Source organism: Centropristis striata, chromosome 18 (genome assembly GCF_030273125.1).
Source record: "Centropristis striata isolate RG_2023a ecotype Rhode Island chromosome 18, C.striata_1.0, whole genome shotgun sequence".
Lineage (NCBI taxonomy): Eukaryota > Metazoa > Chordata > Actinopteri > Perciformes > Serranidae > Centropristis > Centropristis striata.
Genome location: NC_081534.1, coordinates 22,419,811 through 22,690,526, shown reverse-complemented (window position 1 = coordinate 22,690,526; position 270,716 = coordinate 22,419,811). Strand labels below are relative to the sequence as shown.

Sequence of the window (270,716 nt, the reverse complement as noted above, 5' to 3'; positions counted from 1 at the left end):
GAGCAATGACATACAACACATAGATTCGGCCATGTTGTTTCCACATTGCGACTTAAAGCTCATGAATACAAAGTCCAAAGAAGACCTCAGGGAGAATGAGCCCATCCAAGGAGCATGTGAATGCACAATTGGTCTGCGCTCTCCAAGTGACAGTCTAGTTTTATGGATGAACAAAAAAAGGTCACACCTGAACTAAAACTAACATAATTGTTGAACGTGTGAACCAAAAAGCAAACTAATGAGAGACCAAGTCTAACTTAATCTTCTTGTGTGAAGAATTACTCACTGTAATTAGCCAACACCACTGTTGCAGCTGGTTTAGATAGTCTGACTAAACTCATTCACAACTTGTCGTGTTTCTTTCCCCACTTCCCATCTCAGCAATTAATTTAGTGAGTAGATGATGATGGCCATTTAGAAAAATCTTTGGACTCGTATGGTGTTTGTTAAACTGTGAAGACTGTGAGAATTCTCATGAACACCCCCTCAAGTCTGAAGAAAAACTTGTAAAAAAAAAAAAAAATCTGGGTAGACATCTTGTCGAGTTGACATATTACACTGAATCATGGTGAATGAAAGTAAATGGGTTGATGGTGAGAAACATTTCATTAATATACATATTGCATATCAATTATTTGCACACATGTAATTTGTAGATTGTAACAGTTGGTTGCTGCCGACGTCTATTAGAAAGGTTATTTATTGCCATTTAACCTGATAACAAGTTAGGTAAAACAATATTTTTGCAATTAACATGTTTAATAGCATCTTTTTTTGCAGCATACACTTGTTCCCACATTATGACTAAAAGCTCATAAACACAGAAGTGAGAAGAACCAATTTCCACCATCAGAGGATAATGTGAATGCACTATAAGACCCAAGCTGTAAGAACCCAGAAAATTCCTTTACAGTGCAGCCTTTGAAGCTATATTCCTCCTGGATAGTGATGTCACACCGTACAGTAACCTAATGGGCTTTGTGTCGATGGGACGTCGCCTCCACTGTACAGTACAAAGACTAATGTTGCTGCTGAAACATCCACTATCCCTCTGTGTGTCCGTGTGAAGCCTGCTGCAGCAGCTGTGGAGAGGGGAGTCCACAGCTCCAGCCCCCGCCCCGCCTCCCCCTGCTGCTGCCTGCGGGGTTCAGCCCGCTGTGATGACCATTAGCGTCTGGCTGAGGCTGCAGGAGATAACAGGTGATTTAAGGCCCTGTACCCCAACACAGCCAGAGAGAAATGGCCGGCTGCTGCTTATCTCCCCCTCCGCCATACTCCACACACTTTTACATTAGGCTCCCCTATTCAAAGCCATCTGTCTTCCCAGTCAGGGTTTGATAAAACCGCCTGCGTACTTCACGGAGGGGGAGGAGCGGGAGACTGAGGAGACACACACCGACACTCCGCCTGCATACTTATACACACAGCAATAGGGTGGAAGTCGACAACATCACACTTGCTGAATACTTTATCCACGCTGACTTAGAGCCCGGGGCGACACAGTGGGACTCGACAACAATAGCTGAGCGCAGCACACAAAAGATACTGTACCTGGTTGTAAAAAGAGAGACCTGAGTATGTAACATCACCCCTGGACTAATTGCAAATCAATGCTCTTGGTGAGATGAATGTGGTGGGGATAATAATCGCCCAGGGCTGCAGTACATCAACCATTCATGCACAGTGCCAAACACTAATCACAGTGGGTGCACCAATAAAAGCTCGGGAGATGTTATCATTCCTCAACAGAGAAAAGCATTATATGTCGTTGAGGGCTTTCTACCTCTGAGCAGGGCAACGACAATGACAGAAATATCATTCCTACTGATTGCGTAGAGGTATTTGGCATGTCTATAGACTGGTGATTAAATCTTAATGCTATAACATATTTTGGCAGCCTCCAGCAGGAAAAGGGATTACTTCATCTTTCTTGGGTGTGCATATGTGGCGGAATAGCCGTTATCTTCAGGGCAAGAGGGAGAAAAAATGCCTGTTATCTTAAAGAAAACACTGAAGATCCACAGGAGATTGGATGTAAAGACAGAGACTGTTGGATTCAGACGTGGAGCAGGAGTTGTATAATTGCGCCTGCTTGCTGATTTTCCCACTGTGGAGGCTAAGTGGGCAGTGGCTGTCTTCCTTTGGTCCCTGCTCTGTAATTATGGTGTCATTGTGTGACAGCAGAATAGCAGCTAAAGGACAAAAAGTTCTCTTGTGTCTGGACATACGCTGAGAGAAGAGTGTGCTCTCGTTATTTCTGTCCACCTGGCTTTCTTCTCTTCATCCATAACTTTCCTGTCTTCCACCTCTCAGTCTTCCACCTCCGGCTCACTCCCTTTACCCTTTGTCCCCATCAAAACCTGATGACCAAGCACGAGTTAAAAGCCCCTATGCAATTAACTGTATTGCACAGGTTAAAATGTTCCTACTGATGGCAGATTATGGCCTAAGTCTTGAGTGCATGTTGTCATTGGCAGAGCCAGGCTGAGGAATATGCCTTCATCTCTGTGAGGAGTAAATCAGAAGAGCTGAGAGTCTGTTTGACCCCTGCAGTCAGATGATCAGGCTGGATCTGTACCAGTGTGGCTTAGTAGTTAAAACACACATCGAGTAACAGTAAGACCAAGAGTGTACAATAATGCCAGCAGCTCTGTGAGACTGTATTTATGCAGATATGTCCAGGATGCTATCATTGATAATGCTAACATGCTGATATTAGCAGGTTCAATCATTTACATGTTTATCATCTTAGTTTAATATGTTAGCATGTTTTTTTCGTTGCTAGAATTGACCATAATTGTCTGACAGGGTGGAGTTTGGCGGGAGGATGCTAAGTTATGAGCTAGCGTTGCCACTAGCTAGCTAGCTTGGTTAGCAGGTTGCATCCATAATTCAAAATGAACAGCTGACTCCTTAGAGTGTCTATTAGTACAGCTGAATGCTAAACAAGACATTTTTAGGTGACCAAAATGTTATGATTAACTGTGTTCAACTTTGAATTTAAAAAACCAAAATGTGTCGTGTGCCATGCTAGCAAGCTGTCAATCACAACAAAGCCACAACCGAAAGCATGCTTATATCATCTATTTTAATCTGAATGGAACTCTAATTAACTATTAACATCATGCTGTATTGAAGAAGGCTTTAAACTTGAGATTGAGACTAAAAACTCAGTAGCAAAAGTGTTTTACTGGGGTAATAAATCAAGTGAAAAATATGGTCGTTTTCTCGTAGACTTATATACAATTAAACTACTTTTTGCAACCAGTGGAGTTGCACACTGCTGTGTTGCACACTGCAACATGTTAGCAATAATGCTAACATGTTGATGTTTAGCAGGTACGACGTTTAACATATTTACATCTTAGTTTATGACAATTGCTGAATACAACGTAGCATTGAACAAAGGACAGCTAAGGCCAGTGGTTTTGCAGGGATTTGGTCATACAAGTATTTGAATGTTGACCTTGTGATTCAGCTTGATGAAAAGTTAAGAAATTACTAAAGTTATCAGTACACCAATGTCTGTACCAAATACAGGACAATCCATTCAATATTTTAAGACTTTAATGCTACAAATAAAAGGCTTCATCTTAGAACCATTTTAGATGCACTTTTAAATGGGAAAACTATGATCTGCTGGAGTCGCTAGAAAAGTAAGAAGGTCACCAGAGTAACTAGGAATCATCCTTTGGGGACAGTGTATATGTGCTACAAATTTCATGGCAATCCATCCATTTGTTGTCAAGATATTAAGCTAAAAAAAAAAAGAATGTAAACCTCATGGAGGCCCAAGAGGGAGATTCAGGGGATCACCAAAGTCAGTGTCATCCTCTGAATTACACTGCAGTCTTTCCAATACTTGTTGTAATATTTGAGTCTGGCCTAAAGTGTTGGGCTCTTCTACCAACAGACTGACATTGCCATTTCTAAAGCCAGGCCACGGGCACGGTTAAAGAGATCACAGCTCCAGTCCCTGCAGCAGCCAGGCTAGCTTGTCCAACACTGCCTGTGCTTATTTTGCCTCCTCTCTTCACATCCACTGTACATTTGTCTCTGTCTCAAACGAATAATGCAGAAAAGGAAAATTTTAAGTGCACAGCATGGAGTATGATAATTGAAGTGCTCTGAAAAAAACAAAAAATAAAACGCCTTCCATTAACACGGGGGAAATGATGGACTGTGCTTGTGGCATTTCAATGGAAAAGTAGCCACTTTTGCCAGTTGGCACCCAACCAGCCGAAGACTTATTCATAAATTTCTCCCGCTATGACAAATTCACTGCCAGGCTTTTTTTAATAGACCCCACACAAAAAAATCTTAACTGGCCTAAAAAAAAAGGTTTCAATGTCAGTTTGATTATGCGTAGTTTAAACATATGTTAATTCAGGCACATGTATCTGACATCACCCCACAATTATCCAGTTAATATTAGAGGAAGCAGGTGTTTAAAGGAGCCTTGGATGAAAGGTATTACCTATAAGCCTTATTATGAATAAGCCCTAATGTTCCCATCCATGTTAGTCATCAGAGTAATTCTACAGAGGATATTTTCTCCATCATTTGGTTTTGTTTCTCTTTTCTGGGGGATTAAAGGAGAGTGCTTTTAGCTATTTACAGGGTGTAACTCTTTGATTTTGGCAGATAGCTAAAAACCTGATATCTGAGGATGTTTTGTTGTCTTTTTTGTCTCTAGCCTCTCCATCGCTCTAAAGTCGGTCTGTGAGGAATGTTCACCTCTAAGACACGAGCATGTAGTTCTGGCTTTTGAAGCTTGGCTCGGTGAAGGTTTTATAATTCCAAGTAGAGTTTTTTTTTTTCTCTCCTCCACCCCATGCAGATGAGTGAAGTCATGGAGTCTGAAGCTTCGATTAGACACGCTGTTAGATTACTGCCTCGAGCTCCAGTCTACCTGTGATGATGGCCTCGCCCTTGACCCGACACTTACCTGCTTCTCTGTGATCCCAGCCACTGTCATCTCATGTACCATGGGCGGACTCAGGCTGTCTGAGGGGCAAAATACATAAAAAGTACAGTTGGGCCGCAGGGCACACACAGTTTTTTGAGCATGTAGGGCAGCCTATAATGTTATCCTGTTTTCTCAATTTTAAGGCCACCCAGGGGGTATGTCATCATGTTTTCTTCACTAGAAAGGCAGTGCATTACATTTTTTCCAGTTAAGGGGACCCATTAGTGCACTGCATTTCATTTTCTTCATTGGAAGGGCACCCTCAAGGAGACTTTATTACATTTTCCTAACTGAAAGGACACCATAGAGGGGGCACTGCATTTTGTTTTCTACACCAAGAGGGCAGTGCATCTAGTTTATTCCATTACAAGGGCACTGCATTTTGTTTTCTTCTCCAAGAAGTGTTGCCAGCTGAGCGACTTTGTCGCTATATTTAGCAACTTTTCAGAACCCCTAGAGACTAGTTTACAAAAAAGTGACTAGCGACAAATCTAGCAACTTTTTATGGTGTTATTGGAGACTTTTGGAGACTCGCTCTTATTCTTCTGAACAAGCCGCGGGGGCTGCCGGCAGCCCCTTCCTCGCCCCAAAGCATTCACAAGCGGCCCAGTCCTCCCGCATCAGTCTCTCCAAGCTGCAGTCAAAGAGCAGGAGTTGTAAACCTCTTAGTGTCCAGTCTGCAAATCGCACATGCATAAAGTCGCCGCTGGCTGGTTTACAGCGTCTGGTTTTCAGTGTCTCTTTTGGGTCACTTTAGACGGTCCCGAGGCCGGACAAAGGAGGAGGGTTGGAATTGTGACAGAAGACAGTGCACTTGCAGTTCTAAACATATTTAGGGTGTTATTTGACTCACTTTTTGTCTTCTCCACAACATTATTCCTCTCTCCTCTCTCCGTCCATTACATGTACATGCACATGGTGAATTATGCAAATTGGGTGATGACGTCATTTAGCGACCTCTAGCGACTTTTAGGACAGCCAATAGCTACTTTCCTTACTGAGGAGTTGGCAACACTGCACGAGGGCATTGCATCTTGTTTTCTACACCACGAGGGCACTGCATCTCATTTTCACCATCATAGCAATATCCACCGTTGCAGTGTCTGGTACAATGAAAGCTGATTGCTGCAGACTGTGAAAGTGTTTCTGTACACGTGTGTAAGAATGTACACGTCTGCTGGGCAGAATGTGTCTGCACATCAAACAATTCTCTGTGTGTTTTCCTTTTCGATGACATGTAAAAATGTCATATTATCGCTGACTTTCATCCCACCTCATCTATTGTTAGACCTACAGATACAGATACAGTAAATCGGCTCGTATTTCATTGTGGCCTTGGTGACAGCATTTACAGGATCGATGGGCACTTTTGCTCCCTTTGTGCAAGCTGTTGAAAGGACATACAGCATATAACTTTTCTATTTTATTCTCACTGTGGTGTAATTTCACTCTTGACACACATTACAGGTGAGGTCGAATACCATTTTTCACCTTTCAGCGTTTATAAAAGTACAACAATTAAACATTGAGCAATATTACTTTATTAATTGCAGTTTCAGTTTGCATTTTGAATTAAGAGCATAGACAGTAAATTAACTCAGCACTCGAACACTTTCACGGTGTTTTTATTCTCATGCCCCCAGTCAAAGCAGTGAGACCTCGCCAGCCGCCCCTGTCGCCCTCTCTCAGCATGAGAGCGAGTCGAAATTATGAGCAAGCATTTATTAGGATGCCTGAGCACGCTGTTCATCAGCCGCACAGTGGGGGTTATTTCATTTCCCAAGTTTAGTGGAAAATTCAGGTTATTCATATCATCCCAGATGTTTGCCAATTTACTTAACATCCATAACATATGCAATACCCCAAAGCAAACAAGCTCCCTGGCTAATCACAGGTTACTCACTGAGAGTCTAACGCTGTCACTCTCCATGCAATATGACATAATTCTAATGTCACCCAGCCAAAGAGGCTCGCAGCGGAGGTTCGGTAATGGCTTTGAGCGAAACAAACTACATTCTGCAAACACTTTTGCTCTTCAAAGGGTTGGTTCAAGCAAATTATTTTTTTAAAAAGGCATATTTTCACACTCACATCCAGTGGTATTTAGCCACATGGATAGTTTTGGTTTTATTTCACCTGGTTTCACTGTAATGTCTGCAGCCACCCGATATAATGGGGTGAGTGCAATCCAATGCCAACTTGTCTTTCAGAAATAATGGGCCTCATGCAATAACCAAAGTCATGTGAACATTTCTGTTCCTAAAGGGTTTGAGCCAAAATAAAAAATGCAGATTTTTCCTCTTACCTGTAGTGCTATTTATCAAACTAGAATTGTTTTAGTGTGAGTAAATGAGTAGATTTCAGATGTAGAAATTTCTGTCTTCTCTTGAATGTAACATCAATAGATAACACTCAGCTCGTGGTGCTCAAACCACCAAAAAATAAAATAATTCTAGAAAACCCAGTTACTCAAATAATCCACAGAACTTGTTATGGGCAGATTTATGTTGGAACTGTTGTCTTTCTAGTGTAATTCCTGCATAAAACTGCTCACAACAACGTCTGTGGATTAGTTTGTGAAACCAAGTAGTGTTTTTTATAAAGTGACATTAGTCTCGTTTCCATCAATTAATTTCTATGCACATTTTGAAGATTTGCATTGAAAAAAGCTTGGTGTAAAAACATAAATCCAATAAAACTTTCGAAAATGCGCATAAGCGTTTTTATGTTAGCTTAAGGTGTTTTTGTTTTTTCTCTTTTGAAAAATAGTGAAAACAATTTTCCCAAACGTAGCAAACATTTAACTCACATGACTTATCAGCTGACATGAAAGAACAATTAAAAGTTGCCCAAATTCTCTGATTCGCAACCTCTTCTTTGTTGTTGTTTCTCTTGTGCGCTTTCTCTACTTCTTCTACTGTTTACTGATGGATTAGTCTACAGCAACATATTACACTGCCGTCTTCTGGCCAAAGTGTGTTATTGCAGCTTTGTTTATTCGCTCTAAACAAGTTGATGGAATCGTCTGTAATTCATATTTTATTTAGTGTGACATTTAGAAATTTTGCTTCAAATTTCACTTGGACTTTAATGGAAACAGGGCTAATGGTGCAGAGTTAAAATATATATGAATAACACTACAAGTAGGAGGAATTTTAGGTTTGAGGGTGAACTGTTCCTTTAAGTTGATGTACAAATGATGTAAAAAAAAATAAAAAAAATCTGGAGCATTCTCTAATTCTCTTGTATCAGGAATTTTGAATGAATAAATGTTATGTTAACATTCTTCTGAGTGTGAAGTGCATTCTAACAGCGGAGTTTATGCTTTTAGTTTGAAAAGGCGTGAGTATTTTTATGACAGCTGCAACAATTCTATTGTAGCTTTAAAAAAAAGATCTCACACTCCCATGACTGCCTCAGGGTCTTCAAACAAGTGGCTGTCATTTCCCCTTGACCACCTCCCATCTAAGTTATGGGCCACTTTGCTTTGGCAAGACATTGTTGGCATTTGACTTCATGTCATATTCCTTGTGTGTTTCTGTCAACATACAGCTCTGTAGTCGCAGGCTGTTGACAGCTTTGGCAGTATTTTCTTCACTTTTAGTCCCCAAACATCACCACTGACAGGGCTAATTTTGTTAAATTTTAGCCCTGTATTGCTCAGCTCCCCAAGCTGCTGAAGTTCTTCTTTTCACTCTAAGGAGACTTTTTTGTGAATGAGACTTGCCCACAAATGGAGCAGCACAGGTAGCCTTATATAGCAATTTGGGGGTGTCGATTATGCTAATGACCAGATCTCACAAATGGGCACCTTCTCAAGAACAGGTGGCATTCATCAAGTTGAAACGGGCAATTTTACAAGGTGGTGCTCTGAAGAGGGTTTTGTGAATTCAATTTGAAACACTCTCACAGGCAGGCCTCACAGAAAATGGTAAGAGCAGGGAAAAAAATACTAAAATGATCTTGCATGCGGCCCAATATCCCTGTTACTCTGGATAATCCATACATGCCTTATGAAGGCTTCTACTAAAGATACAGTCTCTCAGGAAACAGTTGGCAGTGAGCTCCATGGCTGGTTGGATAACACAAGTAAGAGAGGCAATGTTTTATTGCTACTGAAACAAGGTGACGTATAGGAAAACCATGTTATTCCACACAATATCATAAAGAATGTGTATCGACTTGTTCCAGCTCTTCATCTGAACTCCTGTATGAGATTTCTGTTTACTGACTGAAATATTTAAACCCAAGACTCAAATATTGGAGATGTTTTCTGCATAATTTATAGACATTTCTCCAAAATTCAACCAAAATAGGTTGAAAATTCAACCAAAGTAGGTCGAATTTTGAAGAACCCTGGTTCTCAGGGTGGCCAGAGCCCCTGTAATATTAAGCCTGGACGACCCTCTGGCTCCTCTAACTAGATCAAAGCCAACATGACTGTCTATAATGGGCTGCAGCAGGCTGTGTTTTAAAGCTAGAGGGAAGATAGCGGTATCACATGAAATCAGATGACCTCAGGGTCGTGCATGCTTGTTGGGAAGCAGGATAAATAATGCTCCAAAGTTCTGCAAAATTTAAGCGAGGGAAAAACTAGCATGGGATTTCCAGCTGGGTCCCTTGACCTCTGACCTCAAGATATCTGAATGAAAATGGGTTCTATGGGTACCAATGTTGGCCCTGTACATATTTATGCTAATCCTATACAGTTTGACTGAAAAACATGCAATTTTTCTAATGCAACACATGTTTTCCCTGCTGATTGTATTTGACTATTTCTGCATACTGCGGTCCAAACAGTGTTAAAATTGCATAAATTGGGTATGTCTGGAAAGCTGAGTCTTATGTGGATTCAATGAGGTCAGTTTTATCCATGTCTGATTAGACTTGGGTCTAAAAAAAGATGAAAAAATCAGTCTATGGCAGGTTTTCATCTCTGCATGCTAACGAAAGCTGTTTTGCTTGTGTTCATATGATCATGGCATGTAACAGATTTTACTATAAAAATTTGTGGATAATGGGTGTATTTGTTACCCCTTAAATTGCATGGTGCACCAGCCTCATGTCCCCATTTAAAATGTTCTCCTCTATTTCTGTTGGTTTCATAAATGTTTTGCTGCACAGCATGAGTTTTTCAGCCTGACACACCTGCAGGTGAGGATTAAGGGGTTAAAAATACCATGAGTGTGCACAATTTTTCTGCTTCTGACATGCTTTTTTTTTTAAAAAAAACAGGACAGTATATGCAGGCTTCACTTTGGCTATTGCAGATCAACATAAATATAGTGTAACCCGGCTGCAGATTGTGACAGGCTCTGTCTGTAAGAGTTCAGCTAATGAGATGCAAAGCAGTAATGTGCAGAATTGTGTCTTCAGATTGTCACAGGATGAACTTAGTTGAGCCTTTATATATCCAGGGAATGTTTTTTGCTGAACAGGCATGTTCTTTTGCATACTTGTTCTTTTTTAGCTCTGCTCTACTTCACAGTCCGACTCCTATATACGGTAAATTCCCACCTGGGAGCTGCCCAGTGCAACCACAGTGCTCCACTGTCGAATGTTAAGCAGCTTCACTTGGGCAATTCGGTGTCAAAATTGTTGCTCAAAAGCACCTCAGCAGCAGTTAGTGCAGCCAGAGTCTTATTCTGTGTCTGACAGGTTTTTCCCAGCTGGTCTGAAGGAGCCAAAAATGGTTTGTATAGCCTGTGGGGTAGGACAAGACAGAAAGTAAGCCTCAGCCTCCTTCTAGATTAATAATGCAGTGACACTATTCAGAGTCTCCACGACTAATCCAAGCCCCTGAGAGCCCCACACTATGTACCTCCATGTAAAGGCTTTTCATGTCTTGCCTTGTGGCCCACCATGCTCGCACCGACCTCGTAAAATGGAGCTGAAATCTCAGTCTCGCCATCCCAAAAGAGCTCCTGCCCGATCTGCTGCAGCTGCAGAGAAGGCCTGCCACACAAGGGTGTCATGATCAATATTCCTGAGAGTGCTTGCCAAGGCCCCTCTGAGATGAGGTAAAGACAGATCGTATCTATTGTGTGAGTGTGTGTGTGTGTGTGTGTGTGTTTGAAAGAATGAGCGGGGTTTGTGAGATGGAGCGAGTGAGCAAGAGAAAGACAGATGGAGTAAGAGTTAGATGGAGAGAGTTCGACACCGACTGAACAGCCAGGCTCCATCGGAGATAAATGTAGGGGGATGCACTGTGAATAATTTATACACGCCAAAAATAAAATCAAAAACCTTGTTCTCGCTCCTTACAGATAGATGAGTTCCCTGGGATCCCGGGAGACCTGCAGACAAAGTAGCGAAGGTGGGAGACAGAGCCCGGGACACGGAAGCATGCAGGTCTTGTGTTTTATCAAGGTGCCATTATGGTGCATGATTCATAACTGGTTAATTAACATTTATATTTCATCATGGGATTCATTGTGGTTCATTTGGCCTAACTGGTATGGATTTGGAATTAAATAATACAGGCGCGATCATGCAAGAGCATAATTTACAATGAGCAAAAGGTCATGCATCACCTGTATTGACAGAACGTGCAAAATGACACCAAGGTGCGTTTTTAATCCGTCAGCACAAACAGGGATATGTAAGTGACGTGTTACAAAGTAGAAACCACATTTAAATGTCAAGAGAGTACTTTGTACAAAATTTGTGTTAACTTAAGAATATCTGTGAGAACAAATGCGTATTTCTGTGTTCTTTGACAGCAGCCATTGTGTATACTTGTACATTATTTAGTGCAAATGAATGAATGCAACAAAAGCAGCGCATAGTGGCAAAGAAGCTATATTCTGTTATCAAAGTTTTATTTCGTCTTTTAAAAATGTACAAAGCACAGAAATGATATGAGAATATTTGAATGATATATTAAGCAGAAAAAGTAAAATCCAATAAAACTAAATTAAAGCTTTATGTGGTATCGGGCGGCACTAAATAACATTTTAACATGATTAAAAAGTCATGTGCATGCATACATATTTTCAAAGTACATTAATTATGTTTTTGCAGACTAGCTGGAGTTCCACAGGAAACCCATGTAATATAGATATCAAGTCCACTCAAGACACAAGCAGGGCCTTCGGCGGCTGCAGGTCACTGGCACACATCAGCAGGTGTAAATGGGATGTCTTGACCAACAACAAGCTTGATAGTCTCATGAATTTCTAACCACAGGTTCTGACCTTTCATGCCTACAAGAAATGGATCAGAGTTTTGAGTGTCCACACACATCCAGTGAGGTAAAAGTCAGACCTGAAGCCATGAAGGTGTGATATCTGTTTATCACCCTGATAATATATCTCATGCATCATCATAAGAAAGGGAATGACATTGCATTATATAGACATTTACATTAATTATTGACATCATTTTGAATTAAGTTAGCAACAAACCCCATTTCACATATTTCTTAGGCCTTTCATTTCCATTACGTTTTGCAGAAACTGTAGACTTTCATGGTCTGTATAGCCCGAAAAAGAAGCAGATATGGCCATTTTGATGTCACTCAGTAAGTTCAGTTTTATTAGTCATTTGTTAACAAAGGGACAATGGTCCAATGAAATGTGTTGGACGAGAAAAACGATCCATTTAGCAATGAGTGCTCTAGTCTTTTTTGTTTGTGCACTACTGTGTTGAAGCTTCTAGTTTGGCATTTTGGCTTGCAGCATCTTGATTTATTTGGCACCAGAAATGACCATATTTGGATGGAGCTGAGAAAGATGCTATGGTATCAACAAATGCTAGCTAGTTAGTTTGGTTAGCAAGGGGCAATCTGTAATTTTAAAATAAACGGCAGACTGATTAGGGTATCTTTTTTAATACAACTGAAAACATGTAGAAAGGATCCAACTTTGAATACGAAAACAGACTGAGATGTTAGAGATAACAATCTCAAGGTAGCTTAACATGAAAGCATACCCTGTTTTATCATCTGTATCTCGCTAAATCGGACCATAATTTACAAAATTAACATCATGCTGTACTGAAGAAGACTCAAAAACTAGCAAGTGAGACTACAAATTTATTAGGAAAATGTTTACTGAGGTAACAATCAAGTGAGAAGTAAGGTCTTTTTTTCATAGACTTTCATACAATTGGACTTCTTATTCCAACCAGTGCAGTCGCCCCCTGCTGACTATTAGACAGAATAGCAGTTTAAGGCATTTTCACATTGGCTTCACTTTTCAGACCCAGAGTTCACTGTTTCAATTTAACAATATGAAGCAAGAGCCAACAGGTGGTTAGTTTAGACATCGCAGGAGGAAACGGCTTATCCGGCTCTATCCAAAAGTCAAAATTATGACTTCCTGCACCACAAGTCACTGTAAGGAATATGCAATGCAACAAAAGAAAATGCTTTTACATTTTGTGTTAAAATTAAACATATTTTGTTATCTTTGGACAGAGCCAGGCTAGTTTGTTTCCAGAATCTATGCTAAGCTATGTTAATCACATGATGACTCTAGCTACATATTTAGCGTAGAGACATGGGAGTGGTTTCAACCACAAAACTAAACAAAGATTTCTTGTGGTGCCACTAAAGGCAGAAGGCCAAAGAACCAGAGTTTTGTCCAGCTTAGTGAGCTGACATTAAACTGAAAACCAGTGAAAAAGGCAAGAGAAAGAAAGAAGAAAACCTTGTTGCTGCTGGCTGCCAGAGTTCTTTTTCAGACACATACAAAGATCCTCAGCTGAGGAAGCACCAAATCCAGGGATTGTCCCCTGACAACACAAAAGTCCTGCCATCCAGCCTCAGGATTTCTCTTTGTGCCATTTAGTCGCTCTGTCCAAATTCTTAGGTCACAAAAGGCCCGAACAGAACAACTGCTCAGTGACACGGCCAGCGCTGCAGTCAGCTCGTTACCGATATCTCTGCTAAGGACAGCTCTCATAGCAACCCTTCCACTTACACACTGTGGAATTTTTCTGACAACCTGATGGATCGTTTTCATTGTAAGTCTTACCTGCAGAGTTGGACATCCGCTGGTGTCCATCCTCATTTCTTACACATAGGCTAATATAAAATGAACGGGTTTCCCCCTGCGTCTCTCTGACATTAGTTGGTAATAAAACCATATTTCTTCTGGAGTTTATGAGATTAAAGTTAGAAAAATGTACACACTTACATTTATTTCCTCTGTCCTCTACATTCACACATTCACATTCACAAGAAGTAAGCATACTAATCAGATATCTAACATTATGAGTCTCATTCGTTACTTAAGATGAATTATTCACCAAAACATGCTCATCATGACATTTGTTCTTCATGACATGTAATTGTCTCCATATGGCAGCATCATGTTTCCTCTTAAATGCACAGTTGGTGTCTTCAGTCACAGTAATGGTCCATGATACCGTTTTCAAAGCTTTGGATACATCAAAGTTGTTCTGTTGCTTGTAATTTCAATGTGCTTAAATATAATATGAATGTTTTAGTATGGTATAGGAATTTGTGTTTCGATTAAATTCAAGTCACATAAGAAATATGGATGAGAGTTCTGTGGTAAAGCAGCATATTTTGGGTGGAGAACCCTTTTTTAATAAATGATAAAATTTTAAACTGAAGCTATGCTTGGAAATATATCAAGTACAATATTTATGAGCAAAAGCAATAAGGGGAAAACCGAATTTGGTTACATAGTAAATATTTATGCAGTGTTGCCATAAGGCAGCTATTTAGTTCCAAATAAAGTGTCCCCTCTAATCCTCATCACCATATTTCAGTATGTTTTTTTCCCCCATGCACATGAAAATAACAGAGCATTCACATACAATGCTAATCACACAGTGTAATGTTTGAACTCTGCAGCAGCAGCGACTCTACACAACCAAATCTTGCCGGGATCCAAGTATGTCGAGAACATGTTTGTTTTGGTTTTATTTGCACATCTGAAACAGAAATACACTGGAAGTTATGCAGAAGAACTGATGAGAAAAGTTAACAAGACGTTCAAATACCAGATCTCTAATTGTGCCAAAAGTTGTCACATCAATACCTTCTCCCAGCGCTCCACTCTGCCGCATGTTCCACACACACATGCATATGCAGGTAAACAAAAGTAACCAGGCCGTAAAATGTAGCAATCAAAGCAAAAGTAGTGGCATAGAAACAACAAAACCAATAGTCTCTTGCCTTGTTAGTGATCCCACGAGGCTGCAATGCTCATTACACACCATGGAAACTAAAATGTTGGGTGGATAGAATATTGGATTTTGATCTTTCCCACTAGTGGGGCAAAAAATATTTCGTCTTGAGGGTGCCACTAGAGGAGCCAAGCTCTGTAAATTAAAGTGTTTGTCTTTCTGTACAGTGATCATCATTTTGGACATCTCACACAGCTCTACAATGTCAAGTCTGGCTCAGCTTTCATCCCTCTAAGGATGCTGTTCTCATTTACTGTTCATGTGTATACCTACGATGAGTAATGCACTATAAATCTTAGATAACCCACATGATTGTTAACCGGAAGGCATCGCTTATTATACCAAGATTTAAGATTCACAAGCTGTATCGTCTGCCACAGAGCGATAGAAAAGTGTCTTAGGTTAAGGGCTTCTAAACAATATAAAAAAACATCCATTAAATTACATTAAAACCCAAACAACAACAACAACAGTTCCATTAATGAATGAGGGAAGGTGTGAAAACATGCATTAAAAATTAGCAAAAGTCTATTTGGTCTTGTTAAATTGGATATAGTAATAAGCATAAAGAGGGGTTTTTTTGTCATTTGGATGTTTGTTGTTGACCAGTAGTGGTGGTTGTAATTATGATGGGAGTAAAGGAGGAAGGGAGGCAATGTAGTACAAAGATCGAGAAAGTCCGTTTAGGGCAAGTAGAAGGGGAGATGGATGTTTCAAACATACTCAGGAGTCTGACCTAGGAGACTGGTGCTCCTGTCCTGCGTAAGACCAAAAATTTGCATTGTTATTTTCAGGTAACTTGTACATCCATAATTGTCTTCATCACCAAAACAATTGTTCCCAGTAAGGAAGTAGTTATTTTAACCAAAACCTGATCTTTTTTCCTAACCTCAACCAAGTAGTTTTGTTGTCTAAACTTAACTAAGTAGTTCCATTCAACAATTACCATGTCTTGGTAGTTCTTGGCCTAGAGCAGGGCTTCCCAACCTGGGGTCCATAATAACCATGTAACAGCATAATCAAAAGTCTCTATAAACGTATAAAAAACATATTTTGGTCCGCATTTTAAAATGTAAGGCTATTTTTCAGTCCACACGTCTGTGACCTCTGACTCTTTGTAAGGAGGTCAGATATGTGTGTATCTGCCAGCTCTGTTAGATTACACTTATGCTGAGTTTAATGTTTACTTTTTCATAAGAGACATTTTTCAGAAATATTTATTACTGTCCTTGAATAATTTCTGTGTGTATTTTGTACACTGGTGTGGGGCACTGGCCTAGAGGTTACAGAATCAGCCTTGCAACCAGAGGGTTGTCTGTTTGAATACCAGAATTTACACATCAAGGGCTGAGGTGACCTTGAGCAAGGCACCTTCCTCCCACTACTCGTCAGGCACAGTAATATGCTGCCCACTGCTCCTAGCGTAGCGTGTGTTATCTCACTAAATGCAGAGGTTGTATTTCCCAACTGCGGGTCTAGTAAGGAAATATCTTAATCTTAATATTTAAAACAGCTATGGTCCTACAGTCAAACTTCAACCTCAAGGGCAAAAAAATGAAGCTAATACAGAAATGCCAAAAACTGCATTTCCTTAACTGGCCACTGGAGGCTGGCTCCAAAAGGGAGTCAGTCCTCATTGACTTCCATGTTAAAATTCCCAACTTCACAGCAGAAATAAACATGTTTACATCTTGGTGCAAAAAACAGTTTTAGTCTCTATAGCTAATTTCCCCTTTAATGACAACAGTGAGGAGGCTGAATTTTTATATAACTCAACTATTTAATTTAAATTTAGGCTTAAAGTTATGCATCATTAAGGGCATGGCTGCATAGAGTATCAGACAGGAGCCATCACTGGTGGCTCGCCGCTGTGATCAGCCCGCCTCCACTCACCCAGGCTCCACCGCTTTGACCCGCCCACTTTAAGCTTCATTTAGCCTCTTCAGAAACCTATGGGTGATGTCACATTTATATTTTATGCAGTCTATGTTGACAACATGAAACAGAATGCTCATATTTTGCACGATTTCATGGTATTTTATGGCATTCCGTCCAGTACAGTCGTTGTTGAGATATTTCACTCTGGATTAAGCAACTGATTTAAAATTGGTTCAACAAAATCAAAAATATATATTAAATCATATCTCAGGGCCTCCATGCTGAGCTCGACAGGGGTTGCATGTTTGAAGAAATCCAGATTGAAAACCATATCTGATAGTATATTTATGAGCAATATTATCAGGGGTAAAAAGAAGAAAGTTATTATTGAGCCATGGACAAATTGAGCTACTTGCATGTGACTCACTCGGTAAACATTTAATAAACCATTTTTATGGAACTGGGGTAATGTCCGTATCTTGGTTTTGCAGATTTATTATATTTTTTTTACTGCATGTTTCTGCTGCCTGAAGATAAGTCACAATATAGATGAGTGCCAGTCCAGACAGAATTCCAATAACTAATGAGAAGATAAAATGGTAGAATATATAAAAAGTGTAGCCCTTGTTCTTGTGATGGTAACATTTCCAAATGATTTAGCTTCAGATGAAACCTGACAGCACCTCTTAGAATATCATTACTACCACCTTGTGTTTAAACAAGATCCAGGTAACATTTGCAGGAGTCGTAGAGGCTTACACAAGCTCAAAGCCTTTTTTCTACTCTTCCTCTTCATCTCTATCTCCAACTCACATTACTCTCTGTGAGGTCATTGGCGACACTATAACACAGTGGGTCAGAGTTCAAATTGATTGAACTTTTGTCCCAGTGTTTTACCTGCTGAGTGCTGAATTGATGGGAAACTGCCTTAAGCTGCTTCTTTTAATGGCCACTATGGGCTGTCTGCAAGAGGGTCACCAGAGAGAGCGACAGGAAACGGAGCACATCGACAGGCAGCAGGAAGGTTTTATCTCAGTGACCATATTCTTTAAGAAATGTGCTAATAGTTCTGCTATAACCAGCAAAATGCATGTTTTAAATTGCTGAATAGTCGTCAATCTTCAAACACACCCTGGTATGACACATTTGATTTGCTTTAATATTTTGATCCTGCACATTCACCAGAGACGTCGCACAGCAAATTAGATGCAAGCCGTGTTTCATTACAAAAAGAAACAACGTTGCATGACTAGAGGTGCTGCAAAATGAAAATAAATTCAACAACATAAAAGCCAATAAACACCGGCAAAGTCCTTCTTTTTTGCTTCTCTAATTTTAAGGTTTGTAAATGTTCCCTGCAGGCGACCAGACAAACCTGATTAACAGACAAATCATGTAAATCTGGCTTATTAGAGATATTAGGTTACTGTGAACAATGCGAATGCTTTAATTGAGCTATTACCTTTTAGCATGGTTATGCACAGTAATCAGGTGCAGTTTTCTCATTTGTCATGTGCGTGCTTTTTCCCCTTCGCAGTATCTATATCCCATTAGATTACATTCTCCCCTTTAGCCTTAAGGGGTCACAGAGTCATTTAAATTTTCAGATTTTCAATATTGGATTTTTGTCCCTGAGGGAAAAGCAAAATAATGATTTATTGCATCGAGGGTTTTAACTGCTGCCTCTACCAGCCTCCACTGAAACTACACAAGTGTCTCAGGGAAAGTCTGACAGTCTGCAAATCCTGTGTTTCTGCACCATTTCTCTGCTGGGGAAGAGTGTTCTTTACTGTGAGTGATAGTGATAATATCTACCTCTCCTCTGCAAATCATATAATAGGTAAAGGAATTTGCCTAAATCCTCCTTCACATGGAAATCTTAATGACGCCCCCTCCATCCACTTGCCCCCCTCCCTGGTCCTCCTCTTGGATCTGCTGAGTGTGGGTACATGTGTATTCTGCTGACAAATGGGAATCCAATTATTTGATCTGATACCAAAGTGCTGACTTCACAGAGACACAGAGAGGCTAGCCGTCTGCTGGATCCCCAGGCCTGGGGACACACGGGAGTCCATCAGCTTGGGGGCATGGCCCTGAGGTGTGTGTGTGTGTGTGTGTGTGTGTGTGTGTGTGTGTGTGTGTGTGTCTGTGTGTGTGTGTGTGTGTGTGTGTGTGTGTGTGTGTGTGTGTGTAGGAGTTCAACCTGTTTCACATGCATTGTGGGGACCAGTATTTTATTCCACATTAAGGAGACCCAACTCCAAAGTGGGGACAAAACAATTTAACAGGACTTTCGCAAGCCAAATCTGTTTGGTTAGTGCAGAAATGTAAGCGGGCCGATTAAAAACATTTGCAGAGACACATGGACGAAGGCAAAGGGCTGGAAATATACTCGCAGTATTGTTTGTCATTGGTTCGAAAATGTAAACACGGAAACACACAAAGCCACATGGAGATGAATGCACCATGACATATTGCTGTTGAAGTTTTTTTTTACCTTCACTCTGCACTGATCAAGTGTACGAATCTTTTCTCCTCCAGTTGATCTTGATTTTATAAATGTCATTGTTTTTGTGGACTTTATTCATTGTCTCCTGTGTGTGTTCTTCAGTCCAGCTGTCAATCAAACATCAGACTTCAGCGGAAGTCGATGGAGTCGAACTGGCGACCCTCTTGCTGTGAGGCAAGAGTGCTAACCACTACACCACTGTGAAGCCCTGGGTCGGATTAATTGGATCAAATTCAAAGTGCAATTGAACCTCACTAGGGTTCGTTTGGAAACGGACTGAGACACTTTCTCACAAGTGGCCTTAGACCTTTTTTTTGTCTGCACCAGAATATGATTGGAGCGTTGACAAGCAACCAAACGAACCATAACAAGGATTTAACTGAAGCAGACTTTGGGTTGTGAAAGCGCCCTAATGTAATTGATGTCCTCTTTTGGATGCAAAGGTCGAAGTAGTGTGTTGTTTAATCTCCGCAAAACCTCTCACACCATGTCCTTACTTAATGCAATGCAAGAATGCATCAACAACAAAATCAATTTGATCGCATGTTGTTTTGAGCTGAACTTTCTGCAGACGCCTTGTTTCGGTTTATTCCTGTCGCTCGCTTTGAAAGAGCCGCAAAGGGTGAGGAATGGCTGACTTGTGAATTTGAAATGAAGTGTTATCTGTATGATTCATCCTCATTTCCCCACAGAATCCTAAAATAAGGTGGCAGCTGGCTGGAGGGAAATCCTCAGGGAGCTGAACATTTCTGGTAAATGACCAACAACTGACTCGCTGTACAAACCGAGGAAGGGACGTCTCCAGTCTGATCTTGAGTGCTCAGCTAATAGCTACAAGGTTTGTTTACATGACGTTACAGAAGTGAATATTTAATGGATTCAGTGTGGACAGAGAGCGTCCAATGTTATACAATTCAACCCATTAGTCTGATGCTTGTTTGATGTCAAAATTGGACAGTCAATGTTGCTTTGTTTTACCCAGAGACATGTTGTTTTGCTTACCTTTCATCTGCATTTATTGATTTATTTGATTTGGCCAATGGATGGGCAGCACACCAAATCTTACCATATAATCATCTTTTTAAATGAATATGCTGAAGATTTTAGGAAACGGTTGCTTATCATAACATCCAGCAGACATGGAGCAACAGTAGTATTACATGAAGTTGTGTTTTGTGCCACTTGAAAAATGTAATGCATCCTTTTTCTACAGTAGCTCTGTTTTGGTCTCCACCAACTGCTGAGGGAAAGTTTAGGCTCTTTAGCTAATAGATGCTCCACTATGTTCATCAGATAGTCTCTAACTTTGTCTGGGTACTGTTTGGTGCTCTGCAGCTGCCTCCTGCATCTGGAAACAAGGTAAACTTCTTCAATTCAACATTGAAGCCTAAATATCCCAGATATAGGCGTAGCCATCTTGTGATGGTGATGTCACATGAATCCAGAGTCTGTGACAAAGAGTGGAGCCTACCATACTGAGTTCCTGTCCAAAGACTTGCCCAACCAATCACAAGTCAACGCTGCCAATCATGACGTTAACGCCCCATATTTTTTAAACACAAAATAACCAGTTAACACCAACCTGTCAGAAAAAAGGAACACTTGAACAAACATCAGTTTAATTAGAGCTATCTAAAATCACAGGAATCATTTTGGAGGGAAATTGGAGAACTGTCTTGTTGTCCATGTGTATATACCATCTGTGGTTGGGAGTGAACCAAAACAGTAAAGCTACTGGCTACAAAATCAAAAATATGAGCTGAAATACGCTAAAACACTCCAAAGAGCAAATGAGAACATCTCAATCTGGTGATAAAGGTTTAACAAAAGTTGTTGATTTGACTGACAATCCTTTAAGTAGATAACTTTGGAAGGTGTCTTTTTATTGTTAAGTTTGACGACTTGCTGAATTTAAGGGTTAAGACCTGGTTTTTAGTTTGATTAGGATTGAAAATGTAATGTTTATGGTTAAGGTCAGTGGTAGAATGTAACCAAGTACATTTACTCAGGTACTGGTACAATTTTGAGGTACTTGTTCTTTACTTGAGTATTTAAATTGTATGTAACTTTATACTTCTACTTCACTAAATTTTGAGGTAAATATTGTGTATTATTTTTACTCCACGACATTTAGCTGCCAGCTTAAGTTACTTTTCAGGTAAAGATTTAACATAAAAACTTGATAAATTCAAAGTGATTAGACATTTAATTATTGTTATTTTATAATAAAAGCATGTTAAGTTGTTATAATGAGCCCGGTCTTGAGAAAATTAAAACACTGCTTACATAAATGCATCAATATTAATAATCCAATAACATATTACCATTCTGCATAATGAGTACTTTTACTTTTGATGCTTAAAGTACATTTTATGCTGATACTTTTGTACTTTTACTTAAGTAAGTTTCGAATGCAGGACTTTTACTTGTAGTGGAGGAATTCTGTTTGTGGTATTCAAACTTTTACTTCAGTGATCTGAATACTTCTCCATCACTGGTTAAGGTTATTGTAGTCCTCCAGGAATTTAATGTGATTCAATACACATTCACATGCAGAGACTGTAGGCTACATATTCTCTGTAAATATTCAAATCCTATATACTTCCTGAATGTAATGGGTGTATTCAAATAAGTCATTTAATGTGTGTGAAAGAGAGCAGAATGAGGAATTTATTCAACAAGAGGATCATTACTCACTTGTTCAAGGGGCTCAACTGGTTTAAAGTTAGAAAAGCAATAATTCTGTAAGAGTATTTCTGTGTAAAGGTCTGAATCTGTAACGGGTCACAGACGATACTCATGATGTGGGACTAGTGCATTAAATCCAACCTATAAAAGTCAATACTGAAGATGGAAAATGGATTCAAATCATACCTTTCAGAGAAATTACAGCACCCATATACGAACAGGTGTGAACACACGCTACAGTGTTGCATGAATCATAGATCATCTTGAAGGTTATTGTATAGGTTATGGTATTACCAGCTATCTATCTGTTAATAGCTTCCCACACAAGTGGGCTGTTAGGCTGAAGTAAAATGCTTGTGGTTATGAAAGATTTAATGAAAACTTATTTTCCAGAATATGTATTATCAAAAGTAATCTGCAGAGGCAGATATGAAACAAACCACCTCCTCTTCGGGCTGCTTTCATCTATCTTTCTTTTCTGTTCTTTCTCGTTTTTAACTCGACCTAAATCATCAGCGTTTCACCGCTGAAGCTCTTAAATTCTTTTTCTCTGATATCTGCCATTTTTTTTTTTTTTGCGTAGTAAAAGTATTTCACTGTGTCTGACCATATCTCATAAAAAGATAAGCCCAGCACAAGCCAGAGACCAACTTTAAATCCATAGACGGGGACTTCCTGGCAATTCTGACATCTATGAAAACTGAAGATGATTAAGTCTTTTTTTCCGTCAGGTCCCTACATTTTAAAACCAGCTAAGGAAAATAGGCTTCCACAATATCATGTCACCCTTTTACAGTGGTACACCAACACAGGTGCTTCCACTTTTTATGCCTGATTTGACCTTTTCTGATTGTGAGGTGTGTCGAGTGTGCCTGATTGGCCTTTTTTTTTTTTTACTTTCTGTTTGCTTTGTTGCACTTCTTTAAAGAAAGAAAAACTTTACTTCATGCTTTGCTTTTAATTTTAAACACCAGGAAATTGTGGATATCAACAGGTTTTTGAATATGTGCAAATATCTCAATGCTGACTTTCGCCTCACAGCACGAGGGTCGCAGCTTTGAATCCGGCTTGCTGCTCTACTATGTGAGTTTGCATTTTCTCCCCGTGTTGGCGTGGGTTCTCTCCAGGTCCTCTGGCTTCCTCCCACAGTCCAAAGACATGCAGCTTAGGTGTAATTGATGACTCTAAATTTCCCGTAGGAGTGAATGAGAGTGTGAATGGTTTTCTGTCTCTGTGTCTGCCCTGCGATAGTCTGGCAACCTGTCCAGTGTGTACTCCGCCTCTCGCCCAATGCCAGCTGGGATCGGCTCCAGCCCCCCATGACTTCAAATAAGTGGTTAAGATTCATGAATGAATGAATGAATGTCTTTTCAAGATGGATGAAGGAAGGAAACAAGCCTGCTATTGGTCGAAAAAGTATATTTCGATGCAAAGAAGCAAAGTGGCTCCAGCCATTTCACTTCAATATTTGACCTGAAAACAACCTATTATGTTGTTGTATGCACAGGTGCATGTAAATAGAAATATTCATTTTCTTCAGCAATGTAAATTGCTTTGTATTGTTTTTTTCAGAATATAAAAAAAATGTATATTCTGTACATGTCACCATCTCATATATCAATCGCTTTGTGAAGTCAGATGGATTTCATTTGCTTTTAATTTCTCTATAGAACAGGAAGACACATGGCCTTTCATTCAGGAAATATTAGCTGTTTATATTCTTGTTTTATATCTGCATGATGAAGCACTGCGAGCAGCAGAGAAGTCAGAAGTCACCAGAGAGTGCAAAAGACAGTGATGGAGGTTAATGTCAAAATAGTTGATAAAACGTTGTAATTTAGTTTTGAATGCAGTTGTTGCTGCACACTCTGAGTTGAACCCTACTCATATTATTTCCTGTCCCACTGCCAGTAAGTTACATCAGGTAAAATCCAGTCTGACTGCAGCTTTATTGATATATCTACTGTAGACTGATGACTTCACATAAGTCCCAGAGCAACAGAGCAAGAACAAGTGAAAACAGCTGTGTGTGTGTACGATGCAGACTTATTACACCAGAATATTGGATGTCACACTGCATTTGACTTTGTGTCCCACCAGCAGGACTTCAGGTGGATTGCTGTATGGCACGAAACAAGAAGACGACAACAAAGTGTGATAGTGGCAGAGATGGAGGTCAGTTAGTAATGGAAAAATCTATTTCAACACAGAAGGAAAAAAACACAATAAAAATGAGAACAGAGATGGTGTTAACACCCTTTTTGCAGCTCGGAGGGTGTTTGGGTGTGACGACACTCTGGGCTGACTCGCCTTTTCTACTTATCTTTGCGGTTTGTTGGGTTTGGTAAAGAGACATATTACAAATGGCTTCAAAAAATACATTAAAATATTTTTTGAAGTTTTCTGTCTCTTGTTCGTCATCAGTTAAATAATTGAGAATTCCCAATAAACACTTTACATACTTCTTAGATATTTTAAGTATGTCGTGTGCCTTATTGTATTGTGTTATTGGTTTGGTTGTACTTGGTTGTTTGCTGCAGAATCTTATTTTCACTATAGTTTATTTACATTATCATTAAAGCAACATTATATAAATATTTAACCTATATAACGCAGCTTCAAAATCATTTTGATGCTTCACTGATTAGCAATAAGGAGCAGGATGACTTTATCACATAGACAGAAAAAAGCAGCATCTGAATAACAATAATAACTTATCATAAAGCCTAATATAATCATAACAAATGCATGTGTACAGGTGTTAATAATAACTGTTTTTTAATTGAATTTCAATCAAACTGCTGGGATGCTAAATTGCAACAACAACAAAAAAACACTTTGTAGGCTACGTGATGTTGCTTTACAATTCTGTGACTCGTGTGGTTTCACCTTTCTGTTAAACCTAGTTGTGATCAATTGAAAAAGGTTTTTAAATTTTAAGAAACACAGGCACTGATGTGACAGGCCTCGTTTGTTTATAGTCACCGCACCAAGTGCTCAAAGCTGACAATGATAAATTAATGTGTGAAAATTTTCCATTACACCTCTTTAAATCATATTGAAAACCACACTTTGACAAATGGAATTAATTTAGTCTTTTGCCTTATTTATTTGCCTTTTTTATTACTTTAATGATTTTTTTTGCCTTATTTATCTGCCTTTTATATTGTCATTTAATCATTTGCATTATTTATTTGCCTATTTAATATTTTAATTATTTAGGTTTTTGCCTTATTTATTTACCTATTTAATATTTTAATTATTTCGTTTTTTTGCCATATTTGCCTAATTAATATTTTAATCATTTCATTTTTTGCCTTATTTATTTGCCTATTTAACATTTTAATTATTTAATTTTTTGCCTTATTTATTTGCCTTTTTTGTACTTTAATTATTTCGTTTTTTGCCTCATTTATTTGCCTTTTGATGTTGTAATTAAGTCTTTTGCCTTATTTATCTGCCTTTTTATATTGTCATTTAATCATTTGCTTTATTAATTTGCCTATTTAATATTTTAATTATTTAGGATTTTTCTCTCTTTTGCCTTATTAATCAGCCTTTTTCATACTTAAGTCATTAGACACTGATTAACACCACTAAAGGTGATAAAATAAAGATTATAGTTGTTATTATTAATGTTTTTTCTCAGATGTTTGCCTCTATTTCTCCTCACTATTGTCATTTCTCTTGTGTTAGCCTGTGGAGAGTACTTTGGGGGCATCTTTGTGCTTTTATTTGTAGTAGACAGGTGAGAGTTGACGGGAATCAAACCAATGTATTGTCTGTGTCTTAAAAAAGCCATCGGGGCGTCCCATGAGTGGTGACTACCATCTGCCTCACAGTATTTGTACAGCATGTTGTGTGTGATGGTTCATATGGATGCCTTGACAGTGTGTATGGATGCTGTGTGTGCATGCTGGCTGAACAATGGTAAACGTAAAGGTCATCAGCCAGCGTGGTACGAGCTTTTTTAGAGCCTCCGGCGTCTCCTCGGCCTCCCTGTTAATGACGGCTGAGGACAGTTGATGAGTGGGATCTGTCCGATGTGGTGGAGGAGCCTGATGAAAAGTTCACTTGTCTCAGAGCAATTAAGCTCTTGGGAAGTTGGTGTCACGCCAAAAGGTGAAGTAAGAAATGGACTGCTGGTAGGCTGTCGGAGAGTTTTTGTCACCGAGGACTGCAGAGGTGGCACTATTGTTGGAGTGTTTGAGGTAGACGGCGAGCACAGTAACCAGCGGAGAGCGGTTAGAGAGCGATCCGCAGGACACTTTGCTTTGCTTGTGGGGGTGGAGGTCCCTCGGGTTTCCTAGTGATGGTGATAAATGAAGGTCTATTGTAACAGAGCCTGAACACCAGTGGGAGGGAATAAGGCAGAGGAGATTCTTGATCATTTCACTGTGTCGGACGATTTTTATAAGAGTATCCTGAGAGAGAGGGGAGCATTCATGTGTAATGGTCAGGTGTTTTAAGTTTGTCCTGAGAGCTGACTGCAGCAGAGCATGGAGCCGACTGGTTATATTTTTCTTCTTTTTTTGTGTGTGAAATGCTGAATTAGTTATCTTAACCTGTTGCAGCCTCTACAGCATTTAAATTAAGATATCTGCATTTGGTTTGGATGTTCAAAGCAAAGTCACACACAGAACAGTATACCACCTGTCACAACTTTTGCATACTTTTCAAAGGGCCACAAGTAAAAATAAAAGAATGAATGTTGTGTGCCACTGCTCTAAAGGGTCACAAGACTAATCAGAGGGATCACAAGATGTTAAGCAAAACAGGACACAATAAAAATTTATGGAAGCCCCAAGAGGCAAAGAAATTCTGCTGATTTAAAAAAAGAAAAAGTCTGATCTAATTTGTTTTCCCTTCTGTGCGTATGACTTGAGAACAGGTGGGGGGAAATATTTTTGCCAGAATGATCTCATTCAGTTCCTTTATTTTCTTTTGTGAAAGTGAAAAAAAAACTTTGTAAGGATCATTTTTCTATTTCTATCTAAACTTCTCTAAAAGTGTTTGTTGTTCCAGGTGTCTTTGTCTCTTTATTAATGATAAATGTGTGAAAATGTTCCATTACACATCTTAAAACCATATTGAAAAGCATTTAAATTAGTGTTTTGACTTATTTATTTGCCTTTTTTTTTACTTTAATTATTTGTTTTTTTAAATTATTATTTATGATAATATTTATTTTGCTTTTTATATTGTAATTTAGTCTTTTGCCCTTTTTTGGCCTTTGTTTTATACTTTCATTAATTGGTATTTTACCATATTTATCTGCCTTTTTTTTATCCAAACCCAGAAGGAAAATTGGAAATGCAATTTTGGCAAAACATTTTTTTTACCTGATAAAACGTTCATAAAGGATTATCCTGGCAAAACATTTTTTTTTCAGGCATGCTTGATTTATAAACCCAGGAGAGAAAACTTAGATCAGACATAGAAAATTAATTGCAAAAAATTAGTTTCTCTAATTTGCCTCTCGTGACTTCCATTTTACAGACTTTTCTCTAATCTTCTATATTGTGAAATTTAAGTTGGTTTTAAATGTTCAGGCCTCTAAAACTATTAAAATAAAATATTCTGACAAGGAATCATCGCCTTCGTTCACAGTCACAAGAAATCTGAGACGAGAAAAAGGGTTGTATCACTTTAAGAGGAACCACTGGTGTAAGAAAAGCCATAAAGAAAATGTTTTGAGGCTAAAGGTTTATTTTTATAGAAGCTGAGAAATTCTCTTTAGTCTAAGGCATGGTGACAAAAGATTAAAATGTCAAGGGTCAAGTTATAGTTAACACTAAAGTCACGTTCGTGTTTATGTGCAGTCATGTGTGGAGCCTTCCATCACAGACGTTGCTTTAAAGTCACATGCTTCATGCACCTTCCAATCATATCCCACTATGACCTCACTCAAACAGCTATAGGCGATCCATATAAATAGATTTGATTCTTCTTCTTTTTTTCCTGCATATCCCACAGCTCATCCTCTTTGCTTCCACCAACTGCCTGCTTCCCGGCAGTTTAAGTCCCTCCACCACCTCCTGTATTAGGATTTAGATTTATGTGAATTCAGCATGTTTGTCTATTCAATATGAGTTTATATCCAGTTAACTGTTGTGGATCTCTGCCATGGGGGCTGTGAGCTCAGAGGAAAAGTGTGTGCAAACATGTGCTGGAGTAACAAACAAATATGTCATTGTTGCAAAAAAAAAAAAATGATGATGGCATCCTGACTAAAATGTGAAAAAGGTTTTTAATATCTCTGGTGCTTTTTCCAGCTGAGCATGATGGACATGCTGCATCAAATATGTTCTTTATGTTTGGGCCATTGGTCTACATTTCTCTCCTCCCTTCGTTGTTGATTCATTGTTCATGGGCTTTGTGGAGCCCTTATAGACTGCATCTATGATTTAAGGCTCCATAAATAAACTTAACTGACATTATCTGTGCTTGTGCTTGCAGGAAGTCAAGCACAGATGTGTAGTGGAGGAGACATGTTGTTTCTCTTGCTATGTAAATGCCATCATGACTGCATCATGTTGGCATGTGGCCAGGGCTGTACTAAACATCCCTTAGATGTTTACATCAACAGGATTTGTTCCCTCTGCAGGGAATGGCATCTGGTTTAGCACAAAGCCAGTAAAAATGAAGACCCGGAGGTATTGTTCGAATGTAAAGTTGTTTAAGTGTTGTGGAGCTTAAAGCCACACAGTTATCTGTTCTTCATTAGTGAGCATAGTTGTTAAGCTAGATTCATTTTCACCTTTGTTTACATGGCCATTGCTGTTCAATTAGATTCTAAATGTGTTTTCAGTTCATTAAAGTTTATTCGAACATTTTGATCATTTAAAAGTGTCTTGTTCAGCCTTTGTTGTACTAAAAGACACTCCAAGGAGTCTGCTGTTTTTCCCTCCCGATATTTTTCCGGTAAGTAACAAACATTTTGTTTTAGCATTAACAGTTTATTTTTAGATACCCCACTCCAAATCTGGTCCCTCTAGGTTTAAAATAATAAAGATGCCGATGGACTTAAAGCAAGACGGCTCTGTTAAGAGAGACAAAAAAAATGACATGAGTATAAATAAATAAATACGTAAAAAAAAAAGTATAAATAAATACATAAAAATAAATAATGTATAAATAAATATAAAATACATGTAAGAAATGAATGTCAATTTCATATTTTTACATGTATTTTATTTATTTTATTTCTGTATCTATTTCTACATTTTCATTTATTAAGTTATTTCCACATTTATTTTTACATTTCCACATGTACAGTATTTATTTATAAATGTATTTATTAATTTCTACATTTATTTACTTATATATTTATTCCTACATTTATTCATTTATTTCTACTTGTGTCATTAATATGTCAAATGCACCAATTGGTACATCTCAGAAATTGCAATAATATTATGTTTCCTAAATGATTTGATTACATCCTTGCTATGAAACTTACAGTTGCCTGACTGAAATATTGTTGTTGTTGATTTGCAATGAAAACCATTTATCTACTGGTGTTTTTTAGCTGTTACAACCGTAGCTCATGCTGGTACGATTGAGACTCACTGTTTAATTATAACATCAGGCGGCATCCACTTATGGTTTGATTCAGTACAACTTGTAGTAGACACATGCAGGTTTTTTGCCTGAAATTTTACATATGTAGGGGAAAAAATCTCAGAGAAAAAGTGTGAAAAGGGAAAAATATTACAATTGTGCCAACTCTTCCCAAGTGAGTATTACAGGGTTTACACTTACAAAAAACAGCTTTTACAGTATGAAAATCAAGTTTCACATCATAAAATAATTCATTAAATAAATCAGGACACCTAAATTCAGGTTGGCAGTGTTTCTGTGTCCATGCGGAGTGTGTTTATATCAGAATACACATCATCTCACGCTCCTTATACTGTCACTCACCTGAAACCCAGGAAGAGATGAAGTCTCCACCAGGAAATAATCCCTCAAAACATGTTGCCTAAAACTTGTCACATTCATATTTTTATATTTAGGGCATCTTTGTAGTGGAGACAGTTAACTCCGAGCTATGTTTGACAGCGTAAAGCCTTTATTTTGAAAAGCACAACAGATAGAAAGGCATTGAAAAATCAGTCCAGATTGATTTGCTTAGTTCATTGACATATTAACACATCCATCACCTTCTAGTGTTTGTTTTGAGCTTCTTTTCTCCAGTCAGAAATGCGAAATTCTTTTTTCTGTAAGGATCTGAAAGTTTGAGATTTGTCAAGGCTGATAAAAAAAAATAAAAGCTGGAGTCTTTCCCCAACGGATCGCTAAGAAATGTCTGTTCTGGCTCAACAAGATATCCAACCAGCTCAGACCCAAAAACCATAATCTCCACACCGATCAATGAACACTGTGCTGGACACAATGAGTACCAACCAGAACCAGATCTACCAAGAGGCCTGCAGATTATTAAGCAAAAAAAGAAATAGAGGAAGCACTAAGAGCTAATAACAAACACACCTGGTTAGATAAATCTCAGACAAATCTTTGTGGTTAAATAAAAACACAGACGACTATTGTTCAAGTGCAATCATTGTTATCTTGAGTAGTTTTTATACATTTTTACCCATTTAACCTGCCTGCTTTGCCTTGCTCCTCCTGCTTTTATGCTTCTGATGACATCATCATTGGTTAAACCAAGTGCAGGGGGTTTGGATTGAGTTCAGTGTTATGTTTATTAAAATGTGTTTATTATTACAAGGGTTTTATTTACTAAGATGGTGAGAAATGTTGAAGACTTTTGTGTGGGTAATTCTGACTAAAACAAGTAACATTTATATTTTCCTGTTGTCGTTGGAGAGAGTGACACACCCCTGAGTGAAATGTGGTTCTGACTGACTGAATGTGGGGTAGCTGGTCGGGCCTATTTAAGGTAAATGTTCCTGTGTCAGAAGAGAAAATTTGTTGATGTTTCATGTGAGTTTTTGCCAGTTAAGTCAAGTTGTTGGTTGACTTTTCTTCCACATGAAGTTTGGATGCACTGTGCAAAAGAAATAGTCTTTTTTGTTTTAGTTTTTGACAAAAAAAGTCTACCTCCTATCACCTTCCTCAAGCCTCTGGTAAGGGCTTCCTCACTAGCATAAGTCCTTGTTGTAGGCATTTTAGAAAGAGTAGTTTGACGAAACTCCACTTACTTTTTTTTTTTTTAAAGGAACACTCCACCGTTTTTTCATATTAAAACATGTTATTCGGTCAAGTAAGACGAGTTGATACAGACCTCTTGCGTCTCAATGCGTGCACTCAATCGCCCTGGCGCGCGGCGCCACTTGGCTAGCACTTAGCTTAGCCCAGTTCATTCATTAGGATCCAAACAGATGGACAGTTAGAAGCGACCAAACTCCTCCACGTTTTCCCTATTTAAATACAGCTACACGAGTAGTTAAACGACCAAGTATGGTGACACAAAATAAAACGTGGCGCTTTTCTAAGCGGATAAAAAGGATAACTATAATGTATGGCGAAATAGCACTTGGGAGCACTTCGACTCGGCGCAGTAATATCATCACTCCTGAAAAACCTTCTCCCCCTCCCTCTCCCTCTCCCTCTCACTTCCGCGCCCTCTCACTTCCGTCAACAGAACCAACGTGAGCTGCACCAGGAGTAGTAGTTCGAGCAGAGCTGACGAAGTATCAGGTTGTAGGAAGATATTTGTGAACAATCATGGTTATAATGTGCATCGTAAAGGGTTGCGATAACAAGCAGAAGTGAAGTGAGATGGAGCGGAAGTGAGAGGGAGAGGGAGAGGGAGGGGGAGAAGGTTTTTCAGGAGTGATGATATTACTGCGCCGAGTCGAAGTGCTCCCAAGTGCTATTCCGCCATACATTATAGTTATCCTTTTTATCCGCTTAGAAAAGCGCCGCGTTTTATTTTGTGTCGCCATACTTGGTCGTTTAACTACTCGTGTAGCTGTATTTAAATAGGGAAAACGTGGAGGAGTTTGGTCGCTTCTAACTGTCCATCTGTTTGGATCCTAATGAATGAATTGGGCTAAGCTAAGTGCTAGCCAAGTGGCGCTGCGCGCCAGGGCGATTGAGTGCACGCATTGAGACGCAAGAGGTCTGTATCAACTCGTCTTACTTGACCGAATAACATGTTTTAATATGAAAAAACGGTGGAGTGTTCCTTTAACAAAGCTTCATCATCAAACTCCATTTGCTCAGGAAGGACTCAGTCTCTCAGGTATTAAACAAATTGTGCAAATTTAACAATGAGGCATTAAAACATGGTGCTAAGCTTGCTAATTCCACTATGTTTTAATGCTTCACTGGCCACAAAAAACTGAGCCAAACAAAATTGTTTCCCATCTGGCAACAGCAATGTGCCTTCCTGCTGGAAGAAGCATTAAGTGAAGTTGGTCGTCACTGCAAAACCTCACTGAGTCCATGATTGCTGCAAGTCAGTTTATATGGACGACAGTCTGCAGCAACAGTACAAGCATAGAAGGTTTTTTTTTGTATTTTTGTTCAAGCTTTTATATTTGTTACATAAATTACATTAAAAGCAAAACCAATTACTCAAAGATTTAATGAGCAATAATCAAAGTTAAAGTTTGACTCATAATAGTGTGGGAGTTCTCCTTGGCAACACAACCCACAACTGTCATCAGATTCAGTGAGTGCATTTCAGTACTCAATCTACCATACTGTGATTTAGTATGTCCTGTTACATAGTATGTAAAATTCCAGAGTGTCTTGCTTTATGCTTTTTGGCTATTCTGGCCCACAGTCCTCTGCACAGCTTATATGTGCAGGAGAAGGTGCAGTGCTTTGACAAAATTGTTTGTCCCACTTGTATGCACACTACATGTAGCTGCAATATGTACTGAAAAAGTATGCAATTTGAAAAGCAGCAACCTTTTAATTCTTTAAGTGCATGGCATCTTTTTCCGACATAAACCCGCCTACTTCAAACCAGTCTAAAAAACACCCAGTCAGAAAAACATACAGGTTAATCTCAATAAATTAGAATATCAGAGAAAGTTTATTTATGTCAGTAATTCATTTCAAAGAGTAGAAATAACACATTATATAGATCCATTACAGACAGAATGAATCATTTCATGTCTTAATTTATTTAATTTCTTCTAATAATAATGATTATGACTTAGATTTAATGAAGACCTCAAATTCAGTGTGTCAAAAAATTTAATATTACAAAAGACCAAATTTAAAAAGTATGTTTAATATGGGAACGCTGGCCTCTGAAAAATGTCCATCTATATGCACTCAATACTTGGTTGGGGCTATTTGACTTGAGCTACTGGAAATGGACTTTTCCATGATATTCTAATGCAGTGGTTGTCAAAATTTTTGTGCCCAAGGCACACCAAAGAGCAAGCCAAAATCTCAAGGCACGCCTGTATTCATATTCTTTCAGTATTACTTCCAGTAGTCACGTCAACCTCGTAACTACTTCACTTCCAACATTTATTTACTGTTTAATCTGTCTTTTATAAAGCCTTACTAGGAAATGCTTTGACCTAAACCGAGATCAGTGGTTTTGTAGCCTAAATTCAATTAAACTGCATCCTTTTTTTTTTTTTTACAACTGCAAACCATATGTTTATGTATAATTACGTGTTATCTCTGTGATATAGGCCACTTGACCAAAGTCTCATATGGGTCATTATTGGTGGCTTCAGCAGGTGCAAGAGATGCGATCAGCCAAGCTACAGCACCTCCATCTAACTCTTTTTGTGCTAAAGAGAAACACCCTGCGACCTCTTTAACCACTTTAACCACACAACATTAACCACATGTTTGAAATAGCAGTTATTACAATTTAGGTCTGATGACATGATAATGTTCTGCTGCCAGTAGCAGATACTCATTTTGGAAATACTGCTATTGTTGTAGAAAATCTTTAAAGAAAAACAACTGACGACCAGGTAGATTCGAATAGCAGCCTTGTGTGGGATTTATTTGGCAAGTATCAAAAACAGATGATAGACAAATCCAAAAGTCAGAACAACACTGAGAGAGACAACACCCAGTTTCTCTCTTTTTACTTTGCAGGTTCGTGTGTCATTGTTTGTGTAACTAAGGTTCAACGTCCTGTAGTTTCCTGTTATGAAAAACACTGCTGTTCATATCTCAATCAAGCAGAAGTTTCCTGTAAAGAGACTGTGACTGTTGGTCAGATTTCTGTGTGTTTATCAAAACATGTTTGATGCATATTTAAACTGCTATATGTCAGATATTTTAATACATCTTCAAATTAATTCCACGACACTATGAGCCATTAATAGTGTATGGTAGTCACAAAAAATCCTTGGAACCACTGTTCTAATGTATTGAGATGCACCTGTAGACAAAAATACAGAAATCTTTCATGTGTAGTTCCAGTGGGACTTTAACTTTATAGCTGATAATTGTGTGTTCATGTAGAGCCCCATTGCTTATGGTATAAAGCTGATTAAGAAAATGGGTTTTCAGGGCCTTTAAGCTTACCTCCACCTGGACCAGCTGCAGAATTAAGCTGCTGTTTACACGTCGAGGCATCAATTATTTAACACCCTGACGGCAGCCATTCTTCACACTGAGTGCATGTAGCGCAATGCTTCGGTGTAAGCAATGCTTTTATTCGTAATGGGGTGTGTCGTCTTTTACTCAACTTAAGGATCTGGATGCTGCCTCGCCGTACAGGTGTGGAGGTGAATGCAGAGGGAAGAGGCTCCAGCTGCAGCAGAAAAAGCCAGGAGAGAGCTGTTAACTCCCACACTTATCAGGACCTGAAAGGACTGCAGTGTTCACTTTGCAGGTATACACACAGGTATTTCCACTCGGCTGCCTTCCATCTATTGTGTGTGACAGGTGCTCAGGCGCTGGCTTATGATGACATCGTTGTGGGGCCTGAGCAGGTGACAGAGCAGGACGCCCGACCTATCACTCATCTGTACCCCCAGCATACACACAAACGCATGCACACATGTCCTCTTCATTGTCTTCCTCACCTAATCATCTGAACTATACCATGCTCTCATTTTTATCCCCAAATGGAGCCTCCTCTTCCTCCTCCCCCTCCTCCTTATCCTGTCAGAGCCAGCCAGCCTCCCAGGTGGCTGCTGGATTAGCCTCATGATGCCGCTTTATGGCACATGAATCAGGAAGAATATTACAATAAAATGTGTGGATTTTTGTCAGTGATTTCACATCGGAGTGATTTATAACACAGTGGTGGATTAAGACGGATACCGGGAGGTTTGCAGCAGAAGGTGTCCTGGTGTGCTGTGCCTGTATAAAAACACAGAGGAAGCATTTGTCCCACAAGTAACCCTACTGTATATTAGCATTTAAAAAGGATTATTTCAGTCTTATTTAACTTATTTATGGGCCACATCTGGCCTGCCACAGGGTGCCCAAAAATGTAATTCTCAATAAAAAATAAGTACATTTAACGTTTTTCTTTATATATTGAATATAAATAAGGTGCCATACTACATTAAAACAAACATATAAACCCAAATAAATAGAGGTTGTTTATTATGAAATAAAAAGATATCCCTGATCTGAAAAATTAAGGCAATGCAAAAGTGCTAAAAATTGATGGTTCCTTAAATGTCCAGTTGGCTCTAAAGTCAGGTCCTTCCCCATAGACCCCTATGGTGAAATAAAATGTAGAGCAGAAATAAACCTGTTTACGAAAAAGAGAAAAAAAAACGCTTTATGCTTAATAGCTAATTTCCCTGTTCATGAATGGGGGTCGAATTTTTACATCCCTGACCTGTTAAAATGATATCAAGGCTTAAGGTTATGCATAATTAAAGACATGGCTGCTTTAAAAGACAGTTGGGTGCCGTCACAGATGGCGAGTTTCAACAACCAGGCGACAATCTTTGCCCAATTTATGGATTAGGAGGAGTCAGCGCTGCCAAGATGGCAACAACCGAAGCCACACCGAGCTTTACAATGGCTCGCCTGTCACCGATGGGTGATGTTACTGAGACTACGCCCATTCTTTATACAGCCCATGATTTGATACGGAAAATACTTTGGTGATCAGCAGCCTTTGCTATGACGTGAATCTGACACTTGAGCCAACTCTGAAATCTTCATTGTCCCAAGGGGAAGCAAAAACACAATCCCATAGTTTTTTAATTGATTTGAAACTGTTAAAACTGCTAAAAAAAACTATTTTGGCACATGGATATGTACAGTCATGGAAAAATTATTAGACCACCCTTGTTTTCTTCAATTTGTCGTTCATTTTAATGCCTAGTACAACGAAAGGTAATTTTTTTGTACACATACATTGATAACAACAAAAATAGCCCATAAGAGTTTAATTTAAGAGCTGATATCTAGCCATTTTCCATGGGTTTCTTGATAATGATTTTGTTTAAAAAAAAATTGTACCAGGCATTAAAATGAACAACAAATTGGTGAAAACAAGGATCTAATAATTTTTTCAATGACTGTATATTGTTAGTTTAAGGCTACTTTCATATAGAAATCCTGCCAACATTTTTAGCTGACAAAGAACTAGTAGAGAACTAGTAGTCGACATTGCGAGGAGAAATAACCTTGATGTTTTCACATCATTCAAAGAAATGTGTGGATTTACAGAAAGATTCATCCTGTTGATCTGCATCAGTTTAATCTATCACCATATTCAGATACTCTTTTTCATGGGTAGCTTGCTTCCTATGTACAACTAGAAGTGTACTCAGAGAGCAAAAACCTCCGCAAAGGCTCTGCCCAATCTCTTAAATTTAACTAAAGTGAAAAAATATTTTGTGTACGAAAATCACGGGGTGGCCATGATTCAGATCTGCTCCAAAATGTAATGGGTTCTGCCTTGGCCCATGCTACAACCCTTCCATGTTAAATGAAAATTAGGCCAGCGGTCTTTCCATAATCCTGCTGACAGACCGACAAACAAACAGAAGTGAAAACATAACCTCCTTGGCGGGGATGAAAATGGTCATCCCCATTCTGGATGCTACCTACTGATAGACTGTTTCTCCAACCAGCGTTAACGACAGTCAGTGGGCACAAGATCAGACCTATTTGAATCACTGAACAAATCATAAATGTGGGCAGCGTTTCAGAGGTCTGGAGCCAACCACCTGCCACCTAACATTATTACTCTATGCAGGAAATGAACATGACCTTTATCTTTTACCTCCCACGTTGTTACTCCTCAGTACAACACACTTTGTTTTCCTTTTTTTGTAATTCTATAAAGTAGAATCCAAAAATTTGAATGGGTTTCTGGTATTTGTGCATCCATGCAAGCCTGTTTGAGTTCTTGTCAGTCAACAAAAGCAGCTTCAGAGGAACTCCCTGTGCTGATAATCCTTCATGGCCTGAGAACAAATCCTGGCAGAATCTGGCTCTAACCCCAGCCGACATTATCCAAAGGTACTGAGAACTGTTCAGCCAGACTTTGATCCTCCCGTGCGGTGTCGATGTGTTAAACACTTTCTATCAGATTGTGAACACAAGGGGCCGGAGCTACACATCACAATTTATATTCCACACACAGGTATCCCGGGTGCCGGCGTTAAGAACATTGTTTGCTGTCAACCTTCGCTAAGTTATGGCTAAGGGTGGGAGAATAAAAAGCCCTCATAAATTCCTAAATGAAAAAGTAGGGCGCCATCAGAGATGACCGATGCTCGGGCGAGCGGAGGTTTCCTGCGCTTTGGTGCGTTTCATCCCGAGTAATGAAAATTAGGTCCCTCAACACAGAAATGACCCCAAAGATGAGACAACCCTTTATCTCCCCTTTTCATCCGACAAGGATTATTGATTCATGAATGTAAATGATCGTTCAGGGTTTGATGTGCCCTTGAAGGTAGTCTCTCTCTCTCCTTCCTTTGAATCTTTTATCAAGTCCATGTTTGCTGCAGATGGTTAAAAGTAAGCGTGACGCTGGTGGTTGGGGGTATTCTTCACATCCTGCAATATTTATACCCTACTGTATTATTTTAGCAATTTTTTTTTCTCCCCACCTCAGTGGGAATTCCACATTTGCTTTAAACGGCAGAGCGAGCCAGCGCCTCCCTTGCAGCTCTGCAATGTTGATGGACATCAATGAATCGGATTATTTTTTTTGTGCAGCCGTGGACTAATCTCCTAATAATGAGGTCCATCTGCGGCAGTGACAATAAGTACGGCACCTTCACTTTAATACTCGATCTTGGTTGACACAGACGGCATCATATTGCCAGACTAATCCACTGTGCGATGTCACGGCATCCTAAATCTAATTTACCATTCCATTTGGGACCCAGATATTGCTGTTGCCAGTACACCTGTTGATTGCTAACACTGCTCTCCTCATGCACCTGCCTGTCGGTACACAAACACACACACATACACACACACACACACACACACACACCCACCCCAGCCGCCCGCTCTCCCTAAAATGGTTTCTCCCACATAGTTTCCATAGCAACAGTCCAGTTTTAGTGTTCTGTTGTTTTTCCACAGACGGAGAGTGGCTAATTTTTCAGAATGAGGGTCTTTGATGATAAAGAAAGCTAGGTTGTGAGATTTACATAATGAATGGATGCCACGCTAGATCAGTCACCACCTAGCACTGATGATTGCTTTTTGATGAATTTCTTTCCTCCATGTCCTTAGGTAGCTCAGCTGCGGCAGCCCTTTGTGTCCTAAAAGAGCAATGCACACATCCATCTATTTGGGTCACTCTTTGTCTCTCTGTGCAGCCGTAGCCTTTAAATCGTGGTCAAATTGCACATACCCCGAGGGCAAATGTCAATGTGTCACTTGACGCCTTCCACCGGGGTCTTAACAAGAGAGAATAGCCCGTAAGTTTCTGTTTCGATGAGGAGTTGAGCTTTTTGAGGTCACGCATACAGACTCTATACCTTGGGGTAAACATAACACTTCATGCTAGCCTTTTCTCAGGCCTTGAACTCACTCTCACATTTCCTCTTTCCCATCTGCCCCCTGCCAAGTGCAAAGTGTGTGCTTGAGTGCCTTCCTGAGTGCGAATATGTATACATTCATATATGTTTGTGTGTGTGGGGTGGGTGATGTCAAGGGAATGGGAGACTTTAATCACACCCTGACAGATGTGTGCGGTATTGATTTGTGGCTGTTTTGCGAGCAGCACTCCAGGCCCTCTGGGAGGGACATAAACCCCTCTATCAAAGCGACCTCCCCTCAGGGTTTGTACCGCACTAACACACCGCATCCTATTTGTGTGTGTAAGCGCATGTGTGTTTTTTAAGGGAGTACAAAGGTGAACCCGAGGTACTCGTTAAACCACTCCAGCACTCGCAGGGGAAATGTATAGTTCGCTACAGATGGAAATGGTCGATTCCTCCCCCTGGAGAAAGCAAACCTTCTAAATAAACAAAATTGGGATTATGTTCACGTTTCAGGGCACAAAATATTACAGCGGCATTTAGGGCGCACTGAAAGAATGCCAAATGGTTCGGGAGTGGGTTTCCTCACAGGGAAGCATCCTGAGTATTCTGGCCTGGCTTTGATAAAAAGCTTTTTACTTTCCCCGAGTCAGATGACTGAAATTACATGACCTCTAATGTGAACTGGTGCTGGTGTGATCAGACCCCTCCTGTCTCTTCTGCCTTTTTCTTTTCCAGCTCGCCACCCCTTCATCCTCACCCCAAAACAAACACACACACACACACACACACACACACACACACACACACACACACACACACACACACAGGTTGTGCCTCAGCAACCAGGGGGGCTGGAAAAGAGCAAAAAGTGAGACCTGTCCTCCCTTCACCTCCTCTCTGCCAAATGGATCGGAGAAAGGGACTGTGTTTACTGCCATGGCTAATATCCTCGTTAACACTAATCTGTGGGGAGTGTGAGAGATGGAAAAAAGGAGGGAGGCTGTTCAAGAGAGGCAAGGAGAAGGGAGGTATTGCTTGAGAGTTAAATGGAGTTTGGGGAAAGAATAAAAGGAAGAACCAGACAGAGTGAATGACCAGTGGACTCGTCTGGGCACTTGATAGCTTCCCTAATGGACTGTGATTGGCTCATTAACCCCTCCTCTTCAGGCTGGCCATACTGCATGCTCCCCTGCTATATATTCAACACGCACTGCCACGCAGATTCCCACATACATGCAAACAAATACGCTCATTAGGGAACCACTGAAGTGGGCAAGCATCCACATATAATCTATTTCTTCATTAGACACACACACACAGAGCCAATGGATCATTACGCTAAGTATGTTCTCTGCCAAGCCTGAACCTTGAGCAACAGCAGTCTCTGAGTGGTGCAGTGCCATGCAAAGTTCAGATTTACACTCCAAAAAGATGGCCACCGGGTTAGGTCTGTGGTCAGAAGAGTAGGACCCGTAGTCCATAGTGCAGACAGAAGCTTTTTAACTTTTAAAAGTCTGAAACATAGTCCAATTGTTTGTGGACTTCAATTTTGAAGCTTTGTTTGGCATTTTAGCCATCTTGGTATTTCAAAACTAGCATGTGCGCAGAAAGGATTGTGAGCCTGTGTCATCAGCTAACCAGCTAGCTTGGTGGCAAGATGCATCTGTACTTTAAAACTTCTTAGAGTGTCTTTTAGTACAACTGAGCACAGAAAAAGGCTTTTTTAAGTAACCAAAATGATAAGTTAAAGTTAGCTTTCATGAATTGAAGACACATTGAAAGGGTTAAAGTTCTAAACTGTTGTGGAAATTGCTGGAAAGATGCTGGACTTTACACACAAATGACAAAAGAGACTCCAGATGCTTTAAGTTGGAATTTGCTTTTATAAAATGACTTGTGAGGAGAAGTGACATTAACAATCAGCTGCGTGTCGGGTACAGTGCAAGGTTATTATAGTTAACGAAATAACGAAAACTAGAATTGAAGAAAACATTTTCGTAAACTGAAATAAAAATAAAAACTAGAGTTTTTAAAAAAACGATAACTAACTGAAACTATATTGTGTGATAAACTAAAACTAAACTAAAATGATAGTGAAAATGTCCTTTATTTTCATCTTTGTCAACTTTTTATACATAAACCTTTTGGTTGATATGAAATCTATTTCATCTATCTGGTTTTATGACTTAATAAACTTATTGGGGCTGAGATGGAAAAGCCAAAGGAAATAAAGGCAACATTTATTGTCACTTTTTTTAATCTTGCACCCACCAAATACCCCATTACAAAAAAAATAAATCTAACACTAAAACGAATAAAAACTAAACTAAAACTAAGCATTTTCCAAAAAACAAACTCAAACTCACTCTAAAAAACAAATTAAAACTAACTGAATTTGAAAACAAAAAATCACAATGAAATTAAAACTAAAACTAAATGAAAAATCCAAAACCATTATAACCTTCGGTACAGTGTCAAAGCCAGTCCTGCCAGACCTTCCCTCAGCCGTGGTATATATGTTTTTAACATTTTGATAATGTTAGGAGTCAAGTTCGTCAAAATATTACCAAATATGACTCCTAAACCTGTGCATACTTTGGATTAATAACTGAATATGCATGAACCAAGAAGCCTTTCTGTCTGCATGGATAGAAAGAGATGAATGCAGCAGATCGATCTTAGAGGCTAGCTGTTGTTGTCTGGTAAACCCAAACAATTACTCGTAAATTGGAGGAAATGTTGTGTCTGTGTCTTATGATTTTTAATATGTAGAGGTCACTCTGAATTGAGGAGAGTGCCTGTGACAAGTTATAGAAATTTCTTTAACATAAACAAAGGAAGGAAGCACATTTTATGCCGTGCAAGCGATTTGCCAATCACAAGGTAACCCCGCCCCAAAATGTTCCCTGCTTTATGGTCTTCTTACTATAACTGGACCATAATTTACAAAGTTAAAGCAAATAATGTTTACTGAGGTAATAAATCAAGTGAGAAGTAGGAGGTTTTCCAATTGACTTTTGCACAATCAAACTTCTTTTTGCAGCCAGTGGAGTCTCCCCCTGCTGGCCATTAGAAATCATGCAGGTTTAAGGCACTTCTGCATTAGCTTCTCTTCAGACCTGGAGCTTACGGCTTGGTGTAAAGTTGCATCTGACAATTAGGATTTAAATGCTGATAGTAAAAAAGGCCTGTTAATTTGGTTGTTTTTGGAAATGGTTCATTTCTGTAAAATGTCTCTATTAATTGGATAGTTTAATTCCTGTGTTTTTATTGAATGAGTCAAACTCAAAGATGTTAAAAAAAATAAAAAAGCTTAAAAACACACACCTTTGACAGCTACAGCTGTTCATTTTGACAAATAACACATGGGCTGAAAATTACCACATTATGGTGTTTTGTAGCAACTGTGTTATTTAGTTGCTGCTCTGAATGATTTTTTACTTTATGTGATACCTAATTCCACCTCAGCTGTTCTTACGCTGCAGTAAAACAGACTCTCATGGCTCATTGCTCACTTAAAATGATAAATGGCATAAACTGAAATGCTGGATACTTAAAAACTACTCCAAACACAGATGGAAATTGTATAGGCCCTGCCTTGTAATTTCATGACACTCTGCAGTACTCAAAAACTTGTGCTAAAAGTCAAATTGTGCATCTGCACGGAGGCAAAAAGTCAGCGAGGATGAAAACACTGTCAACTTGACTGGTCCTCTATTGTCAGCCATTTCTCAAACACGGGCAAACATTTTGTTTTCGTTGTCACCCCTTCCTGATCGCATCTCTCCTGTCAAAACAGAAAGCCATTTTTCTTTCAGCTATGAATCATCCCAGCAGATCTGTGTCACAATTTCAAATAATAAATTGAAGTCCCGGACAGAAAATGTCCCCATGCAGCCGTGTACAATCCAAACGTCAACATGACTGCGCCCATCTAGTGCATTATTTACTGTAGAAATCCCCCACGCAGTTCCCACTCACTGGATACTCCACTCGCAGCTCAAACTTGAACTTTGACTTGCATGCTCAGTAAAATAACAGGGTGCAGACATTAGTCACACATCGTCGCCGTAGCCTGCTCGTTTGCTTTGTCATGTTATTGTTGTTGTTATACTGAGTGGCAGAGGTGTAATGACCAGGAGGTTGTTAACACTGAAATCTGTTTGTGCTTTATGGGCACATTGCTGTCAGATTTATATCGCCGTGCTCTTCAGGTTGCATGTGATAAATTCCAAGGACAAGGGTTGGAAATGTGATTGCTGGGTTGTAAAACCCTTAACATTGTGCTTTTGCTTGCTTGTGCTTATCAGTTTGTTGATGAAGGGTCAGGTTGAGGGCAAGGGGTGCAAGCGCAACGCATAGCTTACTAATTAGGTGTGACATTTTGGATTTTAGCCTCTTTTTCAGGGTGAAATACAAGATGTTTAACAGTTGTAAAGCATGAAACACAACTGGCCTCTGCTTGATAGCTACTGAAAACTCGGGTCATGGCCTTTATTCGGCTCAATTGCTTGTTAACAACTTTACAAAGCCTGTAAAACATCAGAAATGGCCGAGGCTTGAGAAGTCCGATTGATTGTTCACTAAACCCGTCGTCCACCCATCAACTGCAAAAACCAACTGACAAAGAATAAGAAATAAATAACTAGAATTAAGCAAATGCATGCTTGAAACAAATAAAATGATCTGCCAGTGCAGTAAGTAACATTTTCTTTGTAAGAATTCTTTAAAGTAAAGATATCTAGGTACTGGAAAAACCAATGATGTCTTGGAATAAGTCCAAAAATACTAATTTTGAGCAATTATGTTTTGACAAGCCCAACTGTAGTAACATAAAAATAAGCCAGCAATACTTGAAACTAGCACTTTTTTTTCTCATTTCAGTATCCGTGGGTAGATACTGGTGGGTAGACAATGCTTTAGAAATAGCATACAAAATAACATGCAACTAAAACTCTCAATTGGAACCAATATTTCAGGTAATAACGCATCATATTCAACAGTTGAATGGATTGAAAAGCATGAAAAAAACTAACATTGTCAATCCTATTTAAAAAAAGTCTTTAAACAAGGCTGAAGTCCCAGTGAAGAAGGGTTATTCACTCAGTTCTGTTACAAAATTATTATTTTTTTTAGGTTTTATTGACTATACAAGACAAAAAAAAGACACATGTTCTTAAAATAAGCACATAAAGGCATCGTCAGCTGGTAAATTTGACTCAAAACAAGATAATTAAAAGACAATTGCTAGATATAAGAAGAAAATACTTGGTAAGCTTAATGTTATTTGCAGTGTAGGACTTAAATGTACACAACAGGTGTTAAATATGGATGTAATTTATGTTAGGGATGGTTGGGATATGTACCTACCACTTTTTTTGATTATCAAAAAAAAATCCCCACCACTAATATGATATTAACTGCATATGCGTTTAAATCAAATCTCTACAAACTCCCTCATGTTCCCACCGGAGGACAACTAGTTTCTATTGGTGTTTGTTCCCTTTGTTCCCGCCTCCTTTACATGCACTCTCTGTTGTAGTGCATTTCAGATGAATCAGAAAGTGGGCTGATTCAAAGGACAGAGCTGGAGGCAAAAGCACACGACCATGCAGGATGTCGTGTCGCAGGTGCTTTGCCTTCTGTGATCATAAAGGTTTTTGTAGGCGGCCGGTATTAAATTAAGCAAGTTGATTGTTCACACAGCTGTCCTGGGCTGACTAACTCACTTACCAGGAATTGTAATAGCCTGTTGTATAAGAGTAAAACTTCATTTATAGTGCTGTTGCTTTTCCATCTGGTAGAGAAATGATAAAATGGTTCTGACACAAATTTTATCAAAACTAATTGATGTGCATGATAGCATCAACAGCGGTTATATTATGAATTTAACTTTTAAAAGTTAAAATGCTGTGGTTGTACTGATCATTTCTCACCTTTTTGTGTTTACGAAAGTACTATATGTTGTCAAATTGTGTAGAAAAAAATAACTGAAAAATGAACTGAAAAGTAATTGCAAAATATTCTTGACTCCTTGACACACACCCTTGTGTGTGGGGCCCTAGTAAGACCTAAACTTGGTTTTCAAAGGGTCTGAAGGGTGTTGTATTATCTTGGCCTTCCCAGGACCACAAACATTTGAAGAATTAATTAAATTGTTTATCTGCTCTAAGGTAAGATGCTAGCATTAGCATGCCTGGCTACTTGTTGCCAACTTAGTGACTTTGTAGATATATTTAGTGACTTTTTTAAAAAAGCGACTAGCGACAAATCTAGCTAATTTTTTAAAAACTTTTTTTCATTATTGGAGACTTTTGGACACTCGTTCTTACTCTTCTTAACGAGCTGCGGGTGCTGCCGGCGGCCCAATAAATCGCACATGTGCGAAGTCGCTGCTTGCTGACTTACAGTCACTGTGTCTTTTGGGTCTCTTTTGCCGGTCCCAAAGGATACATTTGTGGTTCTAAACATATTTAGGGTGTTTTTGCTGACTTTTTGCCTTTCCCACTACGTTATTCCTCTCTCCTACAGTTCCATTACAATAACATGCTCATGGTAGATTATGCAAATTTAGTGACTTCTAGCGACTTTTAGGACAGCCAATAGCTACTTTCCGATCCGGTCCTGGGGTCTCCTGTGTCTCAATGTGGCAGGGTAGGTGGCTTGTGCATGCATGCTTAATTTCATCTTGATTGAGATTTATAAAGAAAATGTGCACAGAACCAATTGTGTGCATGCCTTGATGGAGGTGTCTCTGCATGTTTGCTTTTCCACTTTTGTGAGTTTGCCATCTTTCAGTATGAAAGCTGCGCAGTCTTTGATCCATGACGCCCATAAATGTCCTCAATTAGTCCTCATCTTTGCAGCGTTTTGTCCCATAAAAGTCAAAGTAGTCATTTGAAAAGATTGAGGTTAGAATGACATAATGGTCTGATCTTCAACTAGCTGCCACAAGCTCCACCCTGCAATGCTATACTTTATTTCCTGATCATCAACACTCATCATCGACTGGTGATGATGCTGATTTTTTTCTAAGTGGGATTTGTAACCTGTAGCTTCAGCATGATATCATCAAAGCTGGCTAAGACAAAAACATGAGCAAAAGTTAACCTATGCTGCTAATGTTAGCATCCCCGGCTAACTAGTAAGTGTTACTTCCATGGTGGAGCATTTGTTTTACTAGGACATTATTCTTGGACAGATTATGTAACATTCAATGGCATTTATTTTTCATAAAGTTTAGGGGAGGAACCAGTCATTCAGCCACCATCGTCACGATAGCTTTGAGCTTCACCTGCGTAGCAATTGTAACTGAAAAAAGGTCATCGTCCTTTGTTCGTCACATCGGAGAATGGAAAGCCTTTGTCATAAGCTTACCCTTTTAAAAGATTCACCAGCAGCTAATCTTGACACGCCATTGTTTCTTTTTTCTTATCAGCACATTTACATTAGCGGGTTCGTCAATAAATCCATGTCTATGGATCCAAATGTCACCCTGCCACGGACTCCATTTACTCTTCATTTATTTTATATTCTCTTGTTATTTTTATCTCATGTTGGGGAGCATTCGATTTCATGTCTCGCACTGATTTCTATTTAATGAAAGTCATTGATTTGCCCTCATCAAATCTTCATTAATCACCATGAAACTGACTGTCTCCGCGTGTCATCATGCCTACTCCACTGGAAAGCCTGCACGCATTACGGTCGACTGAGAAAATGGATAAAGAATATTTAAATAAACCTTGTGGCATATCCTTTATTAGTCATTCATTGTATGTTTCCTTTTTTCTGGCCTCAGCATACCGCCTAAGGGTTTAACACATAAGTATGTCCAGCTGTGTGCACATGCATATATATTAGCATGCATGTATGGCAGGAAGTATGTCTTATTTTAAGGCATGTGGCTGTGTGCATACGCTGGGGCTGAAAAGCTGGCAAACCACAATTACATCCTCACTCTTAACACTGTTTCTCATGCAGCTCTTCTGGGGTGAGAGGCACTAGTAGAATGTATATTAAGCTCCATCTCTCATACTCTGCATGCTCCAGCACCTGGAGGATGGGCCGAGCATCAGCTCCAGGGCTCTGAGTCAATATTAATCTGCCAATATGAAAGACTGGATTATCACTGGGGTCGATTGCCCGGGCCTCATGTAAGAACAGCGTATAATGGGAGGGAGAGTCGGAAGGAGGGAGAACGAAATGGACAGGGCTGGAAGAAGACAGGACGGGGGGATAGAAAACTTCCAGTACTTCTGCATGGAAGACCCTGTCGTGTGTTACGCAAAATTGATTTGAATCAAGAGGAAAGAGTTGCAGCAGAGGGCAGAGTTACACCAGGGGGAGGGGGGTATGAGGAGGACGCCAAGGACACTGGAGAGGTGTCATTGCATAAGCCCATCTGCTGGGTATGTGTGTGTATACATTACGCATGTACTGTGTGTGTGTGTGTTGTGACAAAATGTGCATGGAGAAGGTTGAGAGGGACAAAACATAATGTTAGCCCCGAGGCGTGAGGGAAAACATGCAGTCATTTAGATACAATCTCCGAAGGAAAACTTGGAGGTTAAAATAAAGTTTCAGTGTGATTTTTAAAACTTTTAAAACAAAGAAGAAATAAGTCAATGTCGGGATCTTGTGGAGGGATCATTTCCACACCTCCTGTTTGTTCTTGTGTGTGAAAACTGCTCATAATAATTTCTTTGCTCTTTGTTTGGCTGAATACGTTGTAAAAATGGGGTTGAAGTGGAGTTGTACTTATCCATAGTCAGTGTATTTGCTAGAGTTAATTGCAGTCAGTTGTTCCCATTTGGGTGAAGCAGAAGCGATCTATATCAGTTTAGGTGTAGGCTATATTTGGAATAATTTTCCGATGGGAGAATAAAGCTGTTACATTAATTTGTGCTCTCTTCAAAGCCACCAGACTCCTTTTGAAAAAAGCTGTAATTTTAACTTCACAGAACGTTGGAGTTGCTGGTCTGCTGCTGCCTCAATAGGTTAGTGTGTTTGTGTTTTTGGGTGACTTGGATGATTCTGAACAAACTCTTAAAGTGCCAAAAACACAATACCACAAACAAATTAGCCAGTCGAAACAGCTGTAGACCAGCAACCAGTGTTCTGTGAAATTACGTAGATTACTGTTTTTGTCAAGGGAGTCTGGCCAGCTTCAGTTTCACATCAGAAAAGACTTTCAGAATGCAAGGTGAGGCAATGAACTTATTCTGAATATAGGATACTTAATATGATATTGGTTTTGTTTTGGCTAAAATTATTTTTTCTGCTGCCCCTCTCCACAGCAGCACATTGTTTAGCTTCTGTGTCAGTACTCCTGCCTGCTTTTTCAAACTGGGGGCATGCAGACCACCAACCACTATAGGTAATACATTGACTTTGGATAAGTACATCATAGAACTACTCTACAAAAAAACTGAACTGTTCCTTCAAAGGGGTCATAATCAGTAAGTTCATCATAAAAATCAATCACATGGTTGTTTTATTGTGAAAGGGCTCACTTATAGTGACAGAGAACTGAGAAAAACCAGTCTGGTGATTATTCTCAGTCTCAATTGTTAAGTGTTTTGTCATCTTTCAGCTCATTGTTTTGGTTCACTCTAAACATTCTATTTGTGACAATTTTCTCTCTAAAAACTGACCATACTCTACCTACACCAGCTCCAAAAAAACGACTGATGAAGTTAATAACCAGCTGTTGAAGACAGTGGAGCATATAGCAATTATTGAGCCAGATATTGTCCACAGGAGCTGGTGGAGAGCAAAGCAGAGCTTAAAGGAGAGGTGATATTGGACTTGCATTTATCAGGTGGACAGAGATAAGACTCCAAACGAATGCTAATGCCGCTCCATATCTGCTGGATGTGTAAATAGCAAACAGTTAAGCCATAACTACTTAAAAGGTGATTATGTGTTAATGGTTCCCTCTTTTCTCTAAACTCCTCTCTACAAGCTCCCTTTTTTCATTCTTCACATCAACACTTGACAATTAAATGTCCAGCTGAGTGCTGCACCATAAATGGCTTTGAGGAGATAGTGTTTAAAAGTGTGATGCGTGTTCGAGCAATTATCAAATCTCCTCTCTCTATGATTGCTAGTTTTTGACCCACCTTTTGGAACCGATATAAACATGCATGACTTTACACGTGGTCAGGCAACAATTAATATCAACTGATTTGTATCAAGTACATCCTGGCCTTTTCAGGGTTCCTAAACCTTTTCCAAAGTCAAATTTAAGCACCTTTCAAGCATTTTAATGCATTTCCAGCTCCTTTATAGCTGTGATGAATAACTAATTAATAGTTGGTTGGATGGTTAATTAATTAGTTAATATACTGTACATAAAGTATATATGGTAAACTGATTATTTCATTACTTCATCATATTAAATCTGATTTCTTATACTATAGATAGGGGTGTTATTCACAAATTTCAATCACAAGAAAGAAGACATTAAAATGAAATTCAGTCTATTTTTTTTAATAAAATGCATACATATGAATTGAGATCTCCACAATTGCACAGATGTACTTTGTATCTGTATGTAGAAAAAATAGAAAATTTATAATTTATAAAAGTTGGGTGTGTTTTTTTTTTTTTTTTTTTCTTTTTTTTGCACTTTTCTGAATAAAAAATGTATTGCAAAAAAATGATATACACATAAAGTTGGAATTTCAAAATAGAAGCATATCTTAAAGATGATATGTATCAATGTTATTTTAATCCATTCAGATCAATGTGCAATTACACCCCTTGCTATAAACGACTAAAATTATGTTTCATAGCAGCATTCTTCAGAAAGGTGACAAATCAAACGATAACACAACAAAGTTTTACATTTCAAAATGTAATCACAAGTTTGTCAGTATCCTTGGCATCCTACATAACCTACATTTTATGTAGTTTAGAGCACTTTATTAAAACGCAGAGCACAAATTTAAACACTACATTAAAATTTTCAAGGATTTCCAGCGCTCCTATAAACCCTACGGTACTTTTAGCATGTGGGGAAAACAGATGCACCGAAAAAAATCTCCATATTCAGTATGTTTAGTTAGGGATTTGATGCTTACTAACCGTGTGTGCGTGTGTGTGCACACGTGGGTCCGTTTGTGTGTCATCCCAGTGTGCAGTGATGGCTCTGAAGAGCAGGGAAACATTCGGCAACTCTGGCCAGATTGCGGCCTCCTTCCAGGCCCTTTATGCCTCCTCGTCTCCTTCCCCGCCGAGATCACTTCTGACTCTTTGTCCTCCTTGACCTGCTGTTGAACTACCCCTCCATTACCCTCGTCCGACTGAACCCTCCCCTCACGTGCACGCACTCCACCCCGCAGGCTGTTGTTCCCCTGTCCCAGCCCCGCTCCACCCCCCCCCCCCCCCCCCCCCCCCCCCCCCCCCACCTCTCCTCGCACCTCTTCTGGGCCACAGATCCAGCTCCTTCGACAGCCCCTCTCTCTGCACTGCGACACTTCGTTCCCGTCCGTTGCCTGCTGCCCGCCTGCTAATCGGGATTGGTAGGGAGGAACGGATCGCTGTGAGACATGGCCGTCCTCTGGAGCCCGCAGAACCAGGCCAAGGTCACTCACATCACTCTTGCGTTACCGCTGCCCACAGCAAACAGGGAGAAGGAGAGCGAGGGATGCAGGAGTTAAAGGAAACAGCGATAAGACTGCTGCTGAGTGTTGCTCCGCAGCTGAATGAGGTCTTGTGAATTGAAGTGAGCAGAAGTCAATAGCAAGGCCGGGGTTCATTTTATCTTCCAAATTAGCGATTAGAAGGAAAGCATTGGAATATTATCATCATATCACATGCCTATTTACCCCTTTTGATTAAATATTCAGGCATGTCACTGTGTTTGAGTGTGAGCTTATAGGTAACCTATTTTCTGCTCTCTCCTTGATCAACACTCATCAATAATTCACTCTTGGCCCATTAGTTTTGAGGGAAACGCCGGGGAGCAACTTAAACTCGTCAGGAATTCATTTCTTATTTATTGTGTGCCGAAACATATGGCACAAAGGCAGCTCTCATTGAAGACGTTTAGGGAAGCTTCGCTGGGCAGAAACAGTTACGCGGCACACTTAAGGCAAACAGCTTGCAGTTAACCTTGAGATAATATTTGCATCAATTCCAATCCAGCGCCACATCAGATTGTTGGGTGTGAGCAGCGGAGCCCCCGCCCCGCGCTTTTTACACATTTACAAGACACACTTACAAGACGTATCCCCGAAGATCTCGGTCAGGAGCTGTTATGGTGTGCTGTCATTCAGCGGCCCATTTCCCCTTAGAGCTGACGATGTGTTTTATGGAATAAGTTGAGAGATGGATACTAAAGTGAGGGCCTCTGTCACAAAAGCACACAGTGTTGTCATCAACAAGGCTGTTCTTTTTTCCAGCCCATTGCCTTTGCTGTAATTTGCACTCTCTTGCGTTCTCCCCTCCCTCTGCCACCATTATTTCAGACAATGTTTTAGAAATCACAGCCGGTTTCCCAGCTAGTGTTCACACATTTGTCATTACATGTCAGCGGGGCCTGGGGATTTTGCTGCTTCACTTGGCAAAAAGCAATTGTGTGCGTCAAGCTGCGGCTCTGTCGCGGAAGCTGACACACACCTGGAATGAAAAGGGCTTGTGGGTAAAGACGCTTCTGATGTTATTAGGCTGCGTCCTTGGCTGCAGAGTCCAGCCTGTTTTACATGTCCCACCTGCGACTGTGTCTCTTTTGCCTGGCTTTTATTCACACGCTTGTCTCTAAGCCCTCTCAAGGCTCGAGCATCCCCTCTTCCTCCTCAGCTAAAGCTCAAACCTTAACACGCTCTGGCTCTTTGCCGAGTCCTCGGCGCAGTTTCTGAAGCCCAGCTTCCAGGTCCTGTAATCTCCCTCCGGCTGTACACACTGAATTGTCCCAATGATTTCTGATTAGCTGCTTAAAATGATTGTATTTTACTGCTTGGAGAGAATAGTGTTACATAATTAAGTAGCACTGGATAGGGACCAAGGCAGCGAAATCTCATATGACAGAATTCTGAGTTTAAAAGGAAAACTTCCAGGACCCAGATCCTGTACTGAGGCAAAAGTAGCAATGCAATAATGTAAAAAAAAAAAGAAAAAAACTTTTACAAGTGAAAGAACTACATTCTGAATTCTATTTGAGTTAAATAACATTCAAGTATTGCCCGCAAAATAAGTTTCAAAAGTAAAACTGCAAGTTATGCAAAATCACATTATCAAGCCCAAAAGGTCTGAAAGACAATATAATAATTTCTCATGCACACAAAATAATGTATGTGTTGTCTCCCTTAGTGATGCTTTATTCTGCTGTTATTTTATGCAGCTTATTGCATGTTGTTACAGAGTACATTGATTTAAAAAAAAAAAAAAAAAACTTTATTATTTCTCGTTTTTTGCTTCATGGTCTGACTTTTGTCTGGTTCTCTGGGTCATTTTAGTTTAAGGCTATACTAAGGGAAGGTTGTGTCTTTGTAATTGGCAATCAGTTTTAGGGACAGACTGCAAAGCGCCTGTAAATAGAAAATGAATTTATTGTTGGTTTGGCCCTGTGGCCTTGACCATTTTAATGGACTTTATTGTGAAGCCTAAATGTGTTCTTTTATTTAATACCTCCATCACACATAATCATCAACATCATCATCGTCATCATAAAACACTCTTTCTGTCCTTCGTCCATTTACAAGTATCTGAGAAGAAGCCATCACTGTGGTTGAACTGCTCACCCCTTATTCTGTTTTCAACCTGTTACATGGTGTCCTGATTATGTATTACTTGGCTACAAAGTCAAATAAACTGAAAAGGTTGGAACTGCTTTCATTTAAAATGATTCAGACTAGAAACTTGCAAATTCACTGCAGCTACATTTAAACAGTTTCAGATTTATGTGTTCCATTAATATTTTGTGGTGTCAGGTGATGTTTTTGTTCAAAAATAGACCCATTCCTCATGGGGGGAGACTTGATAATGGGGTGCCAAAACAGCAATGTGGACCCAGAAGTCAACAACACTAAATAGTCCACTGATGTCATTTGGGAGAAGAGTGAGAGCTACACTCCCATCGCTGAGACTGGTGCAGCCGTGAAGGCGGTTAACGGTTTAAAGAGCCCCTACAGGGTGGGATTTCACAGCAGCCTCCCTTCTTGCTATTTTTCAAACAATACAGCTGTCAAATGGGCTGCATGAAGACTCTGTAGATCACACAGGGGGCAGCAATTTGTTCCACTTTGCTATTGCATGCAGGTCTAATCCATTACTGCCACTGGAAGAAATACCAGAGTAATCTGATCACAAATGGGGCTGATTATTTGTGGGATTACTCAGAACTTGTTTGGTGGAGAAAATGGCATTTTGATTGCAGGCGTTTGGCTCGAACACAATCGTACACATCTTGAAACAATTGCTGCAGATAAGACTAATGAAGTTGCAGCTTGAAAACTGAAATAAATTGCTTTTCTGCTTGTGTCTGAGGCAAAGAAACCCAAACATGAGTGAAAATAGCCACATTTTGCCAGCAAGTAATTACCATTTTTCAGCAGGTAATATTAGTCATGGTTCTTGGTAGCATCCCATGATGACACAAGCTTTCAAAGAGCATGACCATGAGGCAGATCACAGACCTGTCAGAGCCTTAGAGTTAATTAGTGGCTCAGATCTTACGTCGGTAGTGGACATCACTCCACCTACTTGTGGCTAAGGCATCACATTAATTGGGTCAGTAAAGGACTTGGTGGTGGCAGGGTGCCACAGCAAACGCTTTCATATTCATCAAAGATCAGACTCTTAAAATCAAGGCTGTTCTCACCACTGGTACCACACAATCTCCTATACAGACTGAGGCAGTTTTCTTTTGGTTGCAACCACAATCTGTATAAAAGAAGTGTACATAGCCACCGTGACAACACCTATTTGTCTGTGGAAAAATGTTTTGAGACTTCAGTTTGGCATTTTGGAGGCAGTAGTGGCCATATTTGGATGGGAGGGTGTTACCACAGAGTCATCAGCTAATGCTAGTATTAGCTAGAGAGCATGGTTAATAAGGTGCATCCATAATTATAACATTAACTGTGATATTTATTGGGATGCTAATTTTGTCTTGTGAAAAATGGGCTTAAACAAGATGAATTTACTAGAAAAAATGAAAAGCAATTTTTCAGTGTCTTTTAGTTATTTGTGGGTGATTGTTTTTTTTAAGTGACCAAAATGCTATAATTCCATTGCATGAACTGAAAAGACACGCTGAAAGTGGAGAAAACACCCCAAAACAAAGTTTTATTTTACAGAGTGTCATGGATACACGTTGCTACCCCTACATCCTGACTGATAGGCCGCAGTGCAACCTAAAGCACAGGGAATACAGATCTTCAAGGGGAATGATTTCTTTGATTAAAAGGTTAATGGTCTCCTCCAACCAGTCATCAGCACTACTGTCCAGCTCATCAGTGTCCACTCGTCCATTGAGCTCAAGACGGACGCTCTTCTGTTCCTCGTCCTCCATCATGAACCTGCGATTGGCCTGGCTCAGATGGTCCTTCTCTAAGGTATTTGAGCATTTCTTAAGATCCTTCTTAATCATCTTGATCTGGTCTGCACTGAACAAAGTAGGAGGTCTAAAGCCTTAAAGCACAAGCCAGTGACAGCCCTCAGAAACATTTTGTGCTGCCCCTCAATAATGCATGTGTTTTATTTTAATCTTCTGCTGTTCATTTTAATACATTCACTTTCAGCTGCTTACATTTAATACACCCCTCGGTTACTGCAAGTCAAGTCTGTCAAGTTAGTCTACTTACTTGTAGAAATCTACTGGTTGCATGGCAACTTTGTCATCTATCCTACTGCTGTTAGGTAAAATATCACTCTGTCATCTAAACTTTGAGCATCATTACCCTAAAGACAATAAAAACAAGAACAGCTATTTACAAAATCAACATCATGTTCTACTGAAGAAGACTTGATTATAAACTGTTTGCTGAGTAGCAATAAAAGTAGGCTCAAGTAAGGTAATTTTCTCATAGACTTCAATCCAATCTGACTTCTTGCCCCCTGCTGACCACTAGAAAGAAAGCAGGTGTGAAGGACTTCCACATTGGTTTTTACTTTTCAGACATTGAAACTAATCCACATCTTTTATACATGGTGCTTCTCAAAGTCAAGGAAGGCTCCTCAAATGGCTGAATTTGATATGGTGTTGTCAACATCCGTCAAAGGACTGTTCTGATGTCAAGGATCCTTTACGGTGGCCCTGAAGTGCAAACCACACCAGCAATTCACACAACAGACCAGCAATTCACCACAACATGTGCTGGTGTGGTTTGCACTTCAGGGCCACCGTAATCCTTACTGAAAACCCGCACTGGGAGTGATACGTGATCGGCACGTATATGGTCTCTTTCTCAGTTAAGTAAAGTGGAGCGTTTTCTGCACAGACCGTTGTTTAAATCACACAAATATTCCACTGTATGTGAGTTTTGAACTTATTTACATATGTTAATTAATCAATAAAGGCTCCCGGTCCGTTTGTGAGCTTCACTCTGCAGCTGTCTGTCTGCAGGAGCTGAGTAGACAGTGGCTAGCTGAACTGCCTTCAGCAGGCTGACTGACAGCAAAAATGTACTGGAATTACTGATTTATTCTATAGTTTTCATGTCGGCGTCATGGGAAGAAATAAATGTTGAATGATTTTATTTCTCCACCCACTGTTGCGATCAAAGGGAATCCACATGTAATGAAACAGGAACACAGGCAGAGTGGTAGCACAGATCAGTGAACGTAGATGCGGTTAATACGTTCAAAACACATATACAGCATGATATTTGTGTGATTTAAACAGCTGTATATGCAAAGAAACACTTCACTAAACATGACAAAAATAGGCTTGATGCGTATAGAAACGTGAGGGATCTCCTTGAAGTCCTTCTTCCTGAGAACTTCCAAGGATGCTTGTGCACCCATATTACTTTGTGCACAATCTTCTTTGGGTCTTTTGGCGGTTGGCAAACCAGCGTTATAGCTCCATTTCTGCCACCTACTGGACTGGAGTGTGGAGCAGTAAATTAGCCTTTGCTCACAATCCTGGGAGTTGGCGATCGACGAATCAGCCTTGGATCTGTCCAATAACGCAATGCAGACACCTGCACACTCGCAAGCCTGTCTTATTTTTGTGCTTTACCAATGATTGGAAGGAGTCTTGCCTTGCCTCAGAAGGACCTGTCCTATCAAAGAAGCATCCTTGACTTTAAAAAGCACCTACACTCTGTGGTTATAACCTTCACTTTATTAGCGGTCTCTGACATATGCTCGAAGTCCATTTAACAAACAGCAAGATAAGTAATGACTATTTCATTGAAAAGGCTTGTCTAATTTAGCGCCAGACAAGTAAATATTAAAATGGAGTGGTATTAGTCACTTCACACACACCCATACGCATATGCCCATCCTCGATACATATTAATGTGCTCCACCCTCAGCTTGATCAGCGGCCGGCGGCATTAATATTCCCTCTGATTTCCGTGCACACGGGCATTAAAATACTGCCATTAACATCATTACCGCCATGGAAATATATCAACAAGTCATGTTGAATTAGTGTTAATGTGCCCGCTGACAGGGCGTGCGCTCCCCTCCGCCCGGCTGAAATGCCAGCATGCTGTTTTCTGCTCAGCCTGGCAGGAGGCCTGCTCTGGCTGCCCACTCATGACCCTCAAACACTTGCTGTTGTCAGGGAAATGGATCAGCCTTTCTGGTGCGCTAAGTTCTTTCTTTTTTTTTTTAAATTGGATTAATTGGAGTAATAGGAGGTTGTCTTACCCTCCCTGCCATGCTTTTTATCTCTCGCTAATTGCTCTCTCCTTCCCTGCCTCCCTCTGTCTCTCTACCTCCAGACAATATTTGTGCTCGGTGTCTCTTCTCCCCTTTCTTCCGCTCTCTGTCAACCTTTTACATAAAACGATCTCCAATCTCTTTGTCTTCCCTCTATCTGTTTCTTTTTATTTTATTATTCTGTCCGGCCATTGTTTGCTCCTGAATGACTGCTCATTTTCATGGGCTTTTTCACATAACTGGGTATTCAAAAGCAATGCTTATCTTACTTCCTGTGCAGAGTGCTGCTCTCCCTCTGCTCCTCCAGCTTCATGCACAGTAGGTGTGTCAACATGGCCCACAATGACATGTGGACATGCAGAGCAAGAGGGAAAGCGCAACCTTGCATACCTGCACACACTGTTCGGCACGCACAAATAAGACGGCCTCTTGCATGAGCCAAAACAATACACTCCCATATGTTGATCCTCTGAATGTGAAGAAACTTGTTGCCATGGTGAATGCATGGAAGTGTGAATCAGTGTTTGACATTTTCTTCTTACTGGTTTACATGCACAGAGAGCCAGGTGATGGCCATAATGCAGTTATGGTGTATTCTTAATCTGTGCACACGAACATTTCATATCCAACATTGCATTTCTTTTTCTGTTTGAGATAATTAACTGTCAAAATGTAAATAAGTTTTGCTCCTAGAATGATCTGAATCAGCACGCTACTGTACATGTAAGAGACGTGTGCATGATTTTTGGTGACAATGGAAATTACCCTTTGAAGATGAAACCAAATAAAAAATTATTCAAATAATTGATTCAAATAGTTTTTTAAACACAAATGCCACTAAGTTGCTTATTTCTGCTTTGACATTTTGGGAAATGTGCCAACTGAAAGTAAGTTGGGAAGATCAGAAACGCTGTCTGTCTGTCTGTCTGTCTGTCTGTCTGCTGAATGTGAGCAGCTGGTTCGCTCAGAATGACAACAAGATCTCAAACCTAAAGGACAGAATAGGTCGACTATCAATAACACCCATAACGCCCCAAATGAGCGAATCTTAAAATAGCACACATGCCATTATACATACATGTACGGTATGTGGTTGTATAAAAAAAGGCTGGAGTTTGGTTGAATTTAGGCTACAAAACCACTGATCTAGGTTTAGGGTAAAACACTTACTGGTTAGGTGTTAAAGACAGTTTAAATGGCAAATACATTTACATAAATGCAGGAAATTAAGTAGTTGCAAGGATGACATGACTACCAGAAATGACATAGTTGCGTAAAAATGTGATGCACAGAAGTTCAGTGATGTTTAAATCACATTTTGTTTTCACATGGGCCATGAACCCCGTTCTCCTCGGTGAAAGTCTAGTATCTGTTCGACTCACTTGCCTCGAGTACAACTTTCTTCATTTGTACTTCGCATCGCCATAATACTTAGTTATTAAGGCAACTAGAGGAAGGTGGAGAACAGTCTCAAACATAAATATGGGTGGTATTTTGCTGCCTGTAGAAACAGAAGACTGGGACTCCAGAATGAAGACAAGAAATGGCTAGCTTGAATCTGTCCAATGGTGAAACGTCAACCACTCATTACCTCGTTATATCTCCTTTGTTTAATACATAGAACAGTTGCAAAGGAAAAACTTGTGGTTGGATAAGCTCAGCTATGTGCCAGCAGCCTTGAGCCTTACATTTAACATAGGAGATTGGTATCAGTCTTATCCATTCTCATCACTCTTGGTGGAACAAAACAGACCATTTGAAAATGTCACCATAGAATTGACAAAATAGTGGACAGACAAATAAATAATGAAGGCTGGAAGGGCTTTCAGAGAGTGCAAGACTCCACCGAGTTCATGCCATTTCGCTCAATGCTAAGGAAAGTGAACAATTATTTATCTTTCCATTTCAAAAGTTTAATGGTTCGCCCTTGGCCCATTCTACACCAAGTTTCATGAAAATCAAGCTAGATGTTTTTTGCCACAGCAAAAATGCCAGTAATCCCTCACATTTGACTGAGGTTAATGTTTTTGGGCTGCGACAGTCGAAAAAGGTTCAAACAGATCATACTTTCGGAGAAACGCAGCCCAATATCACGCTACAGTGGCTGGTCACATAACCAGCGAGTCGGTGAGAGTACAGTTAACAATCTTGCCTTTACTGCTGCCATGGGACGGGGGCTGAAAACAAGTTTGGGACAAGAAAGTTTCAGTTTTGTACCCTCAAAGTTCTTAGTCCTCTGACTTCAAATGCATTTGGAAATGTCAAGATCATAAATTGCTCTGATGGAATACAGTAATTGTCGAATATAAAGTCAAATTTATGCTTCATTTGGGGGTAAAAGTTTACAACACGATGTCCCACAAATGTGTCCCACTTAATGTGGGAGCACACAGCACTTTATTCCTTGTCCCACATCCCACATTTTCAGATGATGTCCCACATTTTGAAACTTAACTTTACTGTGTATAGCTGAAGGCAATTCTCAGATGTTTTGGGGGGAAATAGAGTGGCGATCTATGGATGCATTCCAATTGAAAGTCAAAGATGAGTGCAAGACAGATAACATGACAGCAATTGAAATAACTACGTGTTGAGTTCAACACTGTGCAGCACTCCTAATTTTACAGGAGAGCAGACTGTGGTAGAAAGCTTCTGGACGTACAGAAGTAGTGTCCATAGTAGAATTTATTTTCTTCTTCTTTTTTAAATTACGTATCAAGAATGTCTCACCTTGTCCCATAGAAATATACTCTTTGTCCTACTTTTTAATGGTTTGGCTGGACTGGGTGACCTTACTCCCACACTGCCACAAAACCCTGCAGCCAATCGCCACACCGCTGGATCTTCTGTGAAAACTGCCTAAAACAACAAATAATAAAAGTTTTAGGAGTAAGCCAGTAATCCTTTGAGGTTTTTCTGAAGTTCTTTTCACAAGCTGCATATTCTAACCTAGGTGTGACTTTTACGAGCATCAAGCCTTATCATTAACTAGATTACACGCCTAATCAGGTTAACAGGGAACTCCTTTGTGTGTAGCCGGTGGCAACAAAGGACAAAGTCCGCACAGGAGCGGTTAAGTGTTTGCATGTGGAGTATAATTAGATAGGGAGCATAACAGAAATCAGGTGCATGAACTTCCAGTGTCACCAGCACTCTCCTCTCGCTGCTCGGCTCACTGTGTATCCGCTCTGCTTCTCTGTGTCTGGAGGTGGGAGGGGGAGGAAGTGTTTTATGACTTTAAAGTCCAAATAGGGCCTTTTTTGTCTCCCTCACACACATACACACACTGACAGTCTCACTCACTTGCCACAGCGGGTGGGACAAATTTATGTCCTGAGTATCCGACACTTGCTGATGGTTAAAAATGAGTTACACTGAATGAGTTATAAGATGCTTGCGGGCCAGAGGGTCCATAAATCCCGGACTAGGCCGTGTCACACTGCCCAGCCGAGCCTGCTCTTGCTTATTAATAGCAATTTACCCACCTTGTGTTTGATGCAGTGCGGCTCTGGCTGGCCAGTCCACTGCAGGCCGCTCCCCTCTGTACTCCACTCAAGGTTCAATCCCCATTCCAGGCGCCTGCAGTCGGGGTTGAGGGCTACACTGACACCTGCTGGCGACTCACGGTACTCTGATTTTAAAGAGCCTCTATCCCCCATTAACCCATGCAGTGATCCTCATATTGGAGTGATGATGAAAATGTTACACAGCCAGAAGCATGCGCCCAATCAGCTGCATTCATATGGTGATTTGACCATTAGCCTATGACTTTGGACAAATGGCAGCCTATTATAAAGGTGCGATGGGGGAGGGCTAAGCCTTTAAGAGTGGCTTAAAATCTCCCCTAAGACATTAAATCACGTCCTAGTTTCTCTCATTCTTTTTTGAAAAACATTGTTGCCTTTCATGAATTACAAGACTGAGGCAGTCCTCCGAGTGGTGTCCTACTCTGGTTATAATACGACTTTCTCTCTCTCTCTCCCTCTCTTTTTTTAAATAGAGGCTGGGTAATCACTCACCATTTAAATATGGAGAATTGCATCAGGACTGAGCTGCTTTCTCATACTTTCCCTGCTGTCCCTACTCATCACCAACACCAGTAGCTATATTAAAATTGATGGTGGAGAAGCTGTGATATTAATGCATGTCTTATGTGTGTGCGTGTGTGTGTATGTGTGCATGTGATATCTGTTTGATTCTGTAACTTGTTATGTATGTAAGTACCCAGGTAGTTCAGAGCTATTTCCCCCCTGGGGCCTCTTCATCACTAAAATGTCTTTTGCACTCCCCCATCATCTCGCCGAGCTCTCATTTTCTCTCTCCCTCACACACACATAAACCCAACACACACGCTCCCTCCCACCAGGTAAATTAAAGTTATTGGCTCTCAGGCAAAATAGTAATATCAACATGTCATCACGGGTGTTTTTAATAATATCAGCAGGATTATATTGACAGAGAGGATTAAATTGTTTTACACGGAAGATTATAAATCCTCGGAGGGGATGTGGTATTGTAACTTGCTATTAACACTTAATGCAATCCCATCACCCACTTAATGCATAGCTCTGTCTCCTCAGCAGAGATTAATAAACTGTAATGGTCCAGTGGTTGGAAAAATCCACTATCACAGCTATTTCAAAGGGATGCCACTTAATAAACATGCGGTATTGATCGTTCCTTTGGGCCACAGTTAACTGCACTTGTGGTTTCGATCATATGAGTGCAGGTTCAGACCCTAATGCATGGATGCAGATTGCATGTAATGTGGTTTATTGTTTATGAATAGCATGCACTCACCTTACAGTCCTATCTGCGTCATCCTATGGATTTCTTTAGAACTGCACAATAGTCACTTTGTTCTTCTGCTTTATTGATCTGCAGAATATTAATTCCATTAAGTGATTAATGTAGTGTTGATTGACAAAACATTCAAAATCTACATCTATTCTGTTAAAGCCACTCTGCTCAAATGATCTAATTCCAGATGCAGATATAATAGATTTATCAGCAAGGTAAATGTCTTTCCAAGAAGGACATTTTGCTACTTTTTCTGCACATGCAGCATTTGTGGTTTGGGGTTTATCGAGACATAACGAGATACTGACAGACTATTCATTTCCAAGTAATTGTCACAGTAAGGAAGTTGTCTAGTCAGTTGTTCTCAGCCACCTGTATTGAGGTGGCACTGGCCTTGTGTGACCAGAATGCAAGTCAAAGCTGAGCCTGGTGCCTTTATGAAATATTAACACAAGGTGGTGCTCTTGTCCTCTGGAAGAGCCCCTCGTCAACCTGATGCTGGTGCTGTTTGCACAACTGCTGAGCTTTAACTGTCTTTCTGATGTCTGGGGACTTTCAGCAGTTGGTCAAAATATTTTACTTTGACATAATGGTATAGGGCAAGCAAAGCACGACAGGTATGTTATAAGTGTGTCATTAATGTCAAATATTCACCTAATTTTATTTCAAGATGGTCAGAAAAGTATTCATGATATAAAACAATGAAAGATTTAATGAAAATAATTTAGGTGTCCAAATGGCATTTGTTGCATATTTCTTCACATTCTGTCTGTTTCTCTGTAAGTATGGGCAAAAAGTCCAAAAAACATCTTTAAAAAAATGATAATACAAATATTATACTACAGTCCATGTGTCTGTAGTGGTGGAAATTTCACAGAATAATCAAATCAACTTCTTTGATCACATGTCAAACAATACATTCCTGCTGAAAAAGACACTATACCATTACTCAACGGTAAAATCATTATCAAATCTTTACCCTTTATTGGGCAGGAAACCATATTTGCTAACTTAATTGGGCATTCAAAATGAGGTCCCCATGCCTTTCCATGAGGTCGTAGAATCACAAGGATTTCTCCCAGCTAATCAGCGAAAATCAGGCTACTTTACAGACAGTGTCACCATGAAATCTGGCCAATCAGTATGATAAAAATATAATAATAATAACTTTCTGACCTTGACTTCAAGCGTAAAAATGAAACATTTTGGAAAAAAGGCACAAAAAGCCACACTCGGGGGTTGAAATTTAGAATTTTCAAGTATTTTAATGAGTGCCCTATAAAGGGCTACAAGGCCATAAATGTCAACAATCAAATTAAAAGTGAAGAAAGAGCAATTTTATGATATTATATATGATGGGTTGATTAACTGTGTTGGTGTAGTTTGATCACATTTGATTGACAGAAATCTCAGAACACATTATCGGCCTGATGACGATTTGGCCTCTGGGGGCAGGGGACAGTATTTTGGATATCCAGAACAGCGGAGTAGCTGAGTTGAGAGACAAAGTCTATAAACGCAAGTTTAAATAAGTTAACTTAGCTTCTCAGACGATAGATGACAAATTCTGAGAATGCATTTTGGCCAATGTGTTCTCCCTCTTCTGCTCTGCACATGGACTTTTTACCTGCAGTCAACCAAAGCCCGCTCAAATGTGATTGGTCAATACCACTCGGACTAAAAATGGAAACCCAGAACACTTCCAATACCAGAATATGTTCCTGTTGCCTCCAGATTCTGCATTCATAATCAGAATCTGCTCATTAAGATGTGATAGACAGTGGCATCTTCTTGCAAACATGAGCCAACAGCATCACAAATGTCACCAGATTCTGATTCATAATTCTGACTGGTGCTCAGTGAATAAACATCTCATGTGAAATATGTAAATGTTACAACTCATCATTCATATTAAGAAGCTGATTTATAAAAATGCTTTCCAGGCCATCAAGTAATAAATCTAGTTATTGTGTCATTATAGATGTAGTGTATAATACGGTAAGTTGTGATGAAATGGCTTTGAAGGTGCTGTGAACGACATTTAGAGCATTACTATAGCAGCAAACAACTACAACTTTGCAGTATTGTGATAAAGTCATTCCAATAAAGAAACCGACTACAAATTTAATGATCATGGCGGATAACAATATATTTTGAGAGCTCTAAGAATAAAATTATTGAATGCCGTGATAATATTAGCTACACAATACAGTGCCAATATTGCGTGCGGAGAAATAAAGTGTTTGTTTTCTCTCCCATTAGGCAGCCAGGGCTCAATATTAGGACACAGTGCGTTATCCGTCTCAGTCGGCACAGCCCTCGTTAAATTGTTTAGAAAATTACACAGGGCCGTTTTAATGTGATTAAGATACAATTTGAACACGCTACTCACCTCGTCCTCATAGCTCTTCAGCCTCTGGACGATTCAAATGTCAGGCATGTGTAGTTGGGGGACAGAGGGTGGTGGGTGGGTGGGGTGCTGTGCAGAGCTCCAATGCATCCTTGACCCAGTCAAGTGGGAGCTCAGGCTGCAGCAGAACGGCATCAAATCTGTAGAGGATAGTGGTGTTTTTGTTTAAAAGAGGCCAGGCAGCATCCCATAGCTGTGAGTGAAGCAAAGACACACCCCCGCCCCTCTCTTCTTGCCTCTCTCTTCCTTTCTGCGGCCCTCTGTGGTCTCCTGGCCGTCCCCAAGTCATTTCAATCTAAATGCAAATTTCATCAACCTCCCTCTAAAAAGACTGATATTAGTATCAAAGCCAATGTGTTACGGCTGTGTCGTGTGGACGTGTCACTCTCAATAGCATCTCCAGTGCGGAAACCTGCCAATCTCCCTCCACTACTGAGAATGGATCTCAGCTTTCTTTCTCTCTTTTTTTCTCTCTCTGTTTGTGCTCTCTTCCTCACACTCTCTCTGGCTAAAATGTTCCCTTTCTGGACCCTTTGATCCCTCTGTTTTCTCTCAACTCCACCCTCCCGCGTCCCTTCATATTTGGCCTCGTCTAACCTTTCTTCGAGAAGCCCTCCAAATAGAACCTCATTAGTCCTCCATATGTTGTGTTTCGCCTCCCCGAGCCCTCTTGCCCCTGCTCTGCACTAAGCAGCTCACTGGGACTATGCACATGCTTGCAGACCAACAGAGAAACACAGCAGAAATTCACTCCTCTCTGCAGTCACACATCTCTCTTTCCCCACTCCCTCTCTGAAAACATCCATCCTCCATTTTACTCTCCTTTCTGTCCTCTCTCAGTGTTTGCAGTCAGGTGAAGCAAGGTGGAGTTGCGGGATGGAGGGATAGGTGGAGAGGAGAGGAGAGAGGATGGGTACATGGAGAGCAGGGAGGTGGGGAGGCTGAGAGAGGAGGCAGAGCACCCCGGGGAGGCTGCGCTCCACGGGTTGTTAACATGCAGGTTGCATATTTCTGAATTGCAGAGCAGCCTTATCTCACAGTGCTGGGTCACTGAAGCACTTCCTCTCTCACTGTGTGCGTGCCTGTGTGTGTGCACTGCATTCCCGTGCAAGCGTGCTCTTGCATGCATGTGTGAATTTCCTAGTGTGTGCACGTGCCTGCATGTGGATATGTGCATTTGTGTATGCAACTGTGCTGGCAACAGCAGGAAATGTGAAGCTCTGGTGGGGAGGGATTCTCTCCCCCCTCTCTCTCTCTCTCTCTCTCTCTCTCTCTCTCTTTCTCTCTCTCTCCCTCTTTCTCGCACTGCAGCAAGAAACACTCATCAAACTGCAACACGCATCTCACAGAAGCCCTCAGATACAGCAGCAGCAGCAGCAGCAGCAGCAGTAGAGCCTGGGCCTCCTGTTAACACACAGACATGACACAGCGACAGCCAACAGCTTAACACTCTGCTCCCCAGCTGGCTCTGCTCTCAGGTGGGCCACTAAGGTCTGCCAGATAAAAGCTTGCACTGCAGGGTATTAGGCGTTCTAGCCAGGGGGGTGACTCTCTGTGTCGCCGCTGGCCCCCCTTTAATATCTGGTGTCCCTGCCTGCCTGGTGTAAGTTAAGGATTCTGTGTGTCCTTGGGAGGTCAGGCTCTGCTTTAAGGCTGCACTGCACGCCGGGCCCATACATCTCCAACATGTATCGCTCTCTAAATGAGCCTCCCCCTCCTTAACATCTTTGTCACGATCCCCTCCATTTGTCACAGCGTGGCAGCAACACTATTGTCATACACGCCGCTGTCGTCATTATCCAATAACGCAGTGTCGTGCAGAGGTCAGAGTTGAGGCTGCGAGCTGTGTGTGAAAGGAGGATCACGTAATTGTACGGTGGAGATTGTGTGACGTCTGCTGAATGCACAATTAGCTTCGTTTCTGTTTTGACCTTAGTAAAGTGTGTTTCAGTGGAACAGAGGGACACTGTTAGGTAGTGTGCAGGTAATAATGCATTATGTGTCATTCTGCTGTTGTAGATCAGAAAGAAAATATGTTGCAGGTGTATATGAGTCCTCTCAGATAGTTTCATTCCAATCATTTTACACATCCGTAGACTTAAAGTCGTCCTGAAATTCTTTCTTCCCATGGATGGATTATGAGCCAATACAAAAGGCCCCTCCCACTCTCCTTTATAGGTGAATAAAACACAGACTTTATAATTGTTGAGCATCTTTTTGTTGTTGTTTTGTGTCTCTTTGCAGTATTAATCACCTCTTTATGCTTTTGTATATTTCCGGTCTTTTTTATTACCATTTTGTGTCTTTTGTAGTCATTTTGTATCTCTTTGTGATTGCTTTGCTGCATTCTGAGTCTCTTTGTGTCCTTTTGCAGTTGTTTTGCATGTTGTTTTGTGTCTCGCTATAGTCATTTTTTTTTACATTTATAGTAAATTTGTCTCTCTTTGTAGTTCTGTTGTCTTTTTAAAGACATCTTGTGACTCTTTGAGGTAGCTTTGCCCCTTTTCGTAGTCATTTTGAGTAAGCTATTTTTTGTCTGTGGTTGATTTGCCCCTGTTTAAAGTTGCTTTGTGTCACTTTGTAGCCATTTTGAGTCTCTTTGTACTCATTTTGTATCTCTTTGTGGTTGCTTTGCTGCATTCTGTGTCTCTCGCAGTTGTTTTGCATGATTTTGTAGTTGTTTTGGGTCTCTTTGTGGTCATTTTGAGTCTTTTCCTAGTGTGAAATCAGTACACTTTGCCACTTTTAATCATATTTGACCCTTCGATATACCTCTTGACACCCTGGAGGGTCCTAACCCCCATATTGACAATCAAATCTTACAAATATTATAGAAAAACATTTTTCGGTGGTTCCAACAAACACTGAAGATCCAAAAGTGCATATTTTTATCCCACATCAATCTTTCCCATCACATCGTTTCTCTGTGTGCCCTCATGCATGTTTGTCCATCTGTGTTTGTTCGACTATTTGTGTTTTCCTGTTAATGTGTGACTGTGTGTTTGATGTATGTGCGTGAGGAGACCGGATCAGGAAGAATGCTGTGACCCGTCCCTGGGGTCTCTCTTCATGACTGAGTGGACTTGCACTTTGCAGATTCAGGTTCAAAACCACTGCTTATAATAGACACACTTTAGATCTTAGCATCCATCATTGCTCTTGCCTTCGAATGCAGCTCAAGGTTGAATGGAGCATGTACTTGTTGAAAATATAACATGTCTGTGCTAAACTACGACATGTGCATCCTGGGTCCTTGAGGAGCACTCTACCAGAGGCAAAGCTCTCTGCTTCTGCCTCAGCTGGCTCCATTGTTGATCTCTGGCCCCTGCAAACGCAAACACATTACAGCAATATATTTGCCACATCCAGGCCAGTGTATTTTCTCAGAGGAGTCCTTTTCAGCTGCTGATATGGCTTAGCTTAAATCCCCTGGCCCTGTGACGACACACCAACGCAAATGGGCCAGACGGAGAAGGGTTCAGGGTTTAGAAAGCAAGGGATGAGAGAAGCTGTTAATTATTCTTGCCTCTTCTCTTTCTTTCCACATCAAAAACAGCTGTATCTTTAAATCACAAGCTTGAAATGATCATATTTGGACTTTTAAGAAAATCCATATCCAGTATCCATGTGTTCATTCATATTCTGCGTAGCATTTATTTCCTGCATGTTGTTGTTTGTGACAGTTGACCCTTTTGGGATTAAAATGAATTTAAAAAGATGACGTTTGCCAGCTGTTACTGTATGTCAAATCTTTGATGCTCAATATCTCAGCATTTCACTCAGATTAAAACATTTTAGTATCGAAGCGCATAAGAGATCATTGATCTAAAAATATGTGTTTTTGATTTCCTAAATGTCACAGATAAGGTCTCAAACAGAGGATAAAGGCACAGTGTGGCCTGATTGCACCTCTACATTCTAAGTAGAGATTAATGCCTTTTCTGCCCAGCCAAGTATGCACTAAATATACAGTATGCCTGCCATTCCTCTGTCACATTGCCCCACATCATCTTCTACCTCTTGCTCTCTGTCTTTATCGCCTTACTTTGAATGATGTGTTTTTATTGGTTGCGTGCCTAACCCTCTCTGCATCTTATCTCTTCTGCATGGCTGGCTCATTTTTCCGACTGGCCTGGGTGTGAGTCAGGGCTCCTGCGGTGAAATGGGAGACCATGCAGGAGGGCACCAGGGGTGATGGCCGAGGGTCTGCATGCGAGCCGGACAGGAAAGAAAAGAAGCTGGGTGAAGAGCAGACCCTGAGGCCTATCAGGTGATGTAGTTAAAGGAGCCGGGGATGAAAGGTGGGAGGCCCGGGAGAGGGAGAGAAAGAGAGAGGGGGGGAGGAACTGCATGGCTGATTCAGTGAGTGACAGACTGGCTGGCTGGCTGGCTGATTGACAAGCTAACAGGCAGAACAAGGAGAGAGTGGGTTCACAGCTCCATGCTACTGCCAGCAGGCATCGATGCGGCTCTGAGGTCCACCAAAGGCCTGGATGAGTAATAAGTCATGTAGTGCTCATCCCCCCTCCACCCCTACTGCTGCACCTTCACTTGGGGGATGGAGAGAGCATGAGGAAGAGGAAGGTGACGATGGGAGGAGATGGATTAAGAGGGTACTGTAAGAAAAGGGAGGGAAGTAGGGAGCATCTAAGCAGCAGGAAGGGGCTTGTGTCTGTTTGTGCACACTTGAGTATTCACATTTGTGCACGTGTACATGTACAGGAGTGTGTGTTTATGTGTGATATGGAGGCATCATGAGAGAGCTCTCTGCAGGAAGATGTCCAATCCAGTCAGGCTATGCCACTGATCCCAGGCCGCTGACTCTGCTCCCAGGCCCTGTCAGGTCCAGCCCCCCTCCCCCCTCCTCTCTCCCTCCTCCGAGTTCCTTACCAACCCCCAACCTCTAACTCTGCCACAGAGCTGACAGCTTGGCCCCAACAGCGCGCTAACCACATTACCTGAACTCACTTCAGTCATTATCCTGCACTGGACCCACTGGAGCTTGAAAGTCATTCCAACTTCTCTGCTGGTAGAGGTTAATAGGTGTGTGGGTGTGAGATTACATCCCGAAGGCTACGTAGCATCGGGCAAATCCCTGAATTCAATTCTTTCCTGGGAGCAGCTTGGAAGGACAGGTGCCAAAGGGAGGTTTTTTTTTCCTCTCTCTCTTTTTTTTTCATTCAGTCCACGCTTCCTGACTTGCATGTCAGATCTGATGACAAGAGACAGCCACAAGTGTCTGGAACATTTCTGTGCATCTGAAGGCATAAACGCGACAGCACTGCACCTCCACTCCTGGAGGAGATGGTTCTTTATGGGCTAGACCTAAAATGACCCTAAACAGCTCTTTACCTGTATTTAAAAATGGATTATTGGTTCCATATATAGTCAGACTTTTCTAATTTCACTTTTTATAGAAGAAAATCTACACCTCTCACAGATTTTATAAGTACATTTATGCTGATTTTAATACAGTTGGTAGCTATTTATAAATTTGCCTGGCTGCTATTTTGTGCAGATCTCAATATCTTCGTACTGGAAAATTTGGTCAGAGGTTGGCGTAAGTCAAACATGCGCAAGTCTTAAATTAAGTCGAGTCGCATGAAAATCTGATGATCTACCCAAGTTTCCACATTTAAAAGGCAATGCAAGCCTCTTAAATGTACATTGGTGAATGGCGCTCTAAAAATTTAAATATAGCTTTCTAGTTCATGTTAGGGCTGCATAGCAGCCTGATTGGTTGAGGTTAGTCATTGACATCGAGTGGTTAAGGTTAGGAAAGCCCATTGGTCAAAATATAGGACCTGAAAAATCAGGTACTGGTACTTTACATGTAGACAATGAACCAACTTTTTTGGGATCAAGGTTGTAGTTTAGCAGCTCCTTCACACAGGGCACACCACCTGCTTTTTAGTGTAGCATTTATTGCAGCATCTGTATAGCTGTGTATCAGTAATGTGGAAATAAAATTACATTTCAAGGCAGTTGCTACATAGTTTTTGTTATATCTATCTTTGGCCATATATTGGCAACATCACTGGCTTGTATTCACCGTTCAATTAAAAGCAATATGTTGGTTAAAGCCTGTTAGCCAGTTGATAAATAAAGTGCAAAGGTTGGACTTGTATCATGTGTATATAAAACCAAATCATGAAATTCAGTAGAATTCTTCTATATAGTGCTAAATTCAGGTCTAATTGAATAATTGGTTGAATAAGTTCACCAAAAGACACTTATGACTTTTATTTATAACCATTTCCTTGCATGCAGTGTTCTTATAGTGGCAAAAAGAGTCTGCCGTTCCACAGCCAGTGAGGGGTTTGATTTGTGCATCAGCTGTGGTGCTGCCTTACATAGAGTTTCATTCTATATGCTGCCAATTTGCTTGAAATTGCAAGTAAGCTGTCAAGTGTGATGTGTTCGGGACGTAGCGCAGACATGATGTGCAAAGCCAGCTATGTAGCCACAGAGAGTATGGTCGCTTACACAAACATTACATCAGACGTGTCACTACGAATAGGCAGAGCGGCAGAGCTGGATGGACGTGTTGCCTTCACTCCACTACAGTGCAGCTCAGACAAAATGAAGGCCGGGCTTGTCAGAGACACTGCACAAAAATTAGACTCCATCCTCATTTAAAACCAATAAGTGGGCTCAGGTACATTTGAGGCAGACATGCATACAAGAGAGACGATCTGATGGTTTTAAAGGGGACATAGGGTGCTCATTTTTTGGTTCATATCTGTATTTTGGGTTTCTTCTAGAACATGTTTGCATTCTTTAATGTCTAAAAAACATTATTTTCTCATACTATCTGTCTTAATATACCTGTTTGCATCTGAAACATTCCGTTTTAGCCTTTTTCTCCTTAAGACCCCTTCCTGAAGTCTTCTGTGGTTATTGTATGGTCTTTCACATCTGCACTCTTGGTGTCTCTGCACCATCATTGCAGCTGGGGAATGACTGTAACGGCTCTTTAGGGGCATTTTCTCCCTTCATAAAGTATTGTTACTGTATGACATCACAACCTCACAGGAGTCCTAATGGGTTGTTTAAAGGCACATTTTCTTAATATAGGCTGGTTATTTCCCCCTGTATTTCAATTAATTCAGTATTTATATATCACCCAGACCTGCATTAAAACAAAAACACATAGAAATCTAATTTTATACAATATGGGGCATTTAAAAGGGGAAATGGATGTTTTTGCAATCCATAATTTGGTGATGGTCCTTTCCTCAACTTCCAAAAGTCCAAGCTGACTGATAATCACCGGCAGGAATCCGGGGGTGCTGAGTCCATTAACAAGAGGAGATTTTTTTGCTTTAAGGGCAGAAAATCTCTATGTTTAACTCCTCTGCATTAGGAGCCAATTACACGGCTGAAAAAAATGACCCGGGGTAGTTTGGTGTCCAAGGTTGTTTGTGCTGACATTCTGCTTTTCAAATGCCAGTCTGTTAATTATGCAAATGGCCTACAAGGCCCCCTGTATAAACGTATACGTAGGCCCCTTTATGTGTACATAGCCCCATATATCCTGCGAGTTATTAGAGACAGCAAGTCCTTGTTTCACTATAATAAAAAATAAAAAATTGAAATATGAAATGACCCCTCCGGCTGCAGCCAGCGAGCCTGCCTCTCCAGTATCCCTCTCAGACTCTCAGGCCCTCACTCTCCTCCTCCCCTGTCCTCTTTTTCCTTGTGGTGCAGCTCTTTGCGCAGCGATGCTATGCGACACTGGCCAGCTTTAGAGAAGGCGAGTCCACATTGCATTAATTCTGAGCAGAGAGAAATCCAGTATCAGATGTAATGGGTTTGATTCCAAAGCCCTGGGGCGATGTTCTGCGCTGCTGTAATGGTGGTGGGAGTCGGCAGAGATCCTGCACTCATCAGAATGCTGCCTAACACACACATACACACACAACACACACACACACACGCTCCTTTCCCTCTCATGTCTGCTCTCTCATTCTTCCCCTTCTTGTCTACTCTCCCTTCATCTCTATCCCTCCATTTTTCTCTCTCCTTGGATGACCAGAGGTGTACTCCACCCCGCCTCCGACTCTTCCCAACCTCCTCGCCATGTTGTTGCCTAATTACTGTCTCTAAACAAGGGGCTTTGTCCCCAGCAGTCCTGAATTAAGTGTCTGCTGCTCATTCGCAGATGGATAATTGTTTTTTTTTTCTTCCTCGCTGACTTCTCCTCTTCAGCTGAGGCCAGATTTAGTCAGGTATTCTGGAGAAAGCATCATTGGATAATGTCGAATAAGCCCCAGGGTAAGTTTCCCTTTCTTGTTTTTGCTTGTTTTTTTTCTCATTTTAATTAAAGAGCAGCCTGCCATCGTGTGCAGGGCGCTTCTCCAAGACAACATATGATTGGATAAAGGAGTGACAAGTCTAATTGTTTGCTCCAATCATTGCCATCATGCTGCAGATGTCAGAAACACATGCACTCCCTCATAAAAACTGATATAGTGTCGGCTAATCAAACACACATCAAGTGCAGTTTGATATCCAATGAAATATTTGACCCATATAAAATGACGAGGTACAAAGTTGGAGTCATAAAGAGATGTTTAACTTAGTGGAACTCTGTGAAACTTGCAGCTGCATGGTTTATCATGCATTTAACAACATTAGGCCGGTGTTTTCTTTTTAGGAATGTGGGCAGGCCTGGGCTCATTGGGGTGGAAGTAAAGCTTTATGGCTCTTTGGCGACCATGTCCTGCATGCTTTATGACAGTGGATGGATGTGCACCTTTTTCCAGCCTCTTCATTAGTCCAGAGACTTTAGGGGGAAGTCATGAGACAGAAGTAATAAAAAAGGCATCCAAAAATAGCTCTTGTAATCTCTGTTGAATAAGCTATTCTTCGTGTTAGGGGTGTCACGATTTTAATTCTGCATCCTGAGAAAAAAGAACAACACTTTGACATAGCATAGCTTACTGGCAGCCTGCACCTGCACTTTTCCAGACACCATAGTGACTGCCGGAGTCGGAGATGGCGGAAAAACAACAACAGCACTGGAAAATCCTCCTGCTTCATTGAAGTCAGTGGTGTGAAACATTTCGCCTTCCCCGTGGGTTGGGTAACGTTAAACAATAAGTGCATCGTTGACAGAAAAAGTGTGTAGATTTACAGACTGCAACAACCCAACTTGTCAAAGTAAGGTGCCTGGCAAGGGCAGGTTCCTCCTATTGGAAATATTTTGGGTTGTTTCAATGTGTTTACCCAAAGCATGTGGGTGCCAACAGGGACTTCTTGGTGCATTCATTTGGAACTTGTAAACTCAGAGGAACTCAAGCTGTTGCTATAAATCACCCTTCTGCCACCTAGTGGGTCTTCTCTCTTTTTTTTGTTGTTTAACAGTTTGTTGATATCACATTTAAAATAAATTCGTACAATTTGCCTATATAACCTTAGTAAGGGTCATTAAAAAAAAAAAAATGGCGGTTATATCACACCTCAAGTAGCTAGCCTATCTTTTTAAAAGAGAATTTGAAAATGTAAATGGCAGTTGTCATCTCATAAAACTAATGATCTTTATAATTCAAGGCTTGATAGTCTGGCATTGCCTTCAGTGTTAAAAGATTAAATCGAAAGCCTTAAGACAGGGCTTAAGCACCTCTAATGTTGCATAACCCAAACACCCGGAGCAAGCTGCTGTCGCCTCACTTCCCCACCTCCCTGCATCTGGAGCCTTTGGGGGAAAATGAGGGGCTTCCCTGGGCTCACCACGAAAAACGCATGGAAAGCATAAGTTTACAGCTCCCTCCGTCTGCTGGGGCTCCCCTTATTATTGTGATGGATGGTGAGGGGAAAGGGGAGAGCGATGGCCCTTGCCTCCTCATCACCTATCCATGAACAGCGAGTAGCTCGACCGACGGTGAGGTAATTACACCGTCATTATAATGTGCACTTGTGCACAAGCATACACACTCTCACACTACATAAACACAGTCCTCTACACACCAGATGGGGTCCCCGATGTCTTCAGCCTGGTTCCTCCCCTCCCTCCTCCATACATCGCTGCTCTACTATCTTCTCTCCCTCTCTGCACCAGCGAGGGAATTCCAACCTTCCAGGAAAGCTTGCCAGCTCTGGACCGTGGAGTGTGACTCTGTGTGTGTGTGTGTGTGTGTGTGTGTGTGTGTGTTAGCGTATGTTTGCACTGTGTGTGTCTGTGCATATATGCACACATGCTCACATGCATAAGGATCACCTCTGTGCATGCTAACCATTAACAAGGCCTGTTTAGCATTGGGCCCTCTCCATCACTGACAGGCTGACAGATGTGGATGCTGTTGTGATGCAGTGCCACAGGGAGCAAGATCTCCTCACGCGTTCTAAACCAGTAAATGAGTGTCTTTCCACACACATGGCAGTTTTAAGAACAGTAATTCATTGACCATACGTATTTTGTGATTTTTAAAGAGCAGCTAAACAACAGCTGATTTTTGTTGTTGTTCTGGTGACCTCCAATGGTTCTTCTGGCCTTGATGCAGTGATGTAGAAGTATACTGCAGGATATGTTCTTACACCGTTACATCACTACCGGGTGTGGTAACAGGTCCGACCACGCCAAACTACTTCCAGCGATATAGGTGCACCAGACTTGAAACTTTCAACTAAGTAAACTACTTTTCAACCTGATATTAAAGGAAAAGAGACTAACTGAATTTACCCTCGGGGATAAATGAAGTAATTTTTGATTGATTTGAAAAGTTTAGCACCACTTATTCATGTTGTTGCCAACAACTCTCATGCAGGTATGTTAAAGGAATACTATGCAGGAATTGTCACTGACAATTTGTAAACGCAACATGCAAACTTGGCCCCTCCTCCCCGGCTCAACGAAAGTGAAAGCAAATGCCAGATTCACTCTAGTTTTGGAGCTAGCTTTGTCAGCTTGGTGTTTGGTCTTGCTTTTTTGCCTTTTTTTGGCACTGTGATTACTATTTTAATAGCTTTGTGCCCAACTGTGATACCCAGGACTGTCTGTGACATAGCAAAAGAATAGAAAATAGAAAAGGGCAGGGTCTCTCCAGATACAGCCACCACCACACACTTCTCATAAGTCAAGAGTGATGATTGGGATGGATTAATGTTATGAGTCGAGACAATTTTTGGGGGGGAAATACTGCACAGTCTCCCTTTTAATGTGACACTAGAGTCAGGAGATTGTAAGGTTAGTTCCTCAAACATTGTTTCACACTTTGATTTTGTATGGATTAAACAAACAAGCTATTACATTTCACATTGAAATGTTGTAAGTAAGTTAAGTGCTGGTAGATGGGTTTTGTTTGCCCTTTTGACAGAGCCAGACTCACTGTCTTCATGCTAAGCTAAGCTAAGCTAAGCTAACTGTCACCTGACAAACCTATTCATCTTCATCAAGAAAGCAGAGAAGCAATTTTCCAAAACAAACTTTTCTTTTAATTTGCTCTTTAATTAATTTAGACAATTTCTGTAAGACCCATGGGTGTCCATGCAAGTGTTTGCTGGTGTGTATATTTGTGTTAATGCAATATGCATTAGTGCATAATAAAATAATAAAATTATGCTTAAAACAAGATACTTCTGAATGTGTGTATGTTTTTATGCAGATAAAATATTTTAGACTAATTAAACTAAGAACAATGAGCGCTACATAGCCTATAGCCCAATGATGCTCAACTTATGGCCTGCGGGCCAAATCTGTCCTGAGATATGGTTCTGTGGGCCTGCATACCAATTTCTAATTCACAATGAAAATACATCTGCAATCTTTTGTTTGTTTGTTTGTTTGTTTGTTTTTTGTTTTTTTTAATTTATTATTTATTTATTTTATTTTTCTAAGTACCAGGGGAGGACCCCTGACAGGTCTGGGCTAAGCCTTGAATGTCCTAAAATCCTACAAACACCCCTGCACACACCTGACCTGTCCAGGGCTGATATGACTGACTGCATGGGGCTGATCTGATAAATAGTATAAGTGTTTGTTTGTGAACTGGCCCCTGGCCTTCTGTCATTTTGCAAAAGTGCCCCCCAGGCACAACAAGTTCAGTATCCCTGTTATAGCTTATGAAACTAGTGTTATCTAAGCCCGGTGAAGACTCTAAAACTACAATAAGTGCTTCAATAACAAGACTTCTGCTTAGTAAAAAAATAATAATCTCAATGAAGTCATTTATAAAAAGATGAATGATTATTGTACAATTCCAGATGTTTACATGATGTGCAGTAGAACAGTAAGACAGCAGCTTGTAGTAGAGCTTATAGAGGGAAAATCCACTGAGTGAACATTCAACTTGGGTTAAGACATCAGATAAACTTTGAAGGTCTGTTTCATGTCCTTGGCCGACTCACACCTCCTGTTGCTAATTGTACCACAATGGAAGAGGGAATTGGCTACTATATAAAGTGTGGAAATTGTGTCAGTTCTTTTTGGTTAGGTCATTGGACACAGACATGGTAACGCTGTTGAAGCGAGCCAGTCATGCTGGAAGAGTTGTCCCATTTCTTGCCACGGTTACTGTGCTCATGTACGTGTGTTAATGAATTATGTATATTGATAGATTCCCAACAGAAGCTGGAGGATGGGCATTTTCTTTCCATGAGAATAAACAAGAGAAATTATACACCATGGAAGCGTGCAGCCAGTCTATAAATAGAAGCGGTGCTTTTTTTGCCCGGGGATGTAGTTGCATTTTTACAGGTCAGACTGTGATCTTCTCTTAAGCCTCTGCATTGAGATGTAGCCGACACATCTCTGGGGTGCAGTCACTGGCTCTTAGAGGGGCCCCTTTAATCTCTAAAAGCAGGGGTGCATCTCATGGGGGGGAAATTGATGTTAGGGTAGAGAGGGACTTTTATGGGAACCTAAAATGTTCCAGATTGGAGGCTGTTATGCATCACCTTAGGGGTCAAATTTTGAGCTTGGGAGTGAAATAATTCAGCTTCAGATGCACAACATGAGTAAAGTGAGTGGCGTCTGCAGACGTAGTGCTCGTCAGTCTCCCCTAAAAGCCTTCAGAGGAAATCAATAGTGGTCTCCATAAGACTTAATCTGGGATCCACACTACTACCGTGGCAGGCGGCCAGCTGAGTGATGTGTGCGGTTTAAACGGCCCCCGCATCCTGCCCGCTTATCTGTAGGTGTCCCGATGATCGCTCGGCTTTCCACTCATCTCGTCTGCCTGTTTTTTTTTTTTTTTTTTTTTTTTTGCTGTATCCCAGCCCTCCTCCATCTCTTCCTCCTCTTCCTCCTCCTCCTCCTCCTCTTCCTCCTCCTCCCCCCTCCCTCTCCCCACGAAGTTCGATGCGATCGGCTCTGGGCCCTGCCGTGAGTTCTCGGTGCGGGCGACAGCGCTGCTGAACATGGCGTCAGACGGGATGATTTTAACGAACCACGACCACCAAATCCGGGTCGGAGTCTTGACAGGTAAACGCACAAATTCCCATCGGCTCTTTTATCCACATTTCGCTCATATTTCCATGGATTAATTTCCGCCGGCGGATCTTCATACATGTCGGCTGGTTTTTGCGTGGCGGCGGCGGCTGCTGTCGGTCTCTCGCTGGCTTTTGCAGCCTCTTGAAGGCGACGCTGATTTAAAGCTGTGTTTCCCCCCTCTCTCTCTCTCTTCTACCGGTATGCATTTATATACATGCTACATTACATCCAGTGCTTATGCGGTGGAAATGTGGGGCTCTGCATTGGTTTGTGTCCGCTCATGTAGATTTCTTGTCGAGCCGTTTTTTCCCCCCTTGCTGAAGAACAAGAGCTCAGTTTAGTATTGAATAATTCATGTCCCTATCTGCTTGTCAGAGCTGAAAATTACAGCTGATCGTGTGTTGTGTCGCTGCTAAAGATGCTCGGGCTATAGATTGCATTATTGACACCCAGCTGACCACAGCGATTTTTTGAAGTGTTGCTCACGACAGTTGCAGAAGGTGGATGTGGTGATGAGCGCATCCTTGGCCTATTAAGAGCAGTGGATGGAGAGGGGAGAAAAAATGTGGGAAATGCGTGTAGATGTCGGATGTGGCTTTATTTTGTGAATGACAGAGCCGGCCGAGGATTTTTTTTACATGACACATGATGAGGGCTCGGTTTTGGTGGGGCTGAACACACACACACACACACACACACACACACACACGGGTAAATCCTCCTGACATTCCTCTGAATGCAACGCGATGACGGCGCGTCTCTCACTTACCAATATTGGACGCGTTATGCGCTTGGATGCGATGTGCGGCTATGAGGCGGCGGATGGTGTTAGATCTGGTCGCCGCCGGCCTTCATTTTTTTCTGTGTGTGTGTGTGTGTGTGTGTGTGTTGCTTTGTCATGTTTCTGATCGTCAAACATCAGGCGAGGCGAATCCAGTGGTTGTTGTCATGATCGGAAAGTAAAAAAAAAAATTTGGAGGATGTGGAGAGGAAGGGGGTGGTGGTGGTGGTGGATGCATGATAAAGGCTGTCCAGAGGAATACCCCCCCCCCCCCCCCCCCCCTTCTCTCTCCCTCTCTCTTCCTCTCTCTCTCTCTCTGTCCATCCTGTGTGAGGCTGGGTCGATCAATATTTCATGAAAGCCGTGATCTCACACATACGGTATTCCTCCGTATGGAAATCCAGCATACGGAGGAGGTTAGTAGGCGATGTGTAGCGATGGAGGAATGACTGTGTAGATAGACCCTCTCCTGAAATCTGCCAGGGAAACCCCCACCACCAACAACACCACAAACCACCCGTCGTCTCCTTCTCCATCCCTCCTCCTCCTCTTCTCTCCTCTCCTCTCCTCAGCGCTGGAGAGAGAGAAAGGCAGAGCGCTGTCCGTGGTGCTGAAATCCAGCGTCACTCACAAATCAGTGCGGTACTGACCCTACCACGGTAAATACTGCATCAGATAGATACACCCAGGGATGTAGAGGAGGAAAAAAACCCACCTTAAGTAACCTCTTTCCATCTCTATCACCACTTTTTTTGCTGAATTTTGATAGAAAATTGCACAAACTCATAAAGAATTGGTGTTTTCAGCAGAAACACACATGTTTTTATGTTGTTTTCTGTTCACGTAGATGCTTATTTGTCGTATATTAGAGGTCAGAATACTTACTACTTTTTTGATGCACACCACACATCAGAGGGTGGTAATTTTGTGTCATCAGTCACTTGAATCCCCAACTGTATCCCTAGTGTAGTGACAGATTGCCAGTTTGATCTCGCTGTGCAGTGTTGACAATTCCAGCATACATATGTCGATGTTGAGCCGCGCAGAGACACAAGCGACAGGCTTATTTGTCTTTTTGATGTATTTGTGTGTTTATATGGAGTAGGAGGGCTTGCACTGTCAGGGAAACAAAGCATCAAAGAAGTGGAAAAAGGAAATAAAAAAACAGGGAGGAAACGGTGGCATTAAGTTGCCATGTTTTACCTGACCCTTAGCCTTTTAAGAATCTAATCGTGGCAGGATTACTCATCGCTACAAAGACCGCTGTGTGATTTCTTTTTTCCCTTTTTGGTGAGATGATGCATTCTGACAGCAAAAAGTCCCCCGCTGTGCTGCCACGAGGATGCAAAGCTCCAAATATTCCGAACCTTTATCGCCACACCTCAGTCTTCATACATCCACAGTGTTCGTGCCATTAGTCTGCTGTGTTATAGGGCCCTGTGTGAGCAGAATGCTAATAAGAGTCTGGAGCAGTGCTCAATCTCCCCCTTCCTGCGAGGGTCAAAGGTCAGCCGTCCACTCCTGCATTCAGTCACCAGGGAGGAGATGAGACCTTGGCTCACCCTCCTCCATCACTTAGCCCCACATCCCTCTAGACAGGTGACAGAGCCCAGGGGACATCTCTGTTTAGACCCTGGTCACACACAGTGCAGCAGGGGAGGTGAGGTTGACGTGTCCAAGAGTGTGTGTGTGTGTGTGTGTGTGTGTGTGTGTGTGTGTGGAATAATGTGTTTATTTCGTGGAATGTTTGAGTAAGAGGTAGGGGCTTATTTGCGAGGAAAGGGAGGAAACTTGAAACAGGATAATTGGGGTGAATGTGCTGTCACTTGTCAAAGATGTCACACTGGAAATGTGACCTTTGTTAGGAGTGGATGAAAGCTTCTCATGCTGTGCTCAGCCTATTGTGATGTGTGTTTTTTCTTTTGTCCTGTCTACCTGTTTGTGTGTTTTGATGCATGCGTGCCCAGTTTCTAGCTGTGTGTGTGTGCTGTGTTCTCTATGTGTGTGTGTGTGTGTGTGTGTGTGTGTGTGTGTCTTCCTGTTGAGCACAAGTTTTAATTGTCCCGTGTCTCTCTCCCAGGGCCTGCCTCAGGGTCTGGACATAGCTACACACTTCAGCTGAATATGTGTGTCTTACTGCTTGATGCATGTGTGTTTGTTTACATGCAGACATGCAGTGAAGAGGTTATGAATGGTGGCCTCAAGATTGTGACGGGAAAAGGAGCATATTGACACTGCAAAGATAAATTGTGTTTTCAACATATGTGCCTTTTGTACTGGGGGCAGTGGAGACACTTTTTTTAATGGCTCATTTTGTCCCCATCATGTTTTAAATGTTCTAAAACTAATAGCTTTAGCCAACAAATTGCAACTAACAAATGAGAGTGCTTGAGAAAGTTTTATTTGCCCAAAAGAAAACATACAGTGTAATGTTTATACAGAAGAAATACATGTACATTGTCCAAAAAAGCCCCAAAACGTGTATGCATGTATCAGTTGCAGCTGTGAGTGTGATACAAATAGATTACTGTTACTTGTGACTTCCACATTGTTGTATGTTTTATGCTGAGTATCTTCATTTTTGTCTGTAGTAGCTTACTCCATGTCCTTCTAATGTGCCATTATGCATTTTTTTCCCTGTCTACCATATGTATCTACTCTGACTAGGCCTGTCACAATAATAACAATATGAATCAGCAAAAGTTACCAAGGTCATGTCCACATATTGCTCAATATCACAAGTTGGGTTTAATACATGTTTGTTTATTTAAAAATCAAGAACCAAGATTTTAGCCAGCATGATGCCATAAAACATCAGGGTTTTCCAGATAATTTAAAGATTAGGGGACACCTAGGCCAAGTAAACACAAAAAAAATATAAATAAATATGCTGATGTGGCATATTTATCTGCTCTCTGTGTCAGAGTGTCACCATGGGCGGGGCTCAGGCAGCTCCTCCACACGAACTGCCGCACACATTTAAACCTGCTTATTGAAAGGGTGTACTTGCATTATTATGCTTTGGCTTTTTTAGTTGGCATTAAATTATCTTAAAGTAACAATAATATAGCTGATTGCAATTATTTCTAGGACAATATATCGTCCAACAAAATCTTGATGGACCCAACTCTGACTTCTGGAGCTGCAACGGTTAGTTGACTAACTGATTAGTCGATAGAGAGGAAATATTCTCAAACTATTTTGATAGTCAATTCATAGGTATTTTTCATGCAAAACTGTAATTTCCTGCTTTCCCTCTTTGTCACATATAAAATTGAATGTCTTTGAGTTTTGGACTGACAAAACAAGACATTTAAAGGCATCGCCTCTGACCTAGAGAAGCTGGGATGGACATTATTTTCAGAAATTTTACATACTAAACCATTACCTCTAATGCCCCTATTACTTTGCCTCAAATTGTAAATGTAGAAAACTTGTTAAAAGTGTATTTTTATGTAAACCTTTCTGGTATGTCCCCACCACTTTTCAACGCAAATTGACACCCTTCGTTTTCAGACACGTTCATTTACTTTTTTGTTGTGACGCTAGTTTGCTAGTCTGACTTCATATGATACACAGTGTGAATTTACAATACAACATCTCTTTTATCTTAAAGAGATGTGTTTGTTTTTGAAGATATTTTAAGATTTTTCTAGGAAACCCTCAACCCACATGAGAGCCCTGCTGAATTACATGTTGACCACACAGCAGCTGAGCCTTTAATGCATTTGTAAGCACATATGAGTGTTTACATGCATGTGCTTTGTGTGTGCATGTGCCCTTTACATGTGCAGTTTGTGCATGTGACTCTGCTCTGCTCTTTGTCTTTCTGCACTAATACGGAGCTCTGGCTGGAAAACACAGCTTAGCAAATCCCCCTAGTCCCAAATATAGCTACTGTATGCATACCTTCCATGATCACACACTGAGAGAGAAAGGGGTGGGGGGTAGAGAGAGGCTGGCAAAAGGCATTCAGTGGCTTTTAATCTGTATAAAGCCAGTGTGCATGTGTGGGACCATACGCTATTATCATACAGCAACTCTCCATGCATGGGCCGTGGATGCTCTTGGATGTGTGGCTTGATTTACAGTCCATGTAAAGCCCCATTGATGCTGGCTGCTGAGAGTGTGTGTGGGTTAACTCCAGCCCTTCCCTCAAAGAGACATGGACACACTCTGCACCGGGCTTCCAATGAGGAGCCGGGGCAGGAAAGCTCCACTCTGCGACAGACAGCACACATTTTTCTCTCTCTTTGTGTATCAATCTCTCCCTATCCCTCTCTCATTCTCTTCTATATTTTTTTGTAGCCTCGGTTGTAACAACTGAGAATGGCTCAGGGATGTGTGGGCGGCTCTCTAAACTTACATGTCTATCAGAAAGACATGAATCGACGGCAGGCCGGCTTCCCAAAACAACCACATCTAGATCGCTCTCTTAACACTTCTGTTAAGTAGAACTAATTCTGTGGCTCCCTGCAGAATGGATGAAGGCTCTTATTTTGGCAGTCCATGTCTTAATCATATGTGGTCTGTGTTTTGTTGGTGAAGGGTTGTCCCAGGAAGTGATCAAAGACATGCTTTAAATACATCAATATGTCTGGTTTAAGACACCATAAACATTGTTAAAGAATACATGTTAAACAGTAATGCAGACCTGCACAGCCCCAAACTAAATATGAAAAGTTATTTATCCTTTAGTGTAGATCACGTGTGTGTGTGTGTGTGTGTGTATCCCCCCTTTGGCTCATCTGCTTTTGTGCACGCATGTGGGTTTTGTGAGCATGTATACTTGCCTGCTTGTGTGTGTACGTGTGTGTGTACTTGTCTGGCTGCAGATGGGATAATAACTATTTAATCTGCTTTTCCACATAATTTAATCTCTGGAGTTTGTCCCAAGCTCACCTTAACAGCTCAGGCGCCAAAGAGGCTCACTAGAGAAACAGGAGTCAAGTCAGCAAGAGGCGACCTAGCGTGCCAGAGCACCTTGACCAAAAGTACCAGACGCCGTCATCTGTCACCGAATGGCGTGGGTGGCTGCCAGGTTATGGAGCAATCTCCTCTCGCTGTCACTTCCTGAATGACTCAATCTACTGTCTACAGTGCGAGCCAAGGGTTTTACAATTAAAGGAAGGCTACAATCAGATACAATACAGTTTTCACATCATCAGACTGTGACAAGTTGTATTGCAGACGATTTCCCCCTTAACCTGCTGCTGTCTACTTTTCTTCTCAGTAAGGAAACATACTACATTTACCAGAATGCTTTCACCTCACTAGTCCCCAGGAAATGTGTCTCAGTGTGCAAATGTTTTAGCTTTTGGTTTCACATGTTGTGAGCATTTGTGGTAGAGCCATTGCATTTGACAGCATGCTATAGATGCAAAATGCAATAGGTGTTATGGCTGCTGATCATTCTTGCAAAGTACACCAAAGTAAGTTATGGTGCATAGTTTTTTATATAGTTGAAAAATGTTTAATTTCTTTGCAATGGTATATCCAGCTTGGTTGTGCATTCCATCTAACACACATTGATCATTTCCTAAACCCTTCCCTAGAACGGCCGCCGTCCAATCCTGCTTGAGCAACAATAACTAGGTGTGGGAGGCCGTTCAAACTCTCAAAAGGAGGGAAAATGCGGGAACATCTTGCATATGGAACCTGCAAGTCCGTCAGTCTAATGGCCACTGTAAAAAAAGGGGTATATGTTGTTTCCATTCACTTACGGTGTAACAACAGAGCAACACTCATTCCTTTTCTTAAACTGTAAACGAGTCTCTCTCTGTTGCTGTTGCAGCATACTGCTCGCCACAGTGTGACTGACTCACCTTAGCATATGTTCTGCGTACAGTTAAAAGTTTCCGACGCTATAGGGAGTTATAACTAAACATTCACAAAAAACATATCTTGAATCTCCCTTCTGTGCAAGAACATTGCTGTTCCTTTATGTTTATCCTCCATGTGAATTGTTAAGATGTGTAATGTCCTCTTCATTCATAATACTCCTCTGATTATATTATGATTGCAGCTCTTACATGCATTTTGTAGTTCTTAATGTCTACTTCTCTCTAATATTTCTGAACTATTTTAACAGAAATTTGCTATTATTACCTTTGACTATCTTTCATCTGATATCGCTGAAAATGCCACATAGACGTGCTGGTGGGAAGCTGTTGAGGGATCATGTTCCTGTGTTAAATTCAAACTTCCTGGCTTTACGTGAAATTGTACAGTCATGGAAAAAAATATTAGACCATTGTTTTCTTCAAATTCTTGTTCATTTTAATACCAGGTACAACTAAAGGTACATTTGTTTGGAAGCCATTTTCCATGGTTTTCTTGATAATGATTTTGGTTATTATCAAGAAAACCATGGAAAATGGCTAGAGATCAGCACTTAAATTAAACTCTTATGAGCTATTTTTGTTGTTATCATTATATTTGTCCAAACAAATTTTTTTCCATGACTGTATATGACTGTATTTTTTTTCCATGACTGTATATCTAATATCTTAATACAATGTTGTAATCTAAGGTCATAATTTAAAGCACATCGTAATTCTAAACCAATGGAATCCTTACCAAGAATGCATTCTTCTGTTTCTGCTAAGGAGACTTATCTCCCCCAAAAATTACCCCATTAGGCTGTTTATGAGCAGCCTATTATGACTGATATTTATATTTAATGTGGTGGTGACTCTAATGTCTTTAGTAATTATGATGGTTGTAAGGAAAAAAGTCAGGGGACGTGGTATAAAAAAACAACAAAGTCCGTGTAGGGATGAAATTGTGGTGGATGGATGGGTCAAACAAACAGAACTTTGACCCAGGATGCTGCTGTTTGACAGACTTTGACTTACATACTTTACGTAAGTTAACTTGTAAGTTAAGTAATGTTACATTTATCTTAGAGGATAGGAATAAATAAACTATGTGGTTGTTTAAACCTCAAGTAGCATTTTCATATGTAATTTTGCATTATTTTATTTTTTTTTACCATATTGTGATATAAAGAGAAAATATTTGTGATACTAATATGCAACTTATTCATGTTTCACCAATTGAGGTTCTCACAAAGAGCTGAAGACAATACTTTGACTTTCCAAATTGTAGGGAAAAAAATGAAAAACCTTCTGCTTTCAAGGATTCAATGAACATTATTCGTCATACCTGGCACATGTTCACACATGGGATAGAAACAAAAATACCGTACTTGAGGACCCGGGGATGGAATCATTTAAAAATATTTGAAGGACCTAAGGGCATAAAGTAATAGATAAAAAGCACTAAAAGTAGCAATGAGCATAAAAAAGAAAAATGTGCAATTAAAATGAAAAGTGCAATTCCTAGATGTGCAAAGACAAACTGTATAAATACAACAAAGTAGCAGTATGTCTTTGCCCACCTAGGATTCAAACTCAATTGCAGCATTGGTAACATCAAGTTGTCTACATTTGTAGACAACGGCCCCCCAACGCCAGTTCTCCATGGGGAATGACAAAAATACACCACCAAGCTATAAAACAGATCAAATGGATGTTTTTTTGACAGAGTTCAAGTGTTTTACTCACTTAGCAACAGAAGATGTAGAATGATAGAGAGTACATAAGAGTTTGTTTAAATGTATTCACCGTTGAAATGACCAGAGTCTAAATCATGCGCCTTATGACCACTCATCCTTTATGCATATTTGTGAAGTCACTGCTAACACACTGCCACTAGCCTGTCAGTCTCCCATTAGCATCACAACGTTATTATTCCTGCCCATTTTCCACTTTGCTGACGCTGAGACAGCCAAACGTAATATCCTGGCATAGCTGACATCATGACTGGATAACAAAAACACAAAATAGATGTTAACATTCGGTTCACTGGTGATATAAAGATACGTGGTTTGTATGGGAATCGGAGAGCCCCAGGCGTGTGTCTACCCACTAGCATGATTTTATTCCTCCTTTTTCCTGCTTTGACCCAACTCTCTGTGTCTGTCTATGGTTGAATCATCTCTAAGCTGCTACTGGGGTGTTCCCTTGCAACAATATGTGGGCATCTGTTCAACAATATGCTAGTTTGAGAGGAATACACTTGGAACAAAAGGGCTAAACGGGGGAAAAACACACTAATGCACTTGTTCCTTCTTATTTCTCCCATATTTTTAGATCATGTTGTTGCAAATGCTTTTTTTTAACAGACTCTCTTAAGTGTTGCCTTTATCAAACAGACTGTAAAATTAGAAATATTATATATATAAACGAAATGGTAGCATTGTTGGAGAATAAGCAAGCACCTGGATGATTTGTGTGCTGTTTTTTAGGACTAGAAATATATTTAAGCTCTTTGTTTTCCTGTGGTCAGACAAGGATTTATCGTTCTTTTGGGTGGGGCTCGTACTGTAGCAGTGGTTAAAACACAGGCTGACCCTTCTCTCACTTTCTCTGCATCACACACACACACACACACACACACAGCTGTGACAGTGGACAGCGGTAAGGCAGGCGGACCACATGACCAGAATAGACAACACAGGATCAGGGACACGAACACAGAATGAGAATTAAGTCTTCACTGCAAAGGAATTATTTTCAACGTCGAGTAGTGGGGGAGTGTGTGTTTCTCCTCCCCTTTTTGCACACACCCCTCTTTCTCTCCCTCTGCTTTCATTTCCCATGGAAATGAGCCTTCCTTACTGTAAATAGTCTTTATTTGTGATCCCAGTTAGAACAAGAGGCAGACGGTATTTGGCGGACGAGGAGCAGAGTCTCCTCCGCTATCTTCGGCTCTTGTCAGCTCTCCAGAGAAGAGCTCCATCGGGGCTGCCTGGAAAGCTATTCCCAGACTGGATGCGTAGGTGTAGGAGAGTTGGTCCGTTCCCACTCCCTCCTGGCCTAAAGCAGTGTTACAGTCTGTCATTCATTTGAGGTGATAATCACAGGAGGCTAACGTAGCCAAAAAAAAAAAAGAGAGATGAAGATTGAACTCGATATTTTTGGGAGTAAGCAAAAGAGCAAACTAGATGCCGGAGCTTTTCTAGTGTCAGCACTTATCTTGTTTTGACAGAGAAACTGGCATCGGACATGCAGAGCTTGAAGCTATTGTTTTCTATTTTTGTATTGGTGATAAACAGGAAATACTATTCAGAAATGAGTTGTAACACCTTCCAGCAAGTGTTTGATGAGTGGTGAGGTAGCTATGTGCAAACCCCTAGATTCATATGAGGTGCTACTTCCTGGGTCAGAACAGGTGAAATTCTCTGTACATCCCTAAAGCTTTTCATAAGTCAGATTGTGTTGCCAGTGAGGCCTGTACTACTGTATTTTTTTATTCTAATAATGCATATCTTGGAATCTTATGTGAAGCCTTTAATGCATGTTTAGTTTGGGGAAATTTAAAATTGTTTAAGAGGTTTTCTACTAGGGCTCAAATTTTCTTTGTTGGATGAATATTCAGTCTTAAAACTTTGGATATTTGAGATATTTACTCTCTTTTTTCCAATACTGTTGAAAAGAGCACTCTTGAATTAAACAAATGTCTTGAAATAAACCAAACGACACGTGCAGTGTGTCCATTTTAGTTTTACTGTGCTTTGCTGCCATTCACAGACTCTGTGTTTCACCGAGGGCTGGGCTTTGTAGACACACACATGGCACAGAGCAGAGTGAAAGGTGCAATGTCGACTCAGCAGTCAATAAAGTTGTTCCTTTTTCTACGAAAGTTAGTTGCTCTATTTCAACGCTAGATGTGTTTCCATTAAAGTCGAATCAAATCTAATCAAATGCAAACTTGAAGCAAACTTTTCAAATGTTGCATTAAAGAAAATGCGAATTAGGGACGTTTCCAAGAAACTGAAAAAAAACTGCATAAACGTACTTTCGTCAGTGGCAGTGTAATGTATTGCTGTAGGCTAATCCGTCAGTAAACAGTAGAAGAAGTAGAGAGAAAAAAACAACCACAAAAAAAGAGATGACTTTGACGAAAGAAAATGGAGAGAACTCTTCAGAAATTGGATTCAACTGGGCAACTTATAATTGTTCTTGAATGTTAGCTCGGAAACATCTGATCAGTCATGTGAGTTAAATGTTCGCTACATAGGAACTTATTCGCAAAAAGCGATTCCATCTCCAGTTTAGCGCAATAAAAATTTTTATGTGCATTATTAGGGCCTCGGGGCAATCGCACCGAGCACTGGTCCCATACAGCAATAGCTGTAGGGACCAGTTATACCACTGTTATACTGTGGATTTCTTCTTATTCCTCTTGCGGACGCAATTTTGTCCCGCTACTAGTAACAAATTATATATCAAAACGTGCGGTTTGATCGGGATCGGTGTGCTATTACTTTTCTCTACAGAATACAAATTTTTCGCGACGTAAGTCGCGAAAAACTGCTCAAAATTTTGCATTGAAATGAATGGGACGGCCGACAAAAAATGAGCGAAAAAGAACAATCATTGGAGATTTTTAAACGTCTACTTCTCCGGCATAATTTCACCTAAAGACTCCATTTAAACTTTAAACAGTAGACACAAGTCTTGTGTATCGGTGTATTAATCCACGTTTCGATAGGTCATATAGTTTTTTATCAATCCCTGTTCAATGACCATGATCATTTTTGGAGAAATTCTGAGATTATAATGGGTGTGTATTGCACGGAATGTTCGTGTCAGAGCGTAGAGGGAGAGGTAAAACTGTCAAAAAATAAATTTTAAAACTGCGCTCCAGGCCGCAAGTTCCACTCTACAGAAATAATTTATACATAGAAACGTAGGAAAATTTGTCTTCTCACTCACAATCCTCTGGTAAAGCTGTCAGAGTTATAGTTTGGGCGTAAGACGCAGAGATGATCCACCAACACCACCAACTGCCTCATTGGCTCCCATATTAAAAACGCAGGAAGATTTCGGAAAAAGGCAAAAAAACTATTTTTTTTAGATCGCTCTAACAAAGCTATTTTTAATTTTTTCTTTAAAAAAAAACATATGTAGACGTTCAGGAAAAACTCAGGACGCTCAAAGTGAAGTCGGATCAATGATAGGTATTATGGTTTTGCCAAAAATGCTTTCTGTTCGAGACCAGAAATTTCAGTCTGTCCACCTCTGCTGTCACTATGCCGGAACAGGTGTCGTTAATTCTGTTGATTGCTTTGATCTGATTGCATTTGATCTTTGATGTGATTACAGTTACAGATACACACACACACACACACATGCACGTAAGCATGCACACTCCTCACACATGCATACACATGCTTCAAACACGCACACACACACACAGTAACTTTATGTGATTTTAATTACACACACACACACACACACACACACACACACACATTTACATTTACATTTAGCAGACGCTTTTATCCAGAGCGACTTACAGGAAGAGTAAAAACAAACAAACACACACACACACACACACACACACACACACTTTGAGGTTAAAGGGCATAGTTTTAAATCTCTGAAGAATCTCATCATAGTGTACACACACCGGCAGTAGCCCCCGTGGCCCTTTCAAAATTTCCCCAGAGGAAATTTTCTAGTTCAGACTTACTCTTCAGAATTTGGGTGTTTTCATCAAGCTTTTTCTCATGTGAAACTTCAAAATGTGCAAAGAAATTAATTGATGGAAACACAGTTAATGTTAGGCTGAAAAAACATACATGCAGGTTAAATTAAATTAAATTAAAAATTCAACCTTGGTGACCTGCTGGGATTAAGCTATAACAAGAGAAAGGGTCCGTCAATTTATGCAGTTTAAAGTGGAAACACTGCAGCACTATGCATCAATCTCAGCCGAGGACAAAAACAACATCTGGATGACACTTCTTGAACCTCCCAACCCGGTCGAACCTACCTTTCTATGAATAGCATATTTATGTTGCATTGACTAGTATAGATTATACAATGTTTCCATTCCAATGTCTTTCTTAAATGCTCAATCATGAACTTCCTCCCAGAAAGTTCTGCAGACTCCCTGGCTGCAGAATGTGTGCCGCTGCCTTACAATGTCTGCACAGCCTGTGTAGGAAAAAAAGCAGCATGTTAGCTGAGCAGCAGCAGCTTTAGTCCTCTGTCAGTATCTACACATGTTGCGTTCAGGCACAGTACTGCTGTGTGTCACCTGCAGGTTGGCAGCGCTGATAAGCAATCAAAGCTCATCACACAATCACTGTATCACCACTGCTAATCACCACAATACGCCTCAGGTCACAGATTCTACCATTAGGAGAGCGCCAAGGTCAAACAAACTTTTCAATTCTCGCAAATTGTTTTAAATGTAAATGCATCTTCTCAAAATATGTTTCTTGTTGGATGACAGTAAAGAGAAACATCGAGCTTAAAGAAATGCTTATTAATCTGGTTTATTTTTATGAATGCCAGGTTTGGTTTTTCTGATCAGGCACCGTCACGTCCAGTGCGAACTTTCTCCTTTTCTAATTCTATCACAAAATGAAATTGGATGAAGCGGTATAACTTGGCCTTTATTGAGAGATGAGATTTTCTTTTCAAAATCTTTTATTTTTCTAAGTTTCTAAGTTCCAGTTTCTATTTAACATCAAAATGCTTGATTCAATAAAATTATTTCCTGTTTTTTCACATAATCGAGACACATATTGGGCTATTTAACCTGTAAATATCACACTGCAGCCGCTGTGACTGCAAAGTTTCAAATAACCTTTTGCTTTCAAGACAAAAGACACTTCCCGTTGTGTGTTTTTCAGTTTGGTTTTTTACACTACTTTAGAAATACAGCGATTGGGTCCCCCCCCCCCCTCCTTTGATTGGGTCAGTTCCTCGCGATAACCTGTGCGAGGAGAGAAGCCGCTGAGTGATGGCGATACAGATCAAGATAAAAGATACAGTGGTGCGTTTTAACTGATGAGTCACTCCTATGGTTCGTTGCTGCTGGATCCTGTGTCCTGGCTTGAGGTGTTAATTAGAGCTGGAGGGACGGAGGGGCGGGGGGCCGAAGGATGCAGGCGGGACGAGGATAAAAAGAGAGACGGAGAAAAAAAGTAATTGATTCATCAATGTTAGCCCCATGTGCTGCCATGCCGACTCGCGTCTTTATCTGTCCTCATCTAATAGGTGTCTGAAACTTATACCTCTCTCATGGTTCACTTAGGGGAGGACATCAGCTCGCCTGTGTCTCGCATCTATCACAGGGTGACGGGTTGCTGATGTCACAGGGAACTCCTCGTTGAGAGAAGAGGCTACGCAAACACAGCTAATAGTCTCTGAATTACAGTATTATACCATTTGAAAGTGAACACACATTTTAAAGACAAACTATGCAGAAATTGTCGCTTGCTGTTTGTAAACATTCCAGGAAAGTAAAAGGAAACCCCAGATTGGAACGACTTTGTCTGCTCAATATATTTGCATTTTTTTTAGCGCTATGTAGCTTCATGCTAATATGCTTTTCCTTATTTTCTGTCATATATATGATGTTAAAATGTCACATGTTCATAATAAATGTGGCTAAAGGTTCCAATAATGTGATAAACAGTCATTTGTTCCTGAAGGATAAAAAATTGGCATTTTCTGGAGCCAACTGTAGGCCCATTAGCCTATTAGCAGTAGCCTACTTGGCCCTTGAGAAGATAGTTTTCAGTCAAAATCCAAAATATTTTCTTAATAATGAACTAATTTCAAAATACCAACATGCAAAAAAAAAAACCAGGTTACCGATATTTGCAACTGCTCTGTTTCCAACTGTTTCAAACTGGCTCAAACTGACAACAGACTTCTATAAATGGTCATCTGCTCCAGGCACGTTACTGCAGTGCTTTCGGTACATTCACTGCTACATGTAGCTATATGCTAACGTCAGGGAAAACTGTAATGTTAGTTGCTGTTTGTTGTTAATTTCTCCCCAGTTTCGGATCACATTACAGTCACTGTACAGTCATATGTACATACAAGGATGAAATGGTTCCAAAAAAGTTGACTGTGTAAAACTGTGTAAATAGAAAAAGAATAGTCAAATTCAGAATATATATTTACAAGGCAAAGTTGGTCAGTTTTAACATTATATATGCTCTCTGTGTGCAGTTTTCAATTGAATATATGTCAAAAAAGAGCACATTCTGTATTATTTATATCCCATCCTTTTTTGGAATCAGGGTTGTTTGTCCTTTTGGTCCACCAGTTAATAGAAGAGGGAGAAAGCATGTGGGTTTTTTTTTTTACATGTAATTTCTTTACAAGTGGCAACTAACTTGCTTGAAAACTCTTGTAACAAATCTTGGGTTTTTTTTTCCTAAATAAGGATTTTTCACATCAACAAGTCAACAAATTGTGTTCTACAATTGTAAACATACACTGGACCTGATTATTAGATATCACAGTTAATGAAGTTTGATTTCTGCTTTAAAAATACTTCAAACATATTAATCAACTTTATCAGGTACTTAAAAAACAGATTTTGAACCCTGTGGGCCACACAGCAACAGGAAGGTGACAAGATTCAGGAGCTGAGAGGGAACTACGTCTCAGATCTTCTATGTAGCGCAGCAGCTATTAAATCTGGCTCACTGCAGGAAGAGACAGGGAACTTCATTTATGTCAACATCACTCAGGTTTTCAGTATTTCGACATTTTGTTGCTGTTTGCCAAACAGAGGAAGCAAGTTAGCTGTAGTTTGAAGAGGGTCGGGGTGGAACACAAGAGACAGAAGAAACAGAGCTAGTCAAAGTGAAGCTTTGACAAGTAAATAAATTGCACAATATGTGAAGCTTTTTTTCCCAAAAGGTGTGCATAGCTGCAAAATAAAGCCCTTTAAATGGGTCATATTGTGCTCATTTTCATTTTTCATACTCTCTACCTGAACATGTTTACATGCTTTAATATAAATACTTTAATTTATCATATTGATCATGGCTGCTGCACATCTGCCTGAGACGCTTTGTTGTAGCAACTGTCTCTTATAGTCCTGAAAAAGTCCAGTCTGCTGCTGATTGGTCAGTGTTCCCGGGTCTGTCGCATCTGTGCTCTTGCCATCTCTGTAAAGTTCTTTGTTGCAGCCTGAGAAATATTCTTTCACACTTTTTACACTTTCTTCTGTGAAAAATCACCAATAAAACTTTCTAAACCAAAAACTGCACATTCATAAACATGTTCCAGCAGGAATGTGATCCAAAATTGGGGAGAAATTAACAACATCTGCAACCAAGGTGACAGGTTTACCTCATTTTACCATGTAGCAGTTCGTATAATGGAAAGTTATGCACTAGAATTCATAGCTGTCCTACAACATTTTGTCTGCTGGTGTAGTATAAAAGCAAAAAACTGTAGTATGTCCCTATGAAGAGGCAGCAGACAGCTTGTACAACCCCTGGCCTTCAAAAAGGGGACTGGGAGACCGGTCTTCCTGTCTCACTGGAAGTAATGGACGGAAGTTGTTTTTTCCTAACCTTAAGAAAGTAGTTTTGGGGTCTAAACCTAAGGAATATATATTGGAAGGGAAAAAAGTATAGCCAGAGCCATTAGCCTAAACTATTACCAAGATGCTTCACTAAATTTGGGTGACCTGCTGCAGAGATGGGTCAGCAGCAAGTGTCACATGAACAGTGGGTATTATAGTGAGGTTTTGTTGTGGACGATGTATTTCTTCCTTTACGGGTGTAGTTGTTTCACAGTTTACGCAGATGGCAAAGTGGTCTTGAAACAGTTTAGTTGTTTAAGTAAAAAGTCAATATCGGATTGATCATGTTTAATATTACAGCCCAACAATAGTCGTGTTCCATCAACAAAATTCTCTGCACATCTGGAAGTTTTGCATCATGAAATATTGATGGAAACATCAAAATTCAATAAAACTATCAAAAATGTGCATAAACATTTTTAAGCTCATTTGAGGTGTTTTTTGTTTTTTTCGATAAAAAAGTAAATGCACTAAACAGGAGATGGAAACACTTTATGAACACGTTCTGATCAGCTGTTTCCAAAGTGACATGAAATAACAATTATAAGTTGCCCAATTTAATCCAATTCCTGAAGACTTCTTTCCATTTATCTCGCCAAAGTTGTCCAATAAACAATCTCTTTTTGTTGTTTTCTCTCTTCTTCTACTGTTTACTGACAGATTAGCCTTCAGTAATACATTACACTGCCACCTTCTGACCAAAGTAAGTTAACGCAGCTTTGTTTATTTGCTCTAAACCAGTTGATGGAAACGTCCCTAATTCTTATTTTCTTTCATGTGACATTTCACCCCAAAAGTTGCTTCGACTTTAATGGAAACATAGCTATTACAACATGATATATATGACAGAAAATAGGGAAAAGCGTTATGGATCTCCTTTAATTTTAATTCATTAAATTTAAAACATACAAATAGCACTACACACTAGAAAAGCTTGATGTTAGGAACCATCACACACCACATAACATGATCCGGCATTCATAAGAACAAAGGCGAGCGTCTGTAAGAAGGTGGAAAAGCACCGCTGGGAAGAGGTATAGCGCTGTGTGACTTCTGGCTGTCACCCTTGGCAACGGCCCTTCCGCTCCTTCTTGACGCGCTGCCAGGGTGTCCATTGGCTTGTCACTTGTTCAAACCCCCCCCTCCCTCCCTCCGTCTCTCTCTACTCCCTCCCCTCCATCCCTTCTTTCCCGAAGGGCCACAAGAGCGGCCATGTCGAGGTGCGAGGCAGTGATTGATGTGTGTGACACACGCTTCCGGGAACCTCCGTCGTCTGAATCGGGGAGAAATGTTTCTATTTCTGTCGCGACGAATGTGAAGGTGACACACTGAGGAGGGAGGATATTTTGGACTTTGTTTGACGGTTCTCAATTAGGGAGAGACACTACAGGTGAATGGGGTCATTTTTTTTAACTTATAGATATCACCATGAAACTTCCCCAGTTTGTTATTTACATTAAGACAATGTTTTTTAACATTACAAGTTTTTTAAATTTTCTGTTTAGATACGCAAATAAGGTGTTAACTCATAAATATTCTCTGATTTGCATTTATTTCCAGGACATAAATCTGAACATTGGATAAGGCAAATTTCAAAGTCATTATTTTTATTTTGTTGATATATTTGATTCAGTATTTTTTTACAAAAGGAAATTAGGATATCTCATTTTTAATATTTCCAAGAAATACTGTCAAAAGCCATAAAAATACATTTTCCTCATATTTTTAAGAACAAAATGTCCTATAAATCAGGGTATGAATGATATATAGACAAACCCCTCTGCAAAGACCTTCATAATATAGTGAGGAATAAAACTGGTCAGTTTGGTGTCTCTAAGTGCAGCTGAAGTTGAGATTTATGGCTCAGAGCTTGAGAAAAACGGGCTTTAAAGGTTTTTATTCTTAATAGACATTCTTAATGTAAATGACTATTTGAAGACAATTACTGAATCTAATTCACAGCAGCAACAACATAGACCATGTAAAATACATAATATTGTGCAGGAGAGTGGGAGCTTTCTAACGATGCCTGTGATGACGAGGTTTAGATTACGTTCACGCTGCAAGTTTTAGTGAATTTAAGAGAAATCAACAGGTGCAGATGGATCAAATATAGTAAAAAAAAAAAAACCATACACCTAAATGGTTGTTTTGGATGTTTTCTTATCATTATTCTAAAAAAAGACATGTTATGGGAGAGAAAATAGCCCAATACCTCAAAATTGGCCAGTGCATGAAAAAAAAACAATGTTTTTGCCTGTAGTGTCTCAGTTTAAAAAGGCTTTCCCCCTGCAGTGTTTACAGTTTCTATGGAGAGAGTGCTGCGAGTGCATTCATAATTGGCAGTAATTATATCACTCATTGGCTTGCTCACACATTTATATTTACATCTCTTTTACTAATCAATTCCATATCATGATAATTGAAATTGAGTTTGACGAGTGTTACAAGACTTCAGAGATAAATATAACACGTTCACCCTCTCTTTCCCACTCATATATCACATTTTATCTCAAACCATCTCCGTTTTCTCGCCCGCTATTTTTGTCCCCGTCTTCTCACCTTCTCTTTCTCGGTCCACCTTTCTCACTTTTTTTTTTTTTTTTTTACCTTTTGCTGTCTGTCTGCGCTCAACTCACTCCATCTCCCTGGCAAAAGCGAGGGAGTGAGCGGTACGAGGGGAGCATGTACATGTGAATAATGGAGGAGGCCAGCTTCTCCCTAACGAGGTGTGTTTGATGGTCGACCTCAGCCCGGTCTGTGTGTGTGTGTGTGTGTGTGTGTGTGTGTGTGTGTGTGCGTGTGCGTGTGTGTGTGTGTGGTCAAGGTGTTCTCCCATTCTCCTCCTCTATTATTCAGCGTCATGCCTTTTCCGTTTCTACCATAAAACCCTTTCAGATCATGGCACCTGGGAATCAAATGTTAATAGACACCCGCCCACACACTCACTCACTCACACACACACACACACACATGTCACAGCCTCAAATGCTCAACGCGCACACACAAAAACCAACTTGATTGACATGACGTGGCGTGGCTGAACAGCTTTGTTGCCCTTTTGCATCATTTATGGTCTTACAACAGGCATGACTGGTTGTTTTTTTCAATCCCGACACATGACTGTGTACATTTGAAAGAGTGAGTGAGTCAGGGGGGTTCTCACTCAATTTCCTCCGTTCTGCTTCATTGCCCCACCTGTTCTTTTGTATTATGTCTTCTCTTGTTTTGGCAGCAGATTTATGGAGAGAAATAAGACTCCGTGTTAAAGCGATCCACTTGGAAATTCCACATGAATGCGCTGAAAACCCAGACGTCTGAGTTTGGCATCTGCACTCAAAACGCAACATACATGAGATGAAAGTAGGACATTGGAAGAGTCTGAAAACTAGAGCTGAAATGATAGAAAACTAACCAGCAACGACTGGGATAAACAATTAACAGTTGAGTTGTTTTTCAGACAATTTAGATTTTTTTCTGTTTAAGTGTCAACTCAAATATTCACAATATCTTTCTCTTATATGTAATGCTATTTATCAATCGAGATTGTTCATACTCAAGCTGCAGAGTATTGGAGATATCAGTCATAGAGATGTCTGCATCGCTCAAATATAATCAAACTAGATGCATGGCACTCTTTTGGTGCCCAAATCGCCAAAAATTGCATTTGAAAAACTCAACGGCATTGTCTCTCTCAGAGGTTTCATGTCAGAACTATTTTCTTTCCAAATCCCTGCGCAGAAGAAAGTGTGGATCCCATGGACAGAGACTCCTGCTTGTGACAGCGTAAGATGTAAACTTACTATCATGTCATCGGCTGAGCTGAAATGTTAGCTAGCTTAGTATCTATATAAGTTAGCTTCTTTCTGCACAGTGATATGGTTGTTGAGTGTAGTTTGGTTGAAAGAAAGTAGCTCCTACATTTAACTGATCACAACAAGGATAGTGAATTATCTTGAGTTAAAGGGTCATGATTTCTGGAAAGAGACGTTGCAATTGAGTAGTTTTGGCATTGTCACAGCTGGCTCTAAGCCATGACAAAAACGAGAGACGCACCACTTCAACTGAATAAAGTTTAACATATTTATTTAGGCTAACTTAAATAACAAATTAATTGACACAACAAAATGAGGTGTGGAAGTCAGTGAGATCAGTGGTGTAGGATGTGCATGTTTGAAAAGCATGGTGTGTGTGGATGTTGTGTGGAACCTAACAGAATAACAACAAAACTCAAACTAGAGCTGCCGCACCACCCGGGAGACAGGCGTCTATCTGGAAGGAGAGAGAGAGAGAGACAGAATGAATGAGCAACAGTTTATATAGTAAACCCAGATCACCTTCACAGGTGTCCTCAACCAGCAACTTACTTCAGGCCCCACTGGCAACACCAGCAATGTCCGCCACAGCATCTAAACCTAAGGAAACACTTCCATTTTACAATTTTGGCCTGTTTGGAAACGGCAATCTTCACGTTTAAAACAGTGATGGTCATATTTTGTATGGTATTGCACAAATTCCAGTGCATAGGAAAATCATACAAACCATGAAAATACACTGAACAGCATGTGTAATGTAAACACGACTCACAATGATCACAATGATTATTAAAGTTTGGTAGAAAGAAAATGAGTTTCACATGAAACTGCTCACAACAAGGTCAGTCGATTATCTTGAGACAAAGGGTCATGATTTCTGGAAAAAGACGTTGCAGTTGAGTTTTTCAGATGTATTATTTTGTGCTTTGAGCACCACAAGTGTAGTGCCATTTAGTTTTAATACATTTTGAGAGAAGTTAGACATCCCTATGGCCATTATCTCCAACACTCAACAACTCTCACTAAAAAGATCTAGACTAATAAATAGCATTCCAGGTAACAGACAAAAAAAAAAATGTATTTTCGATTGAAATGTCCATTTAATTGAATATGTTTGAGGTTTGGACTGGTGGTTAAACCAAACTAGTAATTTGAATATGCTGCTCTGATTCTGGAAAAGTGTGATGACCATTTTGCACTATTTTCTTGACTGTTTCATCAACACTATTGTTAACTGCGTATGTGAGGAAATAATCTACAGATACATGGATAATAATGAAGATGGCCAAATCCAAATGTCACTTCATTCATATATCAAATGATTCATGCTTGCAGTATTAAGAAGCTTTAAATTAATACAAAAAAAGTAAACCCAAATTGAAATGATATACTGTATGTGGAAATACATAGCATTAATCTAAATGTGGTGGTCTTTATTTGTGAATAAAGCTGAAACAATTGGTCATTGAATTGATATGTGAATTGAGAGCAAAATAACCAACTACTACAGTCAGTTTTTATGCAAAAATGTCAAACATCCCCTGATTCTAGGTCCTCAAATGTGAGGATTTGCTCAGTTAATTGTCCAAGGTGAAAGTTTTGTACTTTAATTAAGGAAGTTAACATTTTGAAGACATCAACATGCTCTCTGGGAAATCATAATGGACATTTAAAGACATGAAACAATCGTCCCCAGCTGGACACGAACCACAGACATCGTGGTTCATATTTTGCACCAAAACCCCTACAGGCAACCAGGTCGTCCCAAAGGATTCATAATAATAACCAAGACAATAATCAGTAGATCAGACAGTAATGAAAATAATCATCAGTTGCAGACCTAGGGGAAAGAAAGATCTGTTTGTGATCACCATAAATCATTGACATATCACCACATTTGTATATCTCTGTGAGAATATTTCTGCCCGTACACATCAGCCTGATAATTTAGAGGTCACAGGTTTAAATTCCGCCACAGCCTGACGATGAAATCAATCCCTGGAAAACTCTCTGAATGCTATGACTCCTCCAGGGGCTTCCCTCTTGGTTTCCCCCACGCTGACATGTACATGTATGTGTGTCTCAGTGGGATAAGTGATGAGATGTGTGAAATATGGCAAGTGGAGCACTCTATTAGGCAGCTTCCCCCCTCTCGCCCCCAGGCTTCCTTCTGCTCCAACATACAGAGAGGCTGGGAGAGAGAGAGAGAGACGTCACAGAGGCTGTGCTGATGTGGTGGTGGGCTACAGTTGGATGCATTGAGGGGTTTGCGTTTTAGACAGCCACAGAGTGTGAGCCAAACACCCACCACAGAAGAAGAAGAGGAGCAGGAACTCCTCCCTGGATCAGCCTCAGTTAGCATTAGCCTCGAGAAGAAGGACAAGCTTCCAACTGTGTGTGTGTGTGTGTGTGTGTGTGTGTGTGTGTGTGTGTGTGTGTGTGTGTGTGTGTGTGTGTGTACACATGTGTGAGCTCTGACAGTGGGAAGCTGCAATGTAATTGCTGACACTGTCCAGAGGATTGAATGTAATGAAGGTAGCTGCTTACAGGCTGCTTCATTAGTACAGCGGGCCCGGGGCACTCCCTCTGTGTGTGTGTCTGTGTGTCTGTGTGCCTGTATGTGTGTGTGTCTGTGTGTGTCTGTGTGTGTGGGCATGTAAAACTCTGCATCCTGGGAAATAAGGAGAGTCAAATGCGCACACACACATACACGCATGTGTTACCACCCACCCACTCACACATTAACCAACACATCAACAAGCATTGGCAGCACATGGAACGTGTTGATTCTAACTTTAATCCATAGGAGTTCATTTCCTCCGTGTGTTTGTTACTTTGGGTATTTCCTTCTAAACGAAGGCTGCAATCCAGAAAATATTACTGATATATCATAGCAGTACTTTCTGCAAAAGGCCTTTTTTTCTAGTGGCAACCCCGGAACCCTACTGGATGTATTGGGGTGATTTTGATTTTGATTTAGAGCTGCAACTGACATGTCCACTACTGAAGCAACCAACTCTTTTTATGTGTTAACTCTCTGAATCCCACATTCCGCCAGTTGGTTTGATATGCATGTTTTCTTTTTTTAAATCAGCAAAATTACACCATTTGTCAAAAGAAAGACTTTGAATTAAATAATGTGTCAATGTGACCAAAACTAAGCTTTGAATAGTAATATGTAATCAAAATAACTTTATTCCACGTGTCTTGTTTAAAATTGCACCAAAAATACATTGTTTGCATTAACCTGATCTTGTAAAAAGCATAAAATTCTGCACACCTCAGTGCAGTTGGGGTGCTATGAATGACTTGACTGAGACTAATCATGACAAAAATTCAGCAAAATTTCAACTTCACTGCAGGCTTTTTACACAGAGCAGAGAGGAGAGGACAAGAGAGGTTTTAAGTAGAGGTTGTAAAAATGTGAGTGCAGTCTATTTCAGATTCCATTTAACTCAAATCTTTGGAACATAAATTGTCAAAGAAGTTCAACTTGCATTTTTTTGTATTTATGCCACTATGGTGTGCTACATTGTATTACTGCACTAAAGATGTTTTTTGAGTTGTTCCTAGTTCTAGCCATGATTTTGCTGATTCCATGAAGGTGCAGGAAAAACAAAGCCACAGTGTTAAATATATCTATTTTTGTCATGTAACTGCTTTTTCTACCTGATGGAGGTGTAATTGGTGTTGTCAGTAGCAGGAAGTTCCTTCTCCTCTAGGGAGCCGGACGCACCCTTCCCTTCACGCTGCCTGGCGAGCCGCTGAACAGTTTTGGGTGCTGCCGAGTTCCGCTTTTGCTTTGTTCCACTGATTTCACGATGATTGTCGGCACAATGTGCTAAAGCCGCAGCTGTGCTGATCGGGCTTTTGTCTTGCCTTTTAGGGAGCGTGGCTGGCATGAAATGGGATTTGTGGGCAGGGAGCTGGGGCTGGTCACGAGGAGGGCAGCCGGTGGACCAGACGATGATGAGGCTGCCATCTCTCGCCACATGGGAACCCCGTGGAGATGCAGTTTAGATTAACTTTCCACTTAGTGAACAATGTGTCACTTACAATATGGCCGTGTCTCCTGCTCCAGAAATCGGCTTGACAGCTGCACCTCTTGAGACGCGTTTGTCCCAATCAGGGTTCGGGCTGTGGATGTGCATTTGCTTCGCCCATCAAACGATTCCTCTGGTCAGCATGAGTGTGACCCTTAACTTTGATCAGAAGCCTGCCATTGATTTATGAATGGCCATCTGCCAGCCTAACCTTGACCTATAATACTGACTGCGTCGTCACACGGTAACCCTTGCCTATCCCTCCCTCTGCCTCTGTTCTTCCCTCTCTTCCTTCCTTTGAGTGAGAGATCACAGAGAAGCAGAGAGAACATTAAGCTTCCTCTATGAAGACCAATCAATAGCTGATCTGATTAGGCCTAAGCACATACGTTTCACTACAAACCCTAAAAGCCGGCAGATAAAGAGCCCCGTTGCTAATGTTAGCCAATAGCTATCCATCTCAGGGCCTGTCTGCTCTTCTTCTATCTTTAGTCAGATCGAGAAAGGTGAGTGTTTTCCATGCAGATTCAACCAGCTTGGATGCAAACTGGAATGAGCAGCTCTGAGCCGTGGTTGTACTGGTGCAGCCGTGGGTTTTCCTGCATCAGCAGCTTGGAAGGATGAAGGAGTAGGAGGAGGAGGTGGAGGAGGAGGGATGGGGAGCAGGGGGGGAGAGGAGGGAAGCTTCTAACGGGAGGTATCAGAAATGTGCAGCTATATTGATGCCAGTGTAAGCACATTTCTATTGAAATCAATAGAGCTGCTCTCGAGCTCATTTTGGCTTCTAACAAGAGAATGGTACCTGGCTCACTAATGGAGCAGCCGTAGATAACACTCACAGAAGGAGCTGAGAAAAAGGGAAAGAATATGCCAGTTAGGTGTGAATTCATTTATTTATTTATTTGTGTGTTTCTGTCATCCTGAGATGATATCACCCTTGTTGTCTTTAACATATGTTGTTTTCTGAGCCGCAGGATTCTATAAACCAGCCAAATTAAAGGGTCAGTTCACACAAATTACACACAGACATTATTTTCTCACTTACCTCTTGAGGTATCTGGCCTTGTTGACAGTTTTTGTTTTATTTTCCCAGATTTTGAGATATGTGTCTTATGTGTGATTTCTGCATCTGCACAGGGACACTTTTTCTTATTCCGGTTGACAAATGATGCAGATTCAATAAGCTCTGACATTAACAAATCACTTATTGAATTCTTCTCCTTCCTTTCTATTAGTAAAGAGCACTGTGCCAAACATTTAGGTACATTATACCAACTATAGCTAATAAAAGTTAAACCTTTGGCTGTTTTAGAGTTAATGTGCTCTCTCATAGCTGCTGTCTCTGCTCAGTCATGTTTATGAGTGTAAAGTCATGTCATTTCGTAACTTCACTCCATGACCAACAGTAGTGTGTGTGTGTGTGTGTGTGTGTGTGTGTGTGTGTGTGTGTGTGTGTGTGTGTGTGTGTGTGTGTGGTTCAACAGGACCGACTGATTGGTGATTCCTGATCCCGTCACATTAAATACAAGAGAGTCTGTCAGTTAAACTTTTATGCATATTGCATCAATATTTTAAGCTTCTGCACTTAAAGGTCCAACATTGTGAGCATCAGCTATGTTCAATCGACGTTTTATACGTTCTGCTGCTCGTCTCGTTTTCAGGTTGGAGCTCCAGTTGTGAACTTTTACAACTGTGACTAAAAACTGCAGTTTTTCTGGCTTCTCAGCCAATAAAAGGTGATTGAAAACATTTGATAAATGGACTGCACTTGAACGCTTGTCTAGTTATAGCGACCACTCAAATCAATTTAACACTGTAGGTCATTATTCCCCCATTCACCCGCTGGTGGCCGAGGCTGCCCAACGAGATGCCACCATCAGTAACTGTTATTCACACAACTGATGTTGCAGCATCGAGAGCAATTTGGGGTTCAGTGTCTTACCCAAGGATAGTTGACATGTAGGCTGCAATGGTCAGGAATTGAACCACCGACCTTCCTATAAATAACCGATTTCTCTTCCATTTAATTTTTTTTATGGCCCGATCAACAACCACAAGGGTCGGTTAAGTTAATTATTATTATATAAATATATTGATTTATTATATATAATGTTATTTTAACAAAAATGTTCATCCATAAATGACACCACTTCCACAAATATTTGCCTGGATATTTTAGGGGTTGCAAAGCTCGGCTGATCAATAAATGGAATATTTATTAAGACAACCCTGTCAACAATGTTCAACAAGCAGAGTAAATTTTGTGTTTGTCATTTAGGTATGTTAGTATGTTGAGACCGAATGCTGTGCATTTTTTATTATTTGCTCATACTCATAAGAGTCAAGAGTAAAAAAAATTGTATTTGGCAACTGATTTTTAATTATTTATACAGACTAAAAAAAATCATATTTTCTATATCTTTTTAAGTATTTCCTAATATCGTCAAGAATATCGTTATCGCAAAAATAGCCTGCAATATCGTGATATTTTTTTAGGGCCATATCGCCCACACCTAATAGATGACAGTTTGCCCTTTTGTGATACACAAGTTAATGGGTCAGAAATGTGTGGCTGGGTCATCTGAATCCTGCTGGCACCCCGACATGCAAGAAGGGGCAAGGACACATTTAATGCTGTTTGCGGCTTTAATATTTATTTGTAACTTGAGTTACCTGGAGCTACTGAAGCTAAATCTAACCTTAATGATTCATATTGGAACTAGTTCCAATTCTGGATTCAGATTGGATAAATGCCATCAAACCCCAACCTTAATTTTTCAGTGCATGATACCTTACCCAGTTACCCAGTATCAAATTATTCCTGCATTTAATCCTTTTTGTACAAATATCTACAACAGATATCAATATTTGTATGGTTTTACTATCAGCCAAGGGTTCTCTGCTGCAGCAGCATGTAGTGTATTCATATAAAAACATTTCTGGGTGTTTTTGGAATTTTACACAACTGAATGCTTCCATTAACATGATGCATATTGAATAAAGGAGAACGACAAGGTATGAAAATGTGTACTCTGTTGGTATGGGTATCACTTTAAGGGTATTGCAATGTTTTAAATGAAACCCTACTATTTTTGCTAGTAAGAAAGATTTTTTAAGTGCAAATTTTTTATACTTTAAGAGAAAAATTTAACTCATCCCAATTGTATTAGGGTCGTCGCAGAAATTGCATACACATATATTTGTAAAGCCCCTTGAGGCAAATTTGCAAACTGTGATATGTTCTGCTGTTCTAAACACTGATTTTTCTCACCATTAAACTATAACGTGTACTATTAGTCCGATACTATGTTTCTTCTCTTGCACTGACGCATACTTCAAATGGCATCTACTATGGCTTTTATAGTTAACTACATCATATGAATGGCTGCACTCATTTGCGTATACACAGCCCATACACTCATGTGCTCAGAAAACACACATTCAGTTTGTGTACATGTGTGTGTAAACAGCTGTTGGAAATGCCACGGAGAACTGGCTTGCCATGGGCCCTCTGCCATCCAAATGTCATGCTACATGGGGGAAAAAAAGCCGCGATACCTCATCCACCCACAGCCACACACCCGCCCAGTCGCCACATACTGCACACACACGCCTGCCTGGCTATATGATAATGCCACACGGAGCCACAGACACATTCATCACCCCTGTTGTCATTAGAAACAAGCCTCATTATACCGAGCCGGTGATTTATGATTAATATTCACAAGGGGTGTGGCGGATCGTCAAGCCCCTCCAATCCATTGATTTCATTGAACAAGAAAAACATAAGAAGATGGGGGCTGTTGGGGGGAAACGTGTGTGTGTGCGTGTGCGTCTGTGTGTGTGTGTGTGTGTGTGTGTTGAAGCTGCAGGGGCTCTCCAGTCATGGCGTGGGAAATGAAATGGAAGTAGAAAGCGAGGTGTAGGGTGTCATATTCAAGGTCTCCGTATACCCTGGTGCTGTAAATTGTCTCTGGAACTTTTTTTCCGTGGCTTCATTAGTAAGTGTCTTTTCAATATTTATGGCCGTGTTAATAAAACATCAATACGAGAGGCCTTTGTGGAGAGCTGCAGGCTGTTGGGTGCTGCAGTCTCGGGCTTTTCACTGATACTTGGATGATAGAGAGAGGTTCAGGTGAGTGCTGTGCAGAGTGTGAGAAGTGACTGAGAGTGGGCCGACTCGTGTCGATCACGGAAAACACACGACGGGATGGCTTTTGGACATGCGCCGCATCATGGAAGAGAAGTTTAGTTTGTGTATAGAGAAGGGGAATGTCATATTTTCTGCTTTGATTATTGGTGTGTGTGTGTGTGTGTGTGTGTGTGTGTGCATGTGCATGCGTTATTGGATGCTGAGTAACTGTGCTGGTGTTAGAGTTTGGTCTCATGTTTTATTTATTCTAGTGGAAGATGACAGTAGGAGGAGGCCCCTGGAGCCGGGGTCAACACACTTTCTCCCTATTTCTAGGACTTACGACTGATTGATAGCATCATCAATTCATCTATGAACTACTTTTTTGATTGATTAGTTTAACAACACTTAAAATGTGTGGTGACCTTGAGTGATAAGAAAGGTGCCTATAAATAAAATGTATTATTATTACTATTTTATTTTTATTATTATTATTGTTATTATTATTATAAATATCTTGTCTTGTGACACAGACAGGCCAAAACCTGAAGATATTCAATTAAAGGTAGAATATGTAACTTTTTTACACAAAATGTTGTTGTGTTTTACTGGTTTCAATGTGGCCCCACCAATTTGGGATTATGAAGGGAAAAAATTCACAGAATATCGATATTGGCTATGATGGAGCTGGCATGAAAATAAATTTTTTTCATGTGGATTTTGCACCAATATGACAAATTTAGAAGGCCGCTTTCTTACTTAAATAAATTATTTAACATTAAAAGACATCTTACATACAATTTATTATCAACTACATCACCATCTTTTGAAAAGTAGCACTATACCTTACTGCCATTTGCTGTCACTTTTCAGCTGTCTTTAGGTAACAACTGTGCTGCTGGAAAAAGTTAGTGACGATAACACCATTTCTAAATCCCAAGCATCGTTTTTTGCATTAATATTGCTGCATATATGCTGATACGTAGCTATAGCTACTGATATGTCTGTGACAGGCCAATATTGGTGGACAGATCAGTTCTTGTTCTAGTTTTAATCACCTGATATATTTGTTTTGGAGAGGATCAGACCTCTGCGGATAATCCGTCTCCTGTTGAAAACCTCCTGAACGTCTGGATCTTAAGTTATCAGAGAAACAAGCTGAGGAAATGTCAGCGGCAGCTCGGCTCGGAGCTCCTCCGGGACGTCCTTTGTACAATGAACAGCATTGGAGGAACACATTTTTTTTTACGTGAAACTGCTTCATATCAGTATTTTTGCTGGTTTTATCACCGGGTCCGTTTGTTTTGGAGAAGAAGAGAACTCTGCGGATAATTCAGCTCCGGGTAAAAACGTCATGAACGAACACTGAAGGAATCCAACAATGGTGGTGAAGACCAAAACTACAAATAGTTTCAAACCTAGTGGCAGAAAATGACATATTGTGTATGTTAAAAATAATATAAAAGAGAAAAGCACATATCTTGGTGGCCTTGCTTACGGGCACAAAACAAGATGTTGGTTGTTTAGTTGTGAATGTGTGGGTGTGAATATTGCACTATTCCTTGATTTTTTCCCCTTTCTTTCTGTAAATCGCTTTGGATAAAAGCGTCTGCTAAATGACTAAATGTAAAGGAATGTGTCCTTTAAGCATTGCCTTTAGCGCCCCATGGGCCAGAGGACGTTTGGCTTTTGTTAATTGACTTGAATGATCAGTCAGTTATTGAACATGGTTTTCAATCAATTTTCTGTCAGTTGACAAATTTATTTATTGACTAATCATTTTAGTAACATGCACACACTTCCCATATATGGATCTAAAGGCCTATAAAAGCCTATACTTGTGTGTTTGTGTGCCTTAGAGCCACTTATCTAATCAATCGCAGTGTGGGCAGAAGTAAGATAAATATATTAATGCTTTGAAGGCCTGTGATCAGATACCATTATCCTGATAACGTATCAAGATACAGATCGCATGTTAATATCGGGTGCAAATGGGGTCATAATGTTTCTGTCTTCTATATTTTACATTTATTGTCCATCTGTGACCTTTACTTTATGGATTTCCTTCCAATTTTTGACCATATCTCTGACCAGCAAAATATATATACTGCATGCCAATTAATATAGGGGTCACCAAGCACATCATTCCTTATCTCCTTCATCTTCCCTCTTATTCTTCCTCTCATTCCCTCCTCCATGTTTTTTACTCCTTCCACTGCATCTCTGTTCACGTGAGCCTCCCCCTACCAGCCATTTCCCCGTCTTCCCATTTTACTACTCGCCCTCCTATCCTGCTTCTCTTTCTCTGCCCTCCCTCTCTGCTTTCGGAGTATTCCCACCGCTGCTCCCCTCTCTCCTCTCCCCTCCTCTCATCCTCTATGAATTGCTGCCTTAATCCTGTCAGGCTCCTGCTCAACCTCCCTCAAGTCCACATGTCCATCTTACCACCTCTTCCTACCTCTCTCAGCCGGGGAAGGAGCTGCCTCTCCTCTCCTTTCCTCTCCTCTCCTTTCCTCTCCGGGGAGGGCGAGAGAGTTTGGGGAGCCGGGGCCAGGGTTGGGGCTCTGCCTCCCTGCCTTCCTGGGACACAGCTGTGGAGAACAGAGCTGTCTCTCCCTCTCTGTCTTTCTTTCTCTGCACATCTGGTGCGTGGGGGGACTGGGCCATGTTTTGCTGTGTTGTTTTGTCCTTGGCTCAGCTTGATTGCCGGATTTTGGCCTGGCTACGCTGGAGTAGGTTTGGAATTTGAGATGCGGATCGGCCCACTGCTGTACCCACACGGATGAGCCGGGCTCCTTTGGTGTAGTAAGCGACGGTTATTAAGCCGATAGAGTAATTATTAGCTGCAGTATTAGCGTGGGCCCAGTGCGCTTTTTGGGCTGCTTTCCTCCATAGTGTTCTTCAATGGCTGGCTCGGCAGTAGCAGGTGGAGTGTCGCACTCCTTGCATTATGTAACTCCACCCCAATTTAGATCTGACTTCAAATAAATGAAAATCAAGCTGCTGGTTGGCTCCTTTCCCCGCGGATATAAATAGCATTTTCAAATCTTATCTAGAAACAGTGTTGTAGAGGGGAGAGGCTTTGAAATGCAGCCCGACGATTAGGATCCCATTGTTCCGCTCCACACCCCCTCCATTCTCCCGGCTGCTTACAGTAAGCCTGAGGATCTGTGTGTATGTGCCTGAGTGTGTAGCCCTGCACATGTGTATGCATTCATCTGCATCACAGTGTGATTGAGATAGCGGCTAATGGTAAGATAGCATGTGCATGTGCGTGGTGTCGTGGGTTTGAGAGTTTGTGAGCAATTGGTGTGTGTGTGTGTGTGTGTGTGTGTTGCTGCTGGGTGTGTCTTTGATGATGGATGCTGTGCTTCTGCTGCTTACCCCACTGCTCCTCTCAGAATTAACAAGGTTGCTAAGATACAGTGGGCTTATATTAGATTAGGTTATCTGCTGTTATTGCTGTTACTATATTTTACCCAGCACCGTGAAGCCTTTATTAATTTGGAAATTTACCCTGCCATGGAATGAAGATGCTGGTATTTGTGCACCACTGCTCCTCTCCTTTCCTCTCCTCTTCTGGCTGGGAGGGGGGGCTATAGTACTGAAAGCCCCCTAGTCAGATGTCTACCCCACCCCATTACAATCTGGAGGCGGGTCCATACCTCTATTCATCATTAAGCCCATTTAATCCGAGGCCTGGGGCCCAGTGTTTCCATTTGACACAGAACAAGCCAGTAAAATAGAAGACAGGAGGCAGTGATATCACTTTGGTTGAGGCTTATTGGTGTGCAGAGGTGTTGTCCCTCCCACCAGCAGATGTCAGCCCAATCCAGTGTTTGACCTCCATAGTAGCTTCTCCAGGGCTGGAGGGCCATTGGCACTGCTGTTAGCGCATGAAGAACAGGAAACAATAGAGATGCCAAGTGGGCTGTTCAGACGAAGAAGGCGATATGCTGCTATCCCCCCGCTGGTGGACATTTTGCTGCACATGTGTACATGCATATATCAATTTTTTGACAAAATGAGCTGTATGGTCAGGATGATCGACATGTTAAATGGCAAAGCATGTGGACTTTTATTATACTGCAATATATAAGTCCTGAAGTTCTATGGAAATGGCACAATCATGGCTCAAAGTTGGAACAAATCAAAAATGTCCTTTGTGAAGAAAAACAGTTATAATGACATAAATCATAAGAAAGAGTTAAATTTCCCAGAATTTTTTTTAATTGTAGTAAAATGTAATTTCTATATACAACAGTTTTGTGTCATGAATATTGGAAAAGAAAAGATGGGTTCCCATATGTTATAGATATTGAACTATTTGCATTTTACAAACTCCTGTCCTCTCCTCTCTGCTCTGTGTAAGCAGTCTGCAGTTCTGTTCGATTTCAGTGAATATATGTCATGTGACCGTACGGCTCAGAAGAATCAATCACGGCTTCACCGTTTCACTGATGTCAGCAGAATTTAATGTTTTTAGCAGAATCTAGTTACTCCAAACGGTTTATTATTTAGTGACGTTTTAAATGAGACATGTCGAATAAAGTGATTTTGATTTGTTTTTTGTTACTCTTTCTAACGGAAACTTTCGCAACCTATGATCCATTTAGGGCTGTCAGAAAGCTCAAATTACAGTTTCTTTATACGATAAACAGTGTGTAGATATTTGATGAAAGAAAACGTTTGAAATCCACTGTCAGGATGGTTAATTAACACATAATAATGAATAGCTGACAATTGGACTCCACATCATATCCAAAACAGCCAAGACAGCCAGATTTCTGGACATTCTTTTAACAGCAGGCTGTTCTGCCATAATGATGGATAAGCACTGTCATAATTGGGCTGGAAGCAGACTTTGGCACAAGCAACTTTCTTGCACTGTGATTTGTAGTGCATGTTGTGTAAAATTGCTGATCCACGTCAAGATGTCCAAGTGTGTGTGAGTGTGTGTGTGTGTGTGTACAGGTGTGTGTACAGGTGTGTATGTAGCTGGAGAAAATGTGTGAGACTGTCTATGTTTGTTGTATGACATTTGTCTGTGTATGTGTATAAATGTGCACACACTCAATGCAGGAGAGTTGTGTAGTTGGATGTGTGTGTGTGAGGACCTGCTATAAGGGAAAACCCCATTAGTGTGGGATCCCAGGGAGATAATGAGCGCTGACTGCTTTATGTCCTGGAAATGATTGAGTGGAACATAGTAGCAGTTTATGAATCCGCTCTGCTAGCGGCTAACAGGCTGACTGCACATATAGCCTGCTAGCTAGCTAAGCTACTGTATTACATATGGCTGAAACTAGCCTGCTGGCTAATCTACAGTCAGAAAAAGACACATAGCCTGTGTGCTAACTCCACTTTGACTGTTAGCAAAACCACAGACACAGTTTTCATCCTACTAGTTAGACCAGAGGCAACCTGTGGCTCTTTAGCCCTCTCCAGTGGCTCCCTGTAGCTTTGACAAAATTTATATGGGAATAATGGGGTTTTTTTTCTTAACATTTAAATTTTTATTTAGCATTGTTTTAGATTCAGTGCAAAATATGCATTATAGCCAAAATATACATCTAGCAGTTCACCTTTTACTAGTCTTGAGTTTCCCTACCAAGGCCCTTCTTCTTTTGATTTGATAACTCTTGCTCTCTACTTCTCCTGAAAGTTGTAAATCCTGTGATGTAAAGAGGCGGACAAAGACTAGTAGATTGTAGTAGTACTCAGTATCACACCAAGGCTAGGTAGCTGCCAGCTAACCTAGCTACTTGTGTGTGTTTTAATTACTTTAATTAGGCCTACTTGAACTTTACCAAATTATATGGATAAATATCATTCTAATGACAAAGTAACTTTACAACAATGTAATTTGTGCATGTCACATATACATATGGTGTACCTGTGGTGGAAGAATCCTTCAGCACTAATACCTGTTAAAATAAATCTGTTATTCTGTATCTGTCGTCTGTCTCTGTGCTTGACGCAGGTCACTATCCAAGGTCACTATCAAATGCGTGCATAATAAGCGTAGTTCGAGGTAATGTAAGTGCTAACTGACTGGTGTGCAGAATGTTACTGTAATCATCATATGTTTGTAGCATAACTGTCCTGTGAGATCGAAAAAGTCAACTTTTTTAGAAAAACAGCCTTGATGCATTTTCCGCCGAATCCCAAAGGTTTTTTGTTGTTTGTTTAGCTCAAGAAGTAGGGGAAGTTTCTTAGTCCTTCAGGTTATTAGAATAATTCATATTCAAAATCACCAATTTTGGAGATCTATGGCTTTTACTGGGCAGTAAAGGTAAAATAATTTATATTGAAAGTAACTAAAGATTTGAGACAAATGCAGCAGAGTAGAAGTATGGTATAAAGTTTTTAAGAATGTAAATGCTCAAATTTTAGGTACTTGTACTTTACTTATAGTGCAGTATTTCAATAAATGGACTTAGTGACCTTCAACAACTGCATTTTTATTTTCTCTGATCTTATCATCTCTACGAAAAAGACCGTAAATTAGAACAAAACTTAGTTCTATTAAAAACAACACTTGGTTATTTGGTTCTATTGTGCAGACATGGCCATTGATTTTATACTGTAATACCTCCAGAGGAGGTATTACAGTATAAAATCTTTTCCAAGACTTTTCCCATTCCTCTTCTCTTCCCCTTTAAGCAATAATTCCTTCTGTGTTTTTCCTATTCATTTTCGCTGTATATTGACATTTTTTTCCTCCCTGATCACTTCTCTTTGGTCTCTTGATGTCTTCCCCTGTGTCCTGATCTCTCCTGCCCTGCTATGGCTTAGCGATTAACCCTTTAGGAGCGTGCACGAGTGTTTGTGTTTGGGTGTGCACGTCTAGATCCCATGTGTGAGTGTTGTTGCCCTGTGTAATGCTTCTGAAGCACAGGCATCCTGCTCTCCTCCCACTGCTGCAGCCTGGGGACATCCAGGCTCCTGCACTCACACACGCTCGCAGGTGGAGGCAAATATGAGATGATGGGAGTTGATAACCGGCATTGGCACCAGAAAACAGATATGAAAAATTATTATAATTACAGAGAAGCCCATATGGATAGACTGAGAGTGGTTTCGGACATCAAGATACTCCATAAAGACACAAAGACACATACAGTCAGGTTCCCATTTTTTCTTAAATTAATTATTTTTTACTTTGTCATGTTTAACATTTTTTTAATTGCAATTATTATTGTTATTATTATTATTATTTTCAATTTTATAGCAGGACACTGGAGCATTGTTTTTGAAAAGTGCAATATTATTGTAATAATGGTTCCCACAGGTTGTTGGAATCTTTTAAAGCATGTTAATTGGAGGGGAAAATAGTGTTTTAATTTATATTTATTTAAATTTGTGCAAAAAATTTTTTACTTAAAATGAGTGAATAGGATACAGTTCATTGTCTGCATGTGTGTCTCTTGCAGTTGCATCATTATTTCATATCCCACCGATCTTGAGAGCATGCAACGGTCACATGTGTGCAAAAATGCAACACACCTGTTGCACATTGACGCTTATTATTCAAAACGGTGAGCTTCTGAAACCCTGATAGTTCATTATGAAAATCGTGTTGTAGCAGTAATAAACCATTATCTTGGTCTTAAACTTTGCCATGTTGGGTCCTTGAATTTGTAGGAATTTGGGCCCGGAAAGTCCTTGAAAAGTCCTTGAGCCTCTGTATTACTCTGAGTGTGTTCATCCTTGACCTTGGAAACAGTCGTTCGACCCAATAAATACACTTGCTTACTGTTTTTTTTTCTGGATTTTTTGAAACACATTATTTATTTATTTATTTATTTACTTATTTATTTATAGTATTTCTTTGTATTTTTTAAATAAAAGCTGTTAAAAAATGCCAAAAAAATAGACAAATACAGAAATAAACTCTCAAAATAAGGCAAATTGAAGCTGAAGTGTGCAGTTTTCATCTCTGGTTGCCCTCAGTATCATGAATATCAGATATTAAAATCGAATGCACTGGCTTCAATCCAGATTTCATTGCCAAGATATGAGCTTCTTGTTGTCTTTAAATGTTTGACCTCAGAATAGCAGTATAATGCACTGGTAGTGTAGAACCACTCTCAGCTCTGATAACTGTCTGTCTGGCCTGAGCTGTCTGTCTTCCAGCAGTTGTCCAGTCATGTAGAAGCATTGACCTTTAGCTTGTTGTGTACTGTATGTACCATGGGGAATAGCGCCCTCTGGGGTGGGACGAGGTCACTGCATTGCATCTTAACTCTTGGCGTGACCTAGGAATGTAGTGGACGTCTGTTGTGATGATTAAATCCCCGGATTCTCCCACATTGCGGGTTTTCGGATGGACACCAGAGATGTTGCAGTGCACGGCGATGTTTGAGGGGGGGTGCGATGGAAGCTAAGCTGCAGGTTTACCTGGAGAAAGGTGCATGGGCGGATCTCTGGAGCCAGCGTCATGAATTCTTGCGCACCTTTTCCCCCTCCCCTCTCACTCCTCCATCCTCCGTCCTCCCTCCCTCTTCCCCCTTCTCTTCCCCTGTCTTCAGCTCTTGCACAGGATCACATTAATATTCCTTTGAAGCCTGTTTCAACTGCAGCCAGATCTCCCTCTCTTCCACTCTCACTCCTTCTCTCCCTTTTTTTGTTTCCCCCCCTTTTTTTCTCCCGGATTCTTTTCCCTGCTATTGTTTTGCAGAAGGGATCGCTTTCCACATCGTTTCTACTCACCGGTGCATCAGGGAGGGGCAGTTTTTATTACCTTCACTCAGGAGTTCCCCTTGTTGCATACATGCACACACATGTGCGCGCACACATACACACATAGAGGGGTGGTGGGTACCGATGCCTTTGACAGAGCGTGTTGATTGGTTCAGAATGGTTGCTGCCTCTTGTAGGAGAGTGGAACGGCTATTTTTAGATCAAGGGGTAGCTGGGAGAGAAAGACTGAGGAGGGCTCTGTGAGTGTGTGTGTGTGTGTGTGTGTGCGCGCGTGTGTGCGTGTGTGTAAGGAATACTGCAGTCTTGAAGGAAGTTCCCTCTTCACACACACACACGCACACATGCACTTATGCAGCAGTGCCCCTCTAAAGCCAGGGTGGTGTGTATTCCATGTGCTTGCTCCCCTTTTTCTCTCCTCCCTCAACCTTTTTTTTCTCGCTACATCTCGCCTCCTCCCCCTCCCGCCCGCAGTTTTTCTGTCTCTCTTGTTTCTCCCTCTCTTTCTCTCTTTCTGAGCTGGCTCAGTGTGCAAATGTCAGCACTCTCCCATTTATTTGCCAGAGCCCAGAGCAACGTCCTGCACCCTCTGTTTACCTCTGTCTCCACATCGCTGCCCCGTCGCCACTGCTTTCCTCCTCATCACCACAACCCTTCCATACTTTTCATCTTCTCTTCTCCACCTCAATCTCCTATCTTCCTCACCACCATCCTCCATCCTCTGGCTCTGTTGCATTCCTTTCCCTCACATCCCCCCTTTGACATCCCACTTCCATTTTTTACACCATTCTTGCTTCACCCTTCCACTCACCCCGCTCCCCCCTCCGCCCCTCCTCCTGTTCATGGATCATGGCACATCATTGGAGTAACATCATGACATTTCCAGTCTTGTCTACAACTAGCGCATCAAGTTTTTTGGATTAAATCCACTGCACCACAACCACCACCGCCGCCCCCCGCCAGCCCGCCTCCTCCGGTGCTTCGTTTTGCATCTATTTTAAGACCCGAGCGTGTCCGTTCACGTTTGGCCCCGTCACATCACAAAACACCTTGTCCCTCTCTTCATCCTCCTCATCTGTCTCTTTCTGTTTGCTCTCACTTGGTTATTTTTTTTCCCATTTTCCTCTCCCCATGCCATCGTCTTTCTTCCTGTCTCACTCAATCCGTCACTCTATCCGTCTGTGATCACCATGATGACTCATGTGGCTCGCACCTGCTCTGCAGTCGAGGGGCTGCCGTGGTTTTACAAAGGAGAGGTTGGAGATGATGAAGGTGTGGCTTCACATCGCCTCAGTGTGATCAAAAAGTGTGCCGGGTGAAGGTGATGTCAGTGTTAGCTTTATTCACACGGTGGCTGTATTTGATTTGAAGTGTACTTCTGGAGGAGAACATGATGCAGAAGACAATGTAGCAGCACCCGACATTGTTTTATATACAGTACACCTGCTGCAGGGATGACGTATTGTAGTAAGCACCGGGTTCACTCGACAAAAAGCCGCTTTGGATCATTGTTGAAATTAAGTTCTGGTGCAAAAAAAAGTTTTAATCAAGCAATATAATCTTCCTTTTCGTTAGTTTTTAAGCATAAATGCAATAGTAAGAAGTAAAAACAAACACCACCACTAAGCTTAAAATGAAGTTCAATGACCTTCAGAATTCACGTATGGGTATTTACTGAGATCATTTATGTTGTAGAGCAAAATGTGAACATTTCTTTAGGTTATTTCGGTCATCCATCCAAAAACCCATTGACTTTGAAATGAGGGATGGGTACAGTGCATAAATTCTAAGTTGTTTTGGGGTTTTAGGCTAACTGCAACCTCTGGGTCTAAAAAAAAGTGCCTTAAACCTGCATACTTTCTAATGGTCAGCAGGGGGCAACAGCATGGATGTTAAAAAGAAAGTCCATTTTATAGAGGTCGATGAGAAAATGACCCTACTTCTCACCAGATTTATGACATCTGTAAATATTTTCCTCATGAGTTTAAGTCCTTAATCGTTAGTTTCAAGTCTTCTTCAGTGCATAATGATGTTAATTTTGTGATGAGGGATGGTCCCATTTAGAGTCAAATAGATGATAAAGCAGTTTATGCTTTTAAGTTGGGGCAACGTTGTGATTGATAATTCGCTATCATGGTGTGCTGTGTGCTTCCATCTTAGAACTTTGACCCTTTTTACAGTGTGTTCAAACAAAGTTTGATTGTACAAAAAGATTTTTTTTTAAAAGGAGTTAGCTTTTTATTTTGATGTGCACCTTGCTAACCAAGTAAGGTTGCACTAGCATTAGCTGATTTCATAGTATACTTTCCGTTCATGATCCGTCCAGCGCATGCGCCAGTTCCACAAAGAAATTGATGGTCACAGGCCCAAATAAAAATATTTGCAGACAAAATGCAGAACCGTAGTCCACAAACCAATGGATGACATCACATTGTCTACTTCCACAACTCATTCCTGCAACACTTTATTACAGCTGAAACAGACCAAAAGGTCTGAAACAAATACAAGCAAACATTCCTGCATAATAGAGACACAATGGATGAGCCCTGTATGTCCTGGATAGAGTTTATTTCACAGGTGTGAAATGTGTTTCAAAATGTAAGAATGAATACAGAAACAGCACAGAACTCATTAGAGGTGTGCTCAGATCAGTAAGTCTTAGATGTTGTTCATTATTTGTTTCTTTTTCATCTAAAGATCAGTTGAGTCTTCCAACTCCAGTAATCACACGTGGCTAACCATAGAAAATCAGAAAATACAAATTCTTGGTCTTGCAAAGTGAGTAAGTGAGCTGGCATCAGAGTAAAGGATTTGTGGGGGGAAAGGGAAAACATTTGATACCTTTTCCCTGGTAATTAGCCACATTTATGAAAAAGAGCCACTTACAATGACTGTGATGTAACAATAGCAATCTGTGCTAAAGCCCTTCATGCATTTCATTTTAGGTTGCTAATCAATTTGTGTGCTAATTTAATTTTCTTCCATCTCTCTTTGTGTATGCAGTGAGTGACAGCTGTTTTCGGAACCTTGCAGAGGATCGCAGTGGCGTCAACCTCAAAGATCTCATCCATGATCCCTCCCTGTGAGTACTGGACTTTATTTAACCTACAGACGAAGGAAAACATCAGGCCAAACCTCCGTGCACACAATCGTTTATTCCGTCCTTCAACTAACCTTAAATCCACAGAACTAGAACTTCTACATAAGCTCTCAGTGTTTGTGTGTGCAAGCCGTTTTCTTTGTGTGCAACTAAGAAACTAAAAATATCTCTTCAACACAACATGTCGGGGCTCGGTGTCGCCCTATGGAGAGAAATTCCCAGCATGCATGGCAACAACAAAAGAGCTGCAGCACTCTTCTGTTTAAGGATGACTCTCAGTAGCTGGAAGAAGTCATTGTTTGCTCAAAGAAGCTAAAGGAGGTGAAATCAACACAAAAGAGCACGCAGAGCACCTAGGAAAACAATAATCTCCATCACAAATGTCCAAACAAACTAATCCTGTAAAAAAAAACATGTCATTGTGCAAAATGCATAAAAACATTTCAGAAAGTTTAAAAGGTACACTGTGTCAGGTTAGACATGGCAAAATTAATTCTCTAAAGTTCTCATAGATCTCTGTTTTGTTCTCTTTGGTGGCACTTTTGACCATAAGGGGTTTTTCTTTTTGGATCTCACTCATTGGTTTCCTCTCATTAGTTTCCAGTGTATGTGCATTTTGAAGATTTGTATGAGAAAAGCACCAAAAATTCAATAAAACTTTCAAAAATATGCATCAAGGTTTTTACGCTCACTTTTTTGTTTTTAATAGTTAATGCACTAGAGATGAAAATGCTTTTTCTGAATAAGTTCTGACCTAGCTAACATTTAACTCACATGACTGATTGGATGTTTCTGCTGTGACATTAAAGAACAATTATAAGTTGCCCAGTTGAATCCAATTCCTGAAGAAGCAGTTGGTGGAACCAGTTGATGGCTTCAAACTTAGTTTAGACAAAACACGGCTACTTTCACTTGTTTTTGGAGTCATCACTCACTTTTCTTTGTCTGTTCGGCCATAGCAACATTTACTTGTATAGCTAGCAGAGACTAGAAAAAACAGCTTCACGTACTACAAGAGTGAGTCTGTTGTGTTGGGTTCTCTCTGGCAAACCAACCACTGCTGTGTATACGCAACTTGTGATTTCATGCGGGAATGACACCACAAACACCCATAGTTGGTTCAACTTACAAACCAACTCAGAACCTGTTTGCTTTTCCACAGGCCAGAGAGCCACATCATTACGTCACTGTTTATGTATAATAACAACAATGGCAGACCACATCGCCTCTTTACAAATGTTGCTCCTGGCTTTGCGAGCCTGAATTGGCATCCAAACACGGCATGGACGGCGAGTACATTCTTCTGAACACTGAATGTAAGATGTTAATGTTGGACTTTGTTGTAAGCTAACACTAACCTGCTAACATTAGCATGCTAGCGCTAGTGGACTAGCCCATTTTGATTAACTGCAAATCAAATTGCAGTTAAACAAATCAGATGAATGAATGATATACGTTTTAGTTGGTCTTTCTCAACGGCACTGAGTTGGTCTTGTTCGTCACGATAATCCTCCCCCAGCCCCTGACGTAAGCGGTTCGTGGTTCAAGACCAGCAAAGAGTTGGTGCCGCTCTGGTACCAGTTTTCCTGGCTGAGAGCCGGTTCTTTGGCAGTCGAAAACGAAAAGAACTGGTTCATGATTGGGCACCGGCTCTGGTGGAAAAGGGGTATAAATGCAAAGGTTTTCATCATTAGGCCTTGGGTTCAATCCAACCATTCACCAATAGATAGTGACTTAAAGGAATACTTCACCCTTAAAATGACAAGTTGTATGCCAGTTACTCACCCTGTGTTACCTTGAATTCTTGAGGAAATCTTTTTTTGCATGCCTTCAAAGTAAACAAAAAACCCAAAATGGAGAAAATTCTTGATGGATTGAAGTAAATGAAAGCTGTGTTTAACAACAGCAAAACCAGTGCTTGAAGTGTGCCGGTACTCATTGGTACGTAGCACCGGCACCTCTACATTAAACTCTTTGGTGTACTTCTCACAAGCTGCTGGTACTCATTTCTACAGAATGCCCTTAATGCATTAATACCCTTAACCGTTTATTCAAACTCGGGTCACTGGGGGGGTGGAGAAGACCCAGCTGACATTGGATGAGAGGCGGGGTACCCCCTGTACAGGTCACCAGACTATCACAGGGCTGACACATATTATCCACCAATTAACCCCAAGCTGCATGTCTTTGGACTGTGGGAGGAAGCTGGAGGACCCGGAGAGAACCCACACTGCAAACTCCACACAGAAGAGACACAACCCGGATTTGAACCTGCGATCCTTTGAGGAAAGAGTGCTCATCACTATGCCACCATGTAGCCCCATCATAATTTTATTCCTTGATTTGTCATCTGGTGCCTAAATTTTACATTTTGCTGAGCAAATACATTTCCACCATAAAGAAGCTAATAGACCATATTACAGTTTACTGTTGTTAAAGTTTACTTTAATTCATCAAGAATTTTCTCTGTTTTTGTATCTTCTGTACTGTGCAGGCTTGTGAGAAAATCAACTAACACGGGGTGAGTTGTTGATACACAAATGATCATTTTAAGGGTGAAGTATTCCATTATCAGACATTTATGTAAATGAAAATCTTCGAGATTATTGCGATAACTTTAAAACAAAGCTAACAGTCCAAAATTTTATGATGAGTGTGAAAGTATGTAAAAAAAGACACTTTATTCACTAAAAACTGATTAGTTCACAGAAGCATGCATCCCTGCTATTTAATAAAGGATAATGCATGGACAAAAGTGTGTGGACATTACGCCTTTATGTGATTACTGAACATCTCGTTCCAAAATCCGGCACTGAGAGGCTGCAAACAGCTTTTACTCCTCTGGGACGGCTCTCCTCAAGATATTGGAACCTGGCTGCAGGGATTTGCTCCCATTGAGCCACAGGAGCTTTAGTGAGGTTGGGCACTGATGTTTGTAGATAAAGAACTGGCTCACAGCTCCAGTTCATCCCAAAGGTGGGATTGGATACGGTTGAGGTCAGGGCTCAGTCAGGTTCTTCCACACCAAACTAAAAACTACTTCTTTGTGGACCTTGTTTTTGTGCACAGGGGGCAATGTCAGTGGTGGAAAAGTATTCAGATACCTTACTTAACTAAAAGTGCTAATACCACGCTGCAGAATTAATTCAATTCAAGTAAAAGTCCTGCATTCCTGCATGTGAAGTAGAAGTATCAGCACCAAAATGCACCTAAAGTATCTTAGAGTTAAAGTACTCGTTATGCAGAATGGACCCACTGAGATTGTTTTATATATTCCAAATATATTAATATAGTATTGCTATTGACGCCTTTGTTTCAGCAGCGTTTTACTGTTAGGACTAAGGTAGGACTCATTTTAACAACTTATATATATATACTGTTGTAAGGTTTAATAAAAAAAACATGTCTTATCACTTTAAATGTATTATGTTTTTTTTTTTCAACCTGAAAAGTAACTAAAGCTGACAGCTGAAAGAAGTGGGGTAAAAATTACAATATTTGCCTCAAAATGTAGTGAAGTAGCAGCTTAAAGTTACAGGAAATGGAAGTTAAGTACCTTTAAAATTGTGTACAGTACCTAGTTAGATTCCACCACATGGCACTGTAATATTAAAACATAATATTTACAAACTATTGTCTGAAATATCATTAATAAGATGTTGTAGCACTATTAATTTAAGTGGAAACCCTTAATGAAACAGCTCAAGATACAAAAGAACACCTGTGTCCACATACTTTTGGCCACATCCTGAATATTTCAACCACAGCACTCCAAGGCAGAAAAGAAAAGAGGGCATGTTTTCTGTCGGATCTGATGTTGATCTTGGTGCGATGATTAATAACTGTGTTTTATATCAACGCACGTATCACGCGTTGCCTCTCGAAATGCTGCTTCACTCTGTGACTCGTACACTCCGAACTGTGACCCCCAACATGCAGCCTCAGACACGCTTCTCTACACATCCGAATCATTCTCCATGCAGCCATTGATTTGCTGGAGCTGCTCTGCTCCTCTGTCACAATATGGCACCAGTCAATATGACTGGAGTGTCACCAGTCCGCCCGCTGTGGGACCCTGGACTGATCCGCGCTTGTCATGTCCTCTACGGTATGTTTATTTTCAGGCTGATATGTAATGTATGTGTGTGTGTGTGTGTGACACAGAGAGGCAGTGTGAGGAGGCTTGTGCCATGTCATGTGCATCAAGCTAGATAGAGCGCCGCAGAGTGATTAGGGATCCATGGCATGCTTATTTGTACGATATGAAACTGGGGAATATTTGGAGTTTTTTGTGTGTGTACATCTGACCATGAAAACATGCTTTCATCCATGTAACTGTGCGTTTTTTGTGGATTTTTTTACTGTCAGAAATTTACTCCTGAAGTGTCCAGTAAAAGCTGTAAGGACCAAACAAACCAGCACTGATTTTAAGTAAAGTTAAGTAAGGTTTTCAAGCTTGTTAATAACATTATTATGGCACTCTTTACCCAAATGTAGTTGTGTCTGTGTATAGTTTGTATAGTTTTAGCTTTATTATATATATATATATATATATATATATATATATATATATAGCTTTATTTTCACTGAAATTAGGGAAACTGTCTTTTTTTTTTCAGGGTTGGGTAGTAATGGATTGGATGTAATTAGGATTACATAATTAGATTACAAGAAATAAATAACTATAATCAGTTCAGATTACCTAAAAAAGTTCATTAGATTATTATTACATTGTCAATGATTATTTGATTAAAGGTTTAATTACCTTTTTAAAATATGGCACTTTAAAATTATGATGTTACGCTATCAACTAATGAAATGTATATCTGACATATTATTTCTGTAAACATAATTTGATAAAATGTAAATGCTGAATAGGCATGATAAATTGTATTTGAACTGAAAATGTTTTGAGATGTTAAAAGAGAAAAAAGTCAAGCTCAGATTTTTTGTGGCTGTATCTGTTATTTGAGTTTAAGATGCAAAATGATTAGATTTTGTTGTAATGCAATAGATTATCTTACCTATAACAAAAACTGCAATGTAATTTGTATTTATTAACTGACTGCATTTCAAAGTATCCACCATTTTGACTCAGACATATATCCTGATTATGTACATTACATTATAATATTATATAGCATGGTGCTACCCACACTTCAAGTTGGAAGTCGGAACAAGTCGCAAAAAATATTCACAATAAAATTTCAAGTAACACCCATTGACAACATACACTGTCTTTTGTTTTGTTTTTTAACCTCTTTCCATGAAATGATTGTGAGAATTTGATTTATTCTTGACAGATAAAGTGTATATCTTCTCAAAACTTTATTAACAATCTCTCCCAAACGTATAACAATGAAAATGAAATCACAATTAACAGAGGATTGTATCCGAAAATGTAATTATTCCAACTTTTTTAGGGGTGACCATATATATAGATAAAAGAAGAGGATTCTAAAAAGAGAACAGATTCACACCACACCTGCTGGACATTCACAATCACAGAGTAGAGAATCATTCATGTATCCAGCTTAATTTAACTTCATGCGTTAAAATCACATCTGTTGGATGATAAGGAAAAATGTCTAACATTTGCTAAAAATTTCAGTTGCGGCAGATTATTATGGTTGGAAAGTTCGTTGATGTAAGGCTCATTGGCTTTATCTCCTCTGTGGGAAATGAACGGACTTCCAGTGATTGCAGAGTTAGAACGTAGACTGTATATAAATAATGGACTTAGTAACTGCTCATTTGAGGCATCGAGTTCAGCATTACACTCGTCACCATCTTGTGTCGTCATCTTGTTTCTGATACGGGGAACAGACCATATTTGGACTGTGGCGGAGCGAGAGGGATCTGACGACACAGACTACACGCCTCTCTACACCTCAACCTGACTGAGAGAAGCCGCTACTAATTCATGTTAGCATTAACTGGAGCATTAACTGGGATGTTAGATTTGGCAAAAAACAAAAACAAAATGTATGTTACTTACGTAAGAAAAATGAACAGCAACTCCTTGGAGTGTCTGTTAGTACAACCAAACGCTGAACAAGACATTTTTAATGAATAAAATGTCATTAAGGGAACATACAGTCTGAAAGGGTCAAAGTTATGAGACGAAACCGGTAAACGTCCCTTATATGTATATATATATATATATATATATATATATATATATTGTTAGTGACCTGTCAATCAAAGGTAGCCACGCCCCAAATCATATGATTCTTTATCTCCTCTAAATGGGGCCATTATTTACACTATTAACATCATATGTCTTGAAGAACATTTTTTTTACTAGCGATTGAGACCACAGTGTTGTCCTAAAAAAAATTTAGGTAATAAATCAAATGGGAAGTTTTCTCATTTTCTATTAAAATGAATGGGCCGAAAAACTTCTGCAGCCGCTGTCAGTGCCCTCACCTGGAATTTTCAGTAGAATGCTGCTTAAGGTACTTCCTGGTTTGCCTCACTGCTCAGACCCGGAGGTTGCTGCCTGAGTTGGAAAGACTGGATGAACCAGTTAACTGCAAGGGTTGACGTTGGATTAAACAGGGTGCTGTTAAACATTTAAATCAGTCAACAGGCTGGTCAGCGTTAGCGTCCCTGTCTGCTCCGCTGTGCTGCGGTGATGCTAGCTGAGGCAGACGGGCTCTGGATGACCTCCTCTGGCCCCCGAGATCCTCCGTGCCATGTTAATCCACGCCACACCACGAGTCAGCGGCTCCATCAGGTTGACCAGCCGGAACGCTGTGCCCTCAATGTGCCACCGCCGCTGTGACAGAGATACATAGACAGAGACAGAAAGAGAGAGAGAAAGAAGGGAGGGAAGGGAGGAGGAGGGGAGTCACAGCAGGACACATAACATAAACTATAATCACAGGCACACACACACACACACATTGGCACATTCAATCAATCAGTCTGCCCAGTTTTGGCATTCAGGAGCATCCAGAGGTGTGTCAGGTGGTGAGAAAAATGATATGTGGCAGGAAAAAAAAAGAGAGAGAGTAGCAGAGGGGGGTCAAACAAATGATATCCAGACTCAAGGACACACAGATGAGGCAGGAGTGGAAGTGTGTGTGAACGTGCAGGTGTCCTTGTGTGTTAACGCCTGCATGCACCTTTCCAGTGTGAGCGAGTACTTGTGTTTGGATTCATATATTGTTGCGTGTGTGTGTGTGTGTGTGTGTGTGTGTCTCCGGGTGTTTATGTTTATGTGTTGACGGCTGAGCGAGCCTCCCTCCTCCGGGCTGTTGAGCCAACTCTGGGTCTCTGCCCTCCAGCGACTTGTGTTGTAACAACCTTTGTCAATTTTACAAATTGTCACGGCTAAGAATAGCCAGGAGTCAATCAGATGGGTGACAGTGGGCTCGATTTCACAGTCAGGAGACAGTCAGGGGACAAACGCACTCACATAAACCTGCACTGCCACAGATCCAGCACCAATCAGCATCATGATGAGTATAAGCAGGGGCTGATAAAGAGGCAACGGGCCCCTGCACTGACGTATTAGAGGCCCCCCCACCACTCTGTCTACATATGACAAGAGTTGCCAAGAGTCTGCTTTAAGTCCCTTTCAGTCCCTTTGTAGTTTTTTTTTTAATCTTATTTCAGTCATTTGTATCTGTTGCTTTTCATATGTTTTTAGTTGTCTGATGTCCTCTTTTAGTCATTTAGCATTTATTTTTTGTTATTTTGCATCTTCTAGTGGTTGTTTTGCATTTTTTCTGTCTTATGGGTCATTTTGCATTTATTTTCTGCTATGTGTGGTTGTTTTCCATTTCTTTATTTTAATTGGGCTTTTCTGGTGATTTTATGTGATTTGCAGTCATTTTCAGTCCCTTTGTATTTTTTTATCTTATTTGAGTCATTTTGTCTCTCCTTGTGGGTGTTTTGTCTCTTTGCGGTCTATTTTTAGTCGTTTTACGTCTCCTTGTAGTCATTTTGCATCTATTTTTAGTATTTTTGCATCTTCTTGCAGTTGTTTTTTATCGTTTGATGTCTCACTTGTTTTACATTTCTTTATTTTCGTTTCTCTGTCTTTTGGGTCTCTCTCTGATCATTTAATGTCATTTTTTGTCTGTGTGACTATTTTTTGGTTGTTTTGTGTCTCTTTGTGGTCTATTTTTAGACATTTTACATCTACTCATAATCATTAGCATCTATTTTTTCATCAGTTTTTCAGTTCCTTGTGATCATTTTGCATCTATTTTCAGTATTTTTGCATTTTCTTGCAATTGCTTTTCATATGTTTTTAGTTGTTTGATGTCCTTGTGTAGTCATTTTGTCTCTAATTCTTTGTCTCTATCGCTTGTTGTAGTTTTACACATTGTTATAGTTACTACTTGTCAGTTTATTCTACTTTTAGCTGTTTTACAGTTCTTTATTGGCATTTATTATTTGTGTATGTTTTTGGTTCTTTTATGGGGGGGTTTGTGGTGGTTTTGCATCTATTTTTCTCAGCCTCAGTGAGTCTTCTTTAAAGCCCTTTGTATTTGTTTTGCAGTCATTTTGTCTTTTTGGTTATTTTGTCTCTTTGGAGTCTATTTTCAGTTTTTGCATCTCCTTGTAGTCATTTTTTGAATCTATTTTTAGTCATTTTACGTTTCCTCATAGTTGGTTTGCATCTTTTTATAGTTCTTTAATGTCTCCTTGTAGTCCATTTGCATCTATTTGCATCCATCTTTGTAGTAATTTTGAGTCTTTTGTAGTAATTTTGAGTCTTTTGTAGTCAGTAATGTCTATGTTTATGGTCGTTTTATTTCTCTTTTTTACCTATGTTGTATTTTGTGGTCGTTTTGCATCTCTGTGATCATTTTGTGTCTCTTCTGTATTCTTTTTATGTCATTTTTAGTCATTTTGTGTACGTTGTTTCACCATTTCTGAGTCAGGACCCTTGGCCCATCGGGCCCCTGGACCTTTTCCCGGTGGGCCTGTTCAGTAATCAATCCATGAGTACAGCACATTTTTACATGGACTGACTTTCTTTTTGCAAAAATCTTTTTTTTTTATTACAATGTGACACAATGTGAGTTGTGTGACAGTAAAGTGAATGATTGGAGTCTCTACCTGCAGACCCGAGCAAAGATGCAATTGCAAGTAATTGAAACACACATATGAGCAGCGTTGGTTTTTCCACAGATGTTAACATTGTTGTTTAAATATATGAAGTCAGTTTGATATGCGGTGTAGCCGGGATGGTTTTGGAAAAAAGAAAATGAAATGGGAGCGAGAGCAGGACTGTCAACCATGGCAGATCTGAACCAGGATGACATTTATTCTGTAAATAAATAGAACGCTTGTGGGGTGGAGTGGTCTGCAGAATATTTTAAAGTGTGTATGTGTGTGTTTCCGAGGCGGTGTGTGTGTTGTTTAGTGGCTGTGAGTGGAATCATGAGAGTGGAACCCCTCGCTGAGCACTCAGACCTCTCATCACGGTAGGGGTTTGAAGAGGTGGGCAAGTCCACTCCTCCTCCATCCCTCCATCCTTCCCTCTATCAGCTAACATGTTGAGAGGTGACCCCTTGAGAGCTTTCCTACATATGGACGAACCAACAACTCCGCTGTAATGGGCTCGACTCCATGCTACTACTGGGAGTGTGGAGATGGCCAAGACTCTTCTCTCCTCCCTGGATGGAGTGTGTGTGTAAGAAAGAAAGAGAGAGTGAGATTGAGTGCCCTGTACAAAGAGCTTGTATTATTAATGAAATCACCCTGGCAGATGGGTCTTATCTTGGAAGTGTCCCACAACCACTGAGATTTGCAGCTGGCTCACATGCACACACATACTTTTCCTCTCTCTTGTTAAGTGTGCCCCTGACAGTCTATCCCTCCTTTTTCTCACTCTTTTCACTCTGTGCCTCTCTCTCTCATCCCGTCTTTCTCTCTTTATCCTCCTCTCTGCGCTCGTCTTTTATTCATAGAAAGATTTGGCCGAGGCGTCCAGGCTTTCAGGCCAAAACCACTGCCATGCTCTCCCCCCTCCCCATCCCCTCACACATCCCCCCCGCCCCCATCTCTCCCCCTCCTTCCATCCCTTCCTCCGCCCGCATCAGGATTTGTCCACACCTCGAGCAAAAAGCCTTTATCCCAGGCTGACTACCTCCGGCCTGCAGTTTGAGGAAGAGCTTTATATGTCGTAACCCCCTGCAGTAGAAAGAGACATAGATGGGTGTAAGAGATTAAAATGTTGCAGGCCCTTTCCCCTCTAATAGGCTTCCCTCAATTCAGAGCACACCCACCCAAATACAGCCGAGCACTCTATCTGCAAAGAAGCCAGTCATGCTGAAACACACATTTATGCACATATATGCACTCATATAAATACTCATTCACATTCACTCTATATGCATGCATGTTCACACATGTGCACAAATATGCACATATAATAAGCCATCTTGATTAAGTTATCTCTGTATAACAATTTGTGTCAAATTCATCCACTTTTCTGTCTCATTTTTTTCATGAATGATGCTATTTTGCCAACAAGATTTCCAACCTAAACGATAGAATAGACCATTTGTCAATACCATCCTTATGTAAATGCCAGAAGTGAAATAGTTAACAGGGTGATGTCAGCCATAGAAGTTGATGATGACGGCAGAGGACAGTCTAAAACATAAATATGACTCGTATTTTGCTGCCTGTACAAACTGTAATGGGGTTTTTGAGGGGCGACCAGTCAGTATTTAGCAGGCTAACCATATATTAAAATGGTGATTCCATTCTAATTCCACCAACAAAGCTTTGATCGATTGTACAACCCAAAATACTTATAAACTTCTGTTTTTATGAACAGAAACTCTGAGTTCTGTAGCGTCTCTGTATTTAGAGTCAGGCGGCTTTTGGCTAACGTTCTACCAAAATTTCACAAAAACTACTAATGTAGATAATCATGTTATGTTTCCAGCTAATTAAGTGGTGTGAAACTATTGTCTTAACTTCTTATCTTTCAAACCGTATATTGTTTTAACCGTGTACGTGACCCTTTGGTTTACCAGAGTCGGCAAAAGGACGCTAACACCAGTGAATTAGCCACACGCTAGCTTTGCCACGGATCAGTCTCTTGCATCTCCTTGCTGTAAGACAATGGACCCTGCGGGGTTTTTTTCAGGGGAATTTGGATGTTTCTGGTTAAGCCAAAAAAAAAAACCATTATCAATGTTGTTATCAACACACCCGGGACCGTACTTCCGTCCTTAACAATAAAATGCAGGAGAGTAAAGATCGTCACCTCAGCGTTCTTACTGCTTTCTCTAATCAGAGTTACTTTTGTATTGTAATTAGACATGTAAATCTCAATGTACACTAATAAAATTTCACACCTGTTTAATACATATAAATCTATTCTACCTACACTGATGGTGTCGATCTTATTCGAAATGCCAGTGAAACGCCGCAAAGTGCAACATTGTGGATGTGACCAGATTGGGCATCTAGTACCGAACGGAGGCCGACCGGTGAAATAGTTACTATAAATATACACCCGGAATTCTGAATTTCATGCATTTTGTTTTTATTCACATTTTGCACAGCGTTCCAACTTTTATGGAATGTAATACAAAGCAGGGAAAACATCTTTGCTGCAGTGAAACCAACTCAAGATTTTTTGAAATGCTAATTCAGAAGTTTACCACCAGACTTGTACTATATACGTACAGTATGTGCATGTATATTATATTCACATACATATTTTTGTGCATGCACGTAAACATACAAAGTATGCACATACACGGCCGTCCATAAAGTTGGAATAATTTTGTTTTCAGACACAATCCTCTGTTAATTGTGTTTTTATTTTCATTGTGATATGTTTGGAAGAAGTTTTGACACGAAGTTTTGACACGTTATCTGTCAAGAATAAATCACATTGTCATGATCGTTTCATGGGAAAATAAAAGTTAATCCAACTTTATGGGCGACCATGTATTTGCTTTATTATTAGGCACACCTTCAAAAACTGAAACCTGCATTAATCCTATGTTCCTGACGGTTATAATGTTTAGGGTCTTTTGTTTTAGAGAGGTGTTTATTAAACTGTATGGTCACTCTGGAGGCTGCAGTTTTTGGGGCTGTGTTGAGTTGTATCGCATTATACTAACAGGTGTTTCTGTTATGTTGTTCGTCCTGTTTGCAGTGAGAGGAGGCTAAATAACGGAGACACCTCTCTGCTCTGTAAAATGGAACTATATGGTAAATGGACTTTGGAGTTGGAGTTTTTGTAGAGTTTTTCTAATCTAGCGACAAGGGCTAAGCGATAAAATAAAACTATTGGACTATAGAAATATCCACTTCGTAGGAGGATCAAACTTTGTTCAAGGCAAAATATGTCAAAATACAATTCTTTAGTAAGTACTGTCGTGCTGCAGAGATGTCCTCGCCTACAAATTGCCTATTCTATTGAATTAAAGGTGCACAGCATTCAGAGCATTCATACAGCAGTAAACAATGGCATGCTATACTCACGAGAGAATGAAGTCTCTCTCTCTCTCTGTGGATTGTAATCCGAGGTTCTCTGTGTTTTGCTGCTGTAGCTACATATGTGTGTTTAGATTTAGTGTGAGTCTCTGGGTGTCCCTCATGATGGCCACCATCCAGTTCCTCCTTAGATTAACACTGTTAGCTCTTTTTTAACACTATCGGTTTTTGCGAGGTGGACCTAATAATAAAGTAAAAGTGTATACTTTGTTTGTATTAGATCCCGACAGATATATTGGTTGACAGATATTATCGTCCGCTATTGGTCTATCAAAGGCATATTGATATCAGTGTATATGCTGTCTGATATGTGCCAATATGAAAACTTTTTTTACACAATGTATTATGCAGCAAAATGTTGCTTGGCATGATTAAGAAATGGTGTTAGCTATTTTTTTTTTATAGCCAGCAATTAACAGTGATGATGTTTATTTAGCTAATTATCTTATTCCTTTAATTCCTTATTTTCAGTTATCATTTATAGAATTGGCTGACAATGTAATACATTGTTTGTATAATGTATTATAATATTTAAAAAAGTTAAATATTATTTAATAGAGTTTTATGTATTGTATTGTATTGTATTGTATATGTATTTGAAGAGATCCACATAAAGGTCTATATTCTTTTTCCAGCAAAAAAAAATTGCTTTATCAGTTTCTTGTCTTTTTTCGTCTTCTTGTAGTCAATTTATGCATATTTTTTGTTGTGTTACATTTATTTGTTGGCATTTAGTATTTGTGTATGTTTTTGGTTGTTATGTTGTTGTCTTATGTGTTTTGTGGTCGTTTTGCATGTTTTTCAGCCTGAATGAGTCGACTTTTAAGCCTTTTGCATCTGTTTTGCATCTATTTTAGGAATTTTTCATCTCCTTGTTATAGTTTTGCATCTTTTTGTGCCTGCTTGTAGTCATTTTCTATCTATTTTAGTTACATTTCCGATGCGATACTGAATATCAGATCAGCACATTTCTGGTTTCTATATTAAGTTACATCTACAAGCTTATTGTACACACTCATATATTGAGTGTGTATTTTGTGTTTATTGACATGGACATACATATACACATGAATACACAAATACCCCAAAGATATTTCATGCAACTACATGCAACACACTCAAAAAAAAATGTCCAGTCAACAACATATTGCTGCCTTCGCACAGAAATGGCATCCCCGATAGTGACAAAAAAAAAAGAAAACACAAACATTCCCCGGCACACACACAAACTCTCACACGCTCACGCTGAACAACACAGCAACCGGAGGCTTCAGGCAGGAGGGGTTGCCTAGGAAACGGTGGGAAGGAACCCTAGTTATTTGTGTTGAGCATATTTTCATTTGGGCTGAAACAGAGAGGCATAAAAACCCCAGGAGAGGCAGAGAGGTGATTTGTCCTGACAGCTCCTTTACTCTCCCGAGGTGTAACACAGACACACACACACACACACACATAAACGGACGAGTGCACATGCATGAACACAATCACACACACACAGACACATACAGAGATGCCAAACACCCCCCCTCCACCTCCACCTCCACCCCTCCCTCCAAAGTACATCAAGAGAAGTAAATCACTCGTGCCATCACAGGAATGTCAGCAGGGGAGTGTGTGTGTGTGTGTCTCTGTGTGTGTGTGCACAAGTTAGTGGATGCTCCGAGTAGCCCTGCATGTGCAGTGTTTCATGAAAAAGTACTTCTTAAATGATTCTTTCTGACTCCTCTGCCTCTTTTGTCAGAAGCAGACAGCTTCCCTCTGAGTTTCATGCTTCGTCTCCGTGCATGCTCGCTGCAGTATTTCGGTGTTGTCTTGCTTTGCCGTGTCTCTCTCTTGCTGCTCCATTGCACAGTTTGAAAAAAAAAAAAAGGAAAAGCAGAGCAGAGCCGATGGATTTGGTGAATGATGTTTGAATGAAGGGTGCAGCATTTTGTCTTTGTAACTCAGTGTGTGTGTGTGTGTGTGAAGAGTTTCCTCGTGGATAAAGGCATCTGGAATAAAAAATAGCGGATGCTTTAGAGTTCATGGGTATTTGTCTGAGGGAGGGTATCATGGCGTTTAAGTGGCTGACGCGGAGGGGAAACATGATGCAGTAGTCTCCCAAAAATAGCGCTTCTTAAAAAAAGAAAAGGGTTACATAAGGGGTGTCTGTGCAGAGCCTTCACCTTGAGCCTGGGGTTGTTCTTTTTCGGGTGTCATACTCGGTCTGACCACAGGGGGTCGCCATGGATCGCTGTTCAGCAGCAGCAGCAGCTGCAGCTCTGTCCTTGTCAGAGCTCCCTCTTCAGTGGGCCGTCCTGTGGAAAATCCTTTCAGGAGGGGATGTTCAAGGGCATTCTCTCTCTCCTCCGCACTCGCCGTTATATTCGTACGTCTCTCGATTTTTCCTGTCTCACTAGACTGTCTCTATTTCCCTCTTACTTTTCTAAGTCTCTGTCATCTCCATCAGTGTTTTTGCAGGCCTGCATCATCTTAAATGACAGATATAGGCTTGTTTGCTGTCAGACCATGAAATGGAGAGCACACATTGTTTCAGTCAGAAGAACACCATATTTACAAGCATTGGGGTGCATGTCTGCGTTTTGGGTTTTTTGTAGAGGGATATTCTCAGCTTTTTATCATTCTCAGAAATATACTTTACTAGGTCAGAAGCGTGACTTTCCTTTAACCGGTGATCCTGAGTTTAAAGGAGACATATAATGCTCATGTTGAATCTGCAGAACTCGTGTTTTATTTGCTCTGGCAGATGAATCTGGTCCCTCTTGCCATTCAGACAGATTTCCTGCTGTCCTGGTCCAGTACGGGCCAATCACAGCCGTTCTCTAATATTTAGTGGCTTTGATATGATCACTGGTGTCCAACACACAAATCTAGGCAGCGTTGATCAAATATGAATGAAGATTTTGTCACTATGTTGCCTATTGATTGCCTTAATGTAGTTTATATAACTTAATGTAATATAAAGAGTGACAAAGTCCACAGTCGAGGACATGTGGTTGGATAATTGGATCCAACGAACTCTTTGAAGCTGGACTTGATCCAGGAGATCGCTGTTCATAACTTATGTTAGTTAAACATACTAAGGAACTTTTGTCCCTATCCTGTCTTAACGCTTTCAGAAACACATTTTAAGTTTACTGTTTATCTGTAATTTGAGAAAGTTTGTGACCATGCCGCCATCTTTTTTTCTGCTTGAAACCAAACCAAAGTTGCATGTGTCATTCAGCATTACATCACATAATTTTTGTTGCTCTGATTGGCTGTAGATATATTCAGAGGCATTCTGGTCTGCACCCTTTGATATTGCTGCTAGAGAACTAAGAGGTTCTAGATTAGGTACGATTAGGTAGGATTAGGTAAGGTTCCAGACTGATACGCATTTGCAAATTAGTGGTACCCAAATGTACAAGCAAAAGCACTGAAAAAGTGAGTTGTTTTTTTACATGCTCCCTTTAAGCTCTCTGCTTCTACTAAAGGGTCGTTAAAGAAAACACTTACTTAGACTCCACACTTCCTTAGCTGACTTTTCTGACCTCCCTGTTGAAAGGTAGCGAGACAAAAGAGGATTTTCTTGCAGGGATCGATAAAGTATCTTGTCTGAAGTCTAACACGTTAATAACTGTATCTGTAATCTAATGACACTCTTTTTTTTCTCAGGTTGGGGGGGATGATCACGGCCTACAAGATAGTGCCGGATGAGATCGACGAAATCAAGGTATGTAATCTGTCTATCTGCCTGTTTATCTACTATAATCTGTCTTTTTGAACCGTAATGATGATTTTTGAAATATAACAATGTGTTTGTGTTTGGGAACAGGAGACTCTGGTGGATTGGTGCGATGAAAAGGAACTTAATCTCATCCTAACCACCGGAGGCACCGGCTTCGCTCCGAGAGACGTCACACCAGAGGTGGGTATAAATGTGTTTTAACTGGAATATGTTGACCACAACCACAACACCCTCAGTAGCCATCTTTTTTCTTTTTTTTTAAACTAAATTTAGTGCTGTAACTTTGTGGTGATGATAGAGCAATGTGCTTGCCAACAAGAATTAATGTGGACTGAATGCATTTGCAAATTTTGCAAATAAAATCACATGGGAGGAGGTATTTTTGACAGTACGCTCGGCTAAAAAAAGCCTTTCTTAGTCAGTTGCTGGCCACATTTTGGCCCTTTCTCACGGCTAAAAACTGACACTCATAAAAAAAAGATTTTGAACCAGAGTATCTGCAGATTGTTTCCATACCTGATATGCTATGAGCCACCTAAAGGGAACGTTCTGATTATTTTTAAGTGAGGTTGTATGAGGTACTTACCCATAGTCAATGTGTTTTGTGCAGTAGATGATGGTTTGTGCGTTCCCAGTTTAGTGAACCAGATGCGCTCTAAGTAAGAAAAAGACTGCAGATGGGTCACAAAATGTATTTTAACCATTAAAACAAAGACCCACCCTAAAAATGTTATAGTCGTTTATGTGTATGCTATATTAACAATATGTCCACCAATTTTGTTGCTATCTACATCCGTTTCATTTGGCACTACTTTTTCTCAACCGTAGAACTTCCATGATCCATAAAGAAATCCCTATTTGTTCATTTTTTTATATATCTTTGCCACCATCTTCACCGTACGGAAGCTAGGAGGGACAATTGAGTGAGATTCAACTCTGTTTTTACACTCTACTGCAGGGGTGGACAATTAATTTCCCCTGAACTTAATTCTGCTCAATATTAATTGCAATTCTTTAAAAAAAATGTGCTAAATTATATGGTTTTGAGCTGCTACTGGTAAGAATACAATGTTAATGTGGAGTAAGTCAAATATAGCAGTAAAAATAATTAAAAAAAACTCCAATCATTATCTCCCTTTTCCATTTATTTGAAACACAACAAACATTCAAACCACAAAACTAATATAGAGCATGTATGTTATGCAGCAAGTTATTAATTTATGCAAAAAGCAGTGTTTTTGACAAGGTAACTTGTTGTGTTTTTTGTGGAAAGAATTTCTTTGTGGGTTGCCTTCAAAATAAAAGCACTGCGGTTGTATTGATTTCTAATTTCCGGGTAACCTTACACAGGCCGGACCGCCTAATGCCCCGGTCTGCTGTGCTGGGTGCATTTTACTGTTTCTTTACAGCATTTTGTTTTTAATTTGCTAGTAACTAGAATTGTGACACACAGAATAGTGTTGAACATTGTTTATTGAATGCATCCTGACATACTGTAGTGTTGGAATAACTGGCTGAAAAGAGTGACAGCACACAATGTCCTGAGTCTCCTTTTATTGTTTGCAGTATTTCATAAGAATGCAAACTGTATTAAAAGACTTGAGAGTGAAATACAGCCATAAACACGTTACATAAGAATCAACGAGGACAGCTTGGGGTGAAATATGGACACTGTTTTTATAAGAGGTCATATAAGGGAAGTAATGTTACACAACTGCAACAGAAGTGTGATGATAGGTAACATGTGTCTGAGAGGAAACGGCTGCTGAAAGGACGATCTCTCCTGTTGCTGCTGTGGCTTCATTCAGAGAACCTCGGCCTGGTTTTTGCTGATTACACACATGTGTTGCGGCACTGATTAACACACAGTGTAATTAGCCCCGTGGCCACATGGGAAATAAAGAGGCAGAAGTTAGATCCTTATTGATTCATTTTTATTGAAAGATATAGGATCATGTAGCAAGTAATTCGGAGATAATGGGCGGCAGGTGTCAGTATAGTAGTGTCGTAAATAAATAATATACACTGTGTCAGATTTCTTTAGGCTCACAAATTAGTGCTTTATACTTCAATCAGTTTCTTCAATTATTTCAGATTTCAACCCCAGATTATAAAGGATGTTTTCACTGTTATCCAATGTGATCACAGGGATTTTTCATTAGTAAAACTCACAAAAAAATCACATATTTACTTATCTGAATCTATATTTTTTGACAAAGTTTGACAATTCACATGCCATATTCCTTTTTTTTTACCCAGGCTGTTCTCATTCACTGCTCATACTTACACCTACAAAAAGTTATCCACTATAATTCGTATAAAGGTGACTTGGTATAAAGAGTGATAAAGTCTACGTTGGGAGTACGTCGGGCTGGATAAATGGGTCAAACAAACTCTTTAACAAAATCTCCATATGAAAGGACAGATAGGTTGTTTGCTTTTGCACCTATAACAACCCATATGAGCATTTTTGCGGTCCGTGGTACAGATCGGAGCAGAGCGTTCTAATAATAGCACACATGTCATTATACATACACGAACGGTTCGTGGTTGTAAAAAAAAAAAGCCTGCAAAACCATTGATCTGGGTTTAGGGCAAAAAACGTCCTGACAGTTTAAACAGTAATTAAATGCCAGAAGTGAGGTAATTTACAAGGACGATGTGACTACTGGAAGCGACATAGTTGTGATGCACACTTTTTTTTCACACGGGACAAAAACGCCGTCCTCCTTAGTGACCTTTGTTTGACCTATCCACCGCCACTACATCCCACCCTGACTGCAACTTCTGTGCTTCATACTCCGACTCACCGTAATTCAAAATCACTATGGCCATTAGAGGGCAGTGGTGGACAATCTCAAACGTAAATTTGTCTTGTATTATGCTGCTTGGAAACGACCTATGGGGTCACTTTTCGAGACCCCATAGGTAGACCAGTCCCCTTAGACGTTGAAGCTGGACTTTGACCCAGGAAACCACTGTCCATAACGTTATGATAGTTAAACATTCTACAAAGAACTTAAAGCTGCCTCAATTTAATATTGAGGCCTCTACATGACCTACAAAAAACCATCAGCGACAATATTGACCATTTCTAAATAGTTATTTTAAAAGCCTGTCGCAGTGTTATCAGGTTGTATTCCAACAAAATCAGATGAAATCATGCAGATGCTTAACTCAGACTCCAGATCGTTCATGCTTTTCTACCCTTGTAGGATAACACACGAAAAATGCCTCATAACTTCTTGTAACATTTGATACACACCCTTTTATGAGGATAAGTGGTTTTATCCCACCAGTTCACAATTAGGGGAAGCTCTGGGATACATCAACATGAACTATTTTATTCTAAATTTACGTGAAACAAATAAGTTGCTTCACAAACTGGCTTCATGTAGTTGTGGTCACATGTAGCATCACATAGCTTCAGATTTTATTTTTATTTTTATCCACACAGCTATACTTCTTGTGTTACATGTTCTATGCCAACCTCACTCTCTCACACACACACTCGCACACACACACACACACACACACATACACACACACAAGCAATTTGGCAGGGGATGAGCTGTGGTTCTCAGCAGTATCATTGGTCCTCATCAATCATGGCAGACAGCAACCTTCCTGGAAGGGGGAAGACACGTACGCACTGTAGCCACTGATAATACCTGCTATCTGATTCAACCCTGCATGCTGGAGACAACAATATCTCTCTGTCTGTCTCTGTGTGTTCCCGTGCTGTACAAGACACATATGACTCTATTCGGTTTTAGCTGAAAGCGGGGCAGAAGTAACAGATTACATGTCATGTCTCTCAAACAGGGCTCTTTTTCTATTTGCTCTGAAATATAAAGGTTACTTTAGCTTCAACTGCACTGTTTTTCTATTGTGTTTTTTACATGCATGCATCCATTAACCCTCTGAACCCCAACAAGCTGTTTCAGGGTGCTTTTCGCTCTACATTTTACTCACGGCGGCCTCGTATTTCACTGCAATATATAAGTCGTGCACCTCTATGGAATCAGCACAATCATGGCTAGAAGTGGCACCAACTCACCAAATCTTTTGTGCAGAAAAACATCGTTCTAATGATCTGTCGCCCTCTGGCAGAAGCTACAGGTCAGACAAGACTCACCTCCAGATTCTGAGAAAGTTTCTTTCCAAAAGCAATTTGCACTTTAAATATGAAAAATAAATAGTCAATAGAGTCATCATTCTGCCATAAACAGGCACTTTATTTTATGATCTATGCACTTTAGTTTAGGATGTATTTATTCTGTTATTCTGCTCTTATTCAATGGGTTTTTATGTTGCATCATAGGGATCTATCTATGTATGTATCTATCTATCTATCTATCTATCTACAGACATCATAAAAAAGACATATTACACACCTTTTGAACTACTTGCCTTTTTACAAACTCTACTTGCAACCTCGTCCATCCTCTCCTCCCTGCTCTTGTTGGCCTTATCTGACCTGTGTTCTACCAAGATTAATTCAATATCTAGAAACCAACATGGGAATATGTATTTTTCTTGGTCAGTCTGACCAAGTGCATTATTTTGTTTGATGGGATCACTAAATCACTAAATAGAAACTAGAAGGGGCATATTTGGTTTTCAGAGGTGTTGTTTTTGCTCATTTAACTCTCTTTGCAGGGATATAACCAGCTCAGATTCAGCTGCGTTGCCCTTAATCTAAATTTTAATACTTTGCAAGGGCTTATTTGTTCTCCTGTACTTGCATTATGACGTAATCAAAACCCATAACTAAAAACAGTTCCTTTGCATTTAGACAAACATATGACCTGAAACATTCTGTACAGTGTGTATTTTACACTTTGTCTCAGGCCTGTTGAATCAAACAAATCCACCTCCCTCTTCTTCCAATCAGTGACATCATTAAATTGTATCATGAGGTATAAATCCAGCATCCCCCCTCCTTCTCTCTCCACCTCCTTCTTTCTTGTTCCTATCTCCCCCCTCCTCAGTCCCTCCCACACTTTTTCCCTTTTCCTCATCTCTCCCCCCTCCTCCTCTCTCTCTCCTCTCCTGAGTCCAAGCCCACGAAGCTCATCAGTGGCTCCTCATCTCTTTGAAGTCTTTTCTCTCCCCTCTCCCTCGCTAATGGTGCGTTTGAAGTGTCACTCAACTCAAGGGCACCCAACACACACAGCTGGAGGAGAAGGCACTATCTTCTTCGCTATCTATCTGACAGGAACGTGCCGCATTGACTGCAGTCCCACAAACAAATGCATCTGTTGCACATGTCCCTGCAACATTGAACTGTTAATTGAACAGACTGACGGAGAAAAAGCCATATTCCTGTATTGATTTCAAAGATTAGATCAATCTTGATTGTTAATGGGGGGAGGAGATCGGGAGGAGACGGGTCAGATAAGGATTTTTCAGCCTGCAGACAATCGAGAGATGGATTGTGCAATAAGGATTGTGAATCAATATTTAAAGGGCAGTCAAGATGTTTTGACATGCATCCAGGAGGGTGCTGTAAAAGTGTGGCACGATTAGTATTATTCCCTGGTCATCCGTGTGATTGTTGGTAGCTTTAACTCCCAAGATTCTTGACTGAGGCTTTACGTGTTGATTCCCTGTAATGGTGTTAGTCAAATACGTTGCAATGTTGTTGTTTTTCTTTTGTTATAGTCATTAGAAGAAGAGCCTGACTGATATATTATTTTTGAGGCCGATGCCAATACTGATTTTAGAGGTGGTAAATTAATTTGATAACTGATATGGTGGCAGATTTCGTAATTTTTTGAGCTGGAATAAAATAGACCTTTTTTTATGTGGATTCTGCACCGATTTTGTCTGAGAGCTACCTAATTTTATTAAATAGTATTTAATGTTTTTATGCCTCAGTGTTAGCCAGTTCTAAAAATGAGAAAAAAAAGAATAAATAGGAATAAAATAAATGAATAAACTAAACTAAAACAAAAAAAATCTTATTTCTAAATGACAGCAAGCAACATTCCTGCAATATATATTTTGTAAAAATTAAAACACAAATGTTTTTGTTTTAAATGTTAAATGTATTTTATGATCACACATAAAGATATATAAAGACAGTATTTATAGGAATACTTCACCCTGAAAATGACCATTTGTATATCAGTTACTCACCCCGTGTTACCATGAGTTCTTTCTCACATTCTCCACAGTGAACGAAGAATCCAAAAACTGAGTAAACCCTTGATAAATTGAAGAAAATGGAAGCTGCTTTTACTGACTGCAAAATTATTTACTGTACACTTGTGTGCTATGTACTTCCTTAGTGAATGCAGTTTTTTGCATTTACTTAAATTCATCAAGAATATCCTCTGTTATCAGATTTTTAGTTTACCTTAGAAGTGAGAAACATTTTCTTCTGGAATTTAAATTAGCAGGGTGGGTAATGATACACAAATGGAAATTTTAATGGTGAAGTAAAGCAGTCATATATAGCAGAAATAGTCAAAACCTTTCATTTTCATTTTAGTTTTCCAATAGTTTTCTTTTAACCGCCCTGTTATGTTCGTTTCTCAGGAACAGCAATAATGTTCGTGGGTCAATTTGACCCGGGGCATGTTTAATTATCCAAAAGTGTCAGAAACCAAAAAAAATCCCAATAAACATTGTTAATATTTTATGAATAACTCCATTACTAACTATTTTAATCAATATTTACTGCAGTGGTGTTCTTTACCTCTCACAGATCATGTTAAAACTTTTTTTCATGTACATTGGAAAGACCTACATACAAAATACTATAGTTTTACATCACATTGAGTTTGTTAAAAATATATTTTACATTTTTGAATGTTTTCTTTTCATGAAAAATACTTTTAACAATTTTATTTTTAGATTTTAATTTGAAATGGGTCAATTTGACCCGCAACATAACAGGAGGGTTAACTTAAGTAGCAAAATGGAAAGGCTTCAAAACACAAAATTTAAAAAAGGGCCCTAACTGACCTTAACTGAAGGGGTAAACTGTACAACATTTGAATAAATACGTCAGACGTACTCATGCTTAGTTGGAAGATGACCGCACTAATGACCCTCCTCTTCATCTCTCTCTCCTCTCTCCAGGCCACGAAGGAGGTGATAGAGCGTGAGGCTCCAGGGATGTCTCTGGCGATGCTGATGGGATCCCTCAACGTCACACCACTAGGCATGCTTTCCAGGTCAGACACACACTCTCACATGTAACAACCACAACACACACACTTTTTTTACACTATTTCACTGAGGTCATTCATTTAACCCTTCATTTAATCAGGCAGGAATAAACATTATTGTACATTACACTTGAGTGAGTTAATTTATCACCTGTGATGAAGTGCAGCACACTGATTAAGGTTTTTAAGGTGGGGGAAGAGGTATATATCATCAAAATCGTGCATACTTTCTTCTCTGTTGCACTTTCTTCCTCTGAATTCATATAAACCCTCCCGTGTTTGTGTGTTGCAGACCTGTGTGTGGTATTCGAGGGAAGACGCTCATCATCAACTTACCAGGAAGCAAGAAAGGCTCCCAGGTAGGAAACGCTGCAAAGAGCTGGAACAACTTCCCCTTTCTCCTGTGGATGTGATGGTTAGGAAGGCAGGCGGATTCAGAAACAGATTCACCTGCTGACAGAGCAGCTCCTGTTCTTGTGATTCAGATAAATACACATGTGAATCAGGGGATAGATCCCCAGCTTCTGTCCCCATGGCAAAAATGTCCTTTAGTAAGACACTAAACCCCTGATTCTTGCATGGTAACCTGCTGCTAATAATGAGTGAATGAGAGGTAAATTGTGAGGCTCTCTAGATAAATACACATTTTTCAGTCCATATAGAAAGTGTAAGCTCCTTTTTGATAGTGGAACAATTTCACATCCTACTAAATTCTTCTCATTCAGTATTATCTGTTGATCTGCTATTTTATATGCACAAAATGTCATTTTCTGCTGCAATGGCGTCAATAACAAAAGACAAATTTTGGTGATGTGGTGAATGGGAGTCTTCACTACCATTGCTGTCAGTTTCTCCCAGTCAGGACTCCTTCAGTGTTCTTTGTTCAGGAGGTTTTAACAGGTAGCTGAATTATCCGCAGAGGTCTCCTCCACTCCATAACAAACAGACATGGTAATTAAAACCAGTAAAAACACTGAATTAAACAGTTTCACGTTAAAATTCAGTGTTTCTCCAATGCAGTTTGGCAGATAAAGGACGTCCCGGAGAGGCTGCAAGCGGAGTTGCTGCTAACGTTTACTCAGCTTGTTACTCTGATGCCTGACCTAATCTGCAGGTGTTTGATGAGTTAAAATGACCAAGATCTTTGAAGTGTTTTGTACGGAAGCCCTAAAAGGCACGGTGAAAAAAATAAAATAAAATTTGGGCAAATTTTTTTTTTTTCACCTTTCCTTTCAGGGCCTCGTATCTCGTTCATACAAGATAACACTTAGGTTTCGGCCACCAATGCCCGAAAAAAATATATATTTTAGGCTTAATTAGGCTGTTTTGAGGGAAGTGCCTGACGCACGATACAAAGGGGAATGAAAGTTCAGCAAAATGCAGCATAAACAAAACGTTTTACCTTATTAGTTAACTACAAATGTATAATATATATATAAGGATATATGGTCTGATGGAATCATATGGTGAAGAAACTGCGTTCTACATGGCTACTTCATATTCACGTTGAATGGGTGACTGTGATCATGGTGTCTGCAGGCAGCGTAAACCTACCTAATGTGTATATGATGCACCCAAGAAATGCCATATAAAATAAATGTAACAACAAATAGCAAGTTATCTCGTATGTACGAGACAACACTTGAAAAAAAAAATTCACCTTGCCTTTCAGGGCTTCCGTAGTTTTGTAAAAATGCAGCTTAAAACTTAAAAGCTGATTTGTGACTGATTCTGTACACAACTATATAATAAAATATCCAACATAGGTCTGGTCGTTTTATGCATTTTAATGAAAAAAGGTTTCATGATATACACCGTAAAGCTAAATTTACAGCAAAATCTGAACAGTATTCTACTGTATTGATGTCATACAGTGCCATACTGTATATTGCAATAAAAAAGGCAAAAAAATATGGGATTACAGCACTTTAAAAGATCCATTATTCACAGGAATTTACTGTGAATTTACACTAAGTTTTACAGTGTACTGTAAATATTCAGTCATTTACTGATGCATATGATGAACTGTGAACTGTATTGTCTTATTAATTTACAAGAATACCGTAATAGACTGAACATTTATTTCTAGTAGTACACTGTGTCTCTAAAACTGAAACTGTTAAAATAAATGAAATAAAATAATACAGTACTTTTCAGGCAAAGCTGCTGCAAGTTAATTATTGTAAATTTACACTGAAAAGTTTTACAGCTTACCTTTACATTTCAGGTTCCTTGTAAAATGTATACATACAAATAGAAACCGGTGACTTTGTCTTCTAGTACAGCTATAAACCTGTTTGCATTAACAGTATTAGCTCAGCATTGTGCTAATAGCATGACTCTTTCTGTGAAGGTCAGCTTGGCTCTAGTCTCTCACCTGCACGGTGTCACTGATGTGTAAATGAATCTATGTGCAGTCATTATCTGTGTACGCAGCCTGTGTGCAGCGTGTGTATGGATCTGAAGGTGTGTGATTCATTTGAATGATTAATTGATTACGTCTGTGCTCACACCACAGATCTGTGTGTGTTCTTTGTGTTTGTCCTACACTTGTATGTTTCTGATGTATTTCTAAGGTTGTTTAGACGCAGAGTGCATGTGTGGGTTTGTGTTTGTTCTCGTATGTGTGAGCATGTTTGTGTATGATAATGTAAATATGTATATATATGCTGCTGTGTGTGTGTTTGTGTTTGTGTGTGTGTGTGTCCACCCACTGCTGTCTCCGTGTCCCCCTCCATCTGTCTCCCTCTGTGCCGTGCTGACCTGCACATCTGTCTCTGTCTCGTTACGCGCCCGCTTCTCCTGATCGATTTTAGTATTTCTTTTAATCAATTACGCCACCTCTCTCCCATCTGCTGCCATATTAGTGTCTCCCTCATCAACCCCCAGTTAAAGTTAACGGCACAAGCCGCCCATTGCAGGCTTTTATGACGATGATCTCCTGTCATAAAGATAACGGTGAAGTCCAGCTGAGCCAGCCAGACGCAGGGCCTTATGTCGGATCGTCGACTGAGCATCTTATAGCCGCTCGTTTCGTCTCTGTGTCCTCATTTACACCGCAGATAAATACACTCTGCATCTATAGCATATGCTGCACAGCTTTGTGCATCTAATGTATGTGATTGTTTGTGTCTTTTCTATATTGTGAGGAGATCTCATTGTTCTGTGAATGTGATTAAAGCCTCAGAGGTGAAACCTGCCTCACTGATATAAGACATCATGACTTTGAATAGAAAGTTTTGGCGTTCAATTACTGTGTGAATGCTTTTATGAATATCTAAAGGAATCCTTGTATATTTAGGAGTTGTTTTTACATGAGAGAAAAAATACTTTAGAAGTGTACTCCAGTGATTTAGCTTTGTATTTTTATTACAGTTTTGGGACTCACAAGGAAGAGATTTTCTGACTTTTTCTCGTGGTTCAAGCTCTGCAAATACTGGATCCTACATTTCCCATAATGCAGCTGGATAGGGTATTTTGTTAAACCTTCCCTGCCTGATTAATGCCAATATCTCCACGCTCCAACTTGATAACTCAGACTTTCTGTTAAAAAGTTCAAACCTCAAGTGACAGTGGTGGAGGTATTCAGATATTTAACTTAATTCAATAAAGGTTCAAATACGACTCTACTACAAGCAAATGTGCTGCATTTAAACACTTATTTAACAGCGTGTAAGTATTATCAAAAATGCAAACGTACTGATTGTGCAGAAAAGTCTTCCCTGTCAGTGTTTTAATATTATACGGTATACAATCCTTTTTGAAAGCCTCTGAAAGAACAAGAAAATGCCTTGCCATTCATCTACAACAATACATCATATCTCTAAAAAGTCAACTTTTAATGGTGTCAGGAAAAAAAAGCTTCTTTTTTTTCAGGTTTGTGTTGATACATTTAACAGCGGATCCAAGAGGGTTTTTAGTGTTGAAGTAGGGAAAATGTTCTGCTTCAGCTTCAGTTAATCAAAAATCAACACATCTGGAGATATATGGTATAATGGACAGGAAGATTATGTAAAATTGTAAATTGAGTAAGTAGCTGAAGCTGTCAGACAATGTAGTGCAGTAAAAAAAAAGTGCAATATATAGCTCTAAAATGTGGTGGAATTGAAGAAGTGAAGTTGCATAAAATGGAAATACTCAAGTACCTCCGATAACTCTGATGACATCAGCGGGGGCATCTGATTTAAGAGTTTTAAACGTCTCGACTTTTGCACTTGGTATTTCTGGTTTCTTGCAACTTAAGCGATCTAAAAGTTGAAGCATGTTTCTGAGTATATGTTATCTTTTTCTTGCTCTCCATCCTTTTTCTCTCCTGCTCCCTGCTTCAGTTTTTCTCTTTCTTTCTCCTCTTCTCACTGTCTTTATGTTGCAGTTCCTTTCTGCTCTCTCACTGAATCTCTGTCTGTCTCTCTCCAACTCTGTCTCTCTTAATCTCTCGAGATCTCATCCTCCCTGTCTCCCTCTCTCTCCTTCTTTCTCTCTCTGTCTGTCATCCCCCCTCTCCCCTCCTCTCTCTCTCCTTCCTTCTCTCTCTCTCTCCTGCTTGTGTTTCTCATCCGCTGGCAGTATATCCAGGGATTCTGCTCTTTAGTGTTCTTGACAGTTACTCTCCTCCAGGACAAAACAGAGAATAAGAACAGAGAAGAGGGAAAAAAAACACTCCTGACGTACCTAAAAAAAAATTTCCCGGCACGCAATGAAAGCAAAATGGGAAAGGAGGAATGTCTCCAGGCTCTTGACACCATCCTTACTCCTCCTTTTGCCCAATCCTTCCCCCCGCTTCAGCGCAACACACCCCGGCCTTCCAAAAACGCTCAGATGTGGGCTTCAAACACACCAGCGAGAGGCATAAACAGTCCACTGTGTGCTGAGGGGTTTGGTGTGTGTGTGTGTGTGTGTGTGTGTGTGTGTGTGTGTGTGTGTGTGTGTGTGTGTGTGTGTGTGAGGATGGGGTGGAAAGGTTAGCTTGCGGCTATGCAGCAGGGTGGTCAACTACTGAGATTAACCCGATCAATCTGTTTCATCTCCAAGTCTGAGGACTCCTTTTCATGCACAGTGGTGGAGGATCATGCATGCACCCCAGTGTGGATCTATGGGATTTTTAAATTCAGTCACATCAAGGTTAACAACGTCACATTTAATCCAGCCTGTGATATGCACACATAAAACAGGATGTGAAGTGCAGAGGTTGCTCCGAAAGCCTTTTTTTTTTTTTTTTTTTTTTTTGCAGCCGGCGTGGATACTGTAAAGCGTGGGGGCGATTAATAATGTATCTTCCCAATGCTTAAAATACACAGAAAGATAAATAATTTCACAGATTAGCTCTTGTCTTGGGAGTGAGGAGAATGGAGCATTTAGCATAGCCGAGGAGCCCACAGGCACACTGACACACAGAGAGAGACACCGGAGAGGGGAACGGAGATGGAGGGAGGAGAGGAGGACAGGCTGGTATAAATGCAGCCAGGAGGAGGCGCTGTGATCTGCAGAGGAGGAGGAAATCTCTGCTTCTGATTCTGTTGCCTCAAACAGGGTCACACATTGTGTTTGTTAGCAGATAATACTAATGTACTACTAATTCTCACTGCAGAGGGAGCCAAGCCTTCATTTAAAATACTGCATATTTAAGAAAGGTCTTTATTTTTAAAATTTTCCCTATATTTACATGTAAGTGACCACATTATTAAGAGGTGTTTTCCCATTTCCTGTTAATGTAGACGCAACACCTCCTCCATGTTTACTTGTTGTCTTGATACATTTAGGATGAACTACATTTTCACAGCAGTTATTCCATAAGGAGTAACATCCAACTCAACAATGTGTTGCACTCGCTTTTTTTCTTAAGGACTAAAAGGTTTTTACTCATTAATTATTTCTAGTTTTACATTCTTCTACACACGATGTTACACATTGTAAGCTCTCCAGCAGTTCAAAGGGCATAATCTCTCCCCTTTCTGTTTGGATTTTACACCCCTGATTTCAAACAGCTGAAAAAGTTATAAAGAAACAATAATTTGCAAATTCATTGTGATCTACATTCAAGTAAATGCAGTACAAAAACAATATATATCTGATACTCAAACTGAGATGTTTGGTTTTTTATTAAATATATGCTAAATATATACTTTGCATTCAATTAATTCTGTTTTAATTCAACAACAGTCCAAACTTTTTTTTTTTTGCAATAAATGTGACTTTCAGAATGCATACGTAGCTTTATCTGAGTTTGTAACAGAGAATGTTTAAAGTTGCCTTAAATAAATGGTTTTATAGTATCACATAGCATATTCAACTTCAAGTTTAATGTTTTTATCTGAGAAAATAAGGGCTACTTTGACATAGCTACCATATTATATCCATATCCACCTGCATTTTGTGTGAATTGTGTTTTTTTTTAATCTTGTGACGTTTTCACTGTTATACCAGAGGACCACAATAAGAATTTGGCTTTATTGTGATTTAATCCTCAGTGATTTTAACGTTCTGTAATGACTGCAGTGCAGTAGTTTATGTGTTTTTATTCATCAGCCAATAAAGCAAGTTGCAGACCAGTGTTACACCTTTTCCACCAACATGGAAAGGGTTCTGTTTCCAGCCTGTCCTCCTGACATAAACTGCAATAAAGGTTGTGTGTACAGGCAATGAAAAACAAGCTATATTTATGAATTTCACCGTCTGCTGTAATGCGCCATCTTGCTGACGTAATATCGTTTGACAGCCAAGCGAAGTTTAAAACAGGAGGCTGGGGTGGTGGATCGGTCAAACAAGCAACAGATTATCACCTGGGAGAGCAGGGTTCGTACCCCTATGTAAACAAAAGCGAACGATTTTTAACTTAAATTATGTGAATCACGTTTTTGAATGAAATTGCGGCAGTTTCCTGACCCTTGAAACGACTTAATTTCCCACATTTATTTACTGTTTAAATTGTCTTTACCAGATGTTTTTTGCCCTAAACCTAGGTGGTTTAACAACATAAATCCACAGAAACTGCAGTTGCTGCTGTTTTTTACAACCGCAGACTGTACGTGTGTGCTATTCTTAGAACGCGGCATTGTACCGCGAGCCGCAATATGTGCCGCAATACGTTAAATTTATGATACTGACACACGACCTCTTCTGCCGTTTATGTTGGAGGACTTGTTGTCTGTTCCAGTTTGCACACCTAATTTGAAAGTTTCAGATCATTGTGACTAAAAATGAATTGGTCCAGAACCAACCCAACCACTGAGAAAGGCAGAATAGTGATAGAACATGAATCTGTTGTTGTCCTGATGATATACACTGTGCTAAATTTAACATGTGACATGTTTTTTTTCCTGAATTTTATTTCTTCTTGTGCCTTTATCTTGTTAATTCTGCTGTTGTTGCTGCCATTATTTGAATATGGACGCTGATGGACCCTTTCTGTCACCCTCTTCTTGTAGGAATGCTTCCAGTTCATCCTGCCAGCGCTGCCGCACGCCATCGACCTCCTGCGGGACGCAGTGGTGAAGGTAAAGGAGGTGGCAGACGACCTGGAGGACCTGCCGTCGCCACCTCCGCCCCTCTCGCCGCCGCCCAACAGTTCGCCGTGCCGCCAGACGGAGGACAAGGGTGTGCAGTGCGAGGAGGAGGATGAGGAGAAGAAGGACAGCGGCGTGGCGTCCACTGAGGACAGCTCCTCCTCCCACATCACCGCCGCATCCATTGCCGCCAAGGTACCAGGGCAGAGTAGACGAGGGGGTGGGGGGTTCACTGATGCAGCTCTCACATGACTCCATCCATTTCAAATGGTCATCTGTACACACGTCATTCATAAAGCATGTGTTCATGGTGCTGAACGTAGCATTTTAAACACCAATAAGTATCTAAGTATAATAAGCACCAATAACCCTTTGAAATCGCCGGCAGGATTCAAACTTCTTTTCTTTAACAGATCGACAAAAATACACCGTTTATCACAGAAATGAACTGTAAAAACAGGCATTATCGTCCAAATTTTAACTTTCTGAAAGTTTCAGTTCAAAAAGTAACCAAAGCAAAGCTTAAAATTGTGATATTTCTGTCAAAATCACTTTATTTTACATGTTTTATTTCAAACAGTCCAAGAATAGACTTTTTGGAATAATTAGATGCTGTTAAAAACATTAAATTCTGCTCCTCAGTGACACTGTGAAGCCATGATTGATTCTGCTGAGATGAACGGTTACGAGACAAATATTCACTGAAAATCAGACAGAACTGCAGGCTGTTTACACAGAGCTGAGAGGAGAGGACAGGAGAGGTTGGAGGTAGAGGTTGTAAAAATGCAAATAGTTCAATATGTTTAGCATGTGGAGATCCTATTTGTTTTTTCCATATATAAATTCCATTTTATTCCAATTTTTAAAAATTAATTTGTCTGAGAAATTGAACTTTTGTTTTTCTTTTTTTGTGATTTATGTCACTATAATTGTGTTATTCTGCAAAATTTTCGAGCCATGATTTTGCGAGCTGCAGGACTTATATATTTTATAGATTGCAGTGAAATATAGGGCCACAGTGAGTAAAATGTAAAAAGAGCCTGAAACGGCTTGGATTTCAGAGGCAAACGTGTAATCTTCAACAATGTAATTCATTATTTTTCTTTCATGTTTAACAATTAATATCTTCAAAAGTAGGTCGGCATTAAAAATACAAAGATAAATTGTTGTTTTGATCGATGGCAGATTTTCTTCGTGTTAACAGGAAGTTCTATCTTGTAGATTTGATGTTTGATGTCACTAAAATAAGATAAAAGTACAAATGTGTGAATTACAGCGTGTACTTTTCTTGGTTATGCCATCAATCTTTGAAGAAGTTCAAAGTTGTTGCATTTGAATGTAATCACTGCTGATCCAGGCTGCTCAAAAGGCTGTCAAGATGTTACTAAAACCAAAGGTACACAATTACTCCAACATGACATATTGTTGTTTAAAAATGCTACAGGTAGCACCTTGAAGTGATGGATTTACTGTTTTTCAACCCATACCTTCATAAAATGTCTCTGCTACTGCTTCCTGCTGGGCTGAAATGTGGTCCAGCTGGGCAATCATTTACACCTTCAAAATCTATGATGAATCACTTCTTCAATAACAGGAAGCACACAGTCGAACATTTCTGTTTCTCTGACGCAGTTAAGAGGCTGGATGCTGGATCCTGCGCCTCGTCACCAAATGAGAAGGTGTGGAGTCACAGAGATCAAAACTAATGGTGCTTTTTATTAGCTTCTTAAGTGTAATATTTTTTAAATCCACCACCAGGATTTTGTTCTTAAACGACCAACAAAGTTTATGTGAATATAATGGAAAGTTACATGAGATTTAAGTTCATAGTATGAGCTGTGATGCTTCAATACAGCAGTGTTTCAGGTTCATAGACCACATGAAACATATAGACAAGGCCCCATTCATTCCTATGAAAGTTGCACATTGGTGCATGAAATCAAATATGTCGACTTCTTTGTTTAAAGTTACCCGGATCTTCTGCATCTTGGGGCCCATAGAGAAAACACTTTCTTTTATACCCGCCTCCCAGCTCAGTTATTGGATCCAGTTATTGGATTAAACTTTTAATACCTTATTATTTAAATAAGGCCAGTTTGTGCAGGGTTGTACTGGGAAATTGATAAGCATCAAATAAAATAATCTGCTGATTTTAATCTTGCTGATTTTTCTCTTTAACAATGTAGATCAATGTCTTGGCAGTGCCTGACTTTGCATAACTGCACGCTAATCCACAAGATTAGCAAAGAGGTGGAGTTTGGGTGAGCTGAGGTACCTGTGACAGTACCCACCTGTCACTCAAAGTGGCCATGCCCTTAATTATGCATAACTTTTAGCTTTAATATAAATCAAACAGGTCAGTTATATAGAGATTCACCTCACCGATGCATGAAAGGGGATATTAGCTTTAGAGACCAAAACAGCCTTTTGTACCAAGCTGTAAACATGTTTATTTCTGCTGTAAAGTTGGTAATTTTAACATAGGGGGTCTATGGGGATTGACTCACATTTGGAGCCAGCCTCAAGTTGCCATTCGATGAACTGAAGATTTTGGCTCTTCCACGTTAGCTTCATTTTTTAGCCTCAGAGGTTGCTGCTTGACCAGGTTAAGCATGAAGTATTGGTTTAAGATACATCGTCACCTCTTCCCCCGCTAGTTTGGAAGTGTTGTGAAAGTCAAGCAAGTCTTTCTTTTGCTAGTACTTGATATGGACACAGCTAACAGTCACATTTAGCGTTACTAAAATTTGTTTACTTGGACTCAAACAGTTTTGACACAGTTTAGCTTACGTTCTCGAGAGAGTACATCCCTGAGACAGAGACAAATCTTGAACAAAGTTAATTGTCTTCTGGTTTGTCTGAAAAAGGCAGTTTTAGTGTCAGAATGTTCGGAAGACATTTGGCTTGTGAAAAATGGGTCCAATATTTACTTTGGTGACTCTGGGACAAAAGAATCAGTCATAATCTGTGCTCACTTTTATTCCTCCCTTTGGAATGAAGAGACACAAGAGCTGCTGCTGGACTCCTAAAGGGGTGTGGCAGTAAGGAAACCCACATGAGACACATACAGGAACTGACCTGTCTCTGAAACCTTTAAACTGTCTCTGGAATAACCTTCATTTATCCATAAATCTATCATTAACAGCAGACTGCTAACAAGAACTAACAGTGAGTGTTAAGCCTTCATAGGTCTTTATAGATTAGGGCATTTCCCAGTGATCAATGATATCTAAATGCAGCCTGTGATATAGTGTTTCCCTTTTATTAAAGATGACAAGTAGTGGCCAAATGCTCAATTAAATATTTGCCTGTAGCACAGTGGATTATGGGTTTACTGAGCGCTTCTTACACCTGCTGTATCCTCAGAAATCTGGCAATAAAACTCACGTTTGGAGAAGCGTTTGACATGAAACAGGCCTTGTCAGACATGCATGTACAGCATGTGGTCCAGATGGGTTTTTTTGGACTCTCAAGGATATAGCCTGAATTTGCACTCAGATAGCTGCAGAGCAATTTTTTTCAGGTTTTATGGACTTAATTTCTCTCGGCTACATCTTTGCCAGAAGCTATGCAGAAATAAAGACAATGAAACCAAATGTGAAGTCTTTTTGATACTTTTTATTAGTGGTACATAGCATGAAGACTTCACTGTGAGCTTCCTGTTATTTCAGATGAGACACTACAGGCAAAATCATTGATTTTTCATGCAATGGTCAATATTGAGGTTTTAAGCTATTTTTCTCACATAACATGTCTTCTTTCAGAATAGTGGAAATAAAACATCCAAAACTAACATTTAGGTGAATATTTTACTTTATTTTGTAGATTTCTCCAAAATTCACAATTAGTACCATAAACGTAGTCTGAACCTTGGTTAGGAGGCGCTTGGTTAGACACGTCTCCTGCACAGTATTATGTGTTTTACATGTTCTTTATTGTTGTTGCTGTGAATAAGATCCATTAAGAATGTATAAAAACCTTTAAAGGCCGTTTCCTCTAATTTTCTCATAAATCTCAACTTCAGCTCCACTTACAGAAACCAAACTGACCAGTTTTATTCCTAACTATATTCTGAAGGTTTTTACAGAGGGGTTTATATTTAAATAATTCGTACCCTGATTTATAGAACATTTTGTTCCTTAAAATATAACAATAATTTATTTATTTTTACGGCTTTTGACCGTATTTTTTGATTTATAAGATGATAAAAGGAGATATCTCAATTTCCTACTGTAAAAAATCTTTGAATCTAATACACCAACAAAATGAAATAATAACTTGAAATGTACTTTATCCAATGTTCACATATACAGTATGTCCTGAAAATATATGCAAATTAGGGCATATTTAATGAGTTCACATCTAATTTGCATATTTATACATACAATTTCAGAATACTTGTAATGCAAAAAAAATTGCCTAAATGTAAACAACAAACTGTAAAGGTTTCATGGTGATATCTATAAGTTTAAAAAAAATGACCCTATTCACCTGCAGTGTCTCCCCTTGAAAGTGAGCAATACAACAACTTGAGTTGAAAAAGATTAAATCTCCTCTTTCACATACGTTTCTCATGTATCTCTGTACATCATATACCATGACTGTGTGTCTCTACATACATCTCTGTGTGTGTCTACTCACATGTAACATCAAGTATCTCTCCATACCCATCATCCTATCCTGCCCTGTCTGCAGCCCGGACCCTGCTTTATGGCTCTGTTGTAAGGGTAACATCCCACTTCATTGTCCAGTCACAGAAGGCTGTTGGTAAGACTCCGCCCCCCGAAATCTCACCATCATTTTACATTTATGAGGTCATTGTGTCTTCCATCTGCATCAACCTTGTGAGTAGGCGTGGTCGTTTAAGTTTGACTGAAATATGTGTCTCTCGGCTGGTTTTTGTGTCTGTATATAGATCTGTGGACACTGTATATATTTATATATGTATATATATATATAAATGTGTGTCTTCCAATGGACCGTGAATATCAGTATGTGTATGCGTGCTGCCTTTGGTGTGTGGTGTTTACATGCACGTGTGTGTGCGTACGTTTTTGTGTGTGTGTGTGATCTCAGATCCCAGACTCCATTATCTCGCGGGGTGTGCAGGTGTTGCCCAGGGATACAGCCTCTCTCAGCACCACGCCCTCAGAGTCACCCCGCGCCCAGGCCACGTCCCGCCTCTCGACCGCTTCCTGTCCCACACCCAAAGTGAGTACAGTAAACACGCACACAATACATTTACACTAACACAGATTTATCATGGCAGATTTATCATACTTGCATCCTTATGAGGACTTTACATTGACAATATTCATTTCCAAACCCTTTATAAACTCCATCCTTAAAAATGTCATCACCCTGAAACAGTGATATCCAAACTGGTTGCTAGATAAATCTGATTAGTTGTAAAAAAGATAAATAAAAAATCTGTTATTGCCACCATTTAAAGCTAGAGTTAGGTAAAAGAATGTATGTTTACTGTTATGTAATGTGCAGATTTAATCCTCAAATTCAGCCTAAATCTGACCCAAATTTGAAATGTAACCTTAAAGGGGGCCTATTATACCTATTTTCAAGTTCATATTTGTATTTTTGGCTTTCTACTTGAACATATTTACATGCTTAAATGTTCAAAAAACACCTTATTTTTCTCAAATATTGCTGATGGCTACTGCACCTTATTACACCTTCTGTCTGAAACGCTCTATTGTAACGCCTGTCTCTTTAAGATCCCACGTCCAAAAAGCCCAGTCCACTCTGATTGGTCTGCATTTCTAGACTTCTGCATCTCCATTTAGCAGTATTTCTGTTATTGCAGCCAAAGGAATCACTGTACGGGAATATAATAGCACTTCCTACCCTTAAAAAATCTTTTAATCTTTTAAAGCAATTAAAGCTTCTATAACCCAAAACTACAGAATTGATCTGAAATTGGGGAGAAATTACATCTACAACCAAGAGTAAAGGTTTTCCTGATGTTAGCATGTAGCATGTGCTGTAGCAGTGTATGTAATGTAAACACTGCACTAACTTGACTGAAGCAGATTTCCATGTATAGAAATTCTTCATGAGCTAACAACAGCTCAAGCCGAGAGTATAGAAAAAAACTGTTAAAGCAGCTATAAAACCTGACGTTTTTGCTCACAGCAATTACTTTTACTTAGATTTGCTGCATCGTTTTTTTGGCCACATTTGACAATATCCAACATTATAACATTAAATATATGGCAGAAAACAAATCCTAAATCAGGAGCCAAAAGTCCTCCCTTCAACATGCTTTCACCAGGATATGAGTGCAAGAACATACACTTACAATAACACACACACACACACACACACACACACAAGCCTGCCCTTGCCCATTTTCCTGTCTGCTCAGCCCCGCTGTTTGTCTCCCACAGCTCAACTGCGTTTACCTCCACACACCGTGGGTTTCTGTAGCTATGCAGTTTGGTTTTTTTGTGTACAAATGATTTCTGGTTTCATACTCAAAAGACAAATATTTCTGATTGTGATTCATTATTTTATTTTGAAGTTATTCTGAAGGCAGATATGTTGTCCTGCTTTTCTTTTTTCTTTCTTCTTTAGTTTTAATTGCACTTTGCGTGGTTGAAATGTGTTTTTTTATGTCTTAATTTCTGTTGTAAAACATCTAAAACAGTACATTCCTGCAGTACAACATCACACACACGCACAACAGTCTTGACCGCTGTTCTCTTTCAGTCTTAACTTCACAAAGTGTATGTTCTTGTGTCTGTTTCAGTGTGTTTTCTTTGTAAAAACCCCTGTTTGTGTGTGAGTGTGTATGTATTTATGGAGACAGCAGGTTGTGGTTCTCATGCTTGGATGCCTACAGAATTATTCCCCAGGTTTAATTCAACACATTGCAATTTTTTTAACGGTATATACCCGCAGTCTGCTTTGTCTGTCCCCGCTTTAATGGGATACTTTAACATTTTGTCCACTTGTGTCCCCCTTTTTCCCTAAAATGTTCTTCTTGTCACTCTCAGCACTCATTTTGTCGCACCACATGTTGACAGCTCTCAGGTTAGTTTTGGGCTGATGGTGCCAGTTGGTTATAACAAGGAGTGCTAACGTGCTTGTGACACAATTTTTGACGCATAAAAGCAACAAATCGTGAAATGAAATGTCCAAGTATCCTTCTGTGTTTTCACCGATCTCTCCTGCAGGTTTTTAAAATGCCAAATGGCGTCAACGCACTCTGTTTCTCTTTCTCATTCCTTTCTCTCTCTCTCTCTCTCTCTCTCTCTCTCTCTTTCACCTCATCTGTCAGTGTCACATCTCCATGTGTCTCCCGGACAGCAGGCAGGTGCTATGGGAATAGATGAGGGGGTTGCCATGGGAACAGAGGGATGGGATGTTGGTGGAGGAGGGAGGGCGGGTGCATAGGCGGGTCATGAGACAGAGGAAGCAGCAAGAGGAGATCTCGGCTCGATGTTTCAGTGTTCGTAGAGCGATGAGAGGTCAACGCTAGAGAGCCGGCTTAACCTGGGCAAAGATCTCTAAAAAGTATTTTGGAAATGTCAATATGTGAATATGCAGTTCAGCCATATTTAAAGGGATAGTGCTGGATTAGTGGATGCAATGCTATTATCTTACTTGCCAAGTTCTGGCCAGTTCCGATCGTAGAATAGATTGTTCTGGCAAGCTGGCAGTGTTTCTAAACAAATAATCGGTTAGTTGTTTTCCAATATGCACAAGGACCTTTTAGTGTACACATAGTTTTGTGGAGTAAAACCTTGTAGTTTTGTGACCCTGCCAGCATATGGAACTATTTATCCTACGATCAGAACCGGACAGAACTCTGACACCGGAGCTCGGCAACTAAGCTTTGCATCCAAGTATTTCATACAATTTAATGTCCAAAATCCCGAACTATCCCTTTAAAAAAATCGGTCAAAATGTGGTGGGCTGAGCAGCAAAGTAATAAGATGGCACGGAGAGAAGGGGATTGTTAAATTGTCTGGTTCAAGACACTACATGCTGAGGCGTCATTGGAAATCTTTGAACAAAAGTGTTACAGTAAGACATTATACATTACACCATTGTAGCTGATTGATGGTATTGTGTTCCAATTTGGTGCCAAGTCTCGATTCTATGATCCTGGACTCCTCAGCCTGCAGGTTTTTTTGATTTTGTCTTTGCTACTGATGCTTTTGTTTGTATAAAGCTTGAAATGACAGTAGCTGTAGTATTGAGTCTCATTCAACAATATCCTCCTAAAGTGTTTTCTTAAATTTGTTCTCAAGAACAATCCTAAAAAAAAGTAGATGTTAGATTCCTGAATTTGTTTTCTTAAACCACTGAATTGTGTGTACCTGTGTTCTGAAACCACATGCCAGTTAATCCTAATTAGCAGAGATTAAAACCCATCAATCCCTATAGAAGTGCTTGAGATTGCAGTGTTGTGTGCACGGAGAAATTCGTTCAAAAATGTAACCCTAATTCTGAAAAACTTTGGAAGTTGTGTAAAATGTAAAAATAAGATAAAAATAATCATTAAAAATAAATCTGAATTCAGAGTTTATATTTACAAAAAATCAAGTGTAGCAGTTTGAGCATAGTAAATATTGTATTTGTATATACAATAACAAAAGATTTGACAAAGGATTAGTAAGTTATAGTGTCTGTTTCATTTACAATTTAGAACAACATCCCTCCTTTTTGGATTTGGGGATGTAAGTCAGCAAAAGTATGTAGTCTGTAGTGTGCAGTGCGTAAAAACAGAAATGGAGGTAAACAATATCATATCAGCATTATAAAGTATACATATATTACACAATTCTCTGTTACACCTTCTTAGCCAACTTAATTCCAACTCATAACCACAACTTTTACTCTTCTTTTTAGAATGTATCCATTTGTTCTTTAGAAATTGGATGAAAAACACCCAAATGTGTGATGTTAAAATACAGGTCTGACCTCAGGACAACAGGAAGGTTGGTGAATGAGTCCCCAGCTCTTAAAAAAACTGATGTAGGTGAAATTTAGGCTTTCCTCTCATGCTACATAACCTGATACAGTGCATCCCCACGGTCACACAGAGTTCACTTGCAGACTTACAGCAGAAGGTCACCATTTGTCTCATCCCAAGGCTGCAGCTCAGCTCTCTGGCTCCTGAAGTGACTGGACCAAGGCCGCCCTCAATAGATGAGGCTTCCTGCTTACACCTCCCGAGGGAGGGCACGGAAGATTATTTACACACATGCACCCACATGAACCGCTGGAGACATAACAGTCACACACACACACACACACACATACAGAGAGAGGATGAGAGGAACTTTGAATGCAGTCTGGCCAGATGCTCACACATTTTGTATTGATGGATTTATGAAAGCAGTAAGACAGGACTAATTTAAGTACTTAATATACTAAGGTTTAATTCACTAAAATGTCTCATCACTTTAAATTGATCATGTTTTTATGTTAAATCTTGACCTGAAAAGTCACTAAAGCTGGCAGCTAAAAGTAGTGGAGTAAAAAGTCCAATATTTGCCTCTAAAATGTGGTTAAGTAGAAGAAGATGTGCCTTTCGGTGATGGTGATGGTGACGGCGTTTTTGGGGGCTTAAAAATGCAAAAAATGAAACCACCCTCCAGAGTGAAAATCTCAAGAGCTTGCGTCTAAAGGGTTGAAAACGCAAAGTGTGCTTTGATCGGCTCACGCTGGCTCTCGTCTCGTACGTGTTTACGCAACATCCATGTGCAGTTCAAGCAAAGGACAAGAAACCTGTCGGACTATTTCCATTGGTCAGTAGTTGTAGCAGCTCTGAGAACTATCCAGGAGTCGTTTCAGCAGAATTATCACAGATAATATAACGGGACAGAGTAGGCACATTCATTTACTAGGGCAATTTTTTCTATTTCTATTCTATTTTGCGCTACTAGGAAGAGACAGCCTGTTCTCCCATCAAAAAACATAAATATAGGTTGCGCGTACAGGCATAAAAAATGATCTATGTCTCCGTATTTCACCATCCACCCTAATGCGGCCGCCGCCATCTTGCTCATGTAGTAGTGATTGACAGCCAAGTGAAGTTTAAAAGGGCGGGTTCCCGTGTTTGGTTGGAGATTGGAGTGGTGGACAGGTCAAACAAGCGGCGGACTTTCACCCAGGAGAGCGGGGGTTGCGTCCAATGTGAAATCAAAAGTGAACAATTTTTAACTTAAGTTAAATGTACTTTAAATGGACCCAAACCAATCCCACTTTCCTACTCTACGCTGTGATCCTCGCCCCACCTTGTGGTGATCACAACTTGTGCGAGTGATCACAGTTAGAGAGCCTCAGACTGAGCCAAGGTGTTTTTGACCTCAGCAGAGCTACAGAGTGTGGAGCTGTAAATAATTGGACAGTTGGGAGCTTTATTGCTGCTGCTGTTGTCCCAGTGCAGCTACTGGCTCCAGTGAAGCAGCGAGCCTCCAGTCAGCCAACATACAAGCACACACTCACACCTGTCTCTCCACTGAAGCCTCTCTTTGTCAGCGACCCAGTTTGAGCCTGTCACGATCACATGCCAACCACATTAGTCAGCGTTTGTGTGCGATGTGCGTGTCTGGACATGTGTGTCTTTGTGCGTGGCAGATAACAGACAGTTAATGGCTTTTCTAGGTATAGCTCTTAGCTTGTTTAGGTTCTGTCACAGGCTGTTTCCCAGCGACAAGCTGCCATATGTTCTTTGAAATTCCCACGTTGGAAGCGGCTGCCGACAGTATGTACACAATGTCCCCGGAGCCGGAGCCAGAATGGCTCTGTTCACTGATGCATTTCATGTGCCACTGTGGGCTGTGTTAGTTTGTTAGCTGGGTCTTGTTGGCAGCGCTGCGTGGTGGCTTTGAGAGTAGAAGGTATATGGAGTAGGTCTTAATCTTGTCAGCGCCAGAGCTGCTGCTGCTGTTACCGTACAAGCAGGGCCGACACCACGGCTCACAGAGCACAGCACCAGCAGATACAGGCTGCATTCAGATCATTGTGTGTTGGGAAGTGTTCTGGGTGCTGACCAGACAAACCATGTCTTGCAAGATTTGAAATTCAGTTTGATCTGATTTCAGTCAGTATCAATATAGTGACCAATGGAGTGTCATTTTAATAAGGGATTCATATGGGGGGTTTTCCAGTAAAGAATTCTAGAAAAATGTGTCCATGAATCATAGACTGTATATAATAATGGACGTAGTCACCGTGACATCACCCATTGGTTTGTGGACTGTCCGTTTGAAGCATCATGTTCAGGTTTACGTCCATTGCCATCATCGTTTTTTGAATCTGATAGAGATCATATGTGGACCGGGGAGACATGAGGACGGGTGTATCTAAACCGAAATGTACGTTGGAGTATCTTTAAGTACAACAGAATGCTGAACAAGACATTTTAACATGAACAAAATGTTCAAATAAACTATCATGAACTGAAAATACACGGTGAAAGGGACAAAGTTCTGAGACGAAAACACGACTCTGTGTCAGAGCATATGCTGCTATGATAATTTTATTTGGAAGATGCCAAGAACTTATTAAAAAATATATATAAAGAATGCATGGATGTCCTTTAAATTTGATACATGTAACACACACACACACACACACACACACACAAACATATATAATCTTATTTATTCATGTAGATAAAGTGTAGATTTTTTTATACAGATAGGGTATTTTTAATTGGTGGCCATATAACAATTTTATAGAAAACACATGTTATATGAGAAAAATGAAAAAATATTTTAAGACAAGCATCCCATTTTTCCTATTTTGGGCAATAGAGAATTTCATGTGATTTTTCTGTCTTTTCCGTATGTGTAGAAACATGCATAAATACACACACAGGTCGAGAATTTGTCAAGTTACGGGATTGTGTGTGTTTTCAAGCGTGACACAATTAAACGTGAGTCTGGATTTTGAACATTTGCATTTGCGAGAACACTGTGTGTGAACATGTGTGTGTGTGTGTGTGTATCAGAGGAGCTCTGTAGTTTCTCTATGAAGCATAAAGCCTCCCAGTGTGTTTCTGCACCGCAGAGAAGACTCCAACTGATGTCCAAACATATCTGTCTGCAGAGCAACAACCGGGAATACACATGCAGATGTATACACATACAGTACATTTAGACGCACAAAGTCAAACCTCAAGGGAGAAAATCACACACACACACACACACACACACACACACACACAGAGCCCACAGCTCATAATGCAGCAGATACAAAAGGATTACAAACTGAGCAGCTCTACAACCATTCATGTAACCAGATTTTCTTTCTCTGTCACACTGTCTTTTACTTGTGCACACAAGACAGCACACACAGGCAGACATACACACACACACACACACACACACACACACAAGATACAGGGAGGGTAGTTGTACCCTTCCACTCCTGTGAGCATTTAGTACAGTTATGTAATGGTGAGTTTGGATTAATGAAGCATATGGGAGATGGGGCTTTGACTCAGAGGATGGTTGACAGTGTGTGTGTGTGTGTGTGTGTGTGTGTGTGTGTGTGTGTGTGTGTGTGTGTGTGTGTGTGCGCGTGTGTGTGTGCGCGTGTGTGTGTTTTGGGGGTTGTGTCTCCTGTTTTTCATTGCAGATGGGTAGAATTTTTATGTGAGCTTGTTTGCTGAGACACAAGCCACAAAAAATACAACCGCCTCGGTTTAGTGTAGTGTATTTTATAAGATGTGGGATAATCGTACAAGCTCAAAGCATAATTTCCGGTTGCAGTTTAAATGAATAGTCCGACTCTGCTGCAGGAAAAAACTTGTGTTCTCATTTGTTCATTCACTACTGGAGCAAGTCGTCTGCTGGAAACTTCTGAAGCTGTTAGCAGATCTACAACAGCAGGTAGTTCGGTCAGAGGCAAAGATATGATGATAGGGTTGATGTTTTAATCATCACAAATCATCATAAAACAGTTAATTGGAAGACATAAGTAGAAGAATAGAAGATAGATTTTATTCATTTTCATCTGGCTTTTCTATTAGTGCTTCATTCTTGTGAAATACTGAATAGTTTTATATCCTCAAGCCTGTAAAAATCCTTCAAATTGAACTAAATTCAAAGTGAAAAGTCTCCTTTTTTCTCAGGTTCTAACCTGTGATGAGAGATTTATTTTAAACATGAAGCAATTTTTTTGCATTTGTGCAATTACATATGAAGTCAAAAGATGCAGAGATGCTAATGGCATCTGCAAAATAAGTGTTGAGATTATCCTGACATCCTGACATTGTTAAATCAGAAATCATGGCAGGATCTGTAGGCACAGAGAGTTACCTCATATAATAATACTGTATATTTGTACAAAGATCGTACCAAAAAGGACGTAGATGTAGGCTACCTGCAAGGTACTGAAAATATGTGTCTGTTGCTTGATTCTCTTTGTATTTTTCAATGACCCAAGTTACCACTAGCATTAACTCCAGTCACACATGCACACATGCAAGTAAGTGAGCATCATTCACGCTGATGTGATGCACATGGAATTCAGTTTGCTGTTGTTGTTTTAAGTCTGTTTAACAGCCAAGTACACTTCTTTGCCACCGGCTCAGTCTGTGTCTTTGCTGTTAAAAGTTCACCAAAGTTGAACTTCATGCAGTGCTAAATGCGAGTTTGCTTTGCAACCGGAAACAAATGTTTTATTCGGGCCTCCCCTTGCATAGAATGGAAGTGAACAGGAGGTGAATAATCATGTTAATTTTGTACATGTGCGACCGTGCCATATGGGTTCACAAGCCAAGAGGGAGAAGCTCTGTGTTCTGCTGTGTAGTTTACTCCAACAGCCACAATGATTCTAGGTGACTACTTTCTGTGTTTAAGATTGGTTCGATTCAAAGTTGAACTATTTAATTTAAGAGAGCTTTAGAGGGTTTGTGCTCCTTGTTTTGATCGATATTGTCCTTTGGAGAAATCCACGTTTCACCAGAGTTTACCTTTTCCTTTTTCAGGTGTTATAAGGCGATTGTTCTCCTGTTAAATGGCTGTGAAATTAATGAAAGACTACAACAAAAATGTCCAAAAAGAAAAATGTTTCATTGTTATTACGCTTATTGAATACCTTCCTTTTATCAGTTGATAATAAGTCAATATAAGACCTTGCAAATGAGGGATGGGCGTTTGGAAGAAACCTGCCAACTCGAATATCTATAACGTTAACAATCAATTAATCGATTAATCGCTGCATGCATACATGTGCAAAATAAAAGATATGAACAGTATAAGGCAAAAGCCTGTTTTGATAACAGGACGCTTTTATTTTGAAAGGACGAAAAGAGACTTCCTGTCAATCATACAACTAAATAAACTAGATTAAACTGTAAAGATAACGTCAAGGAGTTCAATGTTTTATGTTTTAGCCTCTGAAGAGGCATGAGGTTAGTTTTCACAGTAATGTTGCATATTTAAATGTGTTTTGTGTTTAAATAAGTTTTGGATCAAATTTAACCTAGTAATTCATGCTAGCAAGGTTTGATACAGTAAGCTAGTTTTGCTCAAATGAATACTCTTGTATTTCTGTGTATTTTACAATTGTTATTACAACGTTCAGTTTGCAAACTGTAGCTTTCTCCTACTTTATTCTCAGCTCATTGGCTTATTGACGTACGGCCGCAGAACTGAACGCTCGGCCGTGTTTCAGTTCAGTGAGAACTGATACGCAGTCATAGATAAAATTAAACAATACACAGAGCGATTAAAAATTTCACGTGATCGACCAAATTCTTAACAACCATTAATCGATCATCGATTAATTATTCCCATCTCTAATGCAAATAAAGTTTTAATTAACATTTTAGCTGAATTTAAGGCCCAAAATAGTAATGCCGCTTTAGCCTGACTGCTGCCCTTTTCATCTACTCTGTCCTTTCAATCAGAGCTTTCACCTTGATGCATCTGCAGCCGCTACCAGTATTTATGCTCTGTGTATTGTATACTGTTCCAAACATCCCATCAACTTGACTGATATTGGCATTTATTTTGATTAAAGCATCCAGAGCTCTCACTCATGATGCCTTTGCACAAACTCTTTCAGGTGCTGGCTGTGCACCTAGAGGACACCGCCTCACTCTGCATTGGTCCTGTAGCATGTTTTTGATTAATGGCCTGATGTATGGCTTTGGAGCCAAGGCCAAGGCTTATGGAAATCAACTCCTCCTTCTTCACCGGATTGTAGGAAATGAGTCACACAGTGCAGTTGTGCAATTCAGCACACGCCACTTCCATGACCTTCAGTGTGGACGTATTGCCATTCTGGTCACAGCCACGAGCCCAAACACGAGTGTGTTAACATGCATACCAGACCCAGCACATACTACTGGAAAATAACATTTCTAGCCAGTTTTGAGTTTGTGGTGGAGCAGGTTGGCTTGATTAAATAGTGGCTTTTATTTATATGTTACTGAGTGCTACTATTTTGGTAAATTGTGCATGCGTTGGCTTATTTTATTCATCTGACACCATCTGAACCAAGATTATCTGTTTTATTGTTTCTGTTTTTTGTTTTTTTTAAATGACTTATTGTTATTATTTTGAGTAATATTAAAGTAAGTAATATATGATTCAAGGTATTGGAGAGAATTATCCCTTTTTCTGCACTATTTTTCTTTTACTCATATAGAAAATAAATTAAAATCATTATTGTTAGGTTCAAATCACACCAAGATTTTTTAAATTATTTTGTTCTTAAGTCTGTAGAATATGATTTATATATATATTGCTATAAACAAATACACCTTTCTTGTCATTTAGATATTGCACTACTCCATATTGCGATTATGGTGAAATACCAATTAATTATTGAGCGATTGTGTGTTTTTTTCAACTAAGATATTATTTAGTCTATAAAATGTCAGAAATGTGTAAAATAAAATAATATAAATATTAATAATTATAATAATAATTATAATAATAATACAATTTGCAAAAGGAAAGAATGAAAAATTAATAAAATAAGATAAGATAAAGAAAATACATTTTCAAATGTTTGAAATGCTAAAACCAGCACATATTTGGTATATTGGATTTAGTTAAATAATTAATTCATAATTTATAATAATTAAGTATATTTGCTGACTGAATCATCAACTCATTGATTATTTGATAGATAATTTCACTAATCACTATTTATTTCCTGTATTTTTGTAAACCTTACCCACCTGGTACATAAAGCAGATTACGGGAACAATCGCACCGTTTGGTTCCTCAACATTCACTCTGCTCACAGTCACACGTACAGGCTTGGCGACAGAACACTTTTCTGTCCCTTGCAGGATTTTCACAGCAGCTCATAACAAATGTGACAGTCATGCTGTGTGAATCGCACATGCTGTTTGGCTTGAGTCTGATCTGTACGCAGATCACAGAATCATCACTCGCAAATGAATAGTGACAGAAGATCATCGACGGAGTGAAGTGATCAGACAGAGGGAGATGAATGATTTATACCTCGGCCGTACGCGTGAGCGCCGGCCCAATGTCAAATCATCGGGCTGCACTGTGACGGATCAATGATCTACAGTTTCTCTTCCCGCAGCCCGGAACAGTGCAGGAGACACGGCTCTGCATAGTCTATCAATAATATACAGTAGAACGTGTGTGTATGTATGCATGTGTGTGTGTGTGTGTGTGTGTGTGTGTGTGTGTCCCCTTGGCCCTGTTTTGAGTTATGAGGACGGAGCAGGGTCTGTTCTGCTGGAGCGGCTGTGCTAATGTCCGCTGGGTGTGTGGCTCTGTTGGCCTGCACTGTCGGGGACCTCTGCAGGGGACTTGGGACACTGTGTGTGTGTGTGTGTGTGTGTGTGTGTGTTTTGTTTGGGTTAGCATATACAGGAAGTCACACTACTAACCAGTAGTTTTGAGTGCATGTGGACACAATATTATCAATTTTATTTTTGTTTTTTTGTTCTTGTTTTGTATATCACATTTAAGAACTATACTTAGGTTTACACAATTAGTTAAAAATGTATGGAATTGCAAATTTTTTTATCTACTCATTTTCTTTATCTTGATCTAATTTTATTCATTTTTATTTCATTTTATTTATTTTGAACAATTAATCAAAAATTTTGGAATCACACATTTTTTACCTACTTATGTTCTTCATGTTGATTAAATTTTATTCTTTCTTCTTTTTTTGTACGGTGTCCTTGAGTGCCAAGAAATGCGCCTTCCAAAAAATGTATTATTAGTATTATTGTTGCATGAGGGAACATGTCATTGTTTCAATATTGTTTTGGACTTTTTTGGCCCCTGTTTCACCTCTGAGGTTACAAAGGGGCCGCTGACCTCTGATTGGTGAGTGTTTGTACTTCCTGCCTGAGAGGGAGAATGAGGCGAGATTCATGGCTGGATAAAAATATTTAAACTGCTCAGCTTTTCAGAGCTCAACAGCACTGACCTTCTGCTCCTGGTACTCATAAAGTATGAGGTCTCTTTTAATGAAAGCCAAATGGATTTTATAATTGGCATTAGTGTATTAAAAATACCACAATGAAGTAGTTATAAAAATGCCCAAGTCCAATAAAATTTTGATTAGTTGTTCAGCGATCATATTTTTTTCAACTAATCAACTGCTTAGTTTAAAAAATGTCAGAAATGTGTAAAAAAAATTAAAATAAAATAAAATTAGATCAAGATACAGAAAATAAATGGATAAAAAATGATTGATTCCAATAAAATTGTGAATAATTTTTCAGCAATCATATTATTTTCAACTAATTCATTGCTAAGATTATAAAATGTCAGAAATGTGTTAAAAAATATAATAGTAAAAAAAGAATAAAATAGCTAAAAAAGATAAAGATAAAAAATGTGCGATTCCAATCAAATTTCGATTAATTGTTCAGCAATAATATATTTATTTAAATTAATCAACTGTGAAAATCTATGAAATCTATGAAATTTCAGAAATGTGTAAAAAAAAAAAAAAAAAAATTACGATTCCAAAATTTTTTTATTGAATTTTTTTTTTTTCAACTCATCAACTGCGTAGTTCCTAAAATGTTGTACATTGTTAAAAGGAGTCCCTTGTCCTCTGACCTCAAGATATCCAGATAAAAATGTCTTCTATGGGTACTAAACGTCTCCCCTTTATAGTCATGCCCACTTTATGATATTCCCCTACAGTTTGGGCAATAAACCATGCAATTTATTTTTTACGTAGTTGTTGTTTATGCCTGTATATGAATATTTTCCCCATACTGTGGTCCCAAAACAGTCCTGGAAATAAGTTGGACATGACTGGAAAGCTGAGACTCTTATGGTCCATAACCACCACTGACCAAACGAGGGAACATCTTTTGTAAGAATGGTGTTCATCCATCAGTAGAGTTCTTGTAAAATCTATGTCAAGGAGCAACGAAGCTGCTCTGGAGGCTCACGGTGGCCCAGAATCCTACAAAGACACTTAATGGAGGTTTTTCCTTTCAGGTAAAAAGCGCACATGGTAATTTTTAAAAAAGACTCTTGCTGCTGCAGGGACAGACAGATGTTCTGTCATCTTCTCTTTATTTCCACGACACTGGACTTTGCTGTTTGTACGTGCATGTGTTGCATTGAGTGAGTGTGTGACTGGATGGTGTTGTCGGTCTGTTCCGGTGAGGACACGGAGGCCTGGCGCAGTGTGACGCTCCGGCTCTGTTTTACTGCCTCTGTCGTCATTCTTTACAGGTTTATTCCCCGGTGGAAACGATAGATAGGACTTGGTATATGCCTTTGTGTCCCACTGAAATTATTCACGTTTGTTTTTACCTGACAGTATTGACCGCTTGTGTGTCTGTTGCCGTGTGTGTGTGTGTGTGTGTGTGTGTGTGTGTGTGTGTGTCTGTGTGTGTGTCCAGCAAAGCAGCACTAGATATGTGTTATTGTCCTCCTCCAGTGCAGAAAGGCTCATAAAAGTGACTCCTGGCCTGCTGGAGTTGTGGAGGATTTATGATGGAGGGAGTGAGAAGGAAAGAAAGGCGAAGGGAGAGGGAAGGAGCGAAGAGAACAGAGAGTGGGAGGGAGTGAACGAGAGAGAGAGAAAGGGACGGAGAGCTAATGAGTTAGAGAGGACAAGGGACTGGGAGAGAGTGGGAGGTGCGGACGGAGAGACGGATAATTGAAAAACTAACGCACAGAATGGTTTGACTAGCTGTGTAGGCCTGTCTGTCTCTCTGTCTATCCGTAGCCATCTGTCCATCCCTGAGGGTGAGTCCGGTAGCTCACCTCACATCAGCCTCAGCCTGGGCGTCCCCCCCAACTCACCCACTCACCCACCCACCCACCCCGCCAACTCAATCATCTCAAATCAGTACGGAAACGACAGAAAGAGAAGCGTGAGAGTGGGGAAGGAAGATGTGAGAAAGTAAAGGGGCTGGTGAGGGGAGAAAGAGTCACATCCGTCATTTCCCCTCAACAGAAACGCTCGTGGGAAACACATGCACACACACATGCGCGCACACAGACCTCAGTCATGCGTGTATGATTTAGCGCAGCACCGTATGTGCAGCTATATACCCTCCTCCTCCTCCTCCTCCTTTTTCTCCTCCTCCTTATTGTCTCTTTGGCTGTTGCATTTTCTCGCTGCTCCTTCGCTTTCTTGTGCGTCCTTCTCACTCCAGCTTTCCCTTCTTATCGCTCTCTCTCTCTCTCTCTCTCTCTCTCTCTCTCTCGCTCACCCTCTCCCAGTTAGTGAGTGTGTAAAAGTGTGTGTGTGTGTGGTTGTGTGTGTGTGTGTGTTCTTGTGTGCATGTGCCGGGGAGCTCATTCTGTTCCGACTCCAGGCAGAAGATGGTAAGTAATGTCTTTCCTCCTGCATATCTAAGAGAATGTTTACAGGTTTTGAGTGTGTGTGAATGTGTTGGTGTGTGTGTGAGTGTGTCAGTGTGTGTGTGTGTGTGTGTGTGTGTGTGTGTGTGTGTGTGTGTGTGCAGAGGTAATTTGCCTGTTTAATAAGTAAAGGATTTTGTATTATTAGCTGAGTGGAATTGGGGGTGGGTGCATTGCGTGTACAGTGTGTGTTTGTAAGTATAACTTGCATACATATTTGTGCATGTGTGTGCTGCTGCTGCTGCTGCTGATGGAGATGATGATGATGATGCCTGAAGGAGGTGTACGCCGTCAGGCCAGGGATGAGTTTAGGGGGTTGACGGGTGAGTAATGTAGTGGTGGGACTAAAACTGAAACTGGCTGCAGGGTGAGGAAGAGGAGGGAGGATGAAGGGGCTTGTGTGCCTAATATTGTGGCCATGCAGTGTTAGAATGCTTTTGGATGTTTCACATTCATAAAAAGACAAATAAAGGAGCATGAGACTCCATCAGTGTTTGAATACAGCCATCACAATCAGAAGTAACTCCATCCACATTTCATAATGTATCTACTGCTTTTAGCACCTTACAGTAAAATTCATGCAGGAGAAGAATCAGAAACCCCTTGATCCCGACGCATATGCTGTTATTCCTTTTCCCTGGAGTCACCATGTGCTTGCCTCCAGTCACCAACACAGAAGCTTAGCCGGAGCGCTACTGTAAATGGAAATGAGGGCAAAATGGATGAAGAAGTGTGGAAGCAGCACCTTCAAAATCCATGACGGGCTTTAAACGGCTGACAGGGAGAAGCCACGGGGTATTGATGTTGCCAGTGGAGACTCTACCGATAGCTAAATGTCAGGTGCAGCGATAAATTTGCAGTTTTATCGATGATAAGTTACACAAAAGGTTCCCACAGTGTGTGAAGAATGGATCCTTGCCGGGCTTGTTAATGCCTTTTGTTCCTGTTTGCACTACAGAGTTGTTGATTCCTGCTGTTTTACACAGACACCAGAAAATGGAGATAGATGATGCTAGACCCAAAAAATTCAGAATATGTTTGGATGTGGTTTGCCAGACTGTACTCTGTATACTGCTCAGCATTTCCTTTTCTAAGTTACCCTAAAAATGTTATAAACATTAAGGAATACTTTGACATTTTGGGAAATGGGTCCACTTATCTGCTTTCTTTCTAAGAGAATAGTTAAATAGGAATATTAAGAAAGAGAGAGACGTAAATATAGAAGTTTAGCTTAGCTCTGCACAAAAACTGGAAATGGTTAGTAAGCTAGCTTGGCTCTGTAGTTACCTGTTGGTTGGTTGGTTGGTTGGTTGGTTGGCAAGCAACAGGTAACAAAATATAGCTAGCTACTTTATATCTTCTGTTAATCCCGAAAAATTCTTGAATGGGAGCATCGACTTCCTACTGTCTCAGGTCTCGTCCAAACGTACAGGGATGTTTTCTAAAACAGGTTTTCCTGCAGTTTCCATTGTTTCCAGTCGCTGTAAGCTGATTTCGGCTGGCAGTAGCTCCATATATACAAAGACGTGATTGTGTTTTTATCTAAGGGAACATCACATAACTTCTGCGATCTTACCTTAGCTTCCACCCTATTCTGGTGTTTCCGAACCCTTAAAACTGAGACTTTACATTTACATTTATTTACTGTTTAAAGTCTTAAAGTCTTTCATAACATCTTACCAGGAACCTTTTTTGCCCTAAACCTAGATCAGTAACTTTGTAGCCTAAACTAAACTGCAGCTTTTTTTTATAACCATGAACCGTACATGTATGTATAATGACCTGTGTGCTATTTTTAGAATGCTCCGCTCTGTACCCTGAAATGAAATCTCATATGAGTCATTTTGACAAACAGGATATGGGTTGCTATAGGTGGTATTGACAAACAACCTTTTCTGTCATTTAGGTTGTTGATCTTGTTGGTTATTTTCAGTAAAACTTCCTCCTCGTCGTTGGTCCTAGCAACTCTGCTCTAACTTTGCACCGTAGCTGTTCTTCCTCCATACTATTCTATATTTTCAACCGTGTAACATTTACACTCGCACATGCATGCCCAGTGTAATCAAATGGGCACATTTTCAGGCATGATGATATGGATGTGGATTCTTGAAAACATAATGTGGATCCAGCCTCACTCACAGCAAGTAATCAAATGAGCCACTTTCCAAAAAGTCTAAGTATTCCTTCAAAAAACTAAAAAAGATAGAAAACACATGAAACAAGCTGCCTGGCATTGGAGACACAGTATAATATTCTCATTCAACTGACACTGACAGATGTCTTGTTTTAAGAAAATAAGACATCATCTGGAGATTTCTGCAATGTACTACTCTTTTTTTTCCTGTTTTGAAAATCTGCTTATTCCGATCTTTACGTGGCCTGGAGGGAAATAAAAACATGCATGTGAAGCTGAAAGCGTACCGTATACCCTCTTCTCTATTAACAAGAGACAACAGCTTCCAATAACTAGATGGAGGGAGAAAAAAAAGACAGTTTTATATTAATTGAGTTGTGAAGAATGGTCCTATACGCTGCTAAATGTCAGGTGCAGAGGGATGGCCGGCTCGTATAGGATGTATTATAATATGTGAGATATATTGTTGCAGAGAGAAGATGAAAGCAGCCTGAAGGAGAGTGCTTTTTTGTCTCTGATTAATGTACACACATTCAGCCCCCTCCCTTGCTTTATTTGGCTCGTAGCACCCATAGACCATTTGGGTCAAGTTGCTCGAGGCTTTTAGTCAAAAACACTTCAGCCAGTGTGCTTGTTCATGTGTGTATAGATTTGTCTTATTAAAATAAAAACTGTAGATACAGTCATGGAAAAAAATATTAGACCACTTTTATTTCTTCGAATTCTTGTTCATTTGTATGCCTGGTACAATTTAAGGTACATTTATTTGAACAAATAGAATGACAACAACAAAAATCGCTCATAAGACTTTGATTTAAGAGCTTATATCTAGACATTTTCCATGGTTTTCTTGATAATAACCCAAATCATTATCAAGAAAACCATAGAAAAAGGCTAGATATCATTTATTTAATTAAACTCTTATGAGCTATTTTTGTTGTTATTATTATATTTGTCAAAAAAATGCACATTTAGTTGTACCAGGCATTAAAATGAACAATTAAGTGAAGAAAACAAGGGTGGTCTAATCATTTTTTCCATGACTGTAGATGTAGCGTTTAAGTGTGAGTTTCCTCCACATGCACCCTGAACATGCATCTGTACGTGTGAAGTTTGCATGCATATATGTGTATGCAATATTATATTTGTCTTGAGTTACTCATGCCCACTGACTCAGAGAGTTTTGCCTTGAGGGCGACGGAGAGAGAATGGAAAGAGCACAAGAGCGCTTTGAACAGCGAGACGGAAAGAGAGAGACAAACAGTCGGACAGACAGAGCGGAGGGGGGAGAAGACAGACAGGAAATGAAAAAAGGCAGTAAGAGGGATGGATGAGACGTCTGACCAGCTGCACCGATCGCCCTCATTCGCCATGTGGGCTGATGATGAGAAGCGAGAAAGGGGAGGGTGGCGGTGGCGGAGGGGGCTGGTGAGGACATAACACGGGCTTGTCAAATCAGCTGTGTTAGCTCTCACTCTCTGCCACGCTGGCAACTCACTCAATAGCTCATTAATTTCTAATTGATGTAGACATGGAGACGGCCATAGGAGGTCAGTGATGAATGCTCAGGGCCGGGCGGCAGAGCACGCAGCACATGCTTCTGGTCAGCTGTGGTTACTGGTTTGAATTCTGTCTTTATTTATTCAGAAGAGGAGGTCTTTGGAGAGTTTTCTTCCTTTTTTTTAATGATTTGCTGTTTTGAAAACGTAAGCACAAAACTTCAAATCAGCTTAGAGCACTGACAGCACACGAGTTTAATTTGACAGCGAGTCGTCAGAATCCTGCAGAGTCGGAGCGTGTGATATCATTTAAAAGATGTTTACGCTGATCAAACCGGGACTGTAATTCAGTTTAGATACGAGGAATGCGTAATCTAATAAAAGATACTGACTGATGTATGACTGTGAGTGTTGTTTTTGTGTCATATATAAGTAAGATAGCAGGGTAGAGGTACAGTGGCAGACAGAATGCAGAGTTGTTGCAGTTTAAGGAAGTTTCTGGTCTGTTTGTTTTAATTGTCAGTCTTACTTTTGTAACTGCGGCCTTCCTGACTATGACTCATGCTAACTTTGCACTCACCTCCTCCGTTGTACAGATTTAGGAAATACAAGTTCAAGCGAAACAACATACATCTGTTCAAGCAGCTTGAGCCTCCGGAAGCTTTTCCATATAAACTAAAATACATACAATGTAGCTTATGGAATATGGATCTAGCCAGCTAACTTTAAGATGCCTGTTCACTGAGAAGTTGAAAATAATTGTCAGTGGTGGAAACTAATACCAGAACTAATACCACACTGTGAAAAGTAAAAGTACTCAATATGCAGAATGGCCTCACTCACATGGTTTTATATACTCCAAATATATTATTGTATTATTATTTATATTAATGATGCATTTATGTAAGCAGAATTTTTAATTTTAGGGCTCATTTTAACCTCAAGGTCGCCCTTAAAGTTGGAATAATTTTAATGAACTATTGTGGTCCGGTACAACTAAAGGTATTTGTTTGGACAAATAGAATGATAACAATAAAAATAGCTTGTAAGAGTTTAATTTAAGAGCTGATATCTAGTCATTTTTAATGGTTTTCTTGATAATAACCAAAATCATTATCAAGAAAACCATGGAAAATGGAAAATTCAAATTAAATTAAATTTTAAATTAAATTAAACTTTGTATGAGCTATTTTTGTTGTTATCATTATATTTGTCCAAATAAATGTACCTTTAGTTGTACCAGGCATTACAATGAACAAGCAGTTGAATAAAACAAAGGTGGTATAATTATTTTTTCCATAACTGTATGCAGATGATGGTTTTTAGGGTATTTCAACATGGACTTTGGAGGATGTTTGAAATCTTAAGATGTATAACAACTGTAAAAAGTTGTTTTTTGGTACTGCAGAGGACAAAAAGGTGCATTGGATATTGGTGAACTGAGTTTTCTCCTAACAGACTGCTTACCTTGCTGCTCCGGTATTTAGGAGATCCTTGTGTAGTTCACTCCCGAGTTTCAATTTGTAACCTCCCGTGGTTTCCTGCCAGTGTCCATTACCAGAGCAGTGAGTTTGATGAGGCCAGCTACTGTGAATCTACAGCATTTCAATTAGGAGGGATGGGATGCTTGACAGCCCCACTTTAAAAAGGCAATTTATTATGTAATCTAAAATGTTACTGTTTCATGAGGAAAGGTCAGAAATCATCTAATGACTTTGGTAATAATTCAAAGTGAGCTTGGCTTTCATGCCGGCCATTATTTTGCCGGGATTAGATGTGATGTTTTTTAATGGATGTCCCAGCGATATGTCGTTTTCTGAGCTGGAAGGCTCTTGGAGCGGCAGACAACTCGGCCAACGCAGATGGCCGTGTTTGTGTTGTGATTTTGTTTTTGATATTTGGACAAAATACCATGAATAAAATGCTGTACAGCTGCTGTCTTGGACATAATAAACAACTCAGTCTCCAGTAAATGAACAGCATAATGGCTAATAAACAATAATCAAATCAAAACAGTAATTTAGGTAAATCTTTGGCTAAATTCCTAGAAAAGAGGCAGAAACAGCCTCATTAGTGTAGCTAATAAAAGTCTGCATGTGCCTTTTGATGGAGGCCTTGTTATTAGAAATGCCTTACCACAGCATGAATGAAAATGTTCCAATAATGGCTGACCCCAGCAGAGCAGTAAGAGGTGATACTTTGGGGTGTTAGAAATAAATTACATTGCATTTTCCAGTCTTGTTTTATTTCCCGCGTGATTTCGGGTTTACATGTCATGTTAGATTGTCTACTGTGTGCAACATGATGAGGCAAAGGGGATTAGAAATGAAGTTGGAGACATTTTGGATCAAATATCAACATTTCTATTGATTACAGGGCTTAGTTCGAGCACTGTGTTGTATTGGGGTTTGCATCCTTTATCAGTTGCAAATTATCTGGATTTGTAGGACATTCAAAACTCTTGAAAAGTATAAATATTTGAGTCGATATGTATATTGTCTCGATAAAATGTAGTGGTAAATACTGCAGATTTTCTGTGATACTGCAGAGGGTGGTGGTGTAATTTAAAGCATGTCATGTTTCCACAGACAGAAAGATAACATAACAAAACATAACATAACATAACATAACATTACATTACAAGAACTTTAATCCTGAAGGAAATTTTTGTGCCAGGTTGTTCCAAAAATGTAATAAAATACAGTAAAATACAAATACCACAACATCAGATAAGTGAATAAAAATATGAATATAATATAAATAATAGTGTCCTAGCAGTAACTAAAAATAACTGCACATAAGAAGTAATGTTGCACATGGTAGTAAACATCCCATAACACATATAGTTAAACATGAAATTAAACATAATCGTGCAAATTATTGTAAACATTAAGCTAACAAGAAATGAATTAATTAAAGGGACAGTTCACCTAATTTATTTCCTATTTATTTACCAGTGAAGTCTGTGTTGGTGAGATATTCAGCTACGTGATGTTTTCCTTTCAAACAAACAACACAAGAGGAAAAATGAGTCCGTTTTTAGCTTCATTTTATCTCACTGTGTGCAACCAAGAGCACAAGGTGCATAGTACATATGTTTTCCAGACGTTTGAGCCTTTAAGCAGCACTTACATCCTGGATTAAGACACACAAGAATGGGGCAGTATAGTGGCGTTGCATCCAGTCATTCAGCCCTGAAAGGACTCTCCTCCCATCCGGGTGATTTTCTATAACTGTCTCCTGAAAGCAGCTTTGAGGTATAAACAGAGGACATGTGGAATCTGTTCAGCTTTTAGGTTTTTGGTGAATAGATACACATTTAAGCTGCATTTGACAAGATGGAGAATTGACACAGAACGTGTTCCTGTGAAACCTGTTCTCCTGTTGTTCTGATGGGGAATCAAATCTCCATGTAACTTAATTGCTAGTGGTGGAAGAAGTATTCAGATCCCTTACTAAAGAAAAAGTACTAAAACCACACTGTGAAATTACTCCACTACAAGTAAAAGTCCTGCATTAAAAAGCATCAAAATGTATTTAAAGTATCAGAAGTTAAAGTACTCGTCAGGCAGAATGGCCCCACTCAGATTGTTTTATATATTCCAAATATATGATTTTATTATTATTATTATTATTTCAGGGCTCATTTTAACCTCAAGGTCGCCCATAAAGTTGCAATAATTTTGTTTTTCAGACAAAATTTCCTGGTTATTGTGACTTAATTTTCATTGTGACATGTTTGGAAGAGAGCGATTAATACGATTTCGATAAGATATATATAGAAGTATAAAGTTGCATAAAATGAAAATAATCAAGTACAAGCACATCAAAAATGTTAATTGTAAGTACATTACTTGATTAAATGTACTTAGTTACATTCCACCACTGATAATTTACTGTAGAAATTAAATAGTAGAATGGATATAACACTTTTTGCTGTGGTCATTTGACTGGTACATATAACAAAGAAACGACTCATCTCAAGTGCTTTAGTTTCAGTTTCTTGGATTGATCGGGCTCTTTGGTTAATAATGGCTTGGGTCTAACATAATGCAACGCTTTGTGGTTTAAAGTTCATTTTTTTAGGTAGGAGTAGAATTGCTGAATTAGTTTTGTTTCTGATTTTGCATTAAAAGGTTTTATTCTAAAAACAAAGTGTAGGTTTGCATGCACTTTTTTAGAGCTTTTTCTATTTTGAGACCCTTTGTGCAGGATTACAACTTTGAAGTGAAGTAGAAGTATACAGTTACATAAAATGGAAATAATCAAGTAAAGTACAAGCACTTGAAAATCTTTTTTAAGTACATGTACAATCCACCACTGTTAATTTAACATATAAATTAAATAGTAGAATGGATATAACACTGGTGGCTTTGGTCATTTTATATATTTATTTGATTTATTTATTTATTTGATTAGGACAATGCACATTAATCAATATATCAGCAAAAGCATCAATATAAATAATGCCGGGGTTAGCACAGTTTGACTGGTACATACAACAAGAGGACAAAAAACAAGATGAAGAATTGACCCAGAATGTGTTCCTGTGAAACCTGTTCTCCTGTTGTTCTGATGGGGAGTTGAATCCCCATGCAACTCCTACCTGCTGTCCTCTCCTCTCCTCTCCTGTCCTCTCCTGTCCTGTCCGTCATGCCCTTGGCTGGCCCATCTGAGACAGTCACACAGAGACCTGTCACGCAGATGTCCTCCCGAAAGACAGAGGGCGCTGTCTGCTTCAGCCCGTCAGTCTCTGTGTGCCTCTGTCCCCCTGCTCAACCCGGCTTTGGCTCTGTTAACCCTCTTCTCTTCTCCCCTCCTCTCTCTCGCGGCACCAGGCGCGGCTCCCCTCCTGTTCATCCACCCTAAGCATTGCTGAGGTACTCCTGCATGTGTTCTAATGCATCGTTACAGCCGACATCATGGCTCCGGTCTCTACTCCCTCCCTCTACCAACCACACTTCCTGCCTGGAATGATTTGCTTCACCCTCTAACCTCCTCTCCCCTTTGTGTGTTTGTGTGTCCTGCCTGCTGCACTCCTGCTGTCTCTCTGTGTTTTTTCTCTCCACTATCCTTTCCTTATCTGTTTGTCTGTTTGTGTGAATGTAGTCTTGTTTTTCTAATTTTTTGTCCTGTGGTCAAACGTCCTGGTTACACATACTGTATCTAACCCTCACCTTGTTTCCACACTCACGCACTCTCACAAAGTAAACAAACCTCCATCACTTGGCATTTCCCTCAACTGTGTTTCAACCTCAGAATTGAAGTTGAAAGATGCCTGAATTATGTATTTGAATGAAAGTGATATTGCTTGCACAAACAAAATATGTGTATGCACACCTCGGTTCCTTTTAAAGGGCCTCACTTTCTCTCTCACACACACACACACACACACACACACACACACATACACACACACACATGCAGCATCTTGTGAAAGCCTCTGCAGCTCTCCTGTGCTTGTTACTCTGGTCAGGCCCCAATGACTCTGATCTGTAAGTGATAAAGACGTGGCCTCAGTGCAAGGGCGTGGAACAGTGCTGACACTTGTCCAATGCGATATCGGATTTCATTGATTCCCTGTAATTGCGCAGTAATGAAATCTGGAAAAGTGTTTGGAAGCAGATTTTTAAAAATAAAATCCATCTGAAAGGTGGTGGGAGAAAATGTTCACCTTAATGTTATTTCTGTCACATATATTCTGAGATAATGTATATTGCTTATGCAAAAACAAACTCTTTTTTAATAGTGAGTAATTGTACAAAAATGGTAATGTGTTTTAGAGTCAGTATTTGTAGCTATTTGAATATTTAAATGTACACCAGCCATAACTAAAGCACAAAAGTGAATAGAAATAAATGCACTGTACAGAATATTTAAGCTAATTTGGAAATTAATTTAATGTTTATGATGCTGGCTTGTCTAGACCAGTATAGTTTAATGAATATATTTGAAATATAATACACTTTATATATATACATAGTCTTTTTTCTTTTCTTTTCTTTTCTTTTCTTTTCTTTTCTTTTCTTTTCTTTTCTTTTCTTTTCTTTTCTTTTTTTACTTTTATTTAGCCAAAAAATAATAATAATTTAATTTGAATATTAAGAAATTCTCCTTTTCATTGGAATTCTGGCCAAGACAGACAAAAGATAAAGATAGATATTTCTTCTCTTAACTTTAATAATTTTCTTTTAGAATTTGTGTCAATATTTGGTCATTTTATTTTTATTTATTTTAAGCTTATATTTTTTAATGTACTGGTAAAGTTGCTGTGTGTGTCAAATTTATATATCTATATATATATATATATATTTCATTTCATTTAATATTGATATCAGATTGGCCAAAATAAATCTAGTATCAATCAGGCTGTATTTTCAGTGCCATCAAATATTTTTTTAAATATAATTTTATTTATCTTATTTGAAATCTTAATCATCATCATGGCAAAAACATGTCAAAAAAGTCAAAACATGCCTCTTTTTCCCGAAAAAAAAAATCGTAATCCAGTTACTGTGCTTGTAGTGGTACAATTTAAAGTTCAATAAGCACAACTGACTGTAACTGGATTACTGTATAATCTGTCTTCCCTCCCAGCTCTGTCCAGTCAGAGGCCTTGGGTACGGCCAGGGGTCAAGCACTCACTTGGGTTCACTGTTTAAAGGCATACTATGCAGGAATTGTGTTGGTAAACAACATTGGACCAAGCGTTGGCTGCTTGTTTTTTTCGCCTCACAATATTTGTGTTTTTTCAGTGCTTTGTCGGCTATTTTGATGCCTGGACTACAGCAAAATATTTTTTAGGAAAATCCTGCATAGTATACCTTTAATATCCACTTGCACACACACTAAAAGAGAAGAAATTCGTCCACAGTGGCACCGCTCTACTGGAACTGTTGTCATATCGACTGAACTGGTTCTGTTCTTCATCCATGTTTTAGTTTTGTTGTGTTGTTGGTTGACTGGTTGGTGTTTTCTAGTTGTTTGCCACATCTTTTATTTTTAAATTTCCTTTGATTCGGTTGCAGAATGTGTGTCAGGTTAGTACTGGCTTAGTTCTGGGATGTGTGTGTGTGTGTGTGTGTGTGTGTGTGTGTGTGTGTGTGTGTGTGAGCAACAGTGTTTTTTAAAAAAGCTCCACTAACTGATTTGTTGTGTTGATCAGAATGGGTGTGCATGCCTCTTGCTTGCACGTGTGTGAGAGCGTGTGTGTGTGTGTGTGTGTGTGTGGCATGAAGGTGAGTGACTATCCTGTGGCTTCCCCCAGGCCTCACGGAGAGAATTCAGGGCTCACCTGGATGAGGTCATCACGCTCAAGTCAAGGTACTCTACCTTGGACCAGGTAAACCCGCTAACCTTCTACCAAACTCTTATCTACCGGCATGCAGGCCACTGGCATCCCACATAGCACCTCACCACACTAGTGACACACACCAACACACACGTCCAGGGACAAAAACGCACTGGGCAGCCTTACTGTTGACATGACACACAGTATATGGTGGCTTATGTGAAGCTGCAGTGGGAGATATAGAGGAAACAAAAGTTAACATCCAGAGAAGTGAAGATGTCACAGTGCGAAAGCAGGGTGATAATGATAGAATAGACCCCATTTGGACATGCTACTAACACGTCGTATGTGTCTGGATATCTCACCTTCATACACACACTTTTGTGTTTGAATTTGTCTGATTTATGCTGTTTCTCAGTGCTCCTTTCACTGCTTTGCACTGATTTCAGCTTGGAAACAAGTGATTTTTACACCTATGTACCCAGAGAAGATTTGAACTATAATGTGAAACAAGATCTCCAACCTTAATGACGGAATTGTTTTCTAAAAATAGTGCACACGTCATTATACATACACGTATGTTTTACGGTTGGGAAAAAAAGCTGTAGTTTTGTTGTATTTAGGCCAGAAAAGCACTGACCAGAGGTTTAGGGTAAAACGAGATAGTTTAAACAGCAAATAAATGTAAGTAAATGCCGGAAGTCCCGCCCAAATACATGCCCGACCAATCGTGAGTCAATCCCAGCTGTCAATCATAACATTACAACATAATTTTACAGCATAAAATAACTCATTCAAAGTAAGCTTGGACACACATCAGCTAAATAAGAACTACCTAACATGACTGAAGCCATCTTTCGGTAAATATATATTGACGTTTACGTTAAAATTTTTAGGTTGTGAGATGTTTTGGCTTCACTTTTAGGCTTATGGTGAGAAAGGGATCTGTCTTGGGTTACCCTTGTATTCTTAGCGGTGGTGGAAAAAGTATTCACATCCTTTACTTCAGTTAAAGTACTAATACCACACTGTGAAATTACTCCATGACAAGTTAAAGTCCTGCATTCAAAACTTACTTAAGTAAAAGTACAAAAGTATCAGCATCAAAATGTACTTAAAGTATCAAAAGTAAAAGTACTCGTTATGCAGAATGAACCCACTGATATATATATATATATATATATATATATATATATATATATATATATATATATATATATATATATATATATATATTCTAAATATATTATTAGATCATTTGTCTAATCATTAAATTTATCATGTTTTAGTACAATATTTGCCTCAAAATGTAGCGGAGTAGAAGTATGAAGTTACATAAAATGGAAATATCCATGTAAAGTACAAGTACCTCAAACGTGTACTTATGTACAGTACATGAGTAAATGTATTTAATTACATTCCACCACTGAGTTTTACTCTAACCTTAACCAATCTCACTTCACTCTCGCAAGAGTTTTACACAACAAGACGGATCCTTTCTAGCCAAGCCCACTATTTGGAGAGTCTTCCATCTTTATGTAAAGTCTATGAATCACAACCACACCTGCTGAAACAGATTAGCTGAGTGTTAAATCTTTAAAAAATAATAATAATAATAATAATAATAATAATAATAATAATAATAATAATAATAAATAAATAATATAAATGTCCACCAAAGAGAACAAAGTGAAGATAATCCATATTGTATCCATGTCTGTGTCTTGATCTTTAAAGAACTTTAAACTCCTAATAAATATGTATTTGTGTTAACTTTAACTCAATTGTTACAAGAATATTTAACCAATCTTTTTGGGGCTGTTAGAAAAAAATCACATCACTTGGCCTCTTCCCGCTGTATGAAGCTAAAGTTAACACCTTCTGAAGGAAAAAATACTGCAGCAACCTTCCATTTAACCTGCAACATGGGATTTTTGTCAACCATTGCTTTTTAAAATTTGCATTTACCAATCTGATCACAATTTGTGCAAAATTAAAATAAAAAGCCCGTTTCTTCATATCAGGTCTAAATATAAAGGCTATATTATCCAGATACAGATGACATGTTGATAACAAGTGTAAATGGGGTCTTTCTTAGTTTGATTTTATAAACATAAACACACTTTACACTTCCCCATATGACACATTTCCACAGGGGGAGGTGTGTAGCGCGTAGCTCATTCAGAAACAGGTTTTGGAGTGATTGTGGTGATACACATGGCAATAAAGTGGGTGAAAAAAAACAAATTGTGATTAAAAGTCAAAAGGAATAAAGCAAGATTTGAGTTATTGCTCCAGAAGTTGCCGTGTGTATCTCCACCTTTAGTGGTCAGCAACATTCCTCCCCATTGCCTCTCTCTCTCTCTCTCTCTCAGGATCTCCACCAGCACTCATTCTCTCCCATCCATCACCCATCTGGTCATTTGATGTGATTTGTGCATCAGTGGGAGGGGATGTGTAGTGTTTTGTTTTTGCAGAATGTGTGAGTGCATCTGAATTTGAGTGCAAGTGTGTGCAAGCGTTGGGAAGCCAGGAGTGCTGGATTGGCGAGAGCAGAGGCCTTCGCTGAAACACACTCCCCTCGATTTTTCCTTTCGTTTCTCCCCCTCAGGCTCTTGCCTCTGCTCCCCTGGGAGGAGGACTTGGCTCTGGATTGCCACAGTAGCATTTTGTCCTGCCCTCTACCACTCTGTCGCTATCACTCCAGCGTTTTGTCCTCTGCTCCATCCCTCTCCTCCTCTCGTCCCGCGGGGCGAGGCGGTTGAAGCCGGTTCAAACGAGCCTCCCCTTTCCCCCTGTCACATCCCTCTCCTCCTCACGGCGGACAGATAAATCTTACCCTTTTTTGCATAATTTGTCTGACAGCTCCTTTGTTTTGTGCTGAGCTCAGCACCGCAGCGGTTGCATCCCATCATTTCCTGCAGCCAGCTGGTTATTGGCCCCATCGATTTTTTTCCCCCCCGGAGCCACGTGTTCTCGCTGACCCGGCCGTGCTCACTATTCTATGTCCGTAGACACCAGCACCAATACCGCCGCCACTGCCACCAATCGTGTAGACTGATAGTGTTTCTGGCATGGAAGCCACTGTTTTTTTTAAAGTAATTTGTACACCTATGCACCTGGAGAACATTTGAACCATATTGTGCAACAAGATCTCCAACCTAAAACGACAGAATAGGTTTCATGAGCGTTTTGGGAGCGTATCGTTCTAAAAATAACATCATTACACATACATGTACATTTAGTGGCTGTAAAAAAGCTGCAGTTTGTTTTAATTTAGGCTACAAAACCACTGACCTGAGGTTTAGAATACAATTCTTTCTGGCAAGGCATTATACAGTTATGGAAAAAAATATTAAACCATGTTTTATCCTTGCTTTCTTGTTCATTTTAATGCCTGGTACAACTAAAGGTACATGTGTTTGGACAAATATAATGATAACAACAGAAATAGCTCATAAGAGTTTAATTTAAGAGCTGATATCTAGCCATTTTCCATGTTTTTCTTGGTAATAACCAAAATCATTATCAAGAAAACCATGGAAAATGGATAGATATCAGCTCTTAAATTAAACTTTAAACTCTTATAATCATTATATTTGTCCAAACACATTTACCTTTGGTTGTACCAGGCATTTAAATGAACAAGAAATGGAAGAAAATATTGGTCTAATAATTTTTTCCATGACTGTACACTGTAAAAAATGTTTGTAGAAATTACAGTAAACCACGTCAAATTGCGCCAAAATTTTTTTTTACCGTAAATCAAGGAATAGAACAAAAATTCTAAACTGTAGAAAACTGTTTTTTCATATGAAAATAAAGGACAAATATAATAGAGGACACAATTACCCTAAAACTCAGTCTAAATTAGAGTTTTTGCTTATATTTACATTTAAATTTACAATAGAAAACCCACTCACTGTATTTTTTACGGTGAAATTCTGGCAACCACAGCTGCCGGTATTTTACCGTAAATTAAACTGATTTTTTTTACAGTGTAGAAGACAGTGTAAATAGTAAATAAATGTACGTAAATGCCGAAACTAAATAATTAGTTTGCATGATGTTTTGGCTTCAATTTTAGGCTTATGGCTAGAAAGGGTCTTTCTTGGGTTACCCTTGGATTCTGTGTGTGTGTGTGTGTGTGTGTGTGTGTGTGTGTGTGTGCGTGTGCGTGTTTGCATTCTCAGCACCCGGAAAGGTGTCAACCCCTCAGACACTCACACAGATGTCAGTTTTCTAATTTTCTTTGCTCACTTGAGTGACTTTCTAAACAGTTTTCTTTCTGTTTGTGTGAACAAGGTGTGTATTTTTGCATCCGCATCCTTCATTTGAGCTCATTCTCTTCTCTCACTCGGTCAGTCTCTCACCAGTATCGGGGGGTTTGCAGTGGAGGGTAGATTAGAAATGAGTGTGAGAGTGTTTGACAGTCTGCTTTTTTGCCTCCCCGCCCCCCTTCCTACCTCCTTTATATATCCATCCCCCCCAAAAAAAAGAAATAAAACCACCTCATTCTGCTTCTGCACTCATTCTCCACAAACTCTCCTCACGTCCTAACACACACCCTCCTGTAGCTTCTCCACTGTGTTCATCTCCATTTTGCAAACTGTCTCCCCCCATGGCTCTCTGATGGTATGATCTTTTCTACTTAGCTTTTTTTTTTCTTTCTGAGGTCTTGTTTTTTTCCACCCGTGTCAGTTTTAGTGTCATCACTTCACACTGCATCAAGGTTTTTAGCTGTTTTCTTAGCTCAACGGTGACTGTGTATTTACTGCATTAACCTCTGCAGCTGCAGGACAGATTAATGATAAGAGGAATATGTCAAACTGGATTGGAACTTGTGGTTTGTCTGTGTGTTTAAAGAGACTAGTCAGGTAGCGAGCTTCTGATGTAATTGTTCTGCGTGTCTTTTTTACTATTATTTATTAATTTTAGATGTCTTTTGCAGTTCTTTTCAAGCAAGGCACACCTTGTACGAAAAAATGTCCTAGCTGTCGATCGTTAGTTTTCATATGTGCTTTTCAATGTCTGCAAGTTTGATCTGTGTCTTGCTGTAGCTGTATTTAGCTCCCTTAATCCCCACCTTTTGTCTTTTTTCTGTCTCTTTTTTTCCCTTTTTTTCATCATCCCTCTCTCTGTATGAGGGCTGTGCAGTTGTGGCACAAATCTCCTAGCAACCGCAGCTGGTGCCATCATGGAGGTCCACTGGAAAATAGGCTGTTATGCAAAAAAAAGAAATCTGAAATCAGAAAATAGCAAGGAAGCTACAAGGAAAGATAGCAGACCATTTAGATGCACAAATGCTGTTTCTGCTGCTGTGGATCACTTAGGCAAGCTTAAGGGGAGATGCTACAGGTGAATAGAGTAATTTTTTAACTTATAGATGTCACCATAAAAAAAACCTCCCCAGTTTGTTGTTTACATTAAGACATTTTTTTGCATTACAAGTTTTCTGAAATGTTATGTTTAGATATGCAAATGGGGTGATAACTCATCAAATATGCACTTATTTCCATATATTTCCAGGACATAAATCTGAGCATTGGATCAACCACATTTTAAAGTTATTATTTTATTATGTTGATATGTTATATTTAAAGTTTTTTTGCAGAAGGGAAATTGGGATATCTCCTTTTATCATTTCATAAATCAGAAAATACTGTCAAAAGTAATAAAAAATGAATTTTCGTCTTGTTTTTAGGGACAAAATGTTCTATAAATCAGGGTATGAATCATACAGAGACAAACCCCTCTGTAAAAACTTTCAAAATATTGGAATAAAACTGGTTAGTTTGGTGTCTGTAAGTGGAGCTTAAATTGAGATTTATGGCTCAGAGCAGGAGAAAAAAATATTTTTTAGATATCAGACTTTAAAGGTTGTTATACATTTTTAATGGAAATGACTATTTAAAGATTAAGTATTGGATCTAATTCACAGCAACAACAATATAGAACATGTAAAACACATAATATTGTGCAGGAGAGTGGAGCTTTCTAACAAAGGTTTAGACTGTTTACAGTGTTACACGCTGCGATAGAACGCTAACTTTTAGTGAATTTTTGAGAAATCTACTAAATATTGTCAAATATGCACCTAAATGTTTGTTTTGGATGTTTTCTTTCCACCAATTTAAAAGAAGACATGTTTTGGGAGAAAAATAGCCCCAAACCTCAAAAGTTGTGCATTCTAATGCACTTTAATTTATCTGGACTATGGTATATACTTGAATGCTCTACTAAAATAGGTGTTTTAGTTTCTTGTAGCGCCCCCATCTGTAGTTAGTGGTAAAGGTTTTCTGTAGTTTCTGAAAGACATGAGCCTCGTTGTTTTGTGTAAATTTACTTCTTACCAAGATAAAAATAGTCTTTTTTTTTTGGTTTTGGATTAATACATATGTGGTTCACTAGTGTTGGTTTTACATAGAATAAACAGTGCTTGTGTTCATGGTAAGAAAAGAAGATGTCTCCGAGTGTAACAATGTGGCTAGCTGATGTATTTTTGATCATTTTAACTGTGGAGCTCTATGCACAGAGGAATAAACAATATCAGTGTCAAGACTTATTAATAGTAACAATTAATTGTGTCAGTCCTTTCATGGGACTTGTATTAAAAAAAATAGAATTTCACCAGCATTATGAATTAAAGTTGAATACCTCTTCCCTCACCCCGCCCTTTCCAGGCATGTAGAGAACCTATGGTGGTATTTAGGTAATCTCAACCTATTACCTTACGTTACTTTTCAGGTCAAGATTTAACATAAAAAACTCATATTAAACCTTAATAATTATTATAATTAAACTTCATGAAAGTATACAAAGTAGTTAAAATTAAGCCTGCATTTACAACCGTAAAATGCTGCTTACATAAATGTAGCAATAATAATAATCCAACAACATATATAACAATCTGAGTAGGGCCATACTGCAAAACAAGTGCTTTTACTTTTCATATTTTAAGTGCATTTTGATGCTGATACTTTTTTTTTTTTTTGATAAGTTTTAAATACAGGACTTTTTTACATAAATGCATCAATAATAAAAAAATAACACAACAACAACAATAATACAATAATATATTTCGAATACATAAAACGATCTGAGTAAACAAGTACTTTTACTTTTGATACTTTAAGTAAATTTTGATGCTTTTGAATGCAGGACTTTTACTTTTAATAGAGTAATTTCACAGTGTGGTATTAAGACTTTCACTTCAGTAAGAGATCTGAAAATTTTTTCCACCACTGGTTTCAGGTGATAACACACTAATAAAAACATATTTTTTAATGTTATATTTCATTTCTGCCCATAGATTCCCCTTAAACGCTACACAATAAGTTGGATGGCAATCGGTCCAAAATGACACTTATTATTTGTTATATTAAGTTTAAAAAAACAGAATTACTGTTGAGAAAGTTGTACAATTCAAAATGTTTCCAGCTTTTCATCTTTTTAGGGCCTCCAGTATGGCTGCCACCTGAAAGCCCACTGCGCTTTCTTTCTTTCTTTCTTTTTTCTCTTTCTCTCTCTCTCCTTGCTGCTCCCTCCTCCTGCTAGGGTTGCTTGTCGTAGTGGAAGCCTGTCTGTCTGTCTGTCTGTTTGTCCCTTCGTCCGTCTGTCCGTCCGTCCGTCTGTCTGTCTGTCTGTCTGTCTGTCCGTCTGTCTGTCTGTCTGTCTGTCTGTCTGTCTGTCTGTCTGTCTGTCTGTCTGTCTGTCTGTAGTGTTGTGGTTGCCGGGACAGATGCACTGATGCCTGTGATTCGATGCTTTATCTCCACTAGCTCCAGTGTAGGTTGGAGGGGCTTAAAGATGATCGCAGGAGGACCTTCAGCTCTCGAGTAACTATCCCGCCCCCACCCCTCCTTGCCTCTCCCTCACCCTCCTCAGAGGAGCGCGCAAAACAAATGCCCCGCTCTGTGTCCCCCCTCCCCTTCCTCCTCCTCCTCCTCCTCCTCCTCTTCCTCCTCGCTTGCCTAGCTATCTCTCCAGCTCTTGCTCTCTCTCTCTCTCTCTCTCTCTCTCTGTGTCTCTCTATCTATCTGTCTGTCACCACTGGTCTCTTTCCTCGTCTGTCGTTCACTCTGTCTCACTATTTCTCTGTCCGGTCTGTTAGGAGTCTTCCTCCCTCCGTCTCCCACGCACACTTTTTCTGTCTCTTGTCGTTCACTTTCTCTGTCTCTCTCTTTCTCTCTTCCTCCATCTGTCTGTCCGTCTCTGTTTCTGTCTTTTCCGGTTAACATGCTCTGCTTTCAGTAGCTATGTCTGGTGTGCTGGATGTCTGTTAAGTAGATGCCATCAGGCCGCTCAAGTGGTCTTTATTGTTTTTGTTCTTTTTCCTCCTGTTTTCCCTCCTTTCTGCTGTGTCTCGGCTCTGTAGTTTAGTGAAGTCTGTCTAGTCCGTGCTTCCTGTTTTTGTTTGTTTGTTTTCTTTTTTCCGGGCTGTGGGACCACGTCATGCTGATCCTCATCCTTCCACCCCTCTGTCTGTCTCTCTCTTCTGTCTACCTACCTGTTTTTTTTCTATCTCTCTGTCTCTCCTCTTCCTCCTCCACCATCCCACCCACCTTGCCCCACCTCCCATCTCTCACCCTCTCACCTCGGCTGTTTGGTGCCCAGTGGTGTCACAGTGTTAGCCTTAGTTATGATGGCGGTGAGGGAGGGGAGGAGGGAGAAAGGGGTGGGTGGCTGGGTGGGTGGGGTAGAGAGACCTTCACCTTCACCATGGGTGTTTTGGTTCTCCATACACCACACACTGCCCGCACCCGACTTATGTGTGTTATTGAGATGCAGCAGTTGCAACAAAGAAAAGTCAGACTGCCAGACAGAGTGAAAGACATGTTAGAACAGACAGGACATGAGTTATTCCAGTAAACACATCTTAATAAAGATAGTTAGATCTGTCAGGAAGACAAATGGAGAGCTAAACATTTCCTAAAATGTAACTTACAATTGGCAAAACCACACTGTAGCTTAAATATATACTCAGATTTCCTACAAACTGGCATCAGAATTTATTTTGGCTACATTTATGTGTATTGGTGTAAAAGAATGCTCTTGTTCGGAGCCAATTTTGCAACTTGTGATTCTCCTTCCCTTCTTTAGTCCTTCCCCGAGGCTGAGCTTCCCAAAAGCATGCTCACACTGTAGCATCTTCTTTATGAGGTCTTGTATATGTATAGATGTTGTTTATTAGAGCTGTGCAGCATCTGTTACATCAATGCGTTGGTGCTATGTTAGTTTTCTATAAATACCGTCAACAAACAGCATGATCACCAGGAGGTTGGCAGCTTCTAACAGCAGTGCTGAGATGAAACAGGAACACTGCTATATGCATGTACCACCTTTACTTCGCTCTTGCTACCTATTGTATAGCTTCTTCTTTTTTCTCGCTTTCATTTGCTGCTAATTATCTGCTTTGCACTTTAAATTATGTGCAAATGGATTAGATTAAATCAAAGTAAGTAGTATACACAGTATGCTCAGCTATATAGTTATATAGGATATTACAGATCCAAGACAAAACTGACATTATTGTCATTACTTTGCTTTAGTTTGCTACTTCAGCACCACGGACAGCTCCATGGATTTATCAATACACTGCACAGTCAGGCATGATCAGTTCCATAGATTTTAACTTGCTCTAACCTCAGTCAGATAAAGACTAACAGATTCAACTAAACAACCCCTCTGCAAGGTTAACAAGGAGGATGCATTTTGGTCATTTTGGTAGCAAGAGGGATGGCCTTAAATCACCTATTTGGTATACTTAAACAAGTCACTATCCCTTGATAAGCTTGATTGTTTTTGATTGTGATTGATTAATGGTAAAAAAATTGTCACATAATTTACCATTGTGGATGGTTGTAAAACATTTCCAGGAACACCTCAGAACACAAAAAAAGTAAATTTTTGACCACTTTAAGTCCATCTTACTAGCTTATTCTTTATATCTCTGGAAGAATGTTCTGTTTTTGAGATCATAACAGCTACTGAGATTGCATGTCAATGGATCAATTGAGCAAATCCCATCCTTTGATGAAGACTGTGTGACAGAGATTGAAGGAGAAGGCCAGTTGGTGGACCTTGTGTAGAGTTTCTTTTTGTTTGTCTTAATTGGACGTAGTCTGCCAAAGTTAGTGCACTTACTGCATCAGTTCCAGTTCGTACAAAAACAGTCATTTCTTGTAATTTTTAAAAACCCTATTAAAGTGTATGACAGTAAGTGTATAATGTGCATATTTAACGTATAAATAATACTATTAGTATGAGACATACCAACATGATTAACAACTCCAGAGATGGAGATAAACGAATATCCTCTTTTTGACAAGAAAAAACAGGTTTGTGGGGAAATTTGGTCTTTATTTTGAGAAGCGCTCACATGACATAGAGGCTATTAAATATCTCCAACATGGTTTCCTTTTGTTTTGCTGTGTCAATTAATTTGGTAAACAAAAGTTAGTTATAAACATAGACTGCATATAAAGATGGATTGAGCTTCTTCAATTCCAGTGTACCAAAAATGAAGCCAAAACATCCTGGATACGGGGGCTGCCATCTGTTTTTGCTGCCATAATTTGGAGCCAGCGTCTGTGCAGTACTGGTCAGGTGGGGGAGCTGCAGAATTAAGGTCCAAGTGAGGTCAATCTCAGCTGTCATCATGATCCCCCACCCCCAATTTATAGCATCAAATAACTAATGAAAAGCAAACGTATAAGAAAAATAAATACAGGACTGAATATGAGGATGATAAGAACTAACTAGAATGACAGAAACCAGCTTTGGGAAAAATGTATTTGATATTCACTTTTTAGATTTTTTTTGTCCAATCTGCGAAACATGAAGGGGGCGGGGCTTATGGCCTGTACTGCAACCAGCCAGCAGGGGGCGATTGGCATGTTTTGGCTTCACTTCTAGCTGAGGCTATATTGTAGCCCTAGAAATGAAACTCTCATAAGTTAAATGAGGTTAAACATTGAATGGTTAAGCTTGGGATAGTTCATCAGGTAGATCTCACTAGAGTTTTCATGAATCTAGTCTCACCATCTAGACACGACCTTCACTTTTAGGGATGTTTCACGTCCTCCATCTTTATGTGTCCAGTCTATGGTTATAAACAATACAGGCAGCACTTTTATTTCCGTTTGTTCTCCACTCGCTCACTGTTGACAACAGTTAGCTGTAGTTTTAAGATGCTTTTGGGAAGCTCAGCCCAGTTTGAACCCACTCTGCTCTCCTCCCAACCTCGCCGTAGATCACAGGTAGTAAAGCACTCAGCGATCTCCAGAGAAACCTTACGGTCCTGCACCACATCTGAACAGCCACTATCTATACTCGACACTACATTTCCACTACATTTGATGTTACACCGAAGCACAGTTAATACATCTCTGTTATGACCTTGTGATACAATATTGTCACTCTGTATGTTGTTGCCTTTGTCCATATATTCCTTTTTTACTGTATTGCTTCAATCTAATAGTGATGTGACATGTCAGTGTATTTATCAGTGTGACTATCACCTGTGATGTGATGATGTAGTGTACAGTAAGTGACGATAATGGTAATGCAGGAGATGCAGCCATCTCCCAACAGCAGGACAAAGTGCACAGTGTAGTGTGACACGGCTCTTGCCAATGCTTCTGACTGTTGTATAAACAGCTTCTCATATCAAGCATGTCAAAAGAGCAGTCCGGTTTATCTCAAATTACCACTACCTCTCTCTCCTTTTTGCCCTTCGTCTCTCTCCCAATCGCCCTCTCCATCTTTAGGTGCAGTCACGATGCAGCAGCAAAGAAAATATCCTAAGATCAAGTAAGTTTCCGATTCAAAAAGCACTCTCTGTTTCCTGTGTCTGTATGTCAATGAGTGCGCCCTCAAACATGCATAAAGAGATTTTAAGTGTGCATGTGACGTGACAATGCGAGCACGGTTTGTGTGTGGCTGCACGCCCCTATGTGTGTGTGTGCGAGTGATGTTTTTGCCAGAGGTTGTTAAGCCTCATGTTAAGCATCAGAATATGCTGTGGAAAGCGTAAGTGTATGTTTAAAGGAGAGAAATTGGGTCAAGGGAAATCAAAGCACAGCGCCTATTCTTCGCTGTGAGGCAGAGAGGCAGAGGGAGAGCGAGGCAGAGAGAGATAAAGAGGGAAGGAGAGAGAGAGCAGATTACATATTAGTTACACCTTGCTTTGTTCCTTTTACCTTTGGAATTATTAGAGAGGTATTATTAGACCGACACGGCTGCTATCGAGCACTTCTATCATCCAGCTTGGTTCCACAGCTTCTGCAAACAAACAGGACTATTTTTTCCCAATCCTCATGGTGTTTAAATTGTGTTATTGCACATATTTTTGCACATGAAAAATAAATTAATCCAGTTATCGTGGCGTGGAAACACATTAGATTACATGTGTTTATTTATATAATTGTATATTTTGCACATGTGCATTATCATGTCATTTTTCTTTCTTTTTTTTTAAATTGAACTTTTCTGCTACAGCTGCAACCCAGTGAGCTCAGATCAGTTTGGATTTCTTAGTAGATTATGTTTTTTTTCATTGGCTCTCGGGCCAAAAAGAAAATTCTTAAAATACAATTTTTTTTGTCTCCAGAGATAGTTGAGTGGTTCAGTTCTCTGCCTTTGGAGCCACAGAGATGCCTCCACTCACTGTCTCGGGATTGAGTCCCAGCAGAGTTTTCTCTCGTCTCTCCCTCTGCTCTGTCTTCCTCTCAACTTTCAAACTGTCTAAATAAAGAATTAAAATGCTAAGAAGGGGCGAGTGGACTCTGTGATTTAGACTTTGCTTGGCTTAAAATTCAAAGTTTGGGTCTAGAGCTTTGTCTGAAATCACTCCCTGTTTGTTCTCTAGCCAGTGCATACAAATATATTTGTTTATATTTGTGCTTTTTTATGCCAGTATCTGAACTCTGTGTGTAAATGTATGAACTCTTTAGTGTCCTCAAAGACTACAAGGGCTCATGCTAGAAACCCTACCCTGTGATCCCTTTAAATAAATAAAAGAAATAGGACACACAAACTGCCAGGGATGGTGAAAAATGATGATTCATACATTTAAGGGATTTTTAGTAGTATAGATGCAAACTGAAGTGCATATATCATAAAATATAGTGCGGGTTAAATGGACTGCACTTTTATGGAAGAATGATGACTCTATTGACTTTTTATTTTTGCTTTTGGAAAAAAAACTGTCTCTGGAGGTCCGAAAGGATCTGAATATATTTGCCATTATTGACTCATTGCAGATATTTTTCAATTTTGTCACATATATATGTTGGGCGATACGTAACAACAGGCTACAGTACAGAAAATGTTTTTTTTAGCTAATTTAGAAGCAATTTGGACAAAACAATTTCAGGTGATCCGTATCCAAAGTGTTTTTTTATATTGTGTTTTGAACTTAAAATATCAACTTTTTTGAAAAGCTCAAATATTAATATCCACCCAAAATATGTGAGGCTTTGGGGATACCTTTCTTGTTATCTTAATAACAATATATAGCATATAGCATGTAGGGTAGTGAGGTGACAACGAAGCTTCGTGAACCATTTTCTTTATTTTCTGAGCCCTCTAGATGGCGCTCTTTGTTCAACAAAGGGCTGAAAACACCCTCTATTACCATTGCTAGAGCCTTTTTTTTTAAAGCCAAGACCGCCATCTAGTGGGGTCAAAAAATAAAGCAAATGGTTCACGAAGCTTCGTTGTCACTTCACTAATTATGAGTATAGCATGTTTTCTGGCATATCAATGAATAAATAGTCTTTTTTGTATATTTTATTTATAAATGTGCGCAACAAACGGAAGCAGCGTCCAAATTATGTAAAAATTGCAGTTCGGCTGCTGATTTTTCAACTCTGCAATAGAAATAATATATAAAATATGTACAATTAACATTTTTATATGATTTTGAGAATACATATTATCAGATCGCCCAACACTACACTGTACTAATGGTTTATTGTGTTGACAATATTTGGTGAGCAGTGTTTGTAACGCCACGTGTCTTTCCAGGTCACAGTGCAGTGGACATCACCAAGGTGGCCCGGAGGCACCGCATGTCCCCCTTCCCCCTCACCTCCATGGACAAGGCCTTCATCACTGTGCTGGAGATGACCGCCGTCCTGGGCACTGAGATCATCAACTACAGAGGTGAGGGGGAGCAGAAACCCTGCAGATCCCGCACTCTTCTTCACACCCACTTAAATGTCCGTTAATGTGTGAATCTTGCCGCTTGACATCTCCAGTTTACCTTCCCATTACGTGCTGACATCAGGCCCCTCGGCATGCTGGGAGGTTGAGGTGTCACACCTTTCAGATGATGTAACTTGAGCTCACTAAGTTCACATGACAGCGTTTAGACTCTCTCTGTCCATGACTGGACACATCGCTGAGTCAGCAGTCTGCGTCTGCATGCCACTGTGTCACTCACACACACAATCAGATACACACACACACACACACACACATATATATATTTGGCTACGAGGACACACACACAACAAACAAACCTTTACTATTGATTCATGTGTCATTTACATTTACTGTTTCCTAAGATAGAAAACATCCAATACGGGCCCTTTTTGATGTCTCTTTCATGTGTTTTTATGTTGAGAAACGGAGCAGAGAAGGAGTCACTTTAAAGTTGCTGTATTCAATATTCATACATATACTGTATGTGAATGGGTCACACTAGCGTTAGGCAAATTTCCTGTTTTGTTTGTCTGTGCAAGCTTAAATTGGTTTGATTTTATGCAAACCAGCTGACCTGGCAATTGTCATTATGAAAATTTAAGGCAAATTAAATAGCAAATAAAACGGATGTATAGACCGATTATTTGTAAACACTGACACACTGACAATACGCGCTTATGCCAGTTGCAAAAATAAACAGACCATCAATCAGAACACTTATCACAAAGAAAACTAGCTGGAAAAAAAATACTTTTTTCTCTATTTCACTGTAGAAAGAAGAAGTTTACATCAGCTTTTTGCGTTTATGACCCGTAACTGTACTGTTTCGGTTCATCAAGCTTAAAAAGTGAAATAGAAACAAATTCAGAATTACGTAAATATATATAGCCTGTGCAGTCACATGATGAAAATGCAGGTTATGTTTTTTTAAACTAAACTTTAAAGATTTAACTGCATATTCTTAGTGCATCGGCGCAGCTGTATTTGCTTCTATGCACTTGCATGTCTAAACAGACATGTACAGATACAAACATATACAGAGTAGTTGGTTGAGCACCCCTGGGTGTACTCAGCCTTCTGGCAGAGTGTCCTCAGCGCCAGCGGAGGGTGACACAGAGCTGGGCTGAGGGCCAGAGGGGAAAACACACACTCTTAAATTCATCTCTGAAGACGGGGGAAATGAAGATTGGGGGCAATAACACCCTGCGGCACACATAACGTCTCGATCAATGATGGTAGAAGGAACACTCTCTCTTTTCCCAGGTGTAAAGTGATGTTTCATGTTCTTGGAGCGGGGAGGGAATTGCAGGATTTGCAGGAGCACAGCTGGGAGGAGGACAGCGGGGTGAGGAGGAGAGGAAGATGGGATATGAGAGATGAAATATTTAGAGAGACAACAGCTGGAGCAGATCCCCTGCTGGATTTAGAGGAACCTGCATGTGTGTGTGTGTTTGTGTTTATGTGTGTGTGGGTGTATATGCTGTATTTCTGCATATAATTACTTAAGAAGTATAAGGATCTATCACTCATTTTGTCTTCATAATGGTGTGATTTATATATTAACTCCTAACTGTTGTTTTTCCTAACATTTAAAGAATAGTAATCTCTTGTATGCATGTCTGTGCACTCATGAATGGTACCAGGAACAAGCCCACAACAGACTCACTAAAAGAGACGCATACCCACGTGAAAAGATACAAAAATGACTACAGAGAAACATAAAACGAGTACAAAAAGATGTAAAAAGACTATAAAGAGATGCACAACAGCTGCAATGAGGAAAAGAGACTAACAATTATTAAAATAAGCAAAATGACCACAAAGTGAAAAAAAAGACCAAAAACAGCAAAACCATTGCAAAGAGACACAAAACAACTACAAAAACACAACTACGAAGGGACTCAAAATCACCACAAAGAAACTCAGGAAGACTGTAAATAAGCAAAGCAACCACATAGACACACAAAACAACTACAATGACACACAAAATAACTACAATAAGACTTACTACAAAGAGACATAAAATGACCACAAAGAAATGCAAAACAGTTGCAAAGACATATATAAAAACTATATAAATAAGCAAAACAACTACAAAGACACCCAAAACAACTACAAAGAGATACAAAATAACTACAAAAAGACACAAAACAGCTGCAAAGAAATGTAGAAAGACTGTAAATAAGCAAAACAACCACATTTAGAAATAAAAGCACTACAAAGACACATAAAACAAGTACAAAGCTACTACAAAGAGACATAGAATAACGACAAATAAATTCAAAACAGCTAAAAAGGGACACAAAACAACCACATAGACACACAAGACAACAAACACGTGAACTCATGAACAGAAACAGGAACAAAAAACCCACAATCAGACTCAAAACAACTTCAAAAAGTGTTACAAAGTGAGAAAAATCAGCAAAGTTCCAAAAATGTCAAAATATTCCCTTAATTTCCATCTATGTATATACAAGAATATGGACACAGACAATGTATGTTTAGAGCGTGCATGTGTGTATGTCTATATCACACTTCTACTGTCTTTTTAAAGATTTCGGCTCGTTTGTAGCAGCAGCAGATTATTTGGATGAATGATGTCACAGTGCCCCTTGATTTAATGAGCGTTATGTAACTGTTTTAAAACCTGGACTTACTGTAAGTGATGTTTCGCAAAGCATCACATCAAACACATATTTCAGCTTCGGCAACAACCTCTGTTCTATTTTTATTCACAACTCGGCTTCAACACATGGTCTTAACAAGCTGTTTGAATAGCAGCTTGGATCGAAGAAGGGGCTTGTGAAAACACACCAGAATATCTCAGATGAAATGCTGTCGACTTAAAAAAAGATGTAAGGGTCGGACACGTCCAACAGGCACGTGTGTCTTCTTCTTCTCAGATGCATTATTTACAGCCTGCTCGTTATTACTGTCATCAAGTAAGCTGATGCATGTGTGTGGGAGCATGCATATTATTTCCCTTCAACTCATTGATATCAAAGCTTAGATCTTCATATTAACACCCACATAATCATAGCATAAAGGCTCTGAGAAATGCTATATATAGCCACACAGCAGCTTAAGGTATTTTTAGTGGCAGGATTTTTCTCCTCCACCCACTCTGCCTCTGTCTTTTTCCATCTTTCTTTCCTTCCCTCACTCTCTCTGAGCTATTGTCTGTGTGCACAATCTCTGTTCTTCCTACATGAGTGTTTTTAAGTTGTCTGGCTGGTGGAAAGTGCTTCAAGAAATGTGGATAGCGACACTTGCAAGCCTCCACTTGTTGTATCAGGAAAGGAGTGTGTGTCCGTGTGTTCTGGTCAGGTGGTGAGTCACACGGAGAGATCCTGATGCGCCATGTCACACTCTGTCTCTCTTTTATAAAAACACACACTCACACACACATATATATATATATATATACACACCTCCGGCGCATATGCCTCTCTGTATCTTCCTCTGAATCAGATTCACTGTCTCCTCTTTCTCTCATCAGATGTCTCTCTTTCTCCTCCTCTCCTCCTCCTCACACCCGTGTTCTTCCTCTTCTCCCACAGATGGGATGGGTCGAGTCCTGGCTCAGGACGTTTATGCCAAAGACAACCTGCCACCCTTCCCTGCCTCTGTCAAGGATGGTTATGCTGTGAGAGGTAAGTACCGTATATTATGGCAGGTGAATTGAAAGACGTGGAATTGTTTTTTTTGGCCTGGGAGTCCCCTTTAGCTGAAATAATCTGGATGAGAAGCAAAGTGTGGATGTTAAGAGCTGTGAAACAACCGTTTACATATTCAAAGTAATACTCAGGCCTAAAAAGGGCAGTGGCCTAGAGGTTAGGAATCAGGCTTGTAACCGGAGGGTGGTCAGTTCAAATCCCAGGACTGTCAGGTCAAGGACTAAAGTCCCCTTGAGCAAGGCATCTAACCCCCCACACAGCTCCAAAATGCAGCTACCCACTGCTCCTTGCATGGTGTGTTCAATTGTGTGTAAAAAAGGATGGTTTGAATGGATAGTTTAAATTTCTCCATTGTGGGATTAATAAAGTCATTAATAAAAAACATGAAACTGTAAAAGAAATAAGCAGGACTGTCCAGGTTAGGGTTATTATAGTAAACAAAAATTAAAACTAAAAAGAAAATAAGCAATAAAAAAATATTGTAACTGAACAAATCTGAAACTCCCTAAAACTTATTTTTTAAAGGAATATATCTTTATATTTTATTATTTTTAAAAGAAAATATATTAAAGAAAAACATATTAAAAAGAAAAATTAAACAGTTTTTAAAAATGTAGTTTTTTACTTTCTTCTTACTTTAATTCTAAGAACATTAGAAGAATATGATACAATAAAATAAATAAAGTTTAATATTACAAAAGACATTACAAGACACAATTTTAAAAAGTATGTTTAATATGGAAATGTTGGCCTCTGAAAAGTATGTCCATCTGTATGCACTCAGTACTTGGTTGGGGCTATTTGACTTGAACTACTGGAAATGGACTTTTCCATGATACTCTAATGTATTGAGATGCACCTGTACTTCTGAGACATTATACACTAATAAATCCTAAATATGTGCTTTTTGTATTAGCACAGTGTAATTTCTTGTGTTTTCTTTAGAGGAAGTTACAGATAAAGTTGAAACACTAACCAGGCCAGTGTGTCTTTCTGTATGTACCAATGACCTGATTGTCCCAGTTAGAGATGAAAAGGACACTGGAGCAGTGGAGAACTGCCTCAGGAGCTCTGTAAGGGCTCTGTGTGCCAGGGTGGACTGAAGGCTCTGCATTGTGGGACATGTAGTGGGGGGCTGTCCATAGCTGCCAGGTGGAGACAAGTGCCAAGTGATATGGGGTTTACCTTTGTCCTGAGGTTCCTGTCCCACAGCTGCACTCCTTACAACAGCTTTCTAGGTGAGATCCAGGCAGAGTTTGTTGACTTGTTTTGGTCAAGAAAGGGCTCTGTTAACCTGGAGAGCAGGGTGGCAGCTTGTTTGCTCCAGGCGGCTCAAAAACTCTCACATGTAACATCTGCTGTTGGCTCTCGCTGATGGAGGAGGAGGAGCAGAACACCACAGGTCTCCCTGGATTTTATGCATCTGTCCTGAGGGCCTGGCGTCTGCCGAGGCGTACATGTGCAGATTTTAGAGATTTTAGTGCTGAGACTGTGGGTGTGGAAGGAGCCAATAACCTATCGCTTTCTCCGGTGATTTTTTTTTTGCTCTTTTACCAACTTGCAACCCCCCAAAATCTGAATAAATTAGTCTTGGTGAAGCGGCTGGATCTGAGGGTTGGAAATGGTGGAAAAAAATGCCATATTTCCATTGTGTCAACAAACTAAAATACAACAGATGTTTGTTGTCATCCAGTGGGGTTTTTCAAGCGCCGCAGAAGGAAAAGAGTGGCAGACTTTCGTTTTATTAACCAGCAGGGAAGCTTTTAATCCTTCAGTTAAGATTACATGTTAAACCATGAAATTAAACTCACAAAGTTTTCCACTCACCAAGGACACTTTGCAATGTCAAAGAGTATTTTAAAGTTTGAATTATGTTGTGAATATCTTGTGAAGGGCCTCATTCTAACAGTGTGTTTGGTCTGTTAAAAAGCAGAAAAATAAGGGTGTGTACTCTATTATGCTCTATGGCTCAATATGAGACACTACAAAAGGATTGTGTTTTCATTCACAGATCAGTTTTAAAATGTTGGGCTATTTTGCTTCCATAATATGTCTTTTAGTGGAAAGAAAACATCTAAAATACACATTTAGGTGATTTTTTTTTTTTACTACACTTTGTCTATTTGTGTCCGTAGATATCTTCAAAAGTTAGCATTCAATAATGTCTCATGTGCATATTTTGAAAAGCTTGTCATAAAAAATGTCATGGTGTAAGTGGTCAACTGTGAATGTTTCGTGGGGATATTTATTGTTAAACATTTTACCCTTTTTACCTGTAGTGTCTTGCAAAATGTGTTGAATTGTATAATGAATATCTTTAAAAATCTCAAATCTCAAATCTCCACTTCAGTAGCACTTAAATATACCAAACCTTTAGATTTTATTCATATGTATATTCTAAAGGTAATTATAGAGGGGTTTTGTTTATATATCATTCATAATCTGATTTGCAGAACATTGTTTCCTAAAACATGGCTAATTTGATTTATTTTCAGTTTTTTATGGTTGTTTACAGTATTTTCTCAGTAAAAACCTTTGACTCTAATATGTCACCAAAATGAAACAAGAATTTCAAACCTGTCAATCTAATGTCCAGATTTCTGTAATGTATGCAGCTTAGCACATATTTTATAAGATATTGCATTATTTGCATATTAAAATCTTACATTTCAGAAAACCTGCAACACAAAAAATAACTGTCAAGTGAGGAAGTTTCACAGTGACATAGTGATTTCTATTAGTTAAGCCTATTCACCTGTAGTGGCTTTAGTAATAGTGAAAGTGATGGTTTCTGCACAGATCAGGGTGGAGGGCAGGATTTTGTGCAGAAGAAGAGGATTCTGTGAAAACACTGTTTTTGAGATGTTTAATTAGAGAACATCACATGTCGATGTCTCTCTCTTTCCTTCTCTTCCTGTTTGTTCCCTCTGTAGCCCACTGAAACAAAATGACTCAACTAAATGACACACTCCTACACACACACACACACACACACACACACACACATTTTCAGCTGCACACATGTGTAATGCTATTAAATCTTTCTTTTATTTCAGCGGCTGACGGCCCAGGCGACCGCTTCATCATCGGAGAGTCCCAAGCTGGAGAGCAGGTCGGCGCCCACGTCCACACTTTAGACACACATGTTTTACTCTAACTCACAAAAAGACACACACACACCCACACACACAACCTGTATATGAAAATAAAGTACTTCACTTTTGTCCTTCACCTCACGCCTTGACCAGCTGTAATTGCTCACCAGTGTGTTCCCTTAGCAGGTGATGAAAAGCCCTTCGCCCCAAAGCAGGGCGAGAAAGTCAAAGTGCTGCCAAACTATAAAACAGATTAGACCTCTGAGACAAGAGCAGGCTACTGACAATTATCGACTACCTCGACCTCTCGTCTTGAACAAAATAAGCACACATGCAAACATGCCCCCTTATATCATTCACAAGGCTTTTGTATTATTTTACATGCAGATTTGTTGTGTTTTTGCCTTAATTTGATCCAGGTTTGGGGGTTAAAGCTGAGATGCTTTTTAGGGGTAGTACATGTCTGTTTAGTAGCTTCTGCAGTAGTATTAAGTCTTTCATTCCACATTATTCTATTTTACCAAAGGGTGAAATTCGCCATTGCAAATTCTTCATATTTCGATAGGACAGAATATACGGCAAAAGTTCAAGGATAAACCATGACACCATTTTTCCGTGTCTCTGTGCAGCCCACCCACACAGTGATGCCTGGCCAGGTGATGAGGGTGACGACGGGCGCCCCTATCCCGTGCGGGGCCGATGCTGTCGTCCAGGTCGAAGACACCGAGCTGCTCCGCGAGTCTGAAGACGTAAGTCTGACCTTTGGTCTGTTACCAGGAACTGTTGTCAGCTTAACCCAACCACAATTTAACCCACGTGTATATATTACCTTTATACATGTATTATCTATGTATAGTCTATACCAACAACATGGTAACTGAAAAGTAGTCATGTTTCCATCAATTAATTTCTACGCAGATTTTTAAGTTTTGCATGAGAAAAGCTTGATGGAAACACCGAAATTTGATACAACTTTCAAAAAATGTGCGTACAAGTTTTTATTCTTGCTTGAGGTGTTTTTGTCTTTTTCGAAAAATATCTAATGCCCTGAACTGGAGATGGAAACGCTTTTTCCAAATAAGTTCTGACATAGCGAACATTTAACTCACATGACTGATCAGCTGTTTCCACTCTGCTGGAAGACTGAAGACTTCTCTCCATTTTCTGTCCAAAGTTGTCGGATTAGCAACCTCTTTTTTGTTGTTTTTTCTCTTTCACACAATCTCTATCGTAACTTTATTACCGGTTGGCTTCCTTGCGGTGTGTTGATAATGGTGATATTTATTTGGCTTATCCAGAAACATCCAATTTCCCTCGAAAAAAACCCAGCAACACCCATGGTTTTACAGTGAGGAGATGGAAGGGACCAAACCGTGACAAAGATAGCGCTACGCTAATTCACCGCCGTTAGCGTCGTATTGCTGACCCTGGTAAACCCGAGGCTAACCTACATGGTTAAAATTATATACGGATGAAAGATAAGAAGTTAGACTCACTTCATCACTTATATTAGTAGGTAATGTGAAATTTTTATAGAATATTAGCCAAAAGCCGGCTGACTCGGGATACAATGATGCCACCTCTTCTACTGTTTTCTGATGAATTAGTTTGCAGCAATACATTACACTGCCATCTTCTGACAAAAGTATGTTTATGCAGCTTTGTTTGTTCATTTGAAACCAGTTGATGAAAACATCCCTATTTAGCATTTTCTTTAATGCAAATTTCAAAATTTCGTTTCAAATTTGCTTCGACTTAAATCGAAACACGGTTAATGATTGTGGTTATTTTAAATCTCACTGGGAGTATGTTTAACCCACAGATGATTTGAAAACACGATATATTTTGTTCAAGTGTAGTCCCAGAAAAACTGTGTCTGTTTTATTTGATGGATCTGACAGCTGGTTTGTGTTTCAGGGCACAGAGGAGCTGGAGGTACGAATCCTCGTACAGGCTCGCCCAGGGCAGGACATCAGGTGAGTGTTATTGTGTTGGTTGCTTTTAAAGCTGGGGTAGGCACATTTTTGGCATCAGGTCAAAATGCCATAATAGCCTTTCAACATATTGTAATTATAATAACATGAAAGAAAACTAGATTGTCACATGGCTACATATATGAGTCAGACAGACATGGATGCAAACTGCTGAAATGGTAATACTTAAAATAGGTTAAATATCTCTATCAGAGTGTTTATTTATGCTGCATTTGTGGTTCTCATTTTAACTGCAGTGTATTTTGCAGCATTCTTCCCTTTCTCTCTGTTTTTTTCCCTCTGAACCACCGCCTCTGCTGTCTCACCACAGGCCCATCGGTCATGACATTAAGCGCGGGGAGTGTGTGCTTGCAAAGGGCACCCACATGGGCCCGTCTGAGATCGGTCTCCTGGCCACTGTGGGAGTCACAGAGGTGGAGGTCCAGAAATTCCCTGTGGTGGCCGTCATGTCCACAGGAAATGAGGTAAGAAAAACTTTAAAAAGTTGTATTGTCATTTGGAAACTTAAGCCACTCATGCAGGTTCAGCCTCAGCTACAACAACAACGAGCCGTTTCCTCTGACAGCATTCATATTTACGCACAATCAACATTGTTTGCTCTGACTGCGGACACCAGAACATCATCCAGAGCTGAGCGCGCACTCAGCCGTTTCACGTGTGCTGTCAGTTGTGAAGAATGCGTTTATCTGTGACCAGGTGGTTTCTTTTAAACACCAGGATCATGTTTGTGCATTTTCTGTGTGACTGATGTGCAGTTTAAATTTCATGGGGTGTGTAACCTTCATGGAGATCCTCAGTAGACTCAATAGATACCCATAACACCTTGTTCTTTATGCTGTGCAGATATGTCTGAATTGTGTAAGTCAGACGTGAGTCACCTACTTCATGGCCACGTTCCAAACCTATCAAGTGCTATATTGTCCTCATCTCCCCTCCTGTGAACCAGTCTGATTAAATAGAGGATTTGTCCTCTCGTTTTTACACATTCTACCTGAAGCAATGTCAATTTGACCATCTAGATTTTGGTACATTCTCAGTACTAATGCTACAGATGTAGAAAAACTGAAATATCAGTGCAGAGCCAGTGTTTACAACTGAATGTTATAAGTATGTATGTCTGCACAGTAATGGTCATCTGTGTTGTTGCTTTTTTTAATAATTGTGGCAATAAGCAGAAGAAACAGCTTGTATAGTTCTATTATAAACAAGTCTAAACAAAGTATATGATAGTGTTTAATCAATGCAAGTTTGCATTTTTTGGGTAGTGTGTTACAGAAATAGTTAATGTGTCTATGATGTGAATATTCTGAATGCTAGTAGTTATTATGTATTTGTCCCTTTTAAGACAAACAAGTAATAATATGCTTAAAGATATTATTAACCCCTCATCCATCACTTGCACATCTCAAGGATCAAATTCTATTCTATTAAATGTATCAATCCAAAGTGAGGATGCGTGTCTCATGGAGACGTTTAACATGCAGTAAATAAGTTCAAAACACACATACAGAGGGATTTTTTGTCTGATTAATGACAGCTGTCTACGCCTCACTTAACACGACGGAAGACAGAGTCTGTTTGGATTGCACGATGGAACGTATAAGCGCCGATCATGTCTCATGTTTGAAAACAGGCACACTATGAGAATGTAGAAGTAATCCACTCACTCACTCACTCAGTCACTCACATACAGACCCGTGTGTAGGGCTGACCTCTGTTGGTCAGCCAAAAATTAAGGGAGATCAAAAGGTATGATTGAAAATAGAAGATATACACTATGCCAATAGACATTACACAATGTTGCAGTTATTCATGCATCGACAAGACCCGCAAATATTATATTACACCGTATTTTTAATGAATCATTTAGTCTATTAAATGAAACAAAAATAGCAAAAAAAGTGCATCTCAAGTACCAATAAGTTCCCAGAGCCCAAGTTGATGTCCTCAATGTGCTTTTTTTTCTCAATAGTTAATCTGTTAATCAATTAATAACTTCAGCATTATCTAAAAACCCAAGCAACACCAAATGATCACTTGAAACTTCAGACAGTCTTCTTTACTTCACTCAGTCACCTTAAGATATTGTATATCTTCATACAGAGTACAATTTCTGGCAATCACTGACCCATTTTTCAGAGCCAAACCCATTTGGTACCAAGAGTGCGCTAAAAATAGTAATAATATGAGTAATCAAAGGATGTTTGCCAACAAGGGTCCCGTCTTCCAGCTGAATCATTATTTCTATACCCACCAGACCTCCTGCCACCTGAAGCGATGCAGGGAATATTTTCTGGATGATGTAAAAGTTTATTTACGTCAACTAATGAAAGGATGCCTATTGAATGTAAAAGGAGTGTTTCTGATGTTTCATTCAGCTGCTGAACCCAGAAGATGACCTCCATCCTGGGAAGATCAGGGACAGCAACCGCTCCACCCTGCTGGCCACTATTCAGGAGCACGGCTACCCCACCATCAATCTGGGCATCGTGGGAGACAAGTACGTATTTATGTTTAATACATGTTACACCTCACGTTCATAATTGTTTTTGTGTTGGGTTTTTTTGTTTTTTTTCTTCTTTCCTTTTTCTTCTCTTTCTTTTCCTCAATTAAACAATTCATTGAATAGGCAAACAATTAAACATGAATAATATCTTATTCACTCATTTATTTATTTATTTATTTATTCTTTTGGCACTGCCTCTTGTAAAAATGCATAAATGTGGCAGGATGAATTGAATATGTGATGAAGCTGTTAATATTTGTAATTTCATAACCTGCAATGAAGTTATAAAAAAAAAAATACATTTTACACCTCCAAGATAACGCTCATCATCCACCTATACTCCCTATTTTCATTTCCCTCCGTTATTTCCTCTCCTTAGTGAGTTAACTTGTGTGTGTGTTTTGTGTGTTTTTGTGTGCCTCACAGCCCCGATGACCTTCTCAACGCTCTGAATGAAGGCATCAGCCGTGCTGATGTCATCATCACCTCAGGAGGAGTGTCCATGGGAGAGAAGGTATCATAGCACAACACTAAGATCACTCATCCAACAGTGGCATTGTCTTTCACTGACACCTTGTGGTGAAGGGAGGGAACAGCAGCCTTTATTTTAGAGCAAATGATAAAACACCAAAGTCACAGATTTTACTTTTATGGGCCGTTTGAGTCAATATCAGTACACTATCATCTTATTTTTTAATCACTTTTTATTGTTTGGATGTATCTTTATTGAAAGGTTTTCTCATAATTCTCCTTTAATTGTTAGGTTTATTTTTATCCTCAAAGCACTATATTTTATTCTTGACATTGAGAATAAAGGACAGTGTAATCAGCCATTATTGTTAAGTTTTAGATGTTTCACCTTCCTTTACTTTTCCTTATACTCGCCAATTTATTCGAACAGTATTGTCTATTTTATTTAGGGCTGCAACTAATAATTATTACCACTAATGATTAATCTGTCGATTATTTTCTTGTTTGATCTTTTGGTCTGTAACATGTGAGTAAAATATTTTTTTAAATGTCCATTATCAGTTCAGAACCCAAAGATATTCAGTTTCATTTGTTACTAAACACGCAAAAAAATAAGAAATCTCCATATTTGAGACCATTATTGTATGAGAAATTACCTAAACAATACATAACTTATAAAAATAGTTATTACAATCAAATAATCAATTACTCAACTAATTCTTACAGGTCTGACTTTATGTATGATAGAAATATACTGTTATTACTATAATATACTATTATTATTAACTTCTCTGATTGATATAGTAGTATTAATGCAGCATCAACATATTTCATCTTAAAGTACTGAATTTTATTTTGTGATCTAGGTGATTCTCTTTATCTCCAGTTTTCTCACATATACAAATTTTTGCTCATTTAAGCTTGTTAAATGTTTTTGATTGTTATGTCTGTTTTTTAGGACTACCTTAAGCAGGTGCTGGATATTGATCTTCATGCTCAGATCCATTTTGGTCGTGTTTTCATGAAACCAGGGTAAGAAAATGGCTCACTCCTCCTTCCTTCTAATACACTGTGAGAAATGTAAGAAAGTGAGATGTAATAAACAATATATATTGACCTTGAATTTATCCATCTTTCCAAACCTTTCAAACAGCTCTGTTTATGTAGGGAGAAAAATCAATATAATAGTAGTTGCAAAATATGTTGACTGTTGCCATAATAAATGTTTGTGATTGATTAAGTTTGTAAAAGAATGGGTGTTAAAAGTATATTTCATACCTTATATAAAACGTATAGCTTTTACAATTATGTAACTTGAACATTTATTCCAATAAAGCTTATTTGAGTTTGATTAAATTGAATTAAACATGTGCAAAGATTGTTTCGTTTTTAGTTTAACCCTCCTCTTATGTTGCGGATCAAATTGACCCATTTCAAAGTTTAAAAATCTAAAAAATAAAATAGTCAAAAGTATTTTTTCATAAAAACAAAAAAATAAAAACTGTAAAATAAAATTTTGAAAAAAATCAATGTAATTTAAAACCATTGTATTTTTTATGTAGATCTTTCCAATGTGAATAAAAAAGTTTCAACATGCATTTTTTTTAAATGAAAAACAAGTGAATTATCCTCATTGAACTATGATCTTTGAGAGGTTAGGAACACGATTGCACTAAATATTGATTGAGATGGTTAGTAATGGAGTTATTAATGATATATAAACATGTTTATTGGGATTATTTTAGTTTCTAACACTTTTGGATCATTATACTGTACATACCTCAGGTTATTGCTGTTCCTGAAAAAACGAACATATCAGAAGGGTTAAATGCATAAAACTAATACAAAGTGTAAATATGCTGAAGTTCTGTTTTCCTTTTGCAGTCTCCCAACAACATTTGCCACCTTGGACATGGACGGTGCTCGCAAACTAATCTTTGCCCTCCCAGGTAGTGTGTGAAGTTGAGAGAAAGAGTGATTCACTCCGCTGTTTTTGAAGAGGTGTTACTCATATATTTCTCTCCCTCTTTTCTCTCGTGGCTGTCCCCTCTCTGTCCGTCCGTCCCTCCGTCCTAGGAAACCCCGTGTCCGCCGTTGTCACCTGTAATCTTTTTGTCATCCCTGCCTTGAGGAAGATGCAGGGCATTTTGGACCCTAGGCCCACCATCATCAAAGCGAGGGTAGGATGCACAGGGCCACCAGGGAAGCCTGACTCTCTGGCCACGACACACAAAGTCAAAGTTCTTCATCTGTTCAGGCACTGGTGGACACGAGAAGTGTTTTGTTTGATTATAATCCGACACAAGGTCTCCACTGAGGTCAACAAAATTCAGAAAAGACCGGTCCCTGTTTGCACAAGGATCCTCCTCTGCACGTATGTGAAAACTTGAGCGTAGATGCAACAAACTGCAACAAAGAGGAAACATAAAACATGGATGCATTAGTTATGTTTGAACTTAAGTTTCAGGGTGAATCATTGCAGTCCATTGCATCTTAACTCATGATTTAATACTATTTTCATCATCCGCTGGCTTGATACATATTTATGACCACCATGTTTTGCTTTGACTTGGCAGAGGAACCAATCACGGCCCACACTGACCTGAAGGCCTGCTCCCCGCTCATGAATATTCACGACCGTAGAGCAAGAAAAATCATAATAATATCACTCAACAGCTGCAGCTTATGTCCCCAACTAGCCTCAGCAAGTGAGAGGTCTGGTCCCCTGCCATCATGGGTGCTATCCAGAGAGCAATGCTACATCATTTGGTGTTATAAAGCAGTTAGAAATCAACTTGAATGCATTACTGCCACTTAGTGGTGGGACCGATGGCCTGGAAGCACAGATGTAGCCAGATAATTTCCCTCAGCAGATGGCATCGGGTCAAATAGTAATCTGGGAAAACCTTAACCTGTGCCAAGAAAGTTGGAAGAGTTTCCACTGCTTTCTGTTCGCCTTTATAAAGAATTTATAAAGTTACAAAAGTATTTGGCAGAATTAGGGTAGGCAGATAGCCTTTTACCCAAGTTAATTATGTTTTGGTGATGGTCCAGATCTGGGATTTTTGCCATTAGAAGTTTTTTTTTTAGCCACAACTACTGTGCTGCGTTCAAGTGCTAGAGGGAAAGTTTGGTATCCAGGACTTCCTAAACTATGGCGGGAAATCAATTCTTGAGGACACATGCTAAACAAACATGAGAGTCCAGAGCTTTGTAGGGATTTCTGGCACAACTTTGCCTTCTTCCAAGGTGCATAAAGGAGCGAAAAAAAACAGTCTGAAGAGGCCAAAACTTCAGTAAAACTAGTGCAATCAATCGTGTTTCAGCTTGTGCAGCCTTCATCAGAGTCATGAATCTAAAGGTTTACTGGTCACGTGGCAGACAAAGAAAACGTTTTTTTAGGCTCCAGAATAGTGGTGTTGCATTAAGAGACAATAAAAAGAGCCAGGCTTCAAGAAAATCGTCTGAAAGCCAGTTTAGTGTGTTTCTACACCATCGACTTATCGACAAACACTGTTATAATTTGCCTTGTATGTTTTTCCTCTAGTTGTCTTGCGATGTGAAGCTGGACCCTCGCCCTGAATACCACCGCTGCATTCTGACATGGCATCACCAGGAGCCTCTGCCGTGGGCACAGAGCACAGGTACCAGAATCACAGCCGGTCCCTACACTCTCCGAAATAATGTGCTGAATTTGTACCTTTAGGGGTACAATGGCTTGTCACTGGGGCAGTACCTCAAAGGGACAGCTGCTCTACCCTTGACAATGGCTTAGGAGGTTGAATAATTAAACATATCAGGAATAGGTATACAGCAGGAGTCCATTTCTCTCCCTCAAGGTACAGTCTGCGTTATTGTACCCCCAAGGGCTAATTATTGGCCCTCAACTAACTATGTGTGCATTTTTGAGGGCCAAAAAGGTTCATACAGCATTCAAATGTTTCCAAATCAATGTCAAGGGTACAACAACTGGAGGGTACTGCCCCAGTGACAAGCTGCTGTACCCCTAAAGGTATAAACTCAGCACATTATTTCTAAGACATGCTGAGAAGGATTAAATTATTAATTTAGGCTCAGACTGTTGTGGTTGACGGCTTAAATTGTCAATTTATCACTTCCCATCAAGCAAGGCATCCAAGTTTCAGCAAGACGGAATCATTTTGAGATATGTAAAGTTTTTCTAGCCTTCAAGTTCAGAAAATAGTCAACATAAAGTGCTGGTGGAATGAGCCTGAAATCCTGGGGCTTGTTAAGCCCTTACAAAATGTAGCAAAACATTAGTTATTTAAACTGAAACAGTTGTGGGTTTGACACTGTTGTCGAAGCAAGCACGCCACCTTATTCATATAGTGGGTTTGCATACATTGCTGATCAGGTAACACGCCTGACACACACCCCAAATGATTGAAAACTTACCATAAAGGCTGTTGCATACGGTTTCATATCATTTTTACGCAGCAAAACAGTGTACACAGTTTTCAGATTTAATTGAGTTCACATTTTTGCACTTCTGCTTTCCCTTGTCTCAAAGTTTTTGTTTTTTCAGCAATATTTTTTATTGAACTTTTATATATATATCACTTATACAGATACAGGTGCATCTCAATAAATTAGAATATCATAGAAGTTTTATTTATGTCAGTAATTCAATTCAAAAAGTGGATATAACATAGATCCATTACACACAAAATTAAACATTTCATGTCTTAATTTATTTAATTTCTTCTCATTATATTGATTATGGCTTACAATTAATGAAGACCTAAAATTCAGTGTCTCAAAAAACATGAAAATGACAAAAGACCAATTTTAAAAAGTATGTTTAATATGGAAATATTGGCCTCTGAAAAGTATGTCCATCTATATGACTCAATACTTGGTTGGGGCTATTTGACTGAAACTACTGGAAATGGACTTTTCCATGATATTCTAATGTATCGAGATGCACCTGTAGACAACAATCAAAACAATAACCAACGATAACATATCCATAAAATAAACAGTCGCAACAAGAAACTGCACATACATCACACATTAAAACAAATTAAATAGACTAAATAAAACACAAACACTCAACTTCATACGTCAACACAGCAGTTTCAAGTTAATTTTGCTTTTTAAGAAACTCTAATAAAGGTTTTAAAACAGTCTTAAACTCTACAGTCCTTCCCCTGGTTATGTAAGTCAGATTTTCCAACACAATACAAGATGCCATCTCCTTTATCCCCACAAGTATCAAGGTCACATCCATTTTTTTCCCAAAACAGAGCGATCATCCTCCTGGCCTGCAGGATTCCAAAGTCAATTAAAGTTGACTTTTTAGGATTGACAATAAAGTTTTTGGGATATTTACCAAGTTTACATATTTTTGCCTGGAGATGTACCTTCCCTTGTCTCAAAGTTGATGTTTTTTGTGTTTTGTTAGTTGCCTATTATAAGATCTGTGGTTACATATATAAGCTTAAAAGTGTTTTTGTTCTACAACATTAAATACCTCAGTTAATATCCACTAGTGAATATTTTTACGATTCATTTGTTAGAATGATCTTACTGAACAAAACGTGTGAATATCACAAACTTTTATTTGCCACATAATCCAATTGAAAAAAAAACATATTGACTTTTTGTCAAGGGGAACCAGGGCAACATTGACTTCCAGGTTTGCCTACAAAAATGTGTCACCCCTGCAACTCTATAAACACACTGACTCACTGAAGGAGGCATTATCTAGCCAGGTCCCTCTGTCCTATTCTTGTGAACGAGATATCTCAGAAACACATGGAGGGTTTTAATAACCATGTGGAAGCAAGGATGAACTTAGGGTCAACAGTCAAAGTCACTGAGACCTAGCTTCCTTCTCATTCTCGTGAACGTGATATTTTAGGAACACCTTGAGGGAATTTATTCAAATTTGGCACAAACTTCTACTTAGACTCAAAGATGAACTGATTAGATTTTTTAAGTCACAAAGGCTTCACAAAATACATTTTTAGCAGTAACTGAAGAACTATTACGTTTGGATAAAAATGGTGAAGCGATGGCATTTTATATTCAAAAGGTCAAAGGTCAACTTCACTGTGATATCATAATAATGTGGAAAAAAATAGGCATTCAACTGTTTAGACCATCCACTGTCAAAAAAAAAGTTGGCATCTTCCACTGCAGTCCCATAAAGGCACTGTGCAAATGCATTGTGGTAATAAATGCCTCAGAAATTTCTTACAGTTAAACAAATAAAAATCAGGTTATTTTATTGGGCAGCAAAGATGAGAAGCACATCTAAAGGAGAAGACAGTAAAAAAAAAAAAGAGTAGATTAAATATTTTTATTTATTTCTATTGATTGACTTTTTTTATTTTATTTAAAAAAATATATTATTTACATTTTAATTACATTTTTATTTTTATATTTCTATATATATTTATCTCATATTTTTGCTCTTTTAATTCCCTCTTAAATTCAATTGTTTTAACTTTGTATTGTCTTGTTTTAACTTGTCTGTGCAGCACCTTGAATGGACCTTTATATATACAGGTGCATCTAAATAAATTAGAATATCATAGAAAAGTTTATTTATGTCAGTAATTAAATTCAAAAAGTGGAAATAACATTATATGGATCCATTACACACAGAATGAGACATTTCATGTCTTAATTTTCTTTAATTTCTTCTAATTATAATGATTATGGCTTACATTTAATGAAGACCTAAAATTCAGTGTTTAAAAATGTTTTATTACAAAAGACCAATTTTAAAAAGTATGTTTAATATGGAAATGTTGGCCTCTGAAAAGTATGTCCATCTATATGACTCAATACTTTGTTGGGGCTATTTGACTTGAACTACTGGAAATGGACTTTTCCATGATATTCTAATGTATTGAGATGCACCTGTATAAAACAAGCCTTACAAATAAAAGTAGAAAACTAAAGTATTCTGTCGTGTCTCTGCTGCAGGGAACCAGGTGAGCAGCAGGCTGATGAGCATGCGCAGTGCTAACGGGCTCCTGATGCTACCTCCGAAAACAGAGCAATACGTGGAGCTGCACAAGGGCGAGGTGGTTGACGTCATGGTCATCGGCCGGCTATGATGTCACTACAGAGGGACGGAGCGTCGGCGTCATATAGCGAAGGGATGGAATGGGTGGTTCACGGTGCATGTCCACATATCATTGACTATTCTGTAATATGCAACGGCACAGCTAGTTTTTATTGATTTGGATAACGTTGAGGTATAGTCAACATCTTGATCACAACCTAGATACATATGAAAAAATTAATTTAAAAAGATTATAGTATTTCAAACAAAGAAAATATAACTTTTAATGAAAAAATCTAATTATAAAAAGAGATTTATTCTGTAATATATTATTATGATTATTCTTATTATTATTATCATTATTCTTCTTATTATCATTATTATATTAAGGCAACTTCGTTCCTTTCATTGCAATTGCTTTGTGTGTTCAATGCTAGACCTTATCTATAGCAGTAGCATTTTAATAGACAGCTGTAGGTGCCTGCCAGGACAAAAAAAGAAAATTATTATTTTCTCATCTTTAGTGGAAAAAAATAATCTGTTTTTTGAAAATGAAGAAAACATTGAGGAAGACTCCAGATTTCCCACGGTGCTCAGCTAAAAGGAAGAGGGGGCACATCAAGACCACTTCCTCTTTAGAGCGCCCATCAAGGTGACATTTCTGTTTTTCTCTCATTAGTATGCATCATAATGGCTTCACAAAGAGCTTTGCTTGTTGTTTATCTTGTGAGTCTTGTTTATGTGCGCAGTGCCAAATGCCTGGGCAGGGAAGAGGTGATGTTGGGATGGGGAGGTGGGGGGGCACACCCCAGTCTGCCCAGACCCTGAAGCTTCCTTATATTCACGGTGACCGGGTGTAAACTCTGCCCCAAACCCCCCCAGGGGCGAGCTTAACCTGGGAAAAATAATCTTTTATTTGATCAACTATTTAAGAATAAAAAAAGAAAGAAAAGAAACAGCTTCTTTAAGTGCTGACAGCCTTTTTAACCAACTTCACAAAAAATGTACAGAAAAAAAATAAGAACCATATTGTACAGATATATGTGACCAGCACTCCTAAGGAAATTATTAAGCAATGAGGAGACATTGAACAACGCTGTACTATAACATTTTCTGTAATGATATGAAACTGATGAAAGAGACTAAGATAATAAAAATCCTTGATCATTATGTAAAAAAAGTTCTTGTTGGGTTTCCTTTTTTAATAAAATATATCTAAAGAAAAAATAGTGATTTTCTTCTTTGATGCTAAAAGTTTAGTAGGTGGTAGCCTGGAGGTAAGAGAAGTGCATGAATTTTGAATGAATGAGTGTCTTCGAATACTGGTGAAGTACAAACAGCATGTCCGCCCTCCTTGGTTTCCCACAATGCAGCAAAAGTGTCCTCTGCAGAGCCTTTCCAGTGGAGAAAATGTAATGCAGTGCCCTATAGGGGTCCTTCCAGTGAAGATAGAGGTGATGTAGAGCCTTGTCCTTTTAGTGGAAAAAGCACAATGAAGTGAAGAACTATGTCACCGTCTCCATTTTTGTCTTAAACTCCTCATGTTGTGTCCTTAAACACGCCTAAACCATGGTGAAACCTGCCAATAGCTCCTCACAGCAAGCTGATTGATTGAATAACTGTTCGGAGACACAAAAGCATTGAAGCCTGATACATAAGATGGATTTACGATCTTGTGCTCCCACGATTCTCATGTGTTCTTGCAAAAATATTGTGAGAATTCAGCTACCATGCACAGTGGTAATCTAGGTAATCTGGGGTTATCTAAAAATTGCTATTGCTAAGAATGCTATATTTAGTACAGATTTCCCAATACACTGTAAAAAATAATCTGTTTAATTTACGGTAATATACCAGCAGCTGTGGTTGCCAGAACTTCATCGCAAAAATTACAGTGAGTGGGTTGTCTACTGTAAATTTAAATGTAAATATCATATATTTTAGGCTAATTTTGTCCTTGTGACAATACTATATATAAAACTCTGTGTTTTCTACAGTTTTTCAAAAGTTTTGTACTATTCCTTGATTTACGATAATTAAAAGCGTCTTCTACGGTGATATGCATTTTTTAAATTTTACGTCCTATTTTTCATGCAATTTGACAGTGTTTTATCGTAATTTTTACAGTGTACATGCAATTCTTTCTGCATGCTGGTGCCCCTAACAGCCACCATGTGAACTGGTGCCCTTTTTATTTTCACACGACCTGAGTTCACCACTGATGCCAGCAATGAAGGTTTTTTGAGATATACTCAGCAAAAATCCCTCCTTAGCATTGGTGGAAAGTAACTGAAGAACTGTATTCATTACACTTTGGGGGTACTTGTGTACTTTATTTCATTCAACTTGATATGTTTTGCTGTCTACACTTTGGTAGGAAATATGATACTTTTTACTCTTCTTAATTTGTGTGGTAGCTGTTACACATTTTCAGATATACATTTTTAAAGATTAAATCAGTGGTTCTCAAAAAAGCAGCATCTAATTTAGGACTCTTGACATGTTTCAGATCATTCTGTCTGTGAGTTGTTAACAGTTCCACCTTCCCCATCTTCTAAAATACCTAAATTGTTCAATTTAAGTAAATGTTAAAGGCCCAAAGAGGTACGTGAGGTAAAAGTGTGAATGAATATGCATATGTTCAGCAGAATTTTGCCTTTTCTTCTTCCTCTTCCTATCAATCATCTCCCGACCCCTCAGATTCATCTGGTGGCCCCTAGATCTAGATCCACTAAACTACTCTACAATATAAACAAACATAAAAAAGTACCAAAGAATAGCCTCATCTTAACCATCTGTAAAGGTTACTTCCACATTCATGTATCAATATTAAAGTTCTAATAATGCCATAACATAAATAACAATATATCAGTCACAGGAGGCATTGATTTCTGTAGAATAGTTCTAACTTTTAATATTTAAGTGCCTTTTTGCAGATAATAGTTTTACTCGTACTTCATCCACCACTGCTTCTTAGACGGACAAAGAAAAAAAAAAGAATTTGAATGAAGCGCTGCAAAGCAAAGGGGATTTTAACTGTCTCTCTCTTTCTAGCAAGGTAAGTATTTAAGAATCGGGAACTGGCAGGAGAGCGCCTAATGAGGAAAAGAGGTTAAGCACAGAGGTGTCAGAAAGGATTAACCTAATAGAAAATACAGCAGGAAAAAGGCAGCTTCAGGCCTTAGTGTGGATATTTCTGAGGCTGCGTGTGATTATTCTGTTCTGCTCTGCGAGGTGAAATGACAGTAGATCCCATTAGTTGGTGGTGATTAATAGTGCGGTGACAAGAACTTAAATTAAATTCATCTATGTGAAAGTGTGGAATGTAAGGAGATCAGTGTGAAGATTATTGTAAAATATAATGGCAAATTCTTCATACCATCATGTCCGATAAGTGTATGTTTTTTTATTGGAGGCAGTGGTGGAATGTAACTAAGTACATGTACTCAAATACTGTACATAATAACAATTTTGAGGTATTTGTACTTTACTTGAGTCTTTTATGTAACTTTATACTTCTACTCCACTACATTTTAGAGGCAAATATTGTACTTCTTACTCCACTACACCTAGCTTACAGCTTTAGTTACTTTTCAGGTCGAGATTTAAGATAAATAAACATGTAACATTTAAAATGATTAGACATTATTTTAAATTAAACCTTATAACATTATATTAAGACGTTAAAATGAGACCTACCTTGAGACATTTAAAACGCTGCTTAAATGCATCTATAATAATAATTCTGTATTATATTTGGAATATATATATAACAATCTGTGTGGGTCCATTCTGCATAATGAGTGATTTTACTTTTGATACTTTAAGCATATTTTGGTCTGATACTTTTGCACTTTTACTTAAATACGTTTTGGATACAGGACTTTTACTTGTAGTGGTGTCATCCTGCAAAATGGTATGGTATTTATTTATTTAAGTAAGAGATCTGAATAGTTTTTCCACCACTGACCTTTACAAGCTGCAACAATAAAGTGACATATTCACCCTCTGGGGTCTATGATCGTGCCGTCCTGATCAGATCATGTGACGTTTAACAAAAAAACTAGGATACATGGAGCGCTGCTATCAACTTCTCTCCACATTACAGACTTGAAACTTTCTCCCATTTTTTTGTTTGACATTTCTAGGTAAAGTAAAACCAAAGATATGTTTGTTTTAATTTGATGGTACAGAAATATTTGAGCGTCGGTGTAGCACTCTGTGTAATTTTGCACAAAGTTTGTTTTCGAGTTGCAGCTAACAAGGAAAAAAACGCCTGTTTTATTATATTTAAAGATTAAAAAAAAGAAAAAGGAAATAATTAAAAACACTCATTAAAAAACATATAATACAAATCTTACTGAAGTAGAATTAGTCTAAATATACACAAAGAACCAAAAATTATTCAGAATAGCCCATTTCAGAATAATATTATTATTGGACTATAGGGTTTGGTGCATTAATGTGTCACTTTATTGTTGCAGCTGGTAAAGGTCAGTGGTGGAAAAAGTATTCAGATCTCTTACTTAAAAGTAGGCTACTAATACCATTTTGCAGGATGACTCCACTACAAGTAAAGTCCTGCATTCAAAACGTATTTAAACTGGCTGTAATTTGGGAGATGTTGTAATTCCGTGTCTGGCAGAGGGGGGCGCCGTGGAGCCGCGGTGTTGCCAGGGAGACGGCTCAACACACCAGGCGCAGTTTCACAGCAATGGCCACAAGTGTCCCGACTGTGCCTGGAATCAACTCACTGCAGCGGCTAAACAAGGTCCTGTGACGACCAGGAGAGACATTCTACTTCCCCTGTGTGAATAAAACGCCATTTTCATAGCGTTGGAGTATAAAGGAATAACCGCTTCTCACCTAAACCCAGTCAGCTGGCTATCTTTGAAGTGGTAAGTACACACAGTCTGTTACGGGACAGCTAACCTTTAAGCTACGCAGTTAGCGGGACCAGGATGCTAAGCTAATTTGGATGCTATTGTTAAAACAAGTTTACAAGCTGCTGTTGCACTGTAAAATTAATGAGATGTATCAGTATTAATGAGGTATATCATTCCTTGTGTGTAAAGTTGCTCAAAACTGGCAGTTAGTCATTCTCAACAAGAAAGACTAATTCCTCACTGAAGACTCACTGAAATACGTCTGCCTTAATTTAACGTTAGCTCAAGCCAAGCCAGCAGCTTGTCTTAAACCACAAAACTATGACTTGAATATTTCTATTTTCTGTGTAGCTAATTGCAGTGAGAGATCTGGTGGTGGAGGGTAAACCAACTGAAACTCGGTTCACCTACCATTTAGGTGACTTTCAGTGGTCAACCTCACTTTAATTATGACTAATTCTAGTAGCATAACAAATGACTTCTACTTTATGAGCTGAAACTGATGCATACATACATACAAATACTTTTTTTCTGAGCAAATCCTAATATCAACAACTCACTGAGTGGGTGGATCTTTTTACTTTTGGCGAGAAGAGTTTTGCTGTTCTGACATTCCAAGCCATAGTAAAGATTTTGTTTATTGTTTATGTCTATATGATGCAATGTATATATCTGTATGTTTTTGTGTTGTACTGGCTGTCAAAATAAATCTCCTTCATGGACTATACATCTTAGTTGGGAGGACTGAGGATATATGTGAAAAATCAGACATTACTACATTGGCTTTAAAAATGATAGTGGGATTGGTTTGTTTATAGTCAAATGTTAAGAATGGTTATCTTTCAACCATATTTCATGGTCTTCTTCAGTGAAAGAGTACCCTACTACTGGAGTTGTCTTCACCACACATTGTTTTGCATATAAGTCAAGTAACAGCACTGTTATCAAGGTTGGATAGTTCTATTTACACTCTTACATTCTGCATTTGTTGTACATCAGAGTGAGGAGCATGAAAAGTGAAGTTGTAGAATGGCAGGTTAGTGCAACTTAGATTCCCAAAAAGTTGGGACACTGTTAAATGTATAGAAAGCAGAAGGGGACTTTGTTTTTGTAAACATATGTAGTTTTACTTGTGTTTAAGCCACATGCTAAACAAACACATCTGTAATTGTGCAAATAAGAAGATGTTACCCTTCAAATGATGTCTCATACACACATTTTGGCCTTACAGTTCTTCTGTGATAAGCTTTGGCTTGTGACAAAATAATATTTGTCTAATCGAAGCCCTTCCCCTGCCCCTTAACCTACAGGGGCAGGTAGGTTTTAAGAGGTTAATATTCAAATTGATAAACTTTTGTTTTGTAAATAGAAACGCTGAACTCTGAATGTGATACATTCTGTTTTATTTACGTTTTACACAGCATCCCAAGAAAATCTGGGTTATATTATGTTGTTCTTTTTCCTTCAAATGTAACAGAGGTCTTTCACCCAACTTTAGCTTCAACTCTGCTGAGATCCTTTTCATTTGGCATGGTTTCTACCTCTGTTGTTTGGCAAGCATTTTATATTTACTGAATAGGCCACCTTTTTTAATCTTCTTAACTTGTTCAACATATCTGACACCAAACTATTGCCTAGTTTGTTTAAAGTCTAGATGGTGGTGTGCACTTCCATTATTTCCCCTCCTTCTACCCAAGTCCCTCTGTCCCATCCCAGCATCCTTCCCAGTGCTGTTGTAGCCACCGAGTAGGGCATGAGATCCAAGGCTTAATTAAGCCCACAGGAACAGATGGCCCGCTGGCAGTCTCTGCTGTTTGTCAGCCGTACACCGCCACTCTAAACGTAGCTAAATGCTTCCACAGGGGAGGGGTTTGGGAGATTGGTCCAAGAGCCGGGGGATAGACCTGCTAAACGTAATTAGCTGTGGGGAGTAGGTAGAAGAGGGGGAGGGCTAGCACAAGGTGGCTGGTGACATGTGTGTATGACTGACAATATGACTTGACGTTCAGTGACAAAGCCAATGTTTATCCTTTTGGTACTTGAAGGTTTCAGGTATGAGTAAAGCCTGCATTGTAGCAGGTTGGGAGAAATAAAGCACTACTTAAATTCCTGCATGGTGTTTAAACAGAAGCTAATTTAGCCTATCTGAATGATGGCTTGCTATATTTTTGGCCTGCACACTTTCACTCCTCACTCAATGACTGTTTGATCTTCTGTTATAGAATATAGATTTAGTTGTTTTTTTTAAACCCAACTAACATAAACTCAAAGTAAACTTCTCACTGTTTTACTACCAAATGTGCTAATCCGGATGAATACACTAGTATCCTTAAATAGATTATAATTCATCTCTATTACAACAAGGCAAGATCAGATAGTAATAGCTATATGTCAGGCATCACATTCAAGCGCAGTATTTTTATATGGGCATCGGTACATAGGCTACAATGGATATTTTGATTAAGCTGTTGACGAGGACGGGACAGTTAGGGACAGGTACCCAATCCAATGGCTGGATGATGCTGAACTGAAGGGATTTTAGGTGACTGAGGCCAGAGAGCTTTCCATGTCAGGAGTTAGATTAGCGGTGTGATAGATGAGAGGAGGTAGGAGTGAATGCTCGCCCTGATCACCAGGCACCAACAAGTTACTTTTGCTGAAATTAAGATAAGACAGTTAGACTTATTTTTGCAACCAGTGGAGTCTGCCCCTGCTGGCTATTAGAAAGACAGGCATTGGCTCCACTTTTTTTTAAGTTGAAGTTTGTCAATTCCTTAAATGATTAAATAATTAAATTGCCATTGAATTATTATTATATGAACAAAAGTGAAAAATAATGAATGAATGTATTTGCCTTGTGATTTAGATTGATTTCAGACTTGGTCCATTCTATACACTTCAACCAGTTTCATGAAAATCAGCCTAGTAGTTGATCTATAATCCTGCTGACAAACAAACATTTAAACCAAAAAAACATGACCTCCTTGGCACAGGTAATGGTAATGATATCCTCTAATAGCCCTACAAGATATAAACAATAAACAAAGTGCATATTTTAGAAGATGAAATAACCTCTGATTTGCCCTTCACTGCCTCTAAGGTATAACAAAATAAAGTAATGTGTTGGCAACCAAGGCTACAGAGTTCTTCAACGTCTTTAGTATTGTCTATTAAGCTCAATCAGTCACTGTCGAAGTAACAGCCAAACTGGTGCCTATCTTATCTGTCAATGAAACTCTCCCGACGTCTGCTTATTTTTCCTGAGAGTGTGATAAAAGTGACAGTCAACAAGGGAAGTCCTTTATTTAAAACTTTTTTATAAATTCTGGTTAGAAAAGGTTTTTTTTTTTTTTTTTTACCACTTAAGAACGTATAAAGTTAAGTAAATAAAATATGCTTAATACAACAAGGGAAATCCATTTTAACTCTCTGTTTGTATTTCAGGATCACAGATCACTGAACGAACACAAAGGACGACATCCTCCGCTGGCGTGCTATGGCCTCTGATTTGAGCAGTACCTTATATCACTCAAGCAGATCTCAGTAAACACTGGGGTTGTTTTAGCTGTATGCTGCTGCAGCAGGGATGATCATGTCCCATATGAACGGTTATGTGCAAGAGGCCTCTGGTCAGGCCAAGAGCCACAGGGAGAGGGCGGTGGACTGTCCAGGGGAGGAAAGTAGCCTTGTCAAATCTCCACACAGTAGTGCCCACATGGAACGGATTCAGCACTACCAGGAGGAGCTGAGGAAGAGGAGAGAGGAGGACAGCAGGGGGAAGCACGACATCGACCCCAACGCTTCACTGAGACTCAAGAAGCTGTCACAGAACCCCAAAGTGGGCATTGACAATCCCACCTTTGAAGGAAAGGAAAAGGCCACCAAAGACACATGCTCCCAGGATCCTGTAGCCGGTGAGTAGAGAAAAGGAGGCCAGCGAGGGGAAGAAGGTCTTTACTGAGGTCAAAGAGGGTGGAAGGAGAAAAGAAGGTCACAAAGGAGGGGAGCAATCTCGACCTCAGAGAACCAGAGGGAGTTGTGAGGTTTTACAAAATTTGTGTGAAAAACAAAAGGACTAAAAGCAAAGACTATTGAAGGGCCAGAACAGAGGGAGGTAGTGGAGGAGGGTGATGTTATTTGGAGGCTGTGCACTATTTCCACTAGTTAGTGTCTTGGCTTTAACACTGAAGCGCACAGAGGCCATCAGTTGCCACAGGAAAAAAACGTTTATGATTAAATGTATATTGATAATGGAAAAGGTATTGCATTTGTCCATAAGATATTTTTGTACTATTTCATGTGGACAACGTATCAGTGCTTGTCAATAATTAAATAATTAATTAATTAATTGTGTTCACAAATTAATTAGAAAAAATGGGCATTATTCTTTATTGAATCAATCAATCATTTAGCACAATTGGTTGAATGTACTGTATTGATTTTTTTTATTTTTTGCTCAATGTCTTTTAATTTAAGCCATACATACACATACACTCCATTAGGCCACTTTTAAGTGTACCTAATAAAGTGGCGTTGTGGTCTTCTGCTGTTCTAGCCCATCTGCCTCAAGATGTACATAAGAAAGTGGCCATTAAATTTACATCAGACCCCTTTCTAGTGCATCTATGATAAACGCACATTTGCAGTCAGTCTGAATGTGTCAGCACACCTTGTCTGAGATACCTTTGTGATCTTGAACATGCATTTTTTAGGGTTACCTTAAATATATGCTATAATTATTGTATAGGATTACTTAGATATTGGTGCTGGGTAACCCTGGCTTCTCAACTATGAAATCTGCTCATCTCAATCGAATACACGATGAACTGTAGACTGTAGAGTGGTTAGTTGTTGCAGAAAATGAATCCTATTAAATGTATCCCTTACTGTCTGCTGTGATAAATCTCCAGTGTAAACATTGCAGCTACTCAAAGTCAGAGTTTGACTTGAATAGAAATGAAGATTCAAGTGGATCAGAATTCTAGAGAACTCTTATATACTGGAAATCTTCCACCGCAGTTCTAAGAAATACACAGTGACACACCTGTCAGACAGGTGCGGACAGGCAGGCAGGCACTGCACCTCAGCAAGCTGCAGGGTAAAATCCGTGTTTCCCTAGACTTAACATACAACTCCAAACATAATTTCTTATAGCACACCCATAATTCTTAGCATTTTTAGTATTCCTGCCAGACTTGCCCCTATATTTCCCTGTGCTGTTCCCCTCACCATCTCTGCCTCTTTCTCAGACCTGACGGAGGTGCTGCAGGCTCTGAAGTGGGCGAAGCATTGCCTGAGTGATGCACAGAGCCAGCAGGATGTGGAGCTGATCATGCAGCTGCTTGCCAAGGAGGACTTCAAGAATGCCTACACTATCTACAGTGCTGTGTCACAGCAGATGACCAGAGTCAGTCCCACCTCACCCCTCACAGCACAAGCAGGGGATCTCTGCATGGAGGTATGCATAATGGCCATATTAAAGCAACTTGTTGAAGTTGATTTTGTTGCAGTATGAACATTTATTGAAAAGTAAGAGCTCAGTAGTAGCCTTGGTATTGTATTACATCAGCAACTGTTAATGTAGTTTATACTGCTGGATCTTATAGTTTTGTAAATGTAGGTGGTTTTAGTATCAGCAGCTCCAGGAGAAAATGAATCAGGGACTCACTTGTTCCCAGAATAATAATTAAACTCACTTTAATTTTTAGACATTTTAACTATGCCACAAAATCTGTTATGAGGTGAGCAGTGGTCTCCACAGAGGAGGCAGTTTGCGCACACAGGCATTAAGGCGCTTATATTGTATTTGGCAATTTGTGTTTTGGACCACATTAAGCTTATATTTAGAGGCAAGTACCTCTGTGGGTGAAGTGTCTGAACCAACTCAATGAAGCATGAAAAATCTTTGCTTGCGGTAATGATTAATTCAACAAAGCTGCCCAAAAGACAGCCCGTGCCAGTCTGAATAATTATGAAATGTAAATTGTCTTGTAGTTAACAAGGTGAGTGAAAACAAAAATGAGGGATTTGTTGGATCCAGGCCATGCATGGAAATTGAGTGAGCTGGAAAAAAAGTTAGAAGAGGCAGAAGGTAGAAAATTTTAAATTGAAGAATTAGGGTGAAAAGAGGGTACGATGACATTTTTCTTATGGGATGGACAAGGAAGCCATGAACCAAAGTGTAAATATATAGTTTGGTGTTCCACTGGTTTGTAAATAAACTAATACATTTGTTGTTGTCCCCAATCCACCAATCACTGTTTTTTCATTAAAGGGGACCTATTATGCTTCTCCTTATTTTCTATCATATATATAATATCACATAGTCAGGTGTTATATTCGACGTGGCCAAACAGACAAAATAATGCATTAGATGTATGTAAAAGTAATCCCATTTCAGTTTTTTCTACTCTCTGCAAGAGAGTATATTTTTGTATATTGTAATCTGCTCTGGGGATGTTACTGCAGTGTTCACATTACATACATTTAGAAGCTTTTATTGGTGATTATTCTTGGTTAAAAAAGTGCCACTGTTTCTGGGAACACTGACTAATCAGGGTGGACTTTTTGGGAGGGGGGCTTAAAGAGAAAATCCCTAAAATAGATAGTCTCAGGCAGAGGGTGAAAAGAGGTGAAGCAGCCATGGGCAGTATGAGAGAAATGAAGCATGTAAAAAATCTTCAAGTAGAAACTAAAAATACAAAAATATGAACCTGAAAATGAGCATAATCCTTCCCCATTAATTAACAGTTGACAGTGCTGATTCCTGAGCCCGGTACAGAAAGTGACAGAGAGCAAGAAACTATCTCAGTATTCAGGTTTGATTCGGTGAGAATGTGCCACATCTGACTTCCTCGATGACAAAATACAAGCCGGTTGGTCTCTGCTGAAGCAAAGCGACAGTAATTGACTTGTGTCCCTGCAGAGCCGAACCTCCTCACGTTCACTGCTCAAATGCAGCCTGTCACACAGAGCTCGGTCTCTGTAGAAAGACAGAAATTGTGATATGGTTTGCTATGAATTAGGTAGAAGCGCTATACAACAATGACAGGCTACACCCACAATAGGCACTTCATGAGGATTAGTGTCAACTTTTGATAGGTGTAACATGAAAGAATGTAATACAGGCTTTTCAGCACAGTAAGAATGGTGCAGTGTGATTTTTAGCTGATGGCTAGATGTGTAAGAGTCAACCTTATTTTGAAGAAACGGGCTGCTAGAGTTCATTCAAAGGACACCAAGCAGTACTGCTACAAAATCTGTATTCCAGTGTTGTCAGGAGTTGTTTGAGGATAGAGGGGCTGGTGAGATGATCTGTTTTGCTTCACACACACACACACACACACACACACACACACACACACACATTGTCGTCCTACGTACAGTAAATCAGTGTGTGCACTCACCCAACGGGCACAGCTCCCGAAGCGCTTAACAACGCGTAATAATTTGAGCTGCAGTGTGTCTAAACTAAGTGGCTGTGCTGTGTGACACTCAGATTGGCTGTTGAGTAAACTAATCTCCCAGCAGACCTTGGTGCAGGCTGAGCAGTGCAGCACACCGCAGGAAGAAGGCCAGGATCTGGGCGGCTAGAAAAAGAAACTCCAGCAGCTTACAGCAGTGTGGGCTGAGGCGAAGCACTGCTGGGGGGAGGGGAAAGTGCGTCACCTTGTTAGTGAGCCCTTCGATTAGTGTAATGGATGAACTAAGCTCCAAACAGGCAATGAAGAGGAAGAAAAACTGAATAACAGAGCACCAAAATACCTACTGTTATGATTCAGTACCCACTCCAAACCACAAACAATAACATCTTCCCTCTAAATGACAACACAAGAACCAAGTGATTAAAATAGAACCATGTACCAGAGAGGAGAAGAAAGGAGAACAGAAAGGAAGGGGAAAATGGAGCAGGGTGGAAAAGACTGAAAGACCATGAAAGAGAAAAGAGCGCTGAAGTTTAGATTGGTGCTTTCCAAGTTTGTCTTGATTAAATCAGGTTTAATACAACATTCAATGTGAAACACACACAATGAAAATGAATCCTGTTGTGAAATGTGTTTTAGTTTGTTTGGGTGTAACATGCTTTTTTAATGTATATGTTTAGTTTTAAAACAGATTTAGATTTCATATAAACAACACAGCTTTGATGGTGTAAATTGATACCCTGAACACACATTTCTGTAGGATCACTGTAAAGTTCATAATTTTATTATACTAAAGGATTACAACAATAGCAATGGTGCTCCAATCATCTGCCTGATCCGAGCAACCTGGTCATACTAGCCATTATAACAAGGGATGATGTCAGAATAGTTGTTAAATATTGGGCTTACATTTTTAGGCAGTCTCTCCTGGAAGACATTCATCGTGCTGCACATGGTTATCTACATGAAAAGCAACAGAAATAGTCAATAAACGGAGAGAGAAAGATGTCAAAGCCTGGTGTGTCTCTCATATCCACCCGGCTGGATCAACTAATTCTGTATCTTTCAGAAATACAATGCAGTATTCTCACAAATTCACATAAATTAGTACAAAACGCTTTATTTGTGATTGACTTAACCCCATTTGTAAGTTAATTCAATATTATTTCATTTATATAGCTCTTAGTGACAGTTACCTCACTGTAGGTCTGTGTGTGTTTCTGTTCAGGTCCAGAAGATTCTCCAGTCCAGCCAACAGAAGGAGGGTTTGGAGCTCAAGGCTCTGCTCACCAATCCTCATCTTAAGGTCAGTTGTCAGTTTACTAGTTCTGATTTTATAGTAATAACCAATGATATTATAATACGACGACATCACAGAGGATTAGCAGAACCTTACGGCCCAACTCATTTATTTAGTTGATATGCTGATAATTGAGATAATGAAAACATAATTACTGTTATACTGTTCTTATTCCAATAGGGTAATTGTTTCTCTTGCACCTTCCGCTGGGAGGTCAGAAGTCAGGGTTAAGTATATAATAGTCCATTATAAAGGGGAACAGCTCAAAGGTAATTGAGGGGCAGTTTCTTCTTTGAAATCATTTGTCATCATAAGTAATGAGATAAAATGCAGATCAGATGAAGGAATGCTCCGTTATGATAGAGTACACCAGAAAAGAATGAATGAGAAAAGAAAGATAGAAAGCAGGTACTGTATGGAGAAAAGTCATGAGGTTGTGTCTCTTGAACTGGCAGGAATTGATTGTTAAGCTCAAGGACTTTTGGGCAGGGCAGTTGTTTGCTTTACAGACTATGTATTTTATGATGAATTAATTCTATCTGTTGTTACGTGATTTAAGGGGGTGCAAAAGTCATTATATTCAAGGTTAACTAGTCTGTGTCTTGTTCCAAAGATTAATCTAGTGAAGAAGGAAAGGCTATTATGTAAATTAGGTTGTAATGTGGGTCGGCTCTCTTGGTAATGAAACGGCATGATTGGTGCGTTCTTTGCTGCACAGTGCATGTCAATTTCTTTGAAATTAATTAAGAAAAAAAGGCAATGATGAATGTAAAAGATCTTGCTGATTTGCTTATCTGTGTTTGTTCTCACAGACTGCAGCTTTGGTTAGTTTACCATTTCTCTGCAATGCTATTCAGTAGTTTACTCAAGATAAATTCATATTTAACCTTCAATAATGTGAGACACTGGGTGTAAAAAATCTAAGATGAGAGGATCTAAGATGTTAAAATAATGGAGTTACATCATGATGTTATGACATGAATAGAAACAATTTAAAAGAAAACATAAACTAAATTCAAAAGGAAGTGTAGGTAAAGTGAGCAAGTATTTTAAATGGAAAGTTCAGATAGGGATTGCCATTATCTATGCTCTCTATGCTCTCACATGACTCCATTGACAAAAACAGTCCATTTTACCTCAGAACACAGGAGTTGCTCACTCGATCACAGTTTGTTTGTATTATTGTGTGACTTTGGTGAATCCCAGCTAACCCTTTAAAACACCAAAGTCACATCATAACACAAAACCGCAGCTCCTGTGTTCTGCCAGACAAAATTACAGTTTTTGTCAAAGGAGTGTGGTGACTTGAATCTTCAATTATGAGCAAGGTTATTGTGGTGTTGTGGGCAGCCCTATGCTACGAAACTTTACTTCTCTTTGTTCACTTGTTCAAGCATCTAGCTGTTTAGTTATTACTATCAGAATCAGAAACAGGGTTATTAAGTAGGTTTTCAAATATAAGGATTTTGCTTTGGTGTTGTGCTTCTGCATAACAATCACAATAAACAAAAAAAGAGAAATTGCAAATATAATATAGAAATGTACAGTTAATATATGTAGAATATTTTATTCTAAAATGAAGAGCTTTACTCAGGATGTGCAAAACAATAACTAAATAATGTGCATATGTTCACAGTATAATGAAAAAAGATTTATATATAAGAAATATGTGCAGGATGTGCTCCACATTCACAGAAACAATTTGTATCACAGGTAGAGGCAGGCCGCTGCCTTAGTTCTGTTAGGAGTCACAAACTTTACACTCTTGATTTTAGCCACATGTGCATCTGTTAAGCATTTGCTATGTGAACATGAAAAGAATAAAACACATTAAAACTGCACAGCCAGTGCTCTATATTTGTCAGTTTAAGCTTCAGTGATTTGTCTGTAGAAAAAAAAAAGTTGGCACATTATCCGACATCACCGTCCATTAGAGAGGCAGTAAGGTGAGAAAAGGCCTCAGGTGGGTGACGCTGCTGTGTTTTTATGGTTATTTTGAGGGTTCTGACAGGGGAGTGCCAGCGGTCTGATGTTTGACCCACGTGACTGTGTGAACAACCAGTTCTCTCATTGCCCTGTTAACCCCACTGAGCTGGATCCACGTAGTCAGCGGGGGCAGTATGATGTGATGTGAGCCTGCCTTGTGGCACAGAAAGTGGAACAGATTATGTTGGTTTCTCTGCAGGGAGCAGAGGATCACAAGAGTCACCCTGTAGCCTGCACAGATAAACAACCACATACACGGAACTAATGCACAGCTACATGTGTGAGAGGAACAGAGCCCCCTCAAGTCCGCCTGTCTTCCAGTTCACCATTTTCTAGGACGTTTCCTCAAGAGCAGGGAAGCCATAGGTGCTTGATGATTGATGGCGGTGGATCCTGATTCCTAAATACAGGTGGAGATTAAGACGGATTGTGTGTACACCAAAGCTTAGCCCGGCCTCCGCTCTCTTAGGTCCCCTCTGCTGCAGGATAGAGAAACTAATTTGGACAGACGGTTATTAATTGTGGGGTACAGAGCTCTTGTCACGTTAAATGAAGTGAAGGAGCAATCTCTGTATTATTTCTGGCTTAGAGGTGGGTTTGCTGACTGGTCTTGTTAAAAAAGATGAGGGGTAGGTAGGCTTCTGGTAGCAGATGCAGGTTTAAGGAAAAACATTTTGAATTTTTTTAGTATGTTCTTTTTTATCCGTTTCACTGACACATGCTTATTACGTTATCAATCAATCAAAAAATCTAACTTAATTTATGCAGCACCATTTATACACGTTAGTGTAGTACAAAGTGTTTCACAGATGAATGAGAAGCTAATAACAAGACAGAACAAGTGTAGACCATAAAAGACAAAAAGTTTGAGACCAATTCATGCAAAATATTTAAAATGATTATAGTTACAGTAATTGTAGTGACAGTAAGTGAAATAAAAACTAGATTTAAAAAAAAGACGAAAGATCAGAAAAAAAAAATCTGCCGGTAAAATAAAATGTGATAAAATCTCATCAATGTCATAAAAAGCTATAATAATAATAATTAAAAAAAAAAAGTTAAATAAAAACTAGACTTAAACCTGGATAAGAATAGATTAAAAAGAGAAAACAAAGACAAATAAAATTGATAAAAGGGACAGACATATATAATAATATTGATTATAACAAAATAACAGATCAAATACAATATCCCATATATTTCATATATTCATATAATAAGTAAATAAAATAATTTAAAATAATGTCTGTCAGCAATACCAACTACCCTCAGATCCTGACACAGACGTTTCCAGCAGCTCGAGGCATGATAGCAAAAAAGATGTTGCACCAAAGGTTTTAGAATAACAACCAACTACATGTTGTAAAGCCTGCTATAAACTTTATTATAATTTTATCTGTATGCCAACCATAGTCAATACAAAGGATTGACATTTATATATTTATACAGGCAGAATCAGAAGCCCTTCATGCATTTGTTCTCTCTACCTCACGCTGCCTCTATTATTTTTCTGTCTGCGTTTTTTGTCTGTTATTGTCTTCGTACAACTTCCGTTTGTCCGTACTGTTTGTTTCTATGTGCGTCTCTGTGTTTGTTTTTTGTGGCAGGCACTGATGCAGGCCCATGACAGTGTGGCAGGGCAGGAACTGGCAGAGGAAGCTGTGACCCAGTACCTCGGAGAGACAGTGAAACTGGTGCGGCTGGAGAAGGCTCGCGACACTCCACTGGTGAGACCATCAGTCTTTCTGAGTCACTGCTACGACCTTGTGTTATTGCACACAGTGCATCTCTGTATGTTTTTCACTGCTGCACAGCCAAAACAAGGATAGCTTTGTAAATGTTGAGTTATTTAAAGGAACAACAAAAAGAATGATGAACAAAGACATCTGTGTTATTGTGTTATTTGTTGTCAAGTGTGTGTTGTGTGAGTGTCGTAAAAAGCCTCTACCCTCTGCTTCACCATGCTCCACCACATTCATTTATCATCTGGGTGTGTCAGTGTCACTGTACCCGCAAACCAACAGGGCAGCAAAATGCCTGTCACTGTGAGCTCCGGAGGGAAATGTAAAAACATTGGCAATGACACAATGATGTTCACCGAATGTGACATATTTCTTTGCTTTCAAACTGTTTCCTCTCCTTCTGCTTTTAGACCTATATCTTTCTGTTTACTGTCAGTTTTAGAAAATATGGATCTGGTTTAATTTGTGTGTGTGTCTGTGTGTGTGTGTGTGGCCATCAGGGTGCGACAGTACGTAACGACATGGACAGCGTGGTGGTGAGTCGCGTGGTGAAAGGTGGAGCAGCGGAGAGGAGCGGCCTTCTCAGTGAGGGAGACGAGATCCTAGAAATCAACGGCGTGTCCATTCGCGGAAAACACATCAATGAAGTCCATGACTTACTGGTGAGGACTAGAAATGTATACAATACATGTATTTCATAAAATATTTTTTTAGGAAAATAACTGTGTTGCAACTTTGTTTAAATAAAAGTATTTAAAAATATTTAAGTTAATGGAAAAAAAGCTCTTTTGTAATATAAAATGTGTCTTCAAAACTGAAATTATGCAAATTAAATCCCATTAAATGGGAGAATTGATTCAGAAATAGACGATAGGTGATGACATTAGGTTTCACCAACAGTGCATATCTTCTTTGAACACAAAATTAATTTGACAAACATGTTCAGCCCATGCCTCAGAAATCTCATTAGGTGGTTGTTGTTGTTGATAGTGTTTGTAGGTTTCACTCTCACTACTTATTTTTGTTGTTCAATATAGACATGAACACTCACTGCATTTATTTCTAAAAAAAACAACATATTTTTTCAGTGCCAATTTAAATGTAATTAACATAAATACCTGAGCTGTAGAATATACATCCACTTGCATAGCAATAAAACTAAAGGTTTGAGGTAAATACAGTCAGTAAAATTGAATTTTTATGGAAATGTGATCGCTGTCATGTTTAATTCATTGCTTCTCATCTTTTCCATCAGCAACAAATGCACGGCACTCTGACCTTCCTCCTCATCCCGAGCTCTCAGATTAAACCTGCCCCTCACAGACAGACTGTGGTAAGTCTCTAATGATATGTATGTGCGTGTGTGTGTGTGCATGCATGCAATGCCAACCTTGACGTTGTAAACCCTGTCCTTAGATGCACGTACGGGCTTACTTTGACTACGACCCCTCCGATGACCCCTTCGTGCCGTGTCGGGAGCTTGGCCTCTCCTTCACGAAAGGAGACATCCTCCACGTCATCAGCCAGGACGACCCCAACTGGTGGCAGGCCTACAGGGACGGAGATGAGGACAATCAGCCTCTGGCTGGACTCATTCCAGGTAGGGATCAGACCAGGGCTGAATATCAATATTTAAGTTGTTGCTTCATAAGTTCACATAACAAGTGCAAGGACAAACAGCTACCAATACAAGAAATCTAGATTAATCATACAGGTATGGTAAAATGTATAATTGTTGCGTTTATATGTTTTTTATATAACTATATTTAACTACAAGACACTGTACAAACTATTAAAACAAAAGAATATCAGGTGTGTCCACTTACAGTTCACCAAATAACTAAACCTCCTTAAAAGGGTTAAATTCTCAGTCAAAACACCCTGCTCATTAGTTGTCCATTTTCTTACATCAGAACTAGTAAACATTAAATAACAGCAATAGAAAACAACTTTTCTGAATATTATAGTTAATTATGAGACAGTTAAGTCATCCTCCTGAAGAGTGTCACCAGTATTATTCAAAATATATAATATGCAAGAAAACTAATGTGGATGAAAATATAACTCTCTATTGCAGTGTACTAACATGGATCTGTTTTTTTTGACAAATTATGTAAAAAACAAAAACAAAGATTGTTTAAAAAAAACATGTTAAGCATGTCATGCTTATTTTTTCGCAAAAAACAAGCCCAAAATTCAAATTTTGTCATAATTTCAATAAAATGTATTTTCATGTGACATTTTAAAAGTCATTGTTTTGTGAGTATATTTACATACACTGTAGATTGATAAAATATCTAAAAATGTCTCATTCTTTTGTAGTTTTTCAAGCAAATGTAATTTCAGATTAAATGAAAACCACATAAATTCAAATTGACATTTTTTACAAACCTGACACATTCTTCTTAAAAAATATGTTTTTAAAACATTTTTTAATTACTCATCCTTCCGACTTTTAATTGTCACTGACCCACATATTTTTATTTTTTAAAATTTTGCCTGTTTTTTGTTTTTTTTCCACAATCTGTAAAATACATGTGGCTCAAAAATGTGAGGGAAGCAGCAACAAAATTGGAGTTGCATGTAAATGAGGGTCTTTGAGGTTGCATTGAAATAAACGATGGTTTGTTTTCAGAACAAGGTCACTTGGTTGATAAAGCAGAAATGTGCAAATAGACGATAATGTTGAATAATTACCAAAATGTGTCACACACATTGTAGACTGTATTGAGCCGCCTTGAGTTAATTAAAAGGCTGAACTGCCAGAAGAAGAGAAAAAAAGTTACAAAGTTAATAGTCTTTAGTACATTAAGGATTCACATCTGCATGATAGCAACTTTTAAACCTGTGTTAATTACATTTAACTAATCTCTGGCTTATGTCTTAAGATAAACAGTCATGATACACATTAAATGAACTACGATACTTGACAGCAGGGTATTAAAAATTTGTAAACCCCACAGGACTTCTCATCCGTCCCTTGTAGCACTTCAGAATACAGTCACAGTACTTAAAAATTGTTTGTGACTAATAACAAACTTGGCACTACCATTCTGGCAGGAAACGCCACCCATCTGGCACATCAAGCTGATTAAAACAAACACCTGAGAATTATTGGTGATTACTCTTTGAACCACGTCTGTTGTGGCTGGAAGTAAATGAGGTTAAGTACTGGAAATGGAAAGCGGGCCCTCTTTCTGCCTTTTCCTCAACATGTTTGGAAAGTTTAGGGAGATTATGAAATACAGGTCTAGGCCTAAAAAAAGCTTTGGATTTGTTGGTAATGTTTGCAGTTTTCAGCTCCTGAGCGTCGAGGTCTAGTGCATGTAATACAGATATGTTATTCAACACCAATCAAAATTTTCAAATTGATACATTTTAAAAACATATGTACATATAGTGCCGGAAAGCTACTTATCTTTGCTTTTCTCCATTTCAGGGAAAATGTTCCAGCAACAGAGAGAGACCTTGAAGAAAACTATAACAGACAGGAGTCGAGAGCAACAAGGTAAAATGCTGAAAACACACTTATGTAGTGAGAAAATACAAGATATAATTTGCAAACATTTTGCATCCACCCTGACTCACATAAAAATAGAATTTGTGGTGTCTAGATGGTTGTAACAAACTGAAATGATAATACCATTTTAAAAGCAAACATTTCTGACTTGTCATGTCTCTAGGGAAGCTTTGGTATGCAAAGAAAAGCAAGAAACTGAGGAAGAAGAGCACATCTACCATAAGCAGAAATAGTGGTAAGACTCTGCTTTCTCTCTCTTTTTTGTCTCGCTGTGTCTTTTTAGAAGACGTTTTGAGCAGTGGGTTGCTGGTTTGAGAATGTGCTCCCTTTTCCTCAACAACAGCTCTCAAGAAGCTACACAGTAAACCCACAGGACTCTAGTTGTCGCTTCTCATTTACAAACAGTAAGAGACTGTCTATGTCCTGTGCAGCTTCCAAGTGTCCACACTTGGTCAGTGTTAACCCCACACGTTACCCGGAGTTGACATGTTTTGCCACTCTCGCAGCAGCAGCTTGTCCAGACTCGGTGTGTCACAGGTCAGATTAGTCCCGTCTCCGCAGACGGGATCAGAGGAGGCGCCAACAGGTGCCTAGCAGGTGTCTAAATGGCTTGAAGGGGCGTCTGATGTTTGTTGTAGGTTAACACATTTAAACACACATATATATATATACGCTCAGACAAACACACACACGCCGCTCAGTGGGCAACAGTAGCAGGCTGTGTGGCTGAGAGGGTTGAATGTGAAGCAGGACAAAGACAAAACTGTTACACCAATACTGGAATGATAACATAATTGCAGAGGTGGAAGAACCACTCAGATCTTTTACTAATGTAAAAGAAGCAATTCCACTGTGTAGAAATACTCTTTAACAAGTAAAAGTCCTGCGTTCAAAATGTTAAGAAGTAAAGGTAAATTAGCTTGGGTTGGGCAACGTCTACCAAATTGGCATATCACAATGCCAATCAGTGAAACAATGCGATTTGCAATTTTGCAATTATATTTATTAATTATTAATCAGTTATATTATTTTTAAATACTTTATTTTATACTTTTTATCAGTAAATATTTTGGATATTAACAACTATCTGTATTTTATTTTATTTTTTTACCTTTGAGCCCTTTTTTTCCTCCCTAATAATCAGGCATGATTGAAGGGGTTTATCTTCAATATGCATCCACCACTCAACCTGTTATCAGTACCGATCTGCAAAACCACCACCTTTATGCATTATAGTAGCACAATTGTCAGGACTGAGGACTGAGACATGGGGCTTTTAAGTGACAGTGTTGTGCTCAGTAGTCTATAATGAAATCAAGTCAAAATCATTTGGTTATTGTATACATTATTAATGTCGTAAATAAAATATTAGATTGTGTGCAACAATAAACTGTTAAATGATATAAATGTTAGAATTTCCAATAACTATTAAACATTATTAGTTATCATTTTATGGTTGGTTAACGTAAAACAACTTAATTAAATTGTAATAAACTATCAATTTTCCGCTTATTAGTGATGGTTATTATAATATGTTAGCTTTTAGGTAATTATAGCATATCTCATGGGGTGAAATGTACAATATTTCCCTCTGAATTGTAGTGGAGTAGAAGTCTAAAGTAGCAGAAAATATAAACATTCATGATGCACTTAGGTAAATGTTCTTATTTACATTCCACCATTGCATAATAGTGTGGTATTATCACCTCTCACATGCCTCCAAAGGGAGGTCAAAGGTCAAAATTGGTTACAGAACAGCAGTCCAAGAGCCTGAAAGGATTTGTGACTCAAGGCTGTTTCTTTAATCCCTCCCCAACTGTCTCTTCAGACTACGATGACATCTTGACCTATGAGGAGATGTCACTTTATCACCAGCCTGCCAACCGTAAACGCCCCATCGCTCTGATCGGTCCGACAAACAGCGGCCATGATGAGCTGCGTCGGAGGCTCCTGTCCATCGAACCGGAAAAGTTTGCTGTTGCTGTTCCACGTAAGCAAAATCATATATTCATCAACGTAATTTGACATTTATCTCTTATTACAACCTCTCTTGACCTCTCCACCCTGCTCTGTGTAAAACAGCCTGCAGTTTAGTTGAAGTTTCACTGAATTTTTTGTCATGTGACTCCTGGTCTCAGCTGAGTCATTCTGGCTTCCCAGTTGCGCCCAGGACCGCAGAATTTAATGTTTTTTACAGGTTCTTGTTAGCACATACTGTTTATTTTACCAAAATTTAAGTAATTTAAAAAAAAAATATCTTTATGTTAAGGACTATTTTTTAATGCATCATTCAAGGACCATTGAAAGTTAAAAAGGTGAGATTAATTTCTGGTTTTGAAGTTTCTATCCATGATAAATACTGTACTTTTGCCAATATTTTTTAAAAGAAAACATGCTTTCAAATCTTCTGGCCGTTTTTTTTGGTTCAGAGGGTTAATTTACAACTTCAAAAGTTGAACTATAAATAAAGTAAAAAGTTTGTATTTTTGTCATGTATTTTTTTTTGATAGCGCCCATTTGTACAAAATAACTTGAAGAGTTTTTGCAGTCGATCAAATAATCTGTCTTTCTTTATGGCTCAGACACAACCAGAAACTCAAGGATACATGAACGGAATGGGCGCGAGTACCATTTCGTGAGTCGGCCTGCCTTTGAAACCGACCTGGGGGCAGGGAAGTTCATCGAGTCGGGGGAATATGAGAAGAACTTGTACGGCACCAGCACCGACTCCGTTCGACATGTCGTCAACTCTGGACGCATCTGTTTGCTCTGTCTGCACACCAGGGTAGGAGACTGAAAAGCAACATTGTTTCTGTCTAACATGTTAATCACAAAGCAATTTTCATCCCTCTGTCTTTATCTCGAACATTGTGGCTGAGATCATAATTGAGCCTTTTCAAATGCTCAACATAAATCTCATTATTTTGCGGTTGATAGAAACTCATCACTGCTGATGGAGCAAACATTTTTATAGTCAGAAAAGAAGACGCTTTAGTGTTGCCTTATTTCCTTCCATTTCATCTGCTCACATGTCCCTGTTCTTCCTCTTGTCAGTCACTGCAGGTACTGAGATCCTCCAACCTCAAGCCCTATGTAATCTTCATCGCTCCTCCTTCTCAGGAACGACTGCGCACTCTGCTGGCAACAGAGGGGAAAACACCAAAGGTACAGCACAGTGTTTTTCGGTCATTTAAGTTAATATGGATGTTGTAAATGTCGTAGTTTGTACATGGTGCATACATTTATTTGCATAACAAAGGCAACTTATTAAGAAAAATCAAGCATTTAATATTTATCACAGAAAACATAATGTTCTTCAGACACAGCAACAAGAGAAGTTATATTGAAAGCTTTTTTTGTTGCCGTCTCTTTTTAGGTTTTGAGTCTACAGGGTCTTTATCGGAGCAAAAATTTGGGCTGTAACCAAAGTTTATTTTCAAGATTTATGGATTAATTGTTTGGTCAATAAAATGATGAAACTAAAATAGTATAGCAAAGTCAAAAGGGATGTCTTTAAATATCTTGTTTTGCCGGTCCAAAACTCACAGCTTTGTGTTTAATATACAAAAAAACAGGCTACTTATTTGCATGAAAAATTACTTTTTAACATTTCATCACATTTATTTTGCTGACGCTTTTACCCAAAGCTACTTACAATAAATGCGTTTCAACCATAAAAATAAAATCCCGGAAGTGAATCAATAAAAGTCATTGATAGTTAATTATTATTCTGTCAATCGACTAATAGATTTGTCTCCTAAAAAACAAAAACTCTGTTATCTAAACAATACACTGGAACTAACAATATAGCATCACACATCATTTAATGAATTAATATATAGATAAATAAACAGACAACAGATGCTAATCCCAATGATATAAAAGTATTCATATGATTAAAAAATAAATATTAACCATGTAAGCATTCAGGATTTGTGACCAATACAGGTTATTCATTTTAGAAATCATCATCTAAAAAGTAATGTTTCCTTTTCCATGCACAGCCTGAAGAGCTAAAGGAGGTTATTGAAAAAGCCCGTGAGATGGAGCACAACTTCGGCCACTTCTTTGATGCATCCATTGTGAACATGGATCCAGACCAGGCTTTCCACGAGCTGCGCAGGCTGATAGACAAGCTGGACACTGAGCCACAGTGGGTGCCCACCTCCTGGCTGTGCTAAAGGTCACAGGGTGTCACTGCAGGGAGCCTCGGGGGAGGAAGGGGTGAAACGAGATGAATGTTCCTGGAGATGTAGCATGAAGGATGGACAGTGCTGATTGTCACTGGATTTTCACTTGCACATTCTCCTCATCGATAGAAGAGGTGATCTTTACCACGTGTTGCAGGGATGGACTCAAGTTTCTTACATTTCTTTATTTCTTTATGTTTGTGTCTGTCTTTGTGGGTGATCTTTTTCTTTGTGTTTATTATCAATCTCAGTTTTATGCAAAGTCATTTATCAAACACATAGAAATGTTTCTATCCTATTCTTAATAGTTATTTATAAATGTAAATATATATTTTCTAGACAAATATTTTATTGTTGCATTTTGTGTATGTGTGACATACAAAATGGTACACTTTAACTGGGAGAGTGTTGTTGTCACATTTACAAAAAGGCTTCCCAGATAAAGCAGTTAACCAAAAGTGGTCTAGATACCAAACAGAAGAGAAGCTTGTGCTTAAACGGATTGTTTGGACTTTTTTAAGTGGGGTTGTATGATCATTTTCCATAGTCAGTGTATTACCTACAGTAGATATCGGTCGGCGCCTCCCCAGTTTGGAGAAGCAGGCAGGAGTACAGAGGACAGAGGCAGACGCTAAAAGTATTTTAGCCACCTAAAAAAAGTCTATCAATTTAAACATACATTATATTAAGAAGAATTTAGACACTTTACCTTGGCGTCACACAGCCCTGTTTAAGTTTACACTCGGGGAACTGAAGCTGTTATCAGCAAAACAGCAATTTTACTTCTGGGAGAAAACAGGAGTTGGTGGTCTACCGCTGCCTTGATCAGTTTAATTTTTTATTATTGTGTGGCTTTTGTGAATCTATTCCTTGAAAACACAAAATTCACACAATAAGACAGACAAACTAACCGATGGAGGCAGCAGCACACCAGCAACTCCCGTGTTCTGCGCTGTAAAAGTACAGTACTGATGGCTTTAAAAAGAGCATAAGGCGTGCTTCAACTGAGTACTTTTTGGAAAGCAGCTGAGTGTTTTGGCTATGCCCACTAGTTAGTTCTCCTCTGCCTCTGTTCCCATACAGCTACTTTTGTAGCGGCTAACCAACAGAGTTTGAATGTAAAAATGTAATCTACTCTAGACTATGGATCATACAACTCCATTTTTAAAAATCACAACTATCTCTTTAAAGTGGCTACAGTGTAACGTCTTCCATTTAAAAACACACTAGAAAAAACTGCTGTATTCTGCAAAGTTTTGAGGTTTACTTCCTGTACACAAGTGTCGTTATTATTTTGTGTAGTCTCATGTCTCAACAGACCTCAAATCTAAGGTATTGTCTCTAGCTGGTCATCATTACTATCAGTATATCATGCCGCAAAGTACTGCTGAGATTGTTTTTATACATGTATTGTATGAACAAGACAACTTCTCATTTAGTGTAACTCAAACAGACAGCGTTGCTTCTTTGCAAGTACTTATTCAGTCATAAGCACAATTCTGGAAAAGTGTTAATAAAATCAGATTCATATGTGAACATGAACATATTGAATGCATTGATTTTAGAACATAATTACCTCAGTCAAGGAGAGTTTGTTGTGGGTTCGATTTTTCTATTTGTCAGCAGAATGACAGAAAAACAACTTTTTCATTTTCATGAAACCTGTTAGAAGTAGCACGGTCTTAGAAAGAATCTTTGAGAGCTATGTAGTGTTAAATCACAGGGTTTGTGAAATGCTTGATTTTAATGGTTATATTTCAAGTTTAAGAATATGCTTGAATTTGAATCTAATCCTTACAAATCCTTAATTTTCAACATAATCTGGTGTCTCATCTACATCTGTTTCATATAATACTTAATAGCTATTTATGTTCTCTTTTAAACCCACTCCGCAAATTAACAAGCATTAAATAATCATGACAAAAACATAACTATGTTTTTGTCATGATTATTAACAGCTGGTTAATAAACAAAATGTTAATGTAGGTGAGTATATAAGGGAATTCTGTGACCTTAAATTTATTATTGCATTACATTCAATGCAATAATAATAAATAAATGCAGTACTGTAATACAATGTAATAATTAAGATGTGATTATAAAAGCTTCTAGTGTCTTGAAATATTTGGATTGGACACCTGGAAAGTGCTTGAATCTCACTCTTAAAAAAAGCAATATAAGCCCTGAAATCAGCTGGTAATATTGGTGTTATACTAACATAATAATATAGACATGATAATGTGATATGCACCAATTCAACCCTTGCAAGGCCCAACAATAACTAAAAACAATGTGCTAAATGTAGCATTGTGGTGCAAGATGGCTGCCATTCCTCATGTAGCTGGGTTACCTAATGACTTTGGCAAAATGTTTCCCTGCACGTTGAAAGAAATTTGAACCCAGCATACTTACCAAGTACCCTTTCTTTTTACATATGTAACTAAAAAGCCTTTGAATGAGTGCAAAAGCTGTAAAAGACTGCTGTAATCTTTGCAAGAAACACAGACAATGGTTGATAACATCTTTATTTATGGGGATTCGTTGACTCGCAGTAGGGTCACTTTAGGGTTTTCTGTTGAGATGATGAACATCCTCAAATGAGGTAACAACAACCTCCACAACACAGACTCACACACACTTCGAAATCTACAACCGCTTTACAGCATGCAGTGGCTCTTATTGTTGTGAGGAACCTGAAATATCTACAACTTGATCAGTCACACAGCTTTAATTTCACTCACAAACCATGTGTAAACATATTTATATTCTTATTATTTTGATTATTTTTATAATATTGATCTGACTCCCTTGTGGGTAAACAGCCAAGTGTGACGACACTTCGGTTCTGTACAGTGACGAGATCTGGAAACACACAGTACCTTCCAGCACTGAAACAATAGAACAAATCATCACAGACAAGTACACAAAAAACAAACGTCCATCACTTGCATGAGAAAACAAAGGACATATGTAGACATGGCCTGAGAGGCACAGAATAAATAGGATGTTGGGTGAAGTCGGTGACTCGTCTGCCTTTCAGAGCGATTCACTCAAACAGCAGGTCTTCATCCGTCTCCTCTGTCAGCATGTTGCTGGGCTCTGCGATGGGACCCAGTTTAGCCAGGCGGGCTGCGATCTCCAGTTCTGTCCTTTCCCTGAGCTGCTTCTTCTTCTCTTGAATCTTCTTCAGCCTGGCACACAAGGAAATATTTACAATGTTATAAAAGGAATCGTGGGTTAGCAAGAAAGAAGAAAAGAGGATTTTCACCTGTAGAACTCCTCTCGTTCTCTCTCATCCAGCTCTGTGATGATGTAGGTGAGGGTGCGATCAATGCGGGGGATAATCACTGCAAAGTGGGTTCAAAATTAGTTTCTTTTTCTTTGTATTTCTTTGCGGGAAAAAAAATCAACAATTGTATTATACTGTGAATTTACCGTGCTCAATAGCGTTCACACGGCGGTTGGTAATCTTTATGGCTTCATCCAGGGTGACAAAAGATGTCTACAGGCAGAAAGTGAGAAGTATGTATCAGGATATCTTAATTATTTCTTTTTTACTGAAGCAATTTGTTAAAAACCATACGTTTCCAGGTATGAAACAAATGTTAAATGCAAATAAACAAAATCTGCTTTACATATATCTTTTAAAAAAAGATTCATAATGTATGTCCTTTCCAGAATGTTGCATTATTTACAGTCATGGAAATAAATATAAGACCACTCTTGTTTTCTTCAATTTCTTGTTCATTTTAATTACTGGTACAACTAAAGGTATTTGGACAAATATAATGATAACAACAAAAATAGCTCATAAGAGTTTGATTAAGGGCTGATATCTCGCCATTTTCCATCGTTTTCTTGATAATAACTAAATCATTATCAAGAAAACCATGGAAAATGGCTAGATATCACATTAAAATGAACAAGACATTGAAGAAAAAAATTGGTCTTATAATTTTTTCAATGACTGTATATTCATACCACAGTCTGGGTGAATACTGGATTCTGGTTGGCTGGAGGGTGTCCATTAATTCCTAATAACAGACATCTACAAAGTGAAATTGTCTGTTTACTGTTATTGCATTAACTATTCACCTTCCTACCTCAGGCTACAGCCAACATGGTTCATCATTTGTTTGTGGGGACTAGAAATATCTCTAATTGTCAAGTCATATCTAAAGTTTGTACTATTTATTGAAGCGATGAATGTTTCCATTGAATTTCCTATGGTAATGATTGTTCCAGGTATTAGTCAAAACCTCAGGTGTTATCAGGGAAACGGAGTTATGGCTCGGGAAAAACTTAACATTTTGATTGTAAAACACGTGAAAATATAAATGAATGATCTTAATTTTTTTTCTGGCAGGTGGTCAAGGTATAAGCAGAGTAATGGCCTTTGAGGTGTCCATTATCAGGAATTAATGAATTGTAGAGGCACCCTCCAGACGTGGGCCTCCAAGTTGCCCATTAATTCCTGATATTGGACTACTAACTACTTTATGCTGTTGGGTAGTTTCATCTTTATTCCAGCGTTGTCTGTTTCACTTGAGAAGCAATAAAACTGATCTGAATGAACCTCAGTATATTTGTAACAGCACCCCCTACCTGTAAGGAGGCCAGCTCCACCAGCAGCTCCACAGCTCTGGCATAGTTCCTCTTCAACCTGGAGAGCTGCTCTCCTCCTCTGGCCAGACCAGTCAGCTCATAGCCTGAAACACAGCCAGGGTGAGAACTCTTTCACTTACTCTTTACAAAAATCAATTTTATCTAACCACGACTTACTGTCCCCGCCTTCTTGGTAGTGTTCAAAAACTGGGAGGGTGACACCTGAAAGAAAGAAAAACATAGAAGTAAGAACTTGAATCATCAACTATTATTGTTTAAAGTAAAAAAGATTCGATTTTTTAGGCGAACCTGCCACGTTGTCCTTCTTGGCTCGGACCTTCACTTGAGCTTTGTTTACATTCTGGATTACAGTTGTGCTGAGGACAGAATTACAGATGTTAGCTACAGATGCACTCATACTAAATATAACGCCACGTCACATGATCTCTCTCTGATTCTTACCTGAAGTCTCCAGCTGTAAATTTGGCTTCAGCCAAAGAGAAGGCCGCCTCTCTCATCACCTCTCCCATCTTAGTCTTAGTCTACAGTAAAAAGGATAAAATAGGGCCATGTTTAGAAAACTTTTCAGTTAATAACTGTGTTTCTATATCATCTCCAAAGTCAAAGTCAAGCATTTTTAAAGCAATGAGATATTATTGTCCTATAAACAACCCAAATTATGTTTTATGACAGCACTCTACAGGAGGATTAAGAGTTAAAAGGAAAACACAACAAAGTTTTATGTTTAAATATGTGTCTCGTGTTTGTAAATAGACTTGGCATCCTATGTACAGGTGCATCTCAATAAACGAGAATATCATAGAAAGTTTATTTATGTCAGTAATTCAATTCAAAAAGTGGAAATAACACATTATATATATCCATTACACACAGAATTAAACATTTCATGTCTTAATTTATTTAATTTCCTCTAATTATAATGATTATGGCTTACATTTAATCAAGACCTTAAATTAATTGTCTCAAAAAATATATATTACAAAAGACCCATTTTTAAAAGTATGTTTAATATGGAAATGTTGGCCTCTGAAAAGTATGTCCATCTGTATGCACTCAATACTTGGTTGGAGCTGTTTGACTTGAACTACTGGAAATGGACTTTTCCGTGATATTCTAATGTATTGAGATGCACCTGTCATGTAAATTTCAAGCATTTTATTCAAAATCCAAGCAGTGAAACCTTGAAAACCCCAAATTAAAATCGAAGGATTTTCAGCACCCATAGGAACCCTTTATTAAAGAAGTAAAACCACTGACTGACTTCGATAATTTTGCGGAGGATCTGACGGAAGCGCATGGAGAGGGCGTCAGATTTCTTCTTGAGCAGGTTGCGTCCGGTCTGAGCCCCTTTGAGCCGAGCCTTCATGATGGTCTGAGCCCTGCAGGCCCAAAAACAAAACACAAAAATTTTGTATTCTGCATTTGAATCTCACCAAATACATAAAAAAATATATATATACAGGATTCAAATCTTTATGGAGGGTGTGTACAATCTTTGACACTCATGAGCAAAAACAAACAGCCTGTTATTTCAGATGATATGGAATTAGACCATATCGCATACATTGATTGAAAGATTGGCCTATTTTATTTCATAGGCTATTTTTATTAAAGATATTTTTTATTTAAATATGCCCTTTACGGAGCTTTGATTTTCTTTTTTAAAAAGGTACTCCTGTTGTCATAAAGTATTTATGTTCACTTAAATTAATAGTTTCAATAAACTATACTTGTGACGTGTCATATTTGGGTTTGACTTTGACTGAACATTTGCGATAAAAAATATCAGGATATATATCGTATATCGTTATTCAGCCTAAATATATCGGGATATGACATTTGGTCCATATCGCCCAGCCCTGTTTTATTGTAATCCACTATCTACTACCAGGCCAATTATCAGGATCCTCAGTCTACATCAGTGGTTCTGATTAACCCCCTCAGCCCTATCAGATGGTCTGAAGTGCCCCTTCACCAGGCCCCTCTGGCTTCATGGAACAGGTTAATATAGCAGAGAAAACAGTTGAATGTGAATTCATACTAGATATAATTAGTATTGTTGGTATATACGGCTCTGTGTCTTTTCTATCATGTTTGAAACTAAACAATTCAACTATTTATCTGTTACTTGTGGCCATGATTGGATCAATATGGTAAAATGATTAGAGCTTACAGACATCTAGTAGATAAGTTACACACAGTTACAGTCAATATGTTTACTGCCTGCAGATCAGTATGACACCTCAGACTGACAGCTCACACTGGGATCATGTTAGGAACATCACATGACAAAAAGAAGCAATCTTCCTCTTTTAAAAAGCAACCTGACACACCATATAAATATATTCAGGCATGAATCACACTGCAGAAAAAGACTGCGATCGCCCTAATGTGAGATTAAATTAACTTCACATCAGATATGTGCAGGAATGTGTCAATCTCAAAGACTTGGAAGCAATAAATGAACAACAGCATTACAATGACAGGTTAAGATGCTACAGTGAGTTAGCACCTAGCTACCAAACAAGCTGCTTACATTCTGGAGGGGAAAACGTCGATCCGCTCTTTTCCAGACATCTTCTCGTCCTTTGGTCGATATTTACGTTCCTTTGTTTACTTCCCTTTCCTTTAGATTAACACTGAAGTGTTAGCTACTGTCCTATTTTATTAAACTATACATATAACAGGGAGAAACCGCTGTTTTCCGTGCAGGATTAGAGCTCTGATGGTCGTGATCTTGTCCGACTCTCTCCGTGATGATCAGCTGGCCTCTGGTCATGTGACGAAACTAAACGCATTGTGCGCATGCGCGAGTGTGACGATCTTTTCCGGGTCGAGAAGTTAGCACACCCATGATTGTGAGCTAGCGGGCCCGAGTTGTCCATTTAAAAAAATCCCCCGAAGGAAATATAATCGGACATTTAAACACTTCCAGTGCAGAACATTCAAGTGTATCGTTCTGTAACCACATGACACAGGTGAGTTTTTATTGATAAAGATTGTTTTTTGTTGGCGAAGTGATGAACAGGCGGAGCTGCTAGCTGGCTAGCTAGCTGGTAGCCTGGACAGCAGCGGTACATGTGCCGCATGTGAGAAGTGAACCGGGTTATTAGCAGCGAAGCTAACGGATTTTATAGTAATAGTTATGTCTTGGGCTTAAACACTCGTCTAGTTATATTTTACTTTATTGCTGTTACCAGCTGCAGTCGCTGTTACACTGTTACAATCATTTTAAGCGCCCTTTTGTCTCATTTCAGTTAATGTCAGCTTTAAATGACTCAGTGAGGCTTTTCGTTTGTCTGCATTGCATCATCCCATTCACAGACAAAAATGTGAAATAAAACTGCCCGTGTCTGCGCTGCCAGTTCATTTTATCCCGCTTCATCTCCCTGTGGGTATTTGGGACTAATTTCCAGCTAAAACTCGACTATTTGACCTGGTAAAGTGTGAAAGAAACGTCCAGAAACAGATGTGTCATTCATATGGTTTTAGACTATTCATTAAATATGGGAGGGTGTTTCTAATATTCGTCCATCCTATTTATAATATTATGGTTTTACTAAATATTAGAAACACCGCTGAGTATAGCACAATGCAGTATATCAACATCACAACTTTAAGTTAAGAATTAAAATAATGTGTATGTCCAATATGAGAATAATGGACATAAATATTATTTTAATTCTTCTTTAAAGCTGGAAACTAAAATTGATCTTAAATATTTAAGAGGCCAGATTAATTGTATTTACTTAAGCTTTATTAAAATACTTGTTGAGTTTAAGATCTCCCAAGAGAGATCGAAGGACAAGAAACAAGGAATTACATTTACAAGAATCATTTTTTTTAAATCACATAATGATGCTTTAAAATCTCCAAGGAAAATGTACGACTCTAGATGCAAGAAATCCTTCCTTCTAACCTTGATCTGAACTGATCTTGTATCAGTGCATTTAAGTCTGTTGACAATTAGTTAATGACCGACTCCACATGCTCTTTTATTCATCATTAACATCCAGAACAGTGTTATTTTAGTATCAGACTCAACAGCTGACAACCAGTAAACGTGCTTTTATTTATCAGGGAATTCACCATTTTGTCGATGCATTGTTTATTTTCTATTGCCTGTAGGTGTGTGGTTCCCAAGCATTTTGACTTGTTGTGCCTCTTTAAAAAAATCAGTATGTACTCGGTCACTAATTATGGCTCTTTTAAACCATTGAAAATTATTTTTAAAGGGACTTTTTTTAGCTTTCAGGGTAAAATAATGAGGTATTCCATGTGAATTAGAAAAAAATGACAACAGAAAAAGTCAATACATTTTGGCTAACAAAATGTTTCGTCTTGAAGTCTTTTGTCAATGATCTTGGAACCTGTCAGGACCCTTTGGATCTCCCCAAACCTGAGGATGGGAACAACTGCTCCAGATATCATCCTCATCATCAAATGTGATGAAAACTATTTAAAGGGGCGCTCAGCAATTTTGTATTGCTTATTTATAAAGTGTGGTCAGAATTCCTGGTCAAAATGAAAGCAACAGACTGAAATATCCTGAATTTTAGTTTTTTGTAGTTAAGACCTACATTTCCCACGATGCAACATTTTCTTGTTAAACCCTGCCTACTGGTAAATGCCCCATATTTTTCAACTGCCACATGTCCAGTTGGTAACACAAGCTTTTTGGGAAAAAAGGTAAAAGTGTTCAGGTCCAAACAATGATGGTATTATCAGGGTTTGTTTTATTTTCAAACGTTATAAACATTAACAGAATCATTAATCCAAAGTACTGACATTAAACTACTGTGTAAGAGAAATATGTTTTATGAAATGTAAAACTGGAGGCCTGTCCATTTTTAGGAGGATTTGTGACCACGGTGCCTGCTGCAAATATTTCACCCACATGGTCTCTCTTTGTTTCTGTTCCCACAGCGATGCCGGGGCTCAGCTGTAGATTTTACCAGCACCGGTTCCCAGAGGTGGAGGATGTTGTGATGGTGAACGTGCGGTCCATCGCCGAGATGGGCGCCTACGTCAGCCTCTTGGAGTACAACAACATCGAGGGCATGATCCTTCTGAGTGAGCTGTCACGTCGACGTATCCGCTCCATCAACAAGCTCATCCGCATAGGACGCAACGAGTGTGTGGTCGTCATCCGAGTAGACAAAGAGAAGGGTGAGTGCTAACCACTAGAATGAAGGTCATCGTGGCATGTTTTAGTTGTGGATCCAGGCCTGCTTGTAGGACAGCAAACATTTTGGCTGCTAGTGCCGAATAAGTAGGTGGAACAGACCAAATGTACCAAACGTTTAATGCATAAAATGAAACTGAAAAAAAAAATTGTCATAATTTCTTTCTGTTGTGGAAAACTTTGATCTTCTCGGAAACTATTCACACTTTAGTCTCCTTTCTGGAGACTGATGTCTGTTCAGATTCAGTACTGTGAGAATATGTCAGAATTTTATGCCATGAAAAAAAATTTTCACAGCATCTGTTCTGTTTTGTCTTTTAGGATACATTGATTTATCAAAAAGAAGAGTTTCACCAGAGGAGGCCATCAAGTGTGAAGATAAATTCACCAAATCTAAAACTGTAAGTTGAACTGAAATGTAACAAAATGCTTTTTTCTGTTTTTTAATTTGCGTGTTCCTTATGAATAATAACTCATTATTGAAATGGCTGCCAGCATCATTTGTGTTCAGCACTGTTATAAAAATGAATATTTCATACATAAATAACAAACACATCATACCCTCTTGCTTTTCTTTTTGTTGATCTCTTTCTGAACTGTCTGTTGTTTTAGTAAATGTGTTTCTTTACAAGGGTCTTCAAACAAATTTGGGAAACTTTGGGGGCCTTTTTTTCAGTTGGTTGAGAAACTAAGCTTTGTTGATATTCCGGACTGATTTAATATACAGTCATGGAAAAATTATTAGACCACCCTTGTTTTCTTCACTTTTATGCCTGGTACAACTAAAGCAACATCTGTTTGGACAAATATAATGATAACAACAAAAATAGCTCATAAGAGAGCTGATATCTAGAAATTTTCCATGGTTTTCTTGATAATGATTTTGGTTATTATCAAGAACACCATGGAAAATGGCTAGATATCAGCTCTTAAAATAAACTCATATGAGCTAATTTTCTTGTTATATTTGTCCAAACAAATGTATCTGTAGTTGTACCAGGCATTAAAATGGACAAGAAATTTAAGAAAAAGGGTGTTCCAATATTTTTTCCATGACTGTATATGTATTTTAGTTTTTATCCTGTTTTTTTTTACTACTGAATGGTGTTGCATGTGTGTTGTTGTTTTTTACTCTCTTTATTTTCTTAATTTTTTACTCTACTTTCTTACTGCTATTTTTTTTAAATACATATTGCTCCTGATTACCCTCCAATGTATGCATATATTGTGTCACAAAATTGCTTCTCTTTAACTATATTCAGTTTTGTCATCTGTATGGTCTTGCGTGTTGTGTCCATTTTTGTTGAGAAAAGCAATAAACAAAGTTGGGAAGAAGAAGAAGCAGCTTTTGTAAATGTGACCTTTGTGTCTGCAGGTGTACAGCATCCTCCGACACGTTGCAGAGGTGCTGGAATACAGTAAGGACGAGCAGCTAGAGAGCTTGTACCAGCGCACCGCCTGGGTGTTCGATGAGAAATACAAGCGGCCAGGATACGGAGCCTACGATGTCTTCAAACAGGCTGTATCGTAAGTTCTCGTTTCAGGCTTGTAGCACCCTATAATGTAATAATTTCCCGATAATGTAATAACACCAGAAAATGTGATCAAATTCGCCCTTAACTCGATTGAAAATGTAATAAAACCCAATAATGTAATAACTTCACCAATAATGTAATAAAATATCCTGATTGATATTTGGTTATTATATCACTTTCGATGTCAAATTGACATCTTACTCTTTGTCAAGTGACATAGTGGTCAGCTGACATACTGTCATACTTGTAGTATATTGTGAGATTTACTTGTATAAATAAAGTTTAAGTAAAAATGTCAGCATCAAAATGACAAAACTTGATGACAACTGACATTATTATTATTTTTCAACCTCCCTTTTTTGGGTTTTAAGCAGGGTTTCTGAAGTTGTATGTAGTTTTTAAGTTTAAAGATATAAATCCTGTTTTATTGATGTGACACAATAAACGCTATCTGCTGGTAATGTCAGTAACATGTTTATATCGGATTTTCCATTATCCAGTCACTATTTTCGTTATAAAAATGATGCTTTTGATATGTTAATTTATTTTATTACATTTTTGGTGAAGTTATTACATTATTGGGTTTTATTACATTTTCGATCGAGTTAAGTACAAATTTTATTACATTTTCAGGCGTTATTACATTATCGGGAAATTGTTACATTATAGGGTGCTACAAGGTTCGACACGAAAATGTCCCCTATGTTTAACTAAACGAGTTAAAAACATGGTGAATACCTTCCCCCCACCAGAGATCCTTCCATTCTGGACGGACTGGACTTAACAGAAGAAGAGAGGAACGTGCTAATCGATAACATCAACAGGCGACTCACTCCACAGGCTGTCAAAATCAGAGCGGGTAACAATAAACTCTAATATACCTTTCTTTTTATTCGAGCTGTATCATGTCCAGGGCTGCCAGGTTTAAGGAATATTCAAGGTGGAAACTTTCCTTGAGATTTAACAGAACATTTGGGGGATTTTTTGTGAAATAATGGGAATAAAGTAGAAATATATAGCTTATCTGCTCAGGCTGTTGCCATGTTGACAATGTGGGCTGTGTGAGAACTATGGGTTTACATAGTATAACCTGTTTTAAAATAAATGTTTCACAGTAAATAGGATTCATACGCTGGTTGGACCGAACCATCTGGGGGGGTAGGGGAGCATTTTATAAGTAAAATGCATCAATCTCTTGCACTTTGAGAGCTAAATGAGAGCAAACGCCTCACATAACATTTTTCATAGTCTGGAGAATCTTTGTTATCCTACTGTGTCATTTTTAATTGCTGTTAATTGCTGATTTTCCCCCCACAAAAGCCCAAATTTGGTGCCTCTCACACATTCTAATGCCACTATTCCACCATATACACTGTGATGTACACTGGTTTATTATATACCTCCTGGTGCAACCTAGACACATCATCAGTGATGTATTGCATATTTTAAGAATTATTTTAAAGGAAGGCATCTTATTTTGACAGTCTTCTTGTTAATTCTGTGGTCGATTCTGTTAGCACGCTGTGCTCTTATTTTGAAAGCTGCATGTGTTTAGCGACAGGAAGTTATTCAAAACAGTAAGTCACAGTTTAGTGTGATTAAAACAACTTTGTTAGCTAATGTTAGCCCGCAGCTACCGAATGGTGTATGCAGCAGTGTGAAGCGGCGAAGTGGGGTGGGCAGCTCGGTAACTTCAGTGCGCACGTAAGAGTGCGCATGTCTCGGAGGAGGACATCTCTGTCTGGGTTTTCACTGACTGACTGGCTACAGGCACTGAGCAACGACAACGCAAAACAACTTTATATTATGAATAGTGTAAATAAAATAAAATGTGACGTTAGCGCAGCACATGAGAGTCTGGCGAGACAGAGTAGAGCTGGCGGGCCGCCAGAGTCTAGGTAATTAATGGAAAACCCTGATCTATGTGTCTGCCCTGCGGTAGTCTGACGACCTGTCCAGGATGTACCCCACCTCTCTCCCAATGTCAGCTGGGATTGGCAGATAAGCGGTTAAGGATAATGAGTTCCTATTTGATGGCATTCTGGCAAATGTTCTGTACCTGTGACAGATAATGCTTTTTTGTGTATTTTATTTTGAAATAGTGCAGAAATTCCAGAGCTAGCTTGGAAACTTTCTAGACTTTGTAACCCAAAAATAAAAGCCTCTCAGTTGGATTTGAAAAGGAAGTAACATGGTGAAGATGCGTCTTAGAACCATGATTCCTGTTAATCTTTATCATCGCCCTCCTGCAGACATCGAGGTGGCGTGCTACGGGTATGAGGGCATCGATGCCGTGAAGGAAGCTCTGAGGGCCGGACTTGGCTGCTCCACGGAGGCCATGCCCATCAAGGTAACATCTCTCTCAGCCACATGTTTGTATACTGAAGCTGAATGTTGACATTTGGTCCTTTTTATGTGCTGTTTACACTGAAAGAAATCACCAGTTATTTGCTGCTTTAGTGGTATTTTTGGGATAAGAGCTGTTGGTATGAGTGCTTGTGATTCACTGTTAAGACAATCCCGGTGTTCTTTTCTGGCAGATCAACCTGATCGCTCCTCCTCGCTACGTCATGACAACGACCACTCTGGAGCGCACAGAGGGCCTGTCTGTCCTCAACCAGGCCATGGCTGCTATCAAGGAGAAGATCGAGGAGAAGAGAGGCGTCTTCAACATCCAGATGGAGGTGAGTCACTTCAGTTCCCTTGTACAAAGCCGGTCCCCTATTGTTGGTTTTATAGTTTCCTTAAATTAAATATTTTTTTAAATGTTCGTGTTAAGCTGTGGTGGAATATGACTACATTTATTTACTCAAGAATTGCACTTAAGTCTTTCCTGAGTATTTAGAAATTACATTTAACAATTATTTTCTAAAGCACATTCCCTGTTTTTGTTTTTGATATATTGGAAAGAAAAAATTGGCATCTTGAGCAACTTTTGCGATATTATTCAAGTTACACGTTCATAGATCAAAAATGAATCGATTAAATCACAAATGTCCAACAAAATTGGCAAGTAACCACAAAAAAACAACAAAAATAGAAGAAACAAGGGTAGTCGTTTTAAATTTGACTAGTTTTCTATCTTCTATTCTTCGTATCTCATATTATGACTTACTGGCAATTCTAACTTTTATTATTTCATTTTGTCACTTTTTGAAGAATTTTTAACGCTTGATTTTTCTCAAAATATTCACCTTTTTTTCCTCGAGAATGTGTCAAAATAAATTACAGAATTTTTCATTTTTTACCTGTCCCTACATTTTATAATGTTTTCATTGTTTACAAATAACTAAACGGTCAACTATGTCCCCCTTCAGCCTAAGGTGGTGACAGACACGGATGAGACAGAGCTCGCCCGGCAGCTGGAGAGGCTAGAGCGAGAGAACGCCGAGGTGGACGGAGACGACGACGCAGAGGAGATGGAGGCCAAAGCCGAGGATTAGAGTCGTTCCTCACAGCAAGGCTGTTGGGGGAAAGAATAACATCAAGGCAGATATGTGGACAGACCTGGCTGCAGTCACTCAGTCCAACAGATGTTAACTTTCACATTGCAAACATTAACTGGCGTTAATAGTTTATTGGCAAACGTCCCGGTTTGTTCTTTAGCAAGTTTGCTTCAGAAGATGCTCACAAAAAGCTGTCTTCTTATGCAGACATTGAAGGAAAGTTAAATTACAATTCAAACATCAGTATAGTTTCTATTTTTAAGTACACCGATTTGAATAAATAACTCTAAAACAACAACAAGCAGTGGCCTTCACTTACCTCTTGCTTAAGAGCCTAGTGTTTTTAGTTTCCGTGGCGTTTCATCTCTGGCAGGTCACTGGATGAGATTGATTTAAAGGGGAAATAAACACATAGGCTCATCTGTCTCAACACCGGTCAGTGGTGACTTTATGTGCTGTTTCTCTTCCAGTTAAAGGATTTTTACTGGCAAGACCTGCTCTTGTTTAGCTCACATGGCATCAATAAAGTTCTGGAAGTTTTGATCTCAATGTGTCTTTGTCCACTGATGTGAGTAGATTGAATGAAATGGCACTAGGCCTTACCTTGAATGTTTTGTAATTAGCATGTAGAGTACCCAAAATAATGATATCCAAATGATAAGTTTCATGTGAATTAATTCAGTCGTCAGAGAAGTAATGTGTGAAATTTTCAACACACTATACATGGGGGTTTTTTTTAAATCAAACTCTACTGGCATACAACATCTTTTTATTAAATTGTTATGAAATATAATAGTGAGATCTTTCATGAAAATAAAAATAGTATAGTGAAACCACTCCTGATGTAATTAGGGTAACAGTTTTTTCTTATTTTAATTGCCACAATGCTAAGACATTTTCACACGTTACTTCTTCTACGTTTTTACAGCCTAAACAAGTTTTGTTTTATTTTGTTTATTTTTCTGTCTTCTTTTTTTTTGCTATTCGTATTTTAGTTCACGTCAATATAAGTTTAGTCTTGACCAGTAAGAACTTTTAATAATTTTTTATTTTTTTTATTTTTTTTATTTAACTTGCCATTTCTTAACTCCCACTGTCTTAAGTTGAATGATGTGTGATATGTGCCTCTTTTGTGTGTGTGTGTGTGTGTGTGTTTGTGTGTGAGGACTCAATACTGCAAACAAAATCTACCTCTGGGTACAAATAAAGTAAATAACATAGATAAAAAGATTTAAAAAAAACATGATAATGATAATGAATTTCATTGCCTTAAGTCTTATGGTCTGGGCACAGTGCCAAATATGAAATTAGACTGCCACCACAGTGCCACCTAGGGGCTGATCAATAAAACCTTCAAGGGTTATCCTCAGGAGGGCATTGACAATAATTGTACCAAGTTTTGTATAATAATGCAGAAACTATCCCTTTAATCCTGTCTGAGGACTCTTAACCGATATGTATAAATTAGAAGAGGCAGGTAGCAATGGTGGAAAGTAACTATGTACATTTACTCAAGTACTGGACTTAAAGTACAATTTTGAGGTACTTTTATGTACATTTTATGTAACTTCATACTTTTTACTCCTCTACATTTAGCTGACAGCTTGAATTACTTTTCAGGTCAAGATTTAAAATTAAAAACATGATACATTTAAAATTATTACCCATTTTTTTAAATTAAACCACTTAAAAGTTTATTAGGTAGTTAAAATGAGCGTAGTGGAGTCATATCACAGTGTGGTATTAGTACTTTTACTGAAGTAAAGGATCTTCTTCCACCACTGTCTTTTTTACTTCTTTACTTTCTTTTTTTTTTTACTTTTCTGGATTTTTTTTTACTTTTTTAATTTTGACTTTTTTTTTAAACTTTTTTTATTTTATTATTTAATTTTTATAAATTTATTTAATTTTTAATTTAATTTGTATTTTCTGCGCATGCGCAGTAGCGGACCCCCCGCGCATGCGCAGTAGCGAAAAACATCCGGCGCATGCGCAGTAGCGGGGAAAAATCCGGCGCATGCGCAGTAGCGAAAAAACCCCGCGCATGCGCAGTAGCGGAAAAATCCGGCGCATGCGCAGTAGCGGGAAAAATCCGGCGCATGCGCAGTAGCGAAAAAACTCCACGCATGCGCAGTAGCGGAAAAATCCGGCGCATGCGCAGTAGCGGGAAAAATACGGCGCATGCGCAGTAGCGAAAAAACCCCACGCATGCGCAGTAGCGGAAAAATCCGGCGCATGCGCAGTAGCGGGAAAAATACGGCGCATGCGCAGTAGCGAAAAAACACCACGCATGCGCAGTAGCGAAAAAATCCGGCGCATGCGCAGTAGCGAAAAAATCCGGCGCATGCGCAGTAGCGAAAAAACCCCACGCATGCGCAGTAGCGAAAAAAATCCGGCGCATGCGCAGTAGCGAAAAAACCCCACGCATGCGCAGTAGCGAAAAAATACGGCGCATGCGCAGTAGCGGGAAACCCCGCGCATGCGCAGTAGCGCACAAAAAATAGTTTAAAAAAATTAAAGTAAAAATTAAAATTAAATTAAAAAAAATGTCAAAACAAAAAATGTCGAAAAAAGTAAAAAAAAAAAAAGAAAGTAAAGAAGTAAAAAAGACAGTGGTGGAAGAAGTGTTCAGATCCTTTACTTCAGTAAAAGTGCTAATACCACACTGTGAAATGACTCCACTCCGCTCATTTTAACTACCTAATAAACTTTTAAGTGGTTTAATTTATAAAAATGGGTAATAATTTTAAATGCATCATGTTTTTCATTTTAAATCTTGACCTGAAAAGTAATTCAAGCTGTCAGCTAAATGTAGAGGAGTAAAAGTACAATATTTGCCTCAAAATGTAGTGGAGTAGAAAGTATAAAGTTACATAAAATGTACATAAAAGTGCCTCAAAATGTACTTTAAGTCCAGTACTTCAGTATATGTACATAGTTACTTTCCACCATTGCTCCCTGCCTCTTCTAACTTATACATATCAGTTAAGAGTCCTCCTTCAGACACTGTATGAGCATTAAAGGGATAGTTTCTGCATTATTATACAAAACTTGGTACAATTATTGTCAATGCCCTCCTGAAGGTTTTATTGATCGGCCCCTAGGTGGCGCTCTGGTGGCAGTCTAATTTTATATTTGGTACCGTGGCCACACTATAAATCTTAAGGCAATGAAATTCATAGGGGTGGTGTAGACTGGCCACTGTAACGCACACACCCCGACAGCAGCATGCCCCGACATGCGTGTACCGCGAGGGCCGTTCAGTATTGCTTGCAGTCCTAGTTTTTATTATATTTTAATATTGTCAAGAATATTTTTGCAAAAATACCCTGAAACATTGTCACATTCTTTTAGGGCCATATCGCCCACCCCCAGCTGGAGCAAGATGTGTACGCATGATGCCCCCTTAACATTTCTGCCTGCCCCCTCATATATGCATGTGCATGCCTACAACCGGCCCTGCAGTATAGTATGCATTTTAAGCTCATAAAGAAGTGTTATGTGGTCAAAATTTCATTTGGGAATTTCCAAATATTGTATACAAAAAAAAAAGTCAGCACCTTTTACAGGTACATCTTGGATTTGTGATATGGACACTATAAATGGCTGTGTAATGACAGCTGTACTGCTGCTGTAAAGAGTGTTTTCTTTACATTAATTAGCTCTCTTACTTTTGGGTCAACTTAATTTTACATTAAAAATGTATTAAGTTAATTAAAAATGTAATTGTGAAATAAACTAATGGCAGGTAGTGAGAAAAATCGACTGGTGGTTCACAAACTGTTATTTAAAAAAAATCAATTTTATTCAAATGTTCACCAATACAAAAACAAATGGAGAGCATCTTCACAACTTTAAATCATGTTTTTCCCGTTCTCAGCTCATTTTCCTATAGTGGTTATGATGAGTGTGTGTATGTGCTTTTACAGCTGCAGGGATGTTGCCACCCGAGATGCGGGTCTTGTCAGTTGACACATTTCAAATGACCAATTTGTACTTTATGAGATGGTCTGTGGACAAGAACATGCCAACACATTTATCAGGAATGTGATAAGGAAAAATGAAGAGTGAAAAAAAAATCTGTTTCCTAGAAATTGGAATTGTGTTCAAAACCCTGAATAAATAACCCTGTAAAAAAGATTCACATCCTTGTTGTAGTTATGCATATTCTAAAGTCCATTTAACTGACCCACATTCAACTGCAAGCCAGATTTCACACATTAGAGAAAAAAAAAGATTGCTCATGACAATCCTGCAGACAAGTCTTCCCACAAAGTGTGTTGGCATGTATAGAAATAAAATTATAGGACCAAGAGACCTTATCTGGCAACGCAACAATGGTCCTGAGTGCCTGTCAGCAGTTTCCTCTCAGAATTATTTCATTATAGTCAGATAATGAGGTACTGTATTATTTACACGAAAGCACACCGACACAGTCAGCACCTGCAAACAGAGAGGAGGGAAAAAACAAACTACATGACCTGAACAACTGGTGCAAGTGTGAGAAATGGGCAGAATCTGCAGTTACTGTCTGTACAGGTACGGACATGTCGCTCGGTTTGGGATGACATAATTGCGCTACACTATTATACACAATGTATGAAAAGAAAAACGAAACAAAAAAAACAGTTGATCTTCATTCAGTGGTTGTTTTGCTTATTTCACCAGTCCAATCTTCTTAGCTTCAGTTTCGTAAATGAGTAACCTCCACATCTTCACGATGAACACCTCAGCCTCTTCATCAAGGACCTGAAGCAGGAGACAAAGGCACATTTATATGACTTGCACATAAAAGGTGAGTGGGGCCTTTGTTAAATCTCTTATATGTATGTATAATAAGTATAAAGAGAATAGTAGTTCTCTAAGTTTCAAATTTTTCTTATTTTCTTTTTCTTAATAATGTATCCATTATCCATCAATTGAATGGCTCCATTGTCAGTTTCCTTAAGTTTTGTATACGGCTGCAAATGTCACTTACAGTCATGGAAAAAATTATGAGACCACCCTTGTTTTCTTCAGTTTACTGTTCATTTTAATGCCTGGTACAACTAAAGGTACATTTCTTTGGACAAATATAATGGTAACAACAAAATTAGCTCATAAGAGCTGATATCTAGTCATTTTCCATGGTTTTCTTGATGATTTTGGTTATTGTCAGGACAACCATGGAAAATGTCTAGATATCAGCTCTTAAATTAAACTCTTATATTATTTTTGTTGTTATCATTATATTTGTCAAAACAAATGCACCTTTAGTTGTACCAGGCATTAAAATGAACAAAAAGTAGAAGAAAACAATGGTCTAACAATTTTTTCCATGACTGCATGTCCATCATCAATTAATCTGTTGAGTATTTTCCTGTAAAATCAACAGAACATCAACATTTTCCCATTATGATTTCCTAATTTCACGTAATAAAGGTTCTGTTTGATGGACTGCCAAAAACCCTAAATATTCAGTTAACAGTCACATGACAAAGGAAAGCTGCAATTCTCACATTTAAGAAACTCTAATCACCAAATGTTTTAGATTTTTGCTTGAAAAAAAGGCTGATTATCAAAATAGTTGCTAATTAAATTTCTGTTTCCCAACTAACCAATTAATTGTGCATCATCATCATTTCAGCTCTATCTTTGATGCATATTCAGTGATAAATATACAATCCTGTTCTTTTACATGTTATTTTCTGCACAGAAAATATCTTTACAAAACAAGGGCATGATGAATAAACTGCAATACTATTCATACTGGCAATGATGCAAATTTATGGCAGTAAATGAAAAAGTAAAATTACACATCTTTTATGTATGACTTTTCTGTTATTTCTACACTATGACACATGCTATACTTTGTCTAGAGTTAGGTGAACACCCACATATTTTAGCTTTTCATTACTATAACATAAAAAAGAGAACATTTCCATGTTAAAAATACCAGAAAAACATCAACATGAAAATAAAAGCAGCAAACAGAGAGGGGCTCACTCATCCATTACATTACTCACCATAGCAACATCATCTAAGATACTCTGTGGCATACTGTGAGCCATCACCTGGGAAACACAGAAAAACATCAGAATCATTTCATGTTTCACTTTCCCTTCAAAGTGTGAGTGAAGTCAACTGTACAGACGCCACATGATCAATACCTTGGAGCAGACAAAGTCCACTAATGTCGCTTCCTCTTCTCCAATGTACTCAATAATCTTTTTATTAATCCAGGGCCGAACGCGTCGTTCCATTAACGTCTGAACAGGTCAAGAGAAGAAGACACAGGTTTGGTTTAAGAACAGGAGCAGTGGTGGAAAAAGTATTCAGATCCCTTAAGTCAACGTACCAATACCACACTGCAGAATTACTTCAACTACTAGAAAAGGTCATGCATTCAAAACTTACTTAAGTAAAAGTACACAGTATCAGCATCAAAATGTACTTAAAGTATTAAAATTAAAAGTACCGGTTATGTAGAATATCCTCACTCAGATTGGTTTATATATAGCAAATACTATTGTTGCATTGTGTAATACGGTACTTGAGTAAATGTTCTTAGTTACATTCTACCACTGAAGAGGAGAGAATATCTGCTTTCGTTCTGAATGACTTACAGAATGTAAATGAGAAAATCAAGAGGCAGAAGTGAATAAGCCATCTACTGACTGCTGCTGCAACTGGTTTTGTATAAAATGTAATAACTCAGAGGTCATAGTGCCAGGCTTTGAATACACTAATGGAATTTATTAAACTTTATCACAGTGCAGCTTTTCCTAAAGACCAGTTTCATACTTTTCTGCTTTTAAGTTCATTGAAACATAGTTCTCTCCTCACCGTGTCGACCATAGACCAGTCCAGTGGGTAGGAGAACAGCTCAGGCTTTGCTGTGGGAATCTTTTCTATCAGGGTCTTGATGTGTTTGCGTTTCTCCTCCGTGTTGGCTCCTTTTATGCTGGAGAGCCCGGCCCCGTCCACCCCGAGGCTCTTGTCGTCGTCATAATCCAGGGGCACCAGCTTCCTCTTGCGAGGCTGTTCGTCTGTCTCTTCGTCGTCGAACTTGTCGAAGACGCTGTCCACCGGCAGCTTCTTCCTCTTACCTGCGTTAGGCTGACTGGGGCTCCCCGAGGCACCTGGGGGGGGACGAGGAGCTTCAGCATCATACAGTTCACTTTAATTTACACAGCTGCAGTGACTGAATCCTCGCAAATCTATTCAGTTTCCCTTGATGTTCCACATCACTTTCGGTAAAGGAAATAAGTATTAATGGACGTAAATAGGGTTGGACGATCGTTTGTAATTCAATATCATCCATTTGTGGTTACTCAACAGGCGAGTGCCACAGGGGAAAGGGAGTAGGAGAAATAACGTCACAGCCTGCCAGTTGCACGCCAGCATGGACAACTATGTGTTAGTGTCAAAGTAAAGTGTTAACATCTTGTATTTGTGGATATAATGGGGTTAACCCAGCTGCCATTGACTGACTGCCAATTATTACGGAGTGTTTTTTGTGTGAATAAACACAGTTCTACCAGTAAAATATGTTTCTTATCATAAATAATAAAATTCTTTGTATTTGCAGTGTATCCATTTCTTTTATTAAAAATGTATTCTGTTTGGCTTTTTTATTATTATTATGACGTTAGAATTCAAATTGGATTAAAGCTTTTGAATAATCATCTTGAGTGTGGTTTTGTGCAATACATCAGTTAAAGAATAAACATTTATAAAAGTAATTACAATCTAAATCCTATTCATAACATTAACTACTCATATAGAGTTAGATTTAATTCATATGTTTTTACTTGTGCGATCTTTTGTCTGACATATTTGGAGACTTAAGATTTTCATTGACTGCTTCCTTGAAATTGTTCTATATATGATACATAAAGAACTTGAACTGAAAAAAGAAACATGAACCACGTCTCTTAGACTTCTCCTTTTTTTAAGTTGTTGAACACTCAGACTGTTAAAAAAGAAGCTTCAATCTACAACTATACATTTAATACTGATTTAACAGAATTGCTACATGTGTTTTGTAGGAAAATCTGCCCAACATGATGGTAGTTTAACTTCACATTTTCCTTTTAAACAGAGGATCACATGGCTGTGTAAGCATACCCCGGCTGCATACAAAGTAACCACTAACAGGAATTCTCAATAAATGTCCTGCGAGTGGGGCTGCAACATCATTAATATTATTGATTAATCTGCCATTTTTTTCTCCATTAATCAATTATTCATTTGGTCTATAAAATGTCAGAAAAGAGTGACAAATACCCACTGCAGTGTATTTCAAACATCAAACATATTTACAAGGATATAGAACAGATACAGATCAGCAAATACTCACATTTAAGGAGATGAATGAGTGACAATTTGGAAAAGACTCAAAAAAGTGATTCCATTGATACTGCAGATTACATTTTCTGTCTATTTACTAACTTAAACTTAAAGTTTTTGCTCCCTCTGTAAGGGGTTTTTCGACTCACCCAGTTTGAGGCTGAGGCCGATCTTCGGCCGGTGTTCCTCCTGTGGCAGCGCCTCAGGGGGCGAGTTCTCGTGGGGGATGATGATGCCGCAGGGTGACTCGTCCCCAGGTGTGTTGGGAGACGCGTTGCCACTGGCCGATGACACCGAGGGTGCTGCTGTGATGGGCCGCATTGTGGGCTTCAAGCACGGTTTTACATCAGGGTTATCTTCGTCGTTATCAAAATCTTCTTCCTCGCCCTCCTCCACCTCGTCGTCTGAGTGGGCGGGCCGTGTGCGGGGTTCTACTCTTTCCTGTTCGTGTCGGCGTTCCCGGTGGTCTCGTGAGCCCCTGTGGCGTTCCCGTTCCTCCTCGGGCTCCGGCTCTTGGATGATGGGAGGCTGTCTCAGACGCTCCTCCTCTTCCTCCTCCATCTGGACCAATAAGAGGCAGATATGCAGAATGATTAACACCCAATCAGTGTTTTACAGAAAAGAAGGTCAACAGACAATGAAAGCTGGACACCACAGATGTGCAGAGATGCAGAGAGACTCGGATGATCAAGTGACCTTCACAAAGACAACAGACAGCATGTCCGCTCACTACAGATATACAGAAAAACACACACACATTATTATTGTAGATACACATACCCTGCGCAGCTCTGCGTCTGGGTTTGGATGTCCCTCGTCTAGCAGCCTCTGTCTGATCTCCTCCAGCTCCTCCTTCTCTCTCTTCCTGTCACGCTCGTCCGCCTCCATCTCCTTCTCTCGGTCTCTGAGACGCTTCTGCAGCGCACTGCCCCTAGGGGTCAAACCAAAAATAACAGCCTTCAGAACAATGGCCATAGCTGCAGTATTGCATCTGCTACTACAAGTCAGATCTGGGTCACACAGCATCTGCTGTGACTTTTTACTCTGTTTTTACATGGTTTGGTGGTTCAGATCTGTCATGCAGAACAATGAAATGAAAGCCTAAAGGTCTTGGCTTCATATGTTTAGCTTAAAATTCACAGCATTTCTAACACTGTTTAAATTAAGTAGATTCTGAGCATCACACAACTGCAAATTTAAGGTATTAAAATGATTAGGTATTTTAAGGTATTTAAAGGCTGAATATCTAATGCAAATCCCATTTACAAAGGGCTTTATTAAGGTATTATTTAGGTGGATAATACCTATCTAAGTAAAAACAGCACTGCAGCATTTTTTATGTTGTTGCATGCTTATATAATGTTGCTCACCTGTAGTATTTGGGGTCATCTCTGTCATCATCATAGTCTTCAAGAAACTCTTTCAACCGTTTGCCCTCTTTCACCTGAAGACACACAGCACCACGCTATTGCTTCAGGAAAATATATATTTTTGCTCACAATTTTTATTGTCTGTCCTATTAAATTACGAATGAACACAATGAATATGAACCCAAAAATGACGTACAAATCTTCATCCTGGCAGCACATCCATATGCACATTTAATAATGTTTTTAATTAAATAAACTGAAATGTATCCCTCAAGGAAAGCCATGTCCAAGCTGTAATTTTAAACACAAATACATTCTGTAGAGTATTTAACAGTTATTAATAACATTTGCTAAGTTCAAGATAAAACTAGGTTATATTTTGGCTTGTTAAATGAGGACAATGTGTATACCGAGTAAAAAGAAAGACAACTATGAACATCAGTGGCTTTTCAATATGCTCTCACCATTTCTCTTCGGCGCTCGTCTTCCCTCTCGGCCTCCTTGGCGTAATCCCGCGCCTTCTTCCTCTCCCTGAGCTCCCAGTTTTTTAGACGCTGTCATCACAACAGTAATGAGTAAGCCACAACCAATTAAAATTCTGTTTTATCACATTAAGCTAAATAGTAATGCACTTGATATTTTACGATAGATGCTTAGGATTTTCTGATCTCCCCGTCTTCCCTACCTCCTGATAGGCTGCTTCCTTGTCTCGGAGTTTCCTCTCCAGCTTCCTGCGCTCATACGCCTCCTCTTCATCCTCTTGGTCTCGTTTCTTTTCTCTGTCTCGGTCTCGACTCACCTCCCTGCAAAAATAAAAATAAAAAAAAGGTTAAAATAGGTTCACCTGAGATCTCGATTGGAGCCAATACACATCAGTGCTAATTTCAAGTCATTAAGATGTTGATAAAAGATGGTGAAAACACCTGTGTGGGTGTGTAAAAGCTATTGTCAGCAATGGACTGTTTTATTAAGCGTACATTTTTAAACCTCTATACCCCATTTGTCCTATGAAATTTAATCAAAATACTGACAGTGCCAGCACATGGCCAAAGCTTGTATTTTACCTCATTTTCATAACCTAGAGCAGTGCAGATGGCTCAGTTTGCAGATTTTCTTTCCAGTGCTGAGATTCATTGCACGGCCACTGACATAGAGGCTGCTGCAACTAAGATATAATTAGACCCATCTTGCACAGTGTGACATGCCATGAACCTGCAATATCGCCGTTATTGCACAGCATATAGGAAGCTTAAACTAAGGGCCCTATATACTTTCCATGCTGCAGGCAAATGCAATGTAAATAACTTAAAACTTGCTGCAGATAGATAAGTTATCACAATCCAAACTTAGTCAGCCGTTTGTTGCAATATATATTTTGTTCTTCAGTTTATCTCCCAGTTCTAATGTGCTTGAGTGAAATCTGTGACGTGAGGTTTTCCTCCTTCACCTGGATCGGCTGCGTTCGGGGCTCCTTTCACGGCTTCTTTCCCTCTCCCAGTCTCTTTCACGCTCTCGCTCTCTGGTCCTGCGGTCTCGATCTTTGTCTCGGTCTCTCTCCCGTTCTCGCTCCCTTTCCCTCTCCCGTTCCCTCTCTCGCTCCTTCTCCCTCTCGCGGTCCCGCCGCTCTCTTTCCCGCTCTCGCTCCTTTTCCCGCTCCCTCCGCTCCCGCTCAAACTCCAGCCGCTCCTTCTCCCTCTTGTCCTTCTCTTCTTCTAGTTTCTGCAGAGCAAAACACAGACAGGTTCAGCCGTTGCCACGCGGGATCCGGTGAGTCTTTGCAGTCAATTTTCTACTGTGCAAGTGGTTTCCAGACTTTGAAAGGTCTCATACGGGAACATGCCCTATACTAATGAGTGCAAAGCTTGTAAGAGAAGCTGGAACCCTAACTGGGGAAAACTTGGAAGGATCATAAAGCTCTCCCTCATAGAGAGACAGCTCCATCATTCTTTTAAAGCAGTACGATGTACTTGCTGCTTCAAACATGCAGCATAAACTACAGTTTAGCAAGAAGGTAACTGGAAACCACTTTTAATGGCCAAAAGATCCGTGGAACATGTTCAACTTGAGGCATTCATAATGAGAAAAAGGCGCTGCAAAAGACACAATGCTTTTTCTCTCCTTAAGAGTCCTCCTCTCAGAACAAGGAAAACAAAAACAGAACACAGGCGTCAGTCGTTTGTTGAACTAGTTGTTTGTGACTTACAGGTGTTGAACTATGGATTCAGCCCTTCGCTGCCCCTACAAGCCTTTTAAGTTAGGCCTGGGAGGAAAGCAGGTCACACGGTATACAAGGGAAAAACGTTATGGGATTCTGTCTTGCTCAAGCATAATCATCAAACAACCTTTACTTCAATGGTTACATGGCATTCGAAAATCAAGAAATGAACATCAGTTATTTCTGCACAGATAAATGAAATTGTAGAAGCAGTCTTACCCCTGCAGGAGTCTTCAGCAGCTCTTCAAGACTCGTTACAAACATACGCACACACACACGCATCCCAATTATGTCTTTAGGGCATTACACACAAGGCTTATCTGACACAGAATGAATATAAAGAATACTAAGCTTGTATTTCCATTACTTTTAGGGCACTTACTATACAGAGTAAATTACAGGGAGTGAAAAGTAAAATTAACTACACTTTATCTAAATTGCTCATTTACATCAGTCATAAGCTGCCACAAGCCGTCAGCAGGTCTTCAACAATATGCAGACTCATTTTAAAGCCTTGGGTGTAATGCAACTCAAAAGAAAGAGATGTACAACACAAGAAAGAAGAGGAGACATAAAAAAATAATTCTAATACTTTTTCAGGTTAGTATAACTGTTATTACTTATTCCTTGGGTGCCATCACATGTTCAATTTTGCATCTGTTCTGCGTCTTTTTACTTACCTCTGTGGACGCTCTACCAGGGCTTGCTTAATAAATACTTGTATATGTATCATATATGGAGTACCATTTCTTCCCCAATGTTGTTAACAATTGTGGGCAGTATCATATAAAGATTGCTTTTTCCAATTTTTGTAAAATAAAAAAATCTAGAGGTATTCAAATTGCATTTTTTAAATGATTTGTGGCATTATACGTGTGTTGCACAAAATACATTTAAGCCCTACTTTTAACCATGACTGTGCTACTTCCATAAAGTTGCAAGTATTACATATTGTTAAAAGTGGCCAAATTCAGTACAATGTAGCAAAAAAACATCTTGAAACTTATTGGGGTTTGGAGCTTTTAACCTATTTGGTAAAACATGTTTTTTTCTTAAATGAAGTAGAAAAACCAGACTCTGTATACTTGATTTTCAACGTGTATACTTTTTAAATAGATAAATGAACTCACTGATTTATCTTGCAGAAAACAAAAATACTCCAGAGAGAGTAAGACACTGACGGAGACAGAAGAGGGAGGAAAGAAGTCACACAGAAACACACACAGAGGGCACGTACCTCGTCAGTCTTCAGATCAGCGTTCTGCTGTGGAGAGGGCGCCCCCCCACACTAGCATAATAAAAGCTACAGCCAAAGTCACTGCAGTGGTTATTGACATGAGTCCGTGTGCTTCAACATGAACACAATTAAGACAGACCATCATTTACAGAGGACTCGCACAGGTTCACCGACTCAAGCATTCAGGGGGGCACCTCCAATAATGTCACGAAACAGGGGTCGATAGGTCGGGAGGAAGTTTTGTATTATCTAATGGTTGGCTGAATAAAGAGCATGAAAAGCCTTGACCAACACATAAAGGTGCAGTACAGTTGCCCCTATGCAAGTCCTCAAGAGGGGGACGCCCAGTATATGTATATAGTAAATAAAGGCTGATACTTACATCCTATCCTCGTAACTTTTTCCAAAGCTCTGAGATTCATCTTGCTTTAGTCACCATATGATCACTATCATAATGGTGGGGTTTAATGAATAGATTAGCTTTTAAGTAACTTTACATCGTCTCCATGCATTTGTGTGATGAATGAAGAATGGATCTATAATAATCACACCTATAGTTTTACTACGTTGGTCACAGGTGTCAAATAAGGCCAGAGAAAGGTGACAAAAATACTAGCTGTCTGCCTACTTGTGGTGTTTAAATATTGAACATGAAACATTTCATATATAAAATGGGGCAAATTAGTATCGTTGGTAGTATAAATTTTAAGGGCTGCCAATTTGTAGCGTAGTATGCATGTTACTGAGATCAAGAAAAGCTTGGTGAATGTGTCGACTAAATGTGCAAGCTCTAGGAGTGAACTATGTGAGCAGCAGCTGTCCAAAACCTGAAATGTCAACTACAAGATCAAAGGAGCCACTTTACCTTGTGAGTGTCTCGAAATTTACTAATTTCTCTGGAAATCAGGTCTCTCTTGTCCTCCTCCATATCAATAGTGTTAATGTCATCCTGCAGAAAAAGAAACGACAATGAAAAAAATGTCAAGTTTCAAGAGAAGACCATTAAAAGTCAGAGAGTGGATAATGAAAGTTGATATACCTCTTCTTTTTTCTCCTTTTTTCTCTTTCGTCGCTGAGAATCTTCATCCTGTGAAGGCGCATTGAGTTCGGCAGCATATTCCCGCATCAATCCATCGATAGCACCTTTGACAATCTGATCCTTCTTCTTTGTCTCCTCGTCTAGAACCTCTTCCTCGTCATCTCCTCCATCTTCAGACTTCTTGTTCTGCCAGTACACAAAAACACCCTAGTTCAGTGTCACTGCAATTAATAATCTTAACCTAATGAATCTGAGATGTTGGTAGCGATTCATCTGGAATGAGGTTACATCGATTCCTGAGGCAATGAATACAGGCACACTGATCAAACTCATCACCATAATTTTACCCCATTAGCAGCCTTTTTTTTGGCCTTCCACTCGTCCAGCTGAGCTTTAGTCTTGGCATCCACCTTCACCAACAGATTTTTGTCTCCGATCTGCAGATCATGAAGCAGTCGCAGTGCTCGCAATGTGGACTCTGGCTCCTTGTACTCGCAAAACCCAAAGGCTGCAACAGATATAGAAGGGTAAATAGACTACGGTAATCTTTGGTTAAGTGGGATAACACATACAAATCAATTGAGTCATTTCTGGTTGGTTTTACATTAATTGTGTTGTGAATTCAGAACTTATTTTTTTTAGTTAGCCATGAATGAAAATCTACTGACATAACAAAGGTTGACATGTATTATAAATTACCTTGAAGCTTGCCAGAGGCTCCTTGGACTCTCTTCCAGCTCAGAACAATTCCACATTTCTATAACATGATCACAAGCAAGGGGAGAAGAGTTCACAACTCAGGTACAAGTACACTATTTTTAATTTGCATTCCTGGACAACAGCTTTCTTGAATCACATAAATATTCCATAACTTTGTGACATAAGCACAAGTATTTGTAAATTGTTTCCTGTTCCTTACCGCAAGCAGCTGTCTGATCAACATGTCTGAGGCTTTCTCTGATATGTTCCCCACAAATACTGTGGTAGTGGGGCCGCTGCTATCGTTGTCTTTGACTCGCAGCACTTCCTTTTTATGGATTGGAGGTTTACTGATCACTTGTGCCGAGGGCATCATTACTGCAGAGGTGGGGGTCATGATGCCGACGTGAACTGGGATCATGGGAGTTCCTGCAATAACCAAAGGAAATGTTTGTCAAGTAAAAATAAAGCAATCTGGGATAAAATACTGCAATCAATATTATTTTACCTTCCAACACTGTAGGTGTCTCTATAATTGAAGAGGCTGAAAGCTGCTGGTTAGTTTTACTTTAAGGAATAGTATGTTTAAGATTGGGCTGGGCGATATATCCATAACATAGACGATATAGTTTAATTTTGTTCTTTCTTTATATATAAATGCTGCCCTTACTAGGGTTTGACATATTTAGTTATTTTGTAATGTTTGTTATTTTTTTCTCATATAAATATATGTATTTCAGAAAAAGATTGGCCTATTTTATTTCATATGCTTTTTAAATTTAAGATTTTTTTTTATTTAAATTAACACTTTATGGAGCTTTGATTTTTAAAAAAAGGTATTCCTGTTGTATACAGTATTTATGTTCACTTAAATAAACAGTTTCAAAAAAACTACTTGTGACATGTCATATTTGTCTTTGACTGAACATTTGCTTTCATTTTGCGATAAAAGTATTGTGATATATATTCTACAATTCTACAATGAAACATAGCAAGAGTAAGTGCTGTGGGTTAAGTTCGAGTCCATTAGGACACAAGTGCTTTCTAGATTGGAAGAGCTGTCAGTGCGATATTGTTTATCGATATTCAGCCTAAATATATCGGGATATGACTTTTGGTCTATATCGCCCAGCCCTAGTTTAACACTGTGCTCAACACTAAAGTAGATAAAGAGAGAGAGGCTGTCACAGACGTTTATGTTGGGACAGGTGGTTTCTTACCTGAGGTGAAGCCAGCAAACTGAGGGGGCATCCCAGGAGGCGGCAACAGAGGCCGGTTTAAGTGAGGGGGGAAGGACATTCTGGGTGTGAATCAGACCAACCTGATAAAGAAACAGTGATACCCATTAGCATTCAATCATACATGTGTTAAAACTCACACTTGCATTAAGACCGCAAAACAATGTCAATTGTACGTTTCACACAGATGTAGGTACAGCTAGTTTCTTGTGAGACTAATAAAAACACTGCCATGCTGAGTCGTTAGTTTGGCACACGTTACAAGTATGACATCCATTTAAGACTTGTGCTGTCCATCTGTGACGCTAACGTTAGTAAGTAGTAACATTCGCCAACCAGTTTTCAATAAGCCTCACATTTTGAGTTATTATAACTTGGCACCGTATGTTTTAGCAAAATAACGCAACCCCAGTTGAAGTTACCCCCCAAAAAACTAGCAGTTTAGCTTTTTAGCTACAGCTAGCATTATGCACGCTACCCTACCCGGCACAACTACATAAGGCTAAGCTAACATTAGCCACAGCTAATGTTACCTTAAACTATTTTTTGAGGGCTCAATGTGAGTTCGGAATAAAAAGGGAAGCGTTCATATATACATACCCAGAGATAGGTGTCGTAAAAAGCGATAAAAATAGCTCCCAGAAGGTTATTTATTGTGAAAATCTTTCTAACGTCCCGAATGTTGGATTAGCACATTGGCTAGTCACGGGCCTTCAAAAACATTCACGCAAGCGCTCTACGTACCAGAGGAGAGGGGCGCTCGGTTTGTCTACCGGGACGTAACCGCTGGACGGAGCTTGTACGCTCCAGTTCCACTAGTACACAGTATATCATATATTCATGTACACACTCTCTCTAAGCATCCAGTCCACCAATATTCATTTATTTATGTGCACTATTTGTAATATTTATAACATATATTTTTTTTCAGTTTTTTTAAACTCCTCCCTCAGAGAGTCTGACACCCTCAGTCAAGTCAAGTATAGTTTATTTGTCCCAACTTGAGCAATTTGGTTGCAGTCTAGGTGTATAAAAGACATAAAAAACAATACATTCCAACACACATACATACAACAGATCACAGCCTCAATATACATATGCACTATTGTTTTTGTTTTGTTTTGTTTTATTTTTAGATATATATATATCTAAAAATAAAACAAAACAAAAACAATAGTGCAACAGAAGGCAATTCCAGGTAAAGTGTCAACCACATAGGTTCCCAACATCAACATTAACAACAACAACAATATATATCAATATTAAACTCATCGTCATCATCATCACCATCACCATCATCGTTCAACCAGGTTCAGTTCCCTAATGGAAGTGGGGATGAATGAATATCTGTACCTGTTCTTTTTCATCCTAGGGGCACATAAGCACACACCAGATGGTAGCCAGACATACTCAGAGCTAAGAGGATGGGTACCGTCTGAACAGATACTCCTAGCTTTCCTCATACTTGCCTTTTGAATAAACAATTCAAATCAACAAAATGAGTCCCCACAATTTTCGTCAGTAGACTTACTGGACTCTGATAACCGTATATATGTATATATTATATTGTGTGTGTATATTGTATATACTTTGCATTAAAATTGTATATTTGTTTTAGTCATTTATTCTTATTTTATTTTTATTTTATTTTTCCCATAATTCTTAATATTTTTGCACTGGAGTCTCTGTAAGGGAAGCAATTTCCCCCTGGGGATTATTAAAGTAATTCTGATTAATTCTGATTCTGATATTTTAAGACTTCATTTATATAGCACTTATGAAAACACATAATAAACATAATTATAGATATACATTATTAATCCAGCAGCATACCACACAGGAATATAAAACATATATAGGTGAATACAATATATATAATAGGGGTAATAGAAAATCAGTGCAAAAAAATGACATTCACATATAGGACAATATGCACAAATAGAAGTGTTACCTTCATACTTCCTGTACAAAAATACAAACATAAAAAAAAAAAACGTGTAGCCCATATATAGGTTTTTCTCTATTCCTGTCGTATACACTTATTTTTCTACATAATTGCCATATAACTTCTTAGCCTTTATTTGTCCAGCTTTGTTTTCCTCGCCAATACCGTAGACTGTACAATTATTTATATACACAATCTATAGTAAATACAATGAGGGCAATGACAAAACCAGACAAAAATTCCTGATATGTGTTCATATACTTGGCATTTAAAGCTGACTGTGATCAGTACTTCTAACAATAACAACACCTTAACACAGAGACTAGTATTACTACTCCTCCTACTACTACTACTAGGCTACTACTACTACTACTAATAATAATAATGATAAGAAAATAATAAGAAGTTATTATTATTAATATATCTATATTATTATTATAATTTCGTATTGTAGCACGCTATTGATATGTTATGGAATCATTGTAGAACTATAAGAGATCTCCCGACACGTGTTGTAATTTCAAGCTTTCGGTTTTACTTCAAAACCATTCTTACAAGCAAATACAGGCGTCAGGAACAGCTAATAAACACCAAA

General features: G+C 39.3%; 5 protein-coding genes across 11 annotated transcripts; 3 read left to right on the top strand and 2 right to left on the bottom strand.

Annotated features, from left to right (window-relative positions):
* The first annotated feature begins 77,462 nt into the window (after positions 1–77,462).
* Positions 77,463–213,434, top strand: gphnb (gephyrin b). 7 transcript variants are annotated; one of them, XM_059355763.1, is made up of 26 exons: positions 77,463–77,559; positions 117,466–117,544; positions 120,057–120,083; positions 133,706–133,763; positions 133,866–133,958; positions 140,871–140,965; positions 141,252–141,318; positions 148,384–148,656; positions 153,538–153,672; positions 176,759–176,800; positions 179,188–179,262; positions 186,993–187,049; positions 190,983–191,025; positions 193,243–193,380; positions 196,986–197,078; positions 200,159–200,214; positions 200,827–200,946; positions 202,115–202,173; positions 202,502–202,655; positions 204,570–204,691; positions 205,124–205,211; positions 206,127–206,200; positions 207,053–207,117; positions 207,245–207,348; positions 208,716–208,812; positions 212,126–213,434. In XM_059355763.1, exons 1-26 carry the CDS (start codon positions 77,496–77,498, stop codon positions 212,257–212,259), a joined length of 2,412 nt encoding a protein of 803 aa, XP_059211746.1. In that variant the 5' UTR covers positions 77,463–77,495; the 3' UTR covers positions 212,260–213,434. The 7 variants fall into 7 exon arrangements, with proteins under 7 accessions (XP_059211746.1, XP_059211745.1, XP_059211748.1 ...); XM_059355762.1 differs by having other exon boundaries at positions 207,053–207,120; XM_059355765.1 differs by lacking the exon at positions 120,057–120,083.
* A 3,488-nt stretch (positions 213,435–216,922) lies between these two features.
* On the top strand, positions 216,923–238,818 carry pals1b (protein associated with LIN7 1, MAGUK p55 family member b). The gene is made up of 14 exons (XM_059357127.1): positions 216,923–217,105; positions 220,538–221,007; positions 222,343–222,551; positions 225,746–225,823; positions 229,423–229,530; positions 230,046–230,207; positions 230,801–230,878; positions 230,962–231,145; positions 232,985–233,053; positions 233,229–233,300; positions 234,894–235,055; positions 235,648–235,850; positions 236,120–236,230; positions 237,070–238,818. The coding sequence occupies exons 2-14, from the start codon at positions 220,680–220,682 to the stop codon at positions 237,244–237,246; spliced, it is 1,941 nt and encodes a 646-aa protein (XP_059213110.1). The 5' UTR covers positions 216,923–217,105; positions 220,538–220,679; the 3' UTR covers positions 237,247–238,818.
* A 944-nt stretch (positions 238,819–239,762) lies between these two features.
* Positions 239,763–244,663, bottom strand: atp6v1d (ATPase H+ transporting V1 subunit D). Its single transcript, XM_059356611.1, has 9 exons — positions 244,418–244,663; positions 243,143–243,260; positions 242,323–242,402; positions 242,170–242,237; positions 242,038–242,082; positions 241,861–241,964; positions 240,691–240,757; positions 240,524–240,602; positions 239,763–240,446 (listed from the first exon to the last, which is right to left on the bottom strand). The coding sequence occupies exons 1-9, from the start codon at positions 244,456–244,458 to the stop codon at positions 240,302–240,304; spliced, it is 747 nt and encodes a 248-aa protein (XP_059212594.1). The 5' UTR covers positions 244,459–244,663; the 3' UTR covers positions 239,763–240,301.
* A 33-nt stretch (positions 244,664–244,696) lies between these two features.
* eif2s1b (eukaryotic translation initiation factor 2, subunit 1 alpha b) lies at positions 244,697–252,596 on the top strand. Its single transcript, XM_059356610.1, has 8 exons — positions 244,697–244,859; positions 246,808–247,050; positions 247,388–247,467; positions 248,442–248,593; positions 249,354–249,460; positions 250,854–250,951; positions 251,142–251,285; positions 251,919–252,596. Exons 2-8 carry the CDS (start codon positions 246,810–246,812, stop codon positions 252,042–252,044), a joined length of 948 nt encoding a protein of 315 aa, XP_059212593.1. The 5' UTR covers positions 244,697–244,859; positions 246,808–246,809; the 3' UTR covers positions 252,045–252,596.
* A 3,232-nt stretch (positions 252,597–255,828) lies between these two features.
* Positions 255,829–268,910, bottom strand: rbm25b (RNA binding motif protein 25b). Its single transcript, XM_059356207.1, has 17 exons — positions 268,777–268,910; positions 268,159–268,259; positions 267,159–267,367; positions 266,939–266,996; positions 266,587–266,747; positions 266,240–266,425; positions 266,066–266,149; positions 263,196–263,467; positions 262,434–262,551; positions 262,213–262,302; positions 261,749–261,822; positions 261,159–261,309; positions 260,528–260,939; positions 258,873–259,168; positions 258,197–258,295; positions 258,053–258,100; positions 255,829–256,796 (listed from the first exon to the last, which is right to left on the bottom strand). The coding sequence occupies exons 2-17, from the start codon at positions 268,235–268,237 to the stop codon at positions 256,704–256,706; spliced, it is 2,430 nt and encodes an 809-aa protein (XP_059212190.1). The 5' UTR covers positions 268,238–268,259; positions 268,777–268,910; the 3' UTR covers positions 255,829–256,703.
* Between the last annotated feature and the right edge of the window lie 1,806 nt (positions 268,911–270,716).

Coding starts and splice junctions, on each gene's coding strand:
- pals1b (XM_059357127.1), top strand. CDS start 220,680: ATGATCATGTCCCATATGAACGGTTATGTGCAAGAGGCCTCTGGTCAG. Junction 222,552..225,745: donor CAGGGGATCTCTGCATGGAG/GTATGCATAATG, acceptor GTTTCTGTTCAG/GTCCAGAAGATTCTCCAGTC. Junction 235,056..235,647: donor GTTTGCTGTTGCTGTTCCAC/GTAAGCAAAATC, acceptor TTTATGGCTCAG/ACACAACCAGAAACTCAAGG.
- atp6v1d (XM_059356611.1), bottom strand. CDS start 244,458: ATGTCTGGAAAAGAGCGGATCGACGTTTTCCCCTCCAGAAT. Junction 240,758..241,860: donor TGGAGCTGGCCTCCTTACAG/GTAGGGGGTGCT, acceptor TTCTGCCTGTAG/ACATCTTTTGTCACCCTGGA. Junction 240,447..240,523: donor GAACGAGAGGAGTTCTACAG/GTGAAAATCCTC, acceptor CTTGTGTGCCAG/GCTGAAGAAGATTCAAGAGA.
- eif2s1b (XM_059356610.1), top strand. CDS start 246,810: ATGCCGGGGCTCAGCTGTAGATTTTACCAGCACCGGTTCCCAGAGGTG. Junction 247,468..248,441: donor AATTCACCAAATCTAAAACT/GTAAGTTGAACT, acceptor TTGTGTCTGCAG/GTGTACAGCATCCTCCGACA. Junction 251,286..251,918: donor TCTTCAACATCCAGATGGAG/GTGAGTCACTTC, acceptor GTCCCCCTTCAG/CCTAAGGTGGTGACAGACAC.
- rbm25b (XM_059356207.1), bottom strand. CDS start 268,237: ATGTCCTTCCCCCCTCACTTAAACCGGCCTCTGTTGCCGCCTCCTGGG. Junction 267,368..268,158: donor GTTTGCTGGCTTCACCTCAG/GTAAGAAACCAC, acceptor TGGTTATTGCAG/GAACTCCCATGATCCCAGTT. Junction 262,303..262,433: donor AGGAAGCAGCCTATCAGGAG/GTAGGGAAGACG, acceptor TTGTGATGACAG/CGTCTAAAAAACTGGGAGCT.
- gphnb (XM_059355762.1), top strand. CDS start 77,496: ATGGCGTCAGACGGGATGATTTTAACGAACCACGACCACCAAATCCGG. Junction 77,560..117,465: donor CCGGGTCGGAGTCTTGACAG/GTAAACGCACAA, acceptor TTGTGTATGCAG/TGAGTGACAGCTGTTTTCGG. Junction 187,050..190,982: donor GGAGGACCTTCAGCTCTCGA/GTAACTATCCCG, acceptor CTCCATCTTTAG/GTGCAGTCACGATGCAGCAG.